The sequence below is a fragment of the Semicossyphus pulcher genome, unplaced genomic scaffold (assembly GCF_022749685.1).
Source record: "Semicossyphus pulcher isolate SPU_LCO1_2020_fin unplaced genomic scaffold, fSemPul1.0.p SCAF_8, whole genome shotgun sequence".
Classification (NCBI taxonomy): domain Eukaryota; kingdom Metazoa; phylum Chordata; class Actinopteri; order Labriformes; family Labridae; genus Semicossyphus; species Semicossyphus pulcher.
Window position 1 is genome coordinate 22412523 of NW_027211759.1, and position 280811 is coordinate 22693333.

Sequence of the window (280811 nt, forward strand, 5' to 3'; positions counted from 1 at the left end):
CAGGCTGCTGACACACACACACTGACACACACACACACACACACACACACACACACACACACACACACACACACACACACACACACACACACACTGTCTGTGGCTGCTGCTCTGTTATCATTTCTCCTCTCTCTGCCCATGACCTCAGAGCCACATGCAAGCTATTTCTGTGCAGTTGCTTCTGGCTGAAATGACTTCATGTCTGATGTGCTTGAAACAGAAAGAGGAGAGGGCCGTATCACTGAGTGCATGGAAAATATACTGCATGAAAACATGATGCTTTCACTGATCCGTGGACCGGAGCTGGTCTGAGTTTCATGCACTGGAGGCGAGACTGTGCAACAAGGGGCTTTTGGGAAATCCCTTATGGGATCGCTTCCTTCTGGTTTCACTTCTCTGCTTTTGTTAAATCTGTCTTTTATAAACATCTCAACCTTCAACTCTGAGTTTACCCTCCATCAGCTCCTTTCTTTCCTCCACCTCTCCTCCTCCTTCATAGGACTGGAGGAGGACTGGAGCAGGTAGGTCTGCAGACATGAGTAATGTGGCTGAGACTGAGTCATACGCCAAGACATCAGCCGTCAGTGCGGAGCCAGCAATGACACAAGCACAAGAGCAAACACACACACACACCAACACACAGATTATATCTGACACACAGGCAGACAGACTGTGTGGTGCCGACAATATGAAACTAGTGGCCATTACCATCACCTTATATATGTGATCATTATTGAGAACCTGAAATGAACCCGTCACTGATGAGGTCACACTGCTGACAGTAAACATATCTGACACACACACACACACACACACACACACACACACACACACACACACACACACACACACATCTGCCTTTGTGCATTACAAAAGTTGATTGCAAAACATTTAATGTGAGTTTATTTCCATAATAAGTAAAGCTGAAATTGATCTTGAGGTTTCAGGTTGTTGCATGAATATTTTTTTCTTAACATACTTTTAGTTTTAAAAGTGCACAAACATTCTCCTTTTGCAACCACAAAACAAAAACATCTTGTGACTGTGTAATTCAGGTAAACACACGTGCACACACACACTCCTTGTTGCATCTATTAAACATTTATAATTCATGCAGGAGTAATGTGAGGTGTCTCCGTTTTAATGCCTCCTAATGGCTTTTTGAGTTACCGCTGCCAGCTATGAATAAATCATATCAGTCATGCTGCAGCCAATACCTCACTCACAACACCAGAGCTGATCTGGAGGTATGTGTGTGTGCGTGTGTGACAATGCGATCTTGAAGTTTGCTTTCTTCATATTCACATCAAAACAATTCAAATCTTCATGTAGTTTTTGAACCAGCAGCCTCCTCCAGCAGCTTCGGCAGGAGGGCACATTAAAGGGAAGGCCACAGCTGTACAATCCAAGGCAACCCACTATAATAGCCATGCAACAAACCCACCTTTGTGATGCGTTCACTGACCAATTGTCAATGAGACACTGTGACAGAGCTGATATTGTGATTCGTCAAAGCAAGGAAGGCACAGGTGTGTTTAATGACTCACTAACGACTTCAGCTTCAAGCTGTTCCAGTCACAAGTTTAAGACATAATTAAGGTTATTCGTTGCACCTGTGCTCATCCTGCTGTGTGTGCAATGAAAGGGACTACTGGTGTATTACACAAACACTGACAAGCTGAATTCACAACTTCCTGTCTGGATTAAAACAAGTTTAACAATGGCTGTTAGATTGAGTTGTTGTTTTTCTGCGTGCGCCCGCTCTGTCTCTCTGGTTATGTTAGAATAAAAGATGAGCTGACTCTGAGCTCCCTCATGCTGCTCCGGCCGGGATGATGTGAACGGGAACGTATCGACCCCTGGATGGCTCAGTATTGACGGGCGGATGGATTTCAGGAAGTGACCTTGGCTCACTCAGACGAGCACCTGACCAGAGCGCGGCTCGTTTTCCCACAGAGCACCTCTCTGGCTCCAGCCTGAAAACACACTGCAGGCTGTGTCCTTTTTATGAGAGGTAAACATGGTGCACTGTGCTGGTCTGAGGTCAGCACAGACTGGGCAGAGGTCAATGCAGTCATGCTGAGATGATGTCATGTTTTGGTAATGGGTGTGTGTGTTATCTGTTGGTGTTAATGGAGTGGATGGAGGAGATTAGAAAGAGACTGTAACAGTGAACAGCAACAGTGGCTCTGTTCTGTTTAAGTGTCCATCACAACACCTGGACCCTGAAGCTGCAGCAGCTAAATGGAATTCAGCCATCTTTCATTTTATGAACTACACTGGAGGTTTTTTACCCGTGAAAAAGGGCTCCTGTCCCTTTAATTGGTCAAAAAGATATAGGTCTGGCCGGCTGCTCATGAGCAAGGCACAAGGGCTAGTGAAGCACATAAAAGCAATACTGGTTTGCTATTGGTTCCCATATTGACCTTTGCAGACAGAAGATATCAAATCACATTAAATAGTTGATTCATCCAAATTTTAAAAACACCTATGTAGTTTTCCCCCCTGGTAATGAGAGAATAAATAACTCTTATATATATTTGTTTTTTGCATCATACTCTTATTTTACATTTAACTTTATTTTTGCATTTAATTTAATTCTGGCAATTATATTTAAATCACCATAGATCCACTTCTCAGCATTTAATCTTTATCTCTTATCTTCTTGTATATAATGCACATATTTGACATTTTTCTAACTTTTATTTTATGTCATATATTTATATGCTTCTCTGTGTAAGAGCAACTGTAACGCCCGAATTTCCCTCGGGGATTAATAAAGTATTCTGATTCTGATTAATCAGAAATTTAAAAAAAATCTACTGACATTAATTGAACGGAAGTGTTTATATAGTTGTCTGTTCTTATTTCACGGTTGCTTTTTATTGAGGTTTTTTTCTTAACTTATCCGTCCTTTATTTTGTCTAACTTCTTTGTATACATGCGAGTATGTACAAAGTTGGAGTTTTAAATTCTACCTCACTCGGTCTCTGGTGTCCTCAGTATAAATTGATGAGATTTGTGATCGTGTTTTCCCCTGATAACCGGGCGATATAGAAAACGAAACAACAGGCTGGTCACTGTGATATGATAGAGCAGGACATAGACATGTCATGCTGCCATTGCCGACACAACTGAGGTAACCTCAGCCTCATTCTGTCTGTTTAGTGCTTTTGCAACTCTGAGGACACGAGTTATGATCATTTGACGTTACGGTGGTGCAGCGTTGTTATCCCGAGAAAACAAGTCGAGATCTCGAGAAAACAACCGGAAATTACACGTTATCATGGCAAAAAGTAAATACAATATATGGATACATATCCGCTTAGGGCTTCCGTAGTTCCTAATTTCCTATTTTTATTTATTTTTATTGAATACTACTGAGCTATTTTATCTATTCCAATCTTTTTTTCTGATCAAACATAGCTGATCAAAGCTGTGAAACATGCAAAAAAGCATTTTAATAATTGGCCTTAGTTTGTAATTATGTTGTAACACTAATGTACAAAAAAAGATAAGTTTAATGTATGAAATTTTTACTGTATTGTATATTAAAGATGTAATGTGTAGTTATGGCCTCGTGATATACCTTTGTCTTCTATTATCATTTCCACACAGGGTAAAAAGGGAAAAGACTGTTGAAGACCAGTTAAACTGAGTCTTAAGTAACACCACACCGCCCCCGTGTGGCTGTTAACAACATTACACGAGGTTTTAACAGTCATTCAGCTTCCTGTCAGTCAACACTGAAACTCCGCCCCTCTGTGACCTGATTGGAGAACAGCAGGGCGCTGGGGTGTAAACCAGCCAATCAGCTGGCTCTGCCTGCTGTTAACATGGCTCGTGCTCAGAATGCCCTCGCCGTCACCTGCGTGCTACTGATATTTATATATGGCCGAGGATGAAGAGAGGAGCAAGGAGGAGTGAGGGAGGGAAGGAGGAGGAACGAGAGAGGGCTGATGTAGACCACACGTCTTGCTCTAATGGTTGCTCAGAGAGAGGCAGACAGGAAGACGAGACGACCAGTCAGAGTATTGATCCCATCTTTGCAAACTGTATCTGTATGATTGATGGTTTTCTTAAAAGGGGAAGAAAGGAAAGAGATATTAAAAGCTACACAAAGTGAAGGGTCAAGGGTTGTCGTTAAAGCAAGGGTACATGTTGAATTAAAAACATTTCTGTAACATAATAGAAAAAAAGCAAATAATAAATAAAACTGTGTGGTCTCTACGTCACATTTTGTATTGCTATTACTGTTAACTGTAAAAAAAAAAAAATCAATCATGTTTTTGACCCATTTTTTAGGCAATAAAATGTCAAAAAATGGGGGGAAATACCTGCCACAATTACTCAGAGCCCTTAAAGTCTTCAAGTCTTTTGTAAAAACATAAACATTGACAATTTACACTCAGCATGACAGCATATTTAGTGGTTATTTTCTCTCTCGATCAACTGATCAACTGTTTCAGCAATATTTCTTTGTATAGCCAACATATTGGCTCATAAACAAACTTTTTGATATCCAACAATTGTATTCCCCACTAATTAATAAATGTCCTCTTGCCTTTCTGTGTTAAGTTTTCAGCGGGTGATATAAAAAATGTTTCCCGCTCCTCTGCCCGGTCAGTGTTAGAACAAGTAGAGCGATTCAGCTGACGGTAGACAATAATTCAGCCAGGGATACTCGGGTCACCTGCCTGCACTTTTGCAGTGAGGGTTCAGTGCACATGAAGGCCTTCCTGTTCAGATTTATGGCCTCAAATAAAACTCCTCTAGGTTTTTTCATTCTATATATTATAAAGATGAAAACTACAGCAAGTTCACTAAAGGAAAAGACATGGGTGGATTTACTGTGTAGGTCAAGGGTGCAGAAATGTAGTATTGGACTGATTACAGCTTGAAATAAACATGGATCATGTGAGCACAACACAAACTACTAACTGTTTCTGACCCCCAAAATAATTCTGACAATCTCACTGACCCCTCATCACAGGTTATGGCTTTCGTGTTGCAATGTTTTAAATGTGCGATTCTTCCTCTTTAAATTTGTTTGCCTCAAGGGATTCATAGACGCCTGAAGAAGAAGCCTATACTATTAAACAAGAAAAAAAAATCTTGTATTGATGTATTTTCTTTATCCATTTGATCTGAATTATTTGGGGACCTTTTGGTGGGAATCAATAAGTAGAATAAGATCAGAATAGCTATATCTCACGTGCTGTCGCACTTGAACTCTGATAAAGGTAACAGTAGATGTAATCCTGGTGCATTTAAAGTATAAATCCTTTAGAAGTGGGTAAAAACAATTTCGAACTGATGTCACTTTTTCCCCAACTTGCTCACTACATCTCCCACTGCATCCATGTTCATGCAGCCCTGCGTGACACGCATTTTACGCACAGGAGAGGCAGAGTGGGTCGGGTCTGTGTTTACTTCCGGACTCCGATTTAGACTTCGCTCAGACAGCAGCAGCTCCAGTGGAGGTTCAGGCTGTCAGCTAGCACGGGAGCCTTACAAGGCTTCATGACAGAGGTTACCGGGTTGACCGGCGGCATCCCAGCGGACGAGCCTCTCTCTGCTCCATTGCACACCGGACACCGACTCACCGGGCAGCCCCGCGACGCTGCCCCGCTCTCCTTCGTCTGCCTTCGTGCTCAAAGTCACTCAATGCTGCGCTCCCGCTACCAGCTAACAGGCTGATCTGACTGTGTTACTGCCGCTTCATGATCCGAGCTAGCTGAGGATCAAAACAAGGACAATCGCTCAAAGTTTAAGCGGCGTTTGTGTTTGACCGGCCAGGACCCAGCAGCAGGGAGGGACACGGGCCCCGGGGAGAGCGACGGACTCGGGGCTAGGCAGCCAGGGCAGCGAGGGTGGTGGCTGGATAAACTAGGGGGTCGCCTCCAGCTCCTGGTGGATTTATCCCCTGCCAGCTAACGTTAGCTAAGCTAGCTACAAACAGCGCCATGGACTGGTTAATGGGGTGAGTACACACAGCTAGCATGGCTAGCCAGCTCACTGTGCTGTGTCAGGTCAACTGCGCAGTCTTTCTCTCCGCACAGTGTCTGACACCTCCGCAGTCAGCGTTAGACAGGTGCACTGCCGTGTTAAATCATGTTATATGTCCACTTTAATACATTAATGGAGCCAGGAGCGGGTAGCATGTTGCCTAGCTTAGCTTAGCTCTGCAAAGCTAGCCTGGTAGCAGAGCTGGCAGCGGTCTCCTCCTGCAGCGGGACACCATCCTCATGTTACCTCTCTCTGGCCTGCAGACATCTATCCAACGATGGCAGCGCCCAGATTAGGTCGTGAGAGTATCTCTGTAGAGGCCAGTTTGCTGAACAGGGAGCTTATTTATAGGAATGATTAACACAGCAAAGGGGCTAACGCTAGCAGCCTGTCAGTCTTGCTAACGCGGCTGTGCCCGGGTTGAGTTTATTCCTTTGCAAGGTGCGCTGCTCGCGCTCGCAGTCATGCTAACTGAATGTTACCTAATGTGCTACCTTTGGGAAACAACAGCTTCCGCGGCCAGTGAGCTCCATTCATGGGAATATAGCTTTTATATGTGAAATAGGCAACTTATGTTAATTCACTGAAGCACAATATACTCTAGGTGCACAGTGTGGAAGTTTATAAGCGTTGACACCTGACAGACGTTGATGATGCTGATTTGACACTTTCTTTCTGGCTGTACAGACATAAGAGAGCTGGTGGTTAGCACTGCTGAATGAGACACATCTGCCTCAGTCTGACACCTGCTACACAGAGTTCAATGCCACGAGCGCTGTGTTCAGGATTAACCTGTGACATTTGTGTAAGTGAGTGAGTAGCTTCACAAAGTCTACAAGCTCAGACTGCTAGGGTTGAACTCGGATGTGTTGTCTTGCACTTACTTGACTATTTGCCATGCAAACTTTAAGACACTGGATGTCTGGACAGAGCATTCATCATATTTGCCTGTAAGTAAAGGATGTGTTTTCACTTTCTTTTTCATTAAGGGTGCCGATATTTCCAACCCTTTGTGCTGATTTCGATACCAATATATTAGGCGCATGTTTTTTTTCCCCACCTAATTGAACATTGAGTCTCCCCTGTTGTGGAATTGATATCATGCCTACTCTTGTTGTAGTGGCCGACTGGCAGATGCAGAAATAACACAAACAGTGCTTTTTAAAACGTACACATTATCTGGGCAATATAAGAAAACTACTTAATGCCATATTTATTTGTATGTAAAATTTTCTTTGAAATAAAACTATATTTATCAAGCTTTTTTAGGGAATCATTGAGCATTTAGGCATAATTACTATGTTGTTTTATCAGCGGAAAATATCGGCAGAAAAATGGCTTGTAAATTTCATACAAGGGTAAGCTTTTATTTGCCCTCTATGGTATCTCTCCAAACTTGAGAACATCAAGTCTTCTGCACATCACACGCTCTAGTTTTGCACAGCAAGGTGTGTCCCTCTGAAGTTCTTATTTTTGCTGACTGGTTATCAGGTCGGCTGGCCGGCCGCACCGCTGTGCAAGCAGATCGGGGCTGCTGAAGGGTGGAGGCATGTTGTGAGGGATGATCCTTCGCATGGTGACATATTGGCCGTGAGATAAGGACGCCGTCCTTCGAGACGGGTTTACTGACTAGAAGAAGGCTTGTTTAGTTGTCATGTGTGTCTGTCAGTCAGCGGGATATGTGAGGAAAGTACTTAACAGGCTTTAATGATATTTGACAGACTTTATTGGCAATGGTGAGAGAACGATCGGATGAGTTTTGGGCGTGGAAGGCACCACCTCATTTCCACTTTCGACATTCTTCAGTATCTCCTGAGGCGTGTGTGCAACAAAAGCTTTCCTGGCACCACATGCACCAGATTAAATTTGAGCTTGGTTGTTCCATCTTGACCCTGAGAAAGTCATGAAGTGTTTTTGGTGTATCCACAGTTTTGCTCTGCATGGCCTCCTCCCTCTGACACTTGTTTTCCTGGTTTTGGTGGCTGCTTCTTGCATTGACTTGTCTCAAGTTGCGTCAGTTCTCTCAGTTGTAAGTGTGATTTATTGGCCTTTACCTCCCCTCTCCTTGTTTCCCCTCCGTCACTCACAGTAATAATGATAATATTTTGCTCCAACAGTCTGCGCTGGCACACCTGAACTGGTTTGCTTAGTGACCTGTTAAGAATTCAAAAGCAACACCCAGTTATGTGTCTTAAGGAGGCGAGGACTCTATACCTGCCTAGTAGCAGTTACACCTTTTAAATATGTCATAATCTAAACACTCACAGAAACAGAAGTCATGCTTATATATGAACTAAAACTGCTTATTCACAACAGCATTTCTGCACGTCGAGACTTTGTGTTTACCTGCGTGTTAAAGCTGCACGTTGTCTCCTGTTTATATATGCGGGTAAGGTGTGTGTGTGAGCTGAATGCATTGGAAGCGAGCAGGCGTGCGTCCAGCGTGCGTCACCGACAGAGTTGAGTCCATGAATGAGTTAACCAAGCGTGTAATCACTCTGAATACAGACCCAGGGTGAAGGACACCATTGGCCGGGAACGATAGAGGAGAGAAGAGGAAGAGGATGATGGGAGGGAGCGAGATGGAGCGATGAAGGCAGCTGATTTGGGGAGAAATGTGCAGATGAAGGGAAGGGAGAAGAAAGGGTGATGAATGAAAGAGGCGAGGAGGTTGATGAGGGCGATCTGAAGGGACGGGGGGGAATAGGAGACGCCGTGTTTTGTGACCGACGGACAGGATGGAGGAAGGGGATATGAAGGCTTTTGATGGTGTGGATGATTAGGGAGGAAAATGGAAGAATTAGCAGGTGGGGGAAGGGGTGGAGGAGGATGAAGCTCCACAGGGGATCAAATGGAGGTCTGAGGAGATGACAAGCACATGACGGCCTACTGAAGGTGCATAGATTGAGGATTCAGAAGGACGCATCTTGGTGCTTGTGTGTAAATGTAAGCGCCAAAAACAGTGTGTCTGAGCGTGTGTGTGTGTGTGTTTATTTTTGGCAGGGAGCATTATTTCAGAGCCGAATGACCTCGTGTGTCCGCACTCGGAGTCAGACAGGACGTCAAATCAGCGGGGAGATGCGCGACGCCCAAATGTGTCTTTTCCTGTTGGGTGAAATGAGCAGGCTTTGACAGATGTTTAATCCCCCTGCTTTTGAGTGATGGATTGGTAATGCTGAACGAAGAGCGAGAGACAGGATGGAAACTACAGCAGCAGCTAAGTGGAGCGCCGCTTTAGGCCGCCTGACCTGAGAGAGACTCGGATTTAATGTACACTTAGCTCGCTCTGCATCACCTGTGACATAATGGTATAGAGACAGCGCCTCATTATGCTGCAGCATTGGAGTAATGCAAGTAATGGTATGAGAGATTCCAGTAATAACAGGGCTGCTTGTTGTATCCTCTCATTTTGTGGCTGACAAATTTTAGGCATGAAACTTAGTTTTGAACGTTGTTTTTCTGCGAGAAGAAAAGTATGACGCCTCTGTTACTACCTCCGAACAACTTCGCCCCACCAATCTGCCTCTGTGCATTTTACAATGAAGAGACACGTAACAGAGGTGTAATAATCCCACCTCTAACTGGCAGTGTATAAGGGGCTATAGAGACAGACAACCTTTCACGCTCACATTCACACCTACGGGCAAATTTAGAGTCACCAAATGAACCTAACGAGCATGTCTTTGGACTGTGAGAGGAAGCCGGAGTAGCCGGAGGGAACCCACGCATGAACGGGGAGAACATGCAGACTCCACACAGAAAGACCCACTTCGTCCGAACCGGGATTCGCACCAGGAACCTTCTAGCAGTTATGGATAAGAAGTTGGGCTGGACATGGTCCTCCAAAAATCCAGGTACTCCTTTTGGATGTCAGTATTTGTTCAAGCGCTGGGGTAATCATATTTCATATACAATTATTAAAGAATAAAATTGCCAGTTCTGTATTAAAAGTTTACATAACAATCTGCTCAGATCCACTTGGTAGTCCGAGTATTCAAATAACGAAATTACCTAAAATGCCCCCTCCCCCGATGTTTTCATCGGTTGGTTGTCAAGGAAACGATGTATCTAATACTCAAAATAAGCTATCAACCCTTCAACAGTCTGTTTTCATTCGTCTCTTCCTCTTTCAGTCACTCGTCGGTCAACTTGTCAGCAAAAATGGTTAAAAATAAAGAACGAGAGTAAAGATGATGTCAGCTGATTGGTCTGTATGTAGAAGGGGAATTAACATGAACCACATATAGGCTGAACTTCCTCTATGTGTCTGCTCTGTCTCATCACTGTGACCTCCAGAGAACAAGTGTGGTCTGCTGTCACACAGAAAACTGGTGGGACTGTCCTCGCATTGTTTGTGATGGTTCATTTCTTTCTACAGTTTGTGGCCCATGAAGGCTTTTTAACCCCCTGCAGTTTGACAGTTTTCATTTAAGTCTGAGGGTGGCATGATTCTGTATTTTAAGTTTAAAAGCATGCAGGGAGCACACTAGAGTAGAGACGGTTTCTCAGTTTTAGATCACATGATCTAAAGTGGTTGGAAATCATATTTAGTTACAGAGTGTGTCATATTAATAGAGACGTGAGGTGGGTGGGTTCACATCAAAACCACAGGCTTGTTGATGAGCACGAAACTTTCCCCGTAAACCATCAAAGATCATCAAAGATGTACAACTTTTTAAGCTCTCACCTTTTCCATAAAAACAGCCAGTGAGGCTCAAGGGTTTTGTAGTATTTAGCAGCTCTCAGGTAGCAAAACTACAGTGTCGGGTATCTCCTGTGTTTGCATGTAAACGTTGTCATAAGCTTCCAAACTATCTGCACTGTAGCTATCAGCTTTTCTTTTTCCTTCATTCAAATGTCTTTTAATAAACTTTGCTGCTGAATTGGCTTTCTACTGACACAAAAGAGGAATAAAAGGAGGAAGAAAAAGAGATGACAAGGAGAGAAAAAGATGGAAAGGTTTTAAGGTCAAGGACAGAATATGTAAAAGAGAAAAATCACACGAACTTTGAACTGGTAAGTTGAATGTCACAACTGATGTTGAAAAGAGGGATGCGTCTGGTTCTAATGTTAACTAGCTGAGAGGCTAATTATCGTATCTGTCCGAGTCTGCATCATCCACAACTCCAACGTGGCTTCTCTTCAAATGCTCGTGCATTACCGACGTGCTCCCGTGATAAGCAAACCGCCCGCCGCCTGCTATGTTTTGTTGACCTGTCGCTTCACGCTCGCTGTCTTGCATGCACATCTCTCAGCAGAGATAGTAAGGATGCGAGATGGCTCACCCCTCAGATAACTTGGCTCCGGCAAACAATGCTGTGTCCGCGCACAGCATGAAAACATTGTAAAGCATGCACGATGATGGAACAAATGGATTGGCGACAATTAAATTAGTTGGGAGCTAAACTAAACTAAACTAAAAAAATACAACATTATGTATGTCTGAGAAATCTGTCTATTTGCACATCAGTTGATCTCTGCATGTGGTCCTGGATGGCAGCGTTTTGTGTTTCACTCTGACTCTTTGTTTGTCAGTAAAATCACTTTCCTGCCTCTGATTTTCTGTTTGTGTAAAAAGTTCCTAATGGGGTTTTTGCACAGTGCAACTCTGTCCTTGTGCAACCCCAATGCCTTATTTCCATTTCCGCTTCACACACGCACACGCATGGACCCACACACACACACACACACCGTTGCACACTGTGGCAGCCCAGGTGGCTGCTTCCGCTGCTCGCACCGCAGATGCAACTCTGATAACAGGCTGTGACAGACGAGCACACTTCATCTGAGAGCCGCTCCGGAATAGAAACTAACCAACGCTACCACCTTGTCGTTGCTTCGTGCAGGACGGAGTCTGACTGCTGTCTGTATTTCTGGCTTCATGATCATGCTCAGTGTGTCTCTGGTACACTGTTCTGTTATTAGGACTGACCTGGAGGCAGTGCAGCAGTCAGCTCACCAGAAGGTCTCTGTGGCGGCCGGGAAAGAGCTCTTAACTAGCTTATTACTGTTCCAGTGGAGGAGCTTCTGTTGGCTCTCTGTGTAGAGGAATCTGTTAACAATCAATTTATCGTGTCTGGCACTTGACGTTACTTTACGATTAAACACCCAAGGCAGCCCAGGCCAAGATGTTTAAGAGCACATAAGTCAGCCAAACCTTTAATGATGCTAACGTGGTGGAGTCTGACAGATTTACCTGGTGTTGTGACGGGCGGTTAGCCGACTCTCTCAACACACACCGCCTCTCTCTTTATGGTTAACATCAGCTGTTTTGGAAAAGTGACTTCCTTTGACTCATGGTGTTAGGTGCTTAACTTATCTATAAACGGTTTTATGTTTCCATACAGTCGGTCTGTTAAGGATGTGTGTCAATACTGCCTATTTAGACTGGAATCAAACTGAATGTGTGTTTGTGGAGGCCTGAGGCGTCCTGTCTGTACGAGAGCTTTTGTTTCCCTAAAGGAGGTTTGCATTATGGCTGAATCACTAACTGTAGGCTATAAAAATTGCAGTGCAATCCAGTTTTCTTGTCCTGCATTAAAAAACGCAAATCAATTGCATTCATTAAAATAATAATTTACATACACAGTGCCACACCTTAAAACTACTCCATTGATTCCCACACAGTTGGTGTTTGACACAGAATTAACAATGTTTCAATGCAATGGTCTTCTTCAGGTGTTGAAAACTGGGGACTTTACCTATATACAGACTCGCACATCAAAAGGCTGATGAGCACTGTGATGGCAGGTGTGGTCAAACATTAAAAGCCTGAAGAAGGTAAGAAGGTCATTGTGTCAAATCATTGTGGCATTTTTGTGGCATTTTTGTGGCATTGAGCAAGTGTGCAGGCATTTCTTCTTTTCCTGCTGTTTTTTGATTGCCCTGCACCTACGTGATTTGCGTTAACAAACCTTCTTCAACACAGAATTAACAACAAAAATATAAATTTTAGTCAGTACATAAACATATGGTATTTCTATGGGAGTGTAGGCATGTAACTATCACATGTTATGGATTGATGTATTGATTCAGGAATCATGATTAAAATCCAGAATATAAGTTGCATCGGGATATGAGACGCAGTCTGTTTTGGGGGGTATCCCAGAGGGAAAAAGGGCTTCTATAGTTATTTATAAACGTGTATACAAGTTATTTCAACACTATTTCAATTTATATTCATTTAAATGTTTTCCCCATGTCGAGTTTGCAATCCTGCTAGCTACCGGTGCTGCAGCTAACGGTAGCTGGCAGGCTTAGGTAGCGTTGATTGTTGTGAGGGTGGCGGCTGCACTGGCGATCATGACGGTGCATGTCCGTGACGAAGCGTTAGCAATCAAGTTAGTTTTCGTCGCTTAAAAAACAGCGAGGAAAACGCAAAGCAGCACATTGTAAATAAGAGACCCGGAAACAGTTTAATGCAGAGGTGTGAAGTCACCACTTAACAACCGCATAGCGCTATCATCTGGGTAAAATACAGTAACTGACAGACTTTGTGATGTCACATCCTGATGAAACATGTGATTTACGCCCCTATTACACTTCATCAGCATCAGCCGTGCCCTGCTTCAGTGATACTGGGTCCTGAACAGAGTCTCATCAGCAGACCTCTGGCTGTTTCACTCTGATGTGCTGCTGTGCTGAGGGATTATCTGGATGACAAGAAGACTAGTTGGTTTGTTTACTCCCCAGCAAGATTAATTGAGTCACTGCTAACCCTCCAACTCACTATCTATCTGTCATCTTCTCTCTTTCATTCTCATCCTCCTCCCTCTCTCTCTCTCTCTCTCTCTCTCTCTCTCTATTTCTCTCACTCTCTCTCTCTCTGGGGACGCTGATGTGCGGAGACGTTTGCGTGCTTGAGCTGGACCGTTGAGCCGCACAGAGCGAGGCAGCGTCGAACAGGCCCAGGGCAGCCTCAGCCCCTCTCTGAGAAATGCTTAGCAATAAAGGCTAGCTGGGGTGTCGGCTGCGTTCGGAGCATGAAGCCTGTATTTACAGAGTAATATCATACAAGCTCCATCTTGCTGTTTTTGCGCGCCGGCCTCACGTGTCTTTCGGTGTGGACAGAGGAAGTCAAAGAGTGGAAAGCAGAGCAGAGCTGGAGGGGCAGAGTCCAAACAAACAAGTCCTCATCTCCCCTCGCTCGCTCTTTTTTTATTTATTTTTTTTGCCTGTGCTCATCCAGGCTGCGACTTTATTTTTGGGGCAACAGTAGCAGATCGCTCCTCTTCCCCTGCAGCGTATAAGGGAAAAATGAGAAGCGGGGGTCGTCGGCACACTGTAAAAGCTCAGCTGTCATAGTTCAGAGGTGTTGATGACTTCGGGTTTCACAGGAAGTTGACACCTCTAGAGAAGTCGATCTAGTACGACCACAACCAGCAAGTAGCGCAATACAGAAGGAACTACTTTTTTAACTTTCCTTAATGATATAAAACCACAAATTTAACACATATAACTTAATTTTAGTTGCTTAGAATATTGCAACAAAACAAAAGTCTGTTTCTAGATTAAAAAGCTCTATTAAATGCCTTCAGAGGAGGCAAATATCCCGCACACACTTCCATACACACACTCCTGAGTGAATACCGCCGCACTCTCTCGTTTCTCTCTCGAGACGCCTTTCTCCTTCCCTGTCTTCTCTTCCTTTTTCAGGGAGAGGCCCAGAAATGAACGTGATACCAGAATGACTCGGCAGTTTGCCTTTCACTGAATATGCATAAGTGGATAATTGGAGAATCCGAATGCTCGCCCGGCTGTATGAAGCACTTTCAGCGCGCACTCGGGATGGAGGCTCCTGTTAGCTTCGGTGTTTTTGCCTCTTTTTTTTTTTCACCTGAGACGATGAGGTTTCAGAATCCTGAGGACAGAACATGCTGTGTGAGTTTGGAGCAACCTGATACTGTGATGGATCAGGAGGCTGCAAAATGCAACCCAGCTCAATACGTGATCTGGCTGTTGCTTGTGAAGCTTCTCCTCCCACTGAGATGGGTCCTGACCTGCTCAAACGCGCTGCCTTTTCATTGTCAACTGCACAGTTAGTTGACATTTAACCAGCAGCCTGGTGAGTGCAGTGTAGACCACATTTTCAACAAGGTGCCTGTATCGGCTCCGCAAGTAAGTTGAGATGTTCCTATGGCTACAATTAACGCAAATTCAACCGATCTCAGTCCAGCAATTTCATGAAAATAAGGCTTTGAAATAGTGCTGCACAATTAATCGAATAATATTCCCGATCATGATTTTGGCTTACCCACACTTGACTGCAATATTAACGCATTGATTGCTGCATGTTAACTAGCTAACACCTGGCGTTTTTTAGCCTTAATGGGAAAGGTTACAATTAGCATTCAGACCCGGATCAAATGACTCTGCAGTAGACCCGGGTAATTAACGCCTCGTCTCCGATCAGCATCGATGGAAACACAAAACCCGTGTCGATGTGCTAATCTCTGCCCCCTTTCCGGCACGATGCTATGCTCAGTCTGTAACTTCTGTGACTCCTTGTCATCTCTGCTACAAATTCCGCCCGTCTCCGTCTGAGCAGTGCTCGAACATCGTTCCAAATTTGTCAGCGCAGAGTTTGATAAACAGACTGAATGAGTAATAGATACAATAAAGACCTAACCACCGTAACATCTTCACTGTTTACTAACCCTCTCTCCAGGCGTGTTTGTGACGTCAGATGGTGACGCAGCAGAAAAGACACCTTCCTGGGTCTGAAAGGCGCATGAAGGCTCACGCTCAATCAAGTTTTGAATGCTGCTTGTTGTTACACTAAAATAGGAAGAGAGCAGGCCACTTGTTATACCAAAACACCGGTCCCCCGAAACGGCTCATCATCGGTTGTTTGGAGGTAATTGGGGTTTAGGGCAAGTGATGGTAGGCAAGAAAAAGTAATATGTAAAGAGTGCATGAAACGTGTGTCTGCGACACAGAGCAGCACAACTAAGGCCATGAGGAATAATGGCGCTGCTCCCCGTCCTCGTCCAGGGTCAAATCAAACATCCATGACAGCGACGCTGCATGAGCCAGAATGCAACAAGAGTGGAACTGAAAGTGTTGCTTTGTTTAAATGTAAAAGTACATTAAAACAATGTTCTTCCTAAAATTAAGAAATAATCGTGGTCTTAATATTGATCAATATAATCGTGATGATCATTTTGGCCGTAATCGTGCAGCCCTACTCTGAATCATTGCACCTTGCATCACGACTTCATTAAAAAGCTGCTGCTAAATGAGGCACTGTAGGTTGCAACAATCCCAAATAAAGCCAGGAACGTCCAAGAGGGTCTGATATCTGGCTGTGTTGACCTTTTCGACCCATTTTGTTCTCACTTTCATTCCTAAGATGTTCTGCCCAGTTGGGACACACTGCTGTGTTGCTCCTGGCATGTCCTTGGGGTGTCCGTTTCTGTGTGTGTGTTGCCTCTGTTTCACTTGGCAGCAGAGTGGCACCACGCTGTGACTGTGTTTACTCTTTCGTAACGCTCTGGGCAGCCCTGCCCGGCGCACACAACTGGCACCACCAGTCGGATGGAGAGAATCGACGGACAGAGAGCAGGAACAGGCCTGACTAATCAGCTGCACTCCCTCACTCTCCTGCTTTCTCTTGTTATTGGTCAAAAGAGGACGTTTCCCCCTCACAACACGGTCTTTAATTTCAAGCCAACCTCGCCACACAGATCCTGGACTTCACTGGCTTCCTGTAGTAGCAGGGCTGGCTCCCACAGCGCTGAGAGCAGCTACTGTTCTGTCAGAGAGTATCATAGTCATGGAGCGCTGCCAGCTAGAGCTGTCTTAAGATCAGCTAAAATAAGTCGAACCCCCTGCAGCAGGATTTAGGGTTGTTGTTGCCATCCACCCACCCACCAGGGACACCCCGCAGACCAGTTGGCTGCATTTATTTCAGGACTGGTTGCAGTCTTACAGATTCACTTCTGGCTATACGTTATATGTTTAACGATTACATTTTGTCTTCGTGTAGAAGCTTATTTAAGTAAAGGAGTAAAAGAAAAAGAGGGGACGGAGGAAGAGAGGGCAGCTGATAAGGATGCAGAGTATAGACAGATGGGTAAGGAGCCAGGGATGGAGGGATACGATGGTGGCGCAGACGGGCGATAGGTGAGATATGGAGATAAATGGGAAGCGGCTACGCAGGTCAGAGGGCGAGATTAGAAACAGCAGAGGTCTGCGACAGAGGACGGTGAGGGAGATTTAACAGCAGGACACTGAGAAAGAGCTGGAGTCTGGAGTCGTCTGCAGGTCGGAGAGGGATCTCAATCACCTGTGCACTCATTGGTTTGATTCCTACAACCTTAAAACACTTTGAGTGTTTACCCTGCAGAACAGTCGGTCCTCATTCACGATAAGAGGCCTAATTTGTCTTGGAGGAGTAAGCCTGTAATTCTGGGTGATTTTTTTTATTTATCTTTCGCCGAGTTGTGGTCAGCACCCTCGGGCGATGCTTCAGCTGAGCTGCTAAATCTGTGCAGAGCTGGTGGGCTGCTAGCGTCGGTGTAAGCTTGCCGGGTTTGTCCTTGGTGGCTGAGGCTAGGCCGCTAGGCTGGTCTGCACTGTAATTGGATTAGAGATCTCTGCGTTGCATCAGGCGAGGCAAGACGAATACACACATAGAGAGACACACACTTTTTAAAAGCACACATGCCCGAGGGAGCTGAGTTCATCTCAGTACTCCAGGTTTTACTCCTCCTCCTCCTCCTTCGCCTCATTTTGTACTCTCAAACTTTCTCCTCTCCTCAGCATCCTGCTATTTTCTTTATCCCTCTTTGCTCACACCCCTTCCCCCTGGCTCTTCTGTAAACGTGTGTGTGTATGTGTGTACAATCATGCATGTTGTGTATGAGCGTGTAAGTGTTTGTGTGCGTGTATGCGGATCAGTCCTCGGTCATGGATACCTTCTCTAAATAGGATTGCAGGAGCTGCAGCGGAGCTCATGCTGAGATCACCTGAGAGAATAAAAGAGGAATAAACAGTCACAAGTAGACGATAATGTGAACCCTCACACTGAACGTGATGGATGTGAACACGAAGATGTCCTACTGTACTCAGAGAGAGGAGTGAGGGAGCAGCTTCTGACCTAATTTAGGACTTCCTGTGTAGCAGCTTTGGACAGGAAGTAGAATGTGATGTTATGGGGTGGTGTGCTTCCTGATTGCCTCATCTACCCCTCCTAACCTCTTAGTGAGCAGTATTTTAGTAGTTTATTTTTAGGGTCCCAGGGAACCAAGTTAGTGGTCCTTATATGTTTGCAGGATTTGTTGGCAGGATTATACAAAGACATTTATTCTGTGCATGCATCAAAGTAGCTTCACTAACATTGTTCTCAGCCACCCTTTCCTTATAAGTGGCCAAATTAATGTTAGTGTCATGAACCAGGCCACTGGCGTAAGTCAAAGCCTCGCTAGTTGAACCTTGTGAATCGCCCTCACCAGATGACTCTCTCCTTGTCTCTTTTTTTGTCCAATCTAAAAACCTGCCTTGCTTCATTTTAAGCAATGTCTCTAGTCTTAGTACGGAAGCCCTAAGCAGGCGGACATCCGTACATTTTATTTACTCAGTTTTCCCATGATATTGAGTCATTTCCAGACATTTTCTCAAGGTATCAAGATCTCCTGGAAAAAGGTGGATTCCTCCCTTTGAGGGGGAAGAGTGCCCCAAGTGAATGAATTCAAGTATCTCGGAGTCTGGTGAGTGAGTGAGTGAGGGTAAAGTTGATCGTGTGATTGACAGACGGGTTGGTGCAGCGTTGCTGCGGGCGCTGTTCTGGACCTTCGTGGTGGAGAAGGAGCTGACCTGCAATTCAAAGCTCTTTACCAGTCGAGCTACGTTCCAACCCTCACCTATGGTCATGAGCTTTGGGTAGTGACCGAAAGAATGAGATTGCGGATACAAGTGGCCGAAATGAGCTTCTTCCACTGGGTATCCGGGCTCATCCTTAGAGATAGGGTAAGGAGCTCGGACATCTGGAGGGAGCTCGGAGTAGAGCCAGCTGAGGTAGTTCGGGCCTCTGATTAGGATGCCTCCTGGGCACCTCCCTCCAGAGGTTTACTTGGCACGTCTTGGGGCAGACCCAGAGGCCGCTGGAGGGATTATATATTCCGTCTAGCCTGAGGACGCCTCGGGATCCCCCAAGAGGAGCTGGAAATAAGATAATTGGAAGAGAATGGATAGATGGACTTCTGGAGATCTCTACTTATTTTTCTCATTATCTTGTGATAACAGGATAATTTTACAGCGATCTAGAGAACAAAACAGGCTGGTCTCTGTGATATAACATACAGACCACAGCATGCCATGCTTCCTTTACATGACGTAAGTGAAGCCTATGCTTGTTTTTTGCTTTTGCAACTCTGGATACAAGTTCTGATCATCTGACGTTACGGTGGTGCAGCGTTGCTATCTTGAGATAACCGGATAAAGAAGCCGAGATCTCAAGAAAACAACAGGAAATTACTGTTAGATAAGATGATCCTTTATTGATCCCCAGGGGGGGAATTCGGGTCATCACCTTATCACAGATGTATGGATACATTTCCACTATGGGCTTCTGTACACTGTCACATTGATGTTTTTCATCTTTGAAGAGGCTGCGTATTCACAGAAAACTCTACTGTGACCAGGGACTTGTAGTACTTGAACAATTAGGATTATTAATTTGTGTTGTGATTCTATTTCCTGGTTTGTGTCTTTTTTAAAAGGGCAAACTGTGAGTGAAGTCATATGTAGGGCCCCCTGGATAAGTGGAAAGGTAAATTCCCAGGTCAGCATTAGCAGGAAACATTACAGTAATCAGACTCCTCTTACAGTAAGGAAAGTGCAGCTCCAACGAACAGTTCAGATTCCAGGAAACAAAATGAAACTGAAGCCAAGGAGAAAAACGGATGTTATCTCAAAGCCTGGGCCTGGAGAGGAAGATACAGTGCACTTAATGGTGTCAGATGTTTCTGATCAGTGTATCACACGAGCAGGGTGTGGTGTGGTGTGTTCAGGTTTGTTCGACAGGTTCAGACAAGAGGCTGGCATCTCTGAAAATACAGCGTGAAGACAGGAAGAGACTAAAGTTCAGCAACACAGAGGAAGAGATACAAGAGAGAGAGAATTTCCCTTCTATGAGTGTTCCCGCCTTTTATCTTTCCGTGCATATGTTAACTATCGTACAGCACATGTGGATGCGGTTTAGGCGAGAAATTAAACAGCAGCAAGTCAAGTCGGTGAGATTAGAGGGAGACGGCGATAGAAGAGGCTTAATGTGTGACAGGCCAGCACCAGCAGCCATATGTTTCATATGTGTCCACTGACAACCCTGCCGTATGTCTCTGATCTGCACATATGGCCTTTACATCTCCTCCACTTCCTGCCACCATGACAGCAAAGAGAGGGAGGGAGCGCGCAGCACGAGGGCAGAGATAGAAGGAGGATGTAGCTCTAACGATCGCAAAACAAGTTGTGTCCTTGTTTTAGGGAGTTTAATTGATCAAATCCACACCCAGCAGATCTGAATCAGTGCTGAGGCTTTAAACCGGTTCGCCCAAACACCAGCAGCAGTTCAGACTTGCAGATTTATTCAGCGTGATGGTTTCCTAAGCTAGCAAAGTGGCTCAAATGTTGGCACAAACCAGCTCCATGAGATATCCAAAAAAGGATGTGGAGGAGGAGGAGGAGGTTCAGAGAGTTGGATGTGGATGGGAGGCAGAGGGATCACAGAGAAGGGAGCTGGCGTTCAGGGTCCTCCGATTTCCACTGCTGGGTTGGGGTCACTGTATAGGAGCTGCTGACCGGGCCTCCCAGGAGTGAGGCTGAGCAGCTCAAGGCTGGACACGACACACAAACACAAGACACACAACAGAGGATTTGACCCCTATAAGGCCTCTGATATCCCCCCGAGGAAGTGTTTGCGTGTAAACACGGATAAGTCTGACTGACGGAGGGCTTACAGAGGGCCACGCTGGGGAACATGCTCCGTCCGCGTGCTGTCCTGTTCAAACATACAGCACACTGAACTTCATTATAGAGCAGTCTAGATCTTCACACACACAGCTGTTTGCCATGATGAAGTCACAACACTTCTTTTCTTCAGCTGTAGACCTGCTAAACGTGACCTGTCTAAAAGCGTCTTAATCACTGGTGGTCTCTGAGCTAGAAGCTAGCTGTGGTACACAGGGTATTATGGGTAGTATTATGAGCGTGGGAGCGAGGTCAGCAGCTCACTTTGCCACAGTTAAATCCAGGAAGCCAGAGGGAAGGAAGGAATTCACACCATTACATCCAACTCAATCTTTCAGCATTTATCATTTTACATTGAACATTGAGTACAACATATTATGTAGTGAGGAGCAAACTGTGTCTCTCTGTTTCTACAGTCTGTTCAGATAACTAAATGATTAGGGCTGCACAGTATTTGAAAACTTTTTGTTCTGCTATATTTATTGCAATTTAAAAAAATACAGGAAATTGTACCAGGAAGTGTATTTTCATATACATATAAACAATTAATAATCATACTTTTTTTAAATGTGGAACTTTTAAGTCTATTTTGCTCTAACAAAAGAACACCCCTCTCCTACTTTTAACACACCTGGTTCAGCAACTCTGACACACTCCTGAAAAAGTAGAGAGTTCAGGCGAAGCAACACGTTTCCTTATGAGATAAATATAAAAAGACTTGTGAGTCTTAGTTGCTTTACTCAGACGGTATATCATCTACCATTTCTAACAATGTTTAAAGGTGGGGGTATTATGCTAATTTCAAGCTTCACATGTCACTCTGTGATACCTGTGGAGTAGCTTAGCATAATTTACAGCTAAAAAAATAATTTTTCTCACGCTGTTGTTCTGTGCAGGCCCTCATATAGCCTCAGCCTGAAACGACTCAGATCTGTCTCTTTTTAAAAAAAACCACCCCTACAAGCCCACTTTCTTCTTATTGGCCAGCTCTCTGAAACCTGCTGAGGCTGCACTTTGTGATGTCACAAAGTGCAGCGTGTAAAAAAATCTGTGAAACCTGGCGTTCACAGCAGCCTGCAGACTGAACTGAGAAGCCTGGGGATTACTCCAACATACTTTTTACCTACAGATTTGAAACTTCACCCATCTTTACTCTGGACATCCAACATTGTAACATTATATATATATATGTCTTAAAATGTGAAACAGCATAATACCGCCTCTTTAAATGTATGTTTAATTAGCGTGATCAGCCACGTGAACTTTTAGAAACGAAAGCTCACCGTATCCTACTTCCTGTTGGCACACACAACCTCACACCGTGTGTGCGCTGCAGCTGTAGTAAACACAAAGTAAACACAACACGGCACATCCGCTCTGTGAACGATTGCAGGCAGGTGACGCACAGACGTCGTATTGCACGATATATCGTTCAGCCCTATTAGCTATTAAATTTAGCCAATACTGATAAAAGATATTTAAAGTTAGCTTTGAATGCTTTGTCAGCTTCAGCGGCTTATTTACTCATTATATAGACTTTTCCATGAAGGTAAAATGTCTTTATTCAACATAAAAGCCTGTCAGTTTATCCGTTTCTTCAATGAAATAAGGTTTAAATGTGACGGTAGAGGATAATATCTAAGTCCAAACAGGAAACACAGAAAATGTGGAGTCTTTAACCCTCATCTTTTATCCATCCGGTCTTGTCTTCTGCCGGCTGTCTGACCTGTACTCCCCTCAGAGGTTTTCCTCCTCCAGTAGCTGCATCGCGCTGGAAGCCGGAGCGGACTGACTCATATATCAGAGGGAGTGTGCGCAGCAGAGCAGGCTCTACAGATTAGAGGTGAGAGGAGTGTGCGGCTGATTTATTACCGGCCGTTAGCTGGTTAAATGAGGCTAAGTGAGCCGGCCAGCTCATGGAGGTGAGATGGAAGAGATTAGCCTACATAAAGAGCGATGGAGGAAAGAGATGTGTGACTCCTGACCTCCTGTCTTTTGAATACTGTTTCACTTTATCTCCTTCGTCCTTCTTCTGCTCTGCTTCTCTGGCCTCCTCGGGTCCTCACTGCAACTCTCCCATGCTGCCTCTGCAGAGCAGCGCTGGTTGCGTTAGTCTGTTTGAGAAGTGGCCAACAACCTTCTCTGTGTCGTCTCATTATTATACAACAAGTCAGTGCTCGTCATTGTCATTGACTGTGTTGCAGCTTTACAGCCCTGAGCGTGGCTCGGTCACGTTCACATAACTACTACACCACATGTCGTGACATATCTATTTTTAAGAGTGCAGCAGAAAAGGTTTCATAAGAGAAGGACTCGATTTAAATGTTTCTGTGTTAACGTTGCTTGTTGACAAGTTTTTATTTGAGCAACAACAAGTAATCACAAAGAGCTGCAATGATTGCAACACCAGCAGTTTGTTTCCCAGATGTGAGGTTTTACTGCTTTTTTAATAGTTATGTAAATAACACAATAAGCTATTTAGATTAGGGGTGCGATAAAACAGGGATACAGCAATATATCTTGAGCAATACAATTATCGATAGGCTGGCGCCAAATATCGGTATATAAATTTACAAATATATGTTGGGCCAAACAGATTTCCGCTATCGTGATATTATCATTACCGTGGGCCACATATAGCGTCACATATTATATGTATTGATGTTTCTGTAGCGTTATAAGCATTAGTTATGAAAAAAGCAGCACAGGTCTTGAGTTTATTACAAAATATGGGGTGGCTATGGCTGGAGGTAGAGTCAGTCACAGGGTTGCCAGTTTGATCCTTGTCCACATGTCAAAGATGTACTTAAGCAAGACCTCAGGTTTGGTGTATTCACCATATTCACAGGGTGGCCATTTGCCTCTGACGTCACGCTCAGGGTTGGAAGCTCAAATGCTGTAATGTCGTTCGTCTTCGTGTAAGTTTGAAAGTTGTATGAACTCATTAATAATCATATGATGTCATTATCATTTCACTGTTTCTTAATTGATCAGCAACTGAAAAGGCAATAGATAGTTACAAATCTTGAGGCCATATTCAAGTAAAAACAGTATTTGTGATAACCAATTAGCCATGTCAGCAACAGTTAACTTAATGTTAGTATTCAAAGATTTCCAAGCTAACATTATCTTTTAACAGTGTTTCATGATAAAACAAGAAAGATGTAAGCTCCTAGCATACATTACTGTTACCAGTTGCAGGACTAGCATATTAGTTAGCAAGCTAGGTAAACTATGCTAACTTGTAAGCCAGATAATAAGAAAAAGTGTAAATTCCTAGCTAGCATGAACTTTAGCTAGGAGTGTATGCCTTTCCTATCACATCCTGTAACACTATCGAATGGTAATGTTAGCTAGGAAGTTGCTGTATGCTTAGCCAATGTCTAACAGTATCTAACTGTTTATTAATTGTCATTTCCAAACCTAAAATACAGCAGTACATCTTAAACCTTTTAAAATCCACATTTGAGCTTCCCCCCTCAGTGTGATGTCACTGAAAAATGGCCGCCATGTTAAGAACGTCAACTGGGGCACTCAGGAGTAACACATTAAAAAGGAGGTAGAAATATAGTTATTCTGATGTTCATCCAAAGTAAGTATCAGGTTATTAAAACACTTGATCCTACATGTCCAACAATGCAACTCAATTCCATCTTTCATTGGACTTCCCCTGCATGAATTCCTTGTAACACATTAAGCACTCGTGACCTTCCTGACTCCACTTCAAAAGCAGGATTCGACACCAGCGACAGATAGAAATAGTTGCAGTCTATCTCTGTCTTTCAGTGAGTCTATATGTGTGCAAACTGAGATGCTAGATTTCACTGTTTAAGCTCCTCAACCTTTAGACCATGTGTCTAAAGGTTGTTTGCACGTTTGTCTCGGTTTGAGTGAGAGAGAACAAGCGAGAGACATTCCCCACATCCGTTTCCTCTCATAGAGGAACTGTAGGTCAGGGGCTTTTGGTTCGCTCTGGTGAGTTAATGTGTCGCTCAGGGGCGGGGGGGGGGCCGCGCAGGCAGATGGGACGTTTCTCATAATCACTGTGGATTTACATGCAGCATGGTCGAGGTGGCAGCGACTCTGTTAAGTGAAGGAACCTTTAGCCTTGTTGCTTTGTGTTTGATGATTTTTTAATGAGGTTTGGTGCAGTTTGCGGCTCATGAGTCTTGTTTTTTTTTGCCCTGCCCTTCCCCTTTTTCATTTTCGTTATTACAGTTTGTGCTCTGCCTGCAGGTTCGCCTGTCTGGCCTGGGTGTGTGTCCTCGTGTACACCTGTATCCTCGCTCTGTTTGCATACGGCCTCGTGTTTGGCTCTTGTGTGTGTGTGTGTGTGTGTGTGTGTTATGCCTTTATCTCCCTCTCTGCCCCACCCTGTACTGTAACACGCTCTCCTTTCCTCCTCATTGTTCTGCCTCTCCGCCAGGCCAGGGAGTCTGGGGCAGGAGCTTGCAGGAAGTCCTCGTCACTCGTTGGGCTGAAGGGAGAGCAAACAGCGAGATGCACAAACACAGGAAGTGCTGCTTTCCTAATTTGGGCTCCAGCTGGGTGTCTTTCACTCTGCCCGCAGAAAGGGGAGCTCTGTCTCTAACTATACGTGTCTTTCGGTCTCGGTCATCTCGCTAAGTTGACGTGTCCCTTTACTGTCAGTTATATACCCAACCTAACTCTGAATGAGTTACTGCTAATTAGCCCTTGTGGCCATATTTATATCAAAGTGGCCTCTGGGAAATTCAGAAAAAGGAACAGGAAATGGATTACAACGTCTCCATCAGTTATAAGTAATAACAATTTTAGGTGGACTTTTCCTTTAATACTCTTATTGCAACAGTTTAAAGTTTAAACTTTATTAACACATAAATTCTTCATCCTTCTTCTCTGATTTGCTCGGAGCAGCTGACCCCGCCATATTACTCCTTTCTGCCTTTTATTACAGTGAGGCCTTCACTGGCGCTGGTATATTAGAGTTATCTGTCTGCACTGCATCTCAAGCAGCTGAAAGGTGAGCTGCTGTGGTCAGAGGTGGTTAGAGGTCACCGCTCTCTCCACAGACTGGATGATGCTCATGCACACTACTGCACATACCTGCTGTTGCATAACGCCTAGAAGCTGAGTGCACACTTACTTCATCTGTGTGTGAGTGCATATGCATAGAAGTAAGAAGTGTCTCCACTGCGGGGATTAGCTACCTGGGCGAGGCCTATTTTTCTAGCTTCAGCTAAGAGCTGCTGCGACATGCTCCCTGCGTGCGTCACACCCTCTCTGTGGTGTTTTTATACAACCACCACGAGTCTGAAGATTTGAATACATTAAGAGGAATGTCACTCCCCACTTTCACGTCTTTTGTGTGTGGATCTAAGTCCCTCACAGCGTGCTGCTGTCAGGCTCAGCTCACAGCTCAGTGTTTGGTTCTGCGGATCAGAAAGGGTCACATCAACGCTGCTGAACAAACAGTTGAGAAAATGATCTTTAATGTGTGTTTTTTTATGATGGTTTGGTTGCTGTTTTTGGTAATAAAAAGGCACATGTTGTAGTTTGCAGATTATAGTTAATTATGATTCATTATCATTACTCATTACTTTTCCTTAGGTGCATTCAATTGCTTAGATAGAATCACCTGGGGCAATTGCAATTCATGCAGTCCGTCTGCATCCTCAAGGACATTTCCCAAATGTCTGTTCTTTTTAGTAAACATGTTAAAGCAGCCTACTGACCCCATAGCTCCCAGTGGCCTTTAAAATCATTGAAAGTCAGTGTGTTTTTTTTAAGAAGAACTTCTAAAACACACTGACAGATCGTCATTCACCTCAGGCTGCCTTCTTGCACTAGCTTGTAGTCAAGTCGTCAAGATTTCAGCTTACCATTCTGATACCTCCTGGTGATTCTGGATCGTACATATAAGGCCGAATAACCGATCCTAGAGCGGCCATGTTTTCTACAACTTTGGAGTGACAGTGCAGTGCGGTCACACCAAATACTGTCAGCCAATCGTGGCTAAGGGTTAACCTTTGAATGGCAAAAAGGCTTGTTTGTTTCAGGAGGAAGGAGAGGCTCCCAAAAATAATTAAATTAAAATATGTATACAATTTTTAAAATGAAACAAACTTTACCAACGTGATTCAAACACACATTAGAATAACAAAAGATTGCACAGCTAAAATATGTCCGCTTTAATACATCTTAACTCTTTAAACCTCTGACGCACATTTGCATTGATTTAGCCCAAATTTTAGCAATGAGCTAAAAAAGACCCTGGCATTTTTGTTGTTTGACTGCATCTAGGGAAAACATCCTCTGATTCTGATGAAGCTGAAAGGGATTCTATTAAACACAATGCAACAAAAATGACCTTGAAAGTTATTGAAATGTCCTAGCAGTCATGTCCTGGTGTGTTTTGGAGCCTTTTATGGACAGTTGAAGAGGAAAAAACATAAGGTTTCCTTATCCTTTTCAGTCTCTGTTGTTAGATATTATGAACCTCGCATATAAATAAAAAAAAGTCGACCTTCAGCCCTGCTTTGACATCAGGAAGAGGAATAGCGCCACTGTAAACTGAATTATGATGATATTTCCTTTAACCACAAGAGGGCAGCACAACACCAGTTCACATGACTGTCCTGTGGAAAGGAGCTGCACCTGGGGAAAAAATGCTTACCTGTCAGCAGTTGGGTAACTTTGTTTGGTCAGTTGTATTGATTTTAGCAGGTCATATGAGTTCACTATTTCCCAAGAGTGGTGCGTAGTAAGCTCTGTATGAGTGAGACAGGAAGTGCTCCAAAAGAGAAGAAGAAGAAAGAAAGGAGTCAGATGATGGCAGAGAGAAGATTAAAGTAGGAAGAGTTTGGAAGAGAGAGAAAGCGAGAGGGTGATCCAATGAGCATGAAATCAGATCTTGTTGTTGCATAATCATTGCTTGCAGCCCTTCCCAGCATGCACTGGGCTCAGTCAGCTCCAGTCCAGTATCACATGACCGTATCAAGCGGCTGCAGTATTAAACCAGCAGCACCAGTCCAGCAGCAGCCAGAGGCACAGATCAATAGTTCTGTTCTTCTCTCTGCGGAGGCATGCTCTTTTATTTCTTCTTCTTTGTATGATTTAAATTAAAGTAAGTGGGTGATTTGTTTTTCTAAAATGAATCCACGTCTGACTATTTGAATATTCAAATCCTGGTTTAATGGCCGTTTCTTCCTGCAGTCATTCAATGCTAAAGAAACACTGATGCTTCTAAGGTTTTCCACCAACATGAAAACCTCTCTGTGGGATTTATCTTTCCTCACTGCATGTTTGCTTTGAGGAAAAAGCCCACAAGCTTGTGAATGTATTCTTCTGATCTCATATTTATTCAGCCAGAAACCTACCCCAGTGGTTTCTGCTACCACTGCAGGCCTTACTTCTTCTTCTTCCATTCATCACATGCCCTCAATATCGTCCACATACCAGTAATACCAGATGTCACTGAGGCCTCAGCGCTGCTCTCCTTCTCCATCCTTCCTTTGTCTTATATTTTTTTGATCTTCCATCCTCACCTCCTCCCTCCCATCGCCGCTGCAGAGCCTTTATTCACATGCCAGTAATACCAGACTGCATACCAGTAACCGGGACATCAGCGCCTGCCTACACCTCCACCTGCTGCCTTTCTCTCATCACTGCTCCTCAGCCCCGGAGGAAGAATGAGAAAATTGGAGATGCTGGGCTGATATTCAAACATGAGTAGTGCTGCATTACTTTTTATTAACAGTAGGTGGCATCATAGTTTCACCACCCTCAGCAGCTCCTCTTACCAGTGCTTCATCTTTGAGTTGTTAGGAGTGCACTTAAACAAAGCTGTCCATTATGACTCCACTGTAATGGGATGGATGTGGTGAACAGTTGAATCCCTTTATTTAGAGGTAGGGTTGTTTTTGTTACGTTGGTTAAAATTCTCTAAGAAACGACAATCAATAAATAAAAATCCAATGTGTGTTGCAGTAGCAAGACAGCAATCAGTCTGAATTAAATGATTGAGAGCCTTCCTTTTTACATGCACACACTGCCCATGCAATCATTGCCCATTAGCAGCTAGTTGCCCACCACTGAAAGGAAGAAAAGGTAGTTTGCTCAGTTAATCGATGGACTCCTCTAAGGGAGGCAGAGCACTTTATAGGTGTTGGGGGAGTCTCCTCAAATTTTTTCAACTGAATACTTAGAGAAAAAAAATTGCAAGATAAAGGAAGTTTTTCAAAGTTGCCTACCTGAGCCGTTACTATCATTTGATATTTTATGAGGAGAATCAGGAAACAAGATTAGAGCAAAAAGCAACTTTATGTAGAATTTGACCCTGTTTTATTTTTTGAAGAGTAGAACAACCTTCTTCATGATCCTTTAATACAGAGGGAATTATTGAGGATTTATTTTACTTACGACACGATTATGTTGCCGGTTTAGCTCAGCAGTTAAATCGTACCATGTACAGAGGCAGTAGTCCTCGATGCGGCAGCCCGGGGTTCGACCCGTCACCTGTCATCTCTTCCCCTGTTTCCAACACTATCCACTGTCCACTCTCTCAGTAAGGCACACTATCAAAAATATATATATATGGTTTTGTTTTTAGATTAATAATTTGCAATTTCTTTTCAGTAAAATTGTAAAGAAAAAAGCTGCTGTGAGGAACTTTTGGTTTGTGTTGATTTTGGCGCCCCCTGTGGACAAAGCAGTGCCTCTAATCTCTTTGCTGATTTTGTCCTGTTCATGCTTAAGTGGTGGATTTTAACAATCTCAGCCTGCTTTCTTTAACATTCATATGTATCACTCACTTTAAATTTTTGACCTGGAAAATGTAAACAAGGGCAGTGTGCGGTTAATCGTTTGGTCTGACACCTACCCCCAACCAGCAGTTTCAGGCATTAAAAATAACTCTAAAGTGAAATAATCACTCTTGTGGCTGATGGTCTGGTTTATTTTTGTCGGTCAGAGTTTTCCAGGGTGGCAATCAGTCAATCAATTCAATTTATAACTACAGAAGGCTCAGAAAGGCAGCAAATATTAACGGTAGAGAGGCTGTTCGAGGGGAAAAACACTTGAATGATCAATCAGTTATCAAAAAGTTGCAGATGCATTTCATTTGATCGACGTATCCAATCCTCAACAACTTATTTCAGCTCTGAAGAACCTTACTGTTCTCACTGATGGCCACCGCTGCCCTCTCCTCATGAGATTTGTTCAGTGGCAAAATAACACCGACTAATAAAGAACAAATGGTTATTTTTCTTCCGCAAGCGAGATGGTTTTCCAAAGCTGGCTCCGAGCTTCGCATTCTCAGCGTGCCTGTGCGGTGATCAGTTCATGGGTAAGGTTGCATTTCATTTCCTGGAATTTGAATGGAAACCAAAGCTGTCCAGATACAGAAAGATAACACTGATTGAGGGCAGAGCCCAGAAACACCCAGACATAACATTTGCCTTTGGAGGGCATCCACGAGACACATGAGAAAATATAAACATCACTGTTATTTCCACCATTAATTACTACTTCAACTCCCATGAGCCTCTTTATGCTAGGAGACCAGTACCAGGCTATTAATGTCAGCTTTGGGTGACAGATGATGTAGAGTATAGAGCACCATATATATGGACAGAGAGAGACTGACCCACTGAGGTACCTATAAGGTGAGTTATAGAGGTGTCCCATCTCTATAGGCCAGACTGTATGTGCAAGACGAACACACAGACAGACTGACGGACCCCTGGCGTCGCCCTGCCTGGCTGTATATATAGGCCCTTTCATACTGCTGCCCTTGGCCTGACTCCAGCTCACATATACCTCTGACTGTGCTCTGTGTGTGTGTTTGTTTGTGTGTGCTGAAACATATTTAGGGAGTGGGAGTGACAGTAAAACAGTAAGCTACTGCTACTTGGCCGCAGGACCCTGTATACGTTAAATTGCAAAACACACACACAAACATAAGAGTGGTTTCGTAAGGTTGATCTTTTTTCTGCGTTACAGTGTGCGTGCGTGTGTGCGTGTCAGTATCTACTCTGTTCTCAGGAACTTGGCACAAGCACTGACATGGTCTCTCTAAAGCTCTCTATCATGCGTGCATGCTGGAGCCACATTAGGCCTGTGTGTGTGCGTGTATGGACTGCGGTCCAGCGTTTGCCTCTGTGCAGTGTATTCCTGGAAAACCTGTGTAGGAGTGGAGGGGCCATGGCTATTCCTCAGACGCACCACAGCCAGCGACGAGGACTGTTTTCTGGAAGCTTCCCCGTCACTTGGAACAAAAGAGTTTATAAGCTTTTTTATTTTCCCCTGAGTATCAACACCTTCAGAGAGCTTCCTTTTCAGACGAAAAAAGGAGGACGCAGCATCTTTTGACGCCATTAGTATGCACGGACACACATCAAAAGTTCACATCATTCTTGCACAACATGCACCAGGAGGAGGAATGCAGGGAGGATGGACAGAGGGAAGGAAAAGAGGGGCTCATGATGCGAGGGAGGGATGCATGCAAAACAGGCTTGTATAGAAAAAAGGCTTGCGAAAGAGGCAAGAAAGCTCAAATTAGCTTAATGAAGGAGGCTCCAAAAAGGAGCAATAAAATCAAGGGTAGTTAAGGTGCAGGCGATGAATAAGTGCAGGAAGGAGGAATGGATTGAGACTGAATAGGAGGAGGAGAGAGGAGGGGGGTTGTTTTTGAACTGCATCAATAAAGCTCAAGCTAATTGTGCCTCTGTGCTCTGCAGTCTTCACACTCTTTTCTTTTGAATCCCAAGTCTTCTCTGCCCTGTACCCTCCAGAGTCCTCCTCCTGCCTCCTATCCTCCTCCTCCTCCTCTTCTCATCCCTCCAGTGGCTGTTGTGTAACTCTGCAGTGACTGACTGAGCAGCAGCAGCAGCAGCAGCAGCAGCGGTGGTGGTGGTGGTGGTGCGATTGATCAGCAGTTCTTGTGCCAGGCTGCACTTATTGTAATAAACGAGCTCGGAGCCATTGAAACCAACACTGAGTGCTTTTGCAGGAGTACAGGAATCACAGACACACACACACTCACACACACACACACACACTGCACCGCACTCCCATGATGTAATGCTGAATAACCCTGGATGCTCTTTAACTTACCGCTCGCCCGGATTCATCATTTTGTACTCTTCCCTCGCGACTTGTACACAGTAAAGTTAATGAGACGTTTTATATTGTTTTTATTAAAGAGTTTTTCAGTGGACATCGTGCTCGGGAATTATTAAACTGGACGTTTTCCCCTAAGATGAACTGGAAATACCATTTAATTAATCTCTGTACCTATTTTCATGGAGATAATTTAGTGAAAAGTAGTTCCTTTTTATTCTTATTTTTATGGATGCACGATACTATCGGCGCATTATCGGTATCTGCAGATAATGGCTTGAAAATGACATATTGGCATCGACAGATGTGTCATTTTTCTGCTAATATTTTCTGTCAATAAAACAACGCTTTAATAATGCCTTAATGCACTATGATTCCCTAAAAAAGCTTGACGTAATGCTACGACATTAACTCGGCATGAGTGTGCGAAGTTATCAACAAATAAAGACTAAAAAGTCACAGAAACTCGAGCCAATAAATAGAAGTTACACAACTTTCACAACTCTTAACTAGCTAATAGTTAGCTCATATTCTCGTCATTTTACCGGACTTAACAACATCAAACACGCCGAAAATACACTTGCGGCTGAAGCCGACACTAACAGAGTGTGACATAAACATCAGTGCAAAACTAACTTACATATTCATGGACGCACACACGATAAAAAGAGTCCATCAGCGATCACTGATGTCTCCGTGGTTGGTGCAGTAAAGAAGTCCGGGCATGTGTTTAGGGGGCATGCTGCATTCAGGTGCACTCAGAAACGTGAGCGATCAGACACGTGACATTTTGTGCAACGCCTCTTCCTTCAAGCATGAAGAAGGGTGCAAGATGTCTGCAGTATAGCAGTCTTTGGCCACTACAATAAGAGTAGGCATGATGTCAATTCCACTACAGGGGAGACTTGATGTTCTCCGCTATTAGGTGGAAAAAAACGTGCGTAATATATCGGTATCAAAATCGCCAAAAAGGGTTGGAAAATATCGGCATATCGGCAAAAATTCCAATATCGTGCATCCTACTCAGTTTTCCTTCCAGATACCTGATAAAATTTATCAGCCTTTGTTGTCTGTTCCTCTTTCCATCCATCCAACCTGTCTCCTCTTTTTTAATCTACAACCAAACAAATCCAAGCTTGACAAAACAAGAGCTTCGCCTCACCTTAGCTGTATCTAGTGTACACACACAAACACAAACCCTGGATCGCACGGTTCCCTCGGGGCATGAATACACACTCAAGGCTGCTGGCTGGAGGGAGGCGGCCAGCTGCAGCGATAAAGATCACACTTTATCACTGTAAAACCATTTCAGTGTCACCTCTGTGTCTGCACAAAGTCACTTTGAGTTCCCACGCCTGTCATTTACTCCATGTTTTAACATTCCCACAACCTATTTTGTTGTCAGTTATCGCTGTTTGTCTTGAGAGGATGCTGAAAATGCTGCATAGCATGCATATTAGTCACTAGCCAGCGGTGATTGTGGCTCATTGTTTTTGGTCACTTGGTCATTGTCCTTACAGCAGCACCTGGTGTGAGGTCAATAGTTCATTAGTGCAGTATGAAGTAGGCAGTTTCATCTTCATTACCACGAAAACAACCCCATGGAAAATCAAGTATAATTCATAATGTCTTTCTTTAATTAAAACACACCCTCTATTGATCTATGCTGATTTGAGCCAGTAATGTGTGCTAACTTTCCAAAAAAAAGCCCCAATTATGCTCCTAGAGTTTAACCATGTTTTACAACTTCTGTGTCATGACATGTAAAATAAGTATGTGTGTGTTTGCCTGAGAAAGACACAACCACACACACCAGGAAAGGCCACCTTAGATTTAAATTGCATTAATGGCTCCTCAGCCCTATTCTTAGCCTTAAATCTGTCTCACCCTTCAGGCGTTGACAGGAGCTGCGTTGTGTTGGTGGAGTCTGGTTTGTGTTCAGCATATGGAGGAATAATATGTGTGTGTGTGTATATATAGCTGCTCAGATAGGAAACGCTGCTGAAACACGAGAGCCACCTCAGGACTATGGATGGGAAGAAGGAAGCCAGCTCGCATCGATAACAATTTTCATAAATGTGCCACCGGATTGTACTTTTCTTGTTCGTGTTTTTCCCGTACATAGACGTCGCTTTAGTTCGGTTTTATGAAGCCGAACCAAGCCGGAGGAGGGGATGAAGATGTGGCCACGCTGAAAGAAAAGCTTCAAGTTTCATATGGGTGTTTTTTTCTGTGTTGGGGAGTTAGCGCGCGGTGGTTTACGTCAGCGCGGCTGTGGACACAAAGCCGACCCAGCCTCAACCAGACTCCGTGTAGAAATCACTTCATTTAGTCCAACTCGCATCGCTCCGGTATGTCAGCGATACGAGCTCCTTTTTGTGTTTTAATCGAAACGCCTGCAGCCTGAAGACTCGTTAACCCTGCCCCACGGAAACTAAACCGAGGGGGGGACCAAAGGAGGAGGAGGAGGAAGAGGGAGGTCTGGGAAGAAACGATAGAAAGATAAAGAGAAAGGTATTGGAGGAGTGAGAGAGGACTGCGAGGAGCGACTCCGTATTGTTCCGCGTGTGTTTGCTCTGCAGCCGTCCACAGAGAGAAAGAGACACGGTGGGGTTCGTTTCTTCCGAGGTGCGACAAAAAAGCTGAAACACCGTCAATTCTGGATTTCTTTATCCGCTTCCTGTCGTCCAGGATGAGGTTTAAAAGGAACGGGTCCTATACGCTGAATAGGTAAGAGGCTGCTGTAATGTAGCTGTAACTTACTTGTGTATTATTCATATGAAAAGGAGGGAGGGGGGAGTTATAGAGGGAGGTTTTGTTATATGCTGAGCTCATAAATCACTTCACTTTCTCTGTTATATTTCCAGGAAGGCTCACAGTGACTTTATAGTCTCTTTATGGCACTCTGTGGTATTTCTACAACATAATATCTTACAATGACGCTTCAATTCTGCTATAGGAGACTTAAATGAAACATTACACTAGCAATGTTATGCACACAAATGATCCCCAGGCTAGTTCTTTGGGTGAATTTAAAAGTCTTTCATTTTGACTCATTTGAAGCAACATGCCCAGTGAACACTTGATTACAGCTAAAAAGACACTAATTATATGTCAATTCCCTCCAAAGACCCCAGATTTCACCAGTGTGTCGCCCACGTGTTGTTCAAATGAAGCTGGATCGGGAGAAACCTGTCCGTCTCGCTTTAAGGGGGGGGTGGGCGCACTCTTTTGTTTCCTCTCTTCTAATAAGGAAAAAAGCAAAATGATCTCTCCCCTTTCTCCTCATTTCCCCCCTCTCTCTCTCCCTCTCTCTCCCTCTTTAGCTCTCTCATTTTCCCCTCCACAGAAATACCCCCTCTTTGCCGTCCCATCACCTAGCAACTTTGTGTAGCAGTGTGACTGATGTTCACCCTAACCCACTTTCCCTCAACATGATTCCCAACGGCCTCTATTCACATCCTGGCGTTTGTAAAACCCGGTCACGAGTCCGGTCTTTCCTCTGCCCAGTGGCCCGGTCTCCCTGCCCTCATTGTGTTATCTCTCCAAGTCACAAGTTTATACGAAGGGGGGAAAAAACAGTTTGTCTCTCTGCCATCTGCAGACCGTGTCACACAGAATCCAGCCCATATGACTGCTACAGCGGATGTCTCGCTTTTAGTGCTCGTCTGGATTTTATGATAACGTCTAAGAACTCGAATGACCCGAAAGATCTTGTTCATATTGTTGAAATTGACACATGATTTACAGGCAGTTTCACTTCTCACACTTTCCCTCCGCCACTCCTTTTCCCCTTCCCCTTATATGAAGGCATAACGGCCTTCCGCTGTACTTGAAACACACAAAATACCCACTTCCTGTCTTTTAGGACGTGAAACACAAAGGGAGCTAATGAGTGGCAAACACCCACTTCATCACACGGAGGAACATGCGAGAGCGATATTGTCGCCGTGCGCCCCTCCTCCCCTTTCTGTTTTCACTTAGGAAGTGTGTGGTGATACTTCATTGTGTGAGCGAGGGTGTCACATGTGTGCTCTGTTGCTTGTGTGTGTGCAGGTGAGAGGGATGAGGTAATTAAACAGTGAAAGGGGAGGCCTGTTGGTTGCAGCTCCTGGTGACAGGCCTCCAGGGAGGAGAAGGAGAAGGAGCAGGCAGGGGGGATAGTTTGAGGAGGAGGAGGAGGAGGGAGGGATGACGTCATGGGATGTAAAAAGTGCTTCGCTGCTGTGCTGCAGTTCGTCTTTGTCATCTTTTATCTCCGACAGAAGCAGCAGAGGAGGGAGGAGGTGCAGCGTTGTCCTGCGGTGTCGTCTGAAGTTGTGTTAGGTGAAGATATCTAATGTTAAATCTGCCTCTCTCTTCAGGAGCTCTTTGATTTCTTTTTGCTCTTTGTGTCCGAATAAGAGCGGTTGATACACATCTCCTGTCATCTGAAGGTGACACTGCCTGTGTCATCTCCATCGTTTTTTCTCGACAGGCTGCAGATTCTTTGTCTCCTGCACAAAGCGAGCGCTGGCCTGTTTGACTTTGAGCGCCAGTCCTCGGCTGCCTTCGTCACGGCCGCTTAATCTTCTGCCAGTCGAGTCCAGCGCTCGCTGCAGCCTTCGATTACAGCATCACCTGACCACTGCAGTCCTCGTGTGCTCACTGACTGACTGTGTTATGATCTGTAAATGAGGAAGTGAACTGCAGAGGGCAAAATAAAGCGACTGCTCTTATTAGAGTCTGATTCATGGGCCTTTTACATCCCTCTCTCCTTGTCCTTCACCCTATATGCCCACACCATAACAACAGCGCTCTGCAGTGATTGGCTCGCTTCCTGGGGGCTTGTCGTTGCGCACTAGCCCCTCCCATCCAGTACCTCTGCATCATTTGTGAATGAAGAGTCACTGTTATTGCACAAGAGTGTACAACAGTTAACCTGCATCATTTTTAGTCCCTCCTCAGTGTTTGTTTAAGAGTTGAAAATTAGCCATGTGCTGCAGTGAATAAGTCACTTCATGTGCAGAAGCATGTCAATGCTGCACCGATTAACTTTGCACAGAGGTCTGACTGCAGCTCTGATTCAGCCAACAGAGCATGTGTTTGGTCTGCATGAGCGTCGGCTGCAGATAGGATGTTTAGCCCGTGTTTAGGCTGTATACAGATGGCTGAGATTGCAGCCTCCCAGGGATCGCTCCCCCCCCCTCTCTCTCTCTTGCTGTGTCTCTCTGTCCATCTCTCTCTCCTGCAGTCCACTCTGTGCTGCCCAGCAGTCAGCAGTTTGTTTATGGGACTCTGTTTGCCAAGCTAATCTTCCCGCCTTTCAAGTGGGAGCGAACGCAAGAGAGAGAGAGAGAGAGCGCAAGAGAGAGAGGGAGGGAGAGAGAGCGAGCAAAGAGTGTGAAAGTGAGGCAGGCAGTTGCAGTAGTTGGAAAAGGAGAGAGAAAGAGAAACATGCTCAGGGAAGTGTGTCCGGACTCGTGAATGTTTTTATTTTGAAAGTGCGTTTGTTTTGGTTCGTTCGCTGAACTTCCTGCGTGCACAAGTCCGTCTGTCCGTCCTTCCTGTGTGACCTGCGTTACCTTTTTTCCGAGGCCGTTTCCGTACGATCACACAAGGTGCTATGCCGGAGCTGCTGCACCTGTAGCCGAGTTTGGAGACGTGGAGGTGAAAGGGAGAACGGGTGCTTCGCCGCTGGCCGGATGGGTGTCCTGGTGTGCTGCGACTGCTTCTTCTATCGGTAGTTAACCAAGTCGCTCATTTGTGCCTCTTTGACCTTTACTTCCTCTTCACTGCTGTTCATGATTGTTGTTGTTTACATCACACTTATTGTTTCGGCATTCTTCAGCTTACATTGTCAGACCTTCATCAACTTCTCCATCCTTCCTCCTCCCCCCCTCCTCCTCCTTCAGTCTGTCTGTTATGCTGCTGCGGTTTTGTAGGAGACATTTGAGGACAGTGCTGCTGTAGCGGGCAGAGATTCTGCTGTAGTCAGACGCACGGCGTGCCTCGACTTGTGGGAGGAGGAGGAGGAGAAGGAGGAGGGAGTTGAGGACAGAGGGACAGTGATGGCACCTAGCCAGCCTCCTATAGCTGACTGTAGGAGAGGAGAGTTGTTGGTTACAGAGTTTGTTAGGAGGGAAGGTTAGTTTGGAAGAAATGGCATGCAGCCAGAAGGCTAACTTTGCGTTCCCCCTTTGGCAGCGCTGTTTGTTTGTTTGGACACAGTGTTCCCTTCACAAGAGGGCAGAGATGTGTCCACTCCTTTTTTCTGTTTTGGTGTGTTTGCAGAGCATTGACCGAACAGACTCTGCTCTTTTTGCCTGCCTGTTTCCAGCTGAATTTACTTTCTACCTGGAATCATATGTTGGACAGACTTCGTCTGGTTATTGTGCTCTGGATTTAAGTTCTTGCAGGCTGAGCAGAAAGGCTCTGGTTCCCCTCTCTTGTGGTTGTGGGGTGATTCTGCCTGAGCTGGGCTTAACTGCTGTATAAAGTCTAAATATAACTCTCTGGTCCTCTGAGGAGCGTTTTGATGGCGAGGGTAAAATTGTAGCTTTAGCTCAGACACACTCAGAACAGCTGGATCACATTAGGGCCTCGCTGTGATTCAGAGCTCTGTTTACACTTCACTGCTTCTCTTAGTATGAATAACAGCCAGCTGGTTCTGCGTGCATGTGTGTGTCATGCATCTGCACGTGTGTTCTATACTGTAGGTTTTTGTGAAATACACAGAAGCCTTGTAAAAGCACGCCTTGAGCCAAGAGGGGTGGGACCTGGACAGCGCACTAATGTCTCATGGGCTCATTAAGCCAATATGGGCCGTCACGTCTAGCCTATTTTTAGCATTTCCTTTCCTTCTGCGTCTCCATCGGCCAATCAGGCGGCCTGGTGGTGATGTTATATGGCTTGATTGATGTGTGTTTTTGAGGCACACCCATTCAAACAGGTCCTCATTGACCTCGGCCCGGGCCAGCCCCTCGGTCCCCTGGGCTCCGGAGTTTCAGCTTTCAACAGTAGCATTGTGTTCAGTAGGAGCTACATGCCAGTGCTACGTCCAAAAGTGTCAACTCCAGTTTTGATCATCTTGGTGACTGAACAGTCTGTTATACCCCCTTCCCACCTAAATTTAGCGCGTTGACGCAGGTTTTTCAAACCCGGGAAGACCTGCTTAGAGATGCTGATTGTCTCTATTCCCATTGCCAGTGAAGTATACGTCTGTCGGGTCACTTTTCTGCTGAGTCACCGTCTGTTACAAACGCGCCCGAGATTAGCGTGTCGACACAGGTTTTGTGTTCCCATCAATGCCGATCGGAGCCGAGGTGATAATTACCCGGGTCTACTGCAGAGTCATCTGACTGCCGATTGTAACCTTTGCCATTAAGCAAAAAAGCCGGGTGCTAGCGGGTGTTAGCAGGTTTTTTGACCAGTGGGAAAAGGGCTTTATTGTATGTTTATTATCTCCGTGTACATCGTCACATGTGGCACATTGTCTCTCTCCCGCACACACAAACTTCTCAATGAATTTTCCAGGCTCTTCTCCATCTTCTCCCGAGGCAACAACAACCACCACAGATGGAGTTGAATCCCGGGTCAGCTTTAGTCTGTTTTGTGCCTTGTTTCTGGTTTTCCCCCCAACAACAACAAAACGTTGCGGCCGACTTTTCTCCATAAACAATTGCAGCAAGAATCAGGAAATCCAGTTTTCCTCTCCGCTGTGAGGTTTATTGTGTCTGCTCCCTGTGTGTATCCATGTTGACGTGTTTCTGGGAAGCGGTCACATTCAGACCTGAAGGCTCCTTGTGTGTGTTTTTTCCCCTCAATGGATCAGTTGGTGGATATTTAAAACGTGAACAATAGTCCCGAGTGTCTCGTCGTACTGTGTGTGCTGTATTAGCGGAGCGGGGCCATACTGTTTTCCATGTGTCTCTCATTAGGCTATCTTTGGCAGGCCCGGCTGCTTCCACAGAGCCGAGACGTGCAGCTCAACAAGGACGCCATTCTCCACCGACAAAACCCTGCACTCCTTCACCCTCAGCCCTGCAGACTCACTCTGCTCGTGTAGCTGCCGTCACTCAGATGGAGCTGAATTGAATCAAGCTTAAATACGGCGGTCTTTGAGGAAAGATTAGTCAACGATTTGAGCTGCAGGTTAAAGCTTTAAATGTGTACATGACCTCTCTGGTTGATTCGATTTGGTCTCTTAGTTTCCAGGGATTTCACACAGAAATATACTCTGCCTTTTCCTCCTTTTCCTGAGCTCAAATGGAGAACAGATAAACCAGCCCGAGGTGTCGGAGTTTACTCGTTCCTGTTTGTTATATTAGACTCTTATTGTGAAGGTACACCATCCAGTCAGTGCAGATAAAAGCAGTCTGTTAGTCCTGACTTGACTTGACTGACCGTCCTTCTCGCCTTTCACCTGCCCTCCAGTCCCTGCGGAGGGCAGACCTCACACACGGGGCCAGTTACATAACACGGACACTGTGCGCGTTTGTGTGTGTGTGTGTGTGTGTGTGTGTGTGTGTGTGCAGCCCAGTCCTGCTGCCTCAGGAGGAGGAGGAGAAAGAGATGGCCTTGCACTAACCTCACCTCCGCATTTAGATCCACACAGTCAGCAGAGACGCACACGCAGCCACGCACACGCTTCAATAAAAACTTTTCAGCTTCTTGCAACAGAAACAACTTTATTCACACAGACACACACTGCATGTCCATCAGTGCCGATCATACAAACTTTATGAGCAGCATAGCAGAGTAAAAGTGGTCCGTGTGTGTGGCAGCAGGTGCCCTGTAGGCATGGAAAAACTCGCAGCTCCCTAGTGGCCCAATTGGCAAGTGGAAAATGGCTTCATTGTGTGTGGCTCAGTTTGTAGGTTGTTCAGGTGGCAGGAAAAGTGTTTGAAGACCTAAACAACGGGCCGGAGGCTTGTACAGGCTGTAAAGGTGGCAGGGAAGTTGTTTGTAGCAGCTGTTACAGCAGCAGCAGCAGCGGCCCGTTGCTCGTCTGTGCTGCCTCTGGGAACAGGAGGCCCATTTGGAGGGAGACAGGAAGTGCCTGGGCGCCTCACTTCCTGTTTATGGAGTTTGTCCCAGGCGAGAGTGAGAGGGAGGGGTGCTCTGGTGCAGCCTAATTGAACAGTGAGGGGCGTTGAGTGAGTGGGTTAGCCTTCCTTTTTTTCGTCTCAAACTACAGCACACACATTTTGCCTGCATAGCTGTGTAATTGCCTCTGTGCTGCAGTGCCTTTGGCAGCTGTGCCCCTTCATTTGTTTCAATTATCTACCATCTGACACGGTGTCGTCAGAGAGGACGACAAGGAAAAGCAAACAAAGAAAGTTTAAAGTTGCTGCCATTAATGCGGCTTTATTCCGTACAGATCGTCAAGTTTCACACCACAACAGCAGCGCTGGGTCCCTCCTCCATCATGCTCAGATTTGTGAGTCACACACACACATTGAGCTCCCTCCTTGTGAGAATACATTTAATCAGCGAGCAGCAGAGGAGGAGGCTGCACCGGAGCGAGCAGGGATGCTGCAGAGTGCTGACTCCAGCATGTTCTGAGGTGACGTTCCAAACATTTATCAGGGAACTCGGAGGCTGCGAGCCAAACACGGCTCACCTTAAATACCCTTTAGCTTCTCTGGAGCTCTGTCAGGGCTTTAGTTACTGTATTTATTTTGCTCTTTTGTGTTGTAGACAGATGTGCACCTCCCATCCCCCTTAAGGAGGGATGATGTCACTGCATAAGCTCATCTCCTCTCCAGGTGGGAGCCAGCTACTCCTCCAACTCCAGCCAATCAGAGGCTTGTTTATACCTGAATCCCCTGCGAGGAGACACGCACATATACTCAACTTCATAGCGTTAAGAGCTGCTGATCTCATCGGCTCATAAAAGAATCCAATTATATTGTTCTTAGCACAGCTCATCCTTTACCGTAAGATGTGCTTCATCAGTGGAGGGTGGAGAATGTGAACATCAGCACTGCAGCAGCAGCGGTGGGGGGGCACGCACACGCGCCTCCCTGCTCCTGCTGCTCCAAGGACATGTATTGATTTGACCTCTTGTGTCTCCTTTCTATGCGTCTCTCTCTTTTATTCTCCCATTCTGACACCAGCTGCCTCCGCCCACTTCCTCCCCTCGCTCATTGATGCACCATCTGTAGGCGACAGGGATGCGTTCAGTTTGGTCGCATACGTTTTAAAGTTGCGTAATAGTGTTTTCCCCTTGTTGCCTCTATAGGATCATGCACATGTGTTTGTTTGCCCCCTCAGCAGACTGATACAGGCCTGGCTCTCATATTTCCTCCCTGCCAGTCTCTGACAAAGGGCAGAGCCTCGATGTGGTTTCACTGTCATCTCAGCAATGCCCTGAGGGCGCACAACATGCATGGCTTTGTCAAGGAATTTCCATAACATGTGCTGCTCTCTTTCCCTTTGTCTCCAATCTCCCCCCAACACCTACGCCCCTTCCTGTCCTCTGTTGTGGCCGCGACATAGAAACACGTGACACCGTCGCCTTGTCTCACCGCTCTGCCTTTAACCTCTGCCAAACGTGTACACACACGGTGTTTTTCGTCTTCATTAACCCCAAGAGACGGATTTATACTGACATCTGTACATGATCTGCTGTCTTCGTTAATTACCTAACAATCGCTACCTCTTGCTGCTGCTGCTGCTGTTGTTGTCTATGAGAGGCGGTCCTGGTGGTTCAATCATGCCTGCATAAAGTATCTTCCTCTGAGAGAGCAGACTTCCTCTCTTGGCAGGAGAGGTGTTGCTCCTCGTGCACACTCTCACGTTGACGCAGCTCCCCTGAACACCTCTGAGCTGATTCGAGGTTAAACTCCTGTTTTTCCACCAGCTGGATTTTTGCTTTGTTTATCAGTCGTCCAGCTCCAGTCACATGTTTCTCTTCACCTCTTTCTTTGCCCAAACCAGGGAGTGACCACTTCCTGTGCCTTCATCTACTCACAGTGTTAATCAAACTCACACAATGGAGCAGAGCTTCCTGTGTTATCAGATGCTGGCGAGATCTCGTCTAGTCATCAGGAGGAGACTTTTCCCCCTCCTTGTTTTTATTGTATTTACTTTTAAACTTTTACTTTGTCTTGTTCCCAAATCCCTGAGTCATCACTATTGAAGATAAAAGATAATATATGTGAGTGTATAATAGCTGTGTTACTCAGCTAGACGGTGTAAGCAGCACTAATGACTTTTTAAATGCATCACAGTGAGTGTGTGTGTGTGTGGGAAGCACTTGGCTGTTTGTACTCCTCTCTGAAAATGTCCTTGCTCTCTCACTTTGACCGTGCACGGGCGATAAGCAGAGCAGCAGATGTGAGTCGGACGTTCTTTGAAGCCAGATTCTCAGAGAGTCTCTGCTGCTGTGACGACTTCGGCGATGCTCCCCCGAGATATCAGCGACTGGTGATGGAGGACGCATCATGGTCTCACACTCGCATCTGCATGGAGAACAGTGTGTCTGACATTAGACGGTCATGAGTGTTTTCTCATAAGCCTGTGTCATTTTATATCAAGGGGGAGAAGAGACATTTTAAAGGGCTGCTACACATTTAGGAGTGAAACTTTTTCAACCTTTTTTTCCTTAATTTTTATTTTAAAAATGTTAAAAAAGCACCTCCAAATATTAAAGTAGTAATCTCGAAGATTTCAGTGTCGTTCTCTTTGGCGGCACCTACAGTGATAAACGGTCATTGCAGGAGCACAATTCCCAGCTGTCCAGACAGTGTTGCATGTGTGACGTCCACAGACTTTTCTCGCTGACGGGGACGCTTGCCTTCATCTGAGCGTCCAATTTGTTTCTTCTTCTTTGGATTTTCACTTATTTTTGAAGTTGTATCTGTAGTCATCGATCTTTTCTTTGTTTACTCAGCCATAGTCGAGTACTCGCAACACTTGCAGAGACCGGAAAAGCAGCCGCTTAGCTCCGCCTACCCTCTCAGACAGACCAACCACTGCTGGCTGATAATACTGCAAATGCAAAGGCTTTCATCAGTGGGCCACAGGCTCAGTCACCATTGTGTTACTTCATTCACAAATCTTTGAGATTATTACTTAAGTGTCAAATAGATATAAAATTGTAGTAACGAGTGTAAAAAGTAATACAAACCTTGAAAAGACACTTTTTACATTTTGTGGATTATTAAACTCTTTGTGAGAATTCAGCAAAAACATAAACCTGTACAACATGTTTACTTTGAGTCAGGAGCTCCAGCCCAGCCAGTTTAAGCCAGGCCTGTTAGGTCATGTACCCAGAGGTCAAAGGGCAAACAGGGCATTGCATGGGGCGAAACAACAAATCAAACACTACGTTGTTGTTGGCTCACATGCCAGACAGTCTGCTGGAGCAGTTCGGTCTGCTGATGCAGGAAATGGAGACCTTTCTCCTGGGAAACAGGTCCCCCTGAACCTCTCCTTTCAACTGTGTTTGTTATTGTTTTGATCACCCGGGCTGAGGGAATGTGGACCTGCTGACCAGGTTATGTAATATACCTGGAAACAGACAGGCATGTGTGGAGAAGTGGACTAATGTGATTTGACTTGTGCTCTTAAAGCAGCGTGTTGATCTTATCAGCCGGCGTTAAACCGTCATTTCTGTCGACCTGATGTCTTCTTTGATCCTGATGCAGGTTGGCTGACGCTGCCACATACCTGCCTTTATGTAATAAAGATTGTAAACATAGTTCACATAGTGTAGTCTCATTTCATAGGCCGCGCTCTGATGGGGTCAGACAGTGATATGTGTTACATGTCGACGGAGTCACTGAGGCAGAGATGAGCTCCGTCTGCTCCACATCAATCACTCTGAGCCGTAGTGCTGGTACGTTTGGTGCTAATTACTCCACTAAAGGAACAGTCTGTACATTAAAGCCGGCGGTCGTGTGCGTGTGTGTTCTGGGACGGCCTATTGGTTTCATCCACATTCCCCACATTAGGAAATCTGTGACTAAACTCCCTCACTTAGGAGGTAATGAGCTGGATCGGGGCTGACATGCATAAAGCGGAGCCACCCAAATTGTGAGCATGGACCCCACACCCTCCTCTTCATGTCTGCATCGTCTGCTTTAAAATCCCCACAGTGCTGTCTCTGTGTGCTTTGCTGCTGTCCCGTCTTCTCGTGGACTTTGCAGCTCAGCTGTGCTGTCGCCTACTTTGCGGGAGTGTTAGCTGAGTTTGACTGGGAGCTGTCGTGCTCTGATCCCCTCTCTGCTGCTCTAACTGTGTGCTTCTCACCCTCAGACAGACCTGGGAGTGTGTGCTGGCAGTACGCTCTTGTGTTGTTGCGTTTTTTCTTAGGACCGTGAAAAGAGCGCTCTGTTCACCTGTAGGACCCATCATACTTCACCGCACAAACACACACATCCTGCGCAAACACAGACGCTACCCGGAGTCCTTTTCCCGCCACCTCCTCGATGCTCCCTCCATCTCTCCTTGTACTGCATGGAAGTCTTTCTCCTCCATCCAGCCCCCTTTCACCTTATTCCACACACACACACAGACTGCCTCTTATGCTCCTGAGCAATCAGTAGCAGATGTGTGACCGCAGCCTTCCCTGCGCCTCCTCTTTACGTCACAAACCCCCGTCCTCCTGACCTCTCCTCGCTTAGCGGTTTCACTCAATAACTGCGACACTACTCCTTTATGTATTTTCACTTCTCACACTTTGTTTCTCTTATATTCTCCGTGTTACTCGGCCTCAGCCGTAGCGGAAAGTAACTCGTTACGTCTTCAAAGGAAGCAGGCGTCTGTATGGCACGGTGCTGCTTCGGTTTCAAGTGTCACACACACACAGAGCGTCTACACCCTTATTATAAAACCAGGAATGGAAAAGTGAGTGTAGCTGTGAGGTAAGTTTGAGACAAAGTCTGCAGTGAGAGGCCTTTTCTAAGGGTGGGTACTGTTCGTGGTCAGATTTCATCTCACTTGAATGCAAAGAAAGAGCTCTAGTTGCCTCCAAGCGTCTCCTCAGAGTCAGGTTGCTGCTCTATAGGTTTAGTTTGCCTCTGATGTGAAAGCTGCGCTCATGTACCTTTGATGCCAGCAGGTGGCAGCGTTGCTCACACACCTAAGCTGCCTCTCTGGACTCTCGTGTGCGAGTGTGTGAAACAAGGAATGCTCCTCTCCTCTGTTGTGCTACACTGGAGCTCTAATCTGGAGGTGATGTTTGGGTTTGCTTCAGAAATGTTCAGTATTTTATCTGCAAGTTGGAGATCAGCAAGGTTAGAGTGTGTGTGCATGTGTGAGAGAGAGAGAGAGAGAGAGTGTGTGTGTGTGTGTGTGTGTGTGTGTGTGTGTGTGTGTGTGTGTGTGTGTGAGTGTGTGTGTGTGTGTGTGTGTGTGTGTGTCCTAGCATCAGTGCCAAGTTTTTTATAGTCTTCCCCAGAAAGCTGCATTCTTTTCCTTTTTTGAAGTTCTGGGAAGACGTGTAGGCACGGGAAACGCTTCTGTTTCCTCCAGTTTGGCACGAGGCAAAACACATGAACACACACACACACACACACACACACACTTATGCACAAGTTTAACAACTCCTTTATGATCCGAGCTGTTAGTTTTAAGCTTTAGAAGAGGTACTTTTAGTGCACCTGCTGATGAAGATCATGTGATATGACAAAAATCTCCTAAATGGATCGTGCTGTGAGATTGCTTTTTCTAGGGATGCATGGTTACCTGCACGTTATTGGTACCTGCAGATAATGGCTTGAAACTGACATATCGGTATCAGCAGACATGTCATTCGTTTGCCGATATTTCCCGCGAACAAAATGCCTTCACATTCACTCGGCTGCCTGCAGGCGATTCCTTCTTTTGTCATGTGATCGACCTCATCGCACATGATGGACTGACTCTGTCGCAGACCTGCAGCCATTAGCAAGACAGACACAAATTACCATCTCTACCTGAGGCCACAGCCACATTCTGGTCGTGCTCTGAACACCTGTGATGCAGCAGGATGTGGTAGAGCAGCTTCCCCACCTGTTTCTCCTTCACTTTGACCACATCTCGGGGACCTTGTCACCTCCATCAGGTCGTCAGCCATTATATCTGAGCCGACCTTGCACCTGAGCTTCAGGGCGGTGTGTGCATGTGTGTGTGCTCTTACACTTGACAGACAGGTGTTTTTGCTACCCAGGTGGCATATTATGGGATCGATGGAGACTCTCCCCAGAGAAGGAATGCAGAGAGGAGGAGTGCGGCGGCGGCCGGGGCATGCTGTGACAACCTCCCACACTGCTCTCTTCTCCTCCAAACTTCTGTTATCGCTCTCGATCGCTTCTTTTTTCTGTTCTGTTCTCTCCCTCCTGTTACTATTCTTACCTTCTCCCCTTTTCTCACTTCCTCCTCTCCTCTTTGTATTCATTCCTGACCCCTTAATGCTGATGTGATAGTGGTTAATCTAAGCAGTGTCCATAGAGATGATGACGTAAAAGTCAGGACAACAGTCTGGTATTTCTCATCTCCTGTCTTCCCTCTTGCTAAATCCCTCTCTTCCTTCACTCTTACCGGTCCCAACATGGCCTCCTGTCTTTCAAACACACTCGGCCACTATCGCTCCAGTACCTGAAAATATGCAGGAACACTAACCTGCCTTCTAACTGGATTGTTAACGCTTGCAATCAGGCAGCAGAGTATTTTTTCCCTGTGTCGTTGCTGCTCTTAAATGGAGCGTGAAATCACACCCGCGTATGTTTGCTTATGAATTGCACATGACTACCTCCCAAACAAGAAAAGTCAAGTCAAACCAAACAGAAAAAATGTCTTGTCTCTTGACCTCCTTTAGCTCACTCTTTATGTTACTTTTTCTCCGTCGTCTCTCCTTTTGTTTAGCCAGGCTATGTGTGTGTGTGTGTGTGTGTGTGTGCACAGAGCGGTGGCATGTCTTTGCATGCAGCCCTTCCCCTACAGGAATGCAGAGCAAAGAAGAGATGGAGCCAGGGAGGAAGAGAGAGCACATGCAATGAGAGAGATAGAGGACTTCAAGGCCTTAAAGGTGGAAAGGAGAGAAAAGGTGGAATAAAAGCAGATAGGAAAGAGTTGGAGGTATACGGTCCACGTTGAAAGGACTTTTATATGATGAGTAAAATGCAGAGTGGTGTCTTAAAGCACCTCATAGAGAGATGCATGATAAAAACATCAAGGTGAAAAAGCCATAACGTATAGCACAGACTGTACTTCCTATTCTGGCCACACTCCACATACGCTTACATATTGCATGCATTGCACACAGTCCAGCTATCTGTGCAGGTTAAAGGGCTGACTCTGGCTCCTTTTCCTTTTCTAGCATCAGTTATTTTTATTCATAGAAGGCATATTATGTATTTATTTTATAAGTTACTGCTGTGGCTGCAGAAACAGCGCTCTTTGTCTAATTAACAAGGTTGGTATTGCAGGGTGGGTCGCCGGGTTCAGTGTGCAGAGTGTCTCCTGGCCCTGCTGACCTTTATCCTGGCCTATAGAAAGCCCCCCTGGCACAAAGACCTTCAGTCTGAGCTGTTTTCACTGGCTAAGACCTTACCTAAACATACTACAGCACTCCCACACACCCGCAACGCGTTGCAAACTGAAGGTCTTACAGAAATACTTGGACCTGCTCTCATTTTGACTCATTCGTTTTTGGGGTTCTAAAGCGATTGGGCGCCCGACACATCCGTCATTTGGATGCCAGCTGTGATTGGCCGGGGATCTGCTTTGATAGGTCCGGGACTGAGCTGTTGCCAGGCCCCAAGGCACATCTGCAGCGGTTGTGACTCATCTCCCGCTGGCCTGGAATCAGAGTTTTCTTTGTCTCAAATAGGTGGAATGTCCGCTGACTTTCAGACCCGACCTGTTGGGCCAGCACCTCTGCTCCACGGCGAGGAGAGCGAGCATGCTGTGTCCAAATGTCCTCCTCGGGTTTAATATGGGTTTTGTTTTAACAGTCCAGTGGGTTTTACATCAGTAGATGGTTAAAACTGGCTCTTTAACATACCAGTGCAACATATTTCTTTCAACACAGGACCGCCTCCTCTCTGCGCTCTTACGTCAAAGCTGTGATGATTAGAATTACTCGCATATTTCTTCACCGCAGTCTTTCTTTACGTTCCCTTATCTGTTGTTTCGATCACTTATTGCTGTAGTCATCGTGCTTATTGTTATTTTTCCACTGTTCAGATTGACACATCCATGTGTGTCACATGTCCAGCAGTGACGTCACGCTGCCTTTATTCCTCCTCCTCCTCTCTTCTGTCTAATGAGTGACTAGTTTTCAAATTGAATCAGGGCCTTTACTGTCTGTGTCTCCTGGGTGGTTGTCCTCTGATGAGGTTAGCACGCTTTGAAGCAGCTTGTTATTACTGATAAAAGTCAGGCTACATGTGGTTTACTCAGGGGAGGAACACAGTGTTGAAGTTTAATCTAATCTACTTGTAGTTGTTTTGATGTACATTATAGTTCAGCCCCGGGGTTCTTATGATAACTCTAAAGGTTAAAAATGTAACCACAAGTATTCCTCTCCCACGAACACATGAATCAAGCTGTTTGGATAAACGCAGCTCCAGTTATATTTGCTTTGCAGCAACATCTGGTGAAGTGGGAGCAGGTGGCAGATGAGTGATGCCATGTCTTGTCTGCCTAGAGGAAGAGAAGGTGACTGTGACGTCAGCAGGGAAGAAAGAGTAAACCTCTGTCCGCCAGACAAAGGAATGCAGCCGTTGGTTTCCATCCGCGTCACACGTTGCGTAAGAGGGTCCAACTCGTGCAGCTCAGTGGCACCGTCTCCTTCTCCACCTGCTCCGTTAGCCCGCAGCTCCCACAACACGACAACCTGCAGGTGTGACTACATATTACCTGTTTAACCAAACAAAAGGTCACGTTAAAGTTAAAAGCCAGCTGCTCTTTAGCTTTCATGCCTGATTCATTAAAGCACTTTGTCCGCTCTGCAGTGAATGCAGAGGCCCCGGCCCCCGGCCAAGCCTCAGTGATCCTGAATGGATGTCTTCTATTTTCAGTGACCGCACGGATCCAATAGTTAGAGCAAATTAATGGAAAGTTCCCTGAGCACAAGATTTCCATTACGGCAGTGGACTGCTTTCTCTCAGGTGGTCACAAGTAGCACATGAGCCTTCATGTGTCCACTGTAACAACAGTTTTACACTCTTTTTATGCTGTTTGATATACTGTTCTATTGTGCTGGATATTCTTTTTTAATACGACAGATTCATTTCTATAAGTTAATATATTAACATGTTTTTCTACAAAAGCCTTTTTCCTTTTTTAGAATAGAGGTTCTAAAAACGATGGTCTTAACAAAAGCAGGCATATTAGAAGTTTTTCAAAATAAAAGTCTAAAACTGGCCAAATCAGAAACTTGTTTAACTTTTTGGAAAACAAAAGTTTAAACTGAGAAAGTCGTTACATTTCTGGTCAAAAGACCCCAGCCCCCCTGCACCATAAGCCACCCTCACACCTGGTCACAGGTCTCCTCATCAGCTCACTCACTCACCTGCTCACACCGTCACTCATTAATGTGCTCACTCACACACAATCTATCACACACACACATGGCATGTTCCCCCCTCCCCTCCCGCTCTGTTCTCTGTATTCTTTGCGGGCCGGGCAGGCTGATGCTATATTTAGCACCGAGGGAAAAGTCAGTGCCCTGTTCTGGTCTCTCTCCCCTGCTCCTCACCTCTGCTGCTGCCACAGCGGGAATCACTGATTGGTGGGTAGAGCCGACTCATCCGGGGGGCCCAAACTTCAGTCTGCTGTGCGCCGTTAGACCAGGCTCGGACTACAGAACATTTAAAGTCCAGACTGTTTTAAAAATCTGCTTACATTAAGCTCATAAGGAGAGACTCTCTGAACAATACAGTTAACATGGGGTGTCTTCACTTTAGCAGGAACTGGGAGTGAGATTGTACCTGACCGTTTTCTGTCATTAGCAGTATGCTATCTAGCATTAGCCTCAGGGCTTTACTGTTCGTCGGGGAAAAAAACAGCAGTTCTCCTTCTCTCTCTGATTGGCTGTTGTGGTCCTGCTTCAAACGTACCGACGTAATCATCCAGATTTTAAATATCAAGCATGTTTGATATGTTCTGCGCTGCCCTGATGAGTCTTTGAGCTGTTTGGGAGGTTCAAGATTGGATCTGTAAAACCCAAACATTACCAGATTATCTGAACCAAATATTGGCACCAACCAAAGGCCCAAATCAGATTCCTCCCTTGATAGTCAAGAGAGATTGGTCATCAGGAAGGCAGTCGGTCATGCAGGATGAGGGTGCAGACCCTCTGTCCCTTTGAATCTGTCAGATTACTTCTTCGGATCCTCTGAAGGCTTTTAAACAGAGACAAGCAGCGCCTCAGAGGGTCCAACAGTTCACAGTAAACACGCTCCACTGGTATGTCTGCAGACATTACACACTCAAGTTATACACTCGCATACATACATGCAGACATATACACAGTCCTCCCATACAACACCCTCACAATCTCCTTTATCTTGCTCACCTGTCTACTTGCACCCGCATGTGAGGAGTGCACATAGCTGCACAGATCCCACAGATTAGCGTGTCTTTGTGTGTGTCCAAGCTGCATTAGCCAGCTGCTCAAGTTTTTTCTCACATCTGCAGCTCCTCATGGCCCCACGAGCTCCGTCTGAGGAGACGGAGAGGAAAACCAGACGTTTAGAAGAGAAGGGGAGACAATGAGAGGGAGAGGCGAGCAAAAACAAACCAAGAAAGGGAGGAGAAATGTGTGAAGAGAGCAATAGAGGAGAGAATAAGAGAGGATGTTTGTTAGGCGGGAATGATTAGAGGGAAGAGGAGCGAGGAAATGATAGTTCCGTAACACAAGATGTAATTTTCTCATGAGCTGCTTCACTCCCTTTAGTCAGTGTTCATTTCCTCTCTGTTGACACTTTTAAAATAGATTTTACAACATACTTTTCCATCATGTGAAACTCTTAAAATTGTTGTTACACACAGTCCCCTCTGGTGAAGCCTTTCCCCGCAGAAACTCTTCTGAATCTGTCTTTGGCTCTCAAACAGGCTTCGTTTGATTCCCTCGCTGGTTCCTCAGCTTTGACATGTGTGAACACGCCTGAGTGCTGCCAGCCTGCCATAGTTAGACTCCAGGTGAAGTTCATAATCAACAGGAGGAATGTTGCTCCACAGTCCCTACGTGCAAGCAGCGTTAAACATGGCTGCTTTTCTCACACTGCAGGAAGTTACACCTCGTGATAGTACTCGCATATTTAACAGCATGTTGTGTGTAATGGTAAAGCTGCTACTCGGCTAAGATTGATTTTAGATTTATATTCTGTGTTCGGCTTATTTTGTCTACTTTCTTATTCCTGTTATGATTTGACATGTGGTCAACCATCTGGTCAAGAGAAACAACCTGAAGGTTATCCTTTTTGCTAACACTGACACTTAACTGTAATGTGTAACTACTTTATTTTATGAAGAACAGTTACGTTATTTCCCGGCATATTGTCATTAAAAAGTTATGTTACAGTAGGCTCGTAAAATTGTAGCAACACCTTTTTTATTTCATTGTAGTCCATGGTTATGGGCTGACCACCTGTTGCTACATTGTAACTACACTTCAGGGGGACGTTCAAACCACGTCCACATGGGCAGATTTTGACGTCACCTCATCCCGCCCACTGAGTCCCTGTTCTCTTCGCCGATTGGACGAGAGCTGACTGAGGAGGCGGGCCCTCTGAAAAGTCCTCACTAAGTTTTTCTTTCTGCTCTACAGTAGTTCAGAGTGATACAGAAATATCAAACCCAGCCGTGAGTCGCAGAGAAGACATCTGAATAACCTGAAGGGGAGATATTCTGACTTCTTAACTTCATGTTTTAAGCTATGGTCGGAGATTATTGCTCCTTTTCTGTAGAAAAGACGGACATGCACTCTCAGAGAAACTCCAAAAACGGACTAAGTTGCAAAATGGTGCTTCAGGCAGTCGGAAAAGTACTAAGGTAAAACTCAGTGCTTACTTTACCTTGACAAAGTGGTGTCTGCTTTTAACGTTGAAGCCGAGTATGTACTGTACATGTGACATTTTTATTTTTATGTGAAGCTTCGAGAAGCTTTTAGTCCGAGTTAATAATGTTTACTTTGGTAAATTTGTCGCTACACGTTCGCCAGATACCTCGTTACTGTATGTTTGTACCAAAGAGGAGTTTTTCCAACGACATTTCATCTTCAGCAGTTTTATTACATTGTTATTGACGTTCAGCTGCTTTAAAACTTAAAGCCACGTCGTCCTCATAATATGTAAAACCAAGTGGAAAAGTCAGTAATTAGCTCCTGTTTGAATCCGGTTTGGTATTCCTCTGTAACGTGGTTTGAAAGATAAGTAGTAGTCTCCTCTCAGCAGTAATTACAGAAGTATTGGGACCCCCTGGTTCCGGGGTCACAGTAATTTACAGGCCGGTGGTGATCGAGGACGTGTTCCCTGAACGCCTCATTCCTCCTCCTGCTGCTCTAACTAACAAGACTCAACAAGAGCAAGAGAAATGTGACACTGTCTTCTCAGTCTAATGAATTATTTAAGACGCCTGTTAACGTTTTAAAGGAGACAACAGGAATAGGAAATTATTTAAAATCACAGAACTTTTTTTGTTTTTTTAATATAAATTGATAAAAAAAGAAGCACCTTAAGGTCAGGGTTGAGCATATCAGGCCTTTTAATCCTAACTAAATCATCCTATACACACTGAAGGCAGCATTATAACACATTAAAATGATTAAACACATAATTTAGAAGCATAACTGAACTTCCATGCATCATACAGTCTGTTTAAACCTTTATATCTCCTACTATTAACACACTGTTCATGCTGTTTTCTCCTAATGGAAAGCATTTTGACCTATATTTGATTCACAAAAGGTGCTTTATTTATCAGTAATGTTTTCTACAATCTAAAGCCCCATAATATGACTGAAAAGACGTAAGACTGAAAGAATGCATGACCCACATAAGAGTGTTAACAGTGCGTTTGTGTGTCATACAAAGTGTCAAAAAACAACAACCCCAGTCAGGATTAATCCCCGTGGTGAATCATTTCACTGAAGAGAAAATACCCATGTCACAGCGGTGGTGACGAGGCAAACGTTAACCCAGTTTACATATGTGTATTTACTAAGCCTGTGTCATGTGAAGAAGACGTGCAGTAATTATGAGTGTGTTCCTCCGGGGGACGGAGCATCCTGTTGATGCTTTGGTTGAAGTTTCCTCTTACCTTTCATGTGTGTGGACAGGTGTGTTTTCGAGCAGCAGCCCCAAAGGGCACATGCCTCCTAATCGACTGTTGTCGGTGAAGATGTGGGGAGGTGATAGTGAGGAGAAAAAATCCATCATCTTCTCTTAACAGATCGTAAGAGGGATGTTATGGAGCGAGTGTTATTGGACAGTATGTTGTTATGTCTGTTGCAAGAGCCGTGACAGGTAGAGACAAGTTCTGCTGCTGTTTCGTTTTTACTGGAAACTCAACCGCCTTTCTTCAGAGATCAGCTGCTTCCAAAAGTAAATACACCTATTAATGTACCTGCCGGAGGGGGACAAAAGGGGGTTTCCATAAGTCAGACGTCTTGAGGAAAAACTGAACAAAAACACTTCATCAAAGTTAACAAGGATGCATAGTTTTGGGTTTTATGAGGGGGTTTGGGGGCATTGTAGACCTGTTTATAGCTCCACTTTTAACCTGTTTCCTCCTCCAGAGAATGGGTGAATTCTCTTGTCTTGGATGCAGCAATGCAGACTGGCAAATATAGCTTTTAACTCAGAGTGAGTATGTAGTTTTGTGTAATCTCGACCCTCTTTTGTTAGCAAAAAATCAACTCTCCCCCCACGCACGCACACACACTCCCTCTTTGTTGTACTACTTGGTTCGTTAGCCTTTCAGGTAACATTTGCCAAGTGTTTTACCAGCGGCTCGTCTTATCTCCGCCAGAACCCCCTCTTTCCTGTCACACACGTGCGTTGTGATGTTGATGAGGCTCCATTATAGCGCTGGCAGGGGGTCCTTACATACTCTGCAGGCCTGAGAGCCACTGAATGGGATTTAGCACAGGATGAGAAGAGGAAGAGGACCGGGCCAGGACTGTGTTGTGTGTGTGTGTGTGTGTGTGTGTGCACATGTTTAGGCCTGCACCCTGGCTACAATCCTCATTTACTGATTTACAGTGCTGCTGACGCCCCTGGTGATGCTCTTGATGAAGAGGTGGCAGCTGTGCCGTCTTTGTTTTTGTATCCGTCTTATCTCTTCTCCCAGAGCTCAAACTCACAAGCAACTACACTTTTAAACTTCAGGAGCAACTTTAGCCGAGCAGTAACCGTGCAGACTGAAGCACTGCAGATCTGAACCTCTGGTTTTGTCCTTCCTTAAGTCTCCTTTTAGCCCCGTAATGGCTGCTGTGGTTGAGCTTTGCTGTGCTCAGGCCGCCTGCTCTCTTCTGTCTGTGGCTTTTCGGGGAAAAGAGCCATTTGAGTCTATTCAATTTGACTCCTGAAATAGATCAGGAGGCCAGGCTTGGAGAGACGCGATCCCTCTGACTGAAGCTGCTCTTATTACTAAATGGTTCATTCACTCAATTCTAGTCTTATCGGCTAAGATTGGAGCAGCATCCTGTTGCTGTTGATGTTTCACTCTGTTTTTTAAACACTGAATCAGGTCACGGAGTCGGTTGCAACATCCTGAGTTTTGATTGATTCTTTTTCTGACCTATCAGGTGTTTGTTTGACAGTCAGGTCAGTTAGAAGTGTTTGATCTGTCTGGGAAGAAGACCTAGCGGCGTTTATCTCTTATATCCTTATCATGAACACACGGGTTGTTTCCCAATAAAACCGTACTGTATTTTGGCCACATAGTGACAAGAAAAGCATGTCTTTATCTCTCTAGGACAAGAAGATGTGCTCAAAGATGCAAAGAAAACGTCCTGTAGTCTCGACAAGTTCTCCAAAGTTGCTGCAACTGCTCTGAAAAGGAACACCTTGGATCACTTTGCCCTCCTTAAATTGTACGCTTATTTCACTATAAGAAGTTTCCCTCTGAGAGAAGACTTCTTGTTGCAGGGTTACACGTGCTGCTCACCCTCGCAGATCACATTAACTGCATCCATATGCCAAAAGTTAGATTCCTCTGCTATCCGGAGGAGCCAATTCAAGCAACTGTTGTGTAATATCGGGTTTGGCAGGAGCAGCAGGCTTAAAGGGAAAGTCATTACAACAGTTTTGTTAAGCAATTTGCAGAGCTAACTTTTATTCCATCGCAGAGAGCTGCAATAAAACACACAATCCATGTCCTCTGGTCTCACAGCATGAGCATCGGAGTTACAAGATGCATGCTTTGGTGTTGAGATGATAACTAAGAGGGGGTCGGATAGAGGAGGAACACTTATTCTGCAGTGTACGTCTGTAATGTGGCCTCAAGGATTAATTTGAACCAGCTTCCTGTAATGAGACGGGCTTGTGTCGTACCTAAGCGTGCTCAGTATTCCCTCAGTGTTCTCACAAACAGCAGCTGATACGTGCAGCAGGGTGAGGCCAAAGAAAAGCATGTTTGACACACTTAAATCCAGACTGAACCGTGCGGGCCGGACACGCACGTGCTGTCACAAACGCACTCTCTCCGACCAGACAGCGCTCTCTTCTTCTGGGTTTTCTCGAGCTCTCTGCTGGGATCAGACTCGTGACGCAGCTGTTGTGACCAGCTGGGTCGGTCGTGAAAAGGGAGAGGAGGCTACACAGGCTGAGACGTGCATGTGTGTGTACTGTGTACAAGAGGAAAGGTAGTAAGTGAAGACAGTTGGGGGTCGGGGGAGGTGGTGCTGCTGGGAAAAGTGAAAGGGATAAGAGAGTGGTTAACAGACGGAGTTGAACAGCTGCTGTTAGGTCGGTCACTCCTCACCTCAGCAGCACTGACCTCCACGTCACCCGACTATACAGCCCTGTTTCCTTATTGTTTTTTATTGCAGATAAACGCCGGCATGTCTGACTTCCTGCTTCACACCGTCCACCTTGACCTGAGGGTTCAAAAGACATGAGCTTAGCGCACGTGATTTTCCCATGGCTTCTTGTTATTCAGCAGAGCTTGACATGGTTTTCGGGATTGTGAGTCTGTATCTCACTCTGGTTCCTGTTGGTGCCAGGCAGGCTGTGGTGCCCCCCCCCACCATCAGTATGAGGACATGTGCCTGGCTCTGGCCTCAGTTCCCCTCCACCCCTGCCTTCTGGCCTGCCCTGATCTGTCGCTGATCTGGTGAGGAGAAAGAGGCATCTGCTGCCTTTTATGGCAACGACTTGCCTGGGAGAACTTTACCAAGAACAGACAAAGCTGCGAGTGTGAGTGTGTGCAGTGAGACAGGCTATGTACGTACGAGGGGAGGAGTGCTGGCATAGAGGAAGTTTTCTTTATCCAAAAATAAACTAATGGCTCCAGAATTTCACCTCCCTTACCACACAAATGTTTGCAAGAAGCGGAGGAGGAGGCGTTTGTATGGAAAATGATGAAATTGCACAGGGAGAGAGGCAGGAAATAACTCAGTGAAACAGAATGTTTTCAAAAGGAAAGGAGGGAGGGAAGGGCGAAGGAACCGAGTTGAACCTTTCGCAGGAGCAGAACCTCTTTTCTCCGGCCGGCTTAGCAAAGCCTTTGAAAAGTGGCGAGAGCTGACGGTATCTGTGGACGAGGCTCCATCCTCGGGTAAAGCTCTTTCACATGACGGAACATGTAGCTCACAGCGCAGAAAACCACACGGACCACATGAATCTGTGAGCAGGAAGAGGGGGGGGGCTAGCAGGAAGCAGACGGAGATAAGACCGACACGGGAAGGAGCCTGAAGTTTAAAAAAGAGAGAGCAGTAATTAATAAGTGAGAGGTCATGGAGTGAGGTAAATGGGTAGCTGATGAGAGTGGGGACAGAAAGATGAAGGGAAAGGGCAGAGAGAGATGAAAAGAGAGGGCAGGGACGCCTGAGGCTCGCTCTGACCCTGAACAATAGGCTGTTTGGACAGGTGAGCCTTCAGCGTAGCAGAGAGGACACATAGAAATGCCTGCAAGCCCGAAGAAAGACGAGATACAGAAACAAAGAGAGGGGACAGAAGGAGAGCAACAGGAGAGAAGAGGTGAAACAGAAAGTGGACACTCATTAATTATTAGCCAGCGGTGTAATCTGCAGTGTCCTTGGCTTTTAAATGAGGCCAAAACAAGCCAATACCTCCATGAATCATTACCCAGCCAATAGGAACCTGAGCAGTGTCGTGTGCGCGACTCTTTTCGCGCGAGGCTTTTCACAGGCGGTTCACAGCTCAGCATTTCTCCTGACGGTTAAATTAGACGACAGCAGACGCGTAGAAAAAGGAGGGGAACTTAAACATTGACAAAGCGAGGAGCTGTTGCTCTGTGTGCATCCACATGTTGACATGCCTTCCCTTTGTTTGCTGAGCTGGAAAGCAGGGCGACGCTTCCTGGAGAGGGGAGTTAAACTCCAGAGGGCTTTGTGAACACGGTGCTCTGGCCAAGAGGCCTCGTGCTCCACAGTCCTGTCATGTTTTGTAAGTGTTTATTAGTTCCCATGGATATCAGCTGGGCCTGTGTCCACCCACCTCCTCTCCTCAGTCCTTTCTCCCCCCTCTCTGCTTTAACTCCCCCCCTCTAGATCTCTCCTGCTAATCCAGTGATAGTTGCAGCCGATCCTAAGTGAAAGTGAGAATCAGTGTTTATGATCACATTAGGAGCTGGAGCTGCCGTCTTTCAGGAATAAATGTCAGGGGGATTGGGAAGGGAAAAGGAAAAGCAGGAGCCAAGAAGAGCTTATCTGTAATATATAGTGTTTATGCAAAGGGTGTGGAGAGAGGAGGGATGAGAGCTGGAGACAGAGGGAGTGAGTGCAAGACGAGCGGAAATGAGGGTCAACACACGCACAATAAATTCATGGAGCAAAGCGAAACTCCCTTGTCCTCAAACAAACCCAAACAACCGCAGCAGAGCCAAGAAAGAGCGGGGGAAAGATGAAGGAGAAAGTTAGGAACCATTACAGGACGAGGAGAGCCTGATCAAGTTCTCTTTGTTTGTTGTAACTCAGAAAGTCATGATGAAAAAGGATTGTTTGGCAGCTGATTAAATTAGTTTTGTAAAATCCTCCTTTGTTTATTTGTCCTGTAACAAGCTACAACCTTTGACCTGAGATCGCACGGCCTCTGCTGATACAGACAGGCAGCAGGGGCTGAAGGAGGGAGGTGGAGGAGGAGGGGAGGTTACAGCCTTGGAAGTGCGTGAAGTGTGTGATATAACATCCCCGTGCTAAAACTAGCAGTGGAAGTACAAGACGCTGGGGACGGCTGTCTGTGGGGAAGCTATAGAGCTACCTTTAGGTCGGAGGTCAGAGTGAGGGGTCAGGTACAGACAGAGGGCTCTTTGTCTGCTCTGTTTAGGTAGACGTGAAGTCACAGAGAGTTTGTGTTTTTCCTAAAGAGTCAGGAGATTGAGGAGCCTGTTTTTAGGCTGCTTCTTGTACACGACGTTCTGTCCTGAAGCACCTTTTTCCTTTTGTGCTCGTTTGTCCTGCACACTTTGTGTTTGATCAGCGTTTGGCTGGCACTACCTGAATATCTGGTTAGAAACTACAGATGCTTGCTGTCGTGCTTATGCTAGCAGCGAATCAAAGACCTTACATTGCCTCGTATCCGTCTGATTTAACGTCACATTTATCATCTTCAGTCACTCTTTTGTCATTTCCTTAATCTTTTAGTGTTTGCATTTCTCTAACCGCTCCTCTTTTCTTCTGTGTCGCAGGAAGTCGAAGACGAAGCCAAATGGGAAGAAGCCTCCGGCAGAAGAGAAGAAGCAGTACTTGGAGCTGGAGTACACAAAAATCCGCGTGGTGGACTTTGACCTCAAGGAGCTGGTGGTGCTGCCCAGAGAGATAGACCTCAACGAATGGCTCGCCAGCAACAGTGAGTGACTCTCGTGGTAGTCAATGAGGGGATATACTGTATATATATGTAATATAAGAAAGAGATACTTTATTAATCCCAGAGGGCGTACTCTGTTAGTACAAACATGCTACACACAAAGAATTACACACATGCACAAACAGGAACCAATGGACAGTGAGGGTGAGGGGGCTGCACATGGACATGCGCCCCGAGCAGTTGGGGACTGGGGATTCAGTGTCAAGGGCACCTCGGTGTCAGTGCCCAGGAAAGGAACTGATACCTCTCCAGCTACCAGCCCCAATTCCATGCTTGGTACCGGGTCTTGAACCGGCCACCGTCTGGTACAGACTGAGCTCCCGTCTACCCCAAAGTCACTGCTTCAAGCCGGATGTAGCCAAAAGAAGCGCTCCTGTAAATACTGAGCTTGTGAAAGCAATTCCACATGGTCATGAGGGTCATTTTATCTCATTTATTACATACAAATTGAAGTGAATCCAACTTATTTAAAATTTTCTTTAAGAGCTTCCTCGTTTTCCGAGTCGGTATGCTCCTGTCTCCTGGAGCTGAAGACTGACAAAGCAAAGCCTCTAACATGATCCAGGCCTGACACAGCTTTGAGCCTGTTCCTAATAACAACACACAGCTTCTTCAAACACCATCGTTCACCGCTGCTTCTCTGCACTGTTTGAACTCCTTCTGCAATTTATCGTTGTCATTATGAAACATCTTCTGGAGTTCTGTAAGCGCGCTGTATCCTGGCTGCTTGATCTAACTTATGACACTTGTTATGTTTGTCTGTCTCCCGGACTTTGTTTTGGATACACGTCCACAGCAGCCAGGTGCTCGCAAGGGGAAACATTCCTCTCTGCCTTTTATTTAGGAGTGATGAAACTCGGTTATATAAAACAGATGGGGCATGTTTTCACATGTTAAAGTGTGGAAATTTGAAGTTATATAATCTGGCTTGTATCAACATGTATCTAATGCTAATTGGGTTTATGCAGCTGTAACACAAACAAAAAGGCAGAGCCATATTTGATACCCATATTTATTAGGATTGAAATCATTTAATTCTGCCCACATGTGTAAACCAACACTGTTTTTACCTAATATTTCTCCTGATGGCTCATTTTATTAAGCCGGAAAAGATGGGATGGGTCCTGTAGGATGTTACAACATTTACATTGTTATGATTATTTGCCAAGACAGGACATCATCAACCTGTTGTATCAAATTGGAGTCCGATCAGTGAGAAGCTAAAGCTGTTTCCTTAAAGGAGCAATTCTCCATCGTTAGAAGCAATAATATTTGAAATTGGCGCTGTAGCGGTGGGGAAAGTTGTACAAACAGCTTGTAGTTTCGCCCATTCTACATTCCTACAACACCCAGCGTGCATTGCGCCCCTCCCTCTGAAAGGAACATCCCAGCGAGAGACGCTGGAGCGAAATACTACCGTTTTCGCTGTAGGCAATGGCTCAGAGCGGTACAGAATCCAAAATACAACGAGAATATACCGGTGGATCGTCTGAAAAATCTTCGGGTCTGCAGTCTACATTTCAAACCTGGCGACTTTGAGTGAGACGTGACAGCAGAGGCAGGCGTCCTCGATTGAGGAAGTGTAGTTTAGCAAGCACCCTAGCCTCCGCCAGATGACACACTTCACGTAGTCTGGCGGAGGTTTTCCAGGGCCCATTGGAGAAGCGGATAGCGTCCTCCAAAGACACAAAGCGACATTGCATTTTTTCCTACCATAATGGCATTAGCTCCCCATAATAGCATGATAGGACTGAGGTTGAAAATTAGCAAACTGGCCCTATAAAATGTCTATGATGCTCATGTCTCCTAACTCTGTCGCAGGTAGTCAGTAGTAGCAGGTAGAAGTAACTTAACAACGACAACATTCACTACAACACCTAACAATGTGAAGACGCAGGTGAACCATTCCATCCACTTGCATCAGCTCCAAGTTTATAATTAGACTTTTTGATTGATGATTTTGTTTACGAGACACTAACACTGAAGGGGATTTTCCCACGAACGTTGCAAGTTTTGAGTAATTGACTTGTTGCCAAAGAGAGGCCGACAATTCAAGGAATGTCACAGCACAAGAAAGAGTCGCAGGTCTCAAGGTCTAAATCTGACTAAAGAAATGTTTTTGACTCACAGATACATTTTCCCACTCTGAACAGACCCCAGGTCAGCGTCATGCAGCACAACAGGCTGTGAGGGAGTTTCCCCTTTGTAGAAATACCTGTTTAGTTGTAGGTGACTGGAGCAACAACCTGAGTGCTGCTCACATTTTACATTTTTCTCTAAGCCACAAAAACAGTTAAAGAATGTGTTGACCTGATGGATGAGTGTGTGCATGTGACTGTGACTGTCCCTCTGATCAGAGATAAACCTCAGCATGCAGCGCTGCAGGTGTGTCCTCAGAGAACGTGACATCACACACAAGATGCACTTTTATGTTCTGGCAGTATTTTAGTGATGCATTCACATCCTTCTGTGTTTCCCCTCTGTGATTAAATCCTGAACACACTGACCAACATGCTGCTCTCTCTTGTCTCTGCCACAGCGACGACATTCTTCAATCTTATCAACCTGCAGTACAGCACCATCTCAGAGTTCTGCACTGGGGACACCTGTCAAGCCATGACGGCCTGCAACACGTAAGTTATCTGCAACGCTTGTGGTTTATTCATCGCTCACCTGACCTGCCCCATTGGTTAATTCATCAAGAGACGTTTCCCCCGGTCAGCGAGGGTGCATTCAGGTTCTTTAAGTTCACCACGCCGTCCATCTTGTAATATAAATCATACAGCTTTACTCTGCTGCAGCGCGCTGTATGTTTTCCTTACAGCTGTGTTACATTCTGTCCGTGTCTCCACGCTGAGTGTCTCTGCTGCAGCGTAGTTTACATCTTTAAAGTTAATCTTAATCTGAAGTATCTACCACGAGGCTTCAACTGCTGAAGCCCTCTTTCAGGACCAAATTATCTCTTTTTCTGACCCCCCCTGGCTACTATCGGACAACTCGTCAGTTAATTGATTTGATGCTTTTCCAGGCTGTTTGTGCCCAGGAGAAGACATCCTGTCTACCGATCAGGAAACTGTTGATTGGCATTGTGTTGATGATGTCATTATTAGTCAGTATATTTAGTGTCAGGAAGTAGGAGGAGCACTACAGGTCAAAACCAGCAAAAGAATCACGTCATGCGTCAATGTTTTGGGTCAATTTTAATTACAGTCTATTAGCAGACAATCTCCAGACACCTTTAAACCATTCGTCTGTTTTTGACCCTGTTTACTGGTTTGCTTAATCCCAAATGATTCTAACTGACTACAGTTTTACTTCCCTGTGACCCCTGAGAAGCACTAAAAGAGACTGAAGACACAATTAGGCAAAGACCTGGTGATCACACACACACTGCCTAGATGAAGAGCTGTGATCAAATCGTTACTTAAAGAGTCCACCTTTAAACTCAGGCCATTTGGCTCAGGGCCGAAACCTGCAGGTTCACACCTCTCTGAAGTCACCAGACAGATACTTCAAAATGTTCTGAGAAGAATGTCGCAGCTTCTGTTTTTCTCTAAAGGTGCTAAATTGCTGTACTTAAACTTTAAGGATACAACCTGGAGGCCTGTTGCTGCCTCGCTAACAGAGCAGAGGGGAGGTGACTCACTGTAAGGATTTATCGAACTCGTTCTCCCTGTCGGGGCGGGGTGCCGTCTTTATGTGTGAGCAGTTGTTTTTGGAGAGAGGAGTTCATTCCCCCTGTTTATACTGAAGGCTGGAAAAACCTGCTTCCCCACGACACATCACTACGCAGCTACATGCAGCCTGCACGCTCACCCACACACTCGCCTCGCACCAAAAATGACAAACAACACAACCATTGAGAAATAACATATATGACAGATTTGCTTTGAGAGACAAATGTGTCACGAGTTTACCTCTCAGTCAACAGTGGATTTTTCCACTGCTGTCACCTTAAGCTGCTGCTAACACTCCACACCCTGAGAAACAGAAGCAGCTAATGTGCTGCGCCTGCAGTGTGTGAAGAGAGGCGACAGCAGAGCAGATTAACATGTTTTCATGAAAAGGTTACATTTAAAAAGTCAACAGACAAAGCAAACAAAGAGGAAACACACAGAATTGTACTTATTAGTGTCTCTGAGTGCAACTAAATGTTTAAAGATGACGCCCGTCATTTACGATTGCACCCTCCCCACTGTCACCCCACCCTTTCCTGCGCGTGTAGGACCTGGCACCCGCGCCCCCTTCTGTGGTAAAGCACTGACTGAGCCACAGTCTGAGCAGCGTCAGTGCCCCTGCCCAGAGGCAGAGCTCAGCACTATTTTTGGAAGAAAATGTTTCCATGAGCTGTGAGCGAACGGAACCATTTGGTAGCTATTTAGACCCATTTCATCTGGGTGGGTGGAGAGAGAGCGAGGGAGGGGGACGTGTGGTAATGTACTCACACTGTCCATTAACTTTAGCTGTTCATTAGTTGAGCAACTTTGTTTCATTTTCTATTCGCATTAAGTTTGCAAAGATCTAACCTGTCCTGCAAAACCTGAATGTACTGCTTGATGTTACATAAGCCACATATAGCCTTCTATATACTGTGTGTCCTCACACTGTACAGCGTGCCACTGTTCCCGCCAGGCTGTCATCTCATAACCACTGAAGCAGCAGTTACAGCACCCCACCCTGTAACCTCCAGAGGGGAATATATAATACTCCAGAGGCTACAGAGGGAAGAGGAGATTATTCAATAGATGATGAATAAATCAAACTAATACATAAAAAAACACTTTTTAAACATAAAATGCACCACGAAAAAGCTGTAAACCAAGACTGTCCCACTGCAAGGCCAAAATAAAACAAAGATAAAAAACCTTAATGCACTTTTTTTCAACCCTATAGGAAGCTTTGGATTTAAAGGATGTGGATTTATAGTCAATAAAATGCTATCAAGCCCAAACTCTTGTGTAGAACAGTGAGTCAACCATCATCTGTAGCAGTATGTACTTCTGTATAAGGCCATAGTTTGATCATGTCTGCATGTAGGGGTGAAGGCGGCGTGTGAAGTTCAGTCATTCCCCCCTCCCCCCCCCCCCCCCACACACACACACACACTCACAGTCTGATCCTGTGTGAGTAAGTGCATTGTAAGAGTCTGGTCGTGGAGCGGTGGTCAATAGGTCCCCCACCTGCAGGGTCACGTATGAAATCCTCAGGATTTGTAATGTCTGCCCCACACTGCTAACACCTGCATGCACATATCGTCTCCTTAATAATCAACCTTTCCGGCTCGCTGGTCAGTCTGCTCGCCTTTTGTCTTTGCGGTAACCTCCCAGACCCGTTTCTCTGCCTCCTACCTCGTTACCCGTCATCTATCTCTGAGGTGTCTGCTGACATGCTAGCGTGACTAGCAGCATGCTAACCTGCTGTTTGACATTTGTTAAATATGACTCCAATCCACTCGCCTACAACTCAGCTATCTGGGTTACTCACCTCCCTGTGGGACTGTTTGACCAGCAGCAGCTCAGCCCAGGTACTAAGAGGAGGATTCAGTGTCCTGTTAACTTGAGACAGCAGGGAATCAAAGCTCTCGGGTGCAAAGTTCATTTGAGTGAAAGTATAAAAATGTGATGTCTGGATAAGGCAGCAGTTTGACACCAATAAAGTTCACCGACTGTGCAGTCATAAAGTTTGACGTCATCAGGAGTTTGGATTTTCCCTGAATGAGGAAATGGATCCAGGTGATTGTGATTCATAGGTCACCTGCATGTTGTTCATCTTCCTGTCTGAATGAAAACTTTGACCATTTATATTCCAGGAAATGTTCCTGATTGTTTCTGGAAAGCAAACATTGGCTGTAAAACATTCACTCTGATTGATTTAAAACATCAGCTCACAGCTGTGTGATGATATCCTGCTCCTGAGTTGTTTGAAAGTTATTTTGCAATGCGTATGTGACTTAAACGATCGGCATGTTTGTCTCTCTCTTTTCTAGAATATACTACTGGTATGACGAGAGGGGGAAGAAGACGAAGTGCACTGCTCCGCAATACGTCGACTTTGTAATGAGTCTTTGTCAGAAACTGGTCACAGATGAGGAAATCTTTCCCACTAAATACGGTGAGTCTTATCTCTGTTTCCAGACCTGCAGGGCCAAAAGTCATTGATTTTGTACTGCTGCCCCCTGCTGCTCCACATGTGCAAGTACAGGAGTGTTTGAAATATATTATAGAGTTTATTATAATAGTTTATTATAGTTTATTATAATTTTACAATTAATTGATTTGATTATTTGGATTGTAGTATCCATAAAGCGGAAAATGCTCACATGAATTCCCCAGAAAGCAACTCCAAATTTTGTGATTGATTTAAATTTTTGACCAACAGTTCCAAAATGGAGCAATTTACCCCTGGAAAAAGTCACTGTCAGCCAAAGCTGGTTCTCTTTAATGGATAGACGCAATAATATTTGAAATTGGCGCCATAGCTGTGGAGAAAGTTGTAGAAATAGCTTGTGGTTTTGCCCATTCTACATTCCTACAACACCCAGCGTGCATTGCGCCCCTCCCTCTGAATGGAGCGGCCCAGCGAGAGACGCAGGAATGAAATCAGAAGGAGACATGACATCGGAGGCGGGCGTCCTGAGGAAGTGTAGTTTAGCAAGCTCCCTGGCCTCCGCCAGATGACGTGTTTTACGACGTCTGACGGAGGTTTTCTAGGGCCCATTGGAGAAGCGGAAAGTGTCCTCCAAAGGCACAGAGCCAAATTGCATTTTTTTTCCTACCATGATGATCAGCTCCCCATAATAGCATGATAGGACTGAGGTTGAAAATCGGTGAACTGGCCCTTTAATGATGATCCCTGTGTCTAATCCAGTCTCTCCTGTCTGCCTTTCTTCTCTTTTTCAGGCAAAGAGTTCCCCAACTCCTTCGAGTCCTTGGTAAAGAAGATCTGCCGGTACCTGTTCCACGTGCTGGCTCACCTCTACTGGGCGCACTTTAAAGAGACGGTGGCTCTGGACCTGCAGGGCCACTTGAACACTCTGTATGCACATTTCATCGTTTTCGTAAGGGAATTCAACCTGGTAGACCCCAAGGAGACCTGTATCATGGACGACCTGTCCGAAATCCTCTGCACCCCCGTCCCGCCAGCGCCTGCCCCAGCCCCCTCCACCCCCACCTCAGCACCCTCCCCCTCCGCACAAAACCACGTGACGGAGAGATGAGCGGGGGGCAGCGGCGAAACGGCAGCCCCGGGGGTGATAGAAGATAAGATAGAGGAGAGAAGGAAAGACAGCCTGGCCCCCGTCCTCGGTGCCAGCAGGACTTAGAGACCTTCCACTACCCTTATATTTCGCTACGACACCAACCAACCAGCCGGAAGGAGGGGGGGGAGGGTTTTCGGGGGGTTTGGGGTGGCGGGGAGGGGTTTGTCACGCCAGCAGGAATTGGCGTGAGCGTTCCTCCCAGGGGCAAATCCCTCCCATCTTCTCTGCAATTTAAACTAGGAACAAAAAAGTATGTGTATGTTTTATTTTTGGTTTTATTTCACTTTTATTTTTTGTTGGAGTTTTATTCAGTTTTCTTTTTTGTTGTTTGGGGGGACTGAGGGGTCCTCACCTCCCTCCATCCTCTGCCTAACATACAGTACAGGAGGGGGGCTCTGCTTTGCTTCGACCTACTATTGTACAGTGTTGTTGATGTGTGGAGAAGAGGCGTCTCTGCTCGCCTGCCGGCTCGTCCTGCAGGCGCACGGCCACTACGCTGGCCAGTAGGGAGCCACGTTACTGCCTGACGGGGCGATACTAGCCAATCACTGTTTGGGTTGTTTATGTGGGGGATGATTAAAGCGCTTCCTACTCAGGACCTGAGAGAATACGTCACTGCTGCCAGAGAGACATACTCTCTTCTTTTCGTTCTCTGTTCCCTCGTTCACCAGACTCCTCAGCCCTTCCTTTGACAGATCGTGTTTAACTTCAGTCACATAAGCACCCGGTGTTCCCCTAACAAACATGTCCCAGAGCCGACCTGTAGAGGGCAGCAAACATGTAGAGAACGCCACAGAAAACAGGGAGACCGAGAGGAAAACATAAAGATTGTATGTTAGATATTTAATCTGATCAGAGAGTTGATACTTTGAGACAGACTGGTGCCCGCGTGAGGCTGAATCAGAGCACAGCAGCAGCCCCTCAAACCACCAGCGACACCCACTCCAGCAGCACAGAAGGACAAAGACATGAGGTAATGTCTGCAGGCCCAGAGAGGGAGCGATGGAGTCAGAAAGGGGGGTGGGAGGAGATGGTGTGGAGCTGCTCTGCTGTGTAACAGTCACCAGTACTCCCAGTGCAAAATCTTTTTTAGTTTGACCTGTCCCTTTAAATTTGCTTTTAAAAAGATTATCAGAGGAAATTAGTTGAGAAATAACAATGGTATCATTACACATGTATAGAAAATGCACAGTCTGCTTGGACTTTACTGTACAAAGAATCACAAGCGGGTTCTGTCAGACTTAGCCTCTGTATGGAGGAGGATTGGGTTTATAATTCTCCTTTTTTATTTATTTTAATTCTTTTTTTTGCAGGGTTGTTCAGTTCTGGCTCTCGTTTTTATGTATTTTAATTATTAACTAAGTTAAAAGCAATTTAATATTTTAAGCTCTGCGGATTATAATCTAATAAAAGAGAGAAATGCCACCCTGCCTCTGTGTGTTTTGTGTGAACGTGTCAATTATGCAGGAGGGGAGAAACATGAGTGTCTCGTGTGCAGCTTCATAACAATGATGCTTTTTTTAGGGGAACCAAAGTCAGTCTGTGAAACTGTAAAATCATCTGAGATACGGGAGGATGTTTGTGAAGTCAGAGGAAAAAAACCTGATGATGTCATGGTGATGTCATCATGTTTACATCCGTTTAAGTCTGGTGACAAAAAATCTGTGTTTAAAAAAAGGGCCGTTGAATCACAAAAGGCAGGGAGGGGCCAAATGGAAAGATGTCATGAGTGCATTATGGGAAATGTAGGATTGTGTGTTTGGAGATAAAATCACAATGCAAACTAAAATTCTTGATATTTGCTGCTAAGATTTTAATATTTTGGATTCAAGACTTTTTGGTATTGTCATGTGGCAGAGAGTTTTTTTCATTTAGAAAATGACTATTGTTAACTGGAAACAATGACAGGTGTATCTGGCATCTGGAAAATGTCTTAAAATATTAATTAATTATTATTATTATAAAAAAAATAGTTAACCATTTAATTCCTATAACTTTGATAACTTTTATTATAATGCCCCTCTATATCATGTAATAAGGTATCTCCATCCACAACACACTCTACATGAATCCTTTATTGCTAATGGACACATTTCACTCTTCATTATAAAAGATAAACAGTCTCATAACTCTCAGTGCATTCTGTCGTTGACCCTGAGTAAAAGCTTGTTGTGCGCATAACATGTATATTATAAAATAAAAATGATTTGTTATTTAATGATCCTCAAACTATAATAAATTAAGCTGCTGGCATCATCAATGACTGTCCATCCTGGACCTGCGCACCACCGCTCCGCCGCGCCGCCTCCTCACAGACGCCCGCAAGGTGACGCCCTCGTTCACTTTGAACTGCGCGATGCCTCCCGCTTCATCCAGTTTCTTGGCGCTGCAGCACGGGGTCGGCACCTTCACCGTGTTACCGAATTTGGAGTAGTCCACCGCGTACAAGCCGTCCTCCTCGGACACTGTGGGCACGAAGCGCTGCCCCCACAGGATCTCCTCCGCCACATACGAGGTCCGAGCCTGCGTGGTGATGCCCGTGGTCTCCACCACCCCCTCCAGCACCACGATCACCTCGATGTCCTCGTGCAGCAGGTCAGAGGCAGACAGTTCATACAGAGGGCTGTCCTTGTTGATCACGTGACAGATGATGAGGGGGGACACCAGGAAGACGCCGTTGGTGCCCACCGGGTTATCCATGTGGATGTCGATCTGGTCCAGAGGCACCACCTCGCCCTCCTCCGTTGTGGTTTTCCTCACCACCTGCATCCGCACGGTGGCGCTGATGATCATGCTCTTCCTCAGGTCCCCGATGCGGACCATGAAGCACATCTTGTTGTTGCGGATGGAAACCACGGCATATTTGCTGAAAATGAGCGTCTCGGCGCGCCGGTTTGCCTGCGCCGTTTTCATGAAGATGCAGCCGAGCATGATGGCGTTAATGACGAGTCCCACGATGTTCTGAATGATGAGGATGATGATGGCGGAGACGCACTCCTCCGTGATCATCCGTCCGCCGAAGCCGATGGTCACCTGCACCTCTATGGAGAAGAGGAAGGCGGATGAGAAGGAGTGAATGTCCGTTACGCACGGGACAAAGTCGTCTCCTCTCTGGTCCAGGTCGCCGTGCGCAAAGGCGATGAGCCACCAGATCATCCCGAAGAGAAGCCAGCTGCACAGGAAGGACATGGTGAAGATGATGAGCGTGTGGAGCCATTTTAAATCCACCAGAGTGGTGAAGACGTCCTGTAGGAATCGGCCCTGCTCTCGGATGTTGGTGTGCGCCACATTGCAGGTGCCGTTCTTGGCGACGAAGCGAGCTTTCCCCGCTTTTGCCTTGAACTTTGGCAGCTGGACATGCTCAGCCAAGCGTGTCAGCAGGTAATCCTCAGGAATGAGTCCTTTCCTGGACAACATAGCGCTCCCATACTATGCACCCACAGCCTTTTGGTGCTGATGGCACAGGTTCGTCTCTGCCTGACTGAGAGATGAATGTTTTTTCCTTTTCTTACCGCTCGGGGAGCTCCGTGGCAGTTGCAGGGCGAAGGACGGAGAGTCGTGTGTCCGCCTGGTTTGTGGAGCTATGCGCGCTCCTCACGTTGCCTCCGGATCAGGCGCTTCAAACCCGCGGAGTCCCATGAGGAGATTCTTCTTCAGGCTCCGCAGCTGCCGCCGTCACTCACGACCCCGACCAGCCGGGCATAGCTGCACCCCTCCACCCTGTCCCATCGTGAACAGACCTGCTTGTGGCCTCGCGTGCAGAGGATACTCAGTGAGAAGTTAAATGTTGACGCAGCGACGTAATGGACCTGTGAGCGGAGTTTTATCACCTTTGGATGAGCGGGTAGGCGTTAGTGGCGCAGTTGGCTCCGCGCTGACTCCGCCACTTGACTACAGCTTGGTAACGTGAGATGGAGCCGTGGTGAGGTGGAGAGGCAGTCCCTCCCTCCTCCACCTCTGTGGTGTCCTTCCTGTAAGTCATTATGAGAATGCAGGAGAGGGCCCAGTACGCAGGAAAATCTGTGTTAGTATGCAGCCTAAATGCCAAAGGGGAGCTCGTACTCTGAGTATGTGAGGGGTTAAATATAGAGCACTCTACAGTAAATCATCCTCAGGCTGTTTCATGGAAACTTGAATGAAAAGTGGGACACCAGAACCAGATTCAGCCTCTTCATTAACATCCAGTGCTGGATTTTAAGCCTCATATTCCCTCTCTCTTTATTGACAGCCTCTGAGCTCCGCTGGCATCCATACAACTTTCTAATGTCAGGTGTGAGAGCTGTCTGCAGCAGACGAGCCTCTCATCCCTCTGTGACACCCGAGCATACGATCATCATGACTATGCATGTGCTCCTCATTCTGCTGCCAGCTCGTTCTAAACCTGCACATGACTCATTTATTTCTGTTTTTATCACTGTAGTATCATTCTCAGTCCTTTCCCCTCACAAACAACCCGACTCAAACACAAACGTAAATGATAATTTATGTTTTATTAACAAAGAATCCACTCTTTATGTACAAATATAATACAACATGGTTGAAAAATAAAAGGAATATATTCCATGGGACAATTGCACTTTGAATGTCTTCCTTTAATGCTCCCCTCTCTCTCTCTCTCTCTGCTTGTGCTACTTGTCTGCTCGCACGAAGGAGGTGAAGACGCTGTCCTCCTTGTCCAGCAGGGCCTGGGGTCTGTCGTACTCCAGGATGATCCCCCGCTTCATCACAATCACCAGATCGGCATTCAGGATGGTGTGGACGCGGTGCTGTGCGGCGGAGGGGAAGAGAACAGGCATCAGAGAAAGCTATTGCACTCTAAGACACATCTTCAATCAAACCAATACTCAATCAAACAAAATGTCACACAGTACATCTGATCAATCATTTCTACATGGATGTGATGTTAAAGTAGGAGGCGAAATAAGAGGTTCTGGTTCAGCAAAATGTTCCTTCAAAGTAAAAGCCTTTCTTCCTACTGTTCTGTATCACCTCTTTTATTTTCAGCACCATCCTGCGGACATGCTTCTTTGTCTGTGCTGCAATGGTTTGCATCGGTTTACAAGCATATCACCAGCAGTGTGAGATGAAGGTCAGCAGCTCTCAGGGGGAAGTGGGAGAGCTGCATGCATCACTGTAAATGGTGTGTAGGAGATACTCACTGCTATAGTTACGACTGTGCGGTCAGCAAAAGAGGTCATCACCACTTTCTGCAGGATGCTCTCCTGTGAGGACAGAGAGAGGGAGAGATCGTTGTCATGCTGCAGAATCAAGGACAAAAACAGAAGTACACGTAGAGGAAAGATGCTGGAACTAAAACACTTCCTGTTCAACCTTTTTGAAGCTTATTTTCCAAACCGTCGCCTCTCTCTTTCTTCGCCTCGGCAGCCCTGATTAAGCGCTCGGCTGTGTTTCCTCGAGGGCAGTGCAGCTGCGTTGTTGTAAGCTAGAAATGTCGCTCTTTGTGACCAATCTTTCAGGACAGGGTCTTAAGAAAGAAGCAGCCATTTGCTCGCACAGACTCCCCTCAGGCTCATGCTGCACATACTGAGTGTTTTCCCTCCACTTCATTCTTCTTCTCTCTACATCATGCACACCTCCTACACGTTTTCTTTTTATCCTCCTTTTATAGCAAAAAGGAAAAAAGTACACAAGCATGATCACTCCAAAAATAACCATCTATAAATAAAAGACTAACACTAGACAGCAGCTAAATCTAAGATATGCATGGGTGATGCTTCTATTTGAATTCATGATCATTCAATATACCTTTAGATACACTTGCATTTAGTGGTCTTTCTTGTTATAAATGTCTCCATCTGTACCCGTCCTTTGTCACCATGAATATCACCCAGTGAACTCTCTAACTTCATTTCACTGTCACACGTCCCTTTAGTGCTCGTTTCTGCTGCATTTCCCTTTTACCCCCTCACTGTGGTCCTTCACACTGACCGTTGCCATGTCGATGGACGCCGTGGCCTCGTCCATGATGAGGATGCTGCTCTTCCTGACGAAGGCCCTGGCCAGACAGAAGAGCTGCCTCTGACCCTGACTGAAGTTTTCTCCCCCCTCCGTCACCATGGCGTCTGAACGCAAACAAACATACAGAAAGATTCATGTTATTTCTTTCCTCCAAAGCTGACAAAACTTTTCATCTTTATTGGACACTTAATGAGAATAAAGATAGACAGGAAGCAACAGAGGAGAGACAGGTATAACTACACGGCAACAAGAGACAAAAATACAACTATTATGGGATGTAATTTGGTATCTTCCTCCTGTTAGATGATGATGATGATTTGCTGCTAACAAACATTAAAGTACTGTACAGCTCCTTATGTTAAAAGCTCCATCACTGCAGTAACAGACCTCCTGACTCACTGCAGTTAAACTGTTGCTTTATAAGCAGCATGAAACTCGACTCTGACAGTCTGCTGTTACTTTAATTAAATTAAAGGGGAAAGTAATTAGCCATTAACTCCTGGGTTACTGATCAATATCTTATTGAACAGTTGGCTAAAGCAGTGACGCTCGGGCTCACTGTGTCACACACCAACACACTTTATCAGTATCACACAGGACAAGTGAAAGCTGGTTTCTGAAACGGGAATAAAACGTGACATCAGCCTGTTGTTACTCTGATTTATTATAAGTGCAGAGGCTGACAGAGACGTAAATAACCGACTGATGAATTACAAACCAGCGGGAGCTAAAGTGAGGCGCTGCAGAGAGGAGGCCTCATGCTTCAGCATACCAAACATTCACCATGTTTGTAGGTTAAAGAGTCACTCGGCTCATCATCAGATCAGATGTTGGCTGTCTGCTCTCCTGTGTCAGACGCTGCAGTGAGCTGACCGTAATGTACCTTTAATACTGTGCAGGGCGGAGCGGCTACACACATAATACAGCTCAGACAGAGAGGTAAAAAATGCATGCTCCTGTATTCTGATACAGCGGCCCGATCTGTCTATCACACATGATGGCAGCTGAGACGACCACAGTGAGCAGCTAGAGGACTTACTGTGTGTTATTGAACACATCACTGCCAAACAGCTAACGTACAGTCTCCATCATTTGCTAGTGTGTTAAAATAAATATCAACAGTTGCATGTCTTATTTGTTCATTTTGACAATATGTTGCATTTTGACTGAATAATGGTTTATGTACACAATCTTTCTTTTAAATACGCGATAAAATTCTATTAATTTGCCTTTAAGGGATTTAAATCCGTACAGCACAAGACGCCTCCGTGTGGCTGTAGCCTACTTAGCATTAGCATATGAGCCTATAGATTACATCATTATGCTTATGTAAAGTAGGCATAATGTTTGCCATCTTAATGTAGCATGCTAACATGTGTAAATTAAGTGGCTGTGGGGGTGTAGAGCTGCTGCAGGGGAGAATGGAGGATCAAGGGTAGGAATGTTGAGTGGACCTGAAGCTGTAAGCTTATTGTGGGATGCTGTTGGCGCCAATCAGAAGATCGGGGGTTCGATCCCTGTGTCCCTGGGCGAGACACTGAACCCCAAATTGCTCCCGAAAGGCATAGCCACCGAGTATGAATGAGTATACATTCTGATTAGAGATTGGCAATTAGGCCTCTGCCATCAGTGTGTGAATGAGTGTGTAAATGGGTGTATGTGACATGTAGTGTACAAGCAGCTTTGAGTGGATGAAAGACTAGAAAGGAGCTATATAAGTAAGTCCATCCACAGTCCATTCATAAAGAAATGAACGTGCTCTCATAATAACAATCTTACTAACCTGAATCTTTTTTATTTCAATAAAATTTATATTTCACACAGACTAAAGTTTTTCCTGCTGATTCGGGCAGAGATCCATACCTCTAAAATGAATGCCATTATCTTTGCAGACATTTGATCACAAACCAAAGTATTAAACAAATTGACCTGATGGTGGCGCTGCATGAAAAATTTCATTTTTTGTCCAATAAATATCTGGACAGAAATTAATGCAGATCTGTCCAAAATTTGTTTATGTATGTGACCAAAGTGACGGACCGACTGAGGAAGCAACCGATGGACCGACATGCCTCCCCCAGACTCATGCTGCTTGCCGGGCTAAAAGATAGAAACTTCAGGAAGAGCATCAGACATGCAATGAGGTAAACACACACACACACATTAAAACAAAGTTCTCACCGAGGCCTCCTGGAAGGGTTTTGACAACAGGTTTCAGCTGAGCGATGTCCAGAGCCTCCCACAGCATCTCATCTGTCGCCTTCATCTCTGGGTCCAGGTTAAATCTAAACACACACACATGCACACACATGAGCATGCAACACATTAATTCACTTTTAAAGGCTTTTTCAGCTGTATAATTTATCCCAAACCTAAACCCTGAATATACCCCTTCACTTTATTTAAACCATGTATTTGAAGTGTTGCTCATCACTGTGTGATGAATATTTCAATAAATGGAGCGAAGCCTTTGAACCAGTTCAGAGAGTCAACTCGAGCTGCATCGCTAAATTTAAATGTGACGTTCTTTCAATTTGCCGGCCCGTTTAATGTGTCAGAAACATCGAGCTCTCCTGCTGCTCTGCCGGTGCAGCTGCTGCTTCATTCAGAAACCTCCACAGCCAGCTGCTGCCCCACTTCGTTCAGCTCCACTCTGTCATTACACATCCTCATCTCTCTGTGTGAGCGAGTGTAGCCAAACATGTAAATAAACACTTAATTATACTTTTACATAATTCTACTGTAATGTCTAAAACTAAAGTCTGACCTCATTTCAAAGCTTCCTCCAACACAAAGGGTCTCTGTGGCTGAGGTCTAAAAATAAACTTGTTCACTACACGCCCTCAGCTCCACTCAGGCTTCAGATTAGTGACTCTGAAGTGTGTCACTGTTTGTAAACTGCTCCTGTCTCTGGAAACGTTCTGTGTCTGAACCTCTGTGAGGAGTCGTCCTGCTGTAAAACTGATGCTTCTTCTTACCGGATGGTGCCGCTGAACAGGATGGGGTCTTGGAGGATGATGGACAGTCGAGACCTGAGGGTCTGCAGAGGCAGCTTGGCGATGTCGATGTCATCGATCACAATCCTCCCTGTGGAAACAAACACAATCTGTATCTCAGTGGTTCAATTCAGTTCATTTCACACAAGTATAATTAAAGTGTTGATGTTTTCGTACCCTCAAACATGTCCACCATGCGGAAGAAGGCCAAGGAGAAGGAGGATTTCCCGCTGCCCGTCCTGCCACAGATCCCCACCTGAAAAACAAACAAGCTTGAATCATAAATAAGATCAACATTCAGTCATCAGTGAACCAAATATTCATTCACAATATTTAGTGGTACTTTGATTCTTCAGTTCAGTTACCTTCTGCCCCGGGCTGACGTGTGCGTTGACGTTTTTGAGCACAGGCTTGAGTGTGGCGTCGTACCGGACGCTCAGGTTCTGGATCTGGATCTCTCCCTGTCGGGGCCAGCCGTCAGGGACCTGAGACACACCTGAGACACACACACACACACACACACACACACACACACACACACACACACAGGGACATCAGGGGATTTAATGACTTCAATAATGAGAATGGTTTGGATCATGACGTTAACATTTGTGATACTTAGGGCCAGATTAATTAATTTGTTGTTTTTTGGTTTAATTCATTAACAATGCACTTTAAACCTTCTGACCTGTTTGTAAAATCTGCTCTGGCTGAAAGTAAACACGCCTCTCAGACAGATTATATAATCAGTGTGATACCACACATGAGATGACAATGATGAGTGTGGAGTCAGTTGAGTCTAACTTTATCCTGAGTGAAGACAAAATCAGCAAACCTTCAGCCTCAGGCAGGGAGCGTCGCTGTGATCTGTTTTGAGCACCTGCTGAATAAGTGAGGAAGGTTTAATTTTAGACAGAAGTGTGACGGTGTTGCTGCACTCACTGAGCAGCCCCTCGTAATTCTCCGGTTCAGTTTTGAGCAGGCCGTTAATCCTCTTGACCGAGCCGAGCTGGACCTCCATGTCTGCCAGGTTGCGCACCATCCAGTTCATGTAGTTTGATACCTGAGACATGAAGGGAGGAAGAGAAGAGAGGAGATGAGCAAATGTCACAGAGGGCACAAAAAGGACATGTCAGAAGAGTCATGAGTCCTCTCATACATAAATCACTGATGTATGTTGGTGATAATGGTAATGGACTGTTCTTTTAAAGTGCTTTTCTAGTCTTCCAACCACTCAAAGCGATTTTACACTACATGTCACATTCACCCTTTCGTGCACTCTTCACACACGGATGGCAAAGGCCTAAGTGCCAATCTCCAATCAGCATCTATAGGCATTCATACAGCCAAGCTAGCAATTTGGGGTTCAGTATCTTACCCAAGGACACTTCGACCTGTGACCGTAACAGTCAGGGGTCGAATCCCCAACCTTTACGATTCCAAGATGAACGACTCTACCGCTCTCTACAGAACTTTCAGCTAAGAAAAACAACTTTCTGACCAATTTTTAGATTCTTTGGTTTAATATAAAAGCAACAAATCTGGAGAGTTTTTCCTCTTGAAATCTTAGACAGAATAAATCTTGTTATCATGGATGAAAACGTGCAAAGAACTCTAAGAGGAACCTCTAAGCTTAATCCAGACGGCAACTGGACTTGGTTGAAGTCCCTGAAGACGTCTCACCTCTCATCCGAAAGGCTTCTTTAGTTCTAAACTGACTGGTGGACAGAGCTGGAAATATAAACCTCTGTAGGTCATTAGTAAGCTAAGAGATGTGTGTGAACGGAAGAAGCCTTTCGGATGAGAGGTGAAACGTCTTCAAGAACTTCAACCAAGTCCAGTTGCCGTCTGGATTAAGTTTAGAATTACCATGACCTTGATGACCTGATTAAGCTGATTTCAGTAATTTGCATTTCCACATGTCTGAAAGTTTTGTATTTTCAGGTTCAAGAAATGAAACAAAGAGAGAAAATGCAAAAAGCGACTGATCATACATTCAAGGTTATTCTCCTTGTACATCTCCCCATCTGTACAAAACAAGAAAATGGTTCAACAGTGTTTGTGTTGCAAGAGGAATTTCTAAAACATGATTTCAGTTTAGATTTGGGCATAGTTTGCATTTTAAAAGTCGATATGATCAGGGAAATTATTCTTTATCATCTAAACACAATATATTGTTTCATAAATTACTTAAATATATAGGTAAGAGATAAACACTTAAAATAAATAAAACGTTTAAGAACAATATGCACACTCGTACACACACACACACACACACACACACACACGCACAGAGTCTCACCATGAGAGCGTAGGTCAGTCCCAGCCCCACCAGGCCGGTGGACAGCTGGTTGTAGAGACAGTTAGTGATGGAGGCTACAGCTGCCACCAGCACCACACAGGCTCCGATGTACTCCTGCAGAGACACAGTGTCAGCTTTACACAGAAGGTAATGCAGCAGTGAAGGAGTTAAACAGCATAAAATATAGATTATTGTTTTTATAGATGAGTCAACACCACGACAAAGACGGACATGTTGACATTCAGCTCTGCGTGTTTTCTTCTGGTGTGCACATGAACATGAATATGAGATAGTTTTCTCCTCTGCTGCTGTGAAACATGAAAACCAAACGAGCTGTGAGCAGCCGCTAACATGGAAACATCACATGAACATCGAGCGTACGGTCAGTAAAACCATGAAAAATTCAGTTTTTCAGGATCCCAACAGAGGGAGCAGTTACCCAGCAACACCAACAAACACAGAGGCAGCTGCTGTCGGACAAACAGAGAACAGGACGGATCAGCAGACGGATCTTTACCATGCGGACCTCCAGCCAGCGGTTTGCTGCTGTGAGGAAGAGCGAGGCGATGTTGTTGGCATCAGTGAACTGCAGGAGTCTCTGTCTGAACCTGGGCTCATACCTGCCATGGAAAAGACACAAAAGGAGATGTTTCATTCTCATTCGTGGGTGCTGAGAGAAAAGCTACAAAATCTCATCTAAAGGGAGGCAAACACAACTCAGTTATTTCATATGAAGTTAATATTTCTCCTAAATAATGACACAGTGCATAATTAACAATAATCCTGAGTCACTTCAAGGAGATGGACCTGTTAATAATTACCTGAGGGCTCTTATCGTGGTGAGACCCTCCACTGTCTCAGAGAAGTGGGAGAGTAAAGGGAGCTGCGTGCTGTCCTCCAGCTGCTGCAGGTCCCTGACCAGAAGACAGACGACACATCAGAGAGCAAAATATGAAGCAGAGCTCAATTAAGGTCAAAGGTCATCAGGTCCAAGGGGGAGGACAAAAACAACATAGAGTTTTAACTTTTTTCCCCCAAGATATCTATATTTACAAAGTTCAGAGCAAATAACCTCATCATGAAAAACAATATTTATTTCTTTACTTAAATTGAAGTTTCTCCATTCAGCTGTCGATGGTGTCGGTGACATTACAAAGTGCTTGAAATGGCTGAACTCATGTTTTCAGTTTTTCAATGCAATTATTCAAGCTCAACAACATAAATTATATCATAATTCAAATGTTGTTTCCGCTGACACATATCTCTGCCCATAGGGACATGTTCAGAGAACAAATCAATACTTTCCCTGTCTACATGTGCAGCTACTTACATTTGACTGACTGAAGAGCGCTGATAAATATAGACAGATCTAGTTTCATTCACCAAAAGGTTTGTCTGTCCCTTATGTATATGAGTGAGAGCGAGTGCAGCTACACACTACACTGTCACTCCAAAGTTGTAGAAAACATGGATGCTCTAGGATCGGTTATTCGGCCTTATATGTACGAGCCAGAATCACCAGGAGGTATCGGAATGGTGAGTTGAAATCTTGACGACGACTTGACTACAAGCTAGTGCAAGAAGGCAGCCTGAGGTGAATGAAAGGGAATGATGATTGGTCGATTTCAGTGAAAGCGAGGTTCTACGTAGAAACCTGCAGCTGTTCTGATCGGCCCATTTCAGAGGCGAACTTTTTCCACAATCTCAGGTATCAAATTACAGTAGAGAAATTCTTAAGTTTAATTTAAATATTTGAAGTCATAAATCAGCCTTTTAAAATCCACCCTGTCTGATTTATGTGTAAATGTAGAACCTACACTCAAGGGTTCACAGCATGATCAACTATTTTATTACTGGGAGGAGGGAGTGTGTGGACAGAGTCGGTGAAAGGCATTAAGGAGATGTCGACAAGAACAAGTCAGTTAAATGAAGAGAAATAATGTCAGTTGGGGGCAAAACAAAAGTAATAGTAATCCTTTATTCAATGCCGTTCTGTTTTGGTTTATCACGTAACATGAAGTTATGACAGCACAAAGAAGTTCTGCGTGTGGGTGTGGTGGGCAGTGAGAACTAGCATGGAGCGGGGTGGCTCTGGGACACCGGAGCTAACTGTTTAGCCTCTCCAAGGTGTTGTGGGCCTAACTTGACGTAACTCCAGTGAAGGGAGGTGCCCACTTGATAGCCCTGTTGATGTTCTGCCTCTTGCCACCCATCTAACTACAAGTTTGAGTTGTGGGGGCCGTTAAAAGCCATGTGGTATGGTAGGTAGAATTAGCGATGTCAATACCTGGAGCTCTCATGAACAGAGCCTGGGCCTGTTGAAAGTGGCAATGCTGCTTGGGATGCAGTGACCAGTAAGGACCATGTGGTAGGCTAATAATAAGTATTGGGGTGAGGGCACAAGGGGAGGGGTTTCTGCACTGAGTGCTTATCTTTATCATTAGGGCACAAGTATCTTGTGTTTTATTTAAATTCAACATCACTCTTGATTTCTGCCCCTCCGTCCCGTCTCACCTGGAGGCCACCCTGAAGTATTTCTGGATGAAGTAGCAGGTGACAGCCAGCGGCAGGAGGGCGATGAGGAAGACGGGGGTCACGTAGGAGATGACGCCCAGAGCGGACACACACAGCAGGGTGGAGCGGGAGAGGCACTCCAGCGTGGTGGGGATGTGCTGGTCGATGGTGTTTGTGTCCGTGGAGAACCTGTTGAGGATGCTGCCGAGCGGGGTCGTCTCAAACAGCCTGGAGGGATTGAAGCAGCAACACATCAGTTCATCTGTTCATCAACCACAGGCTAACAAAAAGACAACAATATTTACCATGAATCTGCTCGATCGTGCTGTGCAGTCAGCTGCTTTAGTTTAAACTCTCTCATGTGAAATGTATCTGATGATCCAGCTGTCTGAGTGTATTTACTGGACATGCATGTGAGCGTCTCTATCTAAGTGATGTCTCCTCTGTTTTGTGTAATGGACAGCAGATGGTGCTCAGAGTAATGGGGCGAAAAAGGTGCTCTTAACTGTGTTTCCTCTTTGAAATGATCTGTTTCAGCTCACACATACACACATCTCTTTCACACATCATGAGGCAGTGCTGCGACACACACACATGTGCTGACACACGTGTTACCTCATGGGGGCCAGGATGATCTTGTTGAGCAGGTTGTGGTGGAGCTCTTTGGCCACTTTGAGGCCGGTCCACTCCACAGCCACGGAGGTGGCCAGACACAGGACGATGCCGAGGCAGCACAGCACGCTGAACACGGACAGATACCACGAGTGACTGAAGCCGCAGTCCTGCAGAGAGCGAGAGAGACACACACAGGGGGTGATTACAGGCTGAAACTGTGTGTGTGTGTGTGTGTGTGTGTGTGTGTGTGTGTGTGTGTGTGTGCGTGTGTGTGTGTGTGTGTGTGTGTGTGTGTGTGAGAAAAACAGACAGCGGGGGGTCTTCCTGTCACTCAGCTTGCTTGTACTGTAATTACAAGCGTAATTAAACTCTGAGCTGGTTAAAAATTACCCCTCTAATGAGACTGAAGGCAGCGAGGCTTTAAAGCTCTGACATGTTGTTTTCTTCTCTCCCATACGTCCTCCTCAGTCGACCTCCTACTTCTTTATATCTATTAAGTGATTCTGTCTCTGGCTTTTCTGCTCCTTTCAGTATATTTATGTATATTTTAGGTTTTATGTGCAGTATGTTTTATTCCCCAAATCATTGTCATCTGACCAGATACATTTTTGTGATATTGGGCATGTAAATACAACCATTTACTCGACAGATAATTTGGACTGAAGAGGCAATTATTCCCCAGCACAACTTCTTCTACTGGAAAGGGATCAGAAAAGGAAAAGCCATGGAGAAAAAAGAGAAAACATGACTATAAATCACAGCTGTGGCGACCTGTGTAAACATGACATCAACACTAACTCTTAAAAGTGGGTGCCAGACTACCATGCATCAGCTTTTGGTTGCCATTTCTTCCTGGTATTATGCAGGAATGTATATGTTGTTTTGGTCAGCACGTTTTGCTGGTAACTGATGTAATCAAAGGGAAATAAATAGTTTCCAATTCCTGAATATGAAAGCCGACGGCCACCCTGCAACTCTTACTGCTGATCCCTGTGAAGCATTGCTTCATAAGTTATAATATTAAACCATAAAGTCAATTCATTTGAATAGTATGTAAAATACAGATTCATTCTTTGGTGGTTAAATACAACATCAATTAAAAAAAGAAACTAAAGTCGATTATAATGCAGACTGATCAAGTAGTGCAACATCAAGTAGTAAAGTGGAGACACTTGTTTAATCCCCTTATCGTCTTTTATCTGAAGAGTTTCTGCCTATTTTAGATTCAGGACATAATCAGTCAGCTGTAAGTGCTTTAACAGTGAAGTGAAGATTTAGTTTTATATCAGTCTGTGCTGTCAGAGAGCAGCCTGGCATTAACATGAAGTGTCAGTCTGATAGCAGACAGGACCTCTGAGTGTCTCCATGCTGATTCATCTGCAGCACAAAGAAGTTCAGATAAACGCAGCGAATAGACACTGAAGCTCAGCCAAACAACACGTCCACGGCATTCAAACGACAATATATCTGCACTTAACTGTTCAGTCAGTGTGTGTGTGTGTGTGTGTGTGTGTGTGTGTGTGTGTGTGTGTGTGTGAAAGAGAGAGAGAGAGAGAGAGAGAAAGTAAAGGAGACAGGTGGAAAAGAGACGACTGCCCTGTTTGTATTCAAGAGGACACATTCACCTGCTGTCCCCAAACCCCAGCTGACTTCAGCCTCCGCACGACCATGTGAAATGTGACCTGGCATTTCAGTTCAAAGGATGGACACACACTAAGCTAAACAAAGACACACACACACACACACGGATAACTATTAATAATAGAGTTGCTTCAATGGTCCGGGAACACGATAACCCGCCAACAGCTGGTGTGGCCCCAAAGTGTGAACGACGCAGCTTAACCTTCATCGGTATTTATACTGTGTTTCTGAGCATGTGTGTGTGTTCACTCTGTGCTTTCTCTGAATGTGTGTGTGTGTGTGTGTGTGTGTGTGTGTGTGTGACATTTAGAGACTACAACGGGAAAGTGGGCGCTGGAAAAAAAAGCTTAAAACTGAATAAAGGTTAAAGTTGATGTAGGTGACAACTTGTCTTTCTCTCACACTTCTATCTGTTCTAAAGCAGGATCTGGGTTTATGTCAGGTCAAACTATTTAGGATGGTTTACACCTGAGCATTCAAAGCCTTAAGAGATTTAATTCTACGATTTGTGCAGCCATTTTAACCGATTTACACAAATTCAACTTCTGAATCTTTACATATCACCAGCCATCTCACCGAGCCACACATCAGGCTGCACACATGCTCATACACGCAGTAAACATCCTTGCATAAACTTTCACATCTCGTCTCACAGACTCCATTTGTGCTTCCTTGTTTTCTCAAACGTGCAGATGAGTCTGAGTTGCAGTGGCTGCAGGGTATGTTAGCGCACGCTCCATCTGGAGCTGGCAGCGTCTGTGATTGTGTTTTAGGTCTGCACAGCTCAGCCGAGATTCACAGGAGAGCCGGTGAGAAAACTGTTACATCATTTCACACGGCCTGTTACTGCTGCAGAGATGAGTTTGTTCTAAATAAGAGATGTGACTAAACTTACTGTCATTTATGATCAACTTGCAAATGTTTTTTTGGATAAATCAATTAAAGACCCCCTCCAGTGAAAATCCAGTGTTCAACCTTGTAAACATCTCCATGTGGTGTTTCTCGTGTGCTACATATCAGGGACAGCATAAGCAGTCATCTCCATGGCTGGGCCTGTCTGCTTTCAAACTGCAGTGTACCAAGGACAGGCTGAACAACACGTTTTCAGATTGGCAGGTTTGTGACGTCATTATGTGCCACTTCGGCGATGCACAAACCAGCTGTAATCGTCATCGTAATTTTTACCTTATAAACTCACTACTGACGACTAACATCAACGTTACTACGACTGATTACTACATTTCAAGCTAGCTAAGTTTCAACAAGTCACCACTAAACGATGGCAGAGACGTGTGTAGGAGCCACAAATGTGAGCGTTGCTTGACTCTAAGTTTGATAGTTTTGCTAATTGTTATTTATTGTTTGCTGTGAATTTGTTATTGGTGGTGGAACTTGCAGTAATGTCACTGATTATATTGATTTCATGCACTGGGCACTTTTTTTGGCTTTGGCCTGTTGACCGCACGAATGCACGTACGCATAAGTTTTGATTTTACGAGCAGGTAATTGGTACGCTTTTGTGTTTCATGTTCTGTACAAGAATAAATTAATAAATGGTGGAATACGCATCGTTTTATGGGTTATTCTTACAGCGTGTCACAGTGTTTCTCCCGTGTTTAGTCCCTTTATTGACGACTCACAAGTTCCGCGATAACGTGTTTTGTTTTCGCTACGGATGAAATTTGCATAGTGATTTTTTTAATGAGGGAAAAGGAGGAGATGCCTCGGGATGATTTTTACAAGGTAATTACACGTATTTCGCAGAAAAAACATATCGGACACAATTTATAATTTCAAGCAGAACATTTTATATGTTTTAAAACATGACTGGAGCTGCTCTTTAATATTAAAATAGCAAATTATTGGGACAATTTCCAGCAGCCTCTGCTGAATGATGGTGACGACATAAACTGCTGATTTTGTCCAAAACTTTAAGATATTTAGTTAATTATCATTGTTTTGGCTTCTGTCCCTATAAGTCACGTGTTGACCTCTAAACTTCCTAAATAGTTTAATTTGAATACATTATTAAGCCCCAAAGATATTCATCTATCAAAAATGTTTCATTAAAAAGGTGACAGAGAAGAATCCACATAAGGGTCGTAACCATCAAGTGGCCTAAAGACAAATCAACAAATCATCTCTATAAGACAGTATGTCGTTCAGCGACTCACCTGAACGACGGTACAGTTTCGAGCTTTGGCTTCGATGACTCGTGACGTCCAGTGTGCCAGCCAGTAGTCGATGGCGACCATGAGGGAGTGTTTGAGGAGCTGTGACAGGAGGAGCAGGGTCAGCAGGAGGAGCCCGGCGGAGGACAGGTAGGTGCCGCAGGAGCGCCAGGGGATGGTGGCGCGCTGACGCATCACCTGTGACAGGTTGTCGTCATCGTCGCTCTCCACCGATTCCTCTGCAGTCAGACAGAGACGAGTTCACATGTGAAAGAGTTTCGGTTTGTTTTTGACTCATAACAGTTCAGTTTGGAAGGAAATGTCTGCCTTTAATCTTCATAAAAAACGATGTCATTAAAGACGTATTTCTCTTGCTCTCCCTTGCAGTGACACACTGCTCCTCCTCCTACCCTCCTTCACAGATATTCAATTATCTTGGTTTTCTGGCTCTGTCCTTTTTCTGACACATTTCTCAGATTCTGTTTCTGTCTGAGGAATCTCTTCTAGCTACAGACTCAGAGCAAAGAGCAAAGAAATAACACAGAGAGGGAAAAATCTACTCATGTCACCAAGCAGATGCTCATTCCCATGATCGGCATGTTTTTCAGGGACAGCAGAGCAGCCATGACATCCTGGCCGGGGATGAGGAGCTAATGTTATCGGCCTCCTCGCCACCACTGCTTTAAATATATCTCATCACATCATGCAGCAAGCCTTGCAGCATGCGGCTGCATGTGGGAGTCTGTGAGGATCAGACAAGCCGGAGGCAGAGAGGAAGCAGGAGAGAGCAGAGGAGGGAAAGAAAGGAGAGAAGGATCGGGCTAAACTGCATTTATCATCCTGTTCACCATCATGCCGGCTTTAAGGAGGAGCAGGAGTGATGAATGTTTGGGGAAGAAGTGAGAAAGAAAATGGATGGATACTAAGATGGAGGGAGAAGCTGTCACAGTAGCTGGTTTGTCAGCGTCACAATGCCACAGACTCTGTTTTACAGTCCATGCTTTCTGATCACACCTGCTCGATCGAACGCGAAGGCAGCAGCTGGTGCTGGAGCCATCGCACAAGTCCACTCAGGGGTGCCACCAGCACACGGGAAACAACACAGAACAGAGATAAAGAGTACAGCCAGGGCACCTTATCGCTGCTTCAACTACAGCCGCACATTTATGAACAGAGACACGGAGGATCAGATTCTGTGTTTAGCTGCAGCGGGAGGCTGCGATAGGGTCGCTGAGAAGAGAAGCAGAGACAACAGACGGTCTGGAGCGTTGAACACCCACATAATGTTTGCTTTCATAAACAGGGTAAAAGAAGAACAAGGCACGAGAATGAGATACAGGGAATCTGTGTCATTCATATGCTCGCAAACATTGCAGCAGGTGTTAACTTTAATAATAAGCTGATGAGCTCGAGCTGTAATGTAACCGCTTTTGTTCGGAATACTTTGCATTTATTGTTTTAAGTGTACTCACACATACACATTACTGACGCACTCATCCTATAATGTGGAATCAAGCTGTAGTGGTCGTGTCCTGTGACCTCTCACCTTCCTCGTCCTCTTCGGTCCGGACAGCCTCTCTGGAGTACATCGCCCTCCGCAGGTTCTTCCTCTCCATATCGGTCATACTCGCCTCCACCGTCTCCTACAGACATTAAATAGAATCATTAAAGGGGTCGTATCTTTTGAATGGATATTCTCATATGTTGCAGGGGTTTCTGGGTGTTTATTGTTCACAGTGAAAAAGTGAAAACTGCATAATTCTGTGTTTTTCCAGAATCACATTTTATAAAAAGGTTGCCTCTGAAATGGGCCGTTCAGAACAGCTGCAGGTTTGTACGTAGAACCTTGCTTTCTCTGAAATCGACCAATCGTCATTCACCTCAGGCTGCCTTCTTGCACTAGCTTGTAGTCAAGTCGTTCAACTCACCATTCTGATACCTCCTGGCGATTCTGGCTCGTACATATAAGGCTGAATAACTGATCCTAGAGCAGCCATGTTTTCTACAACTTTGGAGTGACAGTGCAGTGCGGCCGCTCCCCCATGTGGCTACACGGTCACTCCAAATGCCGCCAGCCGATCGTGGCTAAGGTCTAACCTCTGAATGGCAATACGGCTTGTTGGTTTCAGGAGGAAGGAGAGGCTCCAAAAAATAATTGTTAAAATATGTATGCAATTTTTAAAACAAAACTAACTTTACCAACGTGATTCAAAAACACATTAGAATAATAGAAAACTGATTGCACAGCTAAAATATGTTCCCTTTGAACAGTTTAATCTGCTGAGACAATCAGCAAACTTTCAGGCAGTCTAAATTAGATTTAAAGTAGACTGGATCGATTGCACTCCTCCTGAATCAGATCTCTTTTCAAAAGTAAACAAGCACAATGATCATACGAGATTCAAAGTGATTAAGGATCTATTGAGTCATCAATCACCTTCTCAAACTCTTTGTCCTGTCGGTGCATCAGCGTTTTCCACTGCTCAAAGAGTTCAGGCTCAGAGTTCTGGATGTCCTTCAGAGTCCCTTCCGTCTGGATGGTGCCATCCTTCATGGCAATGATCTAATACCCCACACACACACACACACACACACACACACATAAGCAGAGAGAAGAAAAACAATGTCTCTTGGTGAACACTGAGAATAGATAATTAATCTTGATGTGCTTTGGGATCTTACAGAGATAAACTGCCTCCCAGAGGAGACCATCAGCTGTTTCATGAATAATAAATCAGCACCACAAATGGATGATTGTATCGAGAAGTAAAAGGGTCTGTAACTCTACCGTTTATCCAGCTGGTTAATATAATAGCTGTAAATATAAACACACACACACACACTCGCTGCTCTTACCCAGTCTGCGTGTGGTAGGTACTGCAGCTTGTGTGTGACCAGCACCACCGTCCTCTTCTCCTCTCTCAGCAGCTTGAGGAGGCCGTCCTGCATCAGATGGTCGCTCAGGTGGATGTCTAACGCAGAGAACGGGTCGTCCTGAAAAAAACACGAGACATGAATTTAAAATGCAAGGGGAGGGGGAAGAAATCAAAACTATGGGTACGTTTTAAATAAATCTACATCATCAAACGACCCACGACTTTTATCGCCCTTAAATCTAAATGTCCATAAACTCTGATTAGTCCTGAGAGCTTCATGACGTCACCTTTTTTCTAAGAAGTTACAGAGAAAAACACAAACACAGAAATCTTCCATGTGAAATAACAACAAAGCATTAAAGCTTAATGATCAGTTGCTACATGTTGATGAATCTCCTGATGTTGTCAATATTAGGTCAATTTCTTCCAAGTAAACAAGCCTTTGTACCCATCTTTTTTTATTGTAAGTCTCTTCTTCAGTTATAGATCACTGAATGTCTGATAGCTCTAAGATACACAAATGATATGCTCTTAAATAAACTGATTTTGAATGCTCAAAACGTCCACCTCATCTTGAACTGTAATCAATGTTTTTCTGTTCTTGTTCTTCTTCACTACACGTGTTACAAATAGAGCTGCAATGAATTGCTCATTGAGAAGTTGATTGACACAGCAGCCACAGATTGGCACAGACTGATCAGCAGCCATTTTGATCATTCATATAAGTCATTTTTTTAAGCATATATAGCAAATATTATTCCAGATGACGCGCTTTACGTAGTCTGGTGGAGGTGTCCCAGGGCATGATAGGACTGAGGATGAAAATCGGCGAACTAGCCCTTTAACATTTCATATATAATAATCTGCAGATTAATCAATAATGAAAATAATCATTAGTTGCAGCCCTTGTTTCAAACGTTTCTGTTTCACTCAAGTGATTATTAATTACTGAGAGGCAGTAAAATCCACCAGGATCTGATACTTTCAAACCGTCCAGCAGCAGAGTTTAGGAGGTGTGTTGCTATTTCTGTCACGTAGGAGGCGTCAGAAATAGAATCACATCTTCAGCTAAAGCTTCAGGAACACTTTGAATGCCTGCTAACAGGGTTAATTAAAGGTGCAACGCATCCAATGCATAAAACCTTCTTTTGATTAGAGATGTGTGTGTATGGTGTCTCTGTGTGTGTGTGCTTGTATGTGCAGACTCACCAGGAACACCAGGTTGGTCTGCTGGTACAGCGCTCTGGCTACACTGATCCGTTGTTTCTGTCCACCTGACAGGATGATTCCCTGCACCGGAGGAAACATGTGAGGAAACGTTCACTACAGGGTTTAACTACAGAGAAGAATGAACAACATGATTACATCAGTAAATGCGTGTGGCGCTCGGCCCAAAGGAGATCACGGTTTGTTTCCTTCATTACTGCTGCATGAAGAGATCCAACATGACAGTGCTCCGGCCGAACAAGGTCACACATCAGATCCTGGATGCACAGTAACGATGACAAATGTTGTGCAGCACAGGGAGCCACGGTGGGAAAACAAAGAGAGCACAGAGGAATACAGAGACAATTGTAAATGAGACTTTGATACGGACCCGCTCCCCGATCTCTGTCTGGTCCCCCTGTGGAAGGATGTCGATGTCTGGTTGAAGAGAGCAGGCCTCGATGACGGCTTTGTATCTGTGGGCACAAACAGAGACAGAATACAGATGAGGACAGAGAGCAGCTGCTTGTACTGAACAGAAGGAGGCTATTCCTATCAAGATAGAAAACTCATTTGAATCATACACATCTTATGTAGAACTTGCTGTTATGTATTCATATAAAAGCCACATAGTAGTCTTTGAACAGACCAATGAAGACTCTAGGGAAACATTTTCAGCAGCCTCTGTGGTGCTTGATCAGACTCGCTTCATTAACAGATAGATACAGGCACGGGTAGGCCTGGCTGTGCCATGGCCCACCCACAAGTGACACAGACCCATTAAGAGATTATCAGACTTGGAAAAACTCGCAACTTTGTGGGAAAGAAAACTTGAATATTCTCTGAGATTATAAACCTCAGAAAAGGCAAAATTCATGACAATGTGTCTACAAAGTCTGCATGCTTATTGTGATGTGTTTCTAATGTACAGAGAGCGGGCCATTGTGGAATGAATCCCGACAGGGGGATCGCTAGACACTGATGCGTCAGTGGAGAAAGACACGGTTGTAATACAGTAACAATAATAACTGTTATAAGACACGGCATGCTGGCCATCATGAGTATGCTGTCGTACAGTTACTTGCATGTTTTCTTAACTGTAATGGTCTGGACTGCTGTTGGGCTCCCTGTGAGCGGGCCTATTTTTTCTGAGGCCTATCCAAACACTTCTGCCTACGCCACTGGATACAGAATAAGATTGAGAGAGCTCAGAGACACGCTGGGAACAACTTTCAATCATTAATTTCTGTTCATAACTGAATGGATAGCATGTTAGTCATTTCAATGTACCGTCATGTTTAATGTGAAATGAAGCCAAAACTGATGAACCTTGAACGAAATAGTCCGGATAATTTATCTGATTGTCCAGATCTCTTTGACATTCTGTGAGAACACACATGAGTGCGATGTGAACAGTCGGATATTCTTAGTCTGAGTCAAACACATCACAAAAGTTCATGCATTGATTTATAAAACTACAGTGTTACATGTTTACAGGAGTCTGCAGCCTGGTAGCAGCTCTGCGAGGCTGCACTAAGGCATAATAGAGGTTAGATTTAAATGCTAATGTTAATGCTTACATGCACATAATGAGAATGCTAACATGCTCTCTTTCAGGTATAAAGCTTACCATGTTCATTATCTTTGTTATGTTGTCATTTTATTATAAGGTTAGCCTGCCACGCATGAATTATTTAGCTCACTGGCTAGTAGTAATGTGCTTAAAATCCCCATGACTGACCTCCAAAGTCAGAAATGATTCATCAAAGCAGGTACAGGCAAATGTTCCTCAATAACTTTTGAAATAACTGTGTATTATTTGTTTGTGTTGTGCCCATGATACACACAGAAGCTACTGACTGACACAGCAGCGCATATGAGAGCACAACAGCCTTGACCATTTTTCTTGGAAACACCTGATCCTGCATCTTTAAAGAAAGCTGGTCCCTCTAAATCGGACCAAACAACATGAGGGGAGAGAGAGAGAGAGTTAAATGGTGAGAGGAGACAGAGAGGAGTGGCCGCACAGGTTGGCAAACATGTTTGTAGAAGATCTCCACGGCAACAAATCAAAGCAGTCCATTAGATGTATTTCATAAAAACAGTCCATTAGACCCAGAAAGAGGCCGAACACAACCATAAATGAAAGCTAACGACCTTTCAGGAGGAACATTGGTTGTGAGGAATAAAATTGTGTTTACAATTGTCTTTGAGTTCATATCAATAAAAGACATTGTTTTTGCTGAGAGAGAAACAGAGCTGCACATCTTCAGCCAAGACAAATCCTGGCTCGAGGTGTCTCAGTGTTAAAACTGTTTATTTGGGGAGTTACCAAATGGCATTTTGTAACTGAACTTAATTGTTTGACTTAATCACACATCAGCCTTTAATTAACCGCAGTGGCTTCAGGGAGCAGGAAGGTTATTGGCTTTATTTTGGCTTAACACCCTGGCCTGACAAAACATTGATTTTTTTCTGCTTTAATTAACTCTGAGAGAAACTCCTTTAAAATGACATTCAGACAGCTTGTTGTCTGGCGATTATGGCTGTCACAGTGTCAGCCCTGAAGCACCAAAGTGAATTATAATTAGTAATATGGGCAGACAACTTACACATCGTGATTACTAATGCAAAAATTGAGCATCGGAAGTTGTGTTACAATTGGGGCAAATCCACAAGCTGGACCAGCTCCAGTCCTGTTTTAAGACATATAAAATGTTCTGTTTGCTACTCTCTTCCCTCTCCCTTATCAGAGCTTTGCTTATCATACATGTGCATAATGATTTTAATGTATTTCTGGATGAATTCTATGAAAAAAACGTGTCAAAAATAGTTTGTCTTGTTGAGTCACTCTCGGTGTGAAGCACACCCACGCTGACCTACCCAATAGCAGCGCCTGTGGAGGGCCTCAACAGATATGACCGTCACACCATGAGCTCAGTGCAGGTGTGACGTCTTACCTGGGTTTGATCATGGGCATCTCAAAGGTGATGTTCTCCACCAGCGTCGCATTCAGCAGCCAGGGCTTCTGGGAAGCGTAGGCCACGGCGCCTCTCTTCCTACCAGGGGTTTAAACACATGCAGAAGAGTTAAACAATAATCCAGACTTTACTTCTTAATGATTCTGTTTTTGTACGCGTGTTCAGGTTAAAAACAGGTAAACCTCTGGACCAGAGGGAGGCTAATGATGCAGAACACTGTAGTCCATAAAGACCTGGAGCAGCGATCATTAAAGACTGAGGTGTGTTTGTGAAGTCAATATGAGGCTGAGGTCAATATGTGGGCGAAGGGAATATCTTGTTCTGCAGTATCATCAGTGGATTTCTAGATAAGCAAGAGAAGTGCTGCTCTGCTCTGCTGATAAAGGTGATGCTTCTCCATGGAGACCACCTGGTGTGTCGATCACTGCAGTCAGAGCTCACCTGACGTCTCCGTCACCTGCTGCATCTCTGTCTGTGGGACTGAGAGAAAACATGAAAACATCAGACAGGAGACAAACATGACAAACACACACTCTGACCCACATACTCGTCCTCACATCTATCACTAGCTGTGATCTTATCCTCTCTATAAATAACCCCCTCCCCAATTCGTCTTCCTGTAATTTGCTGATATGGAAATCAGCTTCAGCCCATTTAGACTCTCGACGTGCTCGGCTCTCAGAGGATCTGCTTCCTCAGGCTGAGATTAAAACATCAACATGAGTCACGCCTTATACTGTCGGGTGTTTGTTGTTGCTGTGCGCTGGTATCTTATTTACTCTGGGTATGTCTCTTACTGTAAGAGCCCTACTTGACATAAACACATCATTTATACCTGTACACAATTTGATGAAGTATCCCACAGTCTGATGACACACTATCTGACTTTTATGTGACTTCCAGCTCGAGAGGAGGAAGTACAATTTTTCACAACACTTGATTTCTTACATCTTCATGTTTGCTGATAAATATAAGATCACTTTATTTTTCTGAGAGGTGACTGACAGCAGAGTCTATCCCTGATCCTCATCATGTCACAGAACAAGCACAGGGAGCTTAAAAAGGTTTCAACATTGAGTCACCTTCATGTTAACTGCTGGATCAGTAAAGACTCAAATCACCAGGAAAAAAACAAGACTGTGTTTTAGATTAAATACTATTTGTTGTCCAAATCACTCGACCTTAAGGAGAAAAGACATTGAGGTCAAGGAAAAATAGGAGGCTTTGACTCCACTTACACCAGGTGGATGTCTCTAACATGAGGTCTGCTACAGTGAAACTACAATGCTACAAAGATGAACTACTAAAAGGCTATTTTAGCTACTTTCCCTGGTGTGTTCTTAGCATGCAGGATATACAGTATATTAATGTGGAAAATTGTTATTAATCATCAGTGGTGGGATTCAAACTAGATGAAGGCAAATTTAACCAAAATGAGTCTAACAATGAAAATAGTTCTTGCTCACCATCCTGCCCCCTCATATTTATTGATATATCCCACATAGCATGAGAAACAAAGCAGACCTGGCTCTCTCTTAACTCTCTACATTATAACTAATGTATGAATGGTGCTATTGTATTTAAACTCTGAGCTTTTAAATGACTCTTGTCCACAAATGAAAATTATTTAAAGTAACATGACGTTGTTTATCAGGTGAGTCATTCAGGATGTTTATTGAATGTTAAATTGACAAAACTTTGAAGATCAGTGAGCTGAGGAGTCTTTATTTACTTTGCCCTGATTCCAATATAAACACAAACATTAAGCGATGCTGTCCTATAATGTTATCCAATAGGAAAATCATTCTTTCAATGGGCAACAGAGAGCTAAACATAAATGTTTCATGTTCTCTCACAAACAGGGGCATCAACAACAAGTCAACGACACGTCAACAACAAGTCAACAGAGGTCAAATGATAGTTTGATATACTGTTACCTAATGCAGGGTGTTATGAATTGTTCTGAAGGTTAACAAAATACTATGTTACATGCTACTGTTAGTTAATATTTACAGTAATATGTGTACAAAATCCTGTGAAAGGTAATGATTTGTTTTTTTGCAGTCATTGTTGACAGGAAGTGCTTTTATTTTGAAGTCCCAGGAAATAACCTGTGTAGTTTTAATGTCATGAAGTTGAGGCGACGCTGCTAAATCCGTGCTTAATCCTTTTCCTTTTTAAAACTGTAAATACTGAGCAGCTTCAGTTTGAGCTACACCCCTCTGAAGTCACCACTGAAGCTTCCAAGACACAACACAGGGTGATCTAGATGCTGTGTGTGTGTGTGTGTGTGTAAATGGTAAATGGACTGCACTTATATAGCGCTTTATATATATAAGTATGTAAGTACCACTGGAAGCTGCTTTTACACCACGTCACATTCACACACTGATGGCAGAGGCTGCTACGTAAAGTTGACATGTGACTGTAGCAGTCAGGGATCGAACCACCAACCTTCCGATTGAGAGACGACCGACTCAACCGCTGAGCCTGAGTGTGTATTTGTGTGTGTGAAAAGTTGACTTACAAACACTGATCCATGGTGCGTTCAAATAACATTATTTGTATAATCTAAATCAGTGATAATCATGAACTGTCAACAGAGCTTTATTTATAACAGGGATTCACTGTGTTATCTTTTGTTCATGTGCGGCAGCTGATCAAATGGATTTCCTCTCATCCAGAAAAGTGTTTGACAGCATGTTTGCACTTTGAATATACTCATGTAATGTGAATGTTTTTTAGGCATTTGACTCATATTGACTCTGTAATCAGAACCAGTATCAAGGTGGCACTGATGGATGTGCTCACCTTTCATCTCCCTCTGACTCCAGGTTTGGCAGGCTGCAGAAAACAGAAGAGAAAATATGTTTATTAAAGTGTATGCAACGATGCTGACACACATACAACCATTCACATCCAGCTGACAGCCCTAACTCTAAAACTCATAAAGATCTGATGGGCTGTTTGGGGCTCTGCACATGCTCAGTAGAAGCAGAGGTGTATTTTTAGGTTCGACATGCTGACACCTCTCTGGGTCGCCCTGAGAAGGTGACTCTGATCACGTGTGGGCACAGCCAGAGAGTTTACAGTCGAAGCCATTAGAGCAGCTGTTAGGAAGTGAACCGGTGACTGTAATTTAAGAAGCTCCGACATCTCACACACACACACACACACACACACACACGTATGTAAACCACTGTGACTGTGACTGTGTAAAATAAGAAGTCAGCAGGACTCTATTTAGGAGGTGTTAAGCTCAACTTAAAACCTCAAACAGCAACAGAGAGTTTGTAAAAACCAAACAAAAACGTGGATTTGAATTAAAAGTACATATTTGTGTGTAGCGATGTACATTTATACATTTATTTTCATTTATTTATGATTCAAATTTGTTAGTTTTCCCAAAATCCTGAGTGTTGAGTTTACAGACGGCGGCTGAATTTTACCCCTTCAGAAAACGCCCTCGTCACCTAATGACACTTGAAAGACACTGAAGCCTGAATGGACAGCTGATTGTCTTTACCCTGCAATGGTCATAAAAACAGAGTAATCATGTCGGAACTGATGGCTAACAGCTTTTATCTCTGACTGAACCGCCGAGGGCTACTACACGTCAACGAGCACCCTCAAGTCCTCAAGGTCGTGTTGGAGAAGAATTCACAAGAGATTCACACAAAACAAGACTCAAGAATGACCATCAAAGGAACTTTCCCTTTGATTAACTAAACATGCATCATTTAAACTCCCCTAATGATGACGGGGAGTAATGGAGCATGCTCACTTTGATGACCACGCCTGGTAATGACTGAAGATGCTTCCTTTTCTGTCAACAAACGCTCATTTAATCGTTCTTCTCTTCACTCATGTGTCGTGTTTTTTAGTTTGTTGACTTAAAACCAGCAACAAACATTAAACTTGATTGACCCCTGCAGTAACATCCATCCATCCATTATCTATCCAGCTTATCCTGTCGCGGGGGGAGCCTATCCCAGCTGTCATTGAGAGCGAGGCGGGGAACATCCTGGACTGGTCGGCAGACAATCACAGGGATGACACAAATTAATTGCTAGTCACCAATGAACCTAATGAGCATGTCTTTGGACTGTGGGAGGAAGACGGGGACCCGGAGGGACCCCACGCATGCACAACCTCACACATAACAACCTCCTAGCTGTGAGGCAACAGAGCTAACCACTGCACCACCGTGCAGCCCCTGCAGTAACATGACTAACTTGCAGTTAGGCCTAACTATTCAACTGCAATCTCAGAACCCTGTAGCCAGCGCTTATTCATATGAGCAAGAAAGGATATCCGGCAAAGACTTCCTTTTCCTCGCGCTGCCAATGTTTACATTTTGACTGCCATTTTAAAGGAGCAATTCTCCCCTGGAAAAAGCCACTGTCAGTCAAAGCTGGTGTTCTCTGTAATCGATGGAAGCAATAATATTTGAAATTGATGCCACAGCTGTGGAGAAAGTCGTACAAACAGCTCGTGGTTTCGCCCATTCTACATTCCTACAACACCCAGCGCGCATTACGCCCCTCCCTCTGAAAGGAACATCCCAGCGAGTGACGCTTGAGTGAAATACTACCGTTTTCTCTGCAGGCAATGGCTCAGAGCGGTACAGAATCTGAAATACGATGACAATATACCAGTGGATCGTCTAAAAAATCTTCAGGTCTGCAGGCTACATTTCAAACCTGACGATTTTGAACGAGACATGACAGAGGCGGGCGTCCTAGATTGAGGAAGTGTAGTTTAGCAAGCTCCCTGACCTCTGTATGGTGGCGCGTTTTATGTAGTCTGGCGGAGGTTTTCCAGGGCCCATTGGAGAAGCGGATAGCATCCTCCAAAGGCACAGAGAGAAATTGCATTTTTTTTCTCTACCATAATGGCATCAGCTCCACATAATAGCATGATAGGACTGAGGTTGAAAATCTACAAACTGGCCCTTTCAGGCTTGAAAATGTAGCTGGAGTTGAGAGACAATGTCGATGTCGATTGTTAGCTGCACTCATATGTAGATCTATGTCTGTTTATAGAGATTATTAAAAAGCTAAACTGACGTCACATGACAGCTGACTCTCAATGCTCCCCACAATTTACTAAATACATTGTACTGCATACAACCAATGCCTGCAGAAACACCAGTGGACAATACTACACCGACTACAAACAGAAATCAGAAGACACCATAAATCTTTTATTCTGTATTCACATGCAGATATCTGTTTATAGAGAGTACTTTGATTGAGTGATGCTTTGGGTCACAACCTTGCAATGCTGCTCAGTTTTGAGACTCTGGATTTTAATGCGCACAAGATATCAAACATGAAGCACCTCACCTGCGGTCAAGATACAAATAATCACAGAGTAACAATCTTATAAATCCTTCAAACCTGCTCCACATAAGATAAATGAAAGTGACAGACACGATCTGAATCAGGCTGGATGGAAACCTGTCTGATGGGGGCCGGATGCATCTACCAGAGCATATAAAAGATGAGCTCACAGATTACTCAGGTTATCAGGCTATGAAAATTAAAGATTGAAAAGTCATAGTTGATCTTGGAGCCATGAGGAGACCGAACATTCGACCTTTTACTGATTTGAGCAACATTCAAGATGACTTAGACGAGAAGTCCATACAGTGCTCAGAAAACAGTAAAAGTCCAGTTTTAAAAGACTCTTGGAGTGTTTTGTCACGTAACCAAAATAGATCTAATGACTTGTTAATGTAAACACATGCAGCATGGCGAGCTCAGGCAGAGGACATCAGTTGACTCTCACAGCCACCAATTACATTCAACAGACTCGTCTTCATAAATCTGATGAGCATGCAGCGCTCTCTTCTGATTAGTCACGCAGTTTACTCCCAACAGACAGACTCTGCTCTCATTTATCCAACGCTGCCTTTTGCTCTTTGTGGTTTTCTTATCTCTGTGATTTGTATCTGCTCCGTTTTGTTCTGCTCCGAGTCTGTTGCACACCCTATGTTTCAGAACTGTTGTGGGAAAAGCAGGACAAACATTGTTCGTGATAAAAATTCTTCTCTATGTGCAGCGTTAAACCTTTCAGGGTGAAACACAGCTCAAGAACAACAACAACAACAACAACTTGACTTGCTTGCTGAGAGGCTTTGGAGCCTGGCAGGGTGCAGCCAGGGACACATCACATCAAGGGAAACTAACCTTTGTTGACCAGTTGGAAGGATTCAGTTTCAGCTGAGCTTTTTCTCTGCTCTTCGTGATCCACACTGGGTTTACTTTCGCTGAAACGTACACTTGGCTACCTTTATTGTGCAGCGAGATCAGGACTTTCTCAGAGAGAAGCTACAGGCTCTGTTAGCATGCTGTCTTAAACACTCAACACAAACCCACTGGAGCAGAAAAATGATTCAGTGCAGCAGTCCACACAAATAATCCTAACAGCTACGAGATGTACTGAACCGTCCACACGTCACATTTAACTGAGCAGAACTATGAACCTTATTCTCAGAGACGCTAATTATTTCAACCAATGATTCAGTGAGCGTGTTATTGATGCGCAGAACGACAAGAACGTTACATTACATTCATTTAAGGCAGTGATTTCCAACCAGGCGGTAAACCTGCTTTTTCACCTCCTTTATGCTAGTTTAGCTCTTTTTTTCAGAGCTATTGGGCTTGTCCGACGTCATCTTCGGGGTCCCAAAAAATGTGTTCTTTACTCACTTAAAAAGCCTGAAATCACAGGGCACAAATTTAGCTCCGCAGTTAAATCGTCCAATATGCAGAGGCTACTGTCCTGGGTTAGACTCCCACCCTCGGCCCCTTGTTACATGTCATCCCCCACTCTCTCTTCCCCTGTTTCCGACACTATGCGCGGTACTCTCTCTAAATAAACGCATAATACGCAAAAAAAGGTCTGGCATCACTGATTTTGTAAACCCTTTTTTTGATAAGTGCATTTAAAGGCGTAATTTGATGGTAAATATGAGCATGGCGGAGGAGTTGGCCTCTTGCCTGCAGCTGCAGCACGTGTGACGGGACGTTCCTCCAGCTGTGTTTGACTGATTGTGTGTCAGTGGTGCATGAAAGGATCCTCACGTCCCTCCATGCTGTATTAGCCATAAAAAAACTAAAGCTGCAGTCTCAGCTCTATTTCACTGACCTACAAATCCATCTATGATGAATTGCCGTGTCACAGCGAGAGGTCTGATTCTGATGCTCATTGCATCGCGCTGTCAAGGACGTAAAATTTATCACTGCAGGATAAATAAATAAGAGCCCCCGACCGTCCCTGACAGACTAATCGCCTGAGAGGTTTATAAAGAGGAGGACTGACCAGAGAGGTTCAAATTAGCCTTTGACCTCTGGAGTGAATTGCTTTTTAAGAAAGATACAGTAGATGGGTTTTCCTGAGGGCACATGGATCATGCTGCTGGTAACTAAATGATGGGGAGGTGATGTACTGATGACTGCTGGATAGACTCTGTTATGTTAATGAAACCTGCCCTTCCCTGTGACGGAGCATCATTTTATCCGGGCTCAGGAGACACTTAATCAAATTAAATACCTTATAACTAGCACAGACAATAGTCAAGTGTCACCCCTCTGTGCTCGTCTAACAACTTCATGTTTTCACTGAGGATTGTGTTTACTTTTCATTACCCCGTTCAGATCTGTTCAAACTCCTGACTTTAAAGTGGCATAGCCCGTATTTTAGTCTCTTTAACTGCTGAGGTAATAAGCATCTTATTCATTTATATCAGTGTTTTAATCATTAAGAGAAGAGTGAATGTGTGACTCACCTGTTCCAGGTGACTGTTCCTGATACTCTCTGCATCTCTCCCAGCGCTGCCAGCAACAGAGACGACTTCCCACAGCCCACCTGGCCCACGATCATGGTCAGCTTAGCTGAGGGGTTTGATGAGAGACGAACACACGGTAATAAACCAGGAGGGAATGATAGAGGAGTATATAAGGATAGGAACCGACTAGGAAGATTGTGTATCGCGCTGTCTGCCGCTCACCAAAAGGAATCTTGATGTCGACATTAGAAAGTGTCGGTGGGCCATCGGTCCAGGTGAAATATCCGCTGCTTATCTGAGGGAAACATGACACAGACTCAGCCAGAGGTTCAGCACTAGATACTGATTAGATCATTCTGTAAACTGCAGAGGGGCAGTGAGGCAATAATCACTTTATGCAGGGGAAGGAGGAAACTGATGCTTTTTATTTGCAGCCAAGATTCATGACTCACAGCCGAATCAGTGCAGAGAGAAATTCTCTGTAAATCTAATCAACAGCTTCCTGGGTATGAAGAACAAATGTTTCAGTGCCCCTCCAAGGCAATATTGAAACTGCTGTTCACCATCTTATTTTTGTTAAAAAGGGCGACTGTAGCTCAGAGGTAGAGTGGGTCGCCCTCTAATCAGAAGGGCCGCGGTTCGATCGTTAGCTCCTCCAGTCTACATGTAGAAGTTTCCTGCAAGATACTGAACGCAAACCTAAAGGTGTCGTCATCCGGTATGAATGTGTGCGAGTGTATTCAATGATGATGGACCTTGCATGGCACTGTCATTAGTAGTGTAAAGAGCCTTAAATGGTCAGAACACCAGAAAGGCGCCATATTAGTGCAGGCCATTTTACTATTTTAAATGTGATCATTGGACTCCTGTGTGATTTAATGAAGCCGTGTTTGTGATGATGAAACTTTGATCAGAAGACTTTGAGGCAGTGTTCATGATATTTATATTTTATAAGAAAATATACCCAGTATTCTCTATGTTTTTCAGGTTAGGTTTGTATCTATCACCCCTTCTTCCACTTCCCTTTTCTCTTTCATTGATGAACTATCTTTTTTTTTTACCAACAGGCTTGCATATCCAAGGAGAATGATCGTCCCACTCAACTGCTTACTGTAACTCAACAAAAGCGTGCAAACCACTGCTGACAGTAACTCTGATGAAGACCTATTATTGAAGGCTTTTTAATCCTACATAAGTGCCTTGGATTGTATTTGAAGGACAGTTGCAGTTAACAGTTTTGATTGAGTTCAGTTTTCACTCATACAAGGATCCCTTCACAGATGAAATAAACACAGTATAAACTGGACATAATGACATGAAGATGTTGTTAAATAGGTCTGTCTGTTCTTAAGGTTTAAGAGTTTTGGCTGTGAAAGAGAATTTCCCAACTGGGGACAATAGAGTCTAAGTCTGACGCCTCCCCTGTGACCAGGACTGTGATGCTTTTAATTTGCTGTCTTTAAACATCACAGAAACATCCATCCATCCTTCATCTACACTGCATTTCTTGTTCAGGGTCATGGGGGGGCTGGAGCCAATCCCAGCTGTCACTGGGTACCCTGGACTGATTGCCAGTCAATCACAGGGCTGACACACAGAGACAGAGTGTCTCTACACCTTCAGGCACTTTAGAGTCACCAATGAACCTAACGAGCATGTCTTTGGACTGTGGGAGGAAGCTGGAGTACCTGGAGGGAACCCACACATGCTCGGGGAGAACATGCAAACTGCACACTTGGAACTCTGAACCTTCCAGCTGTGAGGCGACAGCGCTAATCACTGCACCACCATAATTGTTTCATATTCATTTTAAATCCATTGACTGTAATTACACCGTTTACCTGAAGCTCATTTCACAGCCATTTAACTCAGTGCTTTTCTTAATTGTTTATTAATTACTGGAATAGTTTACCGTGATGCTGAATCAATAGCTCACATCTTTATGATGAACCAGAACCAACTTTTCTGCTCATCATTGCCCTGCTGTTGCTTAAGATGTTCACTTCCAGATAATGCAGGCCTCATGCGCTGCATCTTGTCACTGACAGGGCCAGATGGTATCTATAGCAGCCTGGTATTAACACAGTCTATCCTCTCATCTCTCTCACCTTGATACAGATGTCTTGGTCCATGTCCTGGCATCCGTCGCCCTCATGGCCCCTCTGTGAGCCGTAGTTATTCCAGTCGTCCTTCGGGGGGCGCTTCCGGTTCACCACCTTCAGGGGCTGCGGGTGTCGGGATAAAGAGGAGGAGGAGGATGAAGGGAAAGGTTTAGAGGATGGCTGGAAGGAGGGTTGTATAACATCAAGCACAGAGGACAGAGGGGTGAGCGGTGATATTCACAGGAAGGCGAGGACAAGAAGAGAGGAAGACACGACATCCACAGCAGAGTGAGACAGCCTGGACACACCAGCGAGGGAGACAGTAGGAAACAAACATTGTCGACTTTGTCTACATGTGTTTGAATGAACTCACCACAGCCTGGTATCTGTTCTGGTTGTGATTGCTGGAGCCAGAGGTTAACATCGCTCTGGGCTCCTGTTCATCTCCGATCTCGTCACTTGAGAAAAACTCGCTGAGCTTCTGAACACTGCAGATTAAAAACAAATACTATTAAATATGTATAATATATCAAGTACACAGTAACTTAACTGGAACAAAAGACAATTAGCTCACTTTCATTCGATGAAAAAGAGTGGAAAATCTATGAAAGAAGAGTGGGCTCTGTCCTCACACATGCTCACATATCTCTACATCTCTGAATTAAATTACTTATCTTCTATTTTCCCACCAAAATATGAATTGTTTCCCAGACATCTAAATCTAATCTGTGCTAAACCTGTGAAAACTTCTCAACTTGAACAATTTTCGTTCAGTTTGCTCGTTTGTGAATCAATGTGTCTCACGGTTTCAGATATTTAGGGGGGAACTCACTAAGAATAACTTGCAGCCGCTGATAGCACCATAGCGCATCATTTGCCCCTGTTATCTGCTCCGTCTCAAGGTCCGATTCCCAAAGCAAACTGCCCTAATGATACTCAAGCGCAAAGACACCCATAAAGTTTTGGAGATCGGTGCAGTTTGCTCGTTTTGCGTCTGATTGCGGAGAGAAGCTGTCTGCGCCTCCACTCTCTGCTGCACGGTTGACCGCACACTGACGGAGCTCAACTCCACAGATCGATGATGAGCAGGGAGAGGACATCTGTTTATTGTAAAGTCCAGACTCGACAGGTGTTTACTAGTTTCACTGTCTGTAACGCAGCTTCATTTTGTTAAACGAGCGCACAACAGCAGCTCGTCCAGATAATAATCCCCGTCATGCGTAACCACTCCACTCAAAGTGTGCCAGTGTGCAGGGGTTGATGCATATATGCTGCAACAGTGACATCAGCATGAACGTCATTGGAGCATCATGAAATGAGAATGACTCTGAAACATCAAAGGTTCTCAGTTTGGAGGAAGAATAACTCTGAAGCTTCGGCAACAACAGCTCTAAAAATGAAACCACTCAAATATATATGTTTAAACTTCCACAGTGACTTTATATTCCTCTATAAAGAGACATGGTGTGAAGATAAACTGACAAGCTGAATCCACACTGTTTTCTTCTGCTTGTGTCTGACAAAGTGTGTCAGATCACTCAGTCCAGAAATAGACACCTGAAAGGATCACACGCAGCTTTCACATGCGAGAAAGAAAAGATATTCAGGTTCACATGAGGTGCTTACAGCAGCACAGTTTTAAAGGCTGGCCCCCTCAAAGCCTGTGTAAAATATGTGATGTGTAATCTAACGCAATCCTGCAGCAGTTTCATCACCTCCACTCATCACTCTCCTCCCCTGTGATCATTTTCAGGAGGTGAAGCCAGAGATGAGGAAACTGACAAACCCTCCAAAAACAGTGTTTACAAAGGATCTCTGCTTCAAAGGCTTCATGAAACATCCTCAGATTACAGATTAAATCAATCTGAGCAGAAAATGAAGATATACTTCATTTTGTTAATAATCAGGGTGTAAAGATTTTGCATCAACAGTCATAACCTTCAACATAACAGCCTGGTTTGGGTCCCTGTCTAACATCCACCACAATCCACTGACCAAAGTCATAACGATGAGCAGAGAAATAAACAGACCAGAGAAGGAAACACTGATCAGCATAACAGAAGGAGCCTCAGACACCACACACACACACACACACACACACACACACACAAAGCCAATACAGTCACCTCCCCTCAGGCCTGAGATACACATCACTCACCTTCAGGACAACGAGAGACACGTCAAGGTTTGTGCCCACATCCACCAGACTCATGAACAGTTTACAGTCACTATCTATCACTGAATGAGGTAACACAATGGTGATGAAAGCCTTTGCATCTGAAGTATTATGGACTGGGTGTCTGTGGCGACTTTTGTGTAAAAAATCACAAGCAGCGCCCAGTTAGTGACGCGTTTTCTATCATTCAGCAGTGGTTGGTCTGCCAGAGAGGGTAGGCGGAGCTAAGCAGCTGCTTTTCCGGTCTCTGCAGGTGTTGCGAGTAAACAGTAATCTACTATGGCTGAACAAACAAAGAAAAGATGGATGACTACAGATACAACTTCAAAAATAAGTGAAAACCAAAAGAAAAAGAAACAAACTCTACGCTCAGATGAAGGCAAACAGTCTAAAAAGGAAAGCGACCGTCAGCGAGGAAAATCAAGAGCCAACCGTGGACGTCACACGTTTAACACTGTCTGAATATCTGGGAAGTGTGCTCCCGCAATTATTGTTTATCGCCATATTGTGCCGCCAAAGAGAACGAAACTGAGCTCTTCCAGATTACCACTTTAAGCAGCTCACTTGTGATCCTGAGCACTCCTCTTTTAATGCAAGTTGTTGTGATTTTCAACCCAAAGTGCATAAAGATATCCTGTGCAGTAGAGCACACCTCACTGCTTGCTTTTATCCTAATGGCCCAACATTGATTTGTGCAGCTACATCGCCTTCATCAGTCTGTATAATAAGCAAAGCAGTCGCATTCAGACGCATGGCAGGTTTGGGAGACAGAGACTTTAGAAGAGAGATCTGTATCTCTGCAGCAAGATAATCACAACAGATGTCTTGACTTCTAAACTAATTGTGAAGCTAATTCGTGAAATATTTACAGTGTGTCGGAGTCACAGACTCAAACCACAGAAAGAATCAGTAACTTTAATAAAGGCTGATCCCTCTACTGCAGGAAAAGGTCAAGTGTTTCATTTACAAATGTTGTTTAAACTGGCAGCAGTGTTTCTGTTGTTTCTCCTTTCGCCTTCTACATGACTATTTTCAGACACTCCCCAACCAATAAACACTCAACAAGCAGTGTTTGTTCATTAAGCCTTAGATAAAGAGACGGATTTAAAGACCTGCATAAAGATCACATGTATCTGCACTTGACTCTAAAACTGTCGTTTTGTTCTCACCTCACGAGAGCCTTGACTGTGGAGCGCACCACGCTGGAGAGCAGGAAGAGGGGGGTGACCAGGATGTGAAACAGGGACAGAGAGGCAAAGGCCACAGCTGGGGACAGATCAGCGTCCTCAGAGATGTGAACGTGAACCACAAACGTCTGCAGGAGGAGAGGAAGGACAGAGATGGATTTAGATCCTGTGAACGGGTAAGTTTTCATTAGCTGATTTTTCAAGGTAAGACCACATTAAAGACAAACATAAGCCTCTCTAGCTGTCAGCATCAAGTTTCACTATCAAGCTATGTTAAAATCAAATCTAAGATGAATCGTTTGTCAACATCTGTCGTTTATAATTGTCTCTCTTCTTGGTATCTTGAGTCTACAACCATGAAGGACTTCTATATATATATACAGGCAGGATTTAGTGCGCTGCTGTCAGAGAGCTCCCCTCTGTGTCACTGTGACACTGTGTCTCTGACATCTTACAGTCAGACAGCCTGTCTCTGTCTCTGCTCTGTCTCTGTCTCTGTCTCTGTCTCTGCTCCGTCTCTGTCTCTGTCTCTGTCTCTGCTCTGTCTCTGTCTCTGTCTCTGCTCTGTCTCTGTCTCTGTCTCTGTCTCTGTCGTTACACAAGGACAGCAGGATGCATCTGCTGGTTCTGTATATAGCTGGACAACCCCTGTAAGCACACTTATCTAAGGCAGTGCTCCTTCACATTCAGGTGAGTTAATGATAGAGCTGAAATGTAAACCCACCGTCAGTACAGCTGCGATGGGAATGGCTGCATTCATGAAAACTGGAAGAAAAAAAGAGACGCAAGAAGATTAAAAGACATTTACAAACTTTAGCAGCGAAAATGAACAAAAAGTGGAGAATTTTTTTTTCCACAAAAGCAGTTTATTCATTGAAACAATTATCTTTAAAACCTCAAAAATGTGGTGTTCTTTCTTCGTTTCATTTAAAATGAATGATTGTTTGAAGAGTGTAATTTACTGGAGAACAATGAGGATTATATTTCTGTTTAATTTAGGGAATATTGCTTGCTATTTAAGGTGATTGATTCTTGCATTTCCCTTCTGTGAATGTGTTGCCGTCCTGTGCAGCTTCCGAGTCATGTGACCAATAGACAGGAAGTGAGAGTTTTATTGTGAAGTATGCGTGTGTGCGTGTGTGCCTGCCTGCCTGCAATGGTTACAGAGCCGACTAAACGCGTAAAACATTGTCATGTCGTTGCTGTGTGGTTATGATAATAATTAAGTCTGGAGAAAGATAAGAAATTAAGAAGACTAAATACAGCCCATTACAGTTTGGTTATGTAAATGAATAAAAAACATTGATTAATTGATAAAACCTTTTTCCAAAACCATTTAGACTCCAGACTACACGGCTGCACGCCTGTCGTTTGAGTCTTTTCAGCACATTTGTTGCCCGTCATCTTCTTCTCTGTCCATAGTTTACAGTGATTCTACATTGTTAACTTTGCTTTGAATCAGTACATACAAAGCATCATGAAATATATATAAATATTATCCATAAGATCTTTACTGCAATGACAGTGTTTCCTCAGCACTGTGTTCAAAGGGAAAACATCTCGGTTTCAATTATTGCAGTTAAAGTATCTTGCTCACTCTTTATAAAACAACAGTTATGGATTATAGATTGTTCACAGGTCGATTACATTGACTGGAGCCATGACGACTGGAGCCACTGTTCATCTGAGAGTGTAAAAGAAGATAAGGAGGACAATCTGTAGAAAACAAACAATACTGAGAGGCCATAATGTGCAGTGTGTCTTGTGTATAATTATCCATGTGAGCTGTCCCTTAAAGATTACTTATCTTTACATCCACTGATTCTTATCCTAATGTGTTGACTCAAAGATGTTGTCTGTACTTTAAGTGATGCTGTACAAATCATGTGACTTCTTGTGAATGCTAACAGAAGAAACATTTTATCTATTACAAATGTCAGAGAGTAGAGTTGAGCGTGTGCAGAGGAAACAGAGCGTCTTACTGGATATGGACGTGTACAGAGCGAAGGCCTGCAGGCTGGTGAGCTCTTTGCCCCTCGTCTCCTCCACACTGTCACAGAAGATGTTCTCCCAGGCGTACAGCTTCAGCAGCTTGATGCCCCGCAGCAGCTCGTTGGTCTTCTTTAGACGTTCACTGGAGTATTCCTGAGGAGGAGAGGGAGACCTCGATTACACGACTGCAATCTGACACATCGAGGAACGAATAACTATATGAGAAGTAGCCAGAGGGCGACATTAGTGTTATCATAACCTTTACTTCCTGTGTTCAATTTACAATACAAATATAACCCATCAAAACAGCTTGTTTTTCTCGGGTATAAAATCATGCTCCACAGTATTAAGAACATCATTACATTACGTCTGGCTTTATTGAATGTATCAGTCACATGGAGCAGAGAGGCTTGAGGGTAGATGACTGTGTCACTGAAAACATTTGGTTATTTCTTCTGTTAGTAGAAAACATTGTATTGCCAAAGTGTGTGTGTGTGTGTGTGTGTGTGTGTGTGTGTGTGTCGGTGTGTGTGTGCGTGTGTGTGTGTGTGTGTGCTGGAGAGAGAGGGCAATGATTCAACCCCAGCATTATGTCCACTTCATTTACCTGGTGTGTGGACAAACCAGTGTTGACCAACTCTGTTTGCAAAGTGCTGCATGATCCCTTTGAAACACGGACAGCGTACAGCCCGTTCACATGCAGGAAACTGTTTATTTTGACTTGTTATAAGGTTGTTTGTAACCAGGAACTCTGGTAAAAACCAGCCACTGCTTTTGGTCGCTCTGTGATGCACTAGATTAATAGGTTTCTAATTCAATCAATCCATCCATTATTTAAACCGCTTATCCTGTTCAGGGTCGCGGGGGGCTAAAGCATATCCCAGCTGTCATTGGGCGAGAGGCATGGTACTGATTATCAGTCAATCACAGGGCTGACACATAGAGACAGACAACCTTTCTTGCTCACATTCACACCTACACACAATTTAGAGTCACCAGTGAACCTACGTGTCTGAAGCACTTCGAGCAGCTCTGAGAGGCTGCAAAGTAAACCAAAGTATTGGACATATTGAAGTTTTGACCTAGGGGTATTGATCGACAAAACGTCACTTGAACTCACACAGATGTTCTTGGTGTCTGCAGCAAATTGCCTGCTATTCCATCAAATTGAAATTTCACCCTGAAGCACAAATGTCAACTTCACTGTGGACCTAGAGGGAAAGAGTAGTAGGTTTCTCCCTCTGGAGAACATAAATTGTGATCGTTGTTGAAATATTGAAGCCTTGACCAAAAGACACTGACATCCACAGAGGTCAAGCAAATACGCCGTTGGGAAGACTTGCACATAGAGGACAAAAAAAGTAGTCCTGACCAGGGTCTGGATCTATAATAATTCTATTTCATACCTTGAACGGCTGCACAGACAGGGACAAAAAAATCGACTGTACACCGTGCAGAGCAGATTTTCAAACAGGGACTGAAACATTTGCACTGTTGCACTCTCTGCACACTCCTCTGCACTCCTCTGTGCAGCCCTGCAACGTATGAAAAAGAAAAATTTGAAACCAGACCCCCTGTGAGTTCTCCCTCACTGTATTTTTCTGTAACTTTGTCTTTGACTACAGCACCAGAGAAGACAAACAAAGACTGTTTTTGATGCACAGCTCAACCCTTGAGAACCACACCTATGATGGCTACACAAACAGCTCTGTGCATCTCTGTAAAAATACTCACCAGAGTGCTTTTCTGTGTTTGGGACAGCTTGGTGGCCACAAAGTATTGTACAGGAGCTAACACGGCGATGACGGTCGCTCCAATCAAGGCACTGATTCCCAGGAGGTAGTAGAGCAGGATCACTCCCACAATTATCTGAGAGACAAAGACAGAGAAACACAGGAGGATGTTCACCTTGAGGGGAGACAAATAGGGAACAAAAGACTTTCAAAGAGGCAGTCATCAATTACATACCGCTCGCAGACGAACCGTATTACCACAGAGTATTGCTTTGTAGGAAGCTGTGACCTTGAGCATAATGAGGGCGCGTACATGCTGTTACACACAGCTTTATTTTCTGACACCTACTATGAACAAAGGCTCAACTGGACATACACGTTGACATTCATAAAAAAGCAGCATCTTTCTCCTCCAGCATCGGTCAGTAGGTTTACCAATGAGCTAGGATTAATCACGCTGATAAAAACAATATTAAAAAAGAGCTTTTTTCTTCCTCCACATACAGCGACTCTCTCTCTCCTGGATAACAACAGAGATGAGTCATGTTTCCAACCTGTCCTTGGCTCCTCGTCAGCCACCAACCGTCTTTGGCATCGCACTGAAAGCGGCATGCCAGGATCACATATCCCCGTGACACACAGAAGCAGACGGAGATGAATGTGGCATTTCACACTCACACACCGTCTCCTTCATCTGTCACAGATAATGTGTGTCGCTGGGGACCAGGTGGATAATGGGTAAAACAGTTCCTTTGTAATAACTCTATAAAAAGACTTTAAACAGTGGATGTCTCTCAGGTGTGAGTCATTTGTGACGGCAGCATGTGGCAAAGCGAGGGCAACATGCAGTTGTGGAGCCACCAACCCCCACGCAGTGTTTGTCGTCTTCTCACGAGAATCACACCTGATTTAAGAGTGTGATGTTCAAACGCCTCAAGCATCAGACAGCAGCATACAGTAGCATCCCTCTCTCCTGTTCAGCAGACGGATTCTTTGCTGAGTCTTTCCCTCAGCTCTTCAGATGAAATGAAGAAGAAATATGTACAAATTGATAGTTTAGCATGAATGTAAGCATGCTAACATTCGCTTATAAGCACTAACCACAAAGAACCGCTGATGGGAACGTTGTTACTTTTATGGATATTTGATCTCTCTTTACAGGCAGGGACGTGGATTTTAGGGATGGCAAGTGTTCTGGTTTCCGTTTGCACTACGTTTGTAGTTCGAGTAATATTGACCAATCACGTATCAGCAGGCTGCGGCGTGTGCAGGAAAAAAAGTATGTGTGGAGAGCAAAAGCAGGCGAAGCGTAATCATCCCGGCTCCCAACAGCGTCATCTGACAACGACTTAGCTTCTTATTAATCTATATCAACAGAAATCTGCATGCTAACAGCTAACAACCTGCTCTAGATCTAAGCTCTAGATTCAACTTGAGATAAATTCCTTGATGCTGTGTCACGAAAGCCGTTGAGCGTTCACAATTCCCAACTTTCTCGAATGCATCAGAAATGATCGATCCGACCTCCACTCAACAAACGAGCATTTTTAAAAGTAGTTTTCTTCTCCTCTTGACGACCGACCTGACAAAGCTGCATTTTTACTTTTTACTAATCTGCATCATGTTGAAATTTCGGCAAAGGTAAGACTCATTAATTAAAATAAATCACAAGAAAAACGATTTATTTTTCTTTAAACAATGTAGCACGCGGAAAAGGAAGTCTTGACTGGAGGTCGTTAATCACTAACCGCTGACAAAACCGGACATGCCCGACATGTTCACCATTGTCCCCAGAAGCTACAGTATATCGTTGTCAGACTATACTTGGACTTGGACTATATTCATTAAACAATCCTGTTGATGGTGCAAGAGAAAAAGTCAGTACTTGCATCGTGCCGTGGTTTTCTGCACATGGTTTTAGCCTTTTCAGATGTTGAAATATTTTACAGGTTAAGTAAAAGCTTTGATCTGCTGGGGACGTTTTATAAAACACAAAGGGGTTGTCAAAGTAACTTAATTTTATCCTGTAGAGAACAAGAACATAACAATCATGATTATCCATCCAATAGCTGTAATTAGTCTGGCCTGAAGTGTGGAACCGACAAGGCTTATTCTTATTTCCTTTAGAGTCAAACCAGTAGCACGGCTTAAGATACAGGCGCCACAATCCTTTTTCTACATAGATACACTTTTCTTCTGGTGACTATGTTACATTAAAATATTTCATTAAGAAGCCTCAAACCCTTTATTTCCAGATTAACTGCAGCAGCTTTGAGTTTAATGAACATTAAAACTGACAAGCTTATGAGAGAGAGCACTGAGAGATAAAGTAACTGGCAGCTAATGTCTTCTGAGCCTCTGATAAATAAAAGACCTTTACACAGCAGACATGTTTGGTTGATACAGCAGGAAAGCTAAAGGTGGAATTATAAACATTAGAAACAACTGTGTCATTTAGATGAGCTAGTTTCAGGGTCCAGGTATCCTGTAGCTGGCTGACTGTCACGGCTTAATGGGACTGAGCCACGGTATTTAAATTAGTTTCATCTGTGTTTATCCAGCTATGACAAATCATGTCTACCATGACAAAACAACTATCAACTGACTTCACTAATGAAGACGTTTATGCATGAAAGCATTTTGGGATTCATAGTTTAATAAAAGCTGAAACGAGGACGAGAAACCAGAGAAACATTTGAGATCACTCGTAAACTTCAAAAGGTCCAGGGACACGTCCCGTCAGGCCCGGAGGCAGTAAAGGTTTTACTCATAGGATCGATTTAACAGTTCGGGGCAGACAGGTGGATACTGACGGAGAATACTAATGCAGCACAGACCTCAGAGGAAGCTGCAGCAGGTTTAAGATGCTGCTGAAGGACGTTTCTGTCATGTTTTTATGACAGTTTGTATCAATACTTTTCCTGTATTTTGGTGGATTTAAAAAAACTTTTTTGCTTCCACCCCCCCTACATGACTTTGCAGGAAAACAGAGAACTCGAAAAAAGTTCCGTTAAAGTACATGACATATATTAAGTTTGTAAAATGTTGTGCTCAAAAAACTTTAATTTTAAATTATAATCTCGAAGATTTTCATGTAAATAAATGTCTGTTAAGCCGCTGTCTATCGCCGAATGAGGTAGCACAATGGTGATTGAGCCTATGGCCCACTGACTTTGCATCTGCAGTATTACAGACTGGGTGTCTGTGGCAACTTTCGCGGAAAAAATCACAAGCGTCGCCCAGTTAGTGACATGTTTTCCATCAGCCAGCAGTGGTTGGTCTGTCAGAGAGGGTAGGCGGAGCTAAGTGGCTGCTTTTCCGGTCTCTGCAAGTGTTGTGAGTAAACAGTAATCTACTATGGCTGGACAAACAAAGAAAAGATCGATGACTACAGATACAACTTGTGAAGTGAAAATCCAAAGAAAAAGAAACAAATTTGACGCTCAGATGAAGCAAACAGTCTAAAAAGGAAAGCGACCATCAGCGAGGAAAATCAAGAGTTACAACCGGAGCCAACCGTGGACGTCACACATGCAGCACTGTCTGGATATCTGGGAAGTGTGCTCCTGCAATTACCGTTCATCACCACTGGTGTCGCCAGAGAGAATGAAACTGAGGAGAGGAGAAAAGTGGGGGAGAATAGCACATCCAAATATGCAGTGCTCTATGCCTTTAAACTGTGTTTGAAAATTGGTATCACTGAAAGAACAACACTGCAAGATTACCATGGCTTCCTTATGAGATATATACTGTATAACAAGACAAGGTCAAAACCTAGTATGTGGCTGACCGCATCAGGTCAATGTGCGCTTTTGTGGGCAATGTGTTACAAGGACTGTCCTTATGAGGCCGATGACAACGTGTTTGAAAGCAGGTGCGCTCTGCAGACGTAGGTGAGGACAGCGGACGAGCAGTGGAGGAGCAGCCCTGCCTACTCCCCGAACAAAGTATCCAGAGCAGTATAAACAGAGAGTCGCGTCAGTGGAGGTTCAATATGCTCCATGATCCACCATTGCGATGTCACGACTCTCTCTCTCTACGGCTCTGAAAGTACCGTCAGTCAGTCACTCAGTCAGTCAGTCAGTCACATACAGACCCATGTGTAGGGCTGACCCCGGCGGTCAGCCAATACATAAACAGTATTCAGTACATTATGTAGTTTAAGCATTCAAACATTATATTCTTCAGAACAGCGCTTCCTAAAGAGATGATACGATGCTTTCCTACTCACATTAAACAAGGTCCCAACACAGGACAGAGGCTAAAATAAAGATTGTTAAAAATGCTTTAAGAACATTTTAACAGTGCTGGCTTTACACTCTGAAAAGATCACAGGCTTTATAATAACATGTCCTTTTAAGTCTTGTTGTCAGTTACTATTCAAGGATTCAAGGATCGTTCTCTTCTCATTCGTCGTTGTTGCTCTTTCATCACAGCTTTTGATGTTGCTTTGAGTTGTGAAAGCTACGTATATCTTCTCCCCAAAGCTTTGATGTCCATGCACCTCCACTGGCATGTAGCATACATTAGTGAACAATATGAAGCAGCAGGTTAACATAAACATGGCCATGTGTGTAACTGTTACTACTATATCCAGCTAAATTGTTTTCACATTTGATATGGAGGAAGCGTTTGAGCCCAGAGGGACGAAGACAGGAACAGCAGGTTAATATGATGAGAGGATTTTCTTGAGTCGAGCAGCAGGAGAGAGAGGGAGAAAGACTTCCTCCTGAGGACTTTATGGTGAATGACTAACAACATTGATGCACAGCGTTGTGTGTCATGAATTCTATGATCCACTTATAGGACAACAGCAGAGAGCAGGAAGGTCACAGGCTTTCGATCGACTGCACACATGAAGCTCCTCTACCTCCCACAGGAGCTGTAACACCTGACGCTCCGTTTCAGCCTTCACATCTCTGTTTATGTTTCACCCCTGATTGAAAGGCAGCGAAATGGCAACGTGTCCATGACATGAATTGAAAGGCAGTGTGATTCATATTTGTGTTAAGGGATCATGTTGTTGCTATGTAGCTTTTACATTTAGCTTCTGTAGCAGCTATGTGTACGTTGACAGCAGAGAAAACACATGGGGACTGCAGAGCTGTTCATGTTTTCTCCACCAGCTGTTGAGAGTGAGGACTACATTAAAGCAGGTAAAAACAGACTTCTCTTATTCCCTCCTTTTCAGAAACACTTTAAACAAAGTCATCTCTACTGCAAACCATCTGCTCACTGAGTCTTCCACTTACTACAGGAGAGGAGAGGACCCGATGTGACTACATGACGGTAGTTTTCCAGTGAGCTAGTTATCTGGAACTCTTGTTATATAACACTAAAATCAAGACTTCGCTCTATTTCACAGAGTTAGTAAAAGAATGAAATGTTACTTTGGGGAATAAAGTAAAAGCACGATACAGCCTGATCCTGTATGATTCATCCATCTAGTGTTGCAGAGCTGCTACCAGTGGGTCAAATCTGACACTGAACTATAAATCAAGAACCTCAGGTGTACATATCCACAGCAGGACTTCCTTTAAACTCATGCATCAACAATAAATATGTCCTTAAACTAAATAGAGGATAAAGGCATGTGTTTTACCTGTACTGGCATGGCCCACAGGTTCGGACAGAGGAAGAAGAACCACATCAGCTGGTTGGTATCTATGGCAACCAGGTTGCAGATCTGAGCGACAGTCAGCTCGCCCATGGACATGTTGGAGGTGCACAGGCGCATGATCTTGTTGTAGATTTTTGTCTGAAGGGAGATGGAGACACAATCAAACTATCAAACAAACAGTTTTGACAAAAGTTCACATGTCAAATACATTTTGAGTTTGAGTCATTTTGTTTGCTGTTGTCACTCTGATCTTCGTTCAAGTGGTTATTTGTCTTTTATTGCACGGCTGTTTTGAATGCTTGATTCTGATTGTTTAATTCTGGCATTCCAAGATCTGCTATTACTCCATAACAGACCGTTGTTATGAAGAACAGACCGTTGCTAAGGATGCTGCTCAAATCAGGAGGACTAACTGTAATCATATCAATCCGCTGAAAGAAGTCTGGTAAATTTGACATTGGGCTGTTTACAGTGGGAGAAAAAGAAAATAAACGAAAACAGCAGAGAGAAAGCAATAGAGGTTAAAAGACGCAAAAACTATTGGCAACGACAGAGAGATCTACAAAACTGAAGACGGCACATGAAGTAAAGATTGAACAGAACACAGTACGGGATATGGAGGTGTTTAAAGACGGTGAATTGAAAAGAAAATGTCAAGAGTGACGAGACAGAAAACCTCAATCAAGTGCTGCGCTTATTCCTGAGGCGCACCGTGTCTTACTGAACAATATGTATATAATGTGAGTAAAAACAGCAAGCTTAGCGCATTTTAATGTGAGTAATATCAGCTTGGTTAGCTCAGCTTAAGACGGCTACAGAGTTAACCGTTGCCCATCAGGTTAGCAGTTAACTCCCTTCCATTCCACGATAACAACCTGCTCATTATACATTATCCCTTACATAAAAGCTTGTTTTTAGTCATAACATACACAGCCCTTAGCATTGTACCAGATAAGCTTGATGATGAAGTAAAGGTGTGTCTGAACATGATTGATAACCCCCCCATGCTGTGCCCTGAAGCTGATTGACAGGAGCAGTTTCTTAAGATTATGACATTTAATTTACATTTTCACACGTGCTCGATCATCATGCAAGCTGAGGCTGCAGACTGCTGAAAGTTGCATTTTGTTTTGTCAGTTCGTAATGTTTGTCAGCTAACTCTTCTTAGCTGGCCACATTGTCTTAGCTGTAAAATTAGGATTGTCAGTTTGTAGTAGTAGTTTAGTTAATATTAAAACAACACATGAGGAAACAAGCAGACAGCTGTATGAATCCGGACATTTTTCAAAAAGGTGTTTCATGGTCGTACCTGTATGGCCCCGCGCAGGTTGATGCCTGTCTCAATGGCCACATAGTAGGAGGCCTGGAGGAAGGTCCTCTGCAGGAGCAGGGCGAAGAAGAGCAGCACAGCCAGCACGTACGCATTCTCCAGAAACTCTTTGGAGGAAATGAAATAGATCCCCAGTAACTTCATCTGGAAGCACAGACAGGTGGGGAGAGGGAGATGGAGGAATCGAGCAGGTTATAATTGTTAGTCAGGCTCTGTCTCTGCGGGGTCAATCACGCAGGCTGAACTCTGCAGGATTGGATTTGACCTGGAGTGTTTCTGTCTGTAATGAATTTTAACTAAAATGGTTTTTCACTTCAAACGTCTTTCCATTTAAATTTCACAGCATGATTCAACACAGCGCGCGAAACTCCATCAGACTGAAGAGTGGAGAGTGAGCTGGAAACCAAAGAGGAAATGTGCTTCAGCTGTAGGAGATGGATACGGTGTCTCCCTCAAAGAGTAATTAATTCTGCATCAGGTGGAGATCATTCACAAAGGAGATTACAAATTATTGATTAGAAATGTGCCTCGACTCCTCATCCACTCATCCTTTAAATTTCTCATTTCTTTCTCCTCCACAACCCATATAAGATCAGGAAACATCCTCCTGCTGCTGCTACAGTCTCTGCTACAGACTATTATCAGTCCTCTCTCCAAACGACACGCTGTCAAGTACATTTACTTTGAGAGCCTGAAGAGTCTTTTACATTCTCAATTTTTGATATTCTGCGTGCTCCAGTGGATTCAAACAAATAATTGAAGAGTTATTCTTACAGGAGGATCGTCTGTCTGTGTGTCTGGTTTGGCAGCCTGCCCTGTGTGGAATCTAAGAAACAGAGTCACCTCCAGCAGCAATAAGTCTCATAAATATTTGAGGAGGATTAAATTAGTACGCCATCAGGGAGGGTGCACCTGGGAGAAAGGGCATCACACACATCTTATTAAATTGTCACAGTGACCTTTGAGTGGCAGAAGAAAGCCATGTGACGTCTCTGTCATGTCTGAGCTGTCTGTCTGTTTCTGAATACTTGTCTCTGTCCTGTTCAGACATCATCCTGTGTCTACACTCCATATTCCCTAAACTCCTGTGTTCAGAGAGCTCAGATCTTATGTTTACCAGGGAATTTGGAAAAGGAATAAAAAACGAGACAAAAATTCACAGTTACAGAAGTTTTGGGTATTTAAGATGAGACATTTCTGTCTCTGCTCCTCACACTGGTTTCAATTGGGACCTGATACATTTTTGTTTTTTTTTCTCAAATTATTACATAATAACAGTGAATGATTTTTCCATAAACTTTACTTTAAAGGGATAGTTGTTTTTTTTAAGTGGATCCATGAGCAGCACTTTGTCGTTTCCATTATGTTTTTCTTTTATTTGTTTTCTCTTCTACAAACTGCTGACCCAAACAGCTGATCCGATACCGTGCGTTGCATGTGTAGGTATACAGGGCCGTTGTGCAGAGTGAGACATAGTACAGAGGGAGAGGGCCGTCTGTCAATGTGAAGCGGTGACAAAAAAATAAAAACTGAAAATTTTTGTTTATGTGTAGGTCTCTTTTAAGTGGCTAAAGTATTTGCTACTCCTGACCACCTTAGATTTGCTTCAGTGTAGGGACTCCAGCCGGCCTCTCCTGAGAGCACACTCACTAGGGCTGAACGATGGAGAAAACATATCTAACTGCAATTATTTTTACTTGTATAGCAATTTTGATATGATTTGCGATATTGAAGGGAATAATAATTTTTACATCATTATTCTCATTTTCATTGAAAAACATATTAAACCAAACAAAGATATCTGATACTTTATATTATATATTATATTTAAATGTTTATGTATGACGTGTAGGCCAGAACATCTCTGCAGCACAATATTTAAATGAAATGGTATTTTGACAGACATTTCACCTTTAACTAATATTGCGCCTCCTTGCAGTCGGCCATATTGTGATTTTGATCCAATTTAGATTCATTGTTCAGCCTTAAACCTTTCTATTGATAAGTACCTCAAACAACCCCACTTCAAAAAACATAAACTATCCCTTTAAGTGCACGATTAAAGTTACACGGCTTTGTTAACTGAATGCAGAGATATATTAATGGGACAAAAAAATATATGTACATGTAAAACTGATGTTGTCTTTAACAAGACTAATGAATTGAAAATAACAATTTTCAGTGTCACTGAGGAGGAGATGAAAAACAGCAGCTGTGTGGAAAAAAGCAGCTCTAGACTGAATGTATTTGCCAAGAAAAAACAACTGACTTATGGCAAGTTGTACTCACACAATATGCAGGATCTTAATTTAAATTGTCCTGTATCACAGATCACAGACTTTTAATCCCTCTGTTGTGTTGTGTTTAGATGTACTAACGTGCGTGTGGCTGTATACGTTTGACCCCTCACCGGCGGCTGAATGGTGCGGTTGTCCTTGCTGATGTGGTGGACGATGCCAGAAATGCAGAGCGGGCCGGCGAAGCCCAGCAGGTCGGCCAGGAAGCGGAAAGTGATGCTGAGGATGAGAGGTCTGCCGAACGCTTTCCTAAGGGCCTGCCAGATCCACTTTGGGCCCTGGGGTGCTGTGTCCTGGGGCCTCTGAGGGGAGCCAAAAAGAGGAGAGGTGGAAATATATCAGCATGCTGAGTGAAAACATTAGGGGAACATTCAGATGCTGAATAACAATTTTCTTAACTTGAAAGGATTTGGATTATTTAACTGTGTAATGAAGACAGCGGCTGTTAAAGAAAGAAGTTAATCTGTTGAAATGTCACCATAAAGATTTCATAACACCACAGGCATTTCTCTGTTGATCGAAACAGGCAGCACAACACAGAAAAAGTAATGAGGTGAGACAATTCAGGCAGCTGAAGGAGGGAGAGGAAGTAATCGCTTGAACATAAAAGCTGAATCGTCATCATTAACTCAAGAGAGAGTCCAGCACTGCAACAGAAACCTGCAAAACGAGGTCACGTTCAGAGTCTCCATCCTCCTCCCTGCTGCTGCTGCACCATGGGATGCGGAGGAGCTCAGTCGGTTATGTTTAGCTCTTCTATAACTAATGATGAAGGAAAACAGAGATGCAGAGGACGAGCATCAAACAGCTAGGGAAAACAGATTCAGGGATTATTAAAGGACAATAAAAATCACCTTGAGATTAAAGGGATTGTCAAAGCAGACTTTAAGAGCTCCTGATGTTTATTTAAACTGATTTATTACGTCTGAAATATAATAACGTCACAAACGACACCACAGCTGGGCTCACTGACTCAGTCAGCGGTGATCAGAGAAAACATCTGGTCTGTCACAGAGCAGAAAACAGGACATTTTCACTTACACACAGTAAGTGTGTGCGTGTGAGTGTTTGTGTTTGTGTGTGCGCACGACAGAGTCACTTTTCAGAGCTGTGAGAAGAGACGTGACCGTTATCATGTGTCTCAATCTTTCCATTCAAGCTGGAATTGAACCTCAGCCTTCGTAGGAGACATGTGTCACTGAGCACGTCACGCACAAACACAAACAAACACACCCACACACACACATCCTCTCCTTCTACCTTGGGTTCAAACGACAAGGAAGGAGGAGTGAAACTAGCTTCCCATGAAGCGCAGTGCTTTCACCCCCGCAGGGGTCGGGATGTCGCCTCGTTCACAGTAGAATGGGAATGACCCGGCGCCTCTGGGCTCTCCTCTAAATGCCCCCACCGCCCACCCCCACCTCTCCACTGGGATCTTTCAATCTCTCTCATCCCTCGCTCCTGCCGGAAGGAAGCACGGTCTGTGTTCACACCGGACACACACGCAGCAGTGACGAATCTCTGTGACCCTCAGTACTCTGGAAAACAGTGACCCTGCAGAAGAGGCCCTTCACCTCTGACCCCTGACACGTGCTCCGAAAGTGAAACAGAGAGAAGGAGAGGCAGGGAGAAAGAGAGAGGAAGGATGGAAGAAGAAAACGAGGAGACAAACTCAGTTTGGTCTGCAATAATAAGACTGGAAGAAAAGTGCGTCAAGGCGAACGCAGGGATCCCCGAGCAGGGAGGACAAAGACTGAAGCGACAAAATTCCCGTTCAATTCCCGACCATAGAGACCACATCAAGACTTATCTTTCTAGGAATGTTGAAGAACTGTAAACCAGCCTCAGTATCAATATTATACAAAAAGAGGAGAATATTTAATCTATGACATCTTTTAATTCAAAATGGCAGCTATTACATTTTCTGACAACTCTTCATTCATGGATGACTTTATGCATTTGAGAGCATGTGAGGATCCTATAGGGGAAGCGCTCTGTGTTGCATTCTCTCCAACGGGATAATCTCACCCCAAATGTTCACAAATACTCAGGGCCAGCTTGAAAATCACTCAGAATTGTTGTTTTTTCTTCAATTAATTGATTCACTATTTAACTGCTAAGCAAATAGAAAATGTGCAGCGATGATTCAGAGGTTTGAAACAAAGTTAACCAGGAGTTTTCTCAAAGGCACTCAAAAGTTTGATGGGTAAATGCAGGAATCTAACCACCAAACAGTATTATCCACCCATCCCCCTACTCTTTATACAAGCTTAGAGTCATGTGTGTTTGAAATATCCCTGCATGTAATGAAAAAGAGCCAAGGGTCCTCCTTAGAGAGGGAGTTCATCACAATTTCCAGTTCACTTAACCTGAAGAGCACTTGGACGACATGCAGACGCCACACAGAAGGTCCCTTATCTTGAGAGGTGGCTGATAGTTTTTCCGTCTACATTATAAATATGGAGGAGAAAATATTGGAAACACCTGATTGCAGCATCTTTTTTCAATTGTTCCCAATGAGGACAGAGCGTTGAGTGTTTTCAGAAAGGCGCAGGTGTCGTCACTGCCGCCTTTTTCAGGCAACCGATTAGATGGGCCGCCGCTTGTTACCCTGGTTACCACCAAACATGGAGGAGCAATTTGTTTTGGCCGTTTCTGTCTCCCCGCACCCGTACGATATGACAAACAAACAGTATCACTATAGAGACCAAAAACTCTCACTGCACAAGCGCTTCATCCCAGGCAGCACTTTTCTGCCAGAGAAAGGCGCTCTGTGGACACGGGGCCTAACAGTTCACAGTGATGCAAACCAGGACATCATCAACAAAACCAATAGCCCTAGAAGTGACCACAAGGTTAAATCAACAGCTCCACCAGGACATACTCAACCATGATAAATCTTGGAGGAACCATGTTCAATTTTGTGATTTAAAATATTTTGTATGTGTTTTAGACTTTAAACGCCTGAGATAAACAGACTGAGCTTTACCATCTGCACATGTGACATTGCTTTTGTTTACACTATCGACTAATCAGCTGTGTGACGTCTGAAAACAGTTAACTGTTCCCAGTTCAGCCAGGAGTGAGTCATCACAGGACAGAGATCAACGTCTTTATGAGAACAGCTGGATGAAAAAAAAAAAAAACCTTGTAAGATTCCCAGATCACTTCATGCACATGTCAGACTGACCCATAGACAAGTATACATGGAGATTTATTAAGACAGCTACACTAACAAATGGGCTCAAAATAAAGTGAAGTGGTGCTGTAAGGAGCTGAACGAGCTGCACTCTGAGCTCTTACATAAACACAGAAAACCTTCCTTGTGTCTGTGAGGGAAGATTAAGAGAATAAGAGAGAGACAGTGGTTGCTCTCCTATGGTTGCTAAAAATAACCCAGGACCGTTGACAGGCAGACATTAACTTTGTTATTTGGGTACAAAATGCTCAAACTCTTCACTTCTTGCGGAAAGTAGAATTCATAGGAGAAACAGCCCAGTATTATAATTCATTTTTATCCAACATGCAGATCATCTTTGGTGCCTTCTGCCCAGAGCCGGATACATGTGTGATTATATATTCAGCACCAATGACGCAACAAGCATAGAGAAGCTTTTGGTTTCGCTACATCAGTTACAAGAACTGAGATCTGACTCTGACTCTGAATGTCCCACGGATGAGAAGCTGAGAAAAAATGCTGTTTTGACCATCAGAGTGAAGAGGAGACAACCAGTATCCTTAAAGTTATAATCTCGAAGATTTCAGATTCGTTCTCTTTGGCGGTACCTATGGCGATAAACGGTAATTGCGGGAGCACACTTCCCAGATATCCAAACAGTGTTGGATGTGAACAATAATCTACTATGGCTGAACAAACAAAGAAAAGATCGATGACTACAGATACAACTTCAAAAATAAGAGAAAATCCAAAGAAAAAGAAGCAAACTCGACGCTCAGATGAAGCAAACAGTCTAAAAAGGAAAGCGACCGTCAGAGAGGAAAATCAAGAGTTACAACCAGAGCCAACTGTGGACGTCACACGTCTGGATATCTGGGAAGTGTGCTCCCGCAATTACTGTTTATCGCCTTAGGTGCCGTCAAAGAGAACGAAACTGAGATTTTCACCTTGTAATGGTTGAATTAAGGATTCAAGTAAGACGTGTGTGTTTTAATTATTCAAGCACTAGACAACAATCCCATTCTGTTCACAAACACTTCCCAGAGATAACCAGCAGTCAGTCAGTTCACTTACCTTCTGGTCTTCGAAGGCCCTGCGTAGCTTGATGTAATTGGTGAGGGCTCTCATGGCGATGGGCAGTTTGCCGATGACCTTGAGGTCGATGGGTCGTCTGTGAGCGGAGGTGATGAAGGTGTTCATCCACCAGTATGTGGCTTTGGACAACAGGTTGACAAATGGCTGCAGGAAACGAACACCAAGGTCCTGCAGATCCTCTGGGGGCTTCACCTCTGTCGGGTCGGCGAAACACATGTAGCGCTGAGAGAGAGGGGAGGACAGAAGACGAGTGTGATTAGACTTAAACCCCAGTGACCTGAAAATCAAGGGTGGACAGAAACAGAAACATTAGCTCATCCATGGAGAAAATAATCAGACTTTTCTCCACACTGTAAGTGAGAGCAACTATGGATACCACAGTTGAACGCACTCTTGTTAGCGGGGTTAATTATAGCTGCAGGATGATAAATAGTCTCTTTTCTGTATTAATCACAGGCTGTCTGATATCAGCACTGCAGTTGGCAGAGCTTTCAAAGCTTTCACAACTAGCACACTGAAGCTTTTACAAATAGAAAAGGTCAACAGAGTACGAGGGATAAAAGGATACATATATGGTGCAGGGAAATGTATCTCCACAACATGTTACATGAAGACAGAGCAGTGACACAGTTTCAGGAGAGATAGGCAATGTGTGGAAACTAGGTCAGTGACTGGCAGATTATATTCTACAGAAAATGTCCAACGCCTTCACTGTTAATAGACTCAAACACAAATTACATTTATTAATCAAACCGTAGGTCACATGATATTCTGTTTGCATAGTTTGTTAGAAATGGGCTCCAGATCAATTGAATAATTGATGTTTGCAGATTATCAGAGACAAACACAAACTGTCCCGAGGAAAGGGAGACCAAAGTGTTCACCACTCTGACATTTTCTTGTATTGTGTTAAAAGGGTAACAAGACTGAAAATGTCATGAACAGAGTAATAAAAAGATAACACAATGAATGATGTACTGTGAAATCAACACACAGCCAGATGGATGATTACAGAATAATAAGTTCAGTCGGCTGAATCAGTTTTAAAGATCTTGTCAGACACAGTCACAGTTAAACGTGGCACCAGGCTGGCACGTCTTTGAACTCTGAGCATGAGGGCAGCCTGAGGCTGCGACTCTGTTTCATAAAGCTGAGAGGATCTTTCCTCTGTCTCAAAGCAATAAGCTTTACTTTTATTTTTTCGAAGATTTTTGCCATAAATTTGCTCCACTTTTCTTAATTGGGATTTGTTCCTTAATAAATGTCTCTTTAGCATCTCTAGTGACTTGCTGCTGGCGATGCCCATCTGTTGGTTCAACACTTTAGTGTACACTGAAAAGTCTCCACAGTTATTAGACAATATACAGAGATTTTTGAACAGACGCTCATGCTCCCCAAGGGAAGCCAAAAAGGTTTTTGAGAACCCCTGGCTGTTCATCTAGAACCATCCTGAGCTTTGATTTTATGTCTGTTGGTGAAATATCTGAATGACTATTGAGCAGAAGCTACAGATACAGACTTTCATGTCTCGTTTACTAAGAGCTGCAACATTAAGTTAATGATCAGATCAAACTTTCTGTGTCCCATACATTAAGCTATAACTAAATACTGTCTGTGCAAAACTAACAACATTCTCATCAGCTTCAGCAACATTTTGATGTTCGTGCTTTTAAGCATGAAATCAAACTTTACAAAGAAGGTTACCATGGTAAATGTCATATTTTCAACATTAACACGTTACTGTTATGACTGAAGCATGTTAGCATGCTAGCATTAGCATTCAGCTAAAAGAAATACTGTGTACAGTCTCATAGAGTAGCTAGAGTAGCTGTGGACTCTTTTTACTGCATTTATAATCAGATCAGATGTCTACATACGGCTGCACCATGTTACAACACACACATAAACACACCAACATAGACACACACACATGCATGCACTCACCCTGCCCAGGATGACATTGATCTCCACAGCGAGCAGGAGTCCGTACAGCAGCATCAGCAGTCCGGTGATGCAGTAGCGTAGCTGCCTGGGGCCGATGCCGTGCTCGGTGTACTTGGCAAACTTGATGGTCTTCATGGTGAAGGCCAGCACCCAGTAGATGAGCAGGGCTGAGGAGATTAAAGAGGCATCAGGGGAGGACACAAAATCACAGGACAAGCCAAAGAGGTCAATAAAACGACTGCAGACCGATTATATTAGAAGTGGAGTTCAAATTAGTCACAATAATGTCTTTTCATATAAGAGTGAGTGAAGACGTGGTGGATCAACTGGGTTTGCTTCATTTAATTTCTTGTGTTAGTTCTTTAATTAGTCTGTAGATATAAACTATGATGTGTTATTTTTATCTCTTTTATGTGTCTTCCTTCGTTTTGCTCAACCTCTTCCTCCCCCGTTCCTCCTTTCCAAGGTTGTGAATGAAAACACCTCAGCAATGTGTCTCTAACAGCTTTCAAGGTCAACACCGCTGATGCAGTTATAAGCTTATAAGTTACATAAAATGTCTTTACATTGTTAGGTCTTTTCCTGTCGAGTCCAGTCATGTCAGTTCAGAGGTTTTATTGGGCTAGATATTGAGAGATTACAGGTGGAAACATTGTTGGTGATGAGATTACAAAGGAAAGATTACACTGCAGGACAACAAGGAAACAAGATCTTCGGCTCAGACTCTGCAGCAGCCTCTGATACAACGTTTCCTACCTCATGATGAAAAGCATCTACAGCGTGACAATAGCAGCGACGTGAGGGTCAATGTAGAAGATTAAGTTATGTTAATGCATGCTTTATACTAGTACGTCCACCACCTCCCTCATGATACTGACTGCGATATGGAGATTAGAGCGTTGAAGGCAGCTCAGTGACTTGATGGGAGTAAAGTTAATGACGCATGAGGAGAAAGAAAAACTGAACAGCTGAGGAGAAGCAACCGGATGATCGTTAAAGTAGCAAACATGGGAGTTCATGATGAAAACTAATCGACTGAAGGGAGATATTGATATAAAATAAAGGTCATTGGTTCATTTCACGGTAAATGTGAGAGATGGTCGACTGGGAAAACAGGGTATGTTCTGATGTCTTATGCAACAAGAAAAGCTTTGACTATATGGTTGCAATGGGGATATTTTGTTGTAGTGGGTTAATTCTCACAGATCATAAAGAAAATGTTTCACCTAAAACTCATTTACCGAATGAAAAGGGATCATTTATACCTACTCAGAGCAGCACCATTAGACTAGATGATACAGTCTTCTCAATTATTTTGCAGTCTTATCTGAAGCCAATGAACCATTCAGCCTGTAACACTGTTTATGATTCATGATATCATCCAAATGTTGAAAAGGGTCAGTTTCCTGCTGCATAGTTTGATTTACGCAGACTTCAAAAGCCCTGATTACTTTTCATCAATGTTTTTCACAAGACTTAATCACATTTGGATGCCACAAAAAAGCGCTGGGATATGTGTGAAAACCTGACAGGGTGTTTCAGAGAAGCTACCCAGAGACCAACAGTAAAAAGTATACAGGGATGTGTTTCTAAAAAAGGACTTAATTGTGTTCAGCAAACCATTTCTCTGTGAGTAAAGGTTCAGGGACAATGATTTACAAACACAGGGTAGCTGAATTTAATAATACTGTACCTAATAGCAGTTTGGGGAAGTTGGAGGTCTCGATGTTATGATAGTAGATAATAGAGGTGATGCCCGCCATGAAGGCCAGACCTGCAGGCATGTACAGGTGCAGATGGAGGGATTGGCTGTACCTGCACATGAGCATCGGGAAAGATGAGGAAAAGGCTTAAATTATGCACAAAAAAACATAATATAAATGAGGCAGAGTAAACAATGTCTGTACATATTCTGTGTTCATTAAGCAGAGCATGTTCCCTAATGTATGCTGAACAAGTTGGCGCATATAACCACATGCATCCCATTACTTGTTAGATGTAGAAGCGAAGAGCCTGTTTGTTGTCTGGTAACCCATAAAGCATGAACCACACGCACACACTTAATTACACACTTACACACAGAGAGACGTCAACAACCAAGTCAGGCTCTGCAGCACAGCTCTGAAATTGGGGTGAAAAACCCAGTGAAGCACAGAGCACATGGAGAGCTCTTCTATTCACTTCAGTAACAATCACTGTGCAGAAATAGCTGATTAACTGTGGCCTCCATCAACCCCATCCTCCCATTGATGTTAAGCTCTGAAGTCTTTTGAGGACCCTTTTGTATTGCACCATTTGTAATGTCACTGTTAACCCGCCTCTCCCAAAGTGCCTATACTGATAGATAGCAGACTCTAAGTGAAATCTTATTTATCTTGCTATATTGATTGATTGATGTTTTGATTTTTTTATGTCTTGTTAATTAGCTTGTTTTTATCCTTTTTTCTATTGCTGATTGTCTTCAAGCAACCAAACATGAGTTTTGTGTGTCTGACTGCATAATAACAAATGATCTTATGTCTTATGTCTTTTGCGTCACCTCCAGGGACAAAAGCAGGATGCATATGGCTTTAAGAGACAGGCGGAGAAAGACAGTGTTGCCAGATTGGGCAGGTTTCCTCCCAGTTGGGTTTCCTTTGCTTACATTGGGCTGGTAGATTAATTTTGGGCTGCTTCTGTCAACATTTGGCGGGATTTTATGGTCAAAAACAAAGATTGCATGTTTTCCTCTCACTCACTGTTTACCCATTTTATTGACATGAGTTGTATTCAATCCTATGAATAGAGGGTTGGGGTTAGATTCCGATGTTATCAATTAATTAATGCTTAAATAATGCCTTGTTTTTAAGATTTTTGGTGCATTCAATGGCGTATGTGTTTATATTTTTTATTTATTTATGCTTGATTGTGGCAGTTTCATTCCTCCATAATCCAATATATTTTAAAGGTGTGATTTTGGTGGGGCTGCACGGTGGTGCAGTGGTTAGCGCTGTTGCCTCACAGCTAGAAGGTCACTGGTTCAAAGCCTGGCTTGGACAAAGTTGGCCTTTCTGTATGGAGTTTGCATGTTCTCCCCGTGCATGCGTGGGTTCTCTCTCCGGGGGTCTCCAGCTTCTTCCCACATTCCAAAGACATGCTCGTTAGGTTCATTGGTGACTCTAAATTGCCAATAGTGGGTGTGAGTGCGAAAAGTTGTCTGTCTCTATGTGTCAGAAGACATATATATATTTATATATTTCAGGTAGAAGAAAAGAACAAGTGTAAGAGATGTCCTCACCATCCACAGCAAATCTCAGCATAGTTAGGTTAGTCATGGAGCTATTCTCCCGTGAGCTTTTATAATAGGGAGATAAAGTGCTAATTACAGTTAACAGTTTTCACCTGTGATCCCAGGTGTAAAATGGTTTCAATTAGATGACTAGTGTGACTCAGCAGTGCTCTGAACATAGCACTGAAGCACTGTTTTTTCATCAAAAAAATAACGCTGTATTAATTTTTGTAAAATGTTTTAAAGCTTAATTAATTATTTTTGGATAATTATTGGTAGAAGCCAACAGTCATCGATGTCAGGAGTTTATGATGACAGAATCAATTATATTATAGATTACTTGTTGTGTCAAACATACCCATCGGACACGATGCCCTCCGCGATCTCACAGACGAGGATGAAGAGCAGCACAAAGGTGAGGAGCCAGCGCAGGTTGTGACCGGGAAAGTGAAGCCAGGTGCTGTGGTGGATGTGGACCTTTGAACTCTGGCTGCCCCAGCCTCAAACAGAAGAAGAGAACAAAACATGTAAGCAAAAAGGCTGGATCACCTTAAATACACAGTAAAATAAATGAGGGTTATCTGAGGGACATGATGAGGCTCATTTCGCTCCAAGAAGTTGTGAATTTTTACCCAAAAAATGACCTTGTGAACAGACTTTACCCAGCACTTTCTATTCCATTGCAACCTTGATCATCATGAGCTACATGACAAATTGCTCTCAGGGCTGAATGAGTAACAGCAGGTAAACTCATAGGAGGGATCTGTTGGGAGTGATGGCAGCCTGCCAGAGCATATTAACTATTTATAGTTCAGGAAACTTGTGATATTATCAATTTCACTTATCTGCTCGATGCTGGGCAGGCAAGACGGTGACAGAGGCTGGATGGCTGCTGTACAAAAACCTTTAATTAACTCAGACTGTAATATATCTTTAATCCGGACATCAAAGTGTTATGTATTTCAATAATGTGAGCCCCTGCTGTCATAAAACACATCTCTGATGATAAGATTATGGTAATGACTCCTCTGCTGTTGGCACATTTGCTGTTGGACAGTTTTTCACTCTGAGAGTGTTAGCACAGGCTGGCAATCATACACACACACACACACACACACACACACACACACACACACACACACACACACACACACACACACACACACACACGCACTGCATCTCTTTCTTTAATCTTTCTCATCCACACAACCATCTGCTCGACTTCTGTGCAAAATAATTCAAATCAACAGCGGTTGATTTGTGTTCCATCAAATGTGGTTAATTTGCACAAATCACATGCGAGACTGTTTTTAAATGTAACTCTAACGCTGTCCCGAATGAATTAATTAATGCATATTCCTCCTCTTACACTACTGGTGTTAAACAAACAGTCAACACAGGTGTTGTGGTGCTTGTGGTAGTCTTGACGTGATGAGGTGAACTCGTGAACCAGCATGAGCAACACATTATACGGCCGCAGGGCAGAGAGCAGGATTTAGTACAGTAACAGGACTCTTAAAAGGTTTTGTCAGGCGACTCAAGGTTGGCAGAAAGTCTTTCACACCCTGATGTATTTCTTTGGTGACAGAGTTGTTAGTGAAGGCAGCACAGCTCAGGGTGACAGAGCAGAGCGAGTCATTACTGCGGCTTCCAGCCTGGTTCTCTTGTGTTTTTCACCTCACACTGACTTTTAGAGAGTTTTCTTTCTGACACATTAAGGCTGCTAATTAACATCACAGGGACAAAACACGACTAGTCTATAGCCATGCTAAAAACTAAGACTATACATGCTGATATGCTCACAAAGACAATGCTAACCATTGATTATTAGGGATATAATGTTTACTGTATTAATATCTTAGTTTGATGTGTTAGCATGCTAACATTTGCTCAGCAGCAATAAACTCAAAGTACAGCTCAGGAAGAAAAGGGAATGTCATCACTTTTTACCTGATGATAAACTAAATATAAAGGGATCGCCAATGGGATCACAATTCATCTGGAGTTGGACATTAATGTCCTTGCCAAATTTTAAATCAATGCATTCAATATTTGTGGAGACATTTTACTATGGTGGCGCCAGGCAAAGTCTGGGGACAACCAGTAAGATTCATTCTCTGGGCACCATGAATGTCTGCATCATGTTTCATGCCATCTAATAGTTGTTGAGATATTTAAAGAGATCATCTTGATGATTTTCATTTAAATAAATGTCTAAGTTAAGTCACTATCTATCGCCGAATGAGGTAACACAATGGTGATTGAGCCTATGGCCCACTGATGAAAGCCTTTGCACTTGCATAGTACGGACTGGGTGTTAATGGTGACTTTGGTGGAAAAAAATCACAAGCGGGGCCCAGTTAGTGACACGTTTTCTATCACCCAGCAGTGGTTGGTCTGCCAGAGAGGGTAGGCGGAGCTAACGCAACGTAAAGCGGCTGTTTTTCCGGTAAGAGTGAACAGTAATCTACTATGGCTGAACAAATGTAGAAAAGATTGATGACTACAGATACAACTTCAAAAATAAGTGAAAATCCAAAGAAAAACAAAACAAATTCGACGCTCAGATGAAGCAAACAGTCTAAAAAGGAAAGCGACCGTCAGCGAGGAAAATCAAGAGTTACAACCGGAGCCAACCGAGGACGTCACACATGCAACACTGTCTGGATATCTGGAAAGTGTGCTCCCGCAATCACAGTTTATCACCATAGGTGCCCCCAAAGAGAACGAAACTACGAGATTACCACTTTAAGCCCTGACCAAAGTGTTGGACCAACTCACCAACAGGATAAAAGAGAGTCTATATTGTCATCCACTGAACCAATGTCTCTAGCATGACTTAAAAGAGTCACCTAATGGGACACAATGTCAGACCCCATTGGCTATTGTCTGGCGATGATATAGCCTCTGGGAGCGACAGACAACTTTTCAGGGCATCCAGTGTAGCCAGTGGTTAGATATACAGAACTCCCAGCGAAGACTTCCTTATCCGTGCGTCGCATTGTTTACTGTACGACTCACAACTTGAGAAGCGAGTTGGAGTTGAGATACGACAACTATGAATGGATTGCTAGCTGCACTTCCAGATATCTGTAAATAAGGACACATAAAATGGTATTGTTATATGTTGGTATATGGTATATAAAATGGCATTACGGATTACTTTCCAATGGCTTTTGCTCTCCACACGGACTCTTTTTCTGCATATGAATTGTGATTTGTCGATACTACTCAGCCTATAACGTACACAACAACGGAAACCAGAACATTTCTGAGGACAAAATCAGGTCCCGCATCTACAGAATCTGCATTTTTATGTAAAATACATGGAAACATGTATACAAGCATAGACATGAATTCAAAGAATAAATTGGTGTAACTGAGCGTAATGTGCTGCTGTTACTCTCTCTCTCTCTCTCTGTTATTAGAAAGGTTGCATGTTCACCGAACAACAGGAACCCAGAGTCAGTCTCAAACCAGTTATTTGGAGTGAAAAGTGTTGTCCTGGACGCACACACATGGTCCACACACACACACACACTCTGACATGACAGGTCAAACGATGAGGCCATGTGTGACGGTTTCAGCAGAGTGGTCGGCGTACGGAGCTGGTCTGTTACACAATGATGAGGACACTAATAGACTGGCCGGCAGCCAGGAAGACAGCAAGGAAGGTGTAACCTAATGCCAACTCACTACATTTCATCAGGAGCGTGTTCTTTGCTTGCAGGAATGTTTGCAGCTCAAGAAATAGGTCCGAATGTCCAACAGGAGACTCACACTTTTACTGTTGGCTATGGGACAGTCAACACCTACACAGAGGGTGTTATAACACAGGGAATAAAAGCTACAGTCCAATAAGCGTGTTTGGACACTTTAATGGAATAAAAAACATGAATTGAGAAGCATTTATAAAGATAAATGCTTCCTTGATAGAATAAAATAGATAAGATTGATGGGAGACAGAGGAAATACTGAGCTCCTCATGTGTTAGTGCTGACACATCATCTGAGCATTCATGTGTGTGTGCTGCATGTGTGGTCCATGCAGAGAGGTGTGTTGTGAGGATCTCACTTCCCAGCGACACTCACCGATGAAGAGGATGGGAAAGGTGATGAAGAGGAGGAAGACATGTGGCACCACATTGAGCGCGTCCAGGAAACAGCCGTTGTTCAGAACCCCCCCGTCCACGTTGTAAGCTGACGAGTTATTCTCGTTCCCACAGAACGCCAAGGACATGGTGGAGCCGGGACTCTGCGCGGAACCGGCCGGAGGAAGACGAGGAGGAGAGGAGGACCAGAGACAGAGGAGAGACAAAGATAATTTAAGTAAAGGCTGTCAGAGCATTTTGTCTTTTCAGAGGCAGCACTGTGGCAGTCTTCTGTAAATCCTGGTGTTTCCTTAAGTGACCTCCTTCCGGCTCCCTCTTGATCAGCTCCCAAATATCAGATCCAGTGAAGAAGAGGAGGCAGAGGGAGCGAGGGAGGGAGGAAGACGGGGTCAGAGGCAGTCACAATCCTCTCCTCTCCGGCAGTCTAAGCAGCTCCCCCGGCCATGCTGGTGAGAAACATCTGCATCCCGTCCGCCTGCAGCCCTCATCAGACATCCTCTAACGCTGAAGCTTCACTCTCGCATGGTGCTGCACGGTTGCACTGGAATGCATTCAGACACGCTCCCGTCGCTCACACACACGCACACACACACGCACGTACAGAGAGAGCAGCGGTGGCATTCTGCAGTGCACCTGCTATTCCTGTCTCTTTGCAAACGGGAGCTCAAAGTCGACCTTGGGAGAGGGAAAAGAAAGGGAGCAGAGTGTGCAGGGGGGAGCCGGAGGACTGATCCACTGAAGGTAGGAGGGCGAGGGCAGGAGGGAGCAGCGAGTGATGAAGAGAGAGAGAGGAGAGGAAGGAGAGAAAAGAGGGAGCACAGCTGCTGATGGAGCAGTGTGAATGCTACACAGAGGTACGTGTGAGGCATGAGCAAGCACTCTAATCTTAATCCGAACATTTTTCTGAAATTACATAACTCTTCCCCTCAGTCATCTGTTACTTAACTTCACATTAGATCTGCAAGAAAACAAAGGGATAACTAGGCTGCACTAAAAAATAGAGGCATCAAATATTAATACATTCCCCAGGACGGATGCATTGTGCGCCCAGTGCTGCAGGGAGCAGGCAGAGTCCCCGCTGCAGCCAATAGCAGCTGACTTGTTCAGACGGATCAGTGAAGAGCCACATGGGAGCAGATTTTGATAATCCGACAGACTCAAGGCCTTTCCTTAGTGGTTCAAATGAACTATAGTTAATATAATCCACGACCAGTAGTGACCTTCACATAACAACGGCCAGCAGATAAGCTTAAATGTAATGAGTAGTTTACATGATTGTTTACACACTGTCTGTCCGCTGCTGTTTTCACAAGCATAGATGTGCTGGGGTGCGTTCAAGTTACACAAGAACACAGGATAAGATCATTGATGCAGCAGCTCTTAACTTTCTATAAAAATGAGGACCTGTTTTTTTTTGATTTATTTTAAATTAAATTCTCAAAATGTTTGTCTGACTGCACATTTGCTTGCTGCATTAGATTTGTTCTTCCAGAAATCCATTAAAAACTGCCCTGGGAGACAAACTGCTGTCACTTTACATATAAATACATTACGTTAACTACTTCCTTTATTGCATTTTCCCTTAAAATGACTGGAGATGCTTTTTACATTTCTATTTAAGTGCACCATAAATCCAGTACAAGTAAAGCGGGACATTAATATTCATGTGGTGAATGCTTCATAATTAATGCTGGAAGAATGCAAGAGTTTCGATAAAATCGGCACCTTAGTGACAGCGTTGAATCATCTTAATACTGGAAATGTCATGTTAGGAAAAACCACTATGCATGTTATATAAAAATGTGTTTGCAGGCTGTTCTTGTTGGAGTTTAAAATGACAGCACTTCCTAAAGACAGAGAAAACCTGCAGACTGAACAGCTGCTTTTTACTGCACGCACATGCACGAGCTGTGTCCAGATCATCTTCTAAGAGGCTGCTGTAGTGAAAATATGCAGCTCTGATATTCACCAAAGGTCAAAAGACATTTTGGAAGCAATGAAACATATAGAACATGGACACCCGGCATAGCTCAAAGTAAGGAGATTCCAGTTCATCTTTCATGTCCACACCCAGCATGAAGAGTTCATAGCAACTGCTGTCATGTCCTCTGACTTCCTGCCTCACATTCATGATCTGCTTACTTGGAAAAGCACACTCACACCAGATGACTGTTGGGCTAAATGTGGGTTTCTAAATAAATTTAAGCCTCAGAGACTTTTATTTACGCAAACAACTGCTGGTCAGGATGGCACTAACCAGATGTTATGTCAGCTGGGGTTTCCCCAATTAAGTAAGAATGGATTTCAGATTGGAGCTCACTGCCAGCTTCAATGCCTCAACTAAAGATTTCCTCGTGCATCGTGACTGTATTTTTCAGCCGGGATAACTGGTTGGTTTACAGTTCTGTGGTGGCCTACATCAGAGATTAGCCCTGTCCATCACTGCATCGCCTGTCACAGTCTGCAGAATAAAAGAGGATGAGTGGAAGAGCAGCAGCCACTCAAAGAGACCTTCAGAAAAGGGGAAAAAAAACATTTTAAGCAACATACATTTGGGTTAGCTTAGGTTAAAATGGCTGGGGGGCTTTACAGCAAACACGAAGAACAATGCATCCCTGAAATCACTAACAGCCATAAATAGAGACTCCTCTGTGGCTTGTATAGTGATGATTTGATCTGTGGGAGAAAAGTAAGAGGTGAATGATGAATCATGCATTGACTCTCTCTCTCTCTCTCACCTCTTCACAGAATGAATGGGGAGGGGGTTGCCTCTCCATCTGACTGGCTGTGAGGATTTGTTACCACCATGTAACAGCTGAGGCGCGAGAAACCAGCACCTCCAATATTTCACACTCCCCCATAATTCTCCAGTAACAATTACCCAAGACTGAATCCCAGTGATGTATGACCCCATTACAGCACACACAGCGGGATCCATTGACTACATTTGACCTAAAATGACTCACAGCGTCATTAAATTGGCTTTTATCTGAAGTACGATAACGTATGTAAATGAAACATGCATGTCCCCAATGGTGTAATTGCGAAATATATCACAGTTTTATTGCTGTGCATCTTATTTAAATGCTAACAAAACAGTCCAGCTAATCAAAGTCAGAGTATCGATCTGAGTGATTGACCAGGTGACACGAGCGTGCAGCACTTACCGGTTTATATCGTGAGATCATGGTGCTTCCGCGGTGTTTCCCTGACTCCTAAAAACTCTCTTCAACGCTGTCACATCCGGTAGAAAAACAAAAGGGGTAAAGTCTCCCAAATTGTAGTCTCTCATGTGTTCACTGCACAGCAGACTTCTCGCTGTCTCACTCGAGTTTGACCATCCGGAGTGCACGCGGCGGTTTAAAGGTGGAGGCTGGGAGCTGTCCACGGTGCTGGACCCGGGGACCGAGGAGGAGGAAGAGAAGGAGGAGGAGGACTGATCTTCCAGCCAAGGCCACCTTTGGTCTCTGTGTTGAACCGTCGGTCGGAGGGTTAGAGGAGCAAGGGGCGCTCAAACAAACACAAAGAGGTCGATGCGACGTTGAAAGTAGCAGCAGTCACGTATGCCATCATGAAGCAGAGTGGATTACTGCACACACAGCGGTTATATAACAGAGAAGTGGGATGCTGCACGGCCAACACACATGAAACATAACATGACAGTATGCCCAGCCTCTCGTTACATTTCTCCTATAAAATGTCATAAAATTCGATAAAAGCAAAATTAATTCTTATACTCTGCTCAAAAATCTAATCTAGGTTTATGTCATGGCATTTTAAGCAGACATATGAACACAGTTGGGACTCTTACTCAATGAGTAAATTGATATTCAAGAAGGAGCACTGTTGCCCCCTGTGGACAGATAATTAAAAAGCTGTATGGATCCCCGTGCTGGAAGGTAATGGATGCAGAAGTGCATACAAAGTATGTGAAGAAAATACCAAGCAAGGAAGGGATGCTTGAGAGCCTTTTTGTTTGCCTCAAGACTGATGAATTAGCAGAATAGTGTTTATCCACCTTTTATAACAACCTTACATTGTGTCAGTCATTTATGTAATGTCATGAGATGGCTAAAGATAGGTTAAGCCTCATTTAAAACACTCAGAAACATGAGGGAAAAAAGCTAATAATAGCGTAGTTAATGGCCTTAAAAAAGCACATAAAGCTACAGCTTACATTTACTTTAAGGAACAAACCTACTTTGTGCTGACACAGCTTTATTTATGCCCCACTGAACACCAGCCTGTAAATGTAATATTGAAAAAAGCAAAGCAGAAGAAGCAGAAAATCTGTATGCACAACAGAAACTCAGATCTGTGAGCGTGAGCAGACCTTTATTGAGTGTAATGCAGATTACAGAGCTGCTGTTGATTACAGTTTGCATGTTTTAACTCTGCCTTTATTGTAAGACACATGTCTGAGGGAGGGAAAGATCAGAATGGTTGGGTGTAATGAGGACAAAGATGTCCGGGACTGACATACGTGAGGAGGATTACAGGAAACATGACTTGATTATGTTAAACATGACAGTGAGTATGCTTGCTGTCTGCTTGGTATCAACATCAAGGCTTCTTCTCAAACAGAAAACAGTTGAAATGCTAAGAATAAAACAAAATTACATCTTTAAATTGTTCGTTTACAGGTGGAGATGACGAGCAAAGTGAATCGTCATATTTTAAATAAGAAAAAATGTGAATCAACAGTAAAAATCTTCATAATCAGTCTGGTTTTCTTGGCAGGATGTTGAGTTTAGAAGAACGTTCTGCAGGAGAAGAGAGAAGAGGAAATGTAAATTCTTACAATGTATAATTTAAGTATTTTAATGTAACATGAAAGGAAAAAGCAGGTATACTTTTAGATGTTAAAACCAGCTGTACGTTTGAAGCTGCCTACCCACCACAAGAACTTTTCCCAGAAACTAGGAACTTTAGGGTATTTGGTGCATTTACACCACAGGGACCAGGGTCTTAATGAAGTCCAAGAAAAGGTCGCTGCTAGGGGGGTAGTACTGTCTAAAAGTACAGGGACTTTGGGACTTTAGGACCTCCAGCGACGTTTCCTGTTTGGTTGAATATTTGCAATATCCTGGAGACTCTTTCACACATCAGCAAATTAATTTAATCTTCACGGGTCTTTAGACCTCAGTGGAAATATAAACATCACTGGTGTGGAGGAATCTTATACTCCCTTTGGAAATAGCTCCTTGGATTAAAAGTCATTGGTACTTTTGGTGGAAATGCAGCTTTTGGAAAGATTTTTGTTTATACCTTGCTAGCTTCAGTCACTGCACATTAAACACAACAGACCAACACACATGCAGGCAAGTTTTAAAAACACAAGACAATCAGGGCTTTAACTTCGCCCAAGAGTTCTTGTCCTTTTTTTTAAATCTGGGATTGAAGCTGCAAGTGGAACTTCTTTATCACTGAAAATAAAACCCTGATTCAACCCTGGGATGAGACACATGTTACTGCAGCAGAGGAGGAATCCTTGCTACAGTACCACCAGGTTTTATTAGTGTCTATGCATGTCAGAACATGTAACAGTCCCATTGAACAACATCAATCAGAACAACTGCTGAAGGCTGGCAGGGGTCCGAGGCTGCTTTTAAGAGCGTCCATGACCTGATGACACAGCACAATACCACAGAGGCCACACATGTACATATGTGTTTATATACGGCTCACTGCGTCGGGGTTTGGCAGATATATGGTGCGATGGGTCACTGATCACATTAGTTGTAAATGTCTTCACTCAAATAGCATGGCTGTGTCGCTGTAGAGCACATGCTTCAGCAATAAAGAAACATCGCCGTGAGGCATTTTTCTAATAGAAAAAGAGGCGAACTGCAAGCTGTATACATGTTTACATTCACTGTCACGCTAGCTTTTCGTGGAAATGCCAAGCTGTAACAGTAAACCATAAATCTCACCGTGTCACAGAGGTGAGAGGAGGAAGTACCAAAAAAGTCTGCTTGTTAGCTTTCTTCTGATTGACAGGGAGACTGTCACATGGGCTCAGGAAAGAAGGCCAAACAAAAACAAACGGCACACCAAACATCCCCTCTGAGGCGAGCAGCGAGGAGGAGGAGGAGGTCAGGTGGATTACCAGGATGAAGGGTGAGGGAGGAGGAGAGGGAGGACTAGTGCTGAAGCAGGTAGCCGTGTCTGTACAGTGTTGCACTGCCTTCAAACACCTTTCTGTTGACAGCGGGACTGACTGATGCTGACTTAGGGCTGCATACACGTGCACACACACACAGTCAAACACTGTAAACTACTGTTCCAGCCTTTGGCAGGAATTACCACAGAAATGCTTTAAATAAAACATGATGCAAAAAATTAATAAACACATTTGGACATAAATAAATGCTTACACTTGGTCTTCATATTCTTTCGGAGGGGAAACAGCAATCACAACATCGATCCAGTCCTAAAGGGAAGAACAGCATTTTGCACTTGACTGAATCAATAAAAATGATGAACTTAAGCAGCCTGTGACAACAACAAGCACACACATCAATCGGGGCTGATGCGGTTTAACTACAATCAATAAAACAACCCAGTCGCCAGTGTAATGATATCTTTGCTTTGTAAAAAATTAAGTTTAGCATTTAATTTCCCTACCCCTCCACTGCTCCAGGCTCGAGCCAGAGAGTTTTGCCCCTCAGTCAGAGAAGCATCGATCAGGATCTTCCCATTCACACCCATGAGTTCATCCCCGGGTACGATGCCACCTACAAACACACATCAGACACAGTTAACTGTCACACATAATGGTGCCGTGTTGTAGCGGGGGTAAGTCCATCATACTGCATGTATTCTAACTGTAGGGAAAGTCAAGGAGCACATGTCAGTCTCTGCTGTCCTGATATTGTGCATGGTGATTTGTACTTCTGTACCTACTTATCACAGTATATATTTACAGTTTAATAATAAGGTACAAATAAAGGCACATTCTGGTCACACAGTAAATATGATGCATTAGCCCTGACGCAGAAGGACTAATGTTCTGAGTATTAAATGTATTAGCAGTGCAAACATGTCTGGGATTCTGCTTTAGTGGATGAATTGGGTCACTGTGTAACAGCCCTGCAATAAATCCTGCAGAACCTTCCTGATCTTACAGACGTTTACGTTTTTTTGCTTAAACTAGTTTAGACAGGAGCTGATTCACCAATTTATTCCCTCATAAAATACTATATTCTTGAAAATTAAAAGAACAGTTTTAAAGTCATTAACTTAAACATTTTAATAATAAAATGAACTGACCATGCTTATCTGCAGCACCCCCCTCATACACAGAAGACACCACCAACTTTCCCAGTGGAGAGTCTGCACCTCCCTCCAGAGCGACGTCAAGATGTCCAGTCTTAAGATCAATAAACAAAACCATCAACATCATCAGTCATGTTTCAGAATCTTATCTTAATCTTATATCTTAATTTTAAAGTGATAAATGAGATTCCAAATTATCTGAAGACACACTCAGTACCTTTTTGATTCTGAGCAGTCTCACATCTCGCCCGTCTATCTGCTCCGCAGAGAACTATTAACAAAGAGCGTATCGGTGGAAAGAAAAGGGAATAAAGGACAAAACAAGACTGAAGTCAGATAGTAAGTTCGAACAGAACAAACAGAGCTGTCAACATAAAGAATTGCTTCCTTCCTCCTACTGAATGTGTGTATGGCTGAGCTCACAAAAAAGAAATAAATAACATAAAACAAGAACCTTAACTTAAAAAGTACCATTCTGTTTTTATTTACCAAGGCTAAGATCCTTTATTAAGTGAGATGTGCTGCTCTACAATAGTTTACTATTTTTACATTTAATACCCTTAGTGTTTTTATGTTTTTACATATTGTTACTTTGATTTGTTTGTATGGCTGCTAGTTTTAAGTTGTTGTGTTTGTTTTATGTTCTAACAAGTTGCACTGAACCGTATCTTTGCACTTTTGCCCAAAGCAAATTTCCCCTCTGGGACAATAAAGTATCTTTTCTTCTTAGTGGGAATGCCGATTCAGCATTCATCTTATATTTGACCTGCTAGCTCACTACCAGAAGTTAGCTTATATAGCTATTAACAAACTAGCAAATCTAGCTAACTCTCCTTCTGAAACTGGGCAGTTAAAGCAGTTATTGTTTTTTTTGTTTTGAGAAATAATTTGGTCATTTTTCACCCAAGCTGAGTTAATTGTGGGATTATCGCCACGTTTGTCTTACAAAATTCTTAATAGCTCTCATGGGAAAAGGTCAACACATTTCGTAAGTAGCCTTTAGCAACAGTAGCCAATATGTTTAAATGATCCTTGTGCAGAAGCACACACATAACATTTCTAGTTTGTGAGAGCTAAGACTTGTTAGCTGTAGAAGACTTTTCAATTCTATATCACTGATTTTAAACTGCCTGTCTGCACTTTTGCTGCGCTAAAAAAGGCATACAATACCATGGAGTAGGGGTCAAACTCTTCCTCGTATTTCTGAAATCCCTGAAAAAGAATCAACATGCAGCTCGTTAAAACTGATCAATATGAAAATTGAGCGTTAAACATAGCACACAAAGAAAACAAGAATCTTTCAAGAAATCTCAGTGAACAGCTTAAAGTGCTGGTCAGATTTCCTTTGACAACCAGTTCTATGTAAGTTTTAATACCAGCCTAAATAAATGGAGACCTTGGAGACAGTTTAATTTGATAACAGAATGGTGACTCAGAGAGCCGTTTTTCACCCTGCAGAATAAACACATTAATCAAAATGTTCATTTCCTTTTCTTGTGCAGACACCCAACATTGGACATAAAAAATGAAACTGTGCATATGATTATTTATCAAGGCCGTAGACAGCAGCCACTACAATATAAGATGTGTGGCGTTTGGTGTAATGGAAGCAGTAAATCAAAGGAGACTGATGGTCCCTGTCTGTGAGTGAAGTGAAGGTAACATGGAAAACAACCACAAAAAAACCATCTGTTGTCAGTAAACATCAAAACCAACCACACAGAACAGCACTGTGACATGCATTCCCACACCGTATGTTCACAGCACCATAGTGTGCTCCGAATCAATACGAGTGCGGTCATGCATAAGCTTCACAACTGGACCTAAAGGCAGCGATGAAGCCAACAGAGAGAGCACGTAATGAAAGAATAAAGAACAGACGTCACTGAGGCTCCAGTCAACCATGGGGATGACTGATGTGTGAACATGAAGGCAAAAAAGTGAGGAAGGAACCAGGGAAAAAAAGGCACTCAGGAGTGATAGTTAATTAAAAAAGGTGGTGATAGGTATGGATTACTTGTCGTTTGGTGTTTGATTTAAAAGATGAGTTGAAAGGCACCATCCGTTTCAGCATTTCCGGAGGCTGAAACAAAAGACCAGGTAACAGCTTTTAATGAACATCTGAAAACAACACAAACAGAACAGCGTAAACACTGTTTATAAAGTTTAAAATTCTGTTGTCTCTGACCACACCAAGAAGCAAGAAGTGAAGTCTGGGGTTCAGTGTGCTCAGAAATGTGCTCTGATGCACCAGTAAGCACAGCCCACAATGTTGTCACTGTGTACTGACACACCCTGGAGTACACTTAAACACGTATACACTTAAAAAACGTGTTAAATAACTTAGAAATGTGAAGGACGTACAAAGTTACAAAACTAAGCTCAGTACTGTGGTTAAGATTATACTACTTATTATCTAAATGTTTTGCATTGCAACAATTACCCCCTCCAAAAGCGACAACAACAACAATGTATCAGTCCATCCATTAAGAATCCCCTTTCCGGTCTGTGGCACACAGCCCCAAGCCCATTTATGCCTAATGGAGATATTATTCTTTAAAAAAAATACAGATCACTAATAGAGTTCATTTTTTTAAAAGAGCTAAGACAGTGTCCTCCAGCTGCTAGTTTTTAGCCAACGTTATTGGAAAAGGATAACATTTTTGATTAAACACTTGGCCATTTACATTGCCTTAAACGAATATGCCCGCCAGTGCAAAAGTATGCTGATTTAAGTGTGTTTAAAAGTTTTTTGACAATTATGGAGCTCCAGCAGAGGGGAAAGCTGTATCAGGCTACACAAAAAATACTTATAAGTAAATTAAATCTGTGTTGGTTTTATTGTTTTCACAGTAGTTGTTGATATAAGAAACATTTTTACTATTGACCATATTCACACAGCGGCCACTTTCCGTTGACGCCATGCTCAGGACGGGAAGCTTAAAATGCTGTTATAACGTCATACTGCTGTGTCACAGGTTGTTGGGGAATCTGACATGCCTTCTCGATTGATTGGTAACTAAAAAGACAATGAACATGACAATCTGGAGGGAAATCGGGCCATATTCAAGTTTAAACAACATATTTGATAACCCAGCGGTCAGACAACAGCTAACGTTAGCAATTACCCACTTACGTAGGAAGAGGTTGACATCTAAGATTACTGTTTTGTACTGTTACATGATAGAAAATAAAAGGCGTAGATTCCTTGCTAAAATAATGTAAGAGAAATATACTTCCTTGCTAATGTAATGTTAGCTAACGTAATGTTAGCAAGGAAGACGCTAATGTGCTTAAACAGCATTGGTAACGTAATGTTTGCTAGGAAGAGGCTGAAATCGAATGTTAATATTTTGTACTGATTCACGCAACAAAAGGAAAGGCGTAGATTCCTAGCTAAAATAATGTAAGCTAGAAATGTACTTCCTAGCTTACGTTAGCTAGGAAGTGGGTTTGATGTTAGCATTAGCTGTTGTCTAACAGTTGTTAATGGTTTATCATTTATGTTGTTTTACCTTGTATAATGGCCCCTTTGTCCCTTCAGATTGTCACAATTCATTGTCATTTCAGTTGCTTTTTTAGCTGAGAATGGTTTAAATTAAAGCAATGGGCTTATTTGGCTTATTTCTCCAGTTCAGTGACAGTAATCCTACGTACTGTAAATACTATTGCATTCCATTGTCTCTGGAGCTTTAGAGCACAAGACTTGGCACAAAACATTACTCAAATCAGCAGCCAATTTTTTCAATTATTCCAGTTTCACATTCTGAAATACAACATTTACAACTGGGTTTCAAAACATCTATAATACAGTTATTTGCTGCAGGGAGAGTAAATGATTTATGGCTTCTCCTCCTTCAGCGACTACAGTCTCAGTAAGCATTTAACCTCCAGCTGCAGAGGTGCTCAGTAATTGATGGTAGACATTTCTGTTTGCAGTTTTGCTCTCAGGTGAGAACATGCGACTCTGTTAATGCAGAGTGTTACTGGAAAGTGTTACTCCAAAGTCGATGCGGTTTAAAAAATAAACAATCTGACCAAAGGAGAAATGACTCCTGTGTGATCCAATAATCTTAAATAGGCTTCGTGCGGAGCAGCTGGAGAGTCTGGAGGACTCACCCCATTCCGAAAAAGAGACGGAGATTGATGTCTCACCCTGATGATGGCATACTGTGTCAGATGTCTGAATGTTTATGACCCTATTAAGCAGAATCAGAGTTTTGTGCAGGGAGGAGGTGATGCAGTGTAACGTTTCATACCAGGACGTCAGAGCGGATAGCAGGTCTGTGTAGATCCGGGCGGTGGGTCTGGGACTGGGGCAGCATGACGGGTTTAGACATAACAGGGGCTGTCTGACGCCTCTGATTCGGGGGACTAGGAGCTAGTTGCTATTGAGGGAAAAACCAGGTTTCCAAACAAGAGCTGAGTTTAGATTTGTATTAAAACAAGAAGTTATCACACAACAAAAGCATCTTGTTAAGTGACAATTGTGTGAAGTTACTATTTTGGCTAAAAAGGAAGGGGAAGTTGTAAAAAGGTAACATCAAATTTCTATAAACAAACTCACCAAGGGGGTGCTTGTGCTGGAAATTCGACTGGCATGGGAGGTATTTCTCATTACCTGAGCCACAGTAAAATAAAATGAATCTTCATACCCCCTGGCACACACACACACACACACACACACACACACACACACACACACACACAGAGAGAGCACTGCAGGAACATCACACAACAGGCCTCGCTCCCAATTTTTCAGATGTCACAGCACGGCTGAGGTATCAAAGACAGTCAATACTTGGATAAGGGAAAATGTCCAAACGAATTCCAGCACACACATTTAAAAAAAAAAAAAAATCTCTTATCATGAGCTTTACCAAGCTGCTTTAGTCCCCAGTACACACATCACACCAGGGCAGACTCCACTCAGTGAAACAATCCACACGGCTACAAGCAAACATCAATAACATTAAATGCATCTCTGAATGCATTTCCCTCAGCCAGAACAAAATTGTAAATCAATGCCAGCCCAATTCAGATATGCTTATGCTGTCTCTGTAAACAGATCATGCACATAAACCTATGTGTTAAAGAGAATCCAGCAGCCTTGAATATGCATCAACTATAATCAGCTGTCTATTTTCCTTTTAACTGCTGATGCAACTTTTCCCCGTAGATGGAAAATAAAAGATCCAAGGTAAGGCAATAACACAAAAACAATCCCACTTCAGCATCTCTAACCTTTGGACTGGAGGGGTAGGACATTTCACTGGTGTTGGAGGAGTAAATCCCTCCTCTGGGGAGATATCCGCCCGTCTCCCACTCGCTCCTGTGCTCCGGAGGACTGGGAGGGTGTTGGAGGTGATGGTGATGATGATGCTGGCGGTACCCACTGAGGGTTCCTACTCTTTCCTTTGAGTGTTGAGGAGGTGGTGGAGGAGGGGGAGGTGGAGGAGGGGGCGGAGGAGGGGGTGGCGGCGGAGGAGGCCGAGGAGCAGGCTGAGGAGAGGATGGAGGCCACGATGATTGAGGCGGAGGAGGAAGGTGGGAGGAAGGTGGGCGATGGGGTTGGGGAGCACGAGGTTGAGGGTGAGGGTGAGGGTGAGGCTGTGGGTGAGGCCTTCGCCCCTTGTTGGTCAGAGTGGAGGAGGTAGACGGAGGTTTTCTAGCGCCAGGTGGAGAAGGAGGGCGCCGCTGTGGGGGTGGTCGAGAGGAAGGAGGGGAGTAGTTCGGTATGGTGGGGTTCAGCTTGGGTGAGGGTGGAGGGAGAGGTAAGGGAGGGGGAGGGTGGCTGGTGCTGGGCTGGGTGGGGGCCAGTCTCTTCAGAGGGCCCCTCAGGCTCTGATCCACGTCGTCCAGGTTGATGTCGTCCAGATCAGTCGTGGCGAGCTGGAGGCCGCCGGGGAAGCGCTTCACCCTCGGCTCAGAGGCAGGAGAGCGAGGCGGGGAGAGCTTAAAGTCACAACAACACAATGACACAATGACATGGAAAATGACTCATTTAAAGTGATAATCTCGAAGATTTTCATGTAAATAAATGTCTGTTAAGTCACTATCTATCGCTGAATCTATCGCCACAATGGTGATTGAGCCTATGGCCCACTGATGAAAGCCTTTGCATTTGCAGTAGATAGTATTATTATGGACTGGGTGTCTGTGGTGACTTTCGCTGAAAAAATCACAAGCGGCGCCCAGTTAGTGACGCGTTTTCCATCACCCAGCAGTGGTTGGTCTGTCAGAGAGGGTAGGCGGAGCTAAGTGGCTGCTTTTCTGGTCTCTGCAAGTGTTGTGAGTGAACAGTAATCTACTATGGCTGAACAAACAAAGAAAAGATGGATGACTACAGATACAACTTCAACAATAAGTGAAAATCCAAAGAAAAATAAAAGAAAGGCAAACAGTCTAAAAAGGAAAGCAACCGTCAGTGAGGAAAATCAAGCCAGCCGTGGACGTCTGGTTAAATTGGGAAGTGTGCTCCTAAAATAACCATCTATCACCAGTGGGTGGCGCTCAAGAGCACGAAACTGAAATCTTTGAGATTATGTCTTTAACATTGTGTGGACATTTAACATTTCAGGCTATCATCAGGAGACCAACACAAATGTATAAGTTCTTAGAAGGTGGTAACACTTGGTAACAATGATGGATCCTGCAGACTTTTGTCTTTTTCCACGTTCTCTTTTTATTCTCTGTGGACATGCAGCGGTATTTTTTATAGTCTATGGTCACTTGAAGAAGACTGTAAGTAGTATTGATATTATTAGTGTCTATCATCTGTTGTTGTTGTTGCTGTCTGCCTGTCTGTCTCCATCCACCTCTCTCTGTCTGTCGTGGTCCATCCAGTCTCAGCAGATGGCTGAAAACAAAGTTTTTCCTTGCCAATGTTGCTACGTGCTGCTCATGGTGGATTAATGTTGATTCTCTCTAAGTAATATTACAAGGGAACTGTTTAGAGCGGCTCTATTTGTAAAGCATAGTGAGATAACTTTTGATGTGATGGGGGCTATATAAATAATAAATGACTGAGTGATTGACAGCAGCCAAAATGTTGTCAAGACAGTAGAGGTCATTGACTAAACATTGTGGAAAAGACCTGCCTAGATGCTATCATTATCAATGCTATGCTTCCACTAAATGTTGAAGAGCTCTGAGTGCAGAGGTTTGGACAGAGGAGGTGTCACTCTGTACCTCTGGGGATTCGTTCTCCACACAGGAGATCTGCTCCAACCGAGTCTGACAGAGACGCTCCACCCAGTGTTGCACCTTCTCCGACTCCTCCAGGTCTTCTCTCTCCGTCTCTGATACCTGGTTCAGAAGCAGAGCCCGAGTAGCATCACACAAACAGGAATGAGCCCTACTAAGCATAATGTGTTACACGCACGTTAATCTCCTCTCTTCGTACCTCCTGCACCAGCCGATTGATCTTCAGCTGCTTCTCTCGCTCGTACATCTCCTCCTTCTCCTTGGCGAGTTTCAGCTCAAACTCCATCTCCTTCTTGTTCTTCCTCAGCTCCTGCAGAGTGTCTGTGTTGGACACTTTCTTCTTTTTCTTCTTCTTCTCTCCTTTCTGAGGCGTCACCAGTTAGTTAAAATAAGAAGCAGGGGAGACAAATCTGCCACTGCAAACCCCACAGCACGACATGCATATATAGCTAATGACACCACACTGTGTATGACTGTATAAACCAAGAAAAAAATGATGCGATCCGCCACTTTGTCACAATGAAAAGCAGTTTAAAACCTTACAGGAGCTATCACAGTCCTTCCTTTCTGCCACTCTAACACCACACCAAACTCAGGCAGCTGACTGTACCTTGCGAATCGACGGCAGTTTCCCCTCATATCGATAAAACCAGCCAAATGCTAAGGAAGGAGATGAATACAGGTTACCATTAACCTTTAAAAACACTGAAACATTACTGTTAAAGAGGCACGACACAGCACACCAAGAGAAACATGTAGCCTTTTAGTGATGCAAATAAGAAAGATTTGGTTAGAAAATGAAGAAAGTTATTCAAACTATACAGAAAAATCTGTCTCCAGGGGTTCTTAATTTTGGTTGTCAAAGGAAATCCAGCACTTGTCCTTGTTAATGCTGCTTAACACGAACATCCTCCATCGACAGCTGTGACAGCTGAACCTCCAGACTCACTTGGCTTTCCTGCTCGTCCTCCTCGTCTTCCTCTGTGAAGGAGCTGGCTTCGTCAGCTTCAGAGGAGAGGTCAGAAACACCCAGCACAGCACACGAGAGACAGAAAGAGAGCATGCAGAGAGGTAACAAAGAGTTACTTCTAAAAACTGTTTGCTTTTAGAAGAAAAGTAAATATACAGGTTGAGAGTAAAATAAAAGGTTTCATGCATTTAAAGTCAAAGATTAATTCAGGTGTTCTTACGAGAACTCTTTGCCTTTGGAGACGAGCTTTTCTTGTCGTGTGGGTCAGGTGATGGGCTCTTCCGGGTGCGGGGGCTCTTCGGGCTCTTGGGCCTGCCTTTGGCTCCCCAGTCCTCCTCCCATTCTCTGTTCTGCTTCCTCTCCACCGCCTCGATCCTACAGAGGATGACGAAACATGAGAGAGATATCTTTCACACGTCGAAAAAAATGTTGAATTTGCATTTTATGGACATGTAAACACAAAATTCATGACTTACTTCTCCATCTCCTTCTTGTAGCGCTCCTCTTCCTCTGCAGTTTTCTGTGAGATCTCCATCTGTCTCCTGTTAAACACATGAGATAAATACTGAATAAAACATGCTACAGCACAGGACATGAATACAGGTACGCCAGTTTATGGCTGCTATTGAGACATCAATTCTGCACCATGCGATATGCAGTCCCATATTTCATCCCCAGATATTGATTGCATCAAAGCAAATGGAAATTGAGTGTGTCATCAGAATTGGAAATGCCTGAGAAGAAAAGATCTAGTGAAGTGAACATAAATCTACATAGTGATGTAAAAATGGAGCAACAGAAGTGAAGGTCCTGTTTACATTCAGTGAACCTGATCTACGCAGATGTGTGTGCGTGAAGCGTATGCCGCATAAATTCAGGCGTATTTAAATTCAGGCTATCGTCTCAGATTGGCAGCAGGTTCCCCGGGCTTAGACTGAGACACAGTTTGTGTCTTTAAAGGAAAAATCAAGTTCAGCTGCAGATACAGCACAGCACTCTGAATAATCAGAAAGACCGAGCCTTCAGCTGAAAGATCAAACAGCTACGCGGCGCTGCTCCTGTGTAGCTGAATGAAATTTTAAATCAATTTCCAAGAACATTTGATTCTAGTCAGATAATCTTTTTCAGTCAGTGATCCCAATTTCAGTGTGAGGATGCAGTCATTCATAAAACAGGTAGAGGTGAAGCTACTTAACTTGCGGATCTGCACTCACAGCCGATAACGGTGTGTGTGTGTGTGTGTGTGTGTGTGTGTGTGTGTGTTCGTGTGTGTGTGTGTGTGTGTGTGTGTGCCAGTGTTTGAGGACCACTGCTGTCTCTCATAGGCTTTATATAGAAATCACATTTACATCATCAAATCAACCTCATTTTAAATTAGGTCAAACACTGTGTGTGCAGCCTAACCACTCATAACGATAGACTGTCAATAGAAGTTTTTATACAAGTGATAAGCTGTGATTTGCTCTGATGTGTTTTGACCAAATTTGATCAAAGTCTTGCACTACCAAGGAGCCAAGTTGCCCTGTTACTTACTACTGCAGTATGAACCCAAAGAAGAAGCAGCTCCTGTGGTTTACTTTAACTAACAGGTCTTAAGTTTGCCAAAATTACAACATCATGATGCAGATTAGTAAAATGAAGCTTTGTCAGGTCTGTCCTCAAGAGGAGAAGAAAACTACTTTTAAAATGCTTGTTTGTCCAACAGAGGTTGGATCGATCATTTCTGATGCATTCGAGGAAGTCGGGAAATCTGAACGCTGAACGACATTCGTGACACAGCGTCAAGGGAATTCATCTCAAGTTGAATTTTAGATCTAGAACAGATTGTTAGCTGTTAGCATGCAGATGTCTGTTTATAGACATTAAGAAGCTAAATCTTTGTCAGATGACGCTGATGGGAGCGGGGATGTCATTGCGGCACGTTCCACCTTTTTCCTGCGTGCGCTGTAGCCTGCTGAAACGTGATTGGTCGATACAACACTAACACTTCCTGTACTAAAATTCTACATTGTTATACAGAATCTGTAAACGGAAATTACGAATTGACAGACCTTAAAGGGATAGTTTGGTTAGTTTGAAGTGGGGTTGTATGAGATACTTATCAATAGTAAGTGTACTACATACAGTGGATGCCGGTCAGCGCGGCCCCGGTGTTGAGAAACCGGCCGGAGTGCCGGCACGGATGCTAAGCTGTATGCCGCTACAGATAAGGCCAATTCCACACGTAATTTATCCACTTATAAGGACATTCCACCTAAATATCAACAGTGGCATTGATTGTACACTATATTTGATTAATTTACTGCATTTCACTTTTCAGTAAGAACGCCTCTGTATTTGGCACTACTTTGTGTGGACCGCAACACATACGTGTTACTATGCCTGCAGCGTACGGTGTCGAATCAGCTTTAAAGTCTCCATACATTACGACCTAGGCAATAAAACACCCGTCTCTTGTAGAGTCACAACAGGACAGCTCTTGTCCTTCAAAGTCGGACACTCACTGCCGCTCCTTCTCCTGCTGCTCCTTCAGGATTTTGTTGGTCTCCAGAGCCACCCTCTTCTGGTGCATGAGCTCCTGCCGGTCCAGCTCCCTGCGGGCCTCCACTGCGAGGCGCTCCTCATCTGTCATGAACAGGTCGCTGCCCTGAGAGAGCAACAGAAGATAAAAAATCCGGCAAAGACATGATGTACTGTAGGCGTCCTTAGACTTAAAGACTTGCCAGAAGCAGTTATAAATCCTTATACACTACAAAAACCTTACTGTTGTGGAGATCTCTGTTTATGTAAAATAACTTTATATGCATGTGGGAGGAAGGAGACAAAATGTATGATGAATATTTATCACAGTTTACCAGTTCTGCTTTGAAATCACTGATCAATTTGTCACATAAAAACAGCAGCTATTTTATCTCTGAGCACAGCCTTGAATTTTAATAACCTGGTGGATGTACGGTGTACAAATGATGACACACACTCAAATGAATCCATCAGACAGGCACCGGGGGGAAACAGTAAATAAGATGGGACTGCTTGTCTCAGTTACACCGCCCAGCACTGAGTATGGCGGCAAACAACCTGTCGAGTGACTTGACTGATGATGATTGTTGCTGAAGCACAGGCTGAGAACCAGGCTCGTACTGTGACGTCTCAAAAACAATGTGGTACATAAATCTGCAGAGCAGGAACGCTGAGGGCAGGAAGTGGGAGTTTGTGTTCCCAAGAAGGAAACAGATGATCCCTGAACTGTTTAATTTACTATATGAGATAAATCTCCTTATAAGTGGTATTAAAGGTGATGAAGCAGATGTTATCCTTATCCAAAATCTATATATCATTCTATGATCCCAGGCACAATAAACACAACAAATCTACTCATTTTATGAGTAAATAACTTTGTCTAACTTTACTTTATTATTTGTTTGTTGATTATTTATTAAATTTGACTGCTAAAAATGTATATTTAATATCCCAGGAACCTGTGAATCTCTAGGGATATGGATTGGACTTGTTTGCAGCACATCCCACAGATCCTCGATTGGATCAACACCTTGAACTCGTCGTGTTCCTCAAACTATTCCTGAGCAATTTCTCATCCTGCTGAAAGAGGCCACTGCCATCAGGGAACACTGTTTCCATGAAGGAGTGTACAGGCCCATACGCAACAAACTGCGATGCTCTGTGTGTTCTGACACCTTTCTATCAGAACCAGCATTCACTTTTTCAGCAATTTGAGCTACAGTAGCTCTTCTGTTGTATCAGACCACACGGGCCAGCCTTCGCTCCCCACGTGCATCAGTGAGCCTTGGCCGCCCATGACCCTGTCACCGGTTCACTGGTTTTCCTTCTTTGGACTACTTTTGGTAGGTCCTGACCACTGCAGACCGGGAACACCTCACAAGAGCTGCAGTTTTGGAGATGCTCTGACCCGTTGTCTAGATATCACAATTTGGCCCTTGTCAAAGTCACTCCTGCTTCAAACACATCAACTTTGAGGACAAAATGTTCACTTGCAACATATCCCACCCACTGAGAGGTGCCACTGTAACGAGATAATCAATGTTCTTCACTCGGCCTGTCAGTGGTCATAATGTTACGGCTGATTGGTGTATGTCACTTTCTCTGGGATTATTTCAAAAATGTCAAAGGGTTCAGTGTCTCTTATGCAAAAGTAATCATATATCTGAAATTCATTATTTAAACTCGAGAGTTTAAGAGTTAAATACGAAAGAAACACAACAGGTACAGCTGCATCACTTTGATTTAACAGAGTACTTACAGCTCCTGTCAGGACAGTAATAGTCAGACTCCTGCTGCTCTTCAGGACTCTCACGGCCTGGAAATGTAAGAAAGAAATACTTAGAGTAATGCTTTTAGTTTTTAAGACATTTGTAAGGAATTAAATGGAGGGAAATAATAAACAGTGGTCCAAGGCCTGTGAAGTGTGTATTATCACTCCTGGTAAACACTGTACACTTTGTTTTCTCCATCAGACACTTTGGCAAATTATAAAGAATCCATGAAGGATTTTATTTTGGGCAGAAAAAGAAGGAACAAAACAACAATATGTACAAAATTGTATCTACAGTATGTCGTAAAAATGTCTGATAAACTTTTTACTATAGCTGCTAATAATTAAGTTCAGCTAAACTCACCTCTGTGTGGTCTGCAGTAGTGAAATCCACCCCGTTCACCTCCACGATCTGGTCCCCGATCTACATTATAGGATGAAACACACAAAGTTCACAGCAGGCAGGTTCGTGGCTCTCAGAGCTTCATACAGGTGTTCTAGTCAGTCTGATAAATCACCTCCAGTCCCACTTCAGCAGAGAGGGAGCCCGCCTTCACGTTGCTGAGGTAGATCCCAGGTTTGTTGGTGGGACCGCTGGAGATGCTGATTCCCATTCCCTTGGTACCCACGAGGCTGAGGAAGACCTTCTTCTCTTTGATTTCTTTGCCTCCAATGGAAGCCAAGCCTGCAACGCTGTTTTTTTTCTCCTGAAGCGGTACAAAAAGAGTAAAATTAAGTCTTTGGAAAAAGAAAAGGTCACAAAGAAATGAAAAAAATCTGCCTCTCACCCCCGACTCAGACACAAACTGGTCGACAAACTGCCACTTGAGGGGTTCATCTGATGAGCTGGAGGAAGGAAAAACAGCAAATAAGAACATCTGAACAGCAATGCACATCTCAGCAGATATTCCACACACTGAATAAGCATTTCAAATATCTCACCTTTTCACTGGGATCATCCCCACATCTGTTCAAATAGACAAAACAAATCAAATCTAATCACTGGATGCTTTAAGGCTTCAAAAATATTCAGTTTAATAATGTTATTTTGATGGAGAGTGAGTTTGTGTTTGACGTACGTCTGACTTTGAGTGACACAATCTTCTTGGTCTTGATGAGGCTGATGACCTCCTCGTGGATGCAGGAGGAGATGGAGTATCCATTAATGCGCACAATCTCATCACCCACCTACAAACCAACACAGGAGAGGATACAAGTCATCCTCCTTCTGTATCATAAGGCAGATCACAGATGAACGTATCGCGACTCCAACAAAGTGTCCGTTGATTATTTCAGAGCCACAATACGATCTATAGATCTGTGTGATCTATCTACAGGTTGTGTCTGCTGTTTTATGTAGCTTTCTGCTGAAGTGACTTCCAAGCAAACAGTCGAGGAAGATCAACAAAGATGTGAACACTGAAATATTTTGATATAAAATTCACTTGTAAACTTTTTATGCTTATCTACCTGAGACGTGTGTTGAGGCTGTATGTGTTCCCTGCACTGTTTGTCCCTTTCCCCTTCTGTTGTGTCTTTCCAGCTCTTCCCAGGTGACGGCTCAATGAGGTGCATCTGGTCTTAGATGCTTCAAAACCCCAGTCATGAGATCTGAAGAGAGGCTGTTGTTGTGTTTTGCTTGGTTTTCAGATGACTTCAGTTAATGTTTTGGTTGTTTGATTAACCTTAAATGAATCCCATATGTATGAGGGTTTTATGGTGTTTCACATGGTTATTTCAGTGTCAGAATGCGGATAGTTGAAATATCACATCACTTGTATTGCTTATCAGTATGTAACAATACTTATCTGTATGGTCTCTATTAAATAAACATAAATAAATGCCTCATTCTCCTTGATCATTGCTTTTTATGCAATTTATAACATGTACAGTTAAAAATTGAAAATATATTTATATGTATTATATTGAAATTTTTGGAAAAACTGGATTCTCACATGTAACTTTTAACTTCTGAAATACATTTTAGGTTAACCTACTCGACTTCCATGTTTTATATTGACTGTTCTCTCTCTGGCACAGCCCCTTTAGACATCACTACCCTCACTTTAGATGGAGTTACAACGTGTCTTTAAAGTCAGTCATAACACACAAAGGCAAAGCAGAGAGTCTGTATCCTGTGTATCAAAGCATCAATTTAACTGGTCCAAAGAGGATACTAACTCTTTCATTCATGACATTGTTATATTTATAATGCACCTGGAGGGTGAGTCTGGTAGTTTAAAAACATGGTGCTTTACTCCCCCTAGTGGATTCTTGAAGTAGAACACCTTAGACAAACGTGAGAGCCAGCCACAGAAAACAGCATGTTCACATGTGTGTACTTTGTAAATGACTGTAAAAGGTTTCAGTATTGTTTTATTACACTAAAACTTTAAATATTAATACCACTATGATGACTATAAAATAAGTATCCTAAATTTAGTTGTTTGATACTTTAACTGACAGCCACAGTTTTAAATAAGTTTATGAAACATATGTAGGAGCATAAAGAATATAAAAAGCTATCAGAACGTAAAAAAACATGACATTAACCGACCTGAAGCCCGACGTTCCCGGCCTGACCGTCTTTGACGATCTGTGATATGTAGAGACCACAGCCAAACTCCAGCCCCCCTCTGACACTGAGACCCAGTCCATCGCGATGAGTCCGGTCCAGACGCACCTCCTTCAGCTTCCTGCAAGATCAGAAGAGAGAGAGACAACGGGATGAGAGCAGGATAAATGTGAAGTTGAGAGCGGGAGGAAATGCTATTTTTTTTTTTTTTATCAAATAGGGACATATCTGATGTGATACAGACTACATAGACACCACAGCCAGGTTAAAAGTCTGCGGTGTATGCAGCACTTACCGTGACCTCTTGGGGGTGAGCAGGTCGTACTCCACCTGGTGTTTGAGCGGGATGAGAGGTCGGATGGCGTCAAACAGCGGCAGGCGCTTTGGTTCATTGATGACCAGCTTCAGGTCCCCCACCAGCACCTGCAAATCCATCGACCTGAGAGAGGAGAGGAGGTCCTCTGGTCAAAACTGAGAGACTTTCTACAACACGAGTAAGCGTGGGTTTGTGTTACTTTAAGTACATGAATTACATTACAATACATTGATTTTAGTGGAAATACAGTATGTACTGAAGTTGGAGCAAAACAAGAATAAGGAAATTAAGTGCCCAGTGCCTATATTGCCCACAATGCAGGTTGGTGGGGTTATCATTGTGTAGTGGATAATGTAGCCTCAAGCCTCTAGCTTCAGGCGACAATGGGCTACAAAGGTCTGATCATAGACTGTATAAATAATGGATGTAGCACCACCGTGAAGTCACCCATTGGTTTCTCGACTGCGTTAATGAAGCCGAAATATGGCCGCCACCATGTTGGTTTACTGGAGCCTGAAGTGACCAAATGTGGATGAGAGGGTGGAGCTGCAGAGGAGCGAGGGAGTTGGCAAACGCCAAGTTATCAAAGCTAAACAGTCTGCATCTGTGGCTGATCCATTGGCCTTAAGTCCCTACAATCCCTAAAAGGCTCCAGCAACACAAACAAAGCGGACAGCCAGCAGTATCCACCTGTCACTCATGTGAACCGGCACCTATGATTTAAGGCTTAATATAATTAAAACAGGTGTATTACAAAAAAAATTGACATCCATACAGTTATCATGAACAGTAAAATAGCTATTTATAATGAAACAGTTTTTTGTACCATCTTTAGCTGTAACCATCTTTATTCGTGCTGTAAAAATGGGCCTTTTCCCATCTGCTGTAATGTTATTTCTTGGTTTCTGGAGCCAGCCTCAAGTGGACACTCGAGGAACTGCATCCAACTCACGCTGACTCTAGTGACATCACTTGTGCTGTTTATCTCTCTTAGGCTTTTATACATATACAGTAGTACTCCCAAACACCTGTAAACACACCTTTATGTGTAAAATTGGTTTGACTGAGTTCCCTAAATGCTGATGGAAAGAAACAGTCACAAAAACAAAGGAAGAAAAAAGCAACTGGAACTGCTGCCATCTAAAATCTGTCCACCTGGCCTCCTGCTTGAATTATTAATAGGAGCCATTTCAGCCCTGTTTGGAGGATGAACATAAAAAGAGCTTTTGTGGGGAGCTGGCCAGGCTTGTCGGAGCGCAGTGGAAACTGATCGGAGGCTTAACCAGTGGGGCCGCAGAGCTCTGCCTCTGTACAAGGTTAATTGAAACCTAGACCTTTAGCCTCCCCCCTTTAACCACCTCCTCAGCCCTCTGAGATGGGACTGCTATCAGAGACCCTGACGGAGGACACAGTTTAAACGGAGGCCAGAGCCAGAACTCAAAATGTTAAAAGTAAGTGAGGGGGTAGAAGAAGTTACAAAGGCATCATTTTACCTACAGCTAACACAGGGCAAGACTTTGTTCTTTCGATCAGTTGTAGGCTCTGTATGGAAATATAGGGATGCTAATATACAGACAGAGAGGGGAAAACAGAAGAAAACACACACACACACACACACACAAATTAGTGACAGACAGTACTCACTGGTGATACATTCGGAGGACATCGTACAGGTAATCCTTCTCTGCTTCATTCTCAATCAGCAGCTCCACCTGCAAGATAGCACAAACATGTCGTACCATCGTCCTTCTCAGCCCAATGACACACAGTGAACCGCTCTCCTGTGGTCCTGTCAGCTCAACAGGGGGTCCACCACCTGTGTGTGTCTCTATGTGTGTGTGTGCTGGAGTTATACAAACCTGATGGCGGCTCAGATGCAGCAGAATGGTTTTGAGGAAACGCTTGGGCCAATCACTGATGTAACACATTTTACTAAACTAGGCTGCAAGCTCCAAACCCGACCCTAACCCTACGCTCTTGGCAGGATGAGACTCCTTGCACAGGTGTAATGAACTGAGCTTCCCTAAGCATCAAACCACTGGGAGGGAATAATGGCAGCACAGCTGAGGAGAGGCTGCAGGAGGAAGGTCAGCCGTGTCATCTTACATCTCAGACACAAACAGAGGAGAACGTTCACACCCAACATTGACACACACACTTGCACACGTTCACACAAAGGCGTGCACGCGAAGATAAGTCTTATAGAGAGCAAAAACACTGCAGACACTTGTGTATCATTTTATGTAGGGATTAAAGCATAGGTAGATGACCTACACCTAGTAATTATAAATGTAGGACTGCACTATGTGGACGCTGCTGTGAGGGTGTGTGTGACATGCTGTTTATGACACGTCATAAACGTCTCTTGTTAAGGGAAGTGACACACAGTCAGCCACTCCTGCATGCAGACTTTGGCACCATAAACCAACGAGGTATGAGATCATTGGTCAGTCAGATACCTGTTTAAAAAAATCTAGTTTATAAGATTAACTGCAGCCTAGTATAATGCAGGATAAAGGACGAACAAAAAAGAAACAACTTTCCACTGCCACTTGAAAAAACAGCTAACAGTAGCGTTATTAAAACTACACACCCTTAACTACACAGTGTCCCAGAAAGAAACAAAGGCTGCTTGTGCCGTGTTGGCCCCTCAGCCTCTGATTAAAACCGTAAATTGTCCCATCTCTTCCGCTCAGCTGCTCCTCTCTGACAAATTATCTAATGCTCAGATGCCCTTTGAGAAGAGCCTGTAATATGTGACCCTGCCCGCCCGTGTGCAGCACAGATGGCTGTGTGATGATCCCTCCATGCTCTGAGGCTGAAAACACCCTGGACATATCATGTTCCCTTTTCTTTGTTTTCTTTCACTGATAGTTACCTTTTCAGGTTGTTGTGTGTCAACACCAAACCACAAAACATTGAGTCATTTGTGCTGAAATTTTGAGACAATATAGCATGGATAACTATGTACCCTGGTCCTTAGCTGTGTGATGTTTTTTTCTGAGCCAGAAAAGGTGCCAGTCATGTGACAAATACAGAGAGGATGTCCATCAATTTGGCTGCTTTGAATACCTTGTGCTTTAACAAACAATACTCAAACTCATAAGAGAGCTGGTCATAAATACCACATTACTGAAGGCTTTGTGGGGACTGTAAGAACAAAACTCTATGAAATTAAATTCATTCAAGACAATATGAGAAAGAAAGTAAAATTCAGTTGAATAAAACTACGTCATTCAAATACTAGCAACTCTGGTGGCTATTTTTCTTATGGGCGTTATAGTCAGTGATAAACTTGTTATGCATTATATTTTAAGAGCCTAGTGCAATAAAAACTCTAAATTATATATTTCTTCATTATTTTAAATTGTACTTGCTCGAATAAAAGTATCCTAAATAAACAACTTCTTGCATGTTGTTTTTTTTACTGTTTATGTTCCATGAGGCTGTCGGTAAAGGTTAGGCCTGCGTCCGCGTAACATCCCACTGAAAGAGACACCTGAGCTAGTGAAGTCACAGCAAGGTAAAGAAAATATCTTTTAAAGCTATTTAAGAGCTTGTTCAGCGATATCAGAAGAGAAAAAATGTTTTTGTCTTACCTTGTGCCTAAACTCCCGAGCAACTTTCCGCTCCATCGCTGAGAAATAGTAGCAAACAGTCCGACGTGAGATCCCGGCGTCGGTGAAGTTTGACAGAGAGGACTGAACCGGGGTCAGTGCGTCAAGGTGGTTGAGTAGAATAAAAGCATCCGGTTACTATTTTCATAGTAAGATAATAATTAACGAGGACAAAAACAGTTTTTAATATGATTGACAAAAATGAAAATTTACAAAAACATACCTTTTCTCAGTCTTAGTTTGCTTAGTAAGTAAAATGCTTCTTTTGTTTCATTCAAGTTTTTGTCATTATAAACTACGGCCTTTACTTTGAAGGTGTAAACGTTATCTTCTTGTAATCTTCTGTTTTTTTGAAAACTTGACTAAACTTTCGACAGCTGCGTTATAGTGATGGGAATTCAATCTCTTTCATTTTTCAGTCAGCCAGATAATTATGTACCACTTTGGAATTTAATAATTTAGTAACATTTGGCATTTTTTGACATATGATTAGTATGTGTGCACATATATCACTCAAGTTGTTAAAGTGAATTATAATTAGCCATAACATTTCCAGAATACCCTAAATGTATATTGATGTGTACCTTGTGGTACAATACATGCACAATTGCTCACTTAAGGTCCAATATAAAGTGACTTTCTATGCACTGCCTTAATTCCTCTCTTATTTGTTGAAACAAATTAAAAGATTCTTAATCGTACATACATTGAAATATATGGTCATATTAATTATTAAGAATTTGGACATGTCAAGTATAACTATCATAGTTGTCACACTACTAAATAATATGTTAATAAATTATAACAGAAGTTTGTACATACATGCATTTAATTGAATTTGTATGATATAATATGAAACAAAAAAACTCTGCTCTAATAAGCTTTTTGTTTGTTGCATTTTGTCGATAGTTATTTAGGCGCGTTAAACTAAAAAAATATCTTGATCACATACACATTTCAAACACAGAATTCTCTTGAAACAAAAAAGTAGTCAGTCAGGTTGACTGTTATTTTCATTCCAAATAAAAACCTATTACTTCCTGCACAAAACTGATATACTGTTATAAATAATGACGTCTTTGTCTAAGTATTTGTTTCATGACACTCCACAAGTAAACCTCACTGTAGTGTGGACGCAGTAGCCTCACCTGCCGCTAGTTGGCGAAGTATAATTCCATCTGCGCTCCAGTTTCTCACGAAGAAGACAAAGGTGCGTCACTTCCGGGATTTAAAAGCTTGGTAGCAACAACGAACCACATCGCTTCCCTGACCACCAAAGAGCTGTGAGTCTCCTAAAACTGTGACAATGAGTAAAATGTTATAATGTTCTCAAAAAACGCCAGAGTTTAACTTGTTTTAGCGTTATTTATTTTTACTTTTATGTGCTACGTTATTTGCTAAATCTGAAGTTTACCCTGTAAGCAGCTATAATGTTGACGTTATCATGGAAAACAAACAAACGTTTTTGATTTAACTTTATGCTTTGCAACTGGAATTGAGAAGTTCATTAAATTCATCTCCTGAGCTTTCAATGTACCCTCAGTCGAGTTTTCTTAATGCTGAATATGTACTCAAAGACTTCAAGATGTGTATACTCTTATAAATGGTAGACTGACTGTGCTTTCAAACGTCCTGCTCCCCCTGGCGCCCAACCCATGGTAACTGAAGTACAAGACAACTATCTTATAAACTTATAGCTATTAATGCTTGAATTACTACAATAATGTAACGTAGTGCCATGGACCTTGATAGTGATTGATTGATGGTAGTAATCCTGACACAGCATGAAAATCATTAAAAGATTGCAACAGTCTTGAACAGAGTCCTGAATATGTAATTATTTAGAAAATACACAATTTCTCACAGGGCTCCTCAAGTTAACATATCTTTATTAACATGTACAGTAAAGCTGGCCACTGCTGACCCCTGTACCTTGCTTGACAAAGCTGTGTAGCCTCGTTATAAATTGGCCCCAGAAAGTATGTGAATGTTAGACCTGTAACAACAGTCCATTTTAGCAGTGTTGATGACAGCCATGGTTTTTCTGTTTTACTCTGTTTTCAGTTTTTGTACCGGGATGGCATCGCCAACAAAAGATGCAACACCACACAGGTAAGATGATCTCTACACACAGAGAAGAACAGACTTTGTGCCACTGAGTTGCAGTCCATATGGATTTAGTCTTCTCTTAAAGTTGGTAGAGCAGGCGCCCCATGTACAGAGGCTACAGTCCTCGCCGCACTGATTGCAGGATCGACTCCTGGTCTGGTCTTTCCTGTCTCTCTTCAGCTATCATGTAAATTAAGGCAAAAGCCCAAAAAATAATCTTAAAAAATAAATGTCATCTCTTTATGCTGACATGTACTATGTGCAGGGTAAAATGTTATATGTGATTTTATTTAGGTAAAACACACAGCAGGCTTTATAGTTTTGGCTACAGTATACACAGAGCCAGCATTGAAGGGTCTGAAATGTAATATGCACTGAATTATGAACATAAGAGTTGATTGGTATACAGTGCCTTTTTCCACAATGGCCAAGAAATTCTTTCTCTTTTCCAACAGAACCAACATTCGTACTCCTGGTCGAGAACCTGATTCCCCACTACCCCCTATCCACCAGCGGCTGGCGTACCTGCGACCATCTAGGGAGCTGCTGGAGTTCTACAGAGAGAAGATAGCCCAGTTTGATGGGGAACATGAGGAGCTGCTGCAGATGCTAGAGAAGTACAGAGGCATCACAGAGGACCAGGTGAGACACAGGAAGTAGTTTTATATGACGGTGCTCGTTAGGTATGTCAGAGTTTATTTGTCTGTTTTAACTTGTCATCTCTTTTTCCCTGGTCGCCTCCCAGCACAAGCTGCAGTGGGAGGTACGACAGCGAGAGGGAGAGATCGCAGAGCTGCAGAACGCTCTGAGTGACATGCAGGTTTACCTTTTCCAAGAGAGAGAACAGTCACTGCGGCTTTATGCAGAAAACGACAGACTAAAGATCAGGTGGGTTCAAGTTAAATGATGATGAATTCACAGAAGATATTTCACTGGCACTGACAGGGCTTTCTGGGACACTAAATGGAATGGAGCCATCATCAATGTAACTATTGAATGTTAATAGTTAAAGGTTACTGGGCTGTCTGACTGGCTGGGATTGGTCATACGCTATACAGTATTATTTGTGTTGTCAGTTTTGTATTGCCATTGTTCTTCCCTTGCACTTCTGTATACCTACAGTATGTAACCATCTACTCACTGTTGTACAGAGAGTTGGAAGACAGGAAGAAAATCCAGCACCTTCTTGCCCTGGTGGGTCCTGATGCAGGAGAGATCACATATTTCCACCGGGAGCCCCCTCACAAGGTACACAGGTTCACTTCATAATAGACTACTCTCACTGCAGATGTCTTTTCAAACACATACGACATAAAGGCATGACTTCTACCTCTAACTGCTCGTATTTCTCCACAGAATTTTACGCAAAGGTTTTACATGTATATATATATTTAAATGTACTTCAAGTACTTTACCTTCTTTGCTCCTATGTGGATTAACACAAATTTGAATCATATTTTAATGAGGTCTAATGTCTGTGTTTTAGGTTACTGTCACACAGAGGACTGCTGAGTCCAGATCAGAGGATAATCTCAATCTCAGGCCGACAAAGTTAAGACCTGATGCGACCAGAAGAGGTTTGAAAATTATTTTTTGCAAATGCCTTTTTTACATTTATTGGTTTTTTTTTTATTCTAATAGGTTAATAATGGTGTTGATATCATTATAAGTCGTCTGTTTTTTAATCAGGACATCAACACTGCCGTGGTGACGTAACACACCTGCTATAATAAGTGAAGACAATATTAGAACCTGGGTTCTGTTTACAGAAATCTATTTTTCTTTTGAGTTTATAAAAGTGAGCTCATCATAATTTAGCAAAAGAGAAAATAATCGCTATGCCTCTTTTCTTCCATGTCTTACTAAGCAGAGAGCAGCAGGAGAGCAAAATCATCAGACGGGGTAAATGGTGAGAGCCTGGAACAATACAAGAGTGATAACCAGACACTGCTACTACAGGTGGGTCTGAGAGTCTTCTCTTTCTAAATGCAGGACATTTGATTTATGTGTTACATACCTACATACCCCCTTAATATGAATTTTTTTTTTTCCTTTGTGTTCAGCAAAGGGATAAAATGTTGTCACAGTGTTAGTGATGTGTTCACCAGGCTTTTATTTTGCGGCTCATGGTTCCAGGTGGAGGCTCTGCAGGCTCAGATGGAGGAACAGACCCGCCTGGCCAAGGAGCAGGTCGAGTCTCTGCAGGAGGATCGACGGATCAAAACAGAGGAGGCCCAGGCACAACAGCAGAGAGATACAGAGCGACTTGCAGCTCTGACGGACAAGTGGGTCTGCTTTTTATTGTTGTTAACTGTTTGTTTAATTCAACTGTACGGCCTGTTCATCATCCTTTTCCATGTTGATCACTTGTGAAAGATTGTTTTACACCTTTTTTAAATAATTTTTTAACACTTTTAAGATACCTGACCTCAGTGTTAACTCTCACTCCCTCACACATTTGTCCCCTCAGGCTACAGCGAACCCAGAACCTGTTGCAGGAGAGCACCAGAGATTTCCTACAGCTAAAGTTTGAAACGCGGGCTCATGAGAAGAGCTGGATGGTGGAGAAGGACCGGCTGCTGAGGGAGCTCGACTCATGCCACAACCGTCTGAGGAAGACAGGGCCTGCTGCGGGTGCAGAGATGGGGCGAGCGACGCAGCCCAGCAGCAGCACTGCCCTGCTTCTTCCCCGGCCTCAGCCAGAGTCACAGCAGACACACAAAGAGCAGCTAAAGGTGAGATTTTAATTCTACAAGAACAGAAAAATGCAGATATTGATTTTCTTAATATAGATTACCAAAGCTTTTTCTTTTTATCTAAGTTCATTATCTTAAATGAATCTGTTTGATCAGGCATTGCAGGAGGATCTGAAGCAAGCCCACCGCCTGGCAGAGATGTACAGAGAGCAGTGTATTACTTTGGAGACAGAACTGTCCCAAATCAGAGAGGAAGGGGATGTTGGCCGGGAAATATTTAAGGTACTACAGCTACACTGATGCTTATGTCTGTAAAAACCTTATTCACATCTCTGGTGTATTGTTCCTGTTACTTTAACACCTGAGTTTTTTGTGCTGATATTTTTTGACTTTGTGATTCTGTCTCTGTTCAGGACCGTTCAGACAAAATGGCCAAGCGTCTCCAGCTGATGACTCAGCGGTACGAGGCGCTGGAGAAGAGGAGGGCCATGGAGGTGGAGGGCTTCAAGACGGACCTGAAGCACCTCAGGCAGAAATTCAAAGATGTTGAAAAACAACTTATCAAGGTATTTTTTTTATCACAAACACAGAAAAAAGTAACGTCAACAGATCATTAATTATATTTTACCTACAGAAAGTGAATAAAATTAAGAAATAGTGCACCCATTTTTGCCTCTAGCCCTCCACACTGCTGATATCATTAACATTTACACTGTTTTGACTTTGTGTTAATCTAATCGCTGCTTCAGGTTACTCTGAATGTTGGGCCTAACCAGGATTTAGCCATTCTGCATGAGGTACGTCAGACCAACACCAGGACAAAGAAGGTTCAGGGTGAGCTGATGGCGCTGAAGGCTAAGATCTATGGACTGGAAAATGAGCTGAGAATTAGCTGAGGAATGGACTGTGATGCCCTGCGTCCTCCTAAGGAGAGAACCAGTGTGAGGTTGATTGTTTGTCGTGTATGTCTGTGCTGCTGTGATTATTTCTGTTTCAAGAGTGAATGTTTTATCTATTTTGTACTTTTGACTAATAAAGATATTTTACAACAATGATTTTAAATTGGTAAACAATGATTTACAGTAAGAACTATGCAATTAGTAATAGATGTTTTTCTATGCAGATGTTTGACTTGTCATTATGGAGTCAGGGTCAGATGTACGAGTGAGCTAGAATGCACAGTACCAGGAGCCTAAAATTAAAGTGCCTTAATGCTAATTAAGCCATTGTTGATGTTATTATTTACATTTGCCTACAATGCTTATTTGTTCCACTCAGAAGAGATGCAGCTCAGATTACAGGAGTCAAAATGTTATCCCATCAATATACCCTTTTTATCATCTTCATTCATTGTTATGTTAAAACTAAGTACATTTTTTTGGACTAACAACTTTTGTTACAAAAAATGAACTAGTGAATTATTTTATCATATCATTACAGCATAGTATCACGGTACTGTCCATGAATAATTGCCTGTAACAACTGGCAGCACTTTCATCAGTTCAAAAATACTTAGTTAAGTAAAACTTAGTTAAAGTTAAAAGATAATTAAAAAAATTAATTGTAATCATCATACACAGCATAATTATTGCAGTATTATATTATTATTGTATTGCAGATATTATTATGCAGTAAAATATGCATGACTATAACTATCTGCCTAACTTAATTGTAAATATTAACATATATATATTTAACATATCTATTTATTAAAGAAAGAAAGTTTAAAGTAGTCAAAGTCTATGTGACCTCCCTCTCTTTTGTAATCCATTGCTCTGAAACAATCTTTTAAAATTGTTAATAACATTCTGTTAAGTTTTCATTTGAAAAAACAAAGCAAGATACGGCTGTCTGTTTTTATGAGCAGGTATATATTTAACATGTTCAAATCTGTCCAAACATTTCTTTCCTAAAGTTTCTAAAGATAAGCAAATAAAAGCATGAATGAAAAAGAGTGGGTAATGCTGTAGAACAACAATGCCCCCAGACCTTTTTTTAAGTTTCAAATTTACAGATTTAAGGGAGTGGTAAGTTTCACTTCTACAAAAAAGTAACTAACAGTGGCTCAATAATGTATAAAGGGGCGTAATGTTGTACCCGGAAGTTATATACGTCGCTTGCGGATTTGCGCATGCTCATTCGTTGTCATTAGAGATACATGTTCTGCAACGTGTAGTGAATGATAGCGGTTTAACCAACAGCATGACGAGATAACGCAGAGTTGAGTATTGACTCTCAGTGATTGAGGAACCATGACCCATTTGTTTAGTCTCCAGATTTGCTAAAGTTGGCAGTTACTGTTAGCCAGGCTAAAGATAGCTCAGCTCTGTCTTACATTGTTGTTTACCTGCTGGCTTTTACACTCAAGTGCCTGGAGAAATGCAGAGAATAAGGTCTCTGAAAACTGGCTGGAAGCTGCTGAAATCAAGCTGTGAGGGAGCAGCAAAACAAGTAACAACCTCGCCGTCAACAACACGAAATTTTAGCAGTGTAAGTGGATACTTTATTCAAACTTTGTGTGAATTAAAGTGGTGGTGAATAAAAACAGTGAAGAATAGAGCATGCAATTTTAGTCTTTTAAAATTTGGCTGGTGGCTCTTGTACTATATTTTATTGTTAAAGTGCACAAAAAATGACTTAGCAGGACAGAAACTCATTGAGCACCAAGCTGACGCTAATCACAGCACACGCCAATTGTGGGTGGAAGTACATTTACTACCACAGTTATTACCATGTTATTCATCGAGATCACTCATCAGTGAGTTAACTTCTCCAATAAAACTGTGCTGTGAACTTTTTATACTACTGGGATAAAAGAGTCTCACCCAGGTCACCGTGTTTGAAGTGAGGAGATTATGTCAGGCCTGTAGTATGACAGAAAGTTAATGAACAACTCCATGTTTTCAAATTGCACATGCCCCCTCTCTCTGGCCCAGCGTCCTCCACAGCACCCCAACTCCTTTGGGCTCCTCTTTGACATCGATGGGGTCCTGGTTCGGGGCAGGACACCGATCCCTGCTGCCAAGCAGTGCTTCAGGAACCTGGTGGACCGCAACGGGAAGTACAAGGTGCCTGTGGTGTTTGTTACCAATGCTGGGAACTGCATGAGGCAAACCAAAGCTGAGCATCTGTCACATCTGCTAGACGTGGAGGTAAACTAGACACCTTTTGAATCACATTTCGAGTTCCTCTGCTTGCTTTTTTCTTTCTAAATCAACCCTTTTCTCTGAACTCCCTTTGTTTTCAGGTGTCTCCAGACCAGGTAATGCTGTCCCACAGTCCTTTGCGGATGTTTACTCAGTTCCACAAAATGCGTGTGCTGGTGTCGGGACAGGGTCCTGTGGAGGAGGTCGCTCACAAGTATCCTGTCTTAAATTCAAGGACTCTGGTCTCCTCACTCCCTCTGGATGTTAAAAATGTGCATGTTCTGTTTGTTCAGGTTCCATTTTGTTATCAGTATTTAATCTTTGAACTCTTTGTTCCCTTTACTGCCGAACTGTCTCATTGATGCCCTTACACAGCTTTCTTTCTTACTGTATTGGTTATTATAGTTTAGTAGGGGCTTATTTTAGTCATTAGTTCATGTCAACATGTAGCTATGTCAGGCCTTTGGTTTAATTCTACTTGTTTATTTCAGCGAGCAAGGTTTTCTCAAGAATAGTCCAGTGATTAATAAACTCATATCCAAACAAATATAGACATTTATACCTGAGGAAACAAATGATAGGAGACCATTGCCAAATTCCTAACACAACTGAAAGATTGCAGCATTTTTGTAATGAGAATTTCTTATGTGTTTTGTAACTCTCTGTTTACTTTAACCCACAAAAACCTCAGCTTGGGCTTTCAGGATGTTGTTACTATAGACATGCTCAGAGAGGCATATCCTCTTCTAGATGTTGTTGATCACAACAGAAGGCCCAAAGACAGTGTAAGTACCTTTTCATTTGAAACTTTATGAGTGTATGTTCAGTTATAGATTAGTTAGACATCTTACCAAGTGTGTTTAACTTGTCTACACAGATTCCACCTACCAAAGGCTTACCGCCAATAGACGGTATGTTTCCATTCACCATTAACATTACAGCTGTAAATGTAATGCAGTTAAAGCTGTTTTTTTATATCCTTTCCTTGTTTGCCTGTTTGCTACAGCTGTCATCTTATTCGGTGAGCCAATCAGATGGGAGACGAACCTCCAGCTCATCGTTGATGTGCTGCTAACTAATGGAAACCCTGACAATAACTGGAATTCGATGCAGTACCCTCATATCCCCGTCCTGGCCTGTAACATGGACCTGCTGTGGATGGCCGAGGCCAAGAATCCCAGGTACAGTATGATTTTAAAAAAACACAAGACTGTACGTGACATGCTGAAACAGTATTAAAAGCTGTGTACATCACTACAGTACTATTCATGTCCCTGTCTCATAGGTTCGGTCACGGTATGTTCCTGGTGTGCTTAGAGAGCCTGTATAAAAAGGTGACGGGCTACGATCTGAAGTACGAGGCTCTGATCGGTAAACCCAGTGTGGTGACTTATAACTACGCCGAGCTGCTGATCAGACAGCAGGCTGAGGCGCTCGGCTGGACCTCACCTGTGAAGAGGTTGTATGCTATAGGGTGAGTGACTCAAATTTGACAATCATGCAATTTACAGGGCCTTGTAAGTATAAGTATTCACCCCCCTATAACTCTTCCATGTTTTAATGCCAGAACTGCAAATAAAATGGATTTTATTGTATGTAATGGACCAACACAAAACAGTGTAGTTTAAGTAAAAGCTCCTTTGAATGTGTTGCTGTCCCTTCTCACAGTGATAACCCCATGGCTGACATATACGGCGCCAACCTCTACAACCACTACCTCCGGGCTTCTCGCCGCACCAAGGCCCAGTTGCAGGCAAAAGGTGGTGGAGCAGAAACTGTTGATGACGCCCCTAAAATGACATCAACAGAACTCGGCGGAGCATCAGGTGCGTACGGGGCCGTGGAGGATCTCCCCGATGGGTGCAGCTCCATCCTGGTGTGCACAGGAGTGTACAGCAGAGACCAGGAGGATCTTCCCCCAGATCCAACGCACACCGTCACCGAGCAGCGCATCTTCCACGGCCACAGGGACTTCCGCTTCGACCCCACCCTCACGCAGCCGTCCTTCGTGGTGCAGGATGTGAAGGAGGCGGTGGAGCTGGTGTTTCAGCAGGAAGGCTGGCCTCTGGAGTAGGATGAGGGGATCGAGTCTGGCTTCATCTAACAGCCTTTAACTGGTAGTAGCAGTGTGTTTATCTTTCTGGTTATCACAGGGGAGATGTAGCTGTTACTGTGGCTAGTTATTAGAGAGTTTAAAAAGTGCCAAGGAAACAATATGCAGCTTTAACACTAAACATAAGAAGTTACACATTTCAAGTCGGTCATGCAGGGTGGTGTTTCAACAAGTGGCACGTGTCCTTTCTTGCCATTGTTTGTTGTTTCTCTTTTTTGACGCACATGTCTTGGTGTTTGGTGCATTTTTACTGCACTCAGACTTATATACATCATCTGTAAGTTAATGTTAAGTTGGATGAGTTAAAACATAGTTACACCTGAAGCATGATTACTTTCAGACTGATCTCTAAACTACTCATTTGCAACAAATACCTTCCACATTAAAGCCCCTTTGAGGAATTTTTCGCAGGTTATGAAACAGACTGAAATTAATTCAGATTACTCTTTATGAGCTGCAAAAGCAAACCAGACCATCAGTGACAAGATTGGTAATTTCTATATAGTTATTTTTAAGGCCTGAAAGTGCTGCCGGGGGGTAGGTGTTGGACGAAGGGATTAACTTCACGCTGAATTTGTTTACTCCTGTGAGGAACTTTCGGTTTGTGTTGATTTTGGCGCCCCCTGTGGACAAAGCCATACCTCTTATATCTTTGCTGTTTTTGTCCTGCACATGATTAAGTGGTGATTTTTTAACAAAAAAAACTTGTCCTTCTTTCTTTAACAGTCAGTAGATTTTTGCCCTGGAAAATTTAAACAAAGGCACCTACCCCCTGACACCTACCCCCCGCCAGCAGTTTCAGGCATTAAAAAGAACTATATAGAAATAATCAATCTTGTCACTGATGGTCTGGTTTGCTTTTGTGGGTCTTACAGAGTCATCAGAATTAATTTCACTGTATTTCATGAGCAGTGAAAAACTCCTCACAGGAGCTTTAAGTACTGTTTTCTTCTTTGCACAACAGTCTACCTACCTTGGTCAATTTGCCTTTACAAAATATACCCCACAAACTCCAAGCCTCCCCAGCAGGTCTCATGTTTTGTTGTTTGTTTTAACAGCATGTCATATTTCAATTTGGTTTGTTTTTAAGCTGTGTTGAATGTGTAACCACTATTACAGATGAGATGTAGTCGCCTGATTTCTGTTTTAAAGTACCTCACCACTTTGTCTTTTAGCCTCATTTAAGAGTAGAGTCATTTTTAGAACGATTTCGTGGCATTATACGAGGTACTAAAGTTTCAACAGCAATTAAGTAGGTGTTATTTTTACTTTCAAGGGGTTTTAGATATGAATATATTTCAAATGGTTTATGTGAATGTCTGTTATGAAGACTTTTATAGGAGAGAAAGATGTAATAACGATCGCAGTGGCAGTATACATTCCATGAGGTTTCAGTTTGTTGTGTTTGTAAGTAAAAGGTTTATCGATGTCTGATGAGCAGGTGACTTAATATGCAGGTTAAAACTGTGGATCTCTGGAAATGCACTGTAAAAGCCATACTGTATGAAAGAGCATTAAAAAGGATGAAGACACAAAATGCTGCTTGTCAAGTAATATTGTGTATGCTCATGTGTGCTCAGTCACATTCACATTCAGCAACAGTTATCCTCAGAGGAAGATTACAATATGTTTGTTAACAACCTGTGTCGACTAACTGTATAAATAGTAAAAGTGAAAACATGTACAAAACTTATATTCACTCACATTACAACATACATAGAGGAACTTTTCATACACTCTTCAGGCTGCAACCACCTTTTCAAACAAGTCTCAAATGCTATGTCCTCCCCTCAGTCCGCTCAGCACCCACACTTTTTATCCGAAGACTCGGTGCCATTGACCGGGTGGGAGCTGTTGCTCAACACAAATTGAGGTGAATCTTGGGAAAGCTCGTCTGTGATGGCCATCCCGTTGCGCGCCAGCAGCTCCCGGGCCATGAGGGTGAAGGCCGCCTCCACGTTCTGCGCCTCCTTGGCTGATGTTTCCAGAGCGGCCAGGACGCTGTTGTTTTCTGCCAGGGTGCACGCGTCCTCGAACAACACCTGCCTCTGAGCGTGGAGGTCGGACTTATTACCTGCAGGTATGAACAAAACAGGAAGTGAGAGCAAAAATGGAAACATATATGCTACAATATCAGAGACTGAAAGGAAAACGCTGAGCACCTTCCAGATAACAGGTCAACAATATAAAAGGGAATAAGCACTTAAAAAGTGCAGAAACAAAAAATATCTTGATCATCAGAATCTAACTTATCTTAAGAAATTATTTTGTAGATAAAATTTCTTTAAAATTGTGAAAAAAGCCTCTTTGACTTTGCTTGAGCTCAATGTGACAAACTTTACATACTGCTCATTTTCTCCAACCAATAGTGTGAATCTTAAAATACTTGGTTTAACCATCATATGCGTAAAAGATGCATCATTTTTTCACATGGGGAAATGAGACGAGATCATGTTTAACAATGTGTTTGAAAAATATATTACAGCAAAATTATGTAAGAATTGGTATGTGAGATTTATGTCTCCAAAGTTTCAGACTTACTGATACATTTACAATATTAACTCTCGTTCGCCAATTGCTCTGTCACTCTTTTAAATGTTATTATCAATCAATTATTATTTGTATAGCTCCACATCATAACCAAAGTTATCTCAAGAGACCCAACATGAATCGACCATGAGCAGCACTTGAAAACATCCGGCTTCTTTGCCTCTAACACGATGTCCGTAGAGGGAGAAGATGTAAAATAGTGCAGGCGTTAAGGGCACAGAAGGAAAATTAAAGAGGCCCATTCTCCCCACTACAAGTCAATATCATCAGTTATTTTAAAGTTAAAAAAAGTTCTTTTTTTTTTGTTGTTGATTGATGGACAATTTGTTTAGTCTATAACAATACATCTACATAAATATAATCACACAAATAAGAAGAAAGCTTCAAGATTGTTTTGAGGCTGGTCTTCAGTGTATTTACTGTCACAATAACCTGTTAACTACTGTGACATCCAACTGCACGGGAAACACTTCAGTTCAACCATCTTTTATATATATTAATATAATTGTATTCAGCTATAAAACCTGAACCTCTGCTGCCAAGTCTAAATACATAATTTAATGAGTAAGCAAGCGAGCAGAGAAAATAAAGCAGATAGTTTATATTAAAAGATAAGTGGTTTCCCAGTCCAGCTTGTGACCTAGCCTAAATATTATCTGCCTTAATCTGCCTAAACTCAATATGTCTTGTATGAAACGTAAGTGTTCATACATACATCAACATTTTCATCATTCAGAGTGTTAAATACATAATTTAAGGTCTTAAACTACTACACAGAATTGTGTCCTTAACTTGCTCTTCATAGCTACAGCTACAGCATTAGAATATGTATTACTTTATGTGGTTTAATGACACACATGAAACCTCTTCTTTTCACTCTGCTTACCAATGAGTATCAGCACCACGCCGGCGGCTCCATACTGCTCCACCTCCCTGATCCAGTGGGAAACGGACTCAAAAGTGGAGCGTCGTGTGATGTCATAGGCCACCATGGCCCCGTGGGCGCTGCGGTAGTAGCTTTGAGTTATGGTGCGGAAACGCTCCTGTCCAGCTGTGTCCCACACCTGCATCTGCAGCAACACAAAACACAAGTCCACCCAACATGACTTAAATAGTTAAAGAGCGTGGATAAAGTGTCTCTAAAGCATATTGCTTAAAGTACTGAGACACGCTAATAGTGATCAGTCCTTGTTTAATAAGGCTTGTGTGTTCAAAACTCCAGTCTGATTAGCATAATAAGACATACAGTTTAGAAATTGACACACCCACACAGCTAATAAACAGGTGATACCATTTGCATCTTTTTGTGAAGGAAGAGACGGGTTAACTAAAATATAAAATTAATGTAAAGTTTACTTTAAGAGTAAATACACGGACACATCTCCCATGCGTCTATTTCGCTACTACATGGAAATGTATCTATAATCACGGATACGATCATAAAAATGTACGTTTATAAGCTGTGAACTGAGATGAGGCGAGGAAAATAACTTCTTAATGAATAAAAAGAAAGTTAAAAAAGGACACGTACCTTCACCCTCTTGCCATCAATGTCCAGTGTACGAACAGTGAAGTCGACCCCGATGGTGTTCTGCTGCTTTTCTATGAAGAGGCCAGACTTGAATCTCTGGACCACACAAGTCTTCCCCACATCCGAGTCCCCGACTAGGATGATTTTAAAGAGAAAGTCGAAAGAGTCCTCAGTCTCCAGCCCTGCAGACTGCATGGTGAAGAGAGGAGGGTAAACACAAAACACACTTTTGAGGCTGGAGCACCAGATCCAGGACGTCTGTGTCTCTATGCAACAGAACTGGTTCCTTCCAAGTTGTGTCAATAAGTCAGACCTTTATAGAAACAGTGGTCATATCCTTGTCAGAAAAAAGTGGAAACCCAGATTTATAGCAGGTGTTTTATAGCAGTTCATGTGGTTCCAGGTGAATATGTGTAATCCACAGGTAAAGGCGTCCCAGATAGTGTTAAAAAAGTAAATAGTAAAATAAAAGTAAAAGTAAATTCTGATTAATCTAAATTTGAGGTCCAGTTTTTATTCCAACCAGCTGTTTCTTTTGTCATTCTTAACCTCACTCACATGCTGTAATAAGTAAGCAAACAAAAGAAAAAAACTCTCCATCATCGTAATTATCCCATAGCAGAGGATTTAAACTCCTTTAAGTCACCTCTTCATCCGGTTCTTGTCTTCATGACGCTTTACTTTCAGCCACGTTGCTGAAGTCTTAGAAGACAAGTGTAGTGTGTTTTTCTGCACTTTAGACTGTCACTCGTCCTGCCCTCTACACCTGTCCCACCCTCGCTTTCACTCTGAGACAATGAGACACGCCTCCTACCTGTCTTTGCAGGTGTGACCTCCAACTGCCAGCCCACCGGCACCACTGCATCCTGGGATATGGACTTTCTGATTTAGGCTAAAATAAAATACCTGAAGGAAACAAAGAAAACTCAATGCCCTGAAACATGATTACCTTTGTCTCTTGTCATAAATATGTGATAGGATTAAATATTTTTCAACATGCTGAGCTGCAGTTGGTTTTATTACTAACTAGTTGAAACTTACCATTGTTCCGAGTGGGAGGTTCACAGAGAGCCAAATAGCTGGAGGCTGACTTTGAACACAACCTTCTGTCTTTAGGCAGGTTTGGCTTTAAAGGCTCAGTGTGCAAACACCGCTGAACAAACCGCATTGTAACTACTCTTAACAGAATGTAAACACTTGACGTCTTTGTCTTAAAAGCTCACCTTTGGACCCTAGAATTGTTTTTTCTACATTTAAGAACCCCCCCTTCACTGCTAGCCCCCTCACTGTCTCCTGTCAAAAAACACATTCCACAGCAGTCAGACAACAGAGGGGTGAGGCGAATAATGAGCAAGAACAAAACACAGCACACATTAAAAGGATTTAGTTAAAGACAGGTTAATTATACATAAACGTAACAGAAATCATTTTACCTCAGGCAGCACACATGGATATCACAGTGAGATGTTAACACAGAGTGAACATACTGCTCTGAATCTCAATCAGTCTCTCTCTTTCTCTCTCTCCACCCCCTCACTCGTTTCTGTCGTCATCTCAGCCCACAGAAGAACAAGGCACAGCTGGACACAGAACAATGTGTGAGTGTGAGGGACACTTGACCAAGCGGGGTCTATCTTTGGCCGTGACCACCAGCCACCTTCTTTCTGCTGTGTGGTTGTGTGTGGTTGATGCCTCATTAAATACAATAGAGTAGGCTTTTGTTGATCTTTTTGTGGTGGCACAAATAGATGAGAAGGGGGCAAAAGAGCTTTAATTTATTTTGATTGGCAAATTCATTGATTGATTTAAGCACTAAACTAAATGGACTACAGGCTTTTATATGTCTAGCTACGACAGCATTTGAGCTGGACATAATTATGCTATGAGAGATGACGTATGAATCAGAAGAAAATGAAAACACTTTGTGAAATCATGTGAAAATTCTTAATTATTGTAATGTATTATTCGTACATGCCTACGTACAAACAATTTTGAGCTAGTGCCTTGTTACAAAATCGCTCCAGTGTAAAACCAAATATATAACAAACCAAAATATACATGTCTTTTTAAAAGAGAACAGAAAATCAACTCCTCTCTCTCTCTCTCTCTCTCTCTCTCTCAAGTCCTCTCAGGAGCTGTGGTGGTGAGGATGAGGGTGACTCGAGATGAAATCATCTTTGAGTGGTAGCTAAGCTACCGTACAACAGTCATAGACATCAATCTGCTGTGTCATCTCCTCTGCAGCAACTGTGCAGCACTCGCAGAGTCTCTCACTCTGAATGGAGTGAAGGGGCTTTGTGCACATTTTCTTTGTTTTGAATGTTTCTTTTCAGATGTGTTATTCAGTGGCGTCTCTGGAGGAGGGACGTGTATCGGCTTCCAGGGGATGGGATTGTAGAAGCTGGGTGAAGGGAGGAATTTGTCGTAGGGTCCTTGAAAAAAAATCAAACCAACAAAAAACGTACAAATCAGCAAAGAGAAAGTCTAAGTCTAAAGTCAACAGAAAAATAGCTGTATTGCTGCTGAATCTGGATAAAATAAATGCATGAAAAAACATGAACAGATTTAATCAATTATTAAGTTATTTCAAAAACGATAAAGCATAGGTAATAATCCTTGATGACATTACCTGTTGTGTAACAAGGTGATTTGGGAGTCGCTCTACTTTTTTCATTGGCTTTTATCAGCCATTCCTTAAACTTCTCCTCTGCCCTCCTGTGGCGCTCTCTCTCCTGCTCCTCCTTCAGGGCAGCTTCCTCCTACCAAGAATAAAATTATCTTTCACATCCACATCCATAATAACATATCAAACTTAAAGCCAAAGAACTTTAAAGATCCACATTACCTTTTCCTTCTTTTCCATTTCCTTTTTTCTTTGGTTCTTCCTCTGTAGCCAGTCTTTGTATTTTTGTTGAGCCTTCCGTTCAATCTCTCTCTGTTTTTCCTGCTGCCTCTGAATCTCCTCCTCCTCTTTGTGCTGTTTTACAAGTTGTTCGTTCTTCTCCTAGGGTACAAGAACAACAACAGTAATGTGGACAATGTCATGTTAGTTTGTGATGAAGCAAAATTCAGACAAATTCAAATATAACTCGGTTCTTTGTGCGATTGCACTGAGTATCAGTTGTTTACCCGTTCTCTCTTCATTTTTAACCATTCATGGATTCTCTCGTCCATGACAAGCTTTTTCTGTTCACGCTCCCTTTCTTCCTGGTCTTGTTTTTTCTTCAGTAAGTGCTCCTAATTCAAAGGATACAAAATGTTTTACTCAGAGACTCAGACTGGATCAATTGAGTAATTTTACTGGTAAAAATAATTTGGGGGAAAAAGAGGGAAACTATGAATAACTTCATAAACACACACAAAGCTAAGCAAAGTACACAATACTGTCAATTAAGTCATAATTCAGTGTGACTTGCCTCCTCTGCCTTCTTTTCTGATTTAAGACGTTCCTCTTTGGATTTGTTTACAAGCCACATTTCCCACGCACTGAGAGCAGGTGAGCATGCAGGCTCGACGGCTGTCTTTAACATCTGCTCTGAAGGTGTTCTTGGTAGTTCACATCTATTAAGAAAAAACGATGTATTAGTATACATATTCCTTGGTATGGTTACATTCAGTCATTCTAAATCACACAATGTGCAATACTTTCACTTCATTCAGAAAGTCACTTTAGAATGGAAATATCAGCAATACCGGACTGGTGAAACGCTGAGTCGAGAATGGTCGCTGTGCCTCGGTGAAGTCTGCTGCGCTGGACTGTGCTCCAGGTCTTCATCACTTTCAAAACTGTCATGATAGATGGGAGAAAGCAGAGAAAATGTGTCCTCGTCGTCGGATAGGACACCGTCGTCAAACCCCTTGGATGCGTGATTGTCTTTTCCTGGGTTAGCTTTGACTGGGGTCGAGCTGAAGCCCTTGGACGCAGAAGCAGGACAGTTCGGCATCCTCCGTCCAGACATTACTAGCCGATGTCTTCTACGAAAAAACAACACATGAGAATGTCTTCCTTACGCAATATATAAGTAAAGTTTGTTCACTAATGCCAAAAGTCCAGTGCAACTTCAACAATAGTATACATATAAAACAACGAGCCGGTTGACGTTAAATGCAGCGTGTTTTCCCAGCTAGCAAACTGGGGCTAACGTTAGCACTGATAGGTTGCTAACCATCAGCTAGCGTTGTTATCTAATTTAGCTCATTTATCATAGTGTACTACAAACGTTTATACTAAATATTAACTGTTTGCTTACTCAAACGTGTCTCTAACTAACCCTGAATTAACTTTAAACAATAAGTAGTTTACCTTCGTGCGTATACTTGAAGAAAAGTCTGGCTGTAGTGCTCGACTCTTTGACCAACGTTGCAACTGATTTCTAAACAACTTTTTTTCCCATGATACACCACGCAACCACGCGCAACAGGACGCTGTTTCTGTAGCCATGACGATTTTTGACTCTTTATATGTTTGACTTCTTGCCTGTTAGTTATAAGTGGTAGTGTTTGAATACGTCTCTTGGTCGTCCAGATTATATATATATATATACATATATATAAAATATATTTTTGTCATTGACATTAAGGTTTTTGATATTCATGAAATCAATTACTGTATGTTTAATTGACAATTTGAAGAAATAATTTTTTATTAATATCAACAAAATCCTAATTCAGCCACTGCAGTTCTTACGGTAGATACAGGTATCAAGGAGTCTGATGGCTGTAGGTATTTCAAAAAACAGATTTAGAATTTGATGTCAGTTAACGAATTGGTCCTGCAGAGTAATTACTTCTCTGCCATTAAAGGGAAATTATTACAAAGTTGTAAATACTTTAACCCCTATCCTAATCTATTTTTCTTATGGAATAGCACATCCTTAATGCACAGGCTTAAGTATTTTCACACAGCTTAAAGCACCTGTGAGGAACTTTTGGTTTGTGTCAATTTTTGCGCCTCCTGTGGACAAAGCTCTACCTCGTATCTCTTTGCTGATTTTTTGTCCTGTACATGCTTAAGCGATGGATTTTAACCAAAAATCTCCTTCTGCTTTCTTTAACAGTCTTATGTATCACTCACTTTACATTTTTGCCGTGGTAAACAAATAGAGCGTGCAGTTCATCACTTCGTCTGACACCTACCCCCCACCAGCAGTTTCAGGCATTAAAAAATAACTATATAGAAATAATTGATCTGGTCACTGATGGCCTGCTTTTTAAAGTCATATAGAGGCATCAGAATACATTTCAGTCTGTTTCAGCAAAAAACTTGTCACAGGAGCGTCAACAAAAATTGTGGTAATGTGTAATCCGGGGTTAATATAAGAAACAAAAACGAAAGTGGCTACCTAGGAGCCATTCATGTTGTTCCCATAATGACAACTTATTTAGTCAAATGTGTCAGAATATTTTTTTAATTACAATTATCGGTTTAAAAAAAGTATTAAATGAATATTGTTTCTATAATAATATCCATATTTATGAGAAGACATTTTTGACAGGCACCTGTAAGAACAGCAGGAGACATTATGAAGGGTCCTTCGGGCGTCCCCGTTGCATAGAAACGAAAACCGTTGGGGACATCATGGACCATCTAAAAACTTTTAATACCTCGATGCATAGATGAGTGTAGAAACTATATTTACATTGTCTCATAATAGACACATATTATATACACAAGACCGTCCGCGACATTTGGATAAGTACTCTTGGTTAACAAATACCGTCAACACTAATTCAGTTAGCAGTGCCAGCTAACCGTTAGCTAGCATACGTCGCCTCATTCAGCTGCTCAGAGTACGCTGTGAAAATAACAGTAGAGGACTCATAGAATACTTTATAAAGAAACTTGTAAATAGGTCGCGTGTCTACTATTCTCGGTTTCAGCTGGCTTCAGTTTTATTGAGGCGTTGACGGATGAACTAATGACATGATGAAGAGCCACACGATGTTTACATCAGCTAACCATTGGCAGGCTAGCTAATACTTCTAGTTGTTAATAGCCGTCGGACGACAGCTACTTTGTTTGTTTTTTTCCTTAAGAGGTCTTTAAGGAAAGAAAACTTTAATTCAGGTAATTATAAATGCAAATAGACAAGTGTTGGCTCATACAATAATCCTTATCAAACCAATAGAAAGTTTAAAAAGAGAGGAAAATGGCTGGTGACGCTGGCAGCATCCCTGATTTAGAAAACCAACAGAAGTACGATGCAGACGAACAAGTGAAGATCATCTGCCTGGGAGACAGCGCAGTGGGTAAATCTAAGTGAGTATTATCCCTAACAAGCTGTAATGTGTACATTGTATCTGTTTTGTGTTTCATAATGTTCTAACTTTCCGAAGCAGATCATCTGTTGCCGAATATAACAACTTTTTTAAATCTCTCACTCTCTCTCTCCGCCTCTCTCTCTCAGGTTGATGGAGAGGTTTCTCATGGATGAATAGTATCCTTCAGCAGCAGAAGCTATTTAAAAAATATGTTTATCACCTATTTTCGCAAGTCATATTAAAATCAGAATCGCATTTATTGCTGAAATATTACATAAAATGTAGACAATGACTGTATTTTTAACATCTAATGTAATGCTGTGCACTCAATTACAGATACCTATAATTTCATATTGACATGATATAATTCCAACTCTGCATTTAACTGTTCCAACATTACACTTAGGCCTATCACAAATAGAACTCGACATATAACTCGATAGAACTAGATATGTTTGTTCCTAATATGACAAGTCAGAATTATTAATACGCCTGCTTGGAATGTAACTAGTATAAATGTTTTACATATCCAGAATTTTTTTTTTTTATATACCTGCATTTTAACTAGCTTAAATGTACAAGTCCTTTTATCAATAGTCAGAATTAAATTTTAGATTTCAAATGAGCATGTTGTTTAAGGTCAGGTTTTTGCACACTTACCATCAAAGAAGAGAATTTGTCCTGAAAGGTGAACATCCTTAACCCTTTCTGCAGTCGCCCACAGATGTTGTCGACCTATGCATTGACTTTGTACAAACACACAGCCAATGTAGGAAACAAGACAGTGTTGGTTGGTATGTATTCTGTGCGATTACTGTCGTTCTGCCCTCAGTGACCACTGAAAATAATTTCAAACAGTGTAAATCGACTCTTAAGCGTAAAGATCAGGGATGGTTCTTGTTTCTGATTCACAGATTTCTGGGACACGGCTGGTCAGGAGAGATTTCAGAGCATGCATCCGTCATACTACCACAAAGCACATGCATGCATCATGGTGAGACACACTCTTGGTCTGTAGACAGGTGCCTTTCATAATCGTTTAGCATTTGCTTGCTCCCTTGGCCTTGAAGGGTGTTTACTTTACAGAGAAGTCAACAAGGACTTTGTTAATGACTGCAGAACAGCACCCTTTGAATTTGGGAGCTTTTACACTTTATTCTTTCTCGTAGGTTTTTGATGTTCAAAGGAAGATCACCTATAAGAATCTGGTCACCTGGTATAAGGAGCTGAGGGAGTACAGACCGGAGATACCGTGTTGTGTGGTAGCAAACAAAATCGACGGTGAGTCTGAATGACTTTAGTTCTCATGGTTGTATTAAATGTTAGTGCACAATTGTCCCTAGAACTCTAGATGTGAGTGTGTTATTTTTTTTTTTTTTACATCTACAGCTGATTTGAAGGTGACACAGAGAAGCTTTAACTTTGGGAAGAAACAAGGAATTCCATTTTACTTTGTGTCAGCAGCTGATGGGACGAATGTAGTAAAGGTTTGACGTTATTATTTAACTTCATTGATACATACATTCATAGTTTATAGTTAATTTCATTACAAGACAAGTCTTTTTTAACCTGAAATACACCACCATAGACACAACTGCTCCCTTGTGCTGAGACTCATGACTGTGACTGTCACTACAGATGTTCAGAGAGATGATCAAGAGAGCTGTGGACTACAAGCAAAACCCCAGTGACTTCATGGATGAAGTGCTGCAAGAATTAGAGGTACCATCTCTGAATAACCACACTGTCGGATCATTGATGTGTTCACCTTTTGAGCTTGTGTAGTTTTATACAGCCTGACTTAAGATGTTTGCTGCAGAGATTAAGGCCATCTGTATTATGCAAAACCTCCCTTTAAAGCTCCTGTTAGGAGTTTTTATCTGTCTATGAAACAGACTGAAAATAGTACTGATGCCTTTATATGACCTACAAAAGTAAACCAGACCATCAGCAAAAAGATTGATTATATCTTAATAGTTATTTTTAATGCCTGTAAACACTGCCAGGTGTCAGATGAGGGGATTAACTTTGGTGTTGCCAAATCAGCCTTTTTTCTATATTTCCACAGTGATGAGTTCGAATGTTTAAAGAAGCAGCACAAGAATCTTTGTTTAAAAACACTTTTTACACGTACAGGATGAGATCAGCAAAGAGATAAGAGGTACCACTTTGTCCACAGGGGGCGCCAAAATCAACACAAACCAAGTTCCTTATAGGAGCTTTAAGAAACTCCATTCATTTGGCTGTTACTGTTGTTTTTTAATAGGTATTATTTTTAGATGTTTACACATGAACAATGTTTTTGTTCATGTGAAAGAGCATGCGCACAACTATGGTAAAGTGGGCTTGTTACGTGACACGTCCGTACACAAAAACTCTAAATGCCAGATGAGTTGAACTACTTATTAAACTAAACTAACAAGCAAATTCTAATATCAAAAGCAAAATGTAACGTGGCCTGACGGTCAACATGAAATATCTGAGCCTAACTCAACAGGTAAATAAAGGTGAAACCGCACCCAGGTGCCAATCACCGGAAGTGATTAAACCATGAAAGGAGTGAAACAAAACAAGTGATAATCAACATAGAAATAAAGCACATTATGGCTCCTACAACATGCTTGTATTGAAGTTATTTGTTGCTCTTCTTTTGCAGAACTTTGAACTGGAGAAGAAGGAAGAAAACTCAGATGCAGATGAGGACGGCTTGAAAGCAGAGAGCCCCGAGCTGGACTGATTAATGTTTACATATCCTCTAATGATGATGCTGTGAATAGATTGTGCTTTTAGTCAAAATGTCAAAGATCTCTGATTCTCCGTGAAGGACACCATCAACAGGCACATTGTTGGTGCTAATGTCGTTGTGGTGATCTGCTTTAGTACCACTGGAGGTTGACAAACATTGTTTTTGTTGGGTTTCAGTCACTGCCCTCCAACTTTCTAGTGACAATGGCAGGGAAATAAACCTGGTGGAGTAATTAGGAATTGTGACATTTCCCAGGTTTATATGTTTTTTTGCATCGTCATTTATTCTTTGTCCAGCAGTATCTACTTTTACGATAGATGTAAATTCTGTGAGACTGAATGTTCGTATATTTTGTGTCATGTAATAAGAATGTGAATCATTCAAAACGAACCCGCACAGAGCAAAGAGAACAAGTGATTACTGTACGTGCTGCTGTTCTCCATGTTGTATCAGCTGTGTCTGCTGCTTTTGTTGCATTCATTTTATGATGGAGAGTCTGTTTGCAGCGTCCTCTAAGTGAAAATTCAATGTACTTTGTAATCATATTGTCATTTTGTGTGTCCTTTTGACTTGCTGTGATCCTGCAGTAGGCACAAGACTTAAGTCGACTTCAGCACGTTATGGGACGCAGCTGCCAGGCGTGTGTGAGCAGACGTCAGCTGTGTTGAACTCATGTGAATCTCTCAGCCAGCTGTGCTTACAGATGGATTTAAGGCGGTAGTGTGCACATCCATTCAAAGTAGCAGCTGTGTTGAAACTGGTTTTCTAGCGGAAGGTGGCACACATTTTACATACCAATATAAACCATTCTATATGAGCGTTTTGTTGTACACAGATCCCTTGTATGTATATTTATATTTATATTTGACTGTTTTATGTGGTATTTACTCAAAATAAATCACACTGGAACAAGATTTTACGACAGCTCAGTTTTACTTTTAACTTTATTACATTAAGCCTGGTCAACATCTCAGAGTCTGTATCAAATCTTACCTTTATTCTGTTTGCATTAAGAAAACGAGGCAGCTCCTGTTTTTTTTTTGTTTTTTTATCATTTGTTCTGGACTTCCAGTTATTAAAATAGAGGGGCGGGTTCTAACGCTGTAAGCATCCATTGGTCACTTGGATAATAGCTGCAGATAATTTCACTGGTCTTATGATGCTGAGAAGGGGACATTTACCTGTAAGACCAGACTGAGGGGTTCCAGAGAAACATCAACCAATAATATGAATTTACATACTTGTGTCTGTAGGTCTTCTAGATCAAAATAGTTTCCTTGTCTGTGTCATTAACACTTTATTGTTTATTTGCCCATTATGGAAATGTAATAAATAAGTCATAATGCAAAGAAGTACTAATTTAAAGGGGCCAGTTACATTTTAGTATTACATTATCCCACACTTCCGGAACAGTACAGTAATGGTGGTTTTGTTGTGTGACGGCCTTCATGCTTTAGCACGGGCCTGCTTTGTGTCTCCTCGTTTCTTTGATGCAGGTCCTGGGTAGGTGGGGCTTCCGAGCACTTGGGAGTACCTGGCCAGTCTCCCCCTGACCGTTCCAGCATGTGCTTCTCTCTCCTTATCTCGCTCTCCATGCTGCGGGCACCATGTTATTGTTTGGTAGGCTTCGGCTGTCTTTGTAGATTTGTTTCAGGTGATACGCTTTACGCACAACATTCAATCACCCATCAGCAGACACCCTGATAACACTGATTTACACACCCCATAATCTTTGTATAATCTTACATTTATATTTACATCATTAACTTAAAACGTACTTTACTTACTGTTCCAATACCTGTGCAGAATTTCTAATATGATTTATTTGATCTAAGTTTGATGATTGATATTTTTGGCACCCGAAACATTTCTAAGCAAGAAATGAATTTTAAGGATATAAGATTATTTATGTTTTATAACATGAATGCAGGTGCTCTTATATAGCATGTTTACTCTGTTCAGATCTGTCTGTGCTGCGAGGAAACAATCTGTTTACTCTTTACTGTAAAGCAGCCGGTTGTTATCTCCCAGCAGCTCTGACCCGCTGAAGCTAACCTGCCCTTGCACTCTATATCACACACACTTAACATCATCAATATAATTACCAGCAGGCGCTTGGAGAGGAGCTCGTCCACTGAAGGGCTGCTTTCACAAACAGGTGCAGCATTTTTGAATGTTTATAATTACCTGCAGCACTGAATCATTTCTTGTCTTGTTTTATGTTTGCTAAGCCTGGGATGTTGAATTGTAGATCTTTTGCTTTAATGAAAGTCAGAACACCACTCAGGTACAAGTATTCAAAGTTTGAAAGTTTGAAAGTTCAAAGTTAAAGAGAAGAAGAAAAAGCATCAATTATACTTAAAGTACCACTAGCAAATGTAAGCTATATTTTGCAAGTACAAGTGCCACAGAACTGTACATAAGCACATTTCTTGTGCTCAATTACTTTGCACCACTTATCTGTATGAGTCCCTGATGAACAAACAGCAGCCACATGTCTGTCTCTTATTTGTAATTACAAAAGTATTTCTGGGATGCTCTCTAAGTCCATCACTACTGCTGGATACAATGTTGCGTGATGTAACAGATCCCTGTGAGGCGTCCACAGTTCTGAGTAACTTCATGACTCAGGAGGACAATCAGCCGATCATCCTGCACGATCAGCACGTGCAGGATGAAGGTGGGTGTGTCTGATCTATGTGTCTGAGGTCCGGCTCCAAGTCACACCAAAGTGAGGGATTCCTGCTCCGGCCTCTTGTGCTCTTATTCTGAAAGTGCAGGAGTCAGAGCTCAGTGTGGTCCCTTACTGGCTGCATCCAGTCGACCACACAGCCCAGCAGCCGTCTCTTTGGTCTGGTGTGATGGTGGCAGAGGACCCTCAGAGGCTGCCAGACAGCAGAGGCAAACAGCGTCGCCTCTCCCGGACCCCTTGTCCAGACCAGGGAGCCCCGAGGAAGTCCCGCAAGAAGCTCCAGGTGATCATCTGTGTCCTGCTCGTGGAGCTGTGTGAGAGATTCACTTTCTTTGGGATTGTATGCAACATGATTCTCTTCTGCACGGTGAAGCTGGGCTATGATAACTACCTGGCTGCCACAGTCAACCTGTGCTTCATAGGAGCCAGCACCCTGACCCCTGTGCTGGTCGGCTGGTTTGCAGAAACCTGCTTGGGAAGGGCCAAGGTGCTCTATTTGTGCGCTTTGCTTCATTTTTTTGGTGAGACACAATGATTTCAAGTTTGATACATGTCATGTGAAGGAAAGAAGTTTGAAGTTTTTTAATTTAGTACAATAAATATCTCTGTTTCAATGTGTTTCAAACCTTTACTTTTACTTTTCAAAGCCAAAAAAGTAATACCAGTTGGGTAATTGTTCTTCTATTAATCTCTCTATATCTAGATGCACAATCATCTGACATATCAGTGAATCTTAATCTTTACCTTTAGTGTGAACACATTTCAAAAACATTAGTAATCTTTTGTAGGTGCTTAGTCACGGCTCTGCTTCTCTGAAGTCACACTCTTGTTTGAAATCAAGCTGCCATGACCTCTCTCTGTCATCGTTATTTCTAGGCACAGCCATGCTGCCCGTGGTGGCGTTCCCATTTGAAGATTTCTACATCAACACTCATCACATGACTCACCAGCTGGAGCCTCGAGAGCAGCAGATCTTGTTCTACACCGGCCTCCTGGCCGCCGCGCTGGGCATCGGTGGCATCCGGGCCATCCTTTGTCCAATGGGAGCCTACAGCCTGCAGAGCTACAACCAGCACCAGCTCCTGTCCTTCTTTAACTGGTGAGGTGGTGTTTCCATTTAAATACAGTCACTGGCTCGCTAAGCCAATAATCAGACTTAAAACAGTCATTTTATATTGTAACCATTATCATTTAAAAAGTCTTCAGTTGGCATTGAGACAACACAAGTAGAGCTTGGGTCAAGGGTCATTCAAACCAAATGATTTTATCTGCTTAAAGGTACACAAATATACTCTGCAAATATTATTAAAGTTAGCCGATTAGCTTTTGAGGGGCACTAAAATGATTTGATATAATCCTTTGGGAAATAATTATTTCCCATAAATGTTATGGCAATCTGGCCAGTAGTAATCATCGAATGCAGGAGGGACGGGAAGCGTATTTTAACCAATCAATATCGTCAAACTTGCATGCTGATGTTTAGTGGGATTAATGACACTGTTCTAGTCTTCCAACCACTCAAAGCTGCTTTTACACTACATGTCACATTCACCCACTCACACACTGATGGCAAAGGCCTGAGTGCCAATCTCCAATCAGACCTATGACCATTCATACACAAATTATGCCACTGGGAGCAATTTGGGGTTCAGTGTCTTGCCCAAGGACACTTCGACATGTAGCCTGAAGCAGTCAGGGATCAAACCCCCAACCTTCTGATTGAGAGACGACCGACTCTACCACTGAGCCATCCACCCAAAGTAGAGCTATGGCTGATGGGAATATCAATAGATTTGTATGTTTTTGACAGTAATAAAATCACCTAATGATGGTGCAAGAGAAAATGATTTTAAAACTTATCCTCAGGTCAACATAAATATTCACTGAAATCCAATAGGATGCATCTCCATTCACCATGAATGCCTGTAAATGTCATGTCTTTATCTGTAACAGATGTTGAGATATTTAAGTGTGGACCAAAGTGATGGGCCTACAGTCAGAACAAATTTCCATCCAAAAAATCAAGTCTAGTCAGGGTGCAGGTTTAGCTCAGTTTGTAGAGCAGGCGCCTCATGTGTAGAGGCTACAGTCCTCGAAGCATTGATCACAGGCTCAACTCCCGGTCTGCCGATCATGTGGTGTATGTCATCCCTCACTCTCTACTCCCCAAATTTCCTGTCTCTCTTCAGCTGTCCTATACAATGAAGGCAAAAAGCCAAAAATAATCATCTTAAATAAAAAATCACAACCCTAGTCTGGCAAAAAACAACATGATTTTCCTTCTGATTCATTAGTTTTGCGTTGACATTGTAGTTTAAATGAAGGCCTTATGAGAGTGATATTTGTGTTATGTATGTTTAGGTTCTACTGGTTGGTCAACCTGAACTCTATGGTGGTGTTTCTGGGTATCGCTTACATCCAGCAGTCTGTGGCCAAAAATCTGGGCTTCCTCATCCCCTTCACCTCCGTGCTGCTGGCTCTGATCGCCATTCACATGATGCGGAACAGACTCACCTATAAACCCAAGAAAGGTAACATACACATTAAAACAGGTATTCAATCATACATGTAAATACAGGTAAAGAACTCACCCTGTTCATGTTGTCTCTGTCATAGTCGGATCATTATTAACCACCCTGGGAGTTTTCCTGAACTCTCTGAGGATGTGCTGCCTCCACTATCGCCACCTGAGTGGAGATGTAACATCCTGGCTGGACCGGGCCAAGGAGAACAACGGTGGCCGTTACAGTGAAACACACGTAGAGAATGTGAAAGTCCTGGCTAAACTCTTCCCTCTTTACGGGCTTCAGCTGCTGTACAGAGCCTGCATCACACAGGCAGGCCCCTTGATTTATGATTAGTCCTTATAATAACACACGTAAAAAGGACGATCTCCATGTAACGAACATGTTTCCCGCAGATTCCCTCAGGTTACTACATCCAGACCATGAATTCAAACCTTCACTTATACGACCTCCTGTTGCCGATTGGTGCCATGAATGTGATCAGCATCTTGCCTCTGCTGCTCTTAGCCCCATTGATCGAGTGTGTGACGACCTGTTACCTCTCAATGGAGAAAACTCCTCTGGCGCCAGCAAAAGTCATCAGTGAGTATTTCTATGTACACACCCCCTTTAAAACACCACCGTCACCTAAATCCACCGTATGTTTCTCTTGCTTATCCTCTCTCTTTCCCCCCATAATAATCCTTCAGCCCCCTCTTTCATCACCCTTCCATGTCCATCCTCCACTTCCAGCTCTGGGTCATGCGTGCGCCACTCTGTCGGTCCTGGTGGCGGGTTTGTCCGAGCTGCGGAGGAAGGCTTACCCTCTGGTGGAGCAGACTCTGTCTGGAAAAGTTCTGCAAGTGTCGTCCATGCCGTGTTTCCAGCTGGCTCCTCAGTACATTCTGCTTGGTCTGGCAGAGGCTCTCGTCACCCCTGCATGTAAGTGACAAACTCAAGACCTCCATAATTTTCTTTGATTCTGGTTTTACACGATGCATCGTGCCCAGGAACTTTAATCAGGCAACCTGACTGGGAAAGGTGAGCAGATGATCAGACATGTCTGCTTTCACCTCCTCTCTCGCAGGTTCCCTTATATCTTTCCAATTGACTCCGAGTCACATCAGAGGGATCTCCCTGCACTTCCTCACTTTGTCCTACGGAGGGGGCTGCTTCCTGGGAGCCCTCATCAGTCAGCTGGCACATGCTTTGTCTGGAGGTAAAATGAGGATTACTGTATTGCACTTTTTGTTTTTAAATAACTGACAAAGGTGTTGTAATGTGACTGGAAATCACAATGATGTTTGGCATGACTCGCTTATGCTGATTAAACTGTGATTATTGATCACAGGTAACTTCTACCCAAACATACTGCATGATGGGAATCTGGAAAGGTTCTTCTTCCTCCTGGCAACACTCATGGCTATAAATACTGTCATGTTTTGGAACGTATCTTACAGGTACACTATAATCGCTAACTACCTGGAATATAAGATGTCATGTAATGACTTGTGTTCAGTACCAGTGAAATTATTTTTTCAACAGCTGTTGAAGACATTTTGTAGAATAACAAGGCCAATTTCAGCAGGAATGCGTGCTGACCACTACAGGAAGTGCTTAGCACTGGGTACGATCCGTCTCACGCACGCACAGGTTGAGTATCTTATATCAAAAAAGTCCAATGTGACCTGTAAAAGCCCACATCATCACAAAACATGTCCTTTGAATCTTGTAGATACTAATCTGCAGGTGAAGGTTTGTTACTGGAAAAAGATAGTTGGTGTCTTTTTTGCTTGAAGCCCTCAACCGCACAGTTGGAGCTAAGTGCTGAGAACTATGGTTCTGGATGACCGCCAAAGTTCTCTGTCACTCTGAATCTTGGTGAAAAAATATTGTAGGGACATCTTCTGTGATGACGCAGGCTTATATACTTACACCATATGTCACTCAGGTCACATGAGACTTTGTTGATATAAGCTACTCGACCTGCGCTTGAGAGGGATCAGATCCAGTACTTTGTACTGCCTCTGGTGGTCATCCAGAATTCATAGAACCTCAGTTACAAAAACCGACAGTTATTTTGACAAAGGTATGCTCTCTTTTGCTTTAAAGAGTTGTGTTTTCTTGTTTTCATGTTGTCCAGGTACATAGACCTGAGTGTGCAGGGTAAAGCACTGACCATCAGCCCTCTTACTGAGAAGCTGCTTCACTACAAGGCCTGTCTGCGGTTCTATGACACTGTGGATCGCTCCTACACACACGCCTCCATTGAATCTATTTTATGATTGTCTCCATTATGTCTTGCACTGTAAGCGGCGCTGGCGCTGCATTTTATTATGTCAAAATGAAGTACCTGAAATGTACGTGTGTATGTGTTGTTGTTTTTACAATCATAATGTGATAACATAATTCCATTAGTCCTTTACTGTATGTCACATAAGGAAATGAATTACACAGTGAATCTAATAAAAAGACCAGATCATTTGCACGCATTGTCCTTTATTGGAGTCTATAAATCTGAATTGGGGTCATTCTGCTTGATTCTTTGATCATTCAAAATACATTAAAAAAACACATGCACAGCCATAATTAACACATTCACGATTAAATGTTTTTTAGCAACACGGATTAGAAAAATAACAGTAACATTAGAGAACTTCAAACATCCACCACACATTATAGGAATAGCCATTACACAGATGATAAATGTTTATATCTACATAACCCTCCATCTCTAAAAGTTGAAGGAGGGCTCTGATTACTCTGTGAACTGGAGCTAAATCTATTATCCTTCCATTTGAAATCAACACGCTTAAAACTATACATGATAACTTCCTACACTGTAGGAACTAACCAGTTACCAACATAACTGGGGCACAATAGAAAACATTAAAGTGACATTATTTACTCTAAATGATCCCGAGTCAACCCACCAATACCTGTATTAAATCACTTGACTCTCCATGTTACTGGAAAAACAACACGCAGAGGATAAAAAAAGACAACCTACGAACCCCCCCTCAAAACATGGAGGCTTAGAAGCCCCACTGTTCCTCGATCATTTCCTAGCAAACCAACGTAAAAACACACCTAAGTGGATTCACCATAACCAACCAGGCAGGCAACACATGGATAGACATAGAAAAAACACACTGTAAAGAAATTAATTTAAATCACTAGAAAATTACCCATAAATCTGAGCTGCTGATTACTGTATTTATTCTGAATACTTTGTCTCTCCTTCTCAAGCACACACATGTATGCGCAATTTTGCTTGCATTGGTATTGTTTAATTAGTGTGCCTCTTTTTATACCTGAATCACAAAGTGTAGCCTTTAATGCATTTCTACTGCAGACTGGTTAGATGTTGCATATTTTGAGTGTTGCACCTGACTCAACAGAGAACCCAGGGTAGAGAGGTTCAGTGAAGATGGTCTGGATCTGGTGCAGCAGTATCATATCGTCATCATCAGAAACACTGTAGAAGGTCAGTGTTCCTTTTTCGAATTCAAGGTGGACGCCCACTCTACGTGAGAGAGGCGGGGGAATTTGGCCTCTGTGAAGATAATTTGGCCAAATCGTGCAGCCTGACGAAGAGCAGGTTAATTTCCAGGAGATCTCATTGTGTCCAAAACAGCGATCATTACCCCAACCCTTTCTTTTGATGCCTACGTACGACACGGCCAAGCCGACAATGCCTCCATCACACTCCACCTCCCAGTAGTGGCTCCCATTAAGGCCAGTTTTGCCCAGAGCCTGAGGAAAGTAGGTGAATCGGGCTGGGTGATCAGGATGAAACTGGTCCTGGCAACCCCACGATATCTCTTTCTTTGTGTCCGACAAGCAGAGACATGCAGCCACTGTGTTGGGATCCACCTCCACCTTAGAGTCTGCAGAGAAGGATGTTAATCATTAACTGCTGCAGGTTTCATGTATCTTTGAGCTGATATTAAAGCACAGTAAATTAACAGAGCACTTAGTCTTACATTTGGCCAAGAGCTGCTTCCTTGAAGGTCTTTTACCAGGCGCCATCGGTAGCATTGACACTGCTCGAAAAAAGAAAGAAAATACACTGACCATTTTGTCTGCACTAACAGAAAATATACCAAGCAGACCAAACTAATTATACAGTTTAGAAATGTAAAGTCTTCAAACTTACACTCATTTTCTTCAGAATGACTGAAAATCTCATTCTTTGCTTTTTTGAACATATTTTTCATGTTATCTTTTTGTGCATCAACAAACTCAGTCACTGTCTCAAGACTTTCATGCGAGTCTGTGAATGCCGGAGGGTCACACAGGGGCCGGGAAGCCTGCGCAAGACAAACAAATACATTGTGAGACTGAAAAAAATCCAAACATTTTTTAATCAATGTTGTATCCTTCTAAATACTATATCATCACCTTAAGAAACTGAATAGGTTGGTCCTCTATCAGTGAAAGCTGGCGAAGTTGATCCTTTCTCCTCCTCAGCTCATGCTCTTCACGCCGAAGTTTCCCTAGATGGCTGTTGGTCCAGTCCACTCCAGCTTTCTTTGCTTCTCCAACTGTTGTCCTCATCTCAGAGCACTTCCTCATCACATAGCGAATGTGTTCCGAACAAAATCTCGTGAAGGCATCACACTCCTCCAAAGCAGCATCCTTAAGAGAAACATAAAGCATATGCCCTGCTATGAGTAATTACACCTCAGGTACAGCATATTACAGAACAGGTGGGGGAGGGGAGGGTAAATATCTTTTGATGCTGGGCAGGGGGTCTGGAGCCTATCCCAGCTGTCATTGGGCAAGAGGCGGAGTATGCCCTGGACTGACCCCGGTCAGTCACAAGGCTAATTGCCAGAATACAGGTTAAATACAAATAAGAGTTATATACAAAAATGAACAGTACAAGGCAGTATTGCACCGTTAATTATTGCACAATTGTCCAGTTTATATTTAGTGTTCAGCGCACAGTTGAAAAAAGGTGTCTGAAGTCAGAGTCAGAGGGAGGAGTTGAGAAGTTTGATGGCGACAGGCAGGAATGACTTCTTGTGGCATTTTGTGGTGCATCTTGGGGGAATGACTCTATTGCTGAATGTGCTCCTGTGCTTAACCAGCACATCATTGAGTGGATGGGAGACATTGTCCAAGATAACATGTAACTTGGACGGCATCCTCCTCTCTGACACCGCGATCAGAGTCCAGCTCCACCCCCACAACGTCGCTGGCCTTGTGAATCAGTTTGTTTAATCTATTGGCGTCAACTACCCTCAACCTGCTGCCCCAGCACACAACAGCAAACAGGATGGCACTAGCCACCACAGACACATAAAACATAATCAGCATCGTCCTGCAGATGTTGAAGGGCCTTAGCCTCCTCGGGAAGTAGAGGCGGCTCAGGTCCTTAGTGTAGACGGCTTCAGTGTTCTTGACCCTGTCCAGTTTGTTATCCAAGTACACCCTCAAGTAATTATAATCCTCAACATTGGGGTCACCTTTGCCTTTGCCCTCCTCAGATCCAAAATCAGCTCCTTGGAGATGGTTCTGCTCACACCATGTGACTAAGTTTCCCACCACAGTCCTGTATTCAGACTCCTTACCCTTGATGATACATCCAACTACAGCAGAGTCATCAGAAAACTTCTGAAGATGGCAGATCTCTGTGTTGTAATTGAAGTCGGTGGTGTAGAGGGTGAAGAGGAAGGGAGAAGGGACTGTCCCCTGTGGGGTCCCAGTGTTGCTGATCACTCTGTCCGACACACAGTGTTCTAAGAGTACATACTGTGGTCTGCCAGTCAGGGAGTGAACAATCCAAGACACGAGAGGAGCATCCACCTACATCGCTGTCAGCTTCTCACCCAGTAGAGCTGGCCGGATGGTGTTGAAAGCACTGGAGAAGTCAAAAAACATGACCCTCACAGTGCTCGCTGGCTTGTCCAGGTGAGCACAGGTGCTGCTGAGCAGGAAAGTGATGGCATTCTCAACTCCAAGTCGGGGCTCGTATGCAAGTAAAGGGAACCTAAGTGTCGTAGGCTGCATTTTCACCAGAGGTGCATAGTAGGAGGTGGCTAGCACCGTTAGCTCGTTTTCCAGAGATCCCAGGGAGATTAAAGTCACCAAAGAACTGAACAAGCATGTCTTTGGATTGTGGGAGGAAGCCGGAGTAACTGGAGGGAACCCACGTATGCACGGGGAGAACATAAAAAGCAACTCCAAACAGAAAGGCCGACTTTGTCCCTATTCCCTCGGCATGTCAGTGAGTTTTTACTTATATTGCAACAAATCAAAACAAATGTCATGACACGTTACATATAGAGCAGGGGGGTATACTACCAAGCAAGTTCAACGTACCCAGGCTTTCAACAAGGCCTGAAGCACCAGTTAGAGATAACAGGTGTCACGAAGGTGGTTATGAACTTTCAGGCAGGGACTACTCCAATATTATCCCTGTTAGAAAAGGCCATAAACCCACTACCCTCACCAACCTGTGAAACTACGGGTTCATCTACAGTTTCCACAACACTCTTCAAACTTTCTGCCACAGAGGCATCTGGCATCAGATCAGAATCGGGGTTTATTGCCATGTAGGTTTACACATACAACTATAACATAGGATAAGATAAAAAATAGGCAATAAGAATACAAATATAAAAAACTATACGTATAACACAAAATATGTATAACAGGTGTAATTAAAAACTGTACAGATGTGCAGGATATTGGTGAGTGCAAAAAGCTTACAGTATAAAGTTAAAAATAGTGTAGTGTACAGACAATATAAGTCCAGTGTGCGTTAATGTAATGCACAGTCTGACACGTTATCTGTCCTCTGAAGGAGCACAAAGAGACCCCCAGAGCCGGCAGACAACGGGTCGTTGCCAGGGGCAGTTATGTTGACACCTACGACAACAGCTGCAGAAGCAGCAGTCGCACGAGCAAATCTATCCACCAAACAGCTGGCACGCCTTTGAATGGCCAGAAGCTGCCTATTTTGTATGCTCGTCTAAAGCAGAGCTGTAAAATCTAAATTTCTGGTGGACACTGAAGGCATATCGTGCTCTCTGGCACTGCACCTTAGAACAGTGTCGGGGATCTCATTATCATTGTTTGAATCAAGTCTAGGCTTTTTAGAGGGAGGGGCCATGATTATGTTCAAAAGAAAACTACTAAAAACTATTAAATAAAACTATAACACACACACACACACACACACACACACACAGATCAAAATCAAAACACACAGAAATATAGCAAATAAAAGACATAAAACCACTAACTACACATATTAGATTTTCTTTCCCTCTTCAGGCCCGTGGAAATGATTCAAGCATAACGATTTATTAAGGATTTATTCTTTGGTTTAGTTGATCTAAAACTGTCGACAAATGCAACCAAAGGAATTAAAATGTAGCACCTTTTTAACAGAATACATTCATATTTTGGTTAGCCAAGCATAGCATAGAGCTTTAGCAAGGTGTCTGCACTGGTTGCCTGGGATCTTCACAGTGACATCTGGACTTTACAATGTTCAGTTTCATTTAGCAGACACTTTTGTCCAAAGTGATGCACATCTTTAACACTTCAGGGAGGCACGTGGGCCGTTCACTGTGAATCTCTGGTCAGGATTACGCAGAGAATGCACATTCCCCAGCAGGAAACAATTGTTTCCCTATATTTACATCCACATTCACATCCTCTTCTCTAGGACTTCACAGCAGTTTACCCTAACTGGGTCACTGGTTTTTCTGATATTAAAATTTTTGAAATACCAAACATTGTTTATAAATGACGATAAAGTAAGAAATGAAATGCCTTCTAACAATTGTGAATGACTCACTTTTATAGAGGCTGCAGCCCGCCTCAGCTCCACCTTTTTCCCTTCCAACAACAGCAAACGGTCTGCAATTTCCTGCTTAGTCCAGTCGAGTTTTCTCTGTTGAAACAACAAAACAGAACTTTTCAGAACCTAAGTGACAATTAAAGAACTGGGAACAAACAACTGCTGCATTTGTCTGAACTGAGTTACCTGAATGTCATGTTTTTCTGCTTCAATTTTTACAAAGTCATGGTCCTTGTGCCCATCAATCACACACTGCAGGCATATGAACTGCTGATCTGTGCGGCAGTAAATCTCCAGAAGTTTGTTATGAAGGCCACAGATGCTCTCCTGGATCCTCGCTGAAGCTTCAGAGAGTTTGTGTTTCTTTAATGGTGGCACTTCAAAGTGAGGCTTCAGATGAGAGTCACAGTAGGAGGCCAAACACACATGACAGAACTTGGACGCTTTTCTTTTTCTCCCTGTGCAAGCATCACACTTAACATCCCCGGGTTCAGCAAAGGTGTCACCAGCTGCAGCAGCAGCACTTTGACTGGTTTCTGTCCTGCGTTCCTCCAGCAGGGCAGCCAGAACTGTGGTCTTCTTCAGGTCAGGTCTCTGGTCGAAAGTTTGCCTGCACTGAGGGCAGCTGTACCCTGTGTTTTGTCTTTCATCCCAAGCGTCATTAATACATTTCATGCAGTAACTGTGTCCACAGCTTGTTGTCACTGGATCCTTCAGTTCATCCAAACAGATCGAGCACTCGAGCAGCTCCTGACTGTTAGCCATTTTCTCCCGCTCAAACTAAACGAGTTACTGTTTTACTCCCAGAAGGAGGAGGGGCTGGTTGGCTGCTTGTTCCTTGTGGGACGGACTGGGCTGGCTGTGGGAGTGTCTGTGGAAAGAGCACATTGCAAAATAAGCACAGACAAACATTAAATGTAAGTGGATGTTTCACATTCAACTTGAATCAAAATACTCATCTTTAGATGGGGTTACTTTAATACATACTGAAGTGAATGCTTTAATAATACTTAAGCAACTCTAATCAATATTTACATATTACCAAAAGATCTAAAGTGTGTAGAAATTAGCTTGTTAACAGTGACGCACACACAGAAAACTATTTATGCAGTCCCTTCATTTTGTACTTTGTACAAGTATCCCTTGCCCATGTGCACAGCTTGCATGGCCATGAAACTCACTAAAACAACACAGGCTGATCCCAAGTAATATTCCCTTGGCATGTCAATGAGTTTTTATGACAAGAACCTAGTAAAGGACCAAGGCGCACGACTCAAAAGTTCAACCAAAATGACTCTTTATTCGAGTAAAAAAACAAGCCACAGTATTAACCAAAAATCACAGCATAGAACTGGGATGAAAAGCAAAAGTAACAAAACAAAATCACAGCAAGACTGGCCTTATAAAATCCTAAATAACAACTTGACTGATCTATGAAATTTCCTAACATTACAAGACGAACAGGCACAAGACAAAGGGAGACACAGACTATATATACACACACCAGGTAATGGGACACAGTTGGAAAAAATGAGGGCGGGGGCGACAATCACAAAGGCGGGAAACACATCAGGACAGGAAATGAAGTTTCCTGAAACGAGAGGAGAGACATTACATACAAGGAATTTGTTTTGGAATTTGTTTTGGTGATTTTGGTGCAGAACAATGAACACAGAACTAGACTTAAATAGAATAAGATAAAACATAGGCAGTAAGAATACAAATATAAAAAACTATACGTATAACACAAAATATGTACAAGTCTAATTAAAAACTGTTCAGATGTGCAGGATATTGGTGAATGCAAAAAGCTTACAGTATAAAGTAAAAAATAGTGCAGTGTACAGACAATAAGTCCAGTTAATGTAATTAACAGTCCGACATGTTATCTGTCCTCTGAAGAAAAGAAAAAAAGAAAAGAAAAAGTCTGATTTTATGAAATATATTCATGAAAGATATTCATCGAGCTTTACTGATATACATCTACAACAGAGACTGACAGAAACAATGAAGCCTGAAGTGCTTTAGTACTTATGAGATATGAAAGTAAGCTTTAAATTGCTTTAAATTGTGGTTTTAAATTTATTTTTATTTGGTCCATAGTTTGATACTGCTGGGCTGAGAGAATAAGTCATTAACGCAGGCACAATTAAGTCTGTGTAACGTATAAATCTCATGTCACACAAATGTTATAATAAATATATGGTGCTCTAATGATGGAGCAGTGATATTATTATATTATATTCTTTTTGTGCTATTTGTCCTTCCTGCATTTGGCCGCTGCAGCTGAGTGGATTTTAGTCTGGATTATGTGTAACTTCTTCATATCATAAAATCATAGTTTGCTCTGAGTTTGCAAAATATGCCGATCAGCTGACGGCAGACTTGGCCGTGTTTAGATCGGTCAGTTGCTCCAAACAACGGCCCTTTTATGTGAACGCGCTCATAGAAACCAGGTTGGGTTGACTTATCAAGTTGATAACCAGTTGTGTTAGCGTGATTGCCTTTGTGAGGTTAAATGAGGCCAGATCAGGAAAAGATACCCTGGGTATGTTGAACTCTCTTTGTAGTATAGGCCTGTGGAGTGTGCTAGGTGATTTCCTACACCAGGGTTTGATGGCTCGCTATATGAGGGGCATGGCCTATTCTTTGGCCCAGTTCAAGATAGTTTCAGTTCAGGACATTTGTGCTGTCATTGTAGAAAAACGATCACACTTCAAGTTCAATTTTGGGCTGAGCAATAAGAATAAAAGGGCTATTATGTGGAGCTAATGCCATTATTGTAAGAAAAAAATGCAATTTCTCTCTGTGCCTTTTGAGGACACTATCAGCTTCTGCAATGGGCCCTGGAAAACCTCCGCCAGACTACATAAAACGACTTATCTGGCGGAGGCCAGGGGGCTTGCTTAACTACACTTCCTCAATACACCTGCCTCTGATGTCTTGCCTCATCTTAAATCATCAGGTTTGAAATGTAGACTGCAGGCCTAAAGATTTTTTAGACGACCCACCGGTATATTCTCGTCGTATTTCAGATTCTGTACCGCTCTGAGCCGTTGCCTGCAGTGAAAATTGTAGTATTTCATCCAATGTCTCTTGCTGGGCCGTTCCTCTCAGAGGGAGGGGCGCAATGCACGCCGGGTGTTGTAGGAATGTAGAATGGGCGAAACTACGAGCTGTTTAAACAGTTGCCAATATACAGATATACACACACTTTAAGTATGTTTGATGTTTTTACATTCATAATGTGATGGCATATTTGGATCAAACGTGTCCTTTACTGTGTGTCACAAAAGAAAAGGAACTAATTGCTCAGTAACTCCTTTTAACACATCTCATTTGCAAAGCATCGTCCTTTATTTCAGTCTGTAAATATAAATCAGTCCTTTTGATCAATAGATTCTTGAATAATAACAAATACAGAATAAGACCAGTTGATACATTTTTAACAACATTTAAGAGGAAAAAAAGACATTTGCATTTTGAGATCAAGAATTTCAATCAGCACATGATGACCCACGCATTACCTGTTAATTACATTCTACAGTTTTAGCATTTTTAAGCACTAGTGTGCTTCTTTCATTGCAGAATCTTAAAGGTAAAGCTGTCCAGCAGCTGATATTTCTACTGCAGACTGGTTAGATGTTGCATATTTTGAGTGTTGCACCTGACTCAACAGAGAACCCAGGGTAGAGAGGTTCAGTGAAGATGGTCTGGATCTGGTGCAGCAGTATCATATTGTCATCATCAGAAACACTGTAGAAGGTCAGTGTTCCTTTTTCGAATTCAAGGTGGACGCCCACTCTACGTGAGAGAGGCGGGGGAATTTGGCCTCTGTGAAGATAATTTGGCCAAATCGTGCAGCCTGACGAAGAGCAGGTTAATTTCCAGGAGATCTTATTGTGTCCAAAACAGCTATCATTACCCCAACCCTTTCTTTTGATGCCTTTGTACGACACGGCCAAGCCAACAATGCCTCCATCACACTCCACCTCCCAGTAGTGGCTCCCATTAAGGCCAGTTTTGCCCAGAGCCTGAGGAAAGTAGGTGAATCGGGCTGGGTGATCAGGATGAGACTGGTCCTGGCAACCCCACGATATCTCTCTGTTTGTGTCCGACAAGCAGAGACATGCAGCCACTGTGTTGGGATCCACCTCCACCTTAGAGTCTGCAGAGAAGGATGTTAATCATTAACTGCTGCAGGTTTCATGTATCTTTGAGCTGATATTAAAGCACAGTAAATTAACAGAGCACTTAGTCTTACATTTGGCCAAGAGCTGCTTCCTTGAAGGTCTTTTACCAGGCGCCATCGGTAGCATTGACACTGCTCGAAAAAAGAAAGAAAATACACTGACCATTTTGTCTGCACTAACAGAAAATATACCAAGCAGACCAAACTAATTATACAGTTTAGAAATGTAAAGTCTTCAAACTTACACTCATTTTCTTCAGAATGACTGAAAATCTCATTCTTTGCTTTTTTGAACATATTTTTCATGTTATCTTTTTGTGCATCAACAAACTCAGTCACTGTCTCAAGACTTTCATGCGAGTCTGTGAATGCCGGAGGGTCACACAGGGTCCGGGAAGCCTGCGCAAGACAAACAAATACATTGTGAGACTGAAAAAAATCCAAACATTTTTTAATCAATGTTGTATCCTTCTAAATACTATATCATCACCTGAAGAAACTGAATAGGTTGGTCCTCTATCAGTGAAAGCTGGCGAAGTTGATCCTTTCTCCTCCTCAGCTCATGCTCTTCACGCCGAAGTTTCCCTAGATTGCTGTTGGTCCAGTCCACTCCAGCTTTCTTTGCTTCTCCAACTTTTGTCCTCATCTCAGAGCACTTCCTCATCACATAGCGAATGTGTTCCGAACAAAATCTCGTGAAGGCATCACACTCCTCCAAAGCAGCATCCTTAAGAGAAACATAAAGCATATGCCCTGCTATGAGTAATTACACCTCAGGTACCAAACATTGTTTATAAATGACGATAAAGTAAGAAATGAAATGCCTTCTAACAATTGTGAATGACTCACTTTTATAGAGGCTGCAGCCCGCCTCAGCTCCACCTTTTTCCCTTCCAACAACAGCAATCGGTTTGCAATTTCCTGCTTAGTCCAGTTGAGTTTTCTCTGTTGAAACAACAAAACAGAACTTTTCAGAACCTAAGTGACAATTAAAGAACTGGGAACAAACAACTGCTGCATTTGTCTGAACTGAGTTACCTGAATGTCATGTTTTTCTGCTTCAATTTTTACAAAGTCATGGTCCTTGTGCCCATCAATCACACACTGCAGGCATATGAACTGCTGATCTGTGCGGCAGTAAATCTCCAGAAGTTTGTTATGAAGGCCACAGATGCTCTCCTGGATCCTCGCTGAAGCTTCAGAGAGTTTGTGTTTCTTTAATGGTGGCACTTCAAAGTGAGGCTTCAGATGAGAGTCACAGTAGGAGGCCAAACACACATGACAGAACTTGGACGCTTTTCTTTTTCTCCCTGTGCAAGCATCACACTTAACATCCCCGGGTTCAGCAAAGGTGTCACCAGCTGCAGCAGCAGCACTTTGACTGGTTTCTGTCCTGCGTTCCTCCAGCAGGGCAGCCAGAACTGTGGTCTTCTTCAGGTCAGGTCTCTGGTCGAAAGTTTGCCTGCACTGAGGGCAGCTGTACCCTGTGTTTTGTCTTTCATCCCAAGCGTCATTAATACATTTCATGCAGTAACTGTGTCCACAGCTTGTTGTCACTGGATCCTTCAGTTCATCCAAACAGATCGAGCACTCGAGCAGCTCCTGACTGTTAGCCATTTTCTCCCGCTCAAACTAAACGAGTTACTGTTTTACTCCCAGAAGGAGGAGGGGCTGGTTGGCTGCTTGTTCCCTGTGGGACGGACTGGGCTGGCTGTGGGAGTGTCTGTGGAAAGAGCACATTGCAAAATAAGCACAGTCCGACATGTTATCTGTCCTCTGAAGAAAAGAAAAAAAGAAAAGAAAAAAGTCTGATTTTATGAAATATATTCATGAAAGATATTCATCGAGCTTTACTGATATACATCTACAACAGAGACTGACTAAAACAATGAAGCCTGAAGTGCTTTAGTACTTATGAGATATGAAAGTAAGCTTTAAACTGCTTTAAATTGTGGTTTTAAATTTATTTTTATTTGGTCCATAGTTTGATACTGCTGGGCTGAGAGAATAAGTCATTAACGCAGGCACAATTAAATCTGTGCACTGTATAAATCTCATGTCACACAAATGTTATAATAAATATATGGTGCTCTAATGATGGAGCAGTGATATTATTATATTATATTCTTTTTGTGCTATTTGTCCTTCCTGCATTTGGCCGCTGCAGCTGAGTGGATTTTAGTCTGGATTATGTGTAACTTCTTCATATCATAAAATCATAGTTTGCTCTGAGTTTGCAAAATATGCCGGTCAGCTGACGGCAGACTTGGCCATGTTTAGATCGCTCAGTTGCTCCAAACAACGGCCCTTTTATGTGAATGCGCTCAAAGAAACCAGGATGGGTTGACTTATCGAGTTGATAACCAGCCTTGTGTGGCTGTTAGGCGTGATTGCCTTTGTGAGGTTAAGTGAGGCCAGATCAGGAAAAGATACCCTGGGTATGTTGAACTCTCTTCGTAGTATAGGCCTCTGAAGTGTGACATGGGCCATTCACCATTTCCCCACCAGAGGCTGCCCTACTGAAATGAGGAGGCTATAAGTTTGGCCTGTAGATGTAAGATTATTTCCTACACCAGGGTTTGATGGCTCGCTATATGAGGGGCGTGGCCTATTCTTTGGCCCAGCTCAAGATAGTTTCAGTTCAGGACTTTTGTGCTGTCATTGTAGAAAAACGATCACAAGTTCAATTTTGTGCCGAGCAATACAAATAAAAGGGCTATTATGGGAAGAAAAAATGGCAATTTCACTCTGTGCCTTTGAAGGACGCTGTCTGCTTCTCCAATGGGCCCTGGAAAACCTCCGCCAGACTACGTAAAACTAATCATCTGGCGGTGGCCAGGGGGCTTGCTAAACTACACTTCCTCAATCTAGGACGCCCGCCTCTGATGTCATGTCTCATTCAAAATCATCAGGTTTGAAATGTAGACTACAGACCTGAAAATTTTTTAGACGATCCACTGGTATATTCTCATCGTATTCCAGATTCTGTACGGCTCTGAGCCGTTGCCTGCAGTGAAAATTTACTCACTCAGTATTTCACTCCAATGTCTCTTGCTGGGCCGTTCCTCTCAGAGGGAGGGGCGCAATGCACGCCGGGTGTTGTAGGAATGTAGAATGGACGAAACTACGAGCTGTTCAAACAGTTATATATACAGATATACACATACTTTAAGTATGTTTGATGTTTTTACATTCATAATGTGATGGCGTATTTGGATCAAACGTGTCCTTTACTGTGTGTCACAAAAGAAAAGGAACTAATTGCTCAGTAACTCCTTTTAACACATCTCATTTATTTCAGTCTGTAAATCTAAATCAGTCATTCTGATCGATAGATTCTTGAATAATAACAAATACAGAATAAGCACAGTTGATACATTTTTAGCAACATTTAAGAGGAAAAAAAGAAATTTGCATTTTGAGATCAAGAATTTCAATCAGTACATGATGACCCACGCATTACCTGTTAATTACTGTTTTTATCCTGGTTACATTCACTTCTCTGTCTCAAGTACATAATATTCTACATTCTACAGTTTTATTATTTTTGTTGCTAGTGTGCTTCTTTCATCGCAGAATCTTAAAGGTAAAGCTGTCCAGCAGCTGATATTTCTACTTCAGACTGGTTAGATGTTGCATATTTTGAGTGTTGCACCTGACTCAACAGAGAACCCAGGGTAGAGAGGTTCAGTGAAGATGGTCTGGATCTGGTGCAGCAGTATCATATTGTCATCATCAGAAACACTGTAGAAGGTCAGTGTTCCTTCTTCGAATTCAAGGTGGACGCCCACTCTACGTGAGAGAGGCGGGGGAATTTGGCCTCTGTGAAGATTATTGTGCCAAAACGTGCAGCCTGACGAAGAGCAGGATAACTTCCAGGAGATCTCATTGTGTCCAAAACAGCAATCCTTACCCCAACCCTTTCTTTTGATGCCTTCGTACGACACGGCCAAGTCGACAATGCCTCCATCCCACTCCACCTCCCAGTAGTGGCTCCCATTAAGGCCAGTTTTGCCCAGAGCCTGAGGAAAGTAGGTGAATCGGGCTGGGTGATCAGGATGAGACTGGTCCTGGCAACCCCACGATATCTCTTTCTTTGTGTCTGACAAGCAGAGACATGCAGCCACTGTGTTGGGATCCACCTCCACCTTAGAGTCTGCAGAGAAGGATGTTAATCATTAACTGCTGCAGGTTTCATGTATCTTTGAGCTGATATTACCTGCACTTACTCTTATATTTCATCAAAGCGTATGTCCTTGATGTCATTTCCTCATGCAGCCGCTTCCTTTTTGACACTAATCCAAGGGGAAAAAACACTGATCATTTTGTCTTATACTGACCAGATTAAATTAACTATAATGAGTGGGATCTAAATGTTTATACTTACACTCATTTTTGTCAGAATGACTGAATAATTCCTTCTTTGCTATGTTGCACATGTTTTTCATTTTATCTTTCTGTACATCAGCAAACTGTGCCAGAAGATTTTCATGTAAGTCTGTGAATGCAGGGAGGTCGCCCAGGGCCCGGAAAGCCTGCACAAGACAAGCAAATACATCATGTGACTGCAAAAGCAATATTTCTGAATTGAGTGGAAAAATTTGATCCAAAATCGACATCGTCATTACCTGAAAAAACTGAACAGGGTCCTCTGTTTGTGAAAGCTGGTCAATTTTTTCCTCTCTCCTCCTCAGCTTCAGGACTTCTCGCTGCAGCTCCCCCAGACGACTGTTGGTCCAGTCCACTCCGGCTTTCTCTGCTTCTCCAACTTTCTCGCTCATCTCGGAGCACTTCCTCTCCACAGAGCGGACATATAAACGAATGTTTTCAGCGCACATTCGCTCAAACTCATCACGCACCTCCCAGGCAGCACCCTTGTAGGAAACATGCAGTGTTTATTACTTATAGCAACTTTAGTACTGGGCAACTGGGCAACTTCACAGCTTATACTATAATCATTCAACACATGACAAGTACTTATGTAGAAAATACACCTATTTTTTTCCGCAATTTTAAAAACATATCAAACACTTGTTATAGTCTGATGGTGGGCTATAGGTCACAAGATAAACCTTAAGACGTGCAAGTTGAACAACAACCACAGTCAGGAAAAAACTGATAAAGAGTTAAATAAATATTCTATTATAAACCTACATATAATTCTAATTTATTTGCTTTCTTGCCTGTATTTAGACGACAAGATTGATATCACTCTCATGTCTGCACTGTAAAGAACAAGATACAGCCAGGAGAGGGTTAGCTTAGCCTAGCATAAAGCCTTGCTGTGGGGTTGTAGCTGGTTGTCTTGACTAGACTCCACAAAGTCATTAAGGCCATTGAAAGAGTTTCGCACATGAAACTCAATAAAACAACAATTTTTTTGTTATTTTTTCAAATTTGGTTACATTTGGACAGAACCAGGTTAGCTGTTTCCCTCAATGGGCTTTATGTTAGGGGGCTAACAGGGCTAGGCTAACAGGCTAAAGGTTGTTGCTTCAAATAACTGACAAACATTAGAGTGGTGTCAATTTTATTATCTAATTCTTAGTTTACTTCCCAAAGTGCCAACCAATACTTTAAGACTTTAATGGTTACTTTGTGCCAATAAACATTTGTTAAAGAGGTCACAAGATAAAGGGCGAGCATTATTACTCCACTTATCTACATTCATCCGGCTGGTGTCTGTGAACACATTGCATGAAACGAGATACAGACACTTTCTACCACTTCTACCATTTCTGTAAAACAACATTGAAAGACTTGGGCTACATACACCTTAACAGTTAGATTAAAGGACTCATCTACATTGACACATGTGGTGTTCAGTGCATCAGAGCCTGGATGTATTATGCATTGTGTTATGCTGTCTAAAACTTTATGCTCTGAGGGATGGTGGAAATTCCCCAACTATTTCCTAACACATCTATATCCACGCTTAAGGGACATCTTGTCTGACTGTCTGGAAACTGCAGTTAACACAAACTAGTCAATCTAATGATCTCGACAAAAACAGCTGAATAAAAAGGTGACACTCACTCTTATAGAGTCTGCAGCCTGCCTCAGCTTAACCATTTTCCCCTCTGAATCCAGCACTTGCTCTTCTATTTCCTGTTTGGTCAGCTCCAGTTTTTTCTGTTGAAACACAAATCAAGGAGCCTGTCAGAACCTCTGAAAGTCAGGCAACAAATAACTCTAACAGGAGGCTGAACTGATTTACCTGCATTTCACACTTTTCGGCTGCAACTGCCACCGTATCATGACCTTTGTGCTCATCCATCACACACTGCAGGCAGATAAACTGCTCATCGGTGCGGCAGTAAATCTCCAGAAGTTTGTAATGAGCTCCACAGATACTCTCCTTAATCTTCGCAGAAGCTTGAATCAGTTTGTGTTTCTTTAATGGTGGCACTTCAAAGTGAAGCTTCAGATGACTGTTACAGTAGGAGGCCAAACACACGAGACAGAACATGGCTGCTTTTCTATGTCTCCCTGTGCAAGCATCACACTTAACATCCCCAGGTTCAGCAAAGGTGTCTCCAGCTGCAGCAGCAGCACTTCCTGTCCTGTGTTCGTCCAACAAGGCAGCCAGAAGTGTGTTTCTCTTTAGATCAGGTCTCTGGTTGAAAGTTTGCCTGCACTGAGGGCAGCTGTACCCTCTGTAGTTATTTCTATCCCAGAAAGCATTGAGGCATTTCATACAATAACTGTGCCCACAGGTTGTTGTCACTGGATCCTCCAGTAATTGTAAACAGATCGAGCAGTCGAAGAGCTCCTGACTGTCAGCCATTTTCTCGTGCTCACACTGACAGAATTACTTTCATTCTCTCAGAAGGAGGAGGGGCCTGTTGGCTGTTTGCTCTCACTGACACAGATAATACTGTGTGGGAGTGTCCATGGAAAACAAACTACACCAACATTATCAGAGCGGTATTCTACTTTAATCAAACTACTATTACATTTGAGTTGAGAGTATTAAATTGCATACTAAAGTACTTAGGTCAAAGAATACCTAGGATCACATAATTATATGTACATGAAGTTTTAGTGATGAACCAACAGGAAAATATTTGATTACCCCTCAGCTCTACGGTGCTTTTAACCTTTTAACATCTTTTTCAGCTGATGGTTTTGGTTTAAGGGCCTGTGACTTCACTGTTTACCTCACTCTTTACAGGCCGCCATTTTTAGCAAAAACTTCTTCTTTTTTTTTTTAAATGTTCAAATAACAGGGGGGGGAATGAAGCCACTGCAAAAACATGTTTTTCTCAGGATGTAGTATTTAATATTTTGTGTTTGTGTAACTTTAGTTTTACTGTATCCAACACTTCTCCCTACTTCCAAATACAATATTCTCATTTAGGTGTTTTATTTGCAGAAAATGATTACTGGTTAAGAAAACCAAAAGATATTACAGCTTTCATGTGTCTTGGCATGCTCTCAGTCTCACATTGCTGTTGCCTAATGTTCGGCCAATGTTGGAGCAAAATTAATGCTAATGTGTCTCTGTAACTGCTGGTTGTGTAAGTAGGAAACTGTTTGCTAACAGCTTACTGGGCTGCCCCCTAGTGGCCAAGAAAAAACATTGTAGTTTTAACTGTACATTTGTGTCATGTCAGCACATTAGTTGATTTAAAAACATCATTTACATACTTTATTTACGTTTTGTGAAGGACATGTTCTATGTTAACCTGGTTGATCATGTGGTTTAACTTCTTTAATATTATATAGTTAATAATCATGGTGTAATCAGCTAAGGTTACTTTAATGACGCGAAGTGTTTTATTCCTCTCCAGGGTCTTGTGCATGATGTGTTGCTCCTCTGTCTATCGCAGATATAGTTAGTTAGACCTTGTCTGGGGCAAAGACCTAGGAGGCAAGGGGTGAACTCCACACAGTAAGGCACCTCGGCTAAAGTCATAACAACAACACTTGGCTTTGTCTCTGTGTGTGAGGGTTTTTTTCCTCTGATGTATAACATACAATGTGAACTTGGATTCTGTGTCAGTCAACTTTATTGATCTCACCATCAGAAATTGCCACCACACCTTTAACGTTTAGGTTTTAAAGATTTTATTGACATGAAGAAGAGTCTGACACTTACCTTTGGACATTTTTATATCCAATTATTCTACTTACAAACACTAAACACAGACTCTAAAGCGTTTGAAAAAAAGGGTTGCCGTGCTATTATTATCTTCAGCCTTTTCCTGGTAAACTAAGTATTACAGAATAAAAGCTATAATGAGCATTAGGAGACAGTGCGAAGCAAATGAACACATCGAACACTAATGCTTCTCTCCAGCAGCTGTGATAGTGGCTGCCCTCTACTTTGGCGACAGGATCCTAACTGAGGCCCCTTTGGAGACCATGAACCCGGGGTACAGAGGCTGGGAGAACGTGGTCTGAACTCTGTGAAGGAGGCTCATTTCACCAGAATCAGGCACGCTGTAAAAGGACAGGCCCCCTGCTCTATGGTTCAGATACACTCCTACAGTAGAGGAGCATGGGGCGGATATTTTGGTTTTGACTGCACAGTGCCAAAAGGTGCAACCAGAAATGGAAAGAGAAATGCACCAAGACTGGTCTGAGTATCCAAAGCCACTTTCATCCAGCTCTGCCCCTTTATAGCACACAGCCACCTCAACCCTGGGACCCCGCCATTCAACCTCGAAGTAACAAACTCCAGATAGACCTTCAGAGCAAAGCACCTGATCATAGTTGGTGAATCTTTCAGAGTGGTATCTATACTTCTGGGCTTTTTTAATCCAGGTTACTTTGCTGTTTCCCTCAGAGAGCAGAAGGTTTTCAAAGGCCGTGTTTGGATCCAAACTGAGGTGGCAGGAATCTGAAATGCAGAATTTGTTATTTATAGTATGAAATGTGATGGAAGAACAGTGAAATATTATCAAAAACATTTCTGCCACAAGACTCACACAGGCAGAACTCCTGTCTTGTCTTAGGATCAGAATCAGCTTGAACTAAAAGAAGAAAGGAAGTAATTTTGATAAAACACATCTTTACAGAATATAACATCACATGATTCCAGTAAATACAAACAATATTTCATTAAGACAATTACTGACTTGTTTCAGATATTTCATCAATTGCTTTTCCCAGGTTTTCCGGTATGTTTCTCAAATTAGAAATGGCCTTCGTCACAAAGGCCAAATTCATGTTTAGATGGATGTTGGAATCAGAGGACACTTCAGGTTCTGCACGGTCAAAAATGGCCTGGCAGCTCTGGAAACATGCAAAAAAAAAGGGAAAACATTACATGGTCTACAGTATACTCTTCTCATCTACTAATCTATTTGTGTGTCCCTGTACCTGCAGGAAATGAATGTGATCCTCAGTGAGCGACAGCTGCTTCAGGTCATCCTCTCCCTTCCTCAGCTCCGAGATTTCCCTCTCCAGCCGCTTCTCCAGCGCTTCAGCTCGGCCTGCCGCAGCCTTCTCCTGAACTCTGATCTGCTCCTTCACAGCACTGCGCCTCTTACCCGCCATCTGGACTATTTCAGCATAGGCTCTCTCATTTTCATCAACTGCTGTATCTGCAGAGCTCTGAAACATGACAGACAATGATTATCACTTTAAAGGAAAAGCACACAGGACACATCACATGCATTGAAGTCAGCTTGGAAAAAGTATCAAACAGTTCACCTGCAGTTCTTTCACTTTTTGCCTTAGTTGCCGCAGTGTCTTCCCTTTCTCTTGAATGCCCTGCTGGAAACTTTGTTTCTTCTTTCCAAATTGTTTCTGATAATACAATCCACATAGATATTCACAGCAATATAACTCTTTAGTTAGCAATACTAACTGTGGCCAAAAAAGAAATGAATCTCTTGTTTCTCTTTCCTCTCCGCTGCAGCTGAGACAGTGTCGTGACCTTTGTGCTCATCCATCACACAGAGCAGGCAAATGCATTGTGCATCAGTGCGACAGTACACTTCAAGCAGCTTGTTGTGCTTTGAGCAGATCTTATCTTGTATGGAGGCGGAGACTTCAACCAGACTGTGCTTTTTGAAAGCAGCAGACTCGTAGTGAGGCTGCAAGTGAGTGGCACAATAAGAAGCCAGGCAAACCAGGCAGGACTTGACAGCTTTAAGCTTCTTCACACTGCAGAAATCACACTCCACTTCCCCCGAGTTGACTTCATCCTTCTCAAGAGGGCTGGGTGGTCCTGCCTCAGACATTTTCTCTGCCAGTTCAGCCAGCACTGTGTTCTTGTTCAACACAGGCCTGGTGGTGAAAGCGTGTCTACACTGGGGACAGCTGTAAACACCGTTACGATCCTCCTGGTCCCAGTAGCCATTCACACAGACCATGCAATAGCTGTGGCCACAAAGCAGAGTCACAGGGCTCTTCAGGATGTCCAAGCATATCGGACAGGACAAAGAGCCTGCTTCTTTACAGCTCTCTGCCATCTCTGACTCTCTTACTTTCACTTTCTCTGATATCAAAACTGTTCCTTAAATGGGAGGGACTCAATCTTTTATTGTTCTTTCTCTTGCCCAAGAACTAGAAAACGTCCTACATCCAATTTTAACACAACTCTTTAAATACATTTGAATCAGACAGAACTACCTACACAAAATGTTTAAAAATGTTAAACCAGTATTTTATTTTTTACTTTTTCCCCCTTTTAAGCAAATCATTTGGCATAGTGGAATAAGAAAAACATTTCTTATTCCGAGTTTTTTAACGAGTTTTGTTCGTGATAAATTGTGTCGTACTTACACATCTGAATCGACATAACGAGGAAACACTAAGGAAACAAGGCAACAAACAGGGGGTGCTAGAAGATATTTTTCATGCGAGATTTGAGCGAAGCGCGAGATTTCTGTGGTCTCCAAGGAGACGACGGCAGCGTACGGTATCTTTGAATTGAGGAAGAGGCGGTGTGATTTTCCTCTCTTGTGATGTTTGTGTTTAGCAGAGAGCGTTTTACACCATGGAGATGCCGGACACGATCAGGAGACGTTTAGAAGACTTTTCTCGAAATGTTTTATTCGCCCAGAATCGGGCTCAAACTATCACAAAGGAAAATGGGACGTTTTTGCCACACGGTAAACTCAAAATGCAGCTAACGTAACGGAAGAATTAGCATTGATGTTAACGTAGCTAGCTAACTAGCGATGTGTAAGATTTGTCACAACAAAAGTTTTACGGCATCTGCTGCTGGGTTTGTGTTTTTCTTTACTCATCGGTGTATGTTGTTTTTCTGTTTTCAGATAAGCGGGTTCTGTCTAGTCTCCACCTCCAGATGTCTCTCTACTTTAACATGTGGTTCTTCCCCCTGTGGTGGATCAGCGAAACAGTAATGCTGCACCTCAAGGTGAGGGAAAGAGAGAGAAAGTGACATGAGAGGTTAAAATAAAGGGAAGCTGAGGAAGTAAGCATTGCATTTCTTTTTAAAATGTGCATGAATTACCCTTTCGATGCAAAACTTAGTACTAGCAAGAACAAAACTATCAGTAATATATACAATATATTGAATTAAGCAGAAACGGATCTGTACATGTGATACATTAATGTGAATGGCATATAGTCAGGTTTTTATTTTCCCTGGCAATACATTCAAATTGTCATGATTAGACCGGTAAAAAAAATGAGAATATTTTATACATTAAAGTGTATTTCAATGCAGCACATTCATTTAAATCCAGCTCATTGGACCCTTTTTTGTTATTGTCATTTCTTCCAGTATCCTGTCTTACCAGACTACTACAAGTTCATCCTTGTAACGGTTCTCATCCTGATGACTCTGATCGAGGCCATTAGACTCTTTCTCGGTTATGCTGGGAACCTGCAAGAAAAGGTGGCTCAACACTTACACAATTGTTAAGACATATGTGATGTAGAATGGGCAGTGCAGAGAGTGTAATTACTGTAATGTTTGTGTTTGTGGAAGGTCCCGGAGTTGGCTGGATTTTGGTTGCTGAGTATCCTGCTGCAGTTTCCACTGATCCTGTTTCAGCTCTTTAATGAAGCCATTCTCATACAGCCCCTTGAGAGGGGCGTCCACATTGTTCTCGCCTTATTTATACTCTCACAGGTACATTAACACTAGTCCTACTGTTTACTGTCAATGTAAATGTTTTTATCTAATATTTTCATTCCTGTTTTGTACAGGCCCTTTCTGGTTTTGTTGCACTCCGGGACATGATCAGACACACAGAAAGCCAATTTCATCTCCGACAGTTTGACTGAATTCTGAAGCTCTCAAGTCTTTGCGAGATCTTAACACGACCTTACATCACACCTCCCTGACTCACAAGAAAACATGTACATCAGACGTTTCTTTCATATGATTGGTTATCACAGACATTCATGTTTGAAACTTATTTAATTTTTTTGTTTTAGTTTTATGTTCTAAAGAATAGTATTATTTTTGTGGTGCTATAACTGAAAACTGTAACTGATGAATAACATGTAAACATACAATAAAACACTTTTATTGAAGTTTTTTATATCATGTTTTATACTATAATTATTCAGCAACAAACAAGTAACTTTTTATGATTCCACCCACTAATATATTTTTTTAATATGCACAATCAGTTCACTTCTTTATCTCCACGAGTCTGCAGTGATGTTCACTGTCAGTAACGTACAGTAAACATTTTCTATTTCAACAAATGTGTTTATCAAACTTTAAGTATTTGACAAGACACCCAACATCAACAGAATGATGCCATTTATCACCTTTATTTTAAAGGTGCTCCAGGTTTGCACTTGTGATGTTATAAGAAGGTGTGTGGAAACAATGTCTGATCAGGCACACATGATCTTTCAGCTTTAATCAAACAAAGATTTCCATTTGGCTTTTTTGCGGGGCGGACTGTGATGATCTTGTGACAGTTGCTTCTCCTGTTGCCGTACTTATTTGGCGTTCTCTTCCAGAGTGATACTGCCGGATGTCTTCAGACTGACATCTGCTGAGTTTGTCTGTCTGTGGACCAGAAACTTCCAACTTCATGAGGTTTGATGGTTTTGACACGGGGGATAAAACAGTCATGTGGCTTTTGTGCCCCTGAGTCCCATTGAATAATCTAGGAAAATAAAATGAAAGGAGGCAAAGAAGTCCACAAATGAGTTGAAATGCATGTCGTGCTTTTACCCTAATCTGACCTGTAATCGCAGCCTGAGTATTTAGCAGACGAAAAGAACGCTCAGGAGGTTTTAAATGAACTTACCTTCTTCCTCTCAGGTCTTTGCCCCTCAGCACAGGCACAAATAAACTGCTGCGTGGTTCAGGTTCTCTCAGGGCGAGGTTGGAGGAGAGATCACTCGGGTTCACATTGTCATGTGATGTACTTCTCAACAGTGACAAACCCACTGACAAAATGACAGGATGAGGAGGAAGGGGTGAGGATAACTAAAGATTTTTGTGCAAATACAGACAGGTTTCTCATGCAATTTCATCAACACAATTTTTTTTTTAATTGCATCTATCAGCAGTGCATAATGACACCTTTTGAGGAGTCTTCTCCCGGATCCTTGTTGTGCAGTCTTGTCCTGGTTACGTCTGCATGTGAGGAATCCTCAGGCACAAAGTAACGGTCTGAAACCTGTAAAAAGTTTCTTTCTCTGAACGTGTCAGTGGTGTAACTTGAAAGCAAGCAGTCTGTGGGTGCGATGTCTGAAATCTTCTTGATGTACATGGGGGGAGACCTGCAAAATAACAGACATAAAGCTTAGCGACTTTGAATGTACCTCAACTTGTAGTTATAACACCGGCTGCTTATAAGGATGCAATGTCCCTGTGAGGTTTACCTGTGGGGTGATGAAAGAGAAGGCTGCAGCCCTGAAAGATGGAGATGAATTTCAATACAAAAGAGCTACCGTCAGAGTCCAGCTTGAATTCACTGAGAAATGATGAACACTTGATTCTGTAAAGCTTCTGTAAATACGGACGAACCTCTGTAGACTTTAGAGGAGGTGTAGGATGTATGAGGAGGAAGACGCTGTTGGTTGGATTGTATGAAGTTTGGAGAAGTTGGAGGGTGAGGACTGAGGTGCAGCAGCTGAGTGGAGCATCTCCACTGTCCTGTATCCATCGCCAGGCAATCTGCAGCAGGCAGCCAAGCAGACTGTTCAATGATTTTTATAGTATAAACTTCATTTTTGGAAATCAAAGGCAACACGATTAACCTACAAAATGTGGTACGTAGGGGATGGTAGGGGGGAATTTTATATATTCTCAGCAGTAATAAACATTACCTGTGTGAGTTGTGTATGTGCTGTGAGGTGGACATGCTTTTGCTTTGCGATGCAGGTATGCAGCTCTCACGTTTATCAGAGAGGCACCCTAAAAAAGAGATAATACCCCAGAATTCAAGTGAAAGATTTACAGGTTCTCATTATATATATAAAAAACTTGTTTAATGGAAGTAAATTGTTTGCAAAATGTGCACAATTATTTAACAGTTGGTGAGCATAAAGTGATTCTGTGAGGGGGTTCTATCATCTGTACCTTGACAGGCTGGCTGCCCTGCCACAGAGTCACCTGACCGAGCTCCCCTGGATGAGAGGTGGCAGGAGGGATCACAGATCTTCTTATCAGGCCGTTTACCTTCACACAGAAACAAATATTAAACAGGAACAGCACAGGAAATCTTTGTTTCATTGGCTCCATCTCCTTAACTCATTTGAACTTGTCATCATACCTGCCATTTTTTCCTGAACCTTCCAACAGGCCGCTCCTGGATGCTCTCTATAACTGTGTCCTCATGAGGCAGATCAGACTCCTGCAAAGATCAGTCTTGTTTTAAGTCAGTAACATTAATTAACTAGACAAGAGTTGCACTAATTAGAGGTCACTCAGTCGCACCATACTTGTGATATTGTTTTGCAATACCTTTGGCACTCTCTCTGGTTGCTGCCTGTTTCTCTCCTTAAGACTCTTCAGGCGTTTCTCTTTCTTCTCTGGAATTTGCTGCAGAGAAGAGCAGGAACATAACCATCTCAATTTAAAACAGATGCTCTACCAAAGTGCACAGGACTGAATGTAAAAGGTATAACTAGCCATGGCTTTAATGGCTAATCACCTAATGGTGTAAAATGTGGGCACTTAATGGTTTAGATAGTGTCAAATGGAAACAGCAATTTTTGTCATAATAATTATAATTCAAAGTCCAACAGTACGCACATTCTTACTTCTTGTGAGTTTTTTTACATTCGTAAACTTGCATGGATTTAAGTATAGTTGTGAAAAATGCCTACTATTATGCACACTTTCAGCAGCTTTGGATATTTGTATGTACTGACACTGCGTGGAAAGTAGCATAAGAACATTTTCAGTGTACACAGATTGGGGTCATTCAGTCTCACCACATGTGTGATGTTGCTTTGCAGGCTTTTCGGCTGTGTGTTATTGTTCGCTCTCTCCGCTCGCAGCCTGTTCCTCTCTTTATGTCTCCTCAGGTGTTTCTTTTTCTTCTTCACTGGTGTTTGCTGCGGAGAAGAGCAGGAGCATTTAGTGAACTGATGCAAGAGAAGATGTGATTTGAAACTGATTTAAAGAACGGAGTCCATCGCTTGATCCAAAGTTAATGTCAGAGAAAATAAAACCATCATCCGTAAAACCACTCATCTTTTTACCTCTGTGTTTACAGTTTGTGGCTGGTTCAGTAAATGAACTGGTGGTCCGTCAGAATCTGAACTATTTGACCCGCTGGTACTGTGAGGGAAAACAAGAGATTTTCAAAATGAATAACTTTGCCACAGTCTGGTTTGCATGTGTATTTAAGATAATATAATAAAAGGTTTTTGTCACCTGCTTTCTAGGTCAGACACAGAAATGTTACAGTCAGCGCCCACATCTTTGCCCAGCCTCTCTCTGACCTTCTTTCTCATCAACACTCCCAGCTCTGACAGACAGTTAGTGACCTGAAATATAACACACAGGAAACATAAACAAATTCTGCACACATACACACACAATGGTAAAATTCAAATACCAGAGTCAAAAAAATCACACTTATAAATTATCCAAGGGTCTACTTATGGACTGACAACCCGAAATAATAATGCCTCTGGCCACGGCTGTCGCCGGCATGGAGGCATAACTTTTTCGGGTTGTCCGTCCATACGTATGTCTGTCCATCTGTCCGTCACACTTCGACTCAAGGATGAACTGACTAGATTTTGGCGGTCAGAGGTCGAACACTTTTCTGGCCATTATTCAACGCTATAACTCAGGAACAGAAGGGAGATTGTGACCATATTTCACAGATACTGAATTAGTGACACTAATCTTTGGTGCCCACCATGAAACTTTGGTGATTGTATAGATCTTCTGTACTGCCGGGTTGAAGATGTGTGTGAAGCATCCACGTTTCGCCAATAAACATACTTAATACCTTCTATTAAATTCCTTCAAAGTCTTCACTGTATGAGTCTGGACAGACATGGATGTAAACTGCAACTTGAAGGGTTGGCGGAGGCATACAACCATGAGGCAGTAATTCTAGTCTTTATAAGCTGCAGTCAGACATGCTGCTCTGTCTCTCACCTTTGCTGGATCAGGGTCACAGTAGTCCAGCAGGGTGTCACAGATGTAAAAGCCGAGGGACTTCAGGTCCCGAGTGGTGAAATGTGTTCCCCTCCTGTCACCTGACATTGAAACAGATGTTAGACCCTGTGTATGAGACAGGAAAGCTCTACACAGACACACATCTGAAAACTGACCCAGGGTGGAGCCTCCGAATGTGGCCTCCATGGTGTAGCTGTTTTTGATGCCAAGTTTCCACATGGCGATCCGTCCTGTTCCATCTTTGCTGTGCTGCACCCTGAACTTACAGCTCTTAAAGGAAAACTAGGGAAGAGAGTAAATATCAAGCAAAATACACTCACCTCTTGACGTTGTTGTTCTTGTGTTATGATGAGAGCCCTGTTACCTTATTACCGGCGTTCTTGCTCATCATGAGTGGAAAGACTCTTTCGTGGAGCTTCGGCGAAGCATCACCTCGGCTGTTACAGCCGTACATGAAGACGTTGTTTTTACGGTTGTGGCCGTGAAGGTCGCAGTAGAGAATGACATCTCTCTCAGCCATCAGCCTGGGGAAATAAAGCATGATGTGAAAATGTAGCGGGGAAATAGAGAGCATACAAATACATATTGATTTGATCACTACTTTTAGAGTTCATAGTGGATTCACAGTGGGAAAAGAATCCATTAAACCATCACCAACAAAAGCTTGAATGCGGCTTTAAGACCCAAAACGAATGAGCTACCAGGACTTACTCAATTTCTGTTTCTACTTACAAAGTAAATTTACTTTGTAATCAGGTGCACCTGACCTTGGAACAGTATTTAAGACACCAGCTCTGACATCAGCAGAGAGACTTCTGGAGTGCTGTGGCTCTGCCTCTCAGACAGGGATTTTGTTGATCTTCAGTTATTAATTGGTTGTTTGTGTGTCCTTTAATAAATCCCATGAGTGTTTTAAGGTGTTTCACATATTTTTGGATCCGATTGTGGACAGTTGTTAGCTACATAGGTCCACCTTAGGGGGTGGCATAACACTATCCTCTCATCTGCTTAAAGAATAAACATCATTATACAAAATATATAAAATAACACCACTGGATCTTTAGGAAAGACTGATCATTTTCTGGGTTTATGTGAGCTTAAAATCATATAATAAATTAAATAACCTTTGACACATTTTACCTGCACATTGATAACAGTATATTGGATGAATAAACACATTGATGTCTGAATTCATTTAGGAAAAGAAGAAAGAAATACTAATACTAATTGCTGAATTTACACTAAATGGAAAAATGTCGTTTTGTGTTTGTGTGTGTCTTCGTCCATGTCTCCTGTCTTACCTTTCTACCATGTTTCGGGTGTGCCACACAGATGGAAAAGAATCCCTGAGGGATGTCTTGTACTTCCTGTTGAGGTCCCTGCCTGCCAGAGAGCAGCGGTAGTTTCCCACCACCACACCATCTGGGTTCAGCATCGGCACCACCTGCAGCACCATAAAAACATGTTTAAAAGCAGCATTACACCATGAATTCATTCATTTTATGAGCTTGCTACTGACTTTATAAAATACTATTCAGAAACAAAACACATTGGACAGGTTTGAGATATGATTTTGAGCCCCCTCACCTTAAAAACAAAAGTGTCCCTGAGCAGCTGAGCGTCCTCTGAGTCCCCGAGCAGGAAGTCTAGTAACCCCTCCATCATCCAGGACCCGTTGGTTTCCCCGGGGTGCACTCGGGCTGTCATCACCACCGCCTTCCTACTCCTGCCCTCCACCCTGCCAACGCCGTGGGACGTTATTGTCACCATGTACACGGCATTCCCAGCCAGGCTATGGCACAGCACGCGCACTTTACAGTAAGACGAGACTGCTGGGTTGGAAGAAATGCGTCGCAGGTAGCGCTGCAGCCGTGAGTAGGTGTAGGGGTAGCAGTGGGCCAGGTAGCAGGTGTCTGAGTCATATGGGAACTGGAGGGTCCAGGTGAGGGAGTACAGGGTGACTGTGTCGCTGTTGATGTCCTTTGTGTTCTAGTCAAACAGAGTTGTGCCTTTTAACAGAGATTCTGCTTCTGATGTATTGAATTATTTTCTAACATAAACTAAAAAGGAGAGCTGCAAAAAAGTAGGAAATGGGCTATTCAGTAAAAGTTCTCTTACCTGGTTGTAGTTCCGGAAGTATCTGATGTTGGAGCCGGTGCGTTGCCATCCAACACCTCTCACCCTAGCAGCCGTCTCAGAGTAGAGGAGTGGTCTCATCCCATGAGAATACAGGCTGCTGGTCTTCATCAGGTTGGTGATGGTGAAGCGGTATGTCACTCCAGCTTTCATGTTCCTCACCCTGAAGTAAAACCACTGCGTGTGCTTTCTGGTGTACAAGTCTGTGCGCAGGGTGAGCTCATAGTCATAGATGCCCCTGAACAGGGAGGAAATATAGGTGCAAACAGAGAGAGAGAGTAACTTGACCAAGAGCCACAGGAAAAACTACACTAATATTGTGAACGCTGAAAAGCGAAAGAGACTTACACCTGCACAGCTTTCTGCAGGTTCCCACTCTCAAAGCGTGACTCAAACTCCAGGGTGAAGTCTGACTGATGGACGTCATGCGAAGTGGCACTTTTAATAGGCCCCTTGCTTCCTCTGACACGTGAGCAGGTGAAAAAAGGGCGCTTGGTGGCTTAAAAGAGTGAGAAAAACAGGAAAAGAGAGCAAAATTAAAGCTTAATTTATTAGAACAAAACTTTTAGTAAAATGGACTTGTATTGTTTTTCAAAGAGCAGTGGAGAGGTAGCTTATGTTATCTAGAAAATAGATGATCTGTAATTGAGCCCCTAAATCCACAGGTAGGTTGTGATATCTATATCAAATCTACATCTTAAAGCATTTACAAATAACGCAAAAAATACAACACCATGCTTAAATACAAACTCATGCAGTAAGACACCCATAAATCCAAACAGAGTCTATTCTCCAAGGTGAAGATGTGGTGTGAATTAACCAAAAGAATAAGGTGCCTGTCTGTATTTTATATTCAGAAAATTTTTTGTACCACCATGATAACAATATACACCACGGAGCAATGTCATGTATGCAATCTGGTGGTACAACAAATTAAAGTAGCATTGATGTCAAACATTACCATGGTCAATGCAGTAAACCACTTTCCCCCTCTCATCGCCTGCTGACATTGGTGCCCTCTCATATCCTATGGGTTGATAGAAAGGCTCCGGCTCTGGGGGGTCCCAATCTAAAACACACACACACACACTCATGATGTCATTACAGTGTTTAACTTATTGATTGATACATATTTTTTCTGTAGACTGGACATGTTTTGCTAAAAGCATATCATCACAAATTGTACTCATGGCCTACTGTTGGGCTAATTTACACCACAGTTAAGCTGAATGGGATCTTAAATTACCTATGTGATGGATAATGTCGCTGATGACCTCACACTCCACCGGCCACCGGGGGTGGAAGACAGATGGGAAGTTGACCAGGTCCAGCGGTGCCGTGAGACGCAGAATTGGACGGTCACCATCAAAGTCTATGAGCAGCTGTGTGGTCCTCAGAGCCTGATTCAGGTTTACACACACTGAGAGGAGACAAGATTCACACCTTGAACACCTTCTTTTTCCAGTAGTGCACTATGGATATACATTTTTCATCAGGTCTTCACCCTTACCTCACCCTGACCAAACAAGTCAGCCCTTTTAAAAAGGGATTATGCTGCACCAGATTGCTTTAATTATCTCAATCACAAAAGAGCTATTGTTTAATATATAATGATCCAGTATTAGGGAGGAGATACCACCCAATCTAACGATGACCACATCAACTGGAAAACCCCAAACATGGACATTACAGTCAATAATAAGATTTTAAATACACACCCACCATGAGACAGTTTTAAGATACAATGTGTTATATAAATGTGAAAACGACTTACACCGCCTCCTCCTGTCCTCTTCCTCATCATCTTCCTCTGTGTTGAGGTCATTGCTGTCCGATTTGTCCAACTGGTGTGTTATCCACCATTTCTTGATAGCAGTAACAGCCATGGGTGATGTATTCTCTGCCTAGTTGACAAGTGTGTGTGTGTATAAAAGTTCGTGATTCTCAGAGGCAGACAAAAAAGGTATTTGACAGAACTCACATTAGAAGTGCAGAGGGGGGGATCTCCATCAGGCATTTTCTGCTCTCTGCATGAATGAAGCAGGTTAACGAAGTCCTGTTACGACTTCCGTGATTCCTGACAGATTGTTTTCCTGTCCTCTCTGGGTTATAACCGTCGATGTTTACAACGATAGGCTAACAATGCCTAGCAGCCACGTACCTCGCTTACAAAGTAAGTACAGTAATTTATAAAAAAAAAAGTTCATAAACATAAGAGCAAAAGGTAAACTCACCGTCTGCTACTAGCGGAAAAATCTGTAACAATGTGCGATGTTGCCTAGCAACAGATTGTCTCTCAAACACCGCGGCTGCCAGGGAGAAGCTTTACATTCAGCTCAGGGAAAAAGCGTTGACGACTTGTCGTAACAGTAAGGGGTGAGGTTAAACATTATGGTTGTGTCGCAAAGCTTCGGGAGTTCAAAATTCATTGAGCTTATCAGTCAAATGTAAAAACAATAATAATAAAATACTTCCGTTCACTCCTCGGCTCATTTCTCTATGACGTGAGCATTTATTAATTTTGTTTTAGCGCGGTACATACTCTGTATAGCGCTGGTTTAGTTGTACACTTATTTTAAAATGCATTTTGGGATACTTTAAATCCAGTATTTGTTTTTGTTCTTTTTAAAATGTACAAAAATACAGCACAGCACAACAAAAACATGTACTCACCATAAAGTGAACAATAGGGCTAGAATGGTTTCGTCTATAACAAAACTGCAAACTAATGACTGACAGAAATGTTCAAAACTTTACTTCTTAAAACGCAACATTATGCCCTAAAAATCTAAATAATGTGTTATGGCTAGCGCTAACCCCAAACTCAATCAAATAATGAAAAAGATGGCTTTTGGAAAAAACAGTTTAATGACTTTTTACATAATATACATGTTCAGTGATGTTCCCTCCCCTTTGAAAAAACATGGCTTATCCCATCACACATTATATGTACACAGTTGTAAAAATGCTCAATAAAATAGACAATCCCTCCAAACAAACTGGTGGTCATCTTCACATGATTTATACAAGTATTTCTGATGAACTCAAGACATTTGGCACTTTTACAATAGTGGCTACAAAAACAAGAAAAGGACATTCAAGCTCTTCTGTTGAATGGCCTGCCATGTAAGGTCCTCGAAATGTCTCCATCAAAAACACAGAAAAAGCTTTAGTCCATAGATCCATAAACGAAACTGAAGCTGGGGGAGGATGGTAATGACTGGATTGATTAAAAAAACTGGGCAGATATGACCCAGGCCAAATGTTACGTGCTGTTTGTGGCCTTCCGTTTCTTCAGCCGCTGCCGCCAGTCATCAGGAAGTGCCTCAAAGTTTGCATTTTTTGAAGCTTTCCCCCTGTAGAATCAAAACAGAACAACAATTAAGAAGAGTTACCCAGACTGAAGAACATCCTTACATGACGATTAGCATATAAAGACATGAACATACGTCATGAACTGCTGCTGCTTCCAGTCTTCGATGTTCTTCTTGCTAAGCTGATCTCTGTCCTCGTCGCTGGAGCTGCTCTTCTCTTCTTCATCCAACTCTTTCTGGATGCTCTGCCACTTTTTCACCAGAGAGGGCATTTTGATCTTGCTCTTCTTTGACTGTAGAGGCACAGAAGAGGAAAGTTACACTACAGGTATAATACATTTAAGCAGTGGTATCAAATATGGTCTGAACTTTACAAAAATTCAATAAAGCAAATCTCTCCAAAACGAACCTTATCCTTCTTCGTTTTCTTGGTCTTGTCTGCGGGCGGAGCTTTGGCTCCCGGAGGCTCACTGGGCGGCTGGGGTGGGGGCAGTGGTGGTTGAGGAGGTAATGCTGGGAGAGGTGGGGCAGGGGGTTCACAAGGGACCAAAGGGACAGTGACGGCAGGCACACCCCAATAGGCAGTTGCTGCCATAAGAGGAGCTGGAGACACAGAGGAAAATCTATTAGGTAAACACTGACATGTTTCTGAAATAACTGCAATCTCTTGTTTGGGGAGGGCAGGACACAGAGATTGGGCTCTAACCTTGTTTGGTGCCATTTACATATCTAATATGGTATCTATATGTAAATGCAGTTGTATAGTGATATTGTTTACCTGCACTGACAGCAGGTTGGGTGTAGAGAATGGGGCTGCTTCCAATAGTGATGGTTTTATTCAGCTGACCGGCTTTACGCTTCTGACCTTTCCCCAAGGACGTCTCCACAATCTGTGTGAGTGATGAGAAATATAACAAAAGTTATCAGCTGCCCCCTGTGAAATTACACATGCAGCATTTTAACACTGAAACTGTTAGTTATTAAAGAAAAATCTGACACCTTCATGCTAGTTGTGCCTGGGGGTAATGGAGGCCTCCCGCTGCCGTCTTCCTCCGTTCCAGGGGCTGGAGGCTCCCCGTCGTTATCATCATCCATCTCCATCTCCACCTCCATGATCTCTCCATCGCTGTCCGGTGGGGGAGGAGGTGGCGGTGGGGAGCCTGGGGGGAGAGGCGGAGGTGGCGGGTTGTGGGGAGGTGGAGGTGGGCTGTCGGGAAGAGGAGGCTGAGACGGAGACCAGAAGGATGGTGCACTTGGCTGGGGAGGTGCTGGTGGGGCAGGAGCGGTAGAACTAGAAGATCCTGTTAAATAAAAAAGGGAATAACATTATGTGTAAGTCAGGATAGTTTTTTTGTAATTAAAGAAGATACCAGGGAGCAGCTAGAGTAATAATAAACTGACCTGTGATTCCACCTGCAGGTGCAGAGGATGGTTTGGTTTCCCCTTGGCTGGATGTCTGTCCTTCCTTCAGGTCATCGTCCTTGTCGTCCTCTGATGGAAAATCCCACTGGGAGGAACTGGTCCGGTCGTTCACATAGAAATACCGTCTGTGCTCTCTAAAGAGTGGGACAACAGAGATAGAAAGAGAAAGTCTCAAAGGCTGGCCTTGCAACTGGCTGAGTGGCATGATACCCTGAGACAGTGGGGCAAGGGAGTGGACATAATGCCACAGTAGGGGGCAGGAGTGTTGGTAAGGACGGTGACTATAGCCATCCAAAACAAGGCCCGATTAGAGTGGGGCTATGGGAGTGGATAGGGAACCCACCTTGCTCTCAAAAACAAAGAAAGCAAAATAAATCAGCTCTAGGTCCTGAAAGTAGCTTTCAGCAGCTCACACCATGGTTGTCACATTTTTCCTTTTTTGACAACCATTCCCTCCCAGACACGGGAAGACGCCAGGGAGGAAGCATCATCATTATCATCATCATCATGATCATAATCAACCACCATAAGTCAGAAAATAACATCCACACAGAGTCAACTTGATTTACATGAGAAAGAACAAAATAAAAAACAGGAAGACATATGAAATAGAGTAGGTCTGACCTGCTGGATCCCGTCATTGCTCCATCTTCACCTTTTATTTGAAGCGTGACACTCCTCGCTTCCAGGGCATCACTCTGTCTGCATTGCATTCTTGGGGTTGGAAGACCTGTAAAGTGCAAAGCTCTCCCACGCAACCAACCTTCCTACCATAACCCCCTCCCAGTGTTTCCACTGACTGGACCCATAATCAGTCTACAAAGGCCCTGACAGCAAAGGGCTTAAGAGTCTGTGTTACAGGGACAGGCAGGTATATTTAACAGGAAGCAGGCTGGCCCAGAGTGGTTGCGCCCATACCAGCACGTTCAAAGGCAGAGTGCCTGGATTGCATCACAGAAACCTGCAGAGTCTGTTTCTGGTAAGTATTTTGATCCTCTCGGACTGGTTAAGCTTCTCCCCAAGTCATGTAACAAAGTCTGCACCCCCCGGCACTGGTGGGGGTTGTAGTCACACGGTAAGATTTTTTGTGGGGACGAGGGAGTTTAGAGATGTGAAAGGTAAGGAGCGCGTACCTGTCCCAGTGGCAGGACCAGCCTTTAGGGGCGGCGTTAAGTTCGTAATATTTTATGTGTTCGGCGGCTTCCTGCAGCCTGCGGCGTAGATAGACCCCGTTCAGAGCACCTTCCCTCCAGTCGGCAATCCGAGTCTGGGGCAAAGAAAAAAAGAAAGAGGGAAAGGAGACGAATGAGGTAGAGGTAAAGAGACAGAAGAGCCACAAGATAGATGAGTAACATGGAAGAGTAATTACAGTAAGTCTGCAGAATGACACCTTGTGATGGATTATTATGAGAATTTTAAATATTAAGTACTACCACATAGCTGTGTGCAAAAATGATATGAAAGAAAATTAAGTGTTTAATATTTTACAAGTCCTACTTGGAACTGTTCATATGTGAAAACGGCTAAACCATCATATCGGCTCACCTCAGTTTGTAGCAGAAGCAGCTGAAAGTTTGAGATGGCCTTTTTATTTATCCCCAGGAACTCCATCTTGCTGGTTAAGGTGTTAGCCAGCTCTCCGATCTGAAACTATATTTTTTCAGTATTAAAAATGTGTCTTAAATAAAAATTGTCACTATTATTAGGGTAAAAACTTAACTATTACTGACCCTGAGTTCGGGCGTTTCCACTTTAAGCTCAGGCGTTTCCGACTCTTCTTTAACTGAGGGTTTTGAATCCATTTTCTCCTCGACTGTTTCCTTGTCTTCTACTTCTGCAACACTGTCCAGGACTTTTGAAGGTGCTACAGGAGACAAGAAAGGCAGTTAGTAACCAGGAATGGGTGGACAAATATAGAGTCAGATTGTTGTTGAATTTTCATCCACTCTTGTTATGAACATCTAACCTCCCAATAGCACTTGTCATTACTTGAGACTTACCAGTCTCTGTGCTCTCCTGCAGGTCAGAGCCTCTGCTGTTAGAGTCGGGGCTAGGAGCGCAAGGGAAAGCCGTCTTCCACCGGCTCTTCTTCAGTGGAGGACCACCCTGGCTTGCCTCAGAACAAGGACTGGAGCCTCCTGCACTCCCATCACCCTCCTCCAGCGCCCGGAGCTCAGCCTAAGAGTTAGACAACAGGTAAGAGTCTGGTCACTTGAACTGTCAATGTTGTACACTACAAACTAGCTTAAAGGTTTTTTCCTGTTATCAAAGTTGCACATTAAAAACAATAAATGTATTAAAATATCACCTTTTTCCGCTCCAGAGCGAGTTCTAACTCCACCGTGTCTTCTTCCGTCTCCTCCTCAGCATCAGAGTTGTCTCTCGACTGCTTTTTAGTGCCGAGATCTTTCGGGGGAACGGGAGCTGAGTCAGGGTCTCGCAGAGGGCTGGAGGGGGACCCTGCGGGGCGGACACCTTCTCCATCCGAATCCAAACTGTTCTCAGTCTCATCCAAGCCTTTAATCAGTCTCTTTCTCCATTTTTCTTCTGCTTCTTTCACTTCAGACGGGATCAGAGGACCAAGCAGAGATGCAGCCACTCCACGGCGCTCCTCTTCTTCGCTTGTGAGACCTACAACACTCTCAATTACCTCCTTTTTAACAAAAAAACACAAGGTTGATGTATTAGAACTCAGGATAACAATCCCTAAAACAGCACAGAATAAAGTTAAAGGTTGGACCTTAATAAACTTGCCTTTGATTGGGTCTCTTTTACTGATGTCGGGGGTGCAGCAGATGCAGCGTTTTCCTCAGTATGATACCCTGCATGTGCTGTGCCGTTGCCATTTATACTAGAGCTATAAACAGAAAAATACAACACACGTCATACACAGCTGAGACAAAAGCCAGAAGGTGAAAACATAGTGATTTTTCTCTGTCAGTTCCTCCTACCTGTTTGCATACTGCCCCAAGCTTTTCACCTGATCTGCCAGATAGTGCGGCAGCTCCCAGGACACCTCGTTGGTCAGAGTGTTCCAGTAATAGTAGCAGCCCGAGTTGTCATCCCACACCTCCTGCCAGTCTCCCATCTCTACACCCACTGCAAAAAAAAGTGTGAGATGCTTCAGACAAAATACACATAAGTCGTCTTCTTAATCCGCAAAGACATATTTCATTCATATTCATTCAAGGTTACATAACAAAGCTCATTATAAATCTATAGAAATCTCAAAGGGTGGGGTTAATATTTTGCTGTACAAAAAAGGTGGCTGGAAGAACAAGCAGCTCGTTTGACAAGCAAGGTAAGGTGTGTTCCAAAGTGTGCTTACATTTTTCCTAATTAAAAAACAACAACAACTGGCTGGTCTTTATTTTAGTAAGACAACAGCTATTATACAAAAACAACAAATGCGTTCATATAATACAAAGACTTATATAATATATTAACATAAAAAAGTATAATACCACAGAGACTTTACCTACAGTCAATGGTTAATCTAGAGAGAAATCAAGACATGCACACTTGACATTAAATACAGTACAGACAGTTACCTCCAGCGAGTGAGTACTGAGTATTGTACTCAAACTCTGTGCTTTGTTGATTCTGGTCTTCACTGGCAGCTGGCTGCTTAGTATCACCCTCAGGTCTGGGTGAGGCGGTAGTTGGGACTGAAGGCTGAGAAGCTGGATCATCCGAACTGGGCTGAGTGGTGATTGCATCGATTTCCTGTTATGGGAAGAATGACAGACGGAAGACATATCTTTCATTAAAAACACGTTTTCAATCCTCAGAGTGAGTCACACCTTTTTTAAGTTTGAAACATACCCAACCATGGGTACCACCAAATTGCATGTCATCTAATTATCTACAATGGATTATCCTAACCGTAATTTCCTTTTTGGACAGATCATAGGAACACTTTTTATAATTGGTATAAGCAAACTTGGATATTAATATGCTCTAATATTAAAGGTATACTTCTTTAAAAAAACAAAAACATATGCTCCATGATGGTTCACACTCCAGTGTTCAAAACTGAGGACTAAAATATGCAGCAAATATACTCACAGCCATAAAATTGGCCAATGTACTGTCGATGTCAGCTGACTGGTTGTGTTGAGAATTTGGAGCTGAACGCTGAGAGTCTCCATCCTCTTCATCACTGTCCTCATAGGCCCCAAGCAAGGACAAACCCTCTGCAGGTGGGCACAAAACAACTTTGTTCAATCACATGGCAAGCTTTCCTTGTTTCCATTGCCTGAGAAACACAAACAGGCGCACACACACACACACACACTAGAGATGTCAACTCTCGTTCACTTCAGTGACCCGGATCTTCGGATCTCGTTCAGCTGAACGATTCGTTCATTACATTCGTTCACCAGGTCGTTCAGTGACATTTCCGGTTTACCCGTAACTCACTCTCACTCGTTCACGAACAATACGGCTCCCATTGCATTACTGGTCTTCTTGTTCAATCATCACAAAATAACAGTTACTTGGCCCAACTATATTAAAAAGAAAATATTATATTTATATAAAAATAAACATTCATGTGTTATCTCATCTTGTTGTTGTGTCAGTTTATTTTTGAGCTGTTGTAATATCGTTTCTAGTATTGTACTTTACTTTATTTCTTTATTTCAGACACATACGTCCATATCTGTACAAAACACAATACATAAAATAAAATACGAAGACTACAACTTCATTGTGCGATCAGTTCATCATAGTTTATAACGCAGCGCGGGGAGAACACAGACGTTTAATAACGTGGACCTGTGTTCAGATCTGTCTGTCAACAGAGACTGCAGTCCGCTGTGTACTACATATATTTTACACAGAGCTGTAGATGATCAGGCTTTATGATCAAACTTTTATATCTCGTCATCACTTCAGTCCGCGATGACCCGCTCCCCCCCTCCCTCTGTGCAGATGCTCTCTCCCTCTCAGCGCTGCGAGTCTGCATCACCGTTTTTATGATATGTTGTTTTTAAAGTTTAACGGAGGTGAATGAGGCTCCTTATATATTCACAGGGCCTGATGATGTAATATATTTAATCAGAGTCTGAGTCTGTGAATTGACTTGTATGTACAGATGCACCTAATCAGGTCGCTTCGTTCAGTGAACGAGAGAGAGAGAGAGAGAGAGAGAGAGAGAGAGAGACATTCGGTCAAGCGATACGTTCAGTCACTGTCACTCGTTCATGAACGATGATACGTTCAGTCGTTCTCCTAACCAATGATGGTGATTTGATACATTAGATGTGATACAAACAGCCCTCCTCTGAAACGCAATTGGCTCGTGCTAACATCAATCAGTCTGGTTTCCTAAAAGAAGAAGTGGGGAGCCAAGTGAACGAAAGGAACGACTTTGATGCTTGAAAGTGAACGGATCATTCCGTTCACTGAAAAGATTCGTTCTTTTTGAACGAATCGTTCAGGACCGAAACATCTCTAACACACACACAATAACTTTACCTGTGGCCTTAACAGCGGGATGCTTCATGTTTGTGCGTATTTCTCTCACGATTCTTTGTCCATCACCCTCCTGTTCATCTGCAAGAAAACGTCCGTCAAACGTTGAGCTTCAACAGTTGCTAAAGGTTTCTACTGTTGCTAAAGCAAGCTAGCTGTAGCGCAACATAGATTGGCAGACTGGTTAACACTTAGATTATTGTTATTCCAGCTACACAATTATCTACCTAATTTCCTTAGATAAATAAAGTAACTGTGAACATATCTGTTACAGAACGCTTGGTTTACTTTAGTTAGGTTAACTAGTCCAGTCATTGGCCATAAGCCTAATTTGGCATGTTCACAGAACTGGGGGATGCTAACGGCTAACTTAGCACGCTAGGCTAGGTCGATCCGCTAACAGAAAACATTAGGGATTTGTATGAATAGCTATAGCTGTCATTTAGCTATTTCTGTGACGGTGTGTATTTAGAATAGATTACGCTTATTCGGCGGAAAAAAAAATCGTGGAGGTAATGTGAATGGATTTTCTTTTTACTGGACGGGCCTTTTCTTCACACCTGGAGAATTTAGCAATACGCTAGCCTGCCGCTAATGAGTCACTGAGATGACATGTTTCTCAAATTACCATCGGATCCCGAAGGTGCTTCTTCCCTCTCTCCCGCATTCCCACCGCGGAGGCCGGGGGGTGAAAGCTGTAAGATGGTTCTACGACCGACCGTTCCTCCCGTAATGCGAGTTTTCTTACCCATAGCTGTGTGTCGGTCCGGCGGCCTGCTTCCTTCACTGTCGTCGTTGTTGCACGGTGCTTTCACGTTCAGTCGGAATAATCAGAAAAATCAGTTTCCGGACGAGGAAATTCATGTAAAGTGTTAGAACTAGGGATGTGCACTTCAACCGGTTAACCGTTAACCGACCGCTTAGAATTTTAACCGGTTGATACAGCAAAAAAAAAAACACCTTTCACCCAAGACGAAATATTTGTATTCAATACAAATGTATATTGAATGCAAATTCTACTATTTGCTATTTATTTTATTTATTTAAGTTAAATATTTCCAGAGAAATCTAGGTTATTACCTCCAGGTATTAGGCCTATAGCCTACCTAATTATATGTTCCATACACCGGTCTCAGGATTCAATGTGTGTTTTCGTTTTCTTAATCTGTTTTTGTTCACATAGCCAAACTGTATCTTCAAAGTCAGAAAATACCGGTATCCTGGAAGCCACAATGCCCAAAATCCTTTTTTGCTGCAACATTAGGCTTGCTGTCTATTTAGTTCACACAGGGCTTGATGTGTAAAATACAGATGTGTAGGCTAAATCTTCATGTTCTCTCTGTTTATGCTGTTGCACTTAGGCACCTGAGGCAAAATAAACCCTTTTTAATGGAGAAAGGGAAAAAAACATATATTGGTGTTTTATTGGGTCCCAGACTTGTCGGTTAACCAGCTATTAACCGTTAAGAGTGTTGGTTAACCAGTCAAAAAAAATTATCTAAATGCACATCCATAATTAGAAGAAATCGGAAAGTTAGAGAAAATGTTGTTACCCAAATTGAGTTGACAGATTTTATGTCAGTTTAGGCAGAAACATGGCAGACCAAAGTAAATGTTGACTGATGGTCCAAAAGTTTAATTGAATTAATTATTAATTATTAATATCAACATCCGGGTTCATTGCTTCACATTTACTTTTTAATATGGTATTGGGCTTTTCATTTCTTACACATAGAGTGACCAAATCAGCTTCAAGAAATAACGCTCATATATTTGTTTTCACACGTATTTGTAGTGTCTGTTTTGTCTTTATATTAGGCATGAACACACCGAACTCACGCTTGCCTTACTCTCGAAACCGGACCATCCGAGGAGCACGTGAATGCAGCATCTGCTCAGCCGCTTTGAGCTGGCACAAAGACTGTATCAACTTCCGGTTCGTGAGGTCATGTTTTGTGTGTAGCAGCTCACTATTGGAATGCTAGCTAAGTTGCTAACAAGCTTACACGCCTGGGACAGGTCAGTAGCAAACGTCAAGGATATTTTAATTTTGTCGACTAGCTCACCTAGCTTCTGGACCAAACTAAGCTATCAGTATCTACTTGAAAAAGCAATGAGTCTTTGCTAAGTGAGTGTGTAGGTAGTTGAACAGACCAGACATGGGAGGGCGAAGATAAACAATTTCACAGTTTCAGAGGAGACCCACCCACTCATGTATGAACATAAAGAGGACCCACGACAGAGGCAGCAGTCGACAGGGCTCGAAGGAGGAACAACTGCCCCAACCAGGACCAGAAGAAGGTCGGTGTGTTCCGGACCAGACACGATGGGGACCGCGACCGTCCTACACTGGATGCAAGATGTGGCTGCTGTCACTCTCCTAAAAGCCCGGCGGACGTTGTTTCAGGCTGCCATCCTGTTTTGTGTCCTGGTTCTGCTGCTTTGGGTCTCCATCTTTCTGTATGGAAGCTTCTATTACTCCTACATGCCCACTGTGAGCTTCTCCACCCCTGTGCACTTCTACTACAGCTCTGACTGTGATGCCTCAGAGTCGGGCCTCTGTTCCTTTCCCAAGGCCAACATCTCCTTCATGAAGAATGAGAGGGACCAGGTGATGGCTTTTGGGCAGCCTTATCGCATATCATTGGAGCTGGAGATGCCAGAGTCCCCTGTGAATGAACAGCTTGGTATGTTCATGGTCAAGATGTCTTCTTTTACCAAAGGTGGGAAGACTGTTGCATCAGTGGGACGATCTACGATGCTGCATTACCGCTCCAGCCTCCTGCAGACCATGGCTACTTTTCTCTTCTCTCCTTTCCTTCTGACTGGCATGACTGAGCAGAAGCAGCTCATAGATGTTGAGCTCTTCTCAGAATATAAGACAAATGCTTATCAACCTACTGTCGGCGCCGTCATTGAGGTCCAGTCCAAGCGAGTGCAGATCTACTCCTCCATGCTGCGTATCCATGCCTACTTCACTGGTATACGTTATGTTCTGTACAACTTCCCCCTGACATCTGCAGTGATCGGCGTGGCCACCAACTTCGCCTTCCTCAGCGCCATTGTGCTCTTCAGCTACCTGCAGTTCATATGGGGCGGGCTCTGGCCTCCAGACCAAGTGAGAGTCAGGGTCATGATGGGAGACAGCACCCGCATCCAGCAGAGGAGAGAGGAGGCCAGGAAGCGCATGGAGAAGGAGAACTCCCAGAAAGAACTTGATGCTCCTAAATCGATTGGATCTGTGACTGAGGAAACTGAGTTCCAGGGAAATGGCGCTGCGGCTGAGCTGTCATCAAAGGAGCCCTCAGTGGTCCCTGATGCCCCTGGGGCTGATGAGCCTGATTCCAAGGAGGAAGAGTCTCATGACTCTGAGGGGCCTGAGGAGCAGGACAGCCAAGAAGGAAGTGAGCAGCCAGACCAGGCTGAGACGACTCTCAGACAGAGACCTGGACCCTGGATGAGCCTGTGAACCGCCTGTGCTCACACCTAGTATATGCTTACATACGCAGCACAGTGTCTCATCACTCTTTAGCAGATTGATTTGGCAGATATTGATTGTCTCAAGCAAACCCACTGTTTGTGCTGACCTAGATATACATGCATGAAAATATTAACACTTGTCTCGTTAAAGCTAACAAACTACACTTATTGTCTCGTGCTGAAAACAGTTTACCTCATTGTACCTTTGACCTCCGCTCATTAGCTTTCTGCTTATTATATTATATTAATTTGACAGTCTTATGTTTGTTGCATCTGAGTTTTGGTGATGCCCATGGCAGGAGGCCCTGCATTCCAGCTCTGAATAATAGTATCGCATCAGCAGGTGTTACCCGACGATTTACCACACCCTAACCTCTCCCTGTTTTAATCCTTTAATGTCTGTAGGGCGGCATCTTCTCACACCATGGCCAGCCCACAATATCTGCGGCCCACATCCTGACACTCCTCCTCTAAAAACTATCATTAGGTCACACACTGAGTAGATCTGATTCTGCTTTTGAATGTAGCTGTTTGTACTGTGAGCAAAATTTTACACATTTGGATTTACGAGGACACATGACAGTTTTTCTCAGAGCCATTAGATTTGGAAAATGTCCTTTTAAGAAGTGTCTTTGTTTTTAACAACTTGCAAGAAAAAATACGTAATCCCTCCAGCCTGAGGGACATGAGAAATTTGACGCTTTCATCCTTCTTCTTTAACATACACATACGCTCTGTCTTCATAATGGGTGATTTCACTGCCGTGGCACATTAAATGTAACCTTCAACTTTTAAAAGGTTGGCTTTCATTCCATCAGATCTCTGTGTCCAGTATCTGTTACAGTGCAGTTTGTCCTCCGCAGTTTAATGTTGTGAAAAATGTATTTAATGTGTTTTCGTTACAACAAAGCACTGAGCTGTTTTTAAATGGGTATTTTAAGTAACTTTTGTTCACATGCCTGTCAATAATATGCTTGTATTTAAGGTTAGGGAACATACAGTATAGGAAGGAATAATGAAGTTTCTGTTTTATCATGGTGCTGGTCGTTCGAGTTGGTAAAGGAATATGATTCAGTGTTCTTGTTTTTATCTCCACTTCAGGGAAGCTCGGGGCTTAAGCAGGTTCATGAGGGGTTTGTGCAAGTTGTGTTGATTTTGTACCAAAGATATTGTTAAATATGGATCCTGGATTGTGTCCTGAAGAAAATCCCTGTTTATGTCTCTGAAGTTACAGAAGTTTGTGTTTATGTGTGGAACAAATTAAATAAACTTACAGCTATGCATGTCTCTTTCTTGTCATCCTTTTCTAATTTTAACACACCTCCAACACTGAGCAGAGTTTTTGACTTTTTAAACATTTAGTTGGGTTTTGCAATCTATTTATTTATTTATTTAGTAGTTTATTTAACAGGGACAGTGCACATTCAGGAACATTGCTGTAAATGTGCCAGAGTTAGCCAAGAGGCTATTGTTCATCTGTAGTCTCTGGACAGAAGTTTTAAGTCACGCTAACAAACTTAAAAACATAATATAAAATGTAAATTACGAAGTTATTAAAATCAATTTAAAAGATGCAACACGGAGGCTCGCAACACACGATAAGCAACAAAACCGAAAGATTATGTTTATAAATATATGGACTAAACGATACCACACTGCACTGCATTATTAGAAAATGTTACCAAGACATACAAAGTAGAGGCACAGACATAAAAACATGCATTCTATTACATTGCTACAAAAATAACAACAGGTGACAACAATCGGTACAGACAGCAGACTGAACAGTATGGTGCAATTGACTTTTAGTGTCGACAGAACTGAGAGGGTGTTCAGATCTGGTATCATCGTGTGGTTGTCGTGATCGAATCATAATACCAAATGTGAACAGGGCCTAAGTAGCCTACTAATTAACCATTTCTTTAAATCAGTTTTAAATGAACTGCGTGTAACCAGTTCTCTAATGGTTGCTGGCAATAAATGTTAAATGATAGAAATGATCTAAAACTACAGAGTAGTTGTAGTTTTTGTTTACTACAAGATAATTTAAGACACAAATCTGTGAATGTTCATCCAAAATATTTGGTCAAACACAAGTAATAATATATTTACGGTACACACAAACTGTCCTGAATACTGCCTTTATTTAATTCTAAAGAGTCAAAAACACATTTTGTGACATATTGGTAAAATAACATTTATGCAATATGATAAAATGTCCCTTATCCAGGGTGCCTCTCGCCCAATGACAGCTGCGATCATTTCCAGCCCCTCACGACGGTGAACAGGATAAGCAGTATAGATAATGGATGGGTCTATGGATGGATAAAATGTCCAATATTACAACTGATTGTAAAATTGTACTTTTACAGAGACAATCACAATACTTATATAAACTCAAAATGAGAAATTTCTTGGAAAAACAAGTGGATAAATCACTTTCTAAACACCGTGTTTTAGACTCAATTAATGAGCCTTCAGTTTAACGCTTGTCTGATAAAATCCTTGAAAAATCATTGGTTTCGAAACAAGACTTTGGTGCAAATCTTATAAGAAAACGATGAAATGATTCATGAGAATTAATCAAAGTGATATTAAATCCACATTGATAAGAGCAGGGTGAATACAGTTCAAAGTGCCCTTTGATGTAGACAGCTTGTTGAAACACCGAGAGTCAAGTTTGAATTGAAATATTCGTCATGAAATATAGAGTGAAAAGTAAAATAAACACTTGTATTTCTGTGTCATTAAAACTATAATGCACACTTGTAGAGTTTGCAAATAGTGACCATGACGGAAAATGATGTAAGAAAAAAGGTCAACAGAACAGAAATTTACATCAACAACACACTCAGTTGTTTTTTAACAGGAAGCTGATTAAATCTGGAAACAGTAGTTCAGTGTATTGATGCCATTTGAAATAATCACATTTTCCAGTAAAAGGACTGATATGCCCCTCGTTTTTAATGTCTTTTCTACTCATCAATGAAAAGGATTCACAGTGACACACGAGGACTGACATTTCATCGTGTCCCAGAGCATTTTCCTGGTACACTGAGGAGCTGGAAAGCTGCGTTCATGATCTGTTTGAAATCTGAACCTTATGGCAAGATATTAAGGCCCATTAGCGGTCTTTATTCAAAGCCACATCCCCAATCTATCAGATGAATTATGCATCGGTCTGAATAAGGAGTGCACTAATTGACTTAAACCATCCATCACTGGTATTAAAAAGCTCCCTGTATTTAGCCTCAGCAGGTTCGGATTTTATCTCAGACTCTGCTGGAACAAAGGTTTGTGTAATTAGTCCTTTCCCCTCTGTTACACATAACACTCGAGGTCGCCTGTTGTGGCAGGGTTGGGAGCTGATTTGTGACTTTGTATTGCATTAAATAAGTGTATGAATGTGTGTATATTGACATGTAGTGTAAAGCGCTTTGAGAAGACAAGAAAGAAGCCACATAAATGTTTCATTTACCATTTAAAAAGGGACAATCTGAAGATGGTGAAAATGAATGCAATAAACAATGTATTTACAGAGTTATACAAATTCAAATAAGACACAAACATTTCATACAATGAAGGAAACCAAACATTTAACACTTTTTATTCCAGGATCCAAATTCCCCTCTCAAAGGTCGTGTTTATGGACTACTTTGTGCCTTACATTAAAGCTCATCTGACTTTACCCTATATGGACCAACCATCAGCCTGTTGTACAAAACACCTCTCCTCTTTAAGTGCTCCACTTGACTATCCCCCTGTGCTGCCGGGCCCCGCCACAGCTGAAGGTCACCCTGTTCCTTCACCCTAAATGTTGCACTCCTCCTCTGGGTGGACTTCTGTGACCTCTGCTGTTGTCTCACTCACTGCTTTCGACCCCTCATCTTCCTGTTCGTCATCAGAGCAGTCCGCCCAGCGCCCGACCCGTCTGACTCCCTCACCCACTGCCGGGGCGTTAACACAGGGGTTGTGGTCATAGATGACCAGTTTTAACCCCTGCAGGTGGCACAGGCCTGGGAAGCGGCGGATTCTGTTCCGATCCACATCGATGACAGCTAGAAAGTGCATTTCCAGTAACACCGGTGGGAACTCAGCCAGCTGGTTCCCAGCGAGCCAGATGCTCCTTAGCTCCTCCAGCCGTCCCAGCTCGTTTGGTAAACTCTGTATCTGGTTGTAGCCGAGGTGCAGGGTCTTGAGATTAGGGAGCTCACAAACCACCTGGGGGAAAACAGTGAAGCAGTTCGTCTCCAGCCACAGAGTGTTCAGTTCCTTGAGCTCTCCCAGCTCTCTGGGGAGGCAGTAGAGCCTGTTGTTACCCAGGTAAAGGATGCTGAGCTGGGGCAATCTGCAAACAGCCGCAGGGAGCTCTTCAAAGCAGTTAAAGTCGAGGGCCAGGAGCTGCAGCTTCTTCAGGCCCTGCAGCTCAGCCGGTAAGCTGCTGAGGTTGTTGTCGCTCAGGTAGAGCTTCACCAGCTCATCGAAGACGCAGGCGGCGAGAGGCAGCCGACGCAGCTGCCGGCTGCTCAGGTCCAGGGTCCGATCCAGAGGCATCTCCTTCAGGTCCCCCACCAGGAAACGTTGACAGCGCTCTGAGGGGATGAAGGCAATGACGCCTCGCATGGCGTTACCCATCTTACTCTCTCTTTCGGACACACCACTGGTTCTCCTCATCAAGTTAGTGCCGGACAAGAGTCAGAGAGGCTGAATTTGTTGGCATCCCATTAACGCTCCTCCACTGCTCGTCTGGAGTTATTGATCCTGATAATATGCAAAAAACAAAACAAGTTTGTAACAATGCACTTCATCTTTGTAATACTGCACCAGCATATGAAGCTGCATGCTGCAGAAATTACACGATTATGAGCTGAATTACACCCTTACATGTCATTAAAGGCATGCTGGTGAGTTTTTCCAATGAAGTAAGCATCACCATTGGTCAATGAGGAAACACGACACTTAACAGGCGTGAAAATGATTATAATGAATCGTGAAAAACACCTACTTTTCAATGTTTTCCAGCTGATGTCCATGACTCTCAGCATCTCCTACAGTACGCCATTTGTTTATCCAAACTTGATGAGCTGTAAACGTTTGTATTCTCTGGGCAGATACTCCCCAGTGCAGCCGTCTTTCTAGCTCTCAGTGGCTCTGAGCTTTGCCCTGACTTTCATGGCGCTAGCAACCACTGGCTGCTCTCTCCTCCCCATTTGAGCCTAATGACTTTCCCCCCTTTCTTTTCCGAGATGACAGAAATGGGAGAGAGAGAGAGAGAGACAGAGAGAGAGAGGGAGAAAGAGAGAGAGACAGGAAGGGGCAGGGTGCCATGGATAAGCGTGAGAATAGTGTGGTTTGTGATGAAAGGCCATTGACGTTCTGTTCGAATCAGTTGGATCAAGTTATGGGTCTTTGCCACCAGGCCAAACAAGTGGGCATCTACTGTGGAGTAATCTCAAACACTTGTGTTCAAAAGGAGTGTTTAATGTGTTTTATTCTGACTTAGATTGAAGTAAATGAATGGCTGTTGAAAAAAATGTTTTTGTAAGGAAGGGAAATGATTGTAAGGAGCGGCAAGAAGCAAGTTTTTCCTCGTGAACTGTAAGAGTCGGCATGTAATCCCCACCTGCCCGAGGTGTGACTTCCCCGTGCTATCTTGCATACCTTCATTAGGGATATTTTCCAACAAGATAAAACTGAGAAGGAATTTCATTTCCCTTATCACAAGGGGCAATGATTGTCTGTCGTCTGTTTTCACTCACTGACAGACTGTTTTTAGCACTTGTCCGTCTCCTTATCCACTCACTGCCAGGGGGCCTCAAACAGACAACAGTACAACCCTGACCGAGCACTCGGCAAGAACCATGTGACAGACATGATGGACCCTGATCATAGCAGACATTATTATATGTCATAGCAGAAAAATTAAGCAATTAATCAATCAGTCATAGCAGATCTAGACCGTACTCTTTTTTTATATTGTTTACTGAGACCCAACATTTATCCACCATGAGCAAACACTTGGCAACATTTGACCACAGTGGCAGGAAAAACTTTCATTTAACAGGCAGAAACCTCGAGCAGAAGCAGACTCGTGTTGAACAGCCATCTGTATCGACTGGTTAAAATAAAAGTCAGATTGATATTAATAGTTGTAGCAGTTGGAGTCAAGCAGGTCCACAGCAGCATGCCGTCCGCAGGAACGATCCCCAGGAACCTACGTGACAAAGGAGCTCAAAAACTCCCAAGAAAATATATGGTTAGTAACGTTAATGTAAGAAGATATAAAGTTAGTAACATGTATTAATATGACATGAATGTATACAGACAGAGAGGGAGAGACAGGAGCATGGTTTGTCATATCCCCTCGCAGTCTAAGCCTTGCAGCATAACTATGGGCTGGTCCAAGACATGAAGTGCCTGTAAATATTGGTTGTACACATGGCCCTTTATAGTTTGCCTACCATTGTAAAGATCTGCAGCAGCAGATCAGAGGTTCAGCTTATTATCCATGACTGGATATTTGGGAGAACTGTGAGAATAGGTAAAACATTCTCATCTACATACGTTTTTAGGACAGGCACACCTCAGGGCTGCTGTCTCAGCCCCCCTTTGTTCTTTTTGTCCACACAGTACTGTGTCGCTAAGTGTGACAACTAAATAATCATCAACTTTTCAGATGATACAACAATGGTTGGAATAATACAAGACTGTGATAAGAGGGAATTTGGAGATTTAATCTTTCAATGTGATGATATCAAGCTCTCTTTAAATGTCACTAAGACAAACTAAATCATTGTTAACTTTTGGAAGAATTTCTATTTCCATGAAAAGACTTCTTTTAAAATTGTGGGCAGTTGTAGATTTTTTTGGTTTTTACATCACAGACATCCTCACATGGTTTCTGCACACAGAGGCAATCTTTGCTGTGAGTACCACAATTCTTTTGAACTTTTTTTTGGATCACCGTAAAGGAGTGTGGTTTGGAAAACCTGAGGGCTCATGACAGCAGACTTTTTCTGAGGATTGTAAATACAGCAGCATAAATCATTAGTATCGAACTACCACAACTTGATAACATAACGCAATTTACTGCAAAAGGAAACCCTAATTCATTGAAGATATCATTAAACACATTCATTTTCTTTTGTTGCTTCTCCCATCCAAAAGATATTGTGTATATATATATATATTGTGGTAGGGGCTGCCTGGTGGTGCAGTGGTTAGCGCTGTTGCCTCACAGCTCAAAGGTTCGTAGTTCGATCTCCGGTTGGGACGAAGTGCGTCTTTCTGTGTGGAATTTGTATGTTTTCCCGGTGCATGCGTAGGTTCCGTCTGGGTACTCTAGCTTCCTCCCACAGTCGTCAGGTTAATTGGTAACTGAATTTCTGTAGGTGAGAATCTGAGTGTGACAGGTTGTCTGTCTCTAAGTGTCAGCCCTGTGATTGACTGGTCCAGGGTGTACCCGGTCTCTCGCCCATTGACAGTTGGGATAGGCTCCATCCTCCCTGTGACCCTGAATTGGATAAGCAGTATAGATAATGGATGGATGGATATTGTGGCAGAGAGAGACAGAAAAAAAAGAGATTTCTTGTATTTCTTTTTACAATACACATGACAATACTGTTGACATACTTGAGCTACGGTTACGCCAGCCAAAATGTGTTAAAGACAGCATTTCCAACAAAATAATATTTAAGAAAAATAAGCCTTAATTTCCTAGTTACTCACTTTGTCTGACACCTACCCCCCACCAGCAGTTTCATGCATTAAAAATAACTAGAAAGAAATCTTGTCCCTGATGGTGAGGTTTGCTATAGAGTACTTAGAATTAGTTTGTACTCAGTTTGTTTCATAAAAAGCAAAAAACTCCTCACAGGAGCTTTAAACACACTGCTCAAAGAGGGTAAACAAAGTGTTTTGAATAAACTTATTTAGAACTGTACAAAAATAATTATGAAATAAAGTCAACTAAGTTTCCTGTGACATTCATTTCTCTATTTGAAGAGATATCCTCTGTTGTGAGCATCAACAGACTGCACAGTATTTTCATAATGCAAAATATCTGATGGTCACAGGAGGGAGGCAGAGCTCAACAGTGTTTTTTTATTTTTATAATGTTCATAATTTCCCAAAGGTTTTTGAATTTTGCTCGGCTGTTCCCGATTGTTCAGCCCGATTGTTGTCATCCTGTGGGACTGATACACTTTTCTGACAGGTTGAGTTTTGTGTACGGAAGTGGTCAGCAGGTTGTTAGGTCAAAGGGTAAAGGCTATCCCTCTTTCAGAGTACACACAGCCATCTTGGATCTAACGTAGAGAAGGGAAATTGATGCGGTGAGGGTTTTGTACTTTTTTTCATTATATACTATCGCTTCGGAATACATTTACGCCGTAAGCATGAGCTATTTATCTAGTGGTTTCCCTCCGTTTGGTTAGAGAGGTCTTTAGCCTTTAGCTCCAGCAACTGTTAGCTTGTGCTGCTCTGGCTGCTGCTGCTGCTGCTGCTGCTGCAAACGGAGCTTCACACTGAGCTTCACACTGAGCCGAGAAAACGGACAGCTGACTGTGGTTATATGGAGGCAGAGAGGGCCCATATTACTGCCCTACAGTGACTGCTGCTTGGTGGTTTAGTCAAGCCTTTTGGAGTTTAAAGGACTCGGATGTTGTGACAATTAGCCCCCTTGCAAACTGACGTGAAGCTAGCTTAGCTAACTCAGATTGATTACAAGCACTTAGCTTGCTAACGTTAGCTACACGACCGTTGGCTAACTAGCAGGTTAGCTTTGCTGCTATTTATTCTCTCAACAGTTTAAAATTTTCAAATATTCAACTATTAGGAGATTCTAATACTCAAACAAGTTTAATAAGGGGTAACTTAATGCCGAATTCTACTTTCTGCTGGCCTATTTAACAAATATAATGGTTAAAATGTATACTTTGATCTGTTATGGAAGTTCAACTTCTTCAACCAGTATTAAAAATTATACGCTAACTTTATTTTAACATCCTCAAGATGCCAAATATGTCATAGTGACTACAAAAGAAGTGATAATGTATGTTGCAGCATCCATAATTTCAATTTGATATAAAGGTAAACTCAGAAAGTACAGTGAAAGTTCACATAATCACATATTTGGGTTATTAATATTAGGGAATGAATTGAACAACGAGATGCACAATAAATACAGTGCAATTCTGTCCCTTTCAAGAATGATTGTATGCTAATAGCTATGCAATTATTGTTCTATTTAAGCTGAAGCTAAATTATCTTACACCTGCAACATAAGGTTTCAAACAGAAATCATTGTCACTAAAGTTGTATGTGTGTTTTTATTTCAGCTCTCTACGTCTTGCCAATCTTTTTTTCCTTTGCACGTCTTTAACAGCATCTCCTCCCTCTCTTCAGGTGACGAAAGGCATGTTTGGTGCTAGAAAGAAATTTGTAGAGTTCGTCGAGGTTGTCGATAACGACTTCACTGATGACAGCATGTACTACAACCAGCCGTCGATGTTCCCACATCGGTCGGACAAAGACGTGAGATTTTCCATAATATACACACTCTTCACTGTTCATTCTTTGAGGTAACATCAGAACAGATGTTTTCCTATTTACCTTAACCTGTCCTGTCCTCAAATTTTATCCTTTAGATGCTTTCCTCTCCCTCACCATCATCGTCAGGGCAGCTGTCACAGCTTGGTGCAAGTTTGTACGGCCCACAAAGTAAGTGTTTCATTCCCACAGTCCTTCACATAGCAACCTTCTTATATGCGGCATATTTTGAGTGAAAATAAATTGCAGTTTATTTATGAATGCAGTTAAGCATGGCAGGTATTTATGTGGCTACAGTAACTGAAAGTTTGAATGGAGAATATCCTCTGGGATGCTTGACAATATTTGTTTTTCACTGTTTTCTCTCCTGTGTCTTTCTAAAGGTGCACTTGGCTTCTCGATAAGGGGCATGGGGAACAATACGCCTCAGTTAAACCGAAATCTAACGCAAGGCACGCAGCTATCAAGTCATATCACCCCCACAACGGGGGTCCCCACAATGTCCCTCCATACCCCTCCTTCACCAAGCAGGTGTGTATGAATGTATCTAAGTTTTAAGACTTAGTTTAGTTGCATGAAACCTGGAAATATAAATGACATAAGCAAAAAAAATGAAAACCCACCTGGTGGTGTTTTTACAGGGGGACATTGCCGATGAACTCGAGGAACATGCTGAACCACTCTCAGGTCGGTCAAAGCATCGGAATGAGCGGCAGGACCAACAGTATGGGCAGCTCGGGGCTGGGCAGCCCCAACCGCAGCTCACCCAGCATCATCTGTATGCCCAAACAGCAACCAGCACGCCAGCCCTTCACCATAAACAGGTAGACAGATCCTGTCTCACTCACACGTGTTTAGTAGCGTAATACAGCTGGTAGAAATCTGGTTCCCTTTCACGTTTCTTTTTAAATTAAAGCTAATATTTAGAAGCTGGCCTCATCTGTTATTTTGGTTTCCTTTTGTCCCCGCAGCATGTCAGGATTTGGTATGAACCGCAATCAGACTTTCGGGATGAACAACTCATTATCAAGCAACATCTTCAACGGCACAGGTTAGTGTGATTGATCCTGGTGGGTAAAGCTCCCCAAAGATCACTAGTTTTGGATTAAGAATATCATTAAAAAACACAAATACAGAATATGCCATATTCTAATGTGATGTCATTATTGTTGTTTTCATCTTGTATTGCTGAGAGCATTTTTCTGGGCTGTCATCATTACAAGAGGAACTTGCTCAGTGTAAAATGCACAACTACTTTTAGATGCATGGCTGCATTAGGACACAGTGTAAATCAGTTTAAACTTATCCGGCTCTTTTGAGAAGATCTGGGTAATTTTTGGTCATTTTATCGTTGACTCCTGAAAAACAGCGAGTAATTACTCTACGAACTCATAAGGAAGGGTTATATTATATTAATTTAAATGAAGCTTATCATTTCCACATTATTACACAGTTAAATTGCGTTGTAGGTGACATTACATATTAAAGTTCCTAACCTTCCTATTGCTGCAGATGGGAGTGAAAATGTAACGGGACTGGATTTGTCAGACTTTCCTGCATTAGCAGACAGGAGTCGGAGAGAAGGGACTGGAAACCCAACACCGGTGCTCAACCCACTGGCTGGACGGGCTCCTTATGGTAGGCCTTTAGGCTGCAGAAAAGAACTTATTTTTACACCCATTAAGCAGTGGCCGTAGAGGAAGTGAATATCAGACTCTAGATTAGGTTCTTAATACTAGCTGAGGTTTTGTTTTATTGCAGATCTAAGTCCATAGAAATAAGAACTGCTTTTATGATTCACTGCTTATGACACCTTCGGGAATTATAATCTCTGCTTCACTGTGTTCATCAAGTTGGCATGGTGACGAAGCCATCAACCGAACAGACACAGGATTTCTCCATCCATAACGAGGACTTCCCTGCACTGCCTGGCCCAAACTACAAGGACCCCTCGTTGAACAACGATGACAGCAAAACAGTAAGTGTGAGACACTGACAGCTCAGGTTCTCTTGTTTCTTTTATGCTTTTTTAAGGTTTCACATCAGAGAGAATTAATTAGGATGAATTTTCCAGGTGTTATTCTTGTGTGTTTAAATGCATTTTTCTTTGTTTCTTTAGAACTTGAACTCCACAAGCAAGAGCACATCCAATGCAGATGGTCCCAAGTTCCCCGGAGACAAGACGGCCTCAGCACAGAACAACAACCAGAAGAAAGGGATCCAGGTGTTGCCCGATGGTGAGACCTCTCAGCCAATCGTATCGCTCCAATTCCACTGAGACATCCCTTCTTAATCGCACAACTTGGGTGAGGCAGTTGGGCTCTCTACCCTGTATTTGGGGTTAGATAATTAAAGGGTAGGCTACAGAAAGGAAACCAAGAGAATATGTTCAGTATGATACAGACCATCATCATCTTTCCATCAGTCTGTCTGTGGCCATCACTTGTTAAAGAAATAATTGGCTTGGTTTGCTCTCCGATGCGTGCACACAGTGTGGTTTAGAAATGTGGAGGTAATGTATTGACAGTAAGTATGAACTGTAGATCAACAGTTTCAGCTGTTTTTTGAGCTCTGATTTACCCCGCTGCGGCTGCAGGTCGGGTGACGAACATTCCCTCAGGAATGGTGACAGACCAATTCGGCATGATCGGCCTGCTGACGTTCATCCGGGCGGCAGAGACGGATCCGGGGATGGTCCATCTGGCGCTAGGAAGCGACCTCACGACACTGGGACTCAACTTAAACTCACCAGAGTAAGACTAAGAAAATAGGATTAATATATTGTCCAATGAAAAATAAATATAAAACAATGATAAAACAACACTTTAATTATGCTCAATGATTCTCTAAAAAAGCTTGACGTAATGCTATGACATTAACTAGCTAACAGTTAGCTCATATTCTCGTCATTTTACCGGACTTAACAACATCAAACACGGCGAAAATACACTTGTGGCAAAAGCCGACGCTAACAGAGTGTAACATAAACATCAGTGCAAAACTAACTTACATATTCATAGACGCACACACGATAAAAAGAGTTCGTCAGCGATCACTGATGTCTCGTAGTAGGTGCAGTAAACATGTCCGGGCATGTCTCCCTCACTGCCGTGTTTCGGGGGGATGCTGCATTCAGGTGCGCTCAGAAACGTGAGTGATCAGACATGTGACCTTTTGTCCAACGCCTCTTCTGTCAAGCGTGAAGAAGGTTGCAAGATGTCTTCGGTATGGCAGTTTTTGGCCACTACAATAAGAGAAGGCATGATATCAATTTCACTACAGGTGAGACTTGATGGTCTCTGCTATTAGGTGGAAAAAAACACGTGCCTAATATATCGGTATCCAAATCGGCAATCGGCAAAAAGGGTTGGAAAATATTGGCATATCGGATATTGGCAAAAAATCCAATATAGTTCATCCCCAGACTCTCTTCCACTTGATGACTTCATTTAGTTATTGTGTTAGTTTGTACCTTTACTTTCATTTTATTAGTGTGTTAACTGAATGTTCTGTTTTGATGTTTAAAATCTTAAGAACTAACTGCAACTTTGTTTCCTGACAGAAACCTGTACCCCAAGTTTGCCTCTCCATGGGCCTCATCACCATGTCGACCTCAAGACATTGGTAAGACATAACTAATGTGGGGGTAGATGGCTTTATAATATTGTATTTTGTTATATTTGTTTTCTCTTCTACAAACCGCTGACACAAACACTTGTTGTGATACTGTGCGCTGCACGCTGGGTATAGACAGCCGTCGTACAGAGTCAAACATGTCTGACGTCAATGTGAAGCGGAGACAAAAAAATAAAATACAGCGTACACTTAAACCGAAATGTTTGTTTATATGTAGGACTCTTTTAAGTGGCTAATGTAAGTGGTACTCCTGATCCCGTCTGCAGCGGTACTTCACTTAGCTTCAGTGTAGGAACTCTAGTTGGCTTGTCGTAACAGGACCCATGCTGACTGTTATCTACTGTATGTAGTGCATTTACTATTGATAAGTACCTCATACAACCCCACTTCAAAAAGCACCAACTATCCTTTTAATATGATTGGCTAAATGATATCCTTAAATCCAGTCTTTTAAACCATTAGCTCTCATGATGCTCTGCTGCTGCTGTTCATGTCAGGACTGTTATTCTGCCTTTCTGTTCTGTATAAACAGAAATATGCCGCCGTTGTTTGTTTCAGTGGAAAAAATCTAAGCGTAACAGCAGAGCTTCAGAAATGTGTTTGTCTGTTACTCTTATAGTGGCATCAGGCGGCTTTGTCAGTACAAGACAGCTGGCTGTTAACAGCTGAAGCATTCATTAAGTACTGAGAGGAAATCTTGCAAAACATTCACATGACACCTTAATGAATGTTTTAAATTATGAGTCGAAGAAATAACACATAACCGAATATTACCTCCTACTTTTATCACTCTTGGTTCAGTGACTCTCGCATGTAAAAGTAGAGAGTTCAGGTGGAGCGATACGTTTCTTTATAAAATAAATACAAATAGACGATATACAGTAAAGTAACGCAACTGCAGCCTACAAGTCTATCGTTTGTAACTATGTTCAAATGTATGTTTGATTAGCGGGACCAGCTCAGTGACGGTAACTTTTGGAAACGAAAACTCACTGTATCTTACTTCCTGTCGGCACACACAACCTCAGGCCGTGTGTGCTGCAGGTGTAGCCGCTAACAGTTAACACTCCGCGGCACGTCTGCTCCGTGAACGGTCCGTTTATGAAGCCACAGCATTAACCAGCGCCAGTGTGAGGTGATATCAGATGGCGAGCTATCTTTTTGCACCAAGCAACAATAAAGTAGCAGCTTGGCGTGTTTCAGTTAATTTGCCTCACAAGCGCAACTGCGATTGTTAAACGAGCCCTAGGGTAACCATAGACTGTATTAAAAGATATGTATGCAATCAGTGGTGGTAACCAGCTGAGGCTTCGTTGTGCAGCCAGCTCTGTTTTGGTTTGTTTTAATTTTTCATTGTGACTTTTATTGTATTAAAGAGCGTGAATCTTCACATCTCTCCACCTGCAGGAGAGGGCAGACAAGTGTTCTTCTGTGTCATAGTCGCTCATCTGAAAGCTGCTAATGTACCTGTGCTTCCCTTTTCAGATTTCCATGTTCCCTCTGAATACTTAACCAATATCCACATAAGGGACAAGGTAATTACGAGCATCAGAGCACACTAATAGCGGTTGTAATCTTGCACATATGGGTACAAAACTTACATGTTCTTTGTTGCCTTTTTAGTTGGCTGCAATCAAACTGGCTCGATATGGTGAAGACCTGCTGTTCTACCTATACTACATGAACGGTGGAGACCTGCTACAGCTTCTCGCAGCAGTAGAGCTGTGAGTGTTGAACCTTTTGAAAGATGATTGTGCAGAAATATTAAAGTAAAATTCACACTGCTAGTAGCTTGGCTGTAGTTTAATCGAGCTGCTTATGGTTGGTAGATTAATAGACTTTTATGAGCATCACAGGCTGGACGCTTGCTTTGTTACCTATTTTTGGTTGAACTTTTCAAACTTCACCGTCCAGCTTTAACCGGGACTGGAGGTACCACAAAGAGGAGCGGGTTTGGATAACGAGAGCACCGGGCATGGAGCCGACACTGAAGACCAACACGTACGAGAGGGGAACCTACTACTTTTTTGATTGTCTTAACTGGAGGAAAGTAGCTAAGGTAAGAATCTGTCCCCCTGCTGCCTTCATTATCAAGCTCTAGGGCATCTGTGCTAAGCTACCTTTGTTGTGCATTCGGCCTTTCTCGATCATGTTTGAATTGTGTTTGCATCTTTTAGGAATTTCATCTGGAGTACGACAAGCTGGAAGAGAGGCCTCACGTGCCAACAACATTCAACTACAACCCAGCCCAGCAGGCCTTCTAAGGCCCGACCAGTCCAAAGGCCGCAGCTGCTCCTGCACACAGCACTGTTGTCCAGGAGGGGCGCTGTGGCTCACACAGCTTGGTTTTTATTCCTCGAGGATTTGGCTATTTGACTGCGGGGGTCGTCGCCACCATCCAAACTGCCCTGCCTTTTCCAAAATTACATGCTGCCCAAAACACCAACACTTGTTCTGTTTTTATTCTTTATGTTCCTGCTGTTATTTTTTTGTCTTGTTTTGAGCAGGGTCTGTGTTATGTTTACGTCTCTGAATCTGAAGCCTGATAGCTTGCAGAGAGGAGGACTGACCTTGTGCCACAGGACAGTGACAGAACAAGCGTTACGCCTCGTTTTCACAAGTGTTAAGAACAGAAGAAAGTCAGGGAAAGCAAAGTTGAAATCCTCCGACGCAAGTTAAAGGTTGAAAGAAATGCAATGTTTATTGTTGCACTATATTTAGTAATAAAAGAACACAAAATTTGTTTGTGCTTTTTTATGTGAACACTCCCTGAAACATTTTTTCCTTTTCCATTTGTTGTTTTGGTGCAGGGGGTTCATGCAACTTTTCCACATGCATCCCTTTTCATCTCACCTTTTTTTCTTCCTTCCATTTAAATACCTCTGTATTTGCACCAACAAGCTGTTCTCTGTCTCATCCTCTGTTTTTCCCTCTGTCTGTCTCTCTGTGACTTCTGTGCCGGTTGAACATGGACACAAATCTGGGAGACGACTGGTGTGTGGACGAATCCTCACAGAGGCTAAACAGCTACACGATGTTGCTCCAGAGCAAACAAAACTATTTCCAGTCTTTGTTACAATTTTGTAAGAAATGTGTACATTTTTTGTTTCTTTGCATCACATAAATTAGTATATGTATGTACGAATGTGTATATATGATTGCTATATATATATATATGTATGTATATATATATATGACATCTATTTTGGAAGATATTTTGCCCTGCCTTGTACCTCGTTTTTATGAGGTGAGCATGGATGCAATATGTGGACGTAACAGGACATTTCTGGATCTGCTGGACAGGGTGTCACATGGCACTGCGGGCACTTACATCAAAATAACACAACATTAAAATGTCGTTAAAGGAAAGGCCTGATTCTCAGCCAAAACAAGAAAAATTAAACACGGAGAGCATCCCGCGAGTTTGGAGTTCCAAAGCAAAAGAGGGGATGTGTTTCAATTGAAGCTGTTTGAACAGCAGTGAACAGCAGCATTTCATAGGAAACGGGAAAATGACCATTTGAGGAGCAAAAAAAATCCAGACCAATCTTGTATTTTCTGAAGTGAAAAGCTTCTTTTCTTTGTATTAAAGCAGAAAAGGCTTTCCTGAACTGTCGTGTGTGTCGTTTCTCTTATTCATGACGGCGTTCCCTCATAACTTAAACTAAATTTGCACAAAACATCAGTGAATGAATACTACTAGTAATAATACTAGTTAACAAGTTTGATGTTCACTCCATAACGATCATTAGTTGAGCTTGTATCGTTATCCTCCTATGCTTTTAGGTCTCTTGAAGTTTTGACTTTAAAGGAACGAAGTACAAACTCATTGAAACCCTCAATTCTGTTGAAAGTGCACGTTTTATTAGTCTGCAAAGACTTTCTCTTCAATCAAGTTAATTCATGGAATGTATTTCTGACCAATTATGGCCTCTTTTTTTCACATGTTGATAGATACAAAATCAAGAAACTAAAAAAAAAAGTATGATGCATCTGCTGCTGCAGAGAAACAAGGTAATCTTGTTACTATGCAACACTTTAAACCAGGGTGTTTTAATGCCTTTTTCTTAATTAGTTAGGCTTTACAAAAATGTCCACAGTTTAGAAAGGCACACACAACTTTGTTCATACATGTATAAAACTGACAAACAAAATCAAACATTATACAATGAAAATGTTCTTGAATCCTCGTGACTGTGCGATCATCGACAGAGGCATTAAGAACAGAGCTGCCATTAAAGGCCGTGAACAATCAATCACCATTAGTACATTGGACACCGTCAACGATGCTGCAAGGTGTTGAAATGAAATCAGAGATGTAAATTAGTCATTGATTGGTGGCAAACATTCAGCTGAGGCTTCTACTGTAGAAAAATAAGCCAGTCCAGACAGACTGGATGTATGAAAGGCAGCATGTTAAAGGAAAGGATCTACGCTTGTTACACCGCCTGAGCTTTTTAACTTAATTTGCTTGTTTGCTACAAATTCAAACTGAATATATTGGATGTTGAAAACACTTTAAAGCTGTGAGATGTTACATTGCTGTTTCTGGAAACAAAGGAAACACTTCCTGCAGTCGCACTTTAAGTTCATATTCTTTCTCTAGTGAAGATGATGGACTTAAAACAAACATCCTTTAACTGTGTTTGATCCAGTTTCCACTCGTCTCTCCCGGAGCTACACACACATTTCAGTGGTCTGCTTCACTCTTCTTCTGGCATCTTTGCAGTACCCTTCATGTTCTGAACACTGATCCCACAGCTGGATCACTTTGAGGCGGGTTCATTCGGGGTCGAGCCGTCTGAAGCACCTCCCGCTTTGGCAGCTTCTTCTGGAGGAGAGACGGGAAGTAATATGTGAGACACACAGACCCCATCCTACATTAATCAGAGCACTATCTTTCTATCTATGTATCCTCCATAAGAAGCCTGTGTAACAGAGTGGGTGCACCAGTGGTTTTGCATAATTAAAAGGCTCCATTAATCATCACAACAGCCTCTAACCTTTATCTTTCTTCTCCTGCGTCTCCTCGGCTGCAGTCTTGTCTGCTCGGAAGAAGATGCGGGCGCTGCTCAACGAGAAGTGGAGCAGCTCGAACTCCTGATGTAAAAGAAAGACAAAGAGTTCAGAGTGAGCTATAGATCTACATCTGAGGTTTTCAGGCACAGAGGAAGAGGCGGCAGGCAGCAACGACAGGTGCACGCCGGTGTTCAGAATACAGAGGTATGTCGGTTATTGTGGTTTGGCCTGCTTACAACAGTTTGAGCAACAACTGCATTGAAAGTAACCTAAAGATCACTATCTGTACATCCACAGATAGGTTTCAAACAGGAAGTGGTAACAGATCACTCAGTATTAAAATTAAATGTCCTAGATGATTTCCTGCCACACATCCTCTTCAGCAGTTCAACAGGATCTTCACCTGAAGGTAGACATCCAGCCTCTTCTGCGTGAGGTTCATGGTTTGCAGCAGCTTCTCGTCCTGGCTGGCAGACTGCACGTTCTGCTCCTTCACCACCGCGTTCATCTCTTTCTTGTATTTATCTCTGACGGCCTGAAACCAGTGCAGAGAGTCAAACTCCAGATACTGGTCGAGCAGCTTGAGGATGTACGCCACACCTGAGAGAAACGGAAACAGAGGGGAAGAACAGCGTGGGTCAGAAAGCAGTACTAGTAATGAGTATTAGTGTGTTAAATTTAAGCTCACTCACCCATAGCAAAGCCATCGTCTGTGAAAGCAGCTCCTGTTTTGTTCTTCTTGTTGAGTTTCTCTTTGCAGCTGATGGAGTGCTCGACGAAATTTACAGTCTGTGGGAGAGAACAGACGTGTATCAGTTACACAGAGGAATGATGAAGAACCACAGAGACAAATTAAAAACATCACAAGAGGAAAACAGCTTGACCGGGTGTAGGATAGAAACAAATGACGGACTGACCAGCGGGGGAACAATCATGTAGAAGTTCCTCAGGTGCATGTTCTTGGCACTGCGAAACTCAGCCGCAAACACGGCCACCAGCATCTTGAAGTACTCCGTCCCCTCTGCTGAGTTGCTGGTCAGATCTCCCAACACTGAATCCAGGACGCTGAGAAGTACAGACACTATTAAAGGACATGTTTGAAGCTGTGGTGCCCCCTGCTGTTTAAATACTGAATTACACTGCAAATATCTTAAGATTTGACTGCAGACGCAACTGAAGCACAGTTGTTTGTGTGCATGACAGAAGTATTCTACTGTAGTTGACACTGGACTTTACATAACCCCAATCCCACATCCATTAATAAAGTAATAATCTCCAGAAGAACAAACTGTGTGCCAGTGAAGGACTGACATGCACGCTGTAATGTAGAGACATAAAGTGGCAACGTTTCAGATGTTTACCCAGCAGCTTTCTGAGTCTCCTCTGACAGTCCCTCCTCCTTCACCAGCTCCTCAAAGTTGACGATATCCTCCAGGTCAGGGACAAACCTGAAGACAAAAACACACAGGTGACATTTAACAGAAAAGACAGTACTTCAGAGTTTATATCAGATTTAACCTTCAGAGACTCTCAGACTGAAGGCCCTTTCACACATGCACTGCACTCCTGAACATTTCCTGACAGGTGGGCTGCATGTGTGAACGCAAACGGCAGAATTTTTTACCCCAACTTTCTCCTGCCAGCCTCCTAGTAAAATGTTGGGAATAAGTCGTGGGTCAGCCGACTAATGAGGCTGACACTACACAGCTGCAATTAAAATCTTCTAAACCAGAATAAGGTCAGTATTTAACAGAAGGCATCGCACCTCAATCAATGCATTTACAAGAGGGACGTAACAGCAGACATCACTGTGTGTGTGTGTGAGTGTTTCGGACGAGCATGTATGGAGACGCTGCTCCAGGTATGTGAGAGGCAGGGCGCGAGGGGAGAGTGTCCAGTAAGTTAATCGATCGTCTGACAGGGAGAAATCTCCTGCTGTGAGAGACATGGGTGAAACGGCAACTCGAGAAAATGTCAGGGCCGGACGGTCCTGAAATTTCAGTTAAATGTCAGGAGTGCACGTGTGACAGGGTCTTGATTCAGCCCAAGACCTTCATATCAACATTGCAAGGGAGCACAAATATAACCAGGGCTGGATCCGCTCTCTTTTACCTGATAGCACTGCTGCAGCAGTGGAGGCCTCCAGAACGGATCATACGCACGTAGCCCATAGCGTTACCTTAAAAAAACCAAACAGGGTGATTACATTTGTCTGCACTGGGGATTAGATCAAATTAAAGTAACGATTAAATGCCAAAATCAGTATTTGTGGTTCTCTCACCAATCTGGCTGATGAGCTGTCTGAACTGGTCCAGGTAGCTGTGTCCCTCCGGGGTGATGCCCAGCTTCCTGATGCCGCGGTTAAACTTCTCCGCTCGCTCGAATGGATACTACAAGAAAACACGGGTGACTACAGATTAACAAGAATTAGCCTGGAGATGATCAATTATTGTGCTTAGTGATATGATTTTTCAAAACAGCTGTCTAATCCTTCTGCAATATCCCCCTGAAGTGTTAGCGGTTCAAAGATTGGCAGATCTCTAAGCAGCTGGTCTCTGGCTAGTTTTTAATACCCAGCTTTCATTAGTTAGGGCTCAACTGGTGTGAAAACCATCTGACCAAACTTGACCCAAATTGTGTTGTTTGTGTTACTGGGGGGGGTAAGAGGGGTTACCTTCTGATCGGACTGGTCCTTTGTCTCTCTGAAGAAGCGGATGTCTTTAATGAGCCTGGACTTGATGTGTTCGTCGTACATAAACTGGCTGAAGATGTAAAACTTCTTCCGCAGGAACTGGTAGGTGAAATTCACCTGATGAGAGAACAAAGAAAGCTTTAATGCACCGAGATCTGTTAGTAAAAGAAAACACCACCACAGCATCTCCTGTAAACTCACCGTGGTGTTCATGATGCCGGTGCCGTGGGTCCGGATGGAGTTGGCGATGTGACGGATGTTGATGGTGTTCAGGTGCTTGTTGTTGCTTGCCTTCTCTATGAAGATCTGTAGAACAGTATACAAACTGTTAACAAAGCACAGACAGCTGCTCTGTTCAAGATAAAAAGGGGAACAATGATGCTGTAAGTCTTACCTGGTTGTTGAGGTTATAAAGGTAGCGTGAGACAAAGACGTGAATGTTCCTCATGATCTCGAGAACGTCCAGGCCCTGATGAGAACACGCAAAGACCACAATAGATCACTTCCACTACACTGATTTAATGGTTGTTGTTTAAATATTTGATAATTTTGTACTTTGATGCTTTGGCTAAGTGTTCCTTAAACGTCTCTTCTAATAAAGCCTTTAACATTTTCATTCTTTTTTTCGCCCCCCCCAAATTAAACTCTAAGCACAGCGACCTGCTCCAGGGTCTGGCTGGGCAGGTGAGCCTCCGTCATGGTGAGCCCGTAGCGCTGCGTGGCGAGGTTCCTCATCTCACTATAGGTGGCCCAGTCGTGCAGAGCGACAGTGGTTAGGTTGTAGAAGGTTTTATCCAGGTAGTGGGTCACATAGGCTGCAGGGACAAGAAAAACATTACAAATATTATGAACACCATCTCACCATTTTACAGCAGGTGTAATCAGTGAGTTATTAAAGAGTTACAGAATACACATGCTTATTATTCAAGTAAATGAGATAGATGCTTTTAAACTTTTAAAACAAATGAGTTGACTTATAATAACATTTTTCAATCAAATTCCGGCAAAAAACAAAGAGAGAATATCAACACAGTTTTTCTGCACCTTTGATGTGGATGAAGCGGTTGAAGAATCGGATGGGCTTCAGGGAGAAGAAGTGAGCCAGGTCCTTTAGGCCCACTTTGAAAGGGTTCCTGTCGTCCAGCTTCAGGTGTGTGTGAACAGAGAGACGCAGGTCCTTCTCAATCTCCTTACACAGCTTGTCCAGCAGGTGCTAAGAGCGTCACATACCCAGAGGAACAATGTCATAAATGCTCATAACAAACATTGTTTTCAAGGATTAAAACATCCTCACACTTTTACAGCACGCTGTATATTTCTTCTCTCTCTCTGATCTGTTCTCACCTCATGGAAGACGTCCATGATCTCCTTGTCGTAGCTCTCCAGCAGCTGGTCACATGACTCCATGTGTTTGGCGTTCAGCATGGAGGGCACACTGTCCCTGAGGGCGCTGAACATGTACTGCTCCGGCCAATCGCAGTGGTCACAGAAGAGCAGAACACAGGAGCAGCCGATCAACACAAACAGAAGAAAAATCTTAATTATTTTCCCCCTTCAAATGATCCATCAAAAAGTGAGGTTGACGCTTAAGAACATAAAAGAAGTGCTTTGTGATCATTGTGAAGCTTTACGACTCCTGTCTCCGTAACAACACAAGGTGAGTGCATGACATCAGATCATCAGACTGCTTACGTGTATCCGTGCTGCGTCCACAGCGTAGTCGTACACATCATCCAGGTAGATGGGAAACACCGCTCGGTGCCAGTAGAGGAAACTACAGTCACACTGCAGCTTGACCCTGAAAGAAAACAGTTTATGCCTTAACACTCTTAAAGTAGAAAAACATCAAGTCTCTTCCATTAATACAAGGACGATTGCCAAGAATGTAAACGCAGTTGTGACCGATATCAACATCCACAAGTGACATTTTAATAATCTTAATGGGTACAAGATGGACACTTTTATTTGTAGAACTTGGAAGAAACTTCAGGACTATTTATTTCTGTAATATCATTACTTTAACCTATGTGTATACATTGGTTTCTGGTCTTTTTATCTTTGCAAATAGTTGGTGTCTTAAAAGCCTTTCTTATGAATGACACAATAAAAAAGTCTAATCAATCGATTCTAACACACAGACGTCCGTCACACAGGCTCCAATCTGAATCTACTGGAAGTTTGTCTTCACAGACTGAAGAGTTAATCACTTCGCCCGCTCTTGGCAACGAAATTGATTGTGCTGTGCACCAAATAAAAATAAAGCACTTCAAATTCTAATCAATGTAATCAAAGGAAGAAAATGAACCCCACCTCTCGCTCAGCTCGCTGATCAGATCCAGCTTCTTCAGCACAAGCAGCAGCGGAGGTAGCTCCTCATCTTTGAAGGTTTTCTACACAACAACACAAGATTTCAACATCAAGCTGAGGAGGAAGTCAAATTTAAAACAGCAAACAGAAGCATCCGTGTCCCATAAACCACCGACTTCTCTCAACTTACCAGCTGAGTGCCGACACACAGAGCCAGAGACACCACCAGGCGCCGCTCCTTCGTGCTCGGACCACTCAGAGCGTTTTCCGCCAGCACCAAAGACGAGAGCACGTCCAGCCGCTGCTGGCTGTACTTCTTGTCGGAGATCACCCTTTTCTTCAGGCAGAAAAACACAACACAATGTCAACTCCTCGTACAATAAATACACATAATGTCCTTCATTCTCTCTGTGTGAGTTTGTACCTTGGCGACTCCGATGGCGTTGAGGGCCTGAGACTGCAGCTGCTGAGTGATGTGAGAAACAGAGTCGGCTACAACGATGGAGCGCCTGTGAAATGTGTGCTCCACAGCCTGAGGGGAGACACATCACATCACATGACTTTATTTAACTTGACTCAAACAATCAACACACAGGTGAAAAGCACGTAAACACTGAAAAAAGGCGCACACGCACCTTGAGCAGTTCGACCAGTCGACACAGAGCTTTGACCGAGGTCTTGGTCATGGGCCGCTGCATCGACATGTACATGTTCATGGTGGTTTTGATGATGATGCTGATGCTGTACGCATACAGGATGCCCTGTGAGGGACAAACACAGACAGAACGGTAATCAATGCGTCTCAGGTGCATTTACACCAGGGCCCAGTTGTTCTTAAGTAATGTGATCTGACACCGGCTCTCAGATTGGATGGAAAGACAAAAAGGATTCCTGAATGGGATTAGCTCACGTAATCAACGTTTATCCATAAACTAAAGGATCCTGATCTAAGCAGAAGGTTTTCACAACTGGAATATAATGAAACTTTAAAATGTTCAAACAATAAAACATTACATCATGTTGTATATACAGTATAAATGTATTGTATAGCATACATGTACAGTATACATTTTTGGATAAATATATTGTTTAAGTAAAGTAAGTAGTAAAGTGAAATAGATAAAGGCTTTTGTGACCACAAATAGTCTAAATATCAAACAAAAACTATTTCATTCTAACTTTCTATTTATCACAATACCACAGTGAAAAGAAGTCTCTCACGTGAGAGTCTAAGAGGTCTTCCTGGATCTACAAGAATACAACACCCAACCCGAGACCCACGCAGCCCCACTGTTTTTATAAAGGTCATCAGGATCTGGGTGAGGTCAACATGATTTACCACAGGTCCAAGGTCTGTTCGTCATGTTACCTTAAATATTTGTTTGTCTTTATATATTTTTATTGGTCAGATGATGGGTCGGACTGTAGAGGAAATGGAAAATGAAAGGGGACATTTGGTGTTTTATTGTGATTTTTTTCTTTTGTCCCTTTAAATTAAATAACGTAAAGTTTCCTCATTCTGGATATTCTGACTCTTGTTCTGAATATAAAGTCCTCTTTAGAGCGCTGGTTATCCAGATTAGGCATCTTGAAAAGTTTGTATCTGGAGGAGAGTGATTCAATTCAAAACCCGGCACTAAAGTATGATGAAGTACCTGATTGAAAAAGTAATTTTTCCAATTCCGGGTCATTCTGATCAAAACTTCTTGAACAACCGGGGCTCATGCTGCGTTCCAGACAACTCGGAAGTCGAGTTTTTCTGACCTCCAACTACAAAAATTGCGATGGAAAGTCAAAGTCAGAGTTCCTACTTGTGAACTTGGAACAGATTAATCTACCCCGGCTTCACGAGAATCAGATTTCTGACGTCAAACAACAATGGCCGCACCCATGGTAATGGTAAACTATCAACTGAAAAGCAACATAATACATATTTGCCTGCAGTTAATTGAAAAACAACCACTTTTTTCATCTTCTCTCCAATAAAGTTACTCTGGAAAACATTAAAAAGGAAAAAAAAAACAAGTTAAATTGGCTGAAGACTTGCCAAAGAAACATCAGTTCGTCACAGTCGGCCATGTTTTGTATTTATGTTTGGCGCCGCGCACCTGAACGCTCCGAGTTCGGAAGTCGGATATTTCTACTGGGAAGTTCTCGAGTTCCCAGTTGTCTGGAACGCAGCATTAGATATAAAGATGCATTGTAAAATTTGGATATTGGGTGATGAACTGGTCTTTGTAGTCTTCACGCTGTGCTCTGTAGTCCTTGCTAGTCCTTACCTGTACAAACACATTACACCTGCTGTTCAGGTCTTCTGCCAACTTGTCACTCTTCTGCTCTTTGGACAATATGGACTCCATCTTCATCATCCACGACGTTACAAACACGTAGTAAGACTGAACGTCCCTGAACAGACGAGACAACAGAAACAATCAGACTTTTATATATAAAAATCTAACTTACACAGAATCAACAGATTGTTTTGAGCTCACTGACTTTGTTAGAGTCTGCGCTCTTTGCTGCAGGTACGCGTCTCTCTGCACTCTGATGGCCTGCAGACTCTTCTTATCCATCAGTTTAGCTGCAGCGGGGACCTTAGTGATGAGGAACGCGTCGGGGAACCAGATGATGTTGGAAGTCAGAGTGACAGCTGGAACCTGGAGGGACGTAAGATGCACATTAACGAGATGTTTCTCGTGTCGCATGATTCAGGAAAGAAGACAAATCTGTGAGGACAGAAACACCTTTTTACAGACGTCCAGCAGCGCCTTGTAGAACTTTTTGTCAACACTCCTGAAGATGTGAAAGTGAAGCACGAAGAGGCCACAGACTCCAGCATATTTATCCCTCTGGTCAATCTCTGAAGGTTCACCTGAAAGCAGCACAGAGACACAGACATTTTAAAGGTGAAAGGAAAAGTCACAAATAAAACCTGTCCATCGTTACAATAGAAACTGACCGATTTTGGACTCAACGTTGGTGAATATGGTGCGAATGTTGTGGGCAAACTCCTCTGCAAAGGCACTGTTTTTGGAAACAGCTACTCCTTCCCCGGGATCATCGAATCTCTGCTCCACACAGGCCTGTCACACAGTCACATACATAATGAGGACAGGGAAATTAAAGTATTTAGTCCTAAAATACTTATCAATGTAGTGGTCACTGGGTTGTTGCCGGGGTGCCAATCAGAGAGTTAGTCTGACAAGAAATGTACAATTCTAAATTTACAACCAGCCACCCTGCAAAGAAGTGGGCAGAGCCTCCGACCCGAAGTCCACAGCAAAATCAACGAAGAGCAAAAACACACACGCACAATTCAATTCCCCCAACAGTGTATTATAAAGCCGTGGTTCTCAACTGGTGGGTTGGGACCCAAAAGTGGGTCGCAGAGCTGTTTTCAGTCGGTCACGGATGTGTGCTTGAAAAAAAAAAGTTGTCTGTAAAACGTCTGTGCTGTGCTTTTATTTTGAAGGACATGGTGTGTGCAGTAGAAGTGTAGAAGTGCAGATAGGTTTACATTCTTGAGCCTGACAAAAGTTGCACTTTTTTAGTTTATTTCTGTTGAAGAAAGGCTGTTAATTGAATAAATTGTTTGAGGGAATATTTTCCTCTTATGCACTGCTGGTCATTTTTGTTAACTAATATACTGTTGTGTTTTGTGAAGTTCATTCAGTCTCAGGTCCAAACTGCACCATTTGTCATTAAATAAACTGGTGTTGGGTCCTGAGGCTCGACCAGGTGAGAACCACTGTTATAAAGCATTGACAGTGCAAATAACACCCAACAAACAGTGTAACAACAACAAAAAATGGGTGAAAGAAATGGCATTACCTGCAGAATCATGCTATCCAGCAGCTGTCCCTCCAGCTTGAGCAGGAGCTTCTCAAATGGTTTCAGCTTCTCTTCAGGAATGGAAAACTTTCCAGGGTTGTGATGCACAGACTTCAACAACCTACAACCAGAGGATCCAATTACAGAACACTACAGTATTTAGATCATGGTTCTTCATGTTTCACAAGAATAATAAAATCAATAGTAATAACTGGATGCACATTTCTATGGATGACGAACTTCTTGCTTTCTGTGCTATTGTAGGATTTTTCTTTGAGCACCATTGAGAGCTTTCCTTCATAGTGGTCCACAGTGTGTCGGACAAACAGCGATGGAACTTTTGATATTTAGCTTTTCCTTAGTCTTGACACTTGTTGCACTATTTGTGTTGCGTGCGTTTCTGTGTGCTAACCTTTTATACATCTTCCAGTGATCTTTCAGTGTGCCGTGATTCTCCATGATCTCATCCAGTGTGAGCAGAACCACCAGCAGCTCCCCGAGGTGCTCATACACTATCTGAAAGCAGGAGAGATATATTTAGACTTACCAAGAGCACAGATTCACCGAAGACATACATAAATCTAGTCTTCAAACCCACCTGAAAATGAACACCTGAGGACTCAATGATTTTTGTTGCAACCCTAAGACATGAAAGGAGAGATGCCTTAAAACAGTTTGTTTTACATTGTCAGAGTAAAACATGCAACAAGTAATTAACAGGGTTTGCAGTCTGTAAGCCGCTCTTATGACTGCATGCCAAGTGCATAAAGGGTCTTTTGATAACACGGGTATTTAAGCCCACCCAACAAGAACAGTACATTCACTGTGCAACGTGACTGGCTTCAGTTTTAGGCTCTTACTTGCTGCTGTTGTAGAGGGCAGCCAGCTGGTGAACGATGTTGACCACCACTTCATAACATCTTGTCACAAAACAGGACAGTTCCTGTTGAAGGACAAAGACAGAAACAGTCAGTGTTTGCTGTGTTTCAATAAACTCCAACGTGACAGAAATTAATCATTTGTTACCTGAAGAAATGAGATGAATCTGCCCATCTGAATCTGAGACTCTCCTTCCACAACGCTGGTGTCAGACACTGTAACACAAACACAATTATTGAAGAAGCCCTGTAAACCAGCATGAGCATAAACCTGGAATAAAAGTCAATAAAAACAGCTGACGGATTACCTCCCTCTCCATAGTACAGCAAGCCGTTGTAAAACTTGGTTTCTGCCTGCAAGGCAACAAAGTATTTTAAACAAATGCATGAGGAAGAAAAAGCACACATCACTTGTGTCGGACCTCAATGGAGCACAAAGGGTGTATAGTTGCGTAACACTAAATATTAACATAACTTTTGTTTGTCTTACAGGAAAAGGGACTATTCTTACCTCATACTTCAGCTTCTTTACTTCACTGCAGAGAGCAGCGTAAACTGTGATGACTTTGTTTAGAACCTGCAAACAACACAATCCTCAGTGTCAAAATACAGGAAAACTTCTGCAATTAAAAATACTGAATTATTTGAACTGTATTTACCTTGTTGTCTGTTTTAATTAACTCCAGTAAGGACGACTGCTCATACGGGAGAAGCTGAAAGACAGTAGAAAGTATTGTGATTGTGTTTAAACAGTGTCAGTGTTTTCAGGTTGATGTATAGTCAGTAGTTTATGGTGCTTTACCTTCAGGGCGATGGGGTCCAGAGTGAAGTCCCACACATCCCCAATGGAGTCATCCAGAGCGTCCTCGATCCCCTTCAGCTGAGAGGTGTACTCCTCCAGAAACCTGCTGTAGTTCTTCAGCTGAACCTCCAAGTGTATTTCTGCAGGATGGAGGGCTTGATCACTTTAGTCAAGTCAACTTATGTATAAAGCACATTTAAAAACAGCAGCAGCTAACCAAAGTGCTGTACAGTGCATAAAAGAAACAATACATATATAATGGATACCAGTGTGATTGCATCTTGGGGGCCTAAAAGCACAGCTTCAGTTTTGCTGTCGTTTAGTTGTATGACGTTTTGGCCCATCTAAGTTTTTATGTCTTCAAGGCAGTTTTTAAGAGAGGTGAAATCTGACAGATTGTTGGGTTTAATGGGGAGATAGAGCTGAGTGTCATCGACGTAACAGTGGTATGAGGGGTTGTGCTTCTGGATGATTTGACCTTAAGGGAGCCTGTAGATAGAGAAAGGAATGGGGCCGAGGATGGAACTTTAGCAGGACTGAAGCTGCGTTCAAGACTAATACTGATGTAAACATTGGGGATGCTATAATGTTAGCTAGTTAGCAGTTAACAGTATGTCAATCTAAATACATCAGGAAAGGAAAGAGATGTATGTTTATTATATCTACAATTTATATATTTTAGGAGCCAGAAAACGAAACTAATTACATATCCAAGCCAATTTTAATTAGCCTATATGAGTAGTACTGAATATTTACTCCAGGAAACACTGCCATTGTTCCTTTTTGTTTGCTTTAAACGAAGAAAGTTCGAAAGTTTAATTCCGCTGTTACTTTTTACTAAAAACTGCTGTCAAAAATTACTCAAGGGTCGAACAGTCTGTCAAACAGATCAGCTGGGTGACTGATGGCGGTGTGTAACGTTAGCTAACTGTTGATACTTAATTTTACGTATTTGAGCGTTATATTAATACTGCCCTGTGTACACTTTATATAGATTTGAAACAGCCTAAATATAACGGAAAACCATTTTGAAATCGGCACAATTGACGAGCGTTTGTTTGCAATAGACAGTAAGAATGATCTCTGCCAGCAAATAGACGGTGTCCAGTGTCAAAGCATCCTGCTAGCAGCGGAAGCTAACAGTGACTGCAGGGTAACGTCAGCTGACATTAGCACGTCAGATACTCACTCTGTGAACCGTCGTCAAAACGGTCAAACTCCCAGTCAGGTGCGATGGTTTCAACCGCCATAGTGCCAGTATAGGTGGGCAAAAACACTGCTGTTAAAAAGTGGGGCAACACTGTCCCATGATGGGTCTCATGATTTTGTGAATGGTCGCAAGTGCTCATGGGAAATGGAGTCCTGAACTGAGATCACTTGCAAATATTGGATAGATGGATCGTTGGATACATAGATAGATACATGAATAGAGAGAAGGATAAATAGTTTTTTTTCTCTTATTAAATGTAAATTTTTGGCTGTGGCACCCGGTACTCTTTCAACAGAGAGAATCAGAGTCAGGGTTGCCAAGTAGGTTCACACATACAAGGAATTTGTTTGGTGCATGACAATTTACACAGAACTAGAATAAAAATAAGTAAAAGAAAAGGCAATAAGACAAAAAATATTTTTTAAAAACTATAGGACTATGTATAACACAAAATATGTACAACAGGTGTAATTAAAAACTGTACAGATGTGCAGGATATTGGTGAGTACAAAAAGCTTACAGTATCAAATTAAAAATTGTACAATGTACAGACAATAGAGCATAAGAGGATAAAGATTTTTACCCTTATTTCCCATCAGTAAAATCATTGCACATTGGGTTCAAAGGTGCCTCCCCTTTGTCCATGCAGTGAAACAGTTCCAGATCGTGTGTGTGTCATTTCAAGGAATATTTCTTGCCAACGTGCATTGATTGTCTAACAATCTAGATAAACTTCAGCGTAAATACTAACACGCCAGCTTTTCAAGAAACATCCACCTCTCCATCCACATTGAAGCACATGTCCTTACCAGATTGTCTGAGCCACATTCTGACATGCCATGTGTTACCCTGTTTCTAAACCTCCACCACAATCCCTGGCCCCATAACATCATTCCCACGTAGCTTCCTGATCTCTGTAGAAATGGAGTCATTTGAACACCTAATGCTGTAAAACCTTGAAGCCATGACCAAACGACTCCTGGACCCCATGCAGTTCGCCCACAGAGCCAACATTTCTGCTGAAGATGCAGTAAGCACATCCCTCCACTTAATGCTTCAGCACCTGGACTCCTCAGGAACCAGTTTTTGCATCACATCCGCGCTGTCCATATGCATGTGCACGCTATCTCTCTCTCTCTCTCTCTCTCTCTCTCTCTCTCTCTGGATGAGTGCAGTTTGTTTAAACATTTTGAATAATAGCTCATATTAATTAACATTGCTGCCCTGATGTTTTTAGTTAAAGCGTGATATTTGAAATGGAAACGCCTCATCTTGAAAGCGTGTGGTATCAAAAGTTACAGCCTGCTCATATCAGGAAAAGTGTTGCAGCCAGTTTCAGCCTATAAATTCTGCGGTTAATGTCATAATATGAAAATGACCATTAAAAACTGTTACAGCTGTTTAACAGCCAAAGATCCAGGCGTTTTGAAGGTCGGTAACTAACAATTCTGTTCTTTCTGATTTGAAGCTTATGAACTTTCAAATACAATTACAGCAAGCCCCTAAATCTTATTTAGTTACTTCCCCATAAGTTTCAGGATGCTCCCTGCCAAATTTCATACCTGCAAGACTATTTATGCAATTGCAGTACCTTCATATGTGTGCATCATCACAGCCATAGCCAAAAGCATCTTTCACACAAAGGGTATTTGAAACAAACGGCTCAGAGTTCAGAGTGATGGCCTTGTGATGGCCCGAGGTATAGGCTAACAAAAAATAATTGTGAAAATTAGACAGCAAAAAACATCCTGCGGGCTGGAGCTGGCTCTCGGCCTAAAGCACAAAGGAACAAAACAATTAGACTCTCACACAGCGACTGAGCCGCTGTCCACTGCTGTTGACAAAGACCTGACAAATATGTGAGTGTATCCTGCTGTCTGTCCTTTACAGGCTACACAGAGGCTGTCTCTGTGTATGAATATGCATGCAGTGGGCATGATAGAGGGGATGACAGATGTGTGTGTTAGTGTGTGTGTGTGTGTGTGTGTGTGTGTGTGTGTGTGTGTGTGTGTTGTGGGGTTAGGTAATGTCACACTGGAGACTCAGCGCACCATTCAGAGGACGACAGAAGCCACGAGGAAGAGTCACGGTCAGCAGGAGTGTGAGGAAAGAAGCCAACACTTCTCTGATGGTTTCATTTTAAGGGTAAGGCACTTTTATTTACTTTCCTCACCACAGACCAGACTAAGACATTTTGCTCAAACTATGTAATTACATATTCATCTTTATGTATAAACATAATGCCATTGGTTGTAGCAGTATCTGTGTAAACAGAGATGCTGGAGGTCCAGAGACACAACAAAGAAACTAAGCATTGCAAACTTACTTAGACTTTATTAAACTTTCTCTGTTCTTATTCGTACTCCTTTGACTCCTTTTTCTTTCCCCAGATACTGCACTAGCTTACTGTGCAACTTTCAGCAGAGCAGGACTAAATAAAGTTAAACTTTTTTGCCTTTAAGGATTTAAATATTTTTTTAAATAATCAATGTGATTCTTTAACTTTTCTGTACATTTTTAGGGTTTGATGATTAGATATGAAAACTCTTTATTATTATTAAACATAAGAACTTAGGGTCAGATCAGAGCCAGAATCAGGGTTAATTGCCAAGTAGGTTTACACATATAAGGAATTTGTTTTGGTGATATAAATAGTGAAGTGACCATTCTTCCGTGTATGTATATACAGGTGAAAAGTGTTGATTTGAAGTTCTACATTTTGTACAAATCCTCACTTGCAGCTCACTGACCTCAGTTTAGTACCTGGTCATCTCTCAGGAATTTTAAATGAACATCATTGTCCCGGTCGGACAACGCAGCCACAGTGTTTTGCTGATGGGAATCAGGCATGAAGAATGATAATGCAGCAATCTGCAGCATCAGATGACCATGAGGCAGCCGTGTGGAACAGACGCACACTTGATTTCTCATGGAAGTATAAATAAGACATATAATATCTCAGTACTTGCTAGCTTGGAACAAGACTTTATGATTAAATGCTGAGCTGGGATTGTCATATGCAGATGATGATGCCTTTAATGTCACAGGAAAACAGGAAACAACCTCTAAGTTGGGACATTCTTGGTGTGTTGGTGCTTTACAAGGACACTTTCTGGGTTGTTTTGTAAAAGCAACACACTCTGTCAAACTCACAACTGTTTGTTTGTGTGTCTCTAGATTCCGGAGAAGCAGGAATTTCCTCCTGCCAAATCCCAACTCTGCACCATGATGGTCCCGGGCTCACAGGATGAGCATCTTTCCCAGAGTGGACCTGCCGGCAGAGGTACCAGACAGCAGTACGGATCCAACGCACCCTTGTCTCAACACCCTGGAGCTCCACAACATCTCAGCTTTAATGGAAACATCTCACCAGTCAACGCCAGTCCACATCTCCAGCCTCAAGAGTTCACAGAGACGGACTATCTGCTGCCGGATAAACTCTATGGCAGGTCGAGGCTCAGTGCATCCACCAGATCAGGTGATGCACGAGGCGCCGGTGCACCTGCAGAGACGGTCTGCTCCATGGTGCTGCAGATCCTGGTACCTTTTCTGCTGTCCGGCCTCGGGACGGTCTCTGCCGGGATGCTGCTGGATATCGTTCAGGTGAGGAGACTAAAGAAAGGCCAAGGAGGACTAAAAAGTAGTCCCTATTGTTTCTTGTCTTTCCAAATGACTGGAAGCTAATTCGAAGAGATTGAATAATACAATAGATTCTCATTTGACAATGTGAAGACAGTCAAAACAGTTGCAAAGGGAAGAAAGGAGTTAAGAAGGACGTTAGGAGGTTTTTGGGATGTTTAGCAGACAGAGGAAAAGGAGGTGTGGCATTTTGTGGGTGCAGGACGGGCTGCTGCTGTACTCAGATCAACAAAAACTAATTAAAATGTCAGAGTTGATGTTTGGTTTTAAATGAACACCACCTTGGCTAAAAAAAATAGCTTTTTACATTAAGTGTGCGACTGTATTTTGTACTGTGTGTTTTCATGGCAGAACTGGGACGTGTTCCAGGACGTCACAGAGCTCTTCATCCTGGTCCCTGCAGTGTTAGGCATGAAGGGGAACCTGGAAATGACGCTGGCCTCCAGACTCTCGACTGCTGTGAGCATGTTATTAACACACACAACACCTACACAAACACACAAGCAGAGAGAGAGAGAGACCATAAAGTGATGTTACTAAAAGTGACAGCTTGTCAGTCATCTTTATAAAGTTAAAGAACTAAAAAATACCAAAGGTGCAACATCACACAGGATAAAATAACTCTTAATAAAATGCACTGACGGCAGGGTAAACACAACCTCTTTCTCAGAATTATATTCTTGCCGTCTTGCATCACAGACTGTCCTTGTGTGAAACTCCTCACAGAGCTGTGAACACAGCAGCAGCTGACGACCTGCAGCGTAATATCCTACTGATGCTGACAATAGTCCAACAACTCAGATCATTTACAATACTGTTTGGTTAGAAAAGAGGGGCAGATAATGATTAAATATTATCTTCATTATCATGCTGAGACTTTCTCAGTCATAGACTTTTATTGTTAATAATAATGATCAATGAGCCACAGTGTTGCACTGAATGGTTTCTTCAATGCTATGAAAATAGACACAGGTAGTTATTTTGAGAATCCACATTAGTTTCCAACTATTTCAATTATGCTGTATGTACATAAAAGTAAGTTTTTATTCTTAAAGATTATTTTTTGTTAATTTTGCCTTTATTAGATAGGACAACTGAAGTGAGACAGGAAATAATTGGAGGAGAGAGTGGGTAATGAAATTCCGCAAAGGGCCAAGGGCGGAAGTCGAGCCTGCGGCCGCTGTGTCTTGGCCTCATAGCCTCTGTATATATATATATATATATATATGCGCCTGCTCTTTAAAGCCTTTGTGATATCAGGTTTGAATTGAACATGGTTAAGCTCGATGTTTAAGAGGTAAATTGTGCATTACGTCTGCAAACATCACAGAAATATATTTTATTTCAGTTATCAGCTATTTTTCTATTTACACCCAGCTTGAGCATCTTCCAAGAGTGATTATTAACTGCTGCAGACGTGAGTGTCACTACAGGCAACAGAGCTATCTTTTAACATTGCATTCCAAGCACCTGTACACATCGTATGCTAACTGCTAACTATGTAATCAATATCAAAGCATTTTGTAATGAAGTTGAAATAAAGAATTTTCAGTTGGTCTTCTGCCTTCTTCGATTCTGACCCAGACGATTGTCGCCGACACAGTCTTAAGAAATGGTTTATATTGTCTTGTTAAGCTTTATTTAACAGGAGGTGTAAAGCAAATTCTTTGGCACCATTGTAAAGAGCTCTCATTTTAGTTAAAATATCAAAGTGAAAAATTCCTCAATTAAATAAAGCTTATTTGTTGTGTGAGCTGGTGTTGTGACAAACTCTATGCTCATGTAGAATTCTGAGTTGTATCAGATTCATATCAGACATGTAGATGTAAAATGTCTCATCCAATCCAATCCAATCTAATAAAATACATAAAGCATAAAAGCACGGACGATAAAATTATGTTTAATGACGATAATGATTTACATGTGTCTGATGTTTTCAGGTGAACGCAGGAAAAATGGGACCTGCCAGAGAGAAGTGGATGTTGATAGTTGGGAACCTGGCGCTCAAGCAGGTAAAGCAGCTTTGTTGCTTATAATCAGGATTTCATCTTTTACAATCTTATCTGCAAACTACCAAGACTTATGACTCTGTCTTACTTCCCCAGCTACAGGCCACCGTGCTCGGCCTGTTGGCCTCTCTGATGGCGACTGTGTTGGGCTGGATGGCAGAAGGAAAGATGCCCTTTAATCACATCATGCTCCTGTGTTCAACCAGTGTTTCTACGGCCTTCATGGCTTCACTGCTGCAAGGTAACTCAACCTGCCGTCACACTGAACCACTGTCCTCACATTTCCTTGAGTTTAGAAAGATAAGACAGGTTCATCACACAAACAACCATGACACCTGTTATAAAGTTTGACGATCATATTTCTCCCTCTTTGCTTTGCTCATGACTCCCAGGAATCTTCATTAATGGCATAATGATTTATTGGCAGAAATGTAATTTATTATTAAATATTATTTAAAATATTCTGTGTATTATTAAACATATTATTATTAAGTATATTAAGAATTCGCACTTAATATCTACAGAGGGAGCAGGTCCTCTTCAACAGAGCCTGCTATGTTGCACAACCAGGTTTGTACAGTAGCCCAGAATGGACAAACCAAACCGTTGCTCTGGAGCGGGCCTTTTTGTTTGTTTTTTTTACGTTTTTGTTACTTAAGATAATTTATTAGTGCTTTACCATGTCTTTCACCCTCTCTAGGTATTATTATGGTTGGAGTGATTTTTGGCTCTAAGTGGTTGGGAATCAACCCTGACAACGTGGCCACACCCATGGCCGCCAGCTTTGGAGACCTCATCACTCTCGCCCTGCTGGCCTGCTTCAGTCAGTGGTTCTACTCTTTCATAGGTAAAGTCAGATGAGGACAGGATTTAAACTAGAACACACACCACAACAAAGAAATGGTTCTTTTAAGGGTCAAGGGTCATGTAAGTCTTACTTTTGTGACCCTGGAACTTACACTTCTCTCCTGACAGAAATGTATGTGTACGTGTTGTACCTGGTGGATCTGTTACTTCTGTGCCTGATTCCTGTTTGGGTGATCATCGCCTCCAAACACTCAGCCAGTCTCATCCTACTCCGCACAGGCTGGGAACCGATCATCACAGCCATGGTCATCAGCAGGTACTCACCTCACTGACTTCTCATAATCTCTCAGATGTATAATAGCTGGCTTACTATTAGCAAAACACTTACATCAGCTAATATAATGAGGCAAACAACATGCAAAATAGTAATTGTTACTGGATATTTATTAAGCCAACAATAAATGTTGTAATTAAGTAATAATTGATGGCTAGTATGCTTACTCCCACCGAGTGCAGACCCAAGCAACAAATGCTGACTGCAGGTCCCTAATGTAATCAATTGGAACTATTCCCTAAACCATCCACCTGTCACCTTTAATTAAAGGTTTTTTCAATACCTGAAAGTAAAAAAACGGGAAAACTTTCATTTGAGCTTCTTAGACATTACTCTGTAACTGCAGCACCACAATTATTCCTTTCAGTATTGGAGGCCTTATTCTGGACATGACTGTGTCTGATCCAAACCTGGCAGGAATCATTGTTTTTGCTCCTGTCATAAACGGTAAGTTGTCCATTTTTAAAATTACATTTATGGGCTGCTTTTTGTTGAGAACTGAAACCTTAAAGAGGGGCTATTATGCTGTTTCACATTTTAAGACATAAATGTAATGTTACAATGTTGGATGTCCAGACTAAACTTGGGTGAAGTTTCAAATTTGTAGGTAAATGTTGGAGTAATCCCCAGGCTTCTCAGCTCAGTCTGCAGGCTGCTTGTGAATGCCAGGTTTCACACAGTTTTTTCTACACGCTGCACTTTGTCAGCAGGCTTCGGAGAGCTGGCCAATCAGAATAAAGTTGGCTTGTAGGGGCGGGGTTTCTTAAAGGGGAAGAGGCTGTATGAGGGTCTGCACAGAGCACCAGTGTGAGAAACTGTAAATTATTGCTCAGCTACTCACAGAGTGAAATAATAGCACAATACCCCCCCTTTAAGCTACATCATATCTCGAAGTATTTAGCTATTTGTCTAGCATGTGTGAATTAAAATTGACATAAAAAATGTAGTTACCATTTAGGGCCCTGCAATACTGAGCTGGGGTGTGGAGTCAGAACTAAGTGAACTTACCAGACCTCTCGCCATCTTTCTCTGCTAGCATCTCAAAGCTACATTAGCTGCTGCTAGCATAAAACAAGTCAATCTCTGACCTGACTTTTGGCAGCAGAGTTGCTATGTAGGTAATGTTGGCGGCGGATTTACAGAAGGAAGAAGCATGTGCGGGAAATTAAAGATATCGCAGGTCAACAATCGAGTAGAAGTTCAGTTCAGACTTAAACAGGTTGGGAACGCCCATCATTAGAATATTCCTCTTTATTACTGAGCTTATTTAGGACTGTTTACTTTCTTACTTTAGAAATCCCACAAAGCTGCAGGATTTGTGTAGCTTATTTTTTTTTTTAAAGTGCTGAGTGCCCAGTATTAGGCTACTCTTGGAAATCACTTTGGTGTAACCAAACAGATGGTGACATATTTATTTAGATTTAGATTATCTTCCTTGTTTAGACGACTCCAGACAGAAGGAAAATGAACATAAAACATGCACATATACCCCCGCTGTTAACTCGTCCTTCGTCTCTTCTTTCTGTTCAGGGATAGGAGGAAACCTCGTCTCCATACAGTCCAGTCGTATTTCCACCAGTCTGCATTTGAACTTCCCATCCCGAGAGGTTCCTGAAGACCGTCAGGGCTGCTACAACCCGTGTCGCACTTTCTTTGGTACAGGTAAAGATCAGAGTTAAAATGTTTCAATAAAAGTGGCTTGTTACCCCTCCTCCAAACACACACACAATTATCTGTTGATTTTCATCATGCAGGAGCGAACCATCGATCTGCTCAAGTTCTGCTTCTCCTCGTCCTCCCTGGTCAGCTGGTCTTCATCCACACTATCCACCTGATGAAAGGAGGCCACACTCTGCCCAGTCCTCTCTTCACTGTGGCCTTCCTGTCTGCTTCTCTGATCCAGGTGAGTCGCACGTGTGGGATATTTTCTTACTACACTTCATCACTGTTTTACAATATCACTCCTGTGTGTCTCTCAGGTCTCCTCCCTGCTGTGTATAGCCGACTGCATGGTCCACTTACTGTGGCGGAGGGGGAAAGACCCGGACAGTTACTCGATACCCTACCTCACAGCGCTCGGAGACCTGCTGGGGACAGCTCTCCTCGCTCTGTCCTTCCTCATGCTGTGGTGTGTGGGTGACTCAGGCAGTGTGCAGGTTTAAAGCAGGTTGAAGGAGGAACAAATAAAACTAAGCAGCTTACAGTGTTGAAATGAGAAGTACATGGACAAAGAAACTTGATGTTGCATCCATTTACTCTTGTTTTGTTTCATATTTGCCAACATTTACCATCTAAGGCTGCTTTTCCACCACAAGAAGTCAGGATTCTTATCAGAGGAATAAAAAGGTTCCTCCAGCCCATTGTCGTCTGCATTTTGACCACAGTCTAAATACCCATGAAGATTGGGCAAGTGAGTTTGCTGACGTGTGAAGAGTCCTCTAAATGCTGCGAGTACTCAATCAGAAATGATCAGCACTGCAAGTCCCAAACTTAAGTCCCTGTACTTTGAGAAAGTTCCTCCCCTCTAGCAGGGATCTTTCAGGTGTAAAAGCACCTGGAACTTCAGTTGGACCCTGGTCCCTGGTGGGAATGCACTCAGTGCCTCCTGAGGTCCCCAGTCCACGGGGGAAGTGCCTGCAGTGGAAAAGCAGCTTTACCAGATGCAGGCTTTTTTCTGCTTCTGCCTCACTAAATCACCCAGCCTTCTCACTCCCTGATAAATGGTACATCGGTGCTAATACATAGATGTTCTTTAAAACACTCTTTGCTCTTTCTGTTTTTGTTTCTGTAAAGTGCACTTAACTGCAGCACAACTTTTGTTTGTAGGACAAAAGTTCTCTCACTATTCAATCATTACATCAGTCATTTTTAACAGCTTTGAGGACACTGAGCCGCAGGACATGAAAGAAAAAATTCACGTCCCAAACTGAAAATGCTATTTTTGTTAATATTGTGAATCTAATAAAAAAAAAGGTATGTTGTGTATCTCTGTGTATTTTGTATCGGATGTAAAGAAAATCTGTCTGCACATGTGGAGTACAAGTTTGTATATAGGACACAACATATGCGCAGGAAGTGCCGTTAGCATCTTTTAGACCCCATTTTCTGCTTACTGTTAATAATGATACCCCTGATCATTTGCCCAATAAGTCCTCATTACATTGTTAGAATATTATATCCATTCTTTTGTTTTATTTTCAACCAGAATAGGCCCCATAGAGGACAATGGGGGAGAAAGAGATTCCACCTCTTTGTTTCAAAAGAGAAGCCAATGCAGAATCTCTTAACCCTGCAATCCTCCTAAGGGCCAGCAGGAGGCGACTCCAACGGCTGAAAGAAGACATTTTATAATCTATGAGAAAAGGAGACAGCTTGATACTCATTTTATTACCCTAGTAAACATTTTTCTAATAAGTTTATAGTCTGAGTTACAACTTCAAAGTCCTCAATACAGCATGATGTTCATTTTGTAAGTTCTGTTCCCATTAAGAGCAAGCTAGGTGTTAAAGAAGGGTCTGCTATAGGGCTGGCTACCTTTGATTGAACCTGTCAGTAAGGATAGAGGTATAGATATGCACATCCATCCTTTCTATAGAGCAGCTCTTTATCTAGTGTCAAATTATTGTATATAAATTATATTGTGTCATAGGAAGTGAAACCTCTTATGCAAGTGGAAGTCTTAAAAACAGGATGATGCGTTTAAAAGCTGTTTGTGTTGTTGCAGCTTCCACTGGTCCCCACCAAAGGACAATAAAAAACATGAAGATACACGGCATTATAGTTGAAACATTTTTATTCCATGAAAATATTAACCATTGGCACTTAATTTACTCTGATAAAATCAACTTTTAAAACCTTTTGAATCAGGTAATAATGGAACAAAATCAGTCCACGATGGTGGACCAAAGCATGTGAGACAAATGGTTCTGTTACAGCAGACACTCAGCGCCACCTCCACCTTTTTCAGCTCATTCTGACATTTCATTTTGCGAAAACAAGCATTAATTAATCTGTCATGAAATCAGAAGGCTTGTTTCTGTTTGCTGTTTGTACCGGCATGTACGGAAGTCGATTTCTACCATTATAAGAAAATGAATTGAAATGTTAAATTGCAGTGAAGGACAAAAAGCACAAAATAACAAAGAAAAATTGGCTTGTAAAATCAAATCTATGACAGAAAGTAAATGTTAGAATTACTATGTCATTTATTCTCTACCATGTCTTAATTAAAAACACGTGCTTTAGAAAGTTTGGAACTTAGCACTTCTCAAAACTCTATTTCAGCTGGTGCCGTCCGTCAAATGTAAGTATTGATTGAACTCCCATCTCTATATAGACTTTATATTCAAAGTAGGCTATGTTTGGCATAGCTGGTGCAACCCAGCGCTGGCAAATTAGTGTAGTATTGCGGTATCTAACTGTTCACATTAGACTGTTTGCTTTGACCTCTGACCTTTTCCTTTTAATTAAAGGGTAGAATATGGGAAATACATGTTTACTTTTTAACAGGGCAAAGGTAAACAAACAACGTTCAACAAAACAAAAGTCCATGCAAAGTGCCTTTAACTCCCAATTAGCACACTAGCTAACGAAGCTGCCAATTAGAGACAACTACAACATTAAAAAAATAATGTACAGATAAATACGAACTGAAGTCACTGTCAAGGTGTTAGATAAGTGCTGCTGTAACAGAACCAGAGAGCACACACACGTGCTCGAAGAGATAAATTACACAACCATAAAAAAATAAACATTCTCCAAATCGTACAGCATAAAAGCAAGGCTGAGGGCTCGACGACAGTTCATCCAAACAAGGCTCATTTGTTTCTGCATCAGCCAGACTGCATTTCAGTCAGGTGCTGTCAAGTCTTTGTGGGAACAAGTATGTTTACGTTCATTTATCTCCACTCAGAGAGAATAGAAATCCATATCAGACAACAAAAATAATTAATCAGGAGAACGCTAACATTAATTTGATGTCGTTGATGTTTGGTGTGGTGGGGATCTCATTTGGAGGCTCCACAGTTAAAGTGTGTGCTGAACTTCTGTACACTTTCTTTACAATCTGTGCACGTCCGGGTCAAAGTCTCCTCAGTATCGTCTGATCATCACTCCCTGGTTTTATATATTTGATTACCAGATCTTAACTTAAGCCCCAAATTCTACATTCTAGCATCAATTTGATTTGTTGCATATTTACACGCACTTTTGAGACACTTCCTCCACGTGTAGCTCGTGAAGAACACATGAAGGATTTTAAGCCATCTTTGGTTTGGAGGGTTAAAGAAATTCCTTGAGGGATGAGGAGAAAATCACTTTGTTCAGTGTGTTTGTGAATCTTACAAGATAAAAACTGGCCCACCAGCCTCCAGGAAACTGGTTTTAATGATAGACGCTGGAATGAAAGTAAAGCTGCAGGTGGAGATGTCAGTGTGATGGGAAGGAGTGAAAGTGTCTGATTTTATAATTACAATATTTCCAGCTGGAATGTGACGTGCAAAACGATCTGCACCAAAAACCTTCAAGAAAGAAACCTTTAAAATATTTCCTAAAACGAGCAAAAGTTTGATTTAAATGGTGTTGGCCTTAAAGGGGAACTGCTATTCTTAAACCTTGGCCCTATTGTTTTTTCATAATTTGTCTAACAGGTACAAACAATTTGAGATTGCTCCAGAGGATTGTTTCAGCTGGCAGTGACGAAATGTGCGTCAATTTTACTTTGCAGAATACGACAGATGCTGCTTTACTGTTTCCCCAATCAGTTAGTTTTTTGTGTTATTGTATGTTACACAAATATCGTGTTGGATCACAGCTCAACCTTAAAAACAACAAAGTCAGACAAAAAATACAAACTAACTGATCCTAGCAGCAGTAAACCAGCAACTCCTGTATTCTGTGATGTGAAATTACCAGCTTTGTCAATGGCTTCTAATGGAGAGAGCGATGCAACGGCTGTTCTTCACTCTTTAAAAAAAAGGTCTTTCTCTGTAGGAATCCTTTCTGTATCACTGCCAGACACAACGAATAACAATCTGAGCCTGTCAGTGTCAAAACACTAAGTGGACGTACTTTGATCAGGCACATTTGCCCTCAAGGATTATGTTGCAGCCATTAAAGCCTATGTCACTGCTGCAGGCTGAAGCACTCTACTGGAGAAATTCAAACATGTTTTGTACCCCAAAATATGTAAAAAAAAAAAAAAAAATAGACCCCAAAAAGGGTCTGTTAGAGGGACTTTGTGTCAACCTTAAATATTTAATTGGATATTATGCTGATATGGGCACATCAAATTCTAAAACTTAAAGATATAATCTCAAAGATTTTCACTTAAAAAAATGTCTGTTAAGTCACTACCTATCGCTCAATGAGGTAACACAATGGTGATTGAGCCTATGGCCAACCGATGAAAGCCTTTGCATCTGCAGTATATAGTATTATTATGGACTGGGTGTCTGGTGAAACTGAAAAAATCACAAGCGACGTCCAGTTAGTGACGCGTTTTCCATCAGCCAGCAGTGGTTCAGATGAAGGCAAACAGTCTCACAAGAAAAGTGACCGTCAGCGAGGAAAATCAAGAGTTACAACCGGAGCAAACCGTGGACGTCTGGATGCCGCCAAAGGTGCCGCCAAATAAGAAACTGAGAACTTTGAGATCATATCTTTAAGTTAATTACTCTACATCTGTTAATATAAAGTTAAATAAATAACATTAAATGGGAGTGAATGAAATAAAAACATGTGATGTTTATGCCAGATTTGTTGATGTTTGTGTAGAAACAGAGGCAGCTTTTCATCATACAAAGATAAAAAAATAAATTAACAAATCAAAACCAAAGTAAAATCCCAGAGCGGTGAACTTTGCCACACATCACCACAGTAGTATATTTCTGATCATGGCATCAGCAGCTAATTATAGTATCATATAAAATCATAACTAAGCAGGTGCTGATACAGAAATATCAAACTGAATCACTTGCAAACACATCCTTTTTTTTAAACTAATATAATCACACATACGATACCAATTCAAAAGCACCTGACATCTCCCGGAGCAACCAAAAACACTCAATGAAGACTGCGGGGGTTTGATGAGTCCATTAAAACAATAAGTTCATGTTTGGTCATAAAGATTAAAAAGCTACAAAGACCTGGAAATAAATTAGAATATGTACAAATGCCACAACATGACACACCTGTGAAACAAACTATCATTCATAGAGATAAAAGATCAAAAGCTGTTCCCATGTTGGGGTTTGTTCGGTAATGTGAGCACATGTACGCCCCGTGTTTAAACCTCTGATCTGTTTCTAAACAAACAGCAGATGAGTGAGATAACTGTGGAGACATTCGCTAACAATCTGACTCTGCAAAACCCTCCTCACTTGTGTCCTAATAAAGCTTGAAGGAAACGCGTGTTAGGTGCTTCAACCTAATTTGGAATTAACAATAACTCAAAGGCAGTCGCACTAAAAACCCATCTGAAGTCAAAAGAAAAGATGAGGAAGAAGAAAAGGAGCAGCAAGAGACAGTCCTGAAGATAAAAACCACTTTGGAAGTTAGAAAATAGAAATTAAGGCCTCCGAGGGAAACAGCCAGATTCTTGCATAAAACCATCGTCCTCCTGTTGTTCTGTCTCTCTGCAGTCATTGCATGAAGTCAAACTGACAAACTCGCACACACACATAAACACACACAGAGCCCCTGAGAAAGGTTAGTGTCATCCGGCTGCTAACCTGTAACCCCCTGCACCGAGGGAGAACAGCATCCCGCTGCCTTCACATCAGACGAAGTTATCTAACGATCATTATTTCTCTCCACTTTGGAATAAACTGAGGACGTGTTTGTAAAGAATCAGCTCACACTGTGTGTAGTGATGTGAACGCAGCATTGTGCTGTCCTGCAGTGGACATCATGAAGTCAGAAGGCTTAGTGCTGCTAACACACCAACACTTTACACTCTGAAGAGAATCCACTCTGGTCCTGGTCCGTTAGTAGGAAATGACATCATGTCCCGGGCCTGACTGGTTTATGTGTCCCAGGGTTTGTTTCCGTGACAAACTCAGGTCCCGTTCAGGAGAAGGTGCGACTGCTGTCAGACTCAGCCGGCAGCCTCTGGGCCAGGCAGGCTGGCCTCCGTGATGCTAAAGGGTGGCGAGTACCCTGAGGAAGGAGATAATGAGGACACAAAACGACTGTCCGACACCTAAAACAAGAGCCTCCAGAGACATCATCTTCTTCCCTGCTGCCTTGTACACACCTGCGATGGCTGCACCTGAAGAAACACGAGGACAACACAGAAGTATTGTCAGGATTGTGCTGACGTAGAAACGTTTGAGCAGCCCTACCCCTGCAATGTGGTCATGGGAAATTGAGTCCTAACATTATTTGTAGAAGTAAACGTCTGTGGCCAGAGGGAAATCAAAGAAATTCAGAGAAATATGGGACACTTGTGCAATTACCACAGTCATATATTCCTTTATGCTATATATACAATATCATCACTTATTTTATTCCCCCCCTAAATATCTGATGCTTGAATCATAGTGTTTGTAGAAGTGTAAAATAAAGTATTAAACAGCGTTACTGTTCACTTTGACCTTGTTTCTAAATAGCTAGCATTACATTTATTATCTATTTTATTTATTTATACTAAGTATAGTCATCTTATGCACTAATAGTTATTTCAGGATAAAATAACTTCTACCTTTTCTCATTTTACTGTGTCATTTAGATAAGTATTGGACTGACCTTGGTATAGGCAGACACACAATATTCAAGGACTTGTACACATATATATATATGATGAAGACTTACTGGTAAGGACTCCCCCACAAACTGGTCCTACGATACCCATTAGGATGATGGCAATGGGCATGAACCGGGCAATCTTGTGCTGTCGCAGTGTGGCGATGGACAGCAGAGCTGCAGGCAGGTGAAAGATCAGAGAGGAGACCGCTGCCCACAGAAATACTCCGTACCACATCTCTGCACAAACACATGAAACCAAACAGCGACACATCACTTCATTTACAGTTTCATTGGTGCAACTTATCCTATTGTATATAAGTAACAGAATACAGGTTTAAATGCTGAATATCACAACATTGCAATGCAGGAACAACTCACTGCAAAAGAAAGCTAGGGATGCACGATATTGATTATTCTGCCGATATTTTCCAACCCTTTTTGCCCATTCGATAGCGATATATTAGACAGATTTTTTCCCACCTACTTGCAGAGAATATCAAGTCTCCCCTGTAGTGGAATTGATATCATGCCTACTCTTATTGTAGTGGCCCACTGCATAATCTGCAGATACCGATAATGTGCCGATAATATTGTGCATCCCTAAATAAAACCCAGTTGAACAACAGCAGAATAGTCCACAAGTCAACGTGTTGGCTCATACCCATAGACTGTATAAAAAAAAGCCATTGTCCATACCTTCATTAGACAAAACGTACTAAACCGTGCAGGCTTTACAACAGCAGCTATTGTGTTACATTATATGTTAAAGTGCTGGTGCTGTTGTGTCACACTGCATCTTACATAACCCAAATACTAATCTGTGAAGTTTCCACTGATTGTACTAAAACGGATTTCAAAACTAAAGAAATTAAAAGCTTTAAAAAAAGTGTTTGCAGTCAAATTCTGAATTGACTTGTCTCCAATTGGTCGAATACAAACAATGTACATCAAAACAATTTCCTAATGTACACATACAGTATAATAACGAATAACAATGCAGATAATATTATGATAATAATAATGAAAAATAACAATAATAATAATAATAATAATAACCTATTTTTAACCTAGTTTGAGATCATTCGTTTTAATACCACACATATGTAAAACATCGCTTGTAAAAAGTCAGACTACACAATTACCCGTTGATGAAGCAGGAAGTTAGCTAGGTAGCGTTAGCTCCCTGGGTGTACAATACCTGAACATTGCTAACGCATAAACTGGCGTCCAATTCATGTAACGGTTTAAGAGACATGTTTTGACGGGAATTAAGCATGTTTCGTTTTTCACGTTGGTTCAAAGCATACACGACTTTATTCACCCCCACCTTTATAGCATTTGAGCTAAACGTTTCAACAGTAATACACAGACTAGCTAACAAGCTACCAAACATTAGCCCACCTGAGAATTCGCCGAGAGATGTGTCGTTGCCATTTTTTCTCGGCACTAAATTTAAACCGAGTATTTGCTGGATGAAGCCTATCTTGCTATACCTGTCCTGCATGTCTCACACTAGTAGTAGACACTACATGAATGAAAGATGGCCAACAGACGGGGAGAACCATCAGAGTCGGTGAGGGATTTGCCTTGACGCAAGACCAACTAGCATCAGGCTAGCTGGGCTAGCTGTCAACACAACTTCTTGTGACGTCAAAATGTATGCCCTTTACCCTGAGCTGGGTCTGTCAGGCAGCAGAGCGCACTGTCAACTATGGTCTACCATGTTTGTATTAAGTGTTTTATTTACTTTTTCAAAAACACATTATGTTTCAGAGAAGGGCAATATGGTAACTGGAACTGTAGTTCAACAATGACTGACACAATGATTGATTGTTAAGCAAAGTCCACCGATGTTCAACCATGTGATCAACCTACACTTCACCTAACACATACTGTATATGGAAGACGGTTTCTGTCAAAATAAAAGAACGTTATGGTTAAAGATAGATAAAAAAAAAAAATGTAGGAACTAATTACTAAAATAAAACAAATTGTATTATTTATTAATGCTTGATTTTATAGTTATATAAATGAACCCCTTTACTTTTCCATTTCATCTCCCCTTTTATTCAATTATCATACATTTTTTATTTACATTTTAATTAGTTTTTAATGTAATTATGTACAGGTACAGGTATTTATGTAAAATGTCAATATTAGTAAATATATTTTTATCTTGTATAAGGAAAATAAAATAAGTTGTTTCTGTAAGCCTATACTTAAAAAGGGCTTTCCCGTAAACTCTTCATAATGCAATTTGGCAAGATAAGCAGACATAATACTGTTTTTTTATTGTAATATTTGGCTTTATCTACAGTCTCTCTCACTGTGCTGAAGTCTGGCAAGGAATTTGATAATATAGCGCAAAGACAGACAAGGGTTTGGAAGAAAATAATCCAATGCTTTCAACATGTAACACTGAGTTGTGCTTTAGTCAGTAAGCCGTGTCAGAGAAATAAGAACTACACATACCTGTCCAGTTTTTTTTAATATAAAATCCTGTCTTAAATACCACCTGAATTAAGAGAAAGCATTATATTTTGGGGGAGCTTAATATAATTTGTCCACACCTAGGGCTAAGGGCTAAACTAACACTGCTTAGCCCATGTTCAGGAGTTGGCTGGGGGTAAAGGCTGCCGGTGTGTGACATTTGATCAGGTGCATATAGTGCACTCTATGGAGAAATGTAAGTCCTCTGTAAATATTCTGTTTGATACATTTTAGTTTTTCAACTTTAATGCATTAACAATAATGTTCTACTTAGTAAACTTTGTTTTTAAATTATTTTAGCAGTGAGGCTTTGCATTGATAAATAGACAGAAATCTGAGAAATTTTAATAATGGAAAAAAAAAACATTACTTACCCTTTCCAGCTTTTCCTTGACTGCAGCAGTGAGGGCATCAGTGCTGTGTGGTCTAATAGTACTAAGTACTTCTCCCATTACCAACACTGGTACATTAACACTGAGTTACATAAAACACATAAAACCATATAGTGAGGGGAAAAAAGAAAGACAGAAGGCTTCAGAGGCGCAGTGAATCCAGCAGCATGTAGGTGCCTTGGTTACTGTCTGTGTAGAGCTCAGAGTAAACCTGATGTGGACAGATGTTAATGAGAAAAGCTGAAACTGATTTGCTGCTGGTCAGGTTCATTTTTTGCATTTCTCCACCACAAAAGTTGATCTTATGTTAACAGAACTTAGTTAAGCATCGAGCAGCTTTAGACTGGGGCACTTTTCATGTGAGGGTAAAAATAGAGAGGCATTTACAATAGGACTTAGAAATCAAACTTCTTAGAGACTTTCTCGCACCCTATGAAGGCAGATTTAACGTGGGGGTGTCAGAAGAAGGATGCGTTGAGTTTGACAATAGCTCTTAAAACACGCATAGATGCTCCATTCAACTGGATTTTGTGGATTAAACATCACTGTAAAACACACAGGTGTGCTGCTTTGGTAACTTCTGAGATGATAAATACATACAGGAAGTTTGAGTCAAACATTTGTTGGCCCAGTGCACTACATATTATGAATTGGAATTTTCAACTCTGGAAAACTATTAAGGTGGCAATAACTTAACCTCTCTATCCAAAAAAGAAGGTAAAAAGCATGTTTTTATTTTCATACTTAAAATAATCTACCAGTAGTGACTTTATGTTTTGCCTGGTAACAAAATAAATTCTTATCATGTGACTGAATCACTGCTGGCTCTAAAAGGCTGCGCGCTGGCTCATCTAGCAGATTTGTCTTACTTAGTCTTAAGTCGTTCTTTGTTCTGCTACGCACTAAAAATGCTCCAGGGACTTAAAGGGAAATCCCATTTTTGAAAACCTATTTTTAAATATTTTGGGGTTTAAATAACCAAACATTTTTTAGAAATGCTCCAGTAGACTGCTTCTGCTGGCAGCTGTAAAACAGGTTGAATGGCCGTGACCTAATTCCTTGTGCCCAATCAAAATAT

At 42.8% G+C, this 280811-nt stretch overlaps 23 protein-coding genes across 35 annotated transcripts; 9 read left to right on the forward strand and 14 right to left on the reverse strand.

The window, feature by feature from the left end:
- The first annotated feature begins 5491 nt into the window (after nucleotides 1-5491).
- mob2a (MOB kinase activator 2a) lies at nucleotides 5492-68727 on the forward strand. Of its 4 annotated transcripts, none has more exons than XM_069685702.1 (5): nucleotides 5492-5983; nucleotides 59866-60026; nucleotides 62584-62677; nucleotides 66031-66155; nucleotides 66944-68727. In XM_069685702.1, exons 1-5 carry the CDS (start codon nucleotides 5967-5969, stop codon nucleotides 67258-67260), a joined length of 714 nt encoding a protein of 237 aa, XP_069541803.1. In that variant the 5' UTR covers nucleotides 5492-5966; the 3' UTR covers nucleotides 67261-68727. The 4 variants fall into 4 exon arrangements, with proteins under 4 accessions (XP_069541803.1, XP_069541801.1, XP_069541802.1 ...); XM_069685700.1 differs by lacking the exon at nucleotides 5492-5983 and adding an exon at nucleotides 34685-34806; XM_069685701.1 differs by lacking the exon at nucleotides 5492-5983 and adding an exon at nucleotides 37378-37798.
- Nucleotides 68721-71267, reverse strand: kcnj11 (potassium inwardly rectifying channel subfamily J member 11). The gene has a single exon (XM_069685698.1). It carries the CDS (start codon nucleotides 70717-70719, stop codon nucleotides 69559-69561), a length of 1161 nt encoding a protein of 386 aa, XP_069541799.1. The 5' UTR covers nucleotides 70720-71267; the 3' UTR covers nucleotides 68721-69558.
- A 506-nt stretch (nucleotides 71268-71773) lies between these two features.
- Nucleotides 71774-135621, reverse strand: abcc8 (ATP-binding cassette, sub-family C (CFTR/MRP), member 8). Of its 3 annotated transcripts, none has more exons than XM_069685691.1 (39): nucleotides 135579-135621; nucleotides 132392-132554; nucleotides 128659-128800; nucleotides 126726-126847; nucleotides 125033-125199; nucleotides 123068-123310; nucleotides 118929-119117; nucleotides 116498-116662; nucleotides 115171-115326; nucleotides 109570-109704; nucleotides 107826-107988; nucleotides 106568-106608; nucleotides 105826-105971; nucleotides 102854-102968; nucleotides 102487-102603; nucleotides 100601-100673; nucleotides 100379-100484; nucleotides 95395-95427; nucleotides 93025-93063; nucleotides 92563-92661; nucleotides 89994-90078; nucleotides 89606-89686; nucleotides 88377-88514; nucleotides 87958-88083; nucleotides 87067-87163; nucleotides 85524-85759; nucleotides 81709-81875; nucleotides 81094-81321; nucleotides 79401-79493; nucleotides 79097-79199; nucleotides 78580-78693; nucleotides 77220-77340; nucleotides 76643-76773; nucleotides 76455-76533; nucleotides 76260-76368; nucleotides 75463-75566; nucleotides 73252-73385; nucleotides 72462-72524; nucleotides 71774-72068 (listed from the first exon to the last, which is right to left on the reverse strand). In XM_069685691.1, the coding sequence occupies exons 1-39, from the start codon at nucleotides 135597-135599 to the stop codon at nucleotides 71931-71933; spliced, it is 4782 nt and encodes a 1593-aa protein (XP_069541792.1). In that variant the 5' UTR covers nucleotides 135600-135621; the 3' UTR covers nucleotides 71774-71930. The 3 variants fall into 3 exon arrangements, with proteins under 3 accessions (XP_069541792.1, XP_069541791.1, XP_069541790.1); XM_069685690.1 differs by having other exon boundaries at nucleotides 87067-87160; nucleotides 102487-102660; XM_069685689.1 differs by having other exon boundaries at nucleotides 102487-102660.
- Nucleotides 135622-137048: 1427 nt separating this feature from the next.
- On the reverse strand, nucleotides 137049-158682 carry ush1c (Usher syndrome 1C). Its single transcript, XM_069687007.1, has 20 exons — nucleotides 158647-158682; nucleotides 156692-156759; nucleotides 155027-155170; nucleotides 154714-154852; nucleotides 153236-153344; nucleotides 153099-153123; nucleotides 152945-153002; nucleotides 152675-152863; nucleotides 152521-152580; nucleotides 152145-152201; nucleotides 150370-150512; nucleotides 148342-148407; nucleotides 148086-148240; nucleotides 147845-147900; nucleotides 140860-140901; nucleotides 139907-139960; nucleotides 139684-139783; nucleotides 139039-139148; nucleotides 138789-138844; nucleotides 137049-137174 (listed from the first exon to the last, which is right to left on the reverse strand). The coding sequence occupies exons 1-20, from the start codon at nucleotides 158680-158682 to the stop codon at nucleotides 137162-137164; spliced, it is 1680 nt and encodes a 559-aa protein (XP_069543108.1). The 3' UTR covers nucleotides 137049-137161.
- A 1244-nt stretch (nucleotides 158683-159926) lies between these two features.
- On the forward strand, nucleotides 159927-164461 carry ccdc77 (coiled-coil domain containing 77). Its single transcript, XM_069687004.1, has 12 exons — nucleotides 159927-159947; nucleotides 160729-160776; nucleotides 161229-161415; nucleotides 161519-161661; nucleotides 161925-162021; nucleotides 162260-162350; nucleotides 162641-162732; nucleotides 162910-163058; nucleotides 163244-163508; nucleotides 163626-163751; nucleotides 163883-164035; nucleotides 164219-164461. The coding sequence occupies exons 2-12, from the start codon at nucleotides 160742-160744 to the stop codon at nucleotides 164363-164365; spliced, it is 1485 nt and encodes a 494-aa protein (XP_069543105.1). The 5' UTR covers nucleotides 159927-159947; nucleotides 160729-160741; the 3' UTR covers nucleotides 164366-164461.
- Nucleotides 164462-165747: 1286 nt separating this feature from the next.
- On the forward strand, nucleotides 165748-169146 carry hdhd5 (haloacid dehalogenase like hydrolase domain containing 5). Of its 2 annotated transcripts, none has more exons than XM_069686837.1 (8): nucleotides 165748-165959; nucleotides 166406-166621; nucleotides 166717-166829; nucleotides 167307-167400; nucleotides 167493-167526; nucleotides 167622-167796; nucleotides 167901-168089; nucleotides 168284-169146. In XM_069686837.1, exons 1-8 carry the CDS (start codon nucleotides 165849-165851, stop codon nucleotides 168687-168689), a joined length of 1338 nt encoding a protein of 445 aa, XP_069542938.1. In that variant the 5' UTR covers nucleotides 165748-165848; the 3' UTR covers nucleotides 168690-169146. The 2 variants fall into 2 exon arrangements, with proteins under 2 accessions (XP_069542938.1, XP_069542939.1); XM_069686838.1 differs by having other exon boundaries at nucleotides 166418-166621.
- Nucleotides 169147-170177: 1031 nt separating this feature from the next.
- rab19 (RAB19, member RAS oncogene family) lies at nucleotides 170178-174292 on the reverse strand. Of its 2 annotated transcripts, none has more exons than XM_069686475.1 (5): nucleotides 174243-174292; nucleotides 173624-173715; nucleotides 172810-172998; nucleotides 172165-172348; nucleotides 170178-170802 (listed from the first exon to the last, which is right to left on the reverse strand). In XM_069686475.1, exons 2-5 carry the CDS (start codon nucleotides 173672-173674, stop codon nucleotides 170528-170530), a joined length of 699 nt encoding a protein of 232 aa, XP_069542576.1. In that variant the 5' UTR covers nucleotides 173675-173715; nucleotides 174243-174292; the 3' UTR covers nucleotides 170178-170527. The 2 variants fall into 2 exon arrangements, with proteins under 2 accessions (XP_069542576.1, XP_069542577.1); XM_069686476.1 differs by lacking the exon at nucleotides 174243-174292 and adding an exon at nucleotides 173851-173867.
- A 727-nt stretch (nucleotides 174293-175019) lies between these two features.
- On the reverse strand, nucleotides 175020-177163 carry ccdc34 (coiled-coil domain containing 34). Of its 2 annotated transcripts, none has more exons than XM_069686472.1 (7): nucleotides 177113-177163; nucleotides 176503-176784; nucleotides 176226-176370; nucleotides 175939-176046; nucleotides 175655-175813; nucleotides 175439-175568; nucleotides 175020-175241 (listed from the first exon to the last, which is right to left on the reverse strand). In XM_069686472.1, exons 2-7 carry the CDS (start codon nucleotides 176766-176768, stop codon nucleotides 175039-175041), a joined length of 1011 nt encoding a protein of 336 aa, XP_069542573.1. In that variant the 5' UTR covers nucleotides 176769-176784; nucleotides 177113-177163; the 3' UTR covers nucleotides 175020-175038. The 2 variants fall into 2 exon arrangements, with proteins under 2 accessions (XP_069542573.1, XP_069542574.1); XM_069686473.1 differs by having other exon boundaries at nucleotides 176503-176781; nucleotides 177113-177156.
- Nucleotides 177164-178602: 1439 nt separating this feature from the next.
- Nucleotides 178603-182722, forward strand: rabl2 (RAB, member of RAS oncogene family-like 2). The gene is made up of 8 exons (XM_069686630.1): nucleotides 178603-179068; nucleotides 179217-179246; nucleotides 179785-179864; nucleotides 179985-180064; nucleotides 180240-180351; nucleotides 180460-180557; nucleotides 180709-180792; nucleotides 181727-182722. The coding sequence occupies exons 1-8, from the start codon at nucleotides 178959-178961 to the stop codon at nucleotides 181805-181807; spliced, it is 675 nt and encodes a 224-aa protein (XP_069542731.1). The 5' UTR covers nucleotides 178603-178958; the 3' UTR covers nucleotides 181808-182722.
- A 1955-nt stretch (nucleotides 182723-184677) lies between these two features.
- slc15a5 (solute carrier family 15 member 5) lies at nucleotides 184678-189297 on the forward strand. Its single transcript, XM_069687206.1, has 9 exons — nucleotides 184678-185029; nucleotides 185385-185607; nucleotides 186870-187039; nucleotides 187125-187345; nucleotides 187429-187615; nucleotides 187766-187954; nucleotides 188100-188231; nucleotides 188364-188472; nucleotides 189156-189297. Exons 1-9 carry the CDS (start codon nucleotides 184678-184680, stop codon nucleotides 189295-189297), a joined length of 1725 nt encoding a protein of 574 aa, XP_069543307.1.
- Nucleotides 189298-189528: 231 nt separating this feature from the next.
- Nucleotides 189529-195596, reverse strand: LOC138613316 (E3 ubiquitin/ISG15 ligase TRIM25-like). The gene is made up of 5 exons (XM_069686967.1): nucleotides 195018-195596; nucleotides 194829-194924; nucleotides 191417-191653; nucleotides 191172-191325; nucleotides 189529-190902 (listed from the first exon to the last, which is right to left on the reverse strand). Exons 1-5 carry the CDS (start codon nucleotides 195594-195596, stop codon nucleotides 190373-190375), a joined length of 1596 nt encoding a protein of 531 aa, XP_069543068.1. The 3' UTR covers nucleotides 189529-190372.
- Nucleotides 195597-198204: 2608 nt separating this feature from the next.
- On the reverse strand, nucleotides 198205-200640 carry LOC138613410 (E3 ubiquitin/ISG15 ligase TRIM25-like). The gene is made up of 5 exons (XM_069687075.1): nucleotides 200062-200640; nucleotides 199873-199968; nucleotides 199514-199750; nucleotides 199269-199422; nucleotides 198205-198999 (listed from the first exon to the last, which is right to left on the reverse strand). Exons 1-5 carry the CDS (start codon nucleotides 200638-200640, stop codon nucleotides 198470-198472), a joined length of 1596 nt encoding a protein of 531 aa, XP_069543176.1. The 3' UTR covers nucleotides 198205-198469.
- Nucleotides 200641-202313: 1673 nt separating this feature from the next.
- LOC138612999 (E3 ubiquitin/ISG15 ligase TRIM25-like) lies at nucleotides 202314-205811 on the reverse strand. Its single transcript, XM_069686554.1, has 6 exons — nucleotides 205241-205811; nucleotides 205060-205155; nucleotides 203652-203897; nucleotides 203411-203558; nucleotides 203253-203318; nucleotides 202314-203179 (listed from the first exon to the last, which is right to left on the reverse strand). Exons 1-6 carry the CDS (start codon nucleotides 205808-205810, stop codon nucleotides 202650-202652), a joined length of 1656 nt encoding a protein of 551 aa, XP_069542655.1. The 5' UTR covers nucleotide 205811; the 3' UTR covers nucleotides 202314-202649.
- Nucleotides 205812-207089: 1278 nt separating this feature from the next.
- On the reverse strand, nucleotides 207090-209447 carry LOC138613000 (E3 ubiquitin/ISG15 ligase TRIM25-like). The gene is made up of 6 exons (XM_069686555.1): nucleotides 208869-209447; nucleotides 208684-208782; nucleotides 208351-208584; nucleotides 208107-208263; nucleotides 207957-208001; nucleotides 207090-207868 (listed from the first exon to the last, which is right to left on the reverse strand). Exons 1-6 carry the CDS (start codon nucleotides 209445-209447, stop codon nucleotides 207348-207350), a joined length of 1635 nt encoding a protein of 544 aa, XP_069542656.1. The 3' UTR covers nucleotides 207090-207347.
- Nucleotides 209448-209906: 459 nt separating this feature from the next.
- Nucleotides 209907-211439, forward strand: tmem17 (transmembrane protein 17). Its single transcript, XM_069687059.1, has 5 exons — nucleotides 209907-210089; nucleotides 210255-210358; nucleotides 210728-210841; nucleotides 210935-211078; nucleotides 211156-211439. Exons 1-5 carry the CDS (start codon nucleotides 209975-209977, stop codon nucleotides 211231-211233), a joined length of 555 nt encoding a protein of 184 aa, XP_069543160.1. The 5' UTR covers nucleotides 209907-209974; the 3' UTR covers nucleotides 211234-211439.
- Nucleotides 211440-211554: 115 nt separating this feature from the next.
- Nucleotides 211555-219582, reverse strand: agbl2 (AGBL carboxypeptidase 2). Its single transcript, XM_069686111.1, has 22 exons — nucleotides 219471-219582; nucleotides 218943-219116; nucleotides 218658-218765; nucleotides 218045-218195; nucleotides 217679-217934; nucleotides 217148-217549; nucleotides 216862-217004; nucleotides 215925-216084; nucleotides 215716-215842; nucleotides 215540-215640; nucleotides 214802-214914; nucleotides 214627-214705; nucleotides 214357-214509; nucleotides 213884-213961; nucleotides 213693-213773; nucleotides 213500-213598; nucleotides 213247-213334; nucleotides 212945-213094; nucleotides 212800-212830; nucleotides 212498-212697; nucleotides 212220-212361; nucleotides 211555-212075 (listed from the first exon to the last, which is right to left on the reverse strand). The coding sequence occupies exons 1-22, from the start codon at nucleotides 219580-219582 to the stop codon at nucleotides 211826-211828; spliced, it is 3198 nt and encodes a 1065-aa protein (XP_069542212.1). The 3' UTR covers nucleotides 211555-211825.
- A 963-nt stretch (nucleotides 219583-220545) lies between these two features.
- fnbp4 (formin binding protein 4) lies at nucleotides 220546-228706 on the reverse strand. Of its 2 annotated transcripts, none has more exons than XM_069686261.1 (17): nucleotides 228659-228706; nucleotides 227914-227991; nucleotides 226501-226628; nucleotides 225984-226158; nucleotides 225384-225531; nucleotides 225187-225289; nucleotides 224741-225085; nucleotides 224433-224610; nucleotides 224163-224296; nucleotides 223978-224082; nucleotides 223566-223699; nucleotides 222412-222566; nucleotides 222010-222311; nucleotides 221789-221900; nucleotides 221420-221613; nucleotides 221146-221303; nucleotides 220546-221052 (listed from the first exon to the last, which is right to left on the reverse strand). In XM_069686261.1, exons 1-17 carry the CDS (start codon nucleotides 228660-228662, stop codon nucleotides 220962-220964), a joined length of 2544 nt encoding a protein of 847 aa, XP_069542362.1. In that variant the 5' UTR covers nucleotides 228663-228706; the 3' UTR covers nucleotides 220546-220961. The 2 variants fall into 2 exon arrangements, with proteins under 2 accessions (XP_069542362.1, XP_069542360.1); XM_069686259.1 differs by having other exon boundaries at nucleotides 228539-228702.
- A 1160-nt stretch (nucleotides 228707-229866) lies between these two features.
- Nucleotides 229867-232665, forward strand: LOC138612998 (seipin-like). The gene has a single exon (XM_069686553.1). It carries the CDS (start codon nucleotides 230123-230125, stop codon nucleotides 231377-231379), a length of 1257 nt encoding a protein of 418 aa, XP_069542654.1. The 5' UTR covers nucleotides 229867-230122; the 3' UTR covers nucleotides 231380-232665.
- A 2535-nt stretch (nucleotides 232666-235200) lies between these two features.
- On the reverse strand, nucleotides 235201-236025 carry lrrc10 (leucine rich repeat containing 10). The gene has a single exon (XM_069687235.1). It carries the CDS (start codon nucleotides 236023-236025, stop codon nucleotides 235201-235203), a length of 825 nt encoding a protein of 274 aa, XP_069543336.1.
- A 3654-nt stretch (nucleotides 236026-239679) lies between these two features.
- On the forward strand, nucleotides 239680-247318 carry cnot2 (CCR4-NOT transcription complex, subunit 2). 3 transcript variants are annotated; one of them, XM_069685912.1, is made up of 15 exons: nucleotides 239680-239723; nucleotides 240796-240924; nucleotides 241038-241110; nucleotides 241323-241470; nucleotides 241581-241763; nucleotides 241911-241990; nucleotides 242452-242577; nucleotides 242793-242917; nucleotides 243059-243176; nucleotides 243536-243692; nucleotides 244502-244563; nucleotides 246061-246110; nucleotides 246199-246299; nucleotides 246490-246634; nucleotides 246753-247318. In XM_069685912.1, exons 2-15 carry the CDS (start codon nucleotides 240808-240810, stop codon nucleotides 246837-246839), a joined length of 1572 nt encoding a protein of 523 aa, XP_069542013.1. In that variant the 5' UTR covers nucleotides 239680-239723; nucleotides 240796-240807; the 3' UTR covers nucleotides 246840-247318. The 3 variants fall into 3 exon arrangements, with proteins under 3 accessions (XP_069542013.1, XP_069542014.1, XP_069542015.1); XM_069685913.1 differs by having other exon boundaries at nucleotides 242488-242577; XM_069685914.1 differs by lacking the exon at nucleotides 242452-242577.
- Nucleotides 247319-248427: 1109 nt separating this feature from the next.
- Nucleotides 248428-261415, reverse strand: washc4 (WASH complex subunit 4). 2 transcript variants are annotated; one of them, XM_069686991.1, is made up of 33 exons: nucleotides 261294-261415; nucleotides 260105-260244; nucleotides 259962-260015; nucleotides 259814-259879; nucleotides 259611-259656; nucleotides 259451-259518; nucleotides 259285-259367; nucleotides 259023-259065; nucleotides 258837-258940; nucleotides 258425-258545; nucleotides 257553-257676; nucleotides 257338-257465; nucleotides 257090-257250; nucleotides 256873-256999; nucleotides 255229-255354; nucleotides 255018-255125; nucleotides 254784-254930; nucleotides 254597-254676; nucleotides 253979-254084; nucleotides 253631-253747; nucleotides 253331-253499; nucleotides 252947-253101; nucleotides 252681-252755; nucleotides 252488-252592; nucleotides 252269-252403; nucleotides 251876-251984; nucleotides 251707-251773; nucleotides 250956-251042; nucleotides 250512-250659; nucleotides 250287-250383; nucleotides 249998-250194; nucleotides 249579-249675; nucleotides 248428-249403 (listed from the first exon to the last, which is right to left on the reverse strand). In XM_069686991.1, exons 1-33 carry the CDS (start codon nucleotides 261352-261354, stop codon nucleotides 249342-249344), a joined length of 3513 nt encoding a protein of 1170 aa, XP_069543092.1. In that variant the 5' UTR covers nucleotides 261355-261415; the 3' UTR covers nucleotides 248428-249341. The 2 variants fall into 2 exon arrangements, with proteins under 2 accessions (XP_069543092.1, XP_069543091.1); XM_069686990.1 differs by having other exon boundaries at nucleotides 248428-249406.
- An 863-nt stretch (nucleotides 261416-262278) lies between these two features.
- Nucleotides 262279-270265, forward strand: slc41a2a (solute carrier family 41 member 2a). Its single transcript, XM_069686113.1, has 11 exons — nucleotides 262279-262344; nucleotides 264492-264917; nucleotides 265305-265412; nucleotides 266894-266965; nucleotides 267059-267203; nucleotides 267663-267809; nucleotides 267938-268085; nucleotides 268471-268550; nucleotides 269634-269765; nucleotides 269858-270006; nucleotides 270083-270265. The coding sequence occupies exons 1-11, from the start codon at nucleotides 262279-262281 to the stop codon at nucleotides 270263-270265; spliced, it is 1656 nt and encodes a 551-aa protein (XP_069542214.1).
- A 1639-nt stretch (nucleotides 270266-271904) lies between these two features.
- Nucleotides 271905-278401, reverse strand: tmem170a (transmembrane protein 170A). The gene is made up of 3 exons (XM_069686660.1): nucleotides 278253-278401; nucleotides 276918-277088; nucleotides 271905-276375 (listed from the first exon to the last, which is right to left on the reverse strand). The coding sequence occupies exons 1-3, from the start codon at nucleotides 278353-278355 to the stop codon at nucleotides 276245-276247; spliced, it is 405 nt and encodes a 134-aa protein (XP_069542761.1). The 5' UTR covers nucleotides 278356-278401; the 3' UTR covers nucleotides 271905-276244.
- Between the last annotated feature and the right edge of the window lie 2410 nt (nucleotides 278402-280811).

Coding starts and splice junctions, on each gene's coding strand:
- mob2a (XM_069685699.1), top strand. CDS start 52,931: ATGGTCGGAGATTATTGCTCCTTTTCTGTAGAAAAGACGGACATGCAC. Junction 60,027..62,583: donor CGAATGGCTCGCCAGCAACA/GTGAGTGACTCT, acceptor TCTCTGCCACAG/CGACGACATTCTTCAATCTT. Junction 66,156..66,943: donor AATCTTTCCCACTAAATACG/GTGAGTCTTATC, acceptor TCTCTTTTTCAG/GCAAAGAGTTCCCCAACTCC.
- kcnj11 (XM_069685698.1), bottom strand. CDS start 70,719: ATGTTGTCCAGGAAAGGACTCATTCCTGAGGATTACCTGCTGACACGC.
- abcc8 (XM_069685689.1), bottom strand. CDS start 135,599: ATGATCTCACGATATAAACCG. Junction 78,694..79,096: donor GCTGGCTGGAGGTCCGCATG/GTAAAGATCCGT, acceptor GTGTCTCTGCAG/GAGTACATCGGAGCCTGTGT. Junction 73,386..75,462: donor AACCCTTCCAGGAGGCCTCG/GTGAGAACTTTG, acceptor GTTTGCGTTCAG/ACGCCATGGTGACGGAGGGG.
- ush1c (XM_069687007.1), bottom strand. CDS start 158,682: ATGGAGCGGAAAGTTGCTCGGGAGTTTAGGCACAAG. Junction 153,124..153,235: donor TGTGTCACTCAAAGTCAGAC/GTACGTCAAACA, acceptor CTATTTGAACAG/ATGTGGGGATGATCCCAGTG. Junction 150,513..152,144: donor TTACTGTCCTGACAGGAGCT/GTAAGTACTCTG, acceptor TTGCTCTCTCAG/GGCAGCGACCTGTTCATGAC.
- ccdc77 (XM_069687004.1), top strand. CDS start 160,742: ATGGCATCGCCAACAAAAGATGCAACACCACACAG. Junction 163,509..163,625: donor CACACAAAGAGCAGCTAAAG/GTGAGATTTTAA, acceptor CTGTTTGATCAG/GCATTGCAGGAGGATCTGAA. Junction 163,752..163,882: donor TTGGCCGGGAAATATTTAAG/GTACTACAGCTA, acceptor GTCTCTGTTCAG/GACCGTTCAGACAAAATGGC.
- hdhd5 (XM_069686837.1), top strand. CDS start 165,849: ATGCAGAGAATAAGGTCTCTGAAAACTGGCTGGAAGCTGCTGAAATCA. Junction 166,622..166,716: donor CACATCTGCTAGACGTGGAG/GTAAACTAGACA, acceptor CTTTGTTTTCAG/GTGTCTCCAGACCAGGTAAT. Junction 166,830..167,306: donor GTGGAGGAGGTCGCTCACAA/GTATCCTGTCTT, acceptor CAAAAACCTCAG/CTTGGGCTTTCAGGATGTTG.
- rab19 (XM_069686475.1), bottom strand. CDS start 173,674: ATGCAGTGGTGCCGGTGGGCTGGCAGTTGGAGGTCACACCTGCAAAGA. Junction 172,349..172,809: donor TTGATGGCAAGAGGGTGAAG/GTACGTGTCCTT, acceptor GTGTTGCTGCAG/ATGCAGGTGTGGGACACAGC. Junction 170,803..172,164: donor CGTGGTGCTGATACTCATTG/GTAAGCAGAGTG, acceptor TCATACCTGCAG/GTAATAAGTCCGACCTCCAC.
- ccdc34 (XM_069686472.1), bottom strand. CDS start 176,768: ATGTCTGGACGGAGGATGCCGAACTGTCCTGCTTCTGCGTCCAAGGGC. Junction 175,814..175,938: donor TAAAAATGAAGAGAGAACGG/GTAAACAACTGA, acceptor CTTGTACCCTAG/GAGAAGAACGAACAACTTGT. Junction 175,242..175,438: donor ATCACCTTGTTACACAACAG/GTAATGTCATCA, acceptor TTTTTTTTCAAG/GACCCTACGACAAATTCCTC.
- rabl2 (XM_069686630.1), top strand. CDS start 178,959: ATGGCTGGTGACGCTGGCAGCATCCCTGATTTAGAAAACCAACAGAAG. Junction 179,865..179,984: donor AAACAAGACAGTGTTGGTTG/GTATGTATTCTG, acceptor TCTGATTCACAG/ATTTCTGGGACACGGCTGGT. Junction 180,065..180,239: donor AAGCACATGCATGCATCATG/GTGAGACACACT, acceptor TCTTTCTCGTAG/GTTTTTGATGTTCAAAGGAA.
- slc15a5 (XM_069687206.1), top strand. CDS start 184,678: ATGGTGGCAGAGGACCCTCAGAGGCTGCCAGACAGCAGAGGCAAACAG. Junction 187,616..187,765: donor GGCGCCAGCAAAAGTCATCA/GTGAGTATTTCT, acceptor CTCCACTTCCAG/CTCTGGGTCATGCGTGCGCC. Junction 188,232..188,363: donor GGCACATGCTTTGTCTGGAG/GTAAAATGAGGA, acceptor TATTGATCACAG/GTAACTTCTACCCAAACATA.
- LOC138613316 (XM_069686967.1), bottom strand. CDS start 195,596: ATGGCTAACAGTCAGGAGCTGCTCGAGTGCTCGATCTGTTTGGATGAA. Junction 191,654..194,828: donor GGGCTGCAGCCTCTATAAAA/GTGAGTCATTCA, acceptor GTTTCTCTTAAG/GATGCTGCTTTGGAGGAGTG. Junction 191,326..191,416: donor AACCTATTCAGTTTCTTAAG/GTGATGATATAG, acceptor TGTCTTGCGCAG/GCTTCCCGGCCCCTGTGTGA.
- LOC138613410 (XM_069687075.1), bottom strand. CDS start 200,640: ATGGCTAACAGTCAGGAGCTGCTCGAGTGCTCGATCTGTTTGGATGAA. Junction 199,423..199,513: donor AACCTATTCAGTTTCTTCAG/GTGATGATATAG, acceptor TGTCTTGCGCAG/GCTTCCCGGACCCTGTGTGA. Junction 199,000..199,268: donor TCATTCTGAAGAAAATGAGT/GTAAGTTTGAAG, acceptor CCTTCTCTGCAG/ACTCTAAGGTGGAGGTGGAT.
- LOC138612999 (XM_069686554.1), bottom strand. CDS start 205,810: ATGGCTGACAGTCAGGAGCTCTTCGACTGCTCGATCTGTTTACAATTA. Junction 203,559..203,651: donor ACCCTGTTCAGTTTTTTCAG/GTAATGACGATG, acceptor TGTCTTGTGCAG/GCTTTCCGGGCCCTGGGCGA. Junction 203,319..203,410: donor TCATTCTGACAAAAATGAGT/GTAAGTATAAAC, acceptor CCCTTGGATTAG/TGTCAAAAAGGAAGCGGCTG.
- LOC138613000 (XM_069686555.1), bottom strand. CDS start 209,447: ATGGCAGAGAGCTGTAAAGAAGCAGGCTCTTTGTCCTGTCCGATATGC. Junction 208,783..208,868: donor CAGCGGAGAGGAAAGAGAAA/CAAGAGATTCAT, acceptor GGATTGTATTAT/CAGAAACAATTTGGAAAGAA. Junction 208,002..208,106: donor TGATGAAATATCTGAAACAA/GTCAGTAATTGT, acceptor TTCTTCTTTTAG/TTCAAGCTGATTCTGATCCT.
- tmem17 (XM_069687059.1), top strand. CDS start 209,975: ATGGAGATGCCGGACACGATCAGGAGACGTTTAGAAGACTTTTCTCGA. Junction 210,090..210,254: donor TGGGACGTTTTTGCCACACG/GTAAACTCAAAA, acceptor TTCTGTTTTCAG/ATAAGCGGGTTCTGTCTAGT. Junction 210,842..210,934: donor CTGGGAACCTGCAAGAAAAG/GTGGCTCAACAC, acceptor TGTTTGTGGAAG/GTCCCGGAGTTGGCTGGATT.
- agbl2 (XM_069686111.1), bottom strand. CDS start 219,582: ATGGCTGTTACTGCTATCAAGAAATGGTGGATAACACACCAGTTGGAC. Junction 213,774..213,883: donor AACCAGAGAGAGTGCCAAAG/GTATTGCAAAAC, acceptor TGATCTTTGCAG/GAGTCTGATCTGCCTCATGA. Junction 213,335..213,499: donor AGGGCAGCCAGCCTGTCAAG/GTACAGATGATA, acceptor TCTCTTTTTTAG/GGTGCCTCTCTGATAAACGT.
- fnbp4 (XM_069686259.1), bottom strand. CDS start 228,662: ATGGGTAAGAAAACTCGCATTACGGGAGGAACGGTCGGTCGTAGAACC. Junction 224,297..224,432: donor GCAGGAGAGCACAGAGACTG/GTAAGTCTCAAG, acceptor TGTCTCCTGTAG/CACCTTCAAAAGTCCTGGAC. Junction 221,304..221,419: donor AGAAAACGAAGAAGGATAAG/GTTCGTTTTGGA, acceptor GTGCCTCTACAG/TCAAAGAAGAGCAAGATCAA.
- LOC138612998 (XM_069686553.1), top strand. CDS start 230,123: ATGTATGAACATAAAGAGGACCCACGACAGAGGCAGCAGTCGACAGGG.
- lrrc10 (XM_069687235.1), bottom strand. CDS start 236,025: ATGGGTAACGCCATGCGAGGCGTCATTGCCTTCATCCCCTCAGAGCGC.
- cnot2 (XM_069685912.1), top strand. CDS start 240,808: ATGTTTGGTGCTAGAAAGAAATTTGTAGAGTTCGTCGAGGTTGTCGAT. Junction 241,471..241,580: donor ACCCCTCCTTCACCAAGCAG/GTGTGTATGAAT, acceptor GTGTTTTTACAG/GGGGACATTGCCGATGAACT. Junction 244,564..246,060: donor ATGTCGACCTCAAGACATTG/GTAAGACATAAC, acceptor TTCCCTTTTCAG/ATTTCCATGTTCCCTCTGAA.
- washc4 (XM_069686990.1), bottom strand. CDS start 261,354: ATGGCGGTTGAAACCATCGCACCTGACTGGGAGTTTGACCGTTTTGAC. Junction 253,102..253,330: donor CCGCTTCATCCACATCAAAG/GTGCAGAAAAAC, acceptor TTGTCCCTGCAG/CCTATGTGACCCACTACCTG. Junction 249,407..249,578: donor GCAGGAGAAGAAAGATAAAG/GTTAGAGGCTGT, acceptor TCTCTCCTCCAG/AAGAAGCTGCCAAAGCGGGA.
- slc41a2a (XM_069686113.1), top strand. CDS start 262,279: ATGACCAAACGACTCCTGGACCCCATGCAGTTCGCCCACAGAGCCAAC. Junction 262,345..264,491: donor ACATTTCTGCTGAAGATGCA/GTAAGCACATCC, acceptor GTGTGTCTCTAG/ATTCCGGAGAAGCAGGAATT. Junction 264,918..265,304: donor TGCTGCTGGATATCGTTCAG/GTGAGGAGACTA, acceptor TTTTCATGGCAG/AACTGGGACGTGTTCCAGGA.
- tmem170a (XM_069686660.1), bottom strand. CDS start 278,355: ATGCAGGACAGGTATAGCAAGATAGGCTTCATCCAGCAAATACTCGGT. Junction 277,089..278,252: donor ATCTCTCGGCGAATTCTCAG/GTGGGCTAATGT, acceptor GTGTTTGTGCAG/AGATGTGGTACGGAGTATTT. Junction 276,376..276,917: donor TTGTGGGGGAGTCCTTACCA/GTAAGTCTTCAT, acceptor GTGTTTCTTCAG/GTGCAGCCATCGCAGGTGTG.